Source organism: Heteronotia binoei, chromosome 1 (assembly GCF_032191835.1).
Source record: "Heteronotia binoei isolate CCM8104 ecotype False Entrance Well chromosome 1, APGP_CSIRO_Hbin_v1, whole genome shotgun sequence".
Classification (NCBI taxonomy): Eukaryota; Metazoa; Chordata; class Lepidosauria; order Squamata; family Gekkonidae; genus Heteronotia; species Heteronotia binoei.
In genome coordinates this window covers 221837133-222125490 of record NC_083223.1, presented here as the reverse complement: position 1 = coordinate 222125490, position 288358 = coordinate 221837133, and the positions used below count along the sequence as shown (strand labels likewise).

The following is a 288358-nucleotide window of genomic DNA, read 5'->3' as shown; positions in this document are numbered from 1 at the left end:
GTATGTGCTGCAATGTATTTCAACGAAGTGGAGATCAAACAGTTTCATTTTTGCAGCATTTATGACCAGTTGAAGCTCCTTCCAAATAAAGGGCTGATGCTTTGAGCCAGCTTGTCGCTGCTGAGTGGATCTAATAACTGGTGCCTAGTGAGTACTCTTAACCTGGGAATCCACAGCCAAAGAGGGACATTACACTGGAGAGCCATTGCCAATCTGAGTAGATGGGGCTGGAGGGAAAGGCTTTCAATGCCCAGTCATTTCATGTTTTCCTAGGCTCAGAGCATTTTTTATTACGAGTTTCTGCTGTGATCCTTGTGCTTTTCCTTGACATTTTATTTTAAGAATTGCATTGCCAAATCCCACTGTTCCCCCACCTTTCCATTTTAAACAAAGTATCACAAGAGTTTTAAGCGTGTTTGTATTTTAAGTTAAATTAAATTAATATCTTTGTGTTTATCTAAAGCAGGAGTCAAGTAGCACCTTTAAGACCAACAAAGTTTTATTCAGAATGTAAGCTGAATAAAGCTAAAAGCACACTTCTTCAGATGAGGGAATCAGGTACAGTCGACTGAAATACATGCAGTATGTTGATTAAGAGGGCAAACATACAGAGTTGGGATCACATGGTGGAACAGTGTGACAGTTTAGAAGACCATTTGGTCTGGATAGCCATAAAAGGTAATAAAAGTTGCCTGCCAATTGGTGTTTCTGCAAGTCTAGGTAAATTACAAAAGGACATGTATTTCCTTGTTGTTGTTCACCTAATTCACTTCTCAACATCAAACAACTTTTATTTCATTACATATACTTAACCCATTTTCATTTTATGTATTTTTTTCAATGGCAAACTAGAGTGATGTTTATAATGTATAGATTGATGTTGAGAAATAACATCAACCCTCATTTGAAGAAGTGTGCTTTTAGCACACGAAAGCTTATGTTCTGAATAAAATTTTGTTGGTCTTAAAGGTGAAACTTGACTCCTGCTTTGTTCAGCTGCTTCAGAACAACACAGCTGCCCACTTGGATCTATCTTTGTGTTTATCTGTATCCTTTATACAGTTTATATTTCTGCTTCCTGGCATTCCATTTTATGACACGCATGGCTCGGTCCCACAACATCCCATTTGTGTTAAATCCGGCCCTTGTAACAAACGAGTTTGACACCTGTGCCTTAGGAGCCTGTGTTGTACCCCCATGGAACTGGGGGGAAATGCTTGCATGCATGATTAGGAGCCACAGTATGGGTTTCTTCCTCAAATTGCCAACTAAACAAGGGTGGAAAGTATATTTTTTCATTCCAGTGTTTCTGGTCAAGAGAAAAAGAACATATTTCCCCCCCTGTACCATTTCCCCTTACCTCCAAATAATTTATTTTTAATTTAAATGTTTCTTAAGTTTTTGCATTGCACATACTTGGGGGAGGACAAATTTAGCAGCAGAAACTACTTTGCACTTGCAGACCATGAAATTACCAACTCTGGTTTGGAAAAGCCCTGAAGATTTAGGGGCAGAACTTAGAGAGGGTGAAGTCTGAGGAGGGGATGGAGCTTAGCAGGGATGTGAAGCTATAGGATCCACCCTCCAAAGCTTCCATTTTCTCCAGGGGAACGGATCTCTGCAGTCTGGAGACCAGTTGTAATTCCAGGAGATCTTGGTTTGTAACCCTCATGTTGCCACAGTCATTCTAAGGAAGAGCTTTAGAAATTCTCACAAAGAAGGGGAAAGGGGTTGTAAACAATGAGCATCTGGAAATAACAAAGGAGAGCAATCCACTCAGCCATGGGCTTTATTCTGTGCAGATTTTATAATATATGCTTGTTAGATTTTTATATTTTAGCTGTTATATTGCTTTGTGGACCTCTCAGGCTGCAAAAAAACAGGGCATAAATATTTTAAATAAGTAATGCTAGGAGGTGGATTAATAGGAATGATGGGCTAGAGTGGGTTTGGAAAGACTTTGTGAAAAGCCCGAGGAGTCCATGAGGGAAATGGTGACTGTCTTGGCTACAAGCTCCCTCTCCTGCTTTCTTACACCTTCTCTGGCCCAGGGAAAGAGTATTCCCCAATGGAATGTATATTTTCAAAAGGCTTCTTCTCCTTTGGCTGCAAATACACCAGCTGGAGTGATTAATAAACTGCAATTTCATTATCTAATTAGCCAAAACACAGTCATTGTGTACATACATACATACAGCATGGGGGGGGGGGGGTTTCCTGCTGTAAACTGAAGAGAATAGTTTGCTGCCACAACCTCCCCCCGCCCCTTCCACCTTGGCAGTGATTGTGGAGCAGGGCTGGTCCCCAAGTGTTGTGAGTGGCAGGGCCATGATTAGCAGGGATGGGAGCCCTCATTAGCTAATCAGCTTTCTCAATGCTTTGTCAGTGTTTAATGAGTAGCTGCCCTGGGAAGGAGAATGCTATGCTTTGCATTCCACTCAGGAGCAGAGAGAGAGAGAGAGAGAGAGAGGAAGGGGGGTGCTAATTGCTAAGATGAATGAGTCTTGTGCGACTCAGCCCCTTGCACCTGCTTCTTCTGCTGCTTTCCTTCTTTTTTGCTCCAGTCAACAGTGATGATGAATACCCACCCTGTGTGTGGCAGCTAATTGAAGGGGATTACCCCAGCAGTCTCTCCTGCAGCACTGGAGCAGGTCAGCTCCACTTAGGGGAAAGAAGAGATCGCCATCACCTTAGAGCAGATGGCACTATAAAAGAGCCAGCTCTCCTGCCGGCCAACACACGTCTCCATGGAAACAAATAACTAGGGAGGCTATGGTCCAGGAATTATGGGATGACTGGGAAGTCTGAGGATACCAATAGGAAGAGAAATCTCAGGGTTGGTTCCCAAATGCATATGTATGGTCCCTCTGGCCAAAGGCAAACAATTGCATTATATAGCATTAAAACATAGCTAAGGATTCATTTAAAATTAAAAATAGTAAGACCCACTTAGAAATCTAACCAGGACTAGAAAAGATCACTTGCAATGCCCCCTAGGCAGGTCCACTCAGAATACTACTAAAGTCTGTTCAATGGGGCTTACAGTTAGAGGTGAAGGCGCTGTCCCCTGCCTCAGCCTCCAGACTTCATGGCAAGAGAGAACAGATAGCTAGATAGGCACACTGACCTTTCTATCCAAGTGCTGTGGTTAGGTTAAATACAGGGTTATGAAGGATTATCTGTTTTAGATGTATTTAATGGTTTTAATGGTTTTATGAATGTTTAATGGTTTTATGAATGTTTATTTAATGGTTTAAATGGTTTTAATGGTTTTATGAATGTTTATCCGTTTTAGATGTATTTAAATGGTTTTAATGGTTTTAATGGTTTAATGGTTTCAGATGTATTTAAATGGTTTATGAATATGTGTGTTTGATGTGTTGGTATGTTTGTGGAAGAGCACCTCATTTCGTTGCTCTCTTTTTGTTGAGAACAATGACAATAAATTCATCTATCTATCTATCTATCTATCTATCTATCTATCTATCTATCTATCTATCTATCTATCTATCTATCTATCTATCTATCTTTCCTGTACTCTCAGGGACAACTTCCTTCCTTCCGTTTACTCACATGCACATCCCTCTTCTCCCTGCACACACCGAGAGGGACAATATGCTGTCCTGTCTTGGAACCATGAAGCAGTTGGCTCTCTTGCCATCTGCTTCCATCCTTAGCTAATAAGTTAGTACTCTGTCCTATCCAGGGCTTTTTTTTTTTGTAGGAAAAGCCCAGCATGAACTTATTTGCATATTAGGCCACACCCCCTGATGCCAAGCCAGACAGAACTGCATTCCTGTGCATTACTGCTAAAAAAAAGCCCTATCTCTCTTTTCTATCCAAAGTGTACTTCTAAAATAAAAGAGGAAAGTATTTATCTTTTGAATTTGCAACATGGTTCTGTGTAACTTTGTAAGCTGAGTAACCTGGTGTAAAGAAGCTGCTGCATCATGCATGTGTAGTTTTATTTAAACCACTCTGCTAACTAGTAGGTACTGGACTAACTATACCAATTAACCTCAATACTTACTTCTAGAAAAGAAGAAGAGACTGGATTTATACCCCATAGGAGTCTCAGAGCAGCTTACAATCTCCTTTCCCTTCCCCTCCCTGCAACAGACACCCTGTGAGGTAGGTGAGGCTGAGAGAGCTCTTTTAAGAACTGCTCTTTTGAGAACAGCTCTGCAAGAACTTGTGACTGACTCAAGGTCACATTAGCAGGTCCTGAAGGAGTGTAGAATCAAACCCGGTTCTTCCAGTTAAGAGTCTGCACACTTAACCACTACACCAAACTGGTTCTTAGGACTGCACTGTTAATCACTTACTGCTTGAAGATGTACAGATGTGTATGCAGAAAAGCAGAGATGACCTGAAAGTTCTTTGCTGTGGCATTTTTGTGGTCATTCACACATTCAAGTCATACCAAATAAGCCAATCATCCAGTGAGATGGCTGTATGTATGAACCAGCCCTAATTAGTGTGGTGGTAAAGATGTGTCACTGGAAACAGGGTTTGCTACAGACTAGTGGCACTTTGAAAAGGCTAACAAATATGCTGTGATGTAACCTTTCATAAGTCATATTACAAAGTAAAACCCAAAGGATCAGCAATCCAAGGACCAGCAAAGCACAGACAAAAAAGATTTTGTCAAAAGAATAAATGATCCAGTCAGAGTTGGTAGGGACATCTCCCAACTGCTGATGAATTGGCAGAGAAGGAGAGAGTATACGTAAACCTCTGAAAAGAAATATGAGTTAACTAGCTGTATCCAGGACCCACTGAGCACAACTCCAATAAAGTTAGAACTTTACAGGAATTCCAGCTCTGCAGCTTCATGCACCTTTGAAACTGTTGAAGTGTAACTGAATATCTAGGGATATTGCAGTGCTCCTCATCTGTTTTGGCATATTTCCATTTGTGACATCTATTTGTTTCAATTTACTCTTTTAAGTTGAGACAGTCCTGATTTGGCCAGGTGTTAGCAAGGAATTGCTGACTCACCCGACATATATCCCATGACTAGATCTGGGGTAATAGCTGACCCTTTGATTTGCTGCAGGGGCTATTTCCAGGTTTTTGTTTCTGCAGAAGGGCCTTCAGATCCTTGACAATGTGCTGGAGACATATAAGTGGAGAATGGTAGGTGATAACTGGGTTGTCCCATTTCTTTCTTTCTTTCAGATTTTTAGCCCACTTTTCCCGTAGAACAGGCTCAGCATGGGTTTCTCTGCTGGGTCTCTCCTGTAGAAGGTGATTCCTGACTACCTTTCTGGTCTTGGTCAATCTGTCCTTTTGCCTCCACAGGTGTTGTTTTAGGAGTCTGTGGTGCAATACTGAAAACAGCTTAAATGCATAAACAACAAGATCAGAAAGTTTTACAGAAAGGTTATCCATCATCTGGCCAAGATTAAATCTAGAATAGATAAATTAGTTTGTCTGTTTTTGAGTTTGGGATTCGGCCAGGAACAGGCTGACATCTGTTTGGGTTTAAGCCAGCCTGATTTGGGTGAAGGAGAGACTTTTCTTCCCAAGTTGGCCTCAAATACTAACCTGCAGACTCAAATACTAAACCTGAATGCAAATATTGCATTTCTTCTTAGTTTGGCTTCACATTATCCCATGAAAGGATAATATTAAAAGTGCCTATATTTGAATATATTTCTCACAATACAAGAACTCGTGGGCATTCGATGAAATTGCTGAGCAGACAGGTTAAAACGGATAAAAGGAAGTACTTCTTCACCCAAAGGGTGATTAACATGTGGAATTCACTGCCACAGGAGGTTGTGGCGGCCACAAGTATAGCCACCTTCAAGAGGGGTTTAGATAAAAATATGGAGCAGAGGTCCATCAGTGGCTATTAGCCACAGTGTATGTGTGTATATAACATTTTTTGCCACTGTGTGACACAGAGTGTTGGACTTGATGGGCCGTTGGCCTGATCCAACATGGCTTCTCTTATGTTCTTATGTTCTTATGAATGAATTAGCATAGGGAAATGAGTTATTCCCCTCTTCCTGCCATTTGTTACCTGCAAAGCTCTCCTTACAGCATTCTGGAGCCAGACATGGCATTTTAGGCTGTTTCCAACTCTTGGCTCTGTACTCCTTTGGGATTTGTAAAGACTATAATCTTGCTGGCAACTGAGTCAATGGCTGGATTAACAAATGTGCCAGTGCTATGAATTATGGATGCCTTGAGTGATTCAAAAGACATTCTATCTATGGAAAGATGAGGGCCAAATTCAGAAGGCCTGACTTCAAAATAAATGCATGTAAACATTTGCTTAAAAGATTGCAGGGCAGTTGTTTAAAATACTTTGTTTCAGTTAGCCCAGTGCACATGTTTAGCTGCTGTTAAATACTAGGTTTGATGTATTGATGTTCAAACAGGAACATGCTTTATTGATAATTTAGGAACAAGACAAAATGGCCGGGCCACAACCCCGCTTATATGCATGCAAGAGAACCACCTCCCGATTCCCATAGCGAATCATAACAGTTAAGCTACGCACCAAACCCACTCATTGGTCCCCATAAAGAGTACAGGTCTCTCCTTGCAGCAAAGAGTCTCTAGCATCCTGCTGTTGCTGGGCATGCAAAAGCTTCCTGCCAAACATAAAACTCAGTACATAACAGCTGCATAGGATGATTCGTGATCTGTTAAGGAAAGGCATGAAAGTTCTCTTACATTTGAAAACTGTGTTCCAAAGTCAGCTAGCAAAAGCAAGGGATGGAATTTGCAGATGACCCATTAGGGCAGGGGTGTCAAACATGCAGTTTGGGTGCCGAATCAGGCCCCTGGAGGGCTCCTATCAGGCCCCCGAACAACTGACTGTCATCTGCTTTCTTCTCCCTATATCTTGCTTCCTTCTGCATAACAGCTTGCTTTGCAAGGCTTGTTCAATTGCAGAGGAGCTACAAAGCACAACCTCTGTTTTCTCCATTGGCCGAGGCTCCTCCCTTGGGGAGCTTGCTTTGCCAGGCTCTCTCAATTGCACAGTGGAGCTAATTGAGCCAAGCCTCTCTTCCTTCTATTGGCTGAGGCTCCCCCCCCCGGTCCCCTGGGGAAGGAAGGGAAGAGCCAGAGCCTCCTTTGCCCAGTTCCCTGGATCCCATGGGAGAAATACAAAGAAAGTATTTTTAAGTCCAATGAGTGCTAACATTTTAAGCATGTTTTAAATTTTTTAAAAATATATATTTGCATTTGTCTGTGTTCTTTATAAAATTTGTATCTCTGCTACCTAATCTTAAATAGGCATACCCATGGCCCAGCCCAACAAAGTCTCATTTGTGTCATAGCAAATGAGTTTGACACCCCTGCATTAGGGCTTTCTTGGCAAGCCATAAGAAAGCATTGAGCACCCACAGTTTTCCCACATTCCTCAGCATTGCTGTTATTCTTTCTGATCCCTCATTTGAGAGGGATCAAAAAGCTCCTCTTCCTTCCTTCCTGATCCCTACCAGTTCTCCGAAGTGGAGCAGGGAGGAAGCAGAAGGCAGGCTGCAAAGGCAGGCGGGTCATTCTCTGCTGGTCGCACAGGTGCAGTGAGGCACTGGGGTGGACTGTGGTCTCCTGGCTGCGCAGGTGCAGTGAGGCATCAGGGCAAACTGCTTTGCCTTGACTTCCTTTCCCTCATTCAGCTTAGCTCACCTGGTAGATGGCGGCCCAGTTGATTGCCCAGTGCCCCCTTTTGAGAGTTTGTTCTCCACCCTCCCTGTTGTCCTGTTTTCTGCCATAGTTCCTCTCGGACCATCGTGTTTTCTGCAATAGTTCTTCTCAGGCTTCAGGTGGCAGTCCACTGGCCTGGTTGAGCCAGTGGAACTCCTTTTATATCTATCTTTTTTGCCTTGTACCTAGTCTGGGCCATTGCAACCCCCATGCCGCTGCAGCTCTTGTTGCCTGCTCTGAGCACCAACAGTGCCTTCACTTTCCTTGTGCTTTCCTCCTCTTTCCCTTCCCCATCGAATGGGAAGTGGCACAGGCTGCCTGGCCCACACAGAGATGACCAGCAGTTTCTGGCAAGGGGAGGGGCCCCTTTCTCTGACTCTTCTCATTGCCCTTTTATTATTTTATTTATATTTATGTTATTTTTGTCATGTCAGAAGTGACGTGGGCATGTGTCACTCCTCCCCTGAAAATTTTCTGGTTACAGGCCTTCTACTGAGGGCTGCAGGAATATAGAGGAACATGAAGAAACTACACCTTCTGCCCACTGTCTTTCTTGATGCTGGCTTGGGAACCAGACCAGGCATGGCCAAACTGCAGCTTGGGAACCACATGTGGCTCTTTCACTCATATTGTGTGGCTCCTGGATGTCAAGGAGGAACATAATGCAGGCTTACTCTCACGTAAGTGTGCTTAGCATTGGGAGCTCAGTCAGCTTCTGAGCATTGACTCATGGGTAGGTGACTATTTCTGTCGTGTGTGAAGCAGGGAAGGATGGAGAAGTATAATGATGCAAACGGTGGTCAGTGATTTATATGGTACATATGTATTTCCTTTTCCCAGTGCTGCCAAAAAATAATTCCCTAACCTTTCCTTATGCTGGTCTTATGGGGACTGTTATTCCCAGCTGTTGTTTTTTTAAAAAAAGTCTCCTAGCATGGTCATGTTGTAAAATGCATACATATCTTTTTTACCTTTCTGTGCAAAGAAAGGAGGAGGAGGAGGAAGAGGCTGATGATGATTTTGGATATAAACGCCGCCCTCTGCTCTGAATCTCGGAGTCTCAGAGCGGCTTGCAATCTCCTTTACCTCCCCACCGCCACACAACAGACACCCTGTGAAGTAGGTGGGGCTGACAGAGCTCTCTCAGAAGCTGCCCTTTCAAAGACAGCTCTGCTATATCTATGGCTGACCCAAGACCATTCCAGCAGCTACAAGTGGAGGAGTGGGAATCAAACCCAGTTCTCCCAGATAAGAGTCTGCACATTTAAACACTATACCACTACGCCAAACTTAATAGAGACATGTGTGTAATATTTGTTCATGTCTTGCAGCTCTCAAACATCTGATGTTTATTCTATGTGGCTCTTATGTTATGCAAGTCTGGCCACCTCTGCTCCAGGCCCTCTTTGAGTATTAGAAACCTCCTCACTGTTTCTTATGGTAGATGCTGAGGATGAATGCCACAAAATATATTATCTATTTACAGGAGAGAAATTAATTTCATTTTCCATACAGAAAGCCATCAGGAAACATGTTGCAGGCCTGAAGCAACCAAACCAATCGTGTAATTATGTCCCTTTGAGGATTTCTTGGTTACAGGCAAGCTGGGGATGAGAAGCAAAAGCATGAGGTCTTTTGTTCAGAAATAGTGAACTCTTTATTGAAAACAGAACCACTTAGTTTTTTACTAAGCATGCCAAATGGTAGGCACTAGGTCTCAAACAGATGGCAGGTTAAAAAAGAGTCCAGGAAGTTATAAAGCAGCAAAATATGAAAAGAAGCATTTAAGCAGAGGCTGCCCTGAAATCCAGCAAGGTGAGGCAACCACATCAGACAGCATATTTGATGTGGATACCATTAAGGCAGACTTGTTAAGAACTAGTCACCTATGGCAAATGTGAATTGTTTCCAAGCAATCAAGCGGGGAAGTGTTAAAGCAGATGTTTCTTGTAGGCCACAGACTACTAACAGTGTCAAGGTGTCACAGTGCATCAAGGTGACTTAGTAAAGCTTTATTTTTATGATATTCATGACTGCATTAAGGGCAGCAGTGTGGGGAGAATTTGACAGATGGGGCAACATCACAGAGGATATTTTCTTGGCCAGATCCCATAAAAAATCACTGAAAAGCTCTTGCATAGCTACTATTCATTTGAGTGCCCCCTTTTGAGAGTTTGTTCTCCATGCTCCCTGCCATCGTGTTTTCTGCAACAGTTCCTCTCAGGCTTCAGAACTGGGGGCTATTAGGAGGACACTGGCTATATGGCACAGGTCCTTCCTCTCCCCCTGGAACAGCCCTGCCTGCCATTGTGCTGCCTCCTTCCTCCCTGGCCTGTCTGTAGAGCCCTCCCTTTATTTCTCCTTTCTGGCTTTGTCCTACCTTGTCCACCTTTAAGGAGCCAACCAGCCACCCTTCCCTATTAACCCAATTGCCCCTGCATCAAGGTCAAGCCCAGGTTTCCTTGCTTCCTTGGGCCAGGTCTCTCTTTAATCAGCTGCTGCTTTTTATTAATTGAGAATGAGTTTATATATTTAGCTGTAATCTTGCTTTTCTTTAACTCAGTCAACTATGCAATTGGTTTAATAACAACAACTAATCTAATTGTTCTGTTTCATTTGTTTACCGGTTTGTACTGGTTATTGTTATTGGTAAGCTTGTCATGTACATATACAAAGATCTTCCCTCTTAGGGGATCTGAAATTATGTGATGTAAGAGATTTAAAATTCCATTTCATAGCTTTGGATGTAACTTGAATATTAAAGCTTAATAAAGTTTATTTTGAAAAAAAAATCAGCTGCTGGCTGACTCCAGATGATCCTCTAGGCTGCCTCAGCATTGTCCAATAGCATCATGAAATGGAGCCAGCAGAAGGCACCCTTTGGATGCTGCTTCAGTGACTCTTCTTCTTTCCAATAGCCATGGACCAGGCCAGTATCCCAGCTCTGGGTGCTCGGTAGGAGAGGGTGACCCAGCCACACACACACCCAAACGCACACCCAGCGACAGCCCCCCACCAGGGATCCTGCACAATTTAATCCACTTCTTCTAAGACCCTTGATGATGTAGTCAGATGTGGCAAATTGTGCTAGAAAAGCAGGCTTTTAAAGTACTGCTTGTCTCAGAGAGTCAAGTTCAAGAATTAATCATTGAGTGGAGACCTTATGCGATTGGTCGCTTTACATGCTCTCTGATTGGCTAGCATCAGCTGCTAAAGAAATAAAAAGAGCTGTTCTGGAAGGAAAAGGTCTTCCACATTTGATCTTTCATCTGACTCAATAACCAAAGAGTTGGTTTCTGAGGAGGAGACATTTGGAGTCAGCGTTTTCTGACAGAGAATAGTCAGAAAGGTACTTCTGAAGAGAGGAGACTGTACTATATTTTAGCTAATCTGAGGGAGAATTCAGTTTCCCAGTCAAGAAAGCTACAAACCTGCTTTACTTGGACAATATTACTGGAAATAGATTTGGCAAGGGTTCATTGGGCAGACAGGTGGAAACTTCCAATCAAGCCAAATAGGAAGGATTATTATTGCTTTTTAGGGAAAAGAAGAATAATTCCTGCCAGTGAGTAGGGGTTGCTCTGAGGAGAACCTAGGTCTGGAGTAGAGAGAGATTAAGCTTTGAACAACTAGGAAGCTGTAATATCTGAAAGGAGAAACCAGATTTCTAAGGGAAAAAATCTAGGAACAAAAAGCACATGCTGTTCTCCAGAAGAAACATTATTATGAACTGTATTAGAGCTGACTATACTAAGCAAAGTACCTCTCGAAGAAAAGAACTAAGAACACTCTTGAAACTACAAATATACTCTCTTGAATATTCTTAGAATTCAGATCTGTATATATTAGGAAGTTTTTACCTCAGCAATCTCTAAACTTTTATTCCTATTTTTTATTTATATATATTCCCTGCCTGTTTAACAAATTCTTTATTCAGTTTTTGAAAGTTTAACTGCCTCAAGTGCCATTTTCAATAAGGGTTCACATGTAAGACAAGACAGCTCCTGTATTTTTTCTCGAGTTCCTGTGCTAAGTAATGGCCTAAACCAGTATCTAAACATAGGGTGGGACAGTGTAATATTTATTTCTGTAAAGAAGATATACACGCTAATGTAGTGCAACTCAGTCACTGAGGGGAACTGAAGTTTTGGTGGGAAAAATCTGCCTGAGAATTGGGGAGATTCAGGGGTCCATCATATATATTGGCATAAAAGTGTTGTCAGCCAGCCCAATGCTGGACTGTAAAGCTGAAAGGTAAGAGTGATATATACCTCTTTAGGACTTGAGCATTGTGAGCTTTAGGATTGCCAATCCCCAGATGGGGGCAGGGGATTCCCCGATTTGGAGGCCCTCCCCCCAGGGTCATCAGAAAGCAGGGGGGAGGGGAGGGAAATGTCTGTTGGGAACTCTATTGTTTCCTATGGAGACTTATTCACATAGGAAATAATGGAGAATTGATCCACGGGTATCTGAGGCTCTAGGGGGGCTGTTTTTTTACAAATTATGCTTGTCACCCCTTGCTCCCGGCTCCACCCCCCCCCCCCCAAGAGTCCCCAGGTATTTCTTGAATTGGACTTGGCAACCCTAGTGAGCTTTCATCCAAGACATCCACACAAGATGCCTAAGAGTAAAGGGGTTATTGGCAAGATAATGTAATGTTGCATATTTCATCTCAGTGGACTGTAATTTCTGGCTGATAAAGAGAACAGGGTGGTCCTTGCCTTCTATCTCTTGGACACACCCAAGATGCTAGACATCTTGTTCTTCTCCCTGGACCTCTGATCTTCTGGGCTGGTAAATAGAACTCCCCCCAAAAAACAACTCATCTATTTCCCACTCTCTATATTACTGAATGCATTTACTTCTGTATGCATGCAAATGTATTGATAATTTTCCTCTTTCAATTTAAAAAAAAAACAAAACCTTTCCGGTTAGGCCACCGCCTAATTTATTTCTGAGAATTTCTTTAAGAGAACCCCCCCCCCATAAACTTTGGTGGAGAAATACCCCTCTTGCAGAGCTAAATGATTATGAGACCTCCCTTTTAGGTAACATTAGGATAAAACTATTCCTAGGCCCATTATCAGAGGTGTCAGTCTGCCCGATGAATGTTCTAATAAAATCAGAGTTTTTTAGGACAGCGTCCTTGGAGAGGGTGGTTTGCACAATGCTTGGAAAGCTTGTTGCTGGGGTAGTACCCACTGAATCTTTGTGGGTTGATCCTTCTGTAGACAATCAGACAAGGGGCTAGCCAACATCATGAAGTGAGGAATGAACTTACTATAGTACCCCACCAGCCCCAGAAACCAATGCACTTGCTTTTTAGTCACTGATTCCAGTCTTTGTTCTGAGGAAGCCATCCATTCTGATCAAGTTTTTAATTGACCATTGCCTACTAGGAAGCCCAGGTATTTGAACTTGCAGAACCCTATCCAACTCTTCCAGGGATTAGCCTTTAAACCTGCTCCCACCAGAGTTGCAAGCACCTGGACATGTTGGAGGTGAGAGGGCCAATGACAGTTGAAGATTATTATGTGGTCCATATGGGTTCTTGTGAAACTTTGGCAGTGGGCTAAGACCCAGGCCACAAGGCACTAGAACAGTGATGGCTAACCTTTTCAGCTTGGTGTGTCGAAAATCGGGAAAAAGTGTAGTCTTCCTCGGGTCGCGTGTCACTTCACCGTGTCACTTCAACCACACTCACCAAATGAGGGGGCCGCAGGAGAACCAGGCACAAAGGATCCAGTGCGTGGTCTGCGGCCTAGTTCAGACTAGGGTTGCCAAGTCCAATTCAAGAAATATCTGGGGGCTTTGGGGGCGGAGCCAGGAGACTTTGGGTGTGGAGCCAGGAGACATTGGGGTGGAGCCAGGAACAAGGGTGTGACAAGCATAATTGAACTCCAAGGGAGTTCTGGCCATCACATTTAAAGGGACAGCACACCTTTTAAAATGCCTTCCTTCCATAGGAAATAATGAAGGATAGGGGCACCATCTTTTGGGGCTCATAGAATTGGACCCCCTGGTCCGATCGTTTTGAAACTTGGGGGGGTATTTTGGGGAGAGGGGGATCCCCTGCCCCCACCTGGGGATTGGTAACCCTGCGGGAAAGGGTGTATCTTTTTTTCTTCCCGCCTTTTCTCCTCCAGCGCTTGCCAAGGGAAGCCAAGGGGGGCGACCCAATGCTCCCCTCCCCTTGCTCTTTTGCAACCCACACACAGCCCCCATCGCCCACCCCCTTCCTCCTCTTCCAAGCTGAAAAGGGCAGCTTGTCCTTTAAATCTGAAACCCCGCCTCCGGCAGGCGGCCATGAGAAAGAGCGAGAGAGCAAAGTGAGAAAGATCATGTTGGTTGCAAAAAAAAAAACCAGGACCGGGTGGAGGGGGGGGCAGCCCCACAACAGGCCCAAGAGCGACACCCCCTCGGGCATTGCACCCCACACACACTGCTGCAATGCCATCTCTGCCTCCCCCCCCAGCCGCTCCGTGCAAACAAACGGAAAAAAACACGCCTGCCTTGCTCCTGCATTTGCAAAGCCCCGGCATTGCAAAGGCGCAACCCGCCAAGGAGGGCACTTCTTTCCCCCCCTGCCTCTTCTTTTGCAATGCTCTTTTTTTCTTTCTTGCTGTACCCACCTATTTCCTCAGGCCCCGGGGGGGGGTGAGAAAAGGGGGTTGCAAAGCTCGGCCCTGTTGCGAGGAGGAGGAGGCGCGTTTGGCTGCCTCTGCTTTGGGTGGGGGACGGGTTGCGCCAGGAGGCTGTCTCCTCCCACCCCCAGGTCAAGGCGAGGCGCTGGCAGCGTCGGCCAACCTTCCCTCCCACCCCCAACCTTCCCTCCCACCCCCGGCCTGGAGCCGGGGAAAGAGGCGGCGGCGGCCCGCTGCGCTGCTGCCGCCTCCTCTCGCCTTCACCTTAGCAGCTGCTGCTCCTCCGAGACGGGCTCAGCAGCCTCCGAAGGACTCGCGGCTCGCCACGCTCCTTGGTTTCTGGTGTGTCAGCCAAATTGCCTCACGTGTCACCAGTGACACGCGTGTCATAGGTTCGCCATCATGGCACTAGAAAGTTGCAGCTGCCCCATGAAGACTAAAAGACATTACCTTAAATTGGAATAGCCCTTGGGACATGGCCATTTTCATCTTGTCAGCTGAGACAGCATCCCTTTGTTAGGACCAAGGCTGACAGATACTGAACAGTACTGAACTGATCAAGATATCAGCCCTAGACATGGGCCGTTTTCGCACTAGCGTTTGCTCCGGCGTAGCGCCCCATTTACCTCCGGATCTTCTCTTGGATTTCGCACATGTTGCTCCGGCGCTGCGCTTTGCTCCGGCGCTTCAGGGATTTTACGCCGGAGTATGTTTTTCAGCAAGTTGCCGGAGTTTCCGAAAACCTCCGGATCCACTCCGGATCCACTCAGCAGAGTTTCCTGTGCGAAATCCATCCACGCCGGATCGACTGCTTTGGGGGCGTCACCCTCTCCCTTTCCGTCCTCCCACCCCATCCACCCGCTTGGCCAATCATCAGCATTTCGCGGCGCTTCCCCAAAGTGCCGGCACGGCCATTTTTTTTTTTTAAACTTCACAGTTTTGCGTAATAGCGATATTTCGAAATTAACAAATAGAAAAAAAAACACCCTCCTGGAATAGCCTCAATTGGCACTTCAATTGGTTTCGTTAGAATTTTTTTTCATTATTGACTTTAGTTGCGTTATTCCGCTGTTGCGTTATCTCGATAATGCGAAAACGACCATTGCTGGGGGGGGGGAATGTAGTGCCGGTGCGGGCCAAAGCGTCCATGTGTGTGTGTTTTAAGAAGGGAATGCCTCCCTCAGCTGTGCCACCAGGATTTCTGGACCTGCACAAAATCGCCATGTATAAAATGGGAAGTTGGAGTCCTGCATTCTTCTCCCTGGCTACATTCCGCTCGGTTAGAAAGTAGACGCGAGCGAGCTCCTCACACGCGCCACAGAAGGGGAAGGAGAGAATGGAGCGGGGGGGGGGGGAGCTCTGGCAGCAGGAATCAGTCAGGTCCCCGTTGCAAGCGCCAGCCGGGGAGGGGAAAGAGAGCGGAGGAAATTTGGGGGGGGGGATCTAGTGCTTCAGAATTTGGGGGGGGGGGGGAATCTAGTGCTAGGATTCTCCACTGTGAATGCTTCTGTTAATACATGAAGGGCTGTGGAGGATTCTACAGCTGCAGCCAATCCATAAGCAGCAGCAGCACACGTGATGCGGTTTGTCCACGAAAAGAAGGGGAGGCAGCAGCTCGATGTTACGTTAGTACGTTAGTACGTCATTACGCAACCAGACTTGCGCTTAAAAAAAAAATGATTGACAGGGCATCGGACTCAAGCCGATGCCAGTGGGAAAACGATTAGAGCCGGGGCTTCAGGGAAGGCGACTCCGCAAAGAGTCACTAGTGGGAAAACGAGAAAAATGATCTGGACATAATTGCGCCGCGGAAAAAGGGGAGCAAACGCTAAGTGCGAAAACGGCCATGGAGTACACATTGTACCAGGCTATTTTATTGACTTCCCTGTAGTCAACACAGAATTGTGTGGATCCATCTGCTTTGAGTACCAGAACAATGGGGCTTCACCAAGCACTATATGACAACTCTGTGATGTCTATCCTGAACATGTCTTCCACTTCCTGTGCCACTGCATCCTATTGGAAAGAATTGGAAGGAGGGCCTTATAACCAAGGATGAATATAAACAAATCACCAATTCTTGTAGAGAAAAAGTTAGGAAAGCTAAAGCTCAGTATGAGCGTAGGCTGGCCAAAGATGCTAAAAACAACAAAAAAGGGTTCTTTTCTTATGTTCAGAGTAAGAAAAAGAGCAAGGACATGGTAGGCTCATTGTGAGGGCAAGAAAGTGAAATTGTAACGGGTAATGAAGAGAGGGCGGAACTGCTCAATTCCTACTTTTCCTCAGTATTCTCTTCAGAGGGAAACGGTGCTCAACACGGCAAAAGCAGAACATATAAGGAGGGGGTATGAAGTTCCAAAATAGGATCAGCATAGGGGTAGTATATAAACACCTAGTTTCTTTAAATGAAACTAAATCCTCAGTAGCACAGGAGCTACAGAGCAAAACCTCAATTTTCTCCATTGGTTGAGGCTCCTCTCCCTCCTGGTCCCCTGGAGAGGGAGGGAAAGAGTCAGAGCTTCCTTTGCCCAGTTCCCTAGATCCCATGGGAGAAATACAAAGAAAGCACCTTTAAGACCACCAAGTGCTAATGTTTTAAGCATGTTTTATTTTATTTTTTTTTAAATAATCATAAGAACATAAGAGAAGTCATGTTAGATCAGGCCAATGGCCCATCCAGTCCAACACTCTGTGTCACACAGTGGCCAAAAAAATTATATATATTTTTTATTTTTATATATATATATATATATATATATATATATATATATATATATATATATATACATATATACATACAGACACACACACACACACACACACATATACACACTGTGGCTAATAGCTACTGATGAACCTCTGCTCCATATTTTTATCTAACCCCCTCTTGAAGGTGGCTATGCTTGTGGCCACCACTACCTCCTGTGGCAGTGAATTCCACATGTTAATCACCCTTTGGGTGAAGAAGTACTTCCTTTTATCCGTTTTAACCTGTCTGCTCAGCAATTTCATCGAATGCCCACGAGTTCTTGTATTGTGAGAAAGGGAGAAAAGAACTTCTTTCTCTACTTTCTCCATCCCATGCATTATCTTGTAAACCTCTATCATGTCACCCCGCAGTCGACGTTTCTCCAAGCTAAAGAGTCCCAAGCGTTTCAACCTTTCTTCATAGGGAAAGTGTTCCAGCCCTTTAATCATTCTAGTTGCCCTTTTCTCGACTTTCTCCAATGCTATAATATCCTTTTTGAGGTGTGGCGACCAGAACTGCACACAGTATTCCAAATGAGACCGCAACATCGATTTATACAGGGGCATTATGATACTGGCTGATTTGTTTTCAATTCCCTTCCTAATAATTCCCAGCATGGCGTTGGCCTTTTTTTATTGCAAACGCACACTGTCTTGACATTTTCAGTGAGTTATCTACCTCTCTCTCTCTCTCTCTCTCTCTCGGCTTGGCTTCGCGAACGAAGATTTAAGAAGGGTGCAATAGTCCACGTTTGCTGCAGGCTCGCTGGTGGCTGACAAGACCAATGTGGGACAGGCAGGTCCGGCCACAGCGGCTGCAGGGAAAAGTCTGATTTAGGGTTGGTCCTGTAGCAGTGCGATTCTTCCTCAATCTCCTTTTGTCCTCAAGACCAGCTATGCGTGCGTTCTCAACCACGACCCCAAGATCTCTCTCTTGGTCAGTCTCTGCCAGTTCACATCCCATCAACTTGTATTTGTAGCTGGGATTCTTGGCCCCAATGTGCATTACTTTGCACTTGGCCACATTGAACCGCATCTGCCATGTTAACGGCCACTCACCCAGCCTCAATCATGTTTTTCTGTGTCCTTTAAAAAGTTTATATCTCTGCTAACTAATCTTAAATAGGTACACACATGGCCTGGCCCGATAAGGTCTCATTTATGTCAGATCCGTCCCTCGTAACAAATGAGTTTGACACCCCTGCCCAAGGGTCTTTCATCCATAGGGTAACTCGCATGGAACATATCCTATGGATACCTGTGGGGCTTCTCTTACTGCAGACAGGAGTGTGTTCACATAAAGGTCCCACTGACCAAACCAGTCAACCAATTTTCTCAGCATAGTTTTTAAATTCTGGTTGAATCTTTTAACTAATCCATTGTGGGCAATATATATCAGCTATATCCCCAAGGTTTAGCAGGGTTCCATCATAAGAGTGCAAGTAGCCATGTGACTTCCTTTAGGTCCTCTGGTTTGCTACAGACTACTCAAAAGTGGGACCACAGTGGGAATATTTGCAGGAATTGCTCCAAGGCCACCTGGTCCACAACCCGCCTCCCCTCCTCTTTTTTTGCCTGTTTTAGCCACCTGAAGGCAGCATCCTGTTGGAAGGTGGCTAGTGTCTGGGGACTATCACCTTTCTTATAAATTACAGCCTAGATCATCTGCTGATATAAGTCACGTGTGGTTTATATTCGTCAAGCACTGCCTCTTTGAGCTTGCTGTAATCTGCTCCTTCTTCCTTCAGTGGGGCTATGAATGCAGCCTGGGCTTCTTCCATCATAGAAGGTCCTATTATGAAGGCCCACTGCTCCAAGGGCCACTGAACTGCCCTGGCTGAACATTTGAATGTTTAGAAGAACATATTTATGTCCTCTTAAAGTCCCAGTTTAGTGAGATGAAATGGAGCAGAGCAGCCTGGGTTGGATGGCACCCCCAGGAGAGGAGGTCTAGTCATGCTGTCTCAGTTTCCTTCTAGGGCTTGGCACAGGTCTCTCACCAGGGCTGCCTGGGCCTCCTGATGCTGCTGCGCAATGGCCCCCAGGAGGTGCTCTTGATGCTCCAGATGGGAGAGAGCTTCTTCAGGGCAGGGCCAGTGCCTGCATTCTCCCCAACCTTGTAAGTGCCTCATTTTGAGACTTCGTCCTCTGTCTTCCCTGCAATTGTGTTCTCCATGATAGTTCCTTTCAAGGCTCAGAATTGGAGGCTGGTAGGACACTGGCTGTGTGCTGCAGGCCCCCCTCTCCCCTTCACTCCCCTGCTCTGGCCTGCCCTGGAGTAGTGCTCAACATCACTGCCTAACATTGTGCTTCCTCCCAAGCCTGCCTGTGGAGCTCTCCTTCTATTTCTCCTTTCTGACTTTGTCCTACCTTCCTCCACCTTTGAGGAGCCAATCAGCCACCCTTCCCTATTAACCCAATTGCCCCTGCATTTGGGTCTGGCCCAGCCTTGCTTGCTTCCTTGGGTAGGGTTGCCAAGACCAATTAAAGAAAAATCTGGGGACTTTGGGGGTGGAGCCAGGAGACATTGGGGGTGGAGCCAGGAACAAGGATGTGACAAGCATAATTGAACTCCAAGGGAGTTCTGGCCATCACATTTAAAGGGACAGCTCACCTTTTTAAATGCCTTTCTTCCATAGGAAATAATTAAGGATAGGGGCACCATCTTTTGGGGCTCATAGAATTGGACCCTCTGGTCCAATCGTTTTGAAACTTGGGGGGTATTTTGGGGAGAGGCACTAGATGCTATACTAAAAATTTGGTGCCTCTATCTCAAAAAATAGCCCCCCCCCAGAGCCCCCAATACCCACGGATCAATTCCCTATTATTCCCTATGGGAATTGTTCTCCATAGGGAATAATAGAGTGCCTAGTAGACATTTCCCTCCCCCCCCCACGCTTTCTAAAGGGGGGGAGGGCCTCCATACCAGGGAATCTCCCTCCCTGCCCCCTCCCTCTTTTACACACACAAATACTTACTGGGTCTTCTTCCCTCTGCCTGCTGTGAAAACGAAAGCAAAGAAAGGGAGGGGCCGTTCCTGTTTCCTCCTTCCTGCCCAGCCTTAAAGGGGCAGACATTTACAAACTGCTCAGGATCTCTTCACCAACATGAACCCTACAGGTATGTTCTCCCCCCCCCCCCCCCGCTTCCTGATTTCTGGAGACCGGGGAATGAAGCTGTGAACCCAGAAGTCTCCCGCCAAAGCGGGGGAAGGGGGGGTTGGGAAGCCTATCCTTGGGCCAGGTAGCCTCTTCAGTCTGTTGCTTCAAGTGACCCTCTAGGCTACCTTAAGCAAGCAGCCTGTTCCTTCCTCCTTCCTTCCAGTGGCTGCAGACCAAGTAAATATTCTGGCTCTGGAGTCTTGGTGGGGGAGTCTGAGTCTGAATGCAAGCCCACACCTGGAAAATTCATTTTGATAAGGCTTGCAATGAGAGAACTTCCTGATGGAGTGTGCCCTGTGTTATCAGGAGTGGAATGCCATTTGGATTTTCCATCTCTCACCCAGAAAATGTCTTGCCCAGCCCTAAATGTGGGCAGTGCCACAAACCCAAAAGAAAAACAAAGACCGACATACTTGTTACAAGGGTGCAGGGGGGTTTTTTTTAGCAAGAATGCCGTTTCGGCTGGCGTAGTATCAGGGTGTGTGGCCTAATATGCAAATGAGATTCTGCTGGGCTTTTTCTACAAAAATGCCCTTTGCTAAACAATGGTGATATCAGGGGGTGTTGCCTAATATGAAAATGAGTTCCTGCTGGGCTTTTTCTACAAAAAAAGGCCCTGCGTGCACGTCATATAAATATATTTATGAATCAGGCATAAATTCATTTAAGACTGCTAAAATTATTAAAACAGTAATAAAACTAAACTATTTCAGAATGGCATTTTAAGGACACTTTATGTCCTTTCCCCATAAAGGAGAGGAGAGATGGAGGTCCAGCAGAACATCTCTGTCTTACAGGCCCTGCAGAATTGCACAAGGTCCCTCAGGGCCTAGATGTCATTATGCAGAGAGTTCTACCAGGCCAGTGCCAAAAGACTGAGGACAGCTGGATATCTTTAGGGCTAGAGATCACTAGGAGCTTCTTCTCTCCAGAGCACAATGCTCTTTAGGGGAGTGTATGGTGTACCAGTAGGGGCGGTCCCTTAGATATGTTGGTTCCAGACTGTTTAGGGCAGGTAGCAAACACCCAGCTCATGGGCCAGAACCAACTCGCCCAGGGCTAGGGTTGCCAAGTCCAATTAAAGAAAAATCTGGGGACTTTGGGGGCGGAGCCAGGAGACTTTGGGGGTGGAGCCAGGAGACACTGGGGGTGGAGCCAGGAACAAGGGTGTGACAAGCATAATTGAACTCCAAGGGAGTTCTGGCCATCACATTTAAAGGGGCAGCACACCTTTTCAAATGCCTTTCTTCCATAGGAAATAATTAAGGATAGGGGCACCATCTTTTGGGGCTCATAGAATTGGACCCTCTGGTCCAATCGTTTTGAAACTTGGGGGGTATTTTGGGGAGAGGCACTAGATGCTATACTAAAAATCTGGTGCCTCTACCTCAAAAAATAGCCCCCCCAGGGCCCCCAATACCCATGGATCAATTCCCTATTATTCCCTATGGGAATCATTCTCCATAGGGAATAATAGAGTGCCCAGTAGACATTTCCCTCCCCCCCCCACTTTCTAAAGGGAGGGAGGGCCTCTATACCAGGGAATCCCCCTCCCTCTCTCACACACACACAAATACTTACTTGGTCTTCTTCCGGAGAACTGTGCCTGCTGAGAAAACGAAAGCAAAGAAGGGAGGGGCCGTTCTCCGAAGCCCTTCCTGTTTCCTCCTTCCTGCCCAGCCTTAAAGGGACAGGGATTTTACAAACTGCTCAGGAGCTCTACAACAGGAGCTCTATAGGTATGTTCTCCCCCCCTCCACCCCCCACCCCCCCACCCCCGCTTCTCAATTTTTGAAGACCGGGAGATTAAGCTGGGAACCCAGAAGTCTCCCGCTAAAGCGGGGGGATTGGGAAACCTACCCAGGGCTTTAACCAGGCCCACAAGGCTTTTTTCACTCTCCCTCCCCCACCTGTCCTTAGCCTCTGAAGTTCCATGGCTGATGAAAGCTCTTTCTGCCTTGTCTTTGCTGACTGCAGCAAGAAGCAAAGCTGCAAAGAAAATGTAGAATGGATTTTCCATTGAAGTCTCTAGGCCCAAACAGATAGGGCCCAAAGGCCTTAATGGAAAACCCGTTCCATGTTTGCCTTGTAACGGTCAGGAAGTTCTTCCTAATGTTGAGCCAGAAACTCTTTTGATTTAATTTCAACCCATTGGTTCTGGTCCTACCTTCTGGAGCCACAGAAAACAATTCCACACCATCCTCTACATGAAAGCCCTTCAAGTATTTGAAGATGGTAATCATATCACCTCTCAACCGCCACTTAAAATGTGGTGCCCAAAACTGAACACAATACTCCAGGTGAGGTCTTACCAGAGCAGAGCAAAGCAATACCATCACATCACATGATCTGGACACTCTCTCTCTCGGCTTGGCTTCGCGAACGAAGATTTAAGAAGGGTGCAATAGTCCACGTATGCTGCAGGCTCGCTGGTGGCTGACATGACCAATGCGGGACAGGCAGGTCCGGCCACAGTGGCTGCAGGGAAAAGTCTGATTTAGGGTTGGTGCTGTAGCAGTGCGATTCTTCCTCAATCTCCTTTTGTCCTCAAGACCAGCTATGCGTGCGTTCTCAAAAGAAGAGACAGCCTGGTGGATGGTGTGCCTCCATGCTTTGCGATCTGAGGCTAGGTCAGACCACTGGTGATGGTTGATGCGACAGGTGCCAAGGGATTTCTTCAAGGAGTCCTTGTACCTCTTCTTCGGTGCCCCTCTATTTCGATGGCCGGTGGAGAGTTCGCCATACAGGGCAATCTTGGGAAGGCGGTGGTTTTCCATCCTAGAAATATGCCCTGCCCAGCGCAGCTGCGTCTTCAACAGCAGTGCCTCGATGCTGGTAACCTCTGCCCGCTTGAGAACTTCAGTGTTGGTCACAAAGTCACTCCAGTGGATGTTGAGGATGGTGCGAAGGCAGCGCTGATGAAAACACTCAAGGGGTCGCAGGTGATGACGGTATAAAACCCACGATTCGGAGCCGTAGATGAGGGTTGTCATCACAACCGCTTTGTAAACATTGATCTTTGTGCCTTTTTTCAGATGCTTGTTGCTCCACACTCTTTTGTGCAGTCGGCCAAAGGCACGGTTTGCCTTTCCCAGCCTGTTGTCGATCTCCTTGTCGATCTTAGCATCTGAGGAGATGATGCACCCCAGGTAGCTGAACTGCTGGACTGTCTTCAGAACTGATTCACCCACAGTGATGCAGGGAGGGTGATAATCTTCCTGGGGTGCAGGCTGGTGGAGAACTTCTGTCTTCTTCAGACTAACTTCTAGGCCGAATAGCTTGGCAGCCTCTGCAAAGCAGGACGTCATATGCTGCAGAGCTGATACCGAGTGGGAGACGAGTGCAGCATCATCAGCAAACAGTAGCTCTCGGATGAGTTTTTCCATTGTCTTGGAGTGGGCCTTTAGTCGCCTCAGGTTGAACAGGCTGCCATCGGTGCGATAGCGGATGTAGACACCATCGTCATCATCTAGATCTACTGCGGCTCTTTGAAGCATCATGCTAAAGAAGATCGTAAAGAGAGTTGGCGCGAGAACGCAGCCTTGCTTTACACCTGTGCCTATTGGTAAGGTCTCCGAGAGGTCGTTGCAGTGTCTGACTTGGCCTCGTTGGTCTTCGTGTAGCTGGATGATCATGCTGAGGAACCTTGGGGGACATCCTAAACGTTCCAAGATTTGCCACAGGCCTTTCCTGCTAACGGTATCGAAAGCTTTGGTAAGGTCGACAAAAGTCACATACAGAGCCTTGTTTTGTTCCCTGCATTTCTCTTGGAGCTGCCTGAGAACAAATACCATGTCGGTGGTGCTCCTGTTAGCTCTGAAGCCGCACTGGCTCTCTGGGAGGAGTTCTTCTGCAATGGCGGGCACCAGTCTGTTCAGGAGTATTCTGGCAAGGATTTTGCCTGCGATGGAGAGTAGGGTTATCCCCCGGTAGTTGGAGCAGTCTGACTTTTCCCCTTTGTTCTTGTATAGGGTGATGATGATTGCATCGCGAAAGTCCTGGACACTATACTTCTGTTGATACAGCCCAAAATTGCATTTGCCTTTTTAGCCACTGCATCACACTGTTGACTCATGTTCAGCGTATGATCCACTAAGACCCCTAGATCCTTTTCACACACACTACTAAGACAAGTCTCCCCCATCCTATAACCGTGCATTGGAATTTTCCTACCTAAATGCAGAACTTTACATTTATCCCTGTTAAACTTAATTTTATTGATTTAGCCCAGTTTTCCAGCCTGTCAAGGTCATCCTGTATCCTGCTCCTATCTTCTTCTGTATTTGTGACCCCTCCCAATTTAGTATCATCTGTGAATTTAATAAGCATTCCCTCTATTCCTTCATTCAAATAATTGATAAAGATGTTGAACAAAACAGGTCCGAGGACAGATCCTTAATTGTTTTATTTATTTATTTATTTATTTATTTATTTATTTATTTATTTATTTATTTATTACATTAGATTTCTATCCTGCCCTCTCCACAAGTGGACTCAGGGCGGCTAACAACCTTGAGGCACTCCACTTGTCACTCCTCTCCAAGAGGATCAGGAACCTTTCACAAGCACTCTTTGGGTGTGATCTGTCAACCAGTTACAGATCCACCTAGCAAGTAACAGGATCCAAACCACATTTTACCAACTTGTCAACAAGGATAGTATGTGGAACCTTATCAAAAGCCTGATCTGGGCCTCCACTGATAAGGATACATCCAGAAGCACAATCAGGTTCCTGGTGGTTGGCACTGGTAATAAGGGCACATCATCAAGTGCTGGGAGTTGGCACCTCAGTCCTGAAACCCACCCACCCACCCACCACCACCTTTGATGGGATTCAGTTTCATGCTAGAAGAAGATAGAAGATATTGGATTTATACCCCACCCTTCACTCTGAATCTCAGAGTCTCACAGTGGCTTACAATCTCCTTTACCTTTGTCCCCCACAAAAGACACCCTGTGAGGTAGGTGGGACTGAAAGAGCTCTCACAGAAGCTGGCCTTTCAAGGACAGCTTTGCAAGAGCTATGGTAGATCCAAGGCAGCTGCAAGTGGAGGAGTGGGGAATCAAACTCGGTTCTCCCAGATAAGAGTCCATGCACTTAACCACTGCACCAAACTGACTCTCACCATGCTAGCATTAGCACTTTTATCAATTTAATTAATTAATTTTAAACTTATCAGAATTTTAATGTTAATGTTTAATGTTAAATGTAACTTTGTCTTTTGTATAATGGAAATTTGAATGATGTTGTTAGCCGCCCTGAGCCTGCTCCGGCGGGGAGGGCGGGATATAAATAAAATTATCTATCTATCTTATCTATCTATCTAGCAGCATCTTTTCTATAAGAAATTTAGTCCCACTATCTATATGATTCAGGCTCCAGTTAAAAAGAAACCCTTACACCTATAACTGTTCCATGAAACCCTCAACACAATTAAATCTACTACGTATGCTGACTCATACAGGTGCAGACGTTAGCATGCCTATACAAACCAACAGCATAGTATGGTGGTATGGAGTAATGGTTAGAGTGTCTGACTAGAATCTTGAAGACCTGGGTTCCAGTCTCCACTCGGCCGTGAAAACTTGTTGTATGACCTTGGGCCAGTCAAACATTGTCAACCTAACCTACCTCACAGGGTTGTTGTGAAGACAAAACGGAAGAGCAAAGAATGATTCCGCTGCTTTGGGTCACCACTGAGGGAGGGAGGGAAGGAGAGGATAGATGCTAGTACTGCAGACATTTTGGTTGGTGAATCTCATACAAACATTGAACATGACAGGCCAACAGGAAATGGTAAATGCACTGCATGTCACATGTAAATAGGGCATTTGAAGCAGAATCAAGAAAAGCACAATGTGGTGGAAGGCTATTTTACAACTGGTAGAACATATGGACATGCCTGATTGACATATGCTGCAGAATGAGGTAGTAGATTACTGAGGTAGTAGAACAGATTATACCACTGCAGATGGTGGCTGCTAGTTGCATGGTCCTGCATTTTAAAGACTCACTACAAGTTAAACACAACAACTTAACACAGCCAAAGGCAGGATTCCAGTCTAGCCCACTCCCTGATTTTCTCGTTTCCTCTATGTAGATTGGGGGGGGGGGGGGTTATCGGGTGAGCATTTAATTCCTAACCTTTCTGAAATGGTGCCATTCATTTTACCATCTCAGGAATTACAAGAACACAATGGTGTGAGATATGGCCCTCAAGGGTCTTTGACATCATTTGCAAGGCTTGGAACAAACCTGCGCTTTATAAAAACAGATGGGTATAATTTCCCAACAGTCATCAAGAAGGCTATTGGGAGAGGGGGCAGAAGCAGCTAGGCAACTTTCCCTCACAAATGGATCCAGGTGACAGCCTTCCCCCCCTCCCACTTGCCATCAATGAGGCTTTTGAGGGAGATCAGGAAGTAGCCAAGCACCTTTTCATCATGCCCAGATGCAGCTCTTTTAAATTATTCATTTTAAATCTCTGTTCAATAAGGCTCAAGGTGGTTCACAACAACAGTTAAGAAGAAAACAAATCAGAAAAGCAAATAGCACAAATAGACATTAAAACCACAAGGCCCCAGCAGTGCCAAAAGGCACCATCTGAGAACCTATTGCGTCTAGCTTCCAATTGGCATCAAAGGAGCTATGGGGGGGGGGGGGACAAGAAGTAGCCAGGCACTGTCTTTTGTACCTGGGTATCCAGCTTGGCTGAGAATCCTTTCCTCGAGGAATATATGCATAGGATTTTAATGTAATTTGCATTTTTTTATTACTGTGAGCCAATTTTCCTTGAAAACCCAAATAAAAATATAACAAACTAGAGCGTTGTTCAGGAAAGTTGAGGAGGAGGAGGTTGGATTTACACCCACTTGGAGTCTCAGAATGGCATACAATCTCTTCCTCTCCCCAAAACAGACACCTTGTGAGGTAGCTGGGGCTGAGAGAGCGCTCACAGAGTTGCTCTTGAGAGAACAGCTCTGAGAGAGCTGTGATTTGTCCAAGGTCACCCAACTGGCTGCACATGGAGGAACAGGGAATCAGTTAAGAGTCCACCACTCTTAACCACTACACCAAACTGGCTCTCTGGTAAAAAACCAGATTTGAGTGCCATATGATAAAATGCCTGTCAGGTTGTCCACATTAACCAACTGTTGTTCAGTCTACAATGAAAAATCCATTGGGCCATCTGATGGTATGATCAAACAAGGGTTTTGCCACAGGGTTGATGATTTCACTGTGCATGAAGACCAAGGTTTTTGGTCAGGCAGATCAGCCCTTGGGATGTTATAAGGCAGCTTTGAACCACAGTCAGTGTCCCAGATACATTTCAGCTTGACAGAAAAAAAAAACTTGGAGGGTTGACAACTTTCTTGAAAAGCTAAATACACTCACATAACACACATGCCAATAATGTTGCCAGCTTCCAGGACAAAAAAATGTCCTGTTCCTTTAACAGCAGCTTTAATGGGATGTTTCTCAACACTTGATATTCTGTATCTCCTTGGCATGAAACGCTTCAGCTTCCCATTGCTACACGTTGAACTTCTACTAAAGGGGCTGGACAGTTTTCTCCAGACCTGCTGGCAACCCTTAAGTTCCGATTAGATACAGCAGTGGGCCTGGATTTATTTATTTACTTATTTATAATCCACCTTCCTTGCTGAGAGCCAAGGCAGATTACAAATTTAATAAACAATGCAACAAAACCTTTATAAAACATATAATAAACAATACAGTAAGAGTCGATTACAAAAAAATATAAAATCATATCATTTTATCCGGCGAAGACAGAGGTCCTTTGCTTGGGCCGTCGGGGTCCGGGAAGGGAAATACCCCTTCCGGTTTTTGACGGTGCGCCGCTGACGGCGACGCAGAGAGTCAGGAGCCTGGGGGTACTTCTGGAGCCTTCCCTAACAATGGAGGCCCAGATAGCAGCCACCGCCAAGTCCGCATTTTTCTATCTTAGGCGGGCAAGGCGGCTGGATCCCTTCCTGGAGCGCGACGATCTATCAACGGTGATCCATGCTACGGTCACCTCGAGGTTGGACTACTGCAATGCCCTCTACATGGGGCTGCCCCTGTGCCGAACCCGGAAATTGCAGCTGGTGCAGAACGCCACCGCCCGGTTGTTATTAGGGCTCCCAAGGTGGGAGCACATTCAGCCGGGACTTCGGGCTCTGCACTGGCTGCCAATATCTTACCGAGTTCGGTACAAGGTGCTGGTTATTACCTTTAAAGCCCTATATGGCCTAGGACCTGCCTATCTGAGGGACCGTCTCTTCCCACACGTTCCCCAGCGAGCACTAAGATCGGGGACCCAAAACCTCCTGGCCAAAGGAAGCCCGTTTGAAAGTTACAAGAGACCGGGCCTTCTCCGTAATGGCTCCATCTTGGTGGAACCAGCTGCCGGAAGAGGTAAGGGCCCTGCGGGATCTTACCCAATTCCGCAGGGCCTGTAAGACATCCCTCTTCCGGCTGGCCCACAACTAATCGGCACAGAGCACTGAGTACTGAACATCGAACACGGAACATCGAATATTGAACATGCAACCGATGAGTGTAGCTGTAGGTCCGCTTTGTGATTTTAATGTCTATGTATATAACAAATGTTTAGATTTTTAACTATAACTTATGAAATGTTGATTTTAATGCTTAATTTTAGATTTTATGTTAGTTTTATATGTTGTAAGCCGCCCTGAGCCACCTAGTGGGAAGGGCGGGATATAAATCTTAGATAAATAAATAAGAAAACAAGGCAATAAATATATGAACAGTGCAATAAACAATAGCCTTATTCCCTTTATAAAAGTTCATTTTATTCCCGTTATTTAAATATTATGTTTTCCTACTAACCTTCTCTTCCCTAACATTTCTCAATTGAGGGAAATATTCATACCTATATACAAGATGAGTTTTCCCCAGGAAGAAAGAAAATTGAGGCTATTGCCTACCTACTGTACAAGTGAAAAAAATGCACTGAATCAGAATTTCTCTTTGCAATTGTGTAATCAAGATTCTGTTCAAAGAAGGATGAGCTGCTGTTCTCTTAAGCCAACAGGAGAAGACAGCAGCTTAGCGTGCTCTAACAAAGGTCCTAGAGAACTATTTCAGTGCTGTAGGATGGATGATGTACACAGGTGGTTTGTGCCACACTTCACTCCATAGTGAGTAGTTGCAGCAGAGCCAGGCAACTCTGTCCCACCACCATTTCAACTCTCCAGGCTTTCCCCATTTTCCCCAGGCTAGCCCAATCTTGGAAACTAAACAGGGTCAGCCCTGGATAGTATTTGGCTAGAAGACCACCAAGGAAATTCAGGCATGCAACACAGAAGCAGACAATAGCAAACCACCTCCGAACATCTCTTGCTTTGAAAACCTTCTGGGGTCGCCATGTCAGGTACACGTTGATAGCGAAAACACCAAGCAAACTATGAGTAATTAAAATGTTGGCACAGAAGGTCTGCATCAGTGGCGTATGGTTTTTACACAAGAGGCTGCTGACAGTTGGATAATCAGACCTCATACACCTTTTTGAATGCCAGGGTATAATGTGTGAAGAAGGAGGGACGGGGAGGGACGGTGGCTCAGTGGCAGAGCATCTGCTTGGTAAGCTGAAGGTCCCAGGTTCAATCCCTGGCATCTCCAAAAAGGGTCCAGGCAAGTAGGCATGAAAATCCTCAGCTTGAGACCCTGGAGAGCCGCTGCCAGTCTGAGAAGACAATACTGACTTTGATGGACCAAGGGTCTGATTCAGTATAAGGCAGCTTCATATGTTCATATGTAAGAACTACCAAAGAGTGCCTTAGGGCACATGCAATGTGCATGTCTGTAACCATTCAGTAACCAGAGCCTGCTCCTGTGCCTCTGTGGTTTTCAGTCTAGAAGGCATAGCTTCTAGGCAAGCAAGTGCTTATCCTTTTACAAATCAGTCTCTCAACACTAATTCCTCTTTCATCTTCTGTCCAACTCACACCCAGCAAAAACAGCATGCAGTGTAGCACAATGGCTCAGAGGGAGAATTCCAATAGCCACTCACTCCTGTTGTGAACTAGGGCAGGAGTGAGACACTTGGGTGTCCGCTGGGGTGAGTGCTTATACCAGCTTATCTTTGTTTGGTATTGCAGCTCCCAGGAGTGAAACACTCTCTGATTCTTGTGAAGTAGCAAAAGTGGTTAAGGCAGGCAGTAAGAAGGGCCTGCAAAACCCCACATTTACGACTTAAAGGGGCAAGCTGACACATGGCTACTTGGGAGTAAATCTCTTATTAATCACAGTAGGATGTTTTAGAATAATCTTAGATTGAATTGGGCTGTGCATTCCACACAGCTGGAATTAGTATATACAAGGTGGAAGCAAATAGTGAAATGCATGTGCTAGGCATGCTGATGTGCTAGGCATGCATGTGCTAGGCATGCAACAGCTACATTCATTCCATCTGAAAGATGGGGTGGAAGGATTGGTGAAATCTGGCATATCTGTTGGTATATGAATGCATAGTAATGCGTACAGCATTTTAAAGCTCCCGGATCATTATCTCAGTCATCATCACTCCAAAGCCTCAGTAAAGAAGGTCTGTTAAGTTTGCTAACTGCCAGGGGAGGGGGGAGAAGTCCTCTCCCTTCAGTAGGCGCTTAGCAGGATGTTATTTACCAGGTGATGCCATGAAAAACTTCACCTGCGCATTTCCACACATTAAACATCTTTAAAGGGGTGAGGCATTTTGCTCCAGAAGTGTTGGCAACCCTAATTACTATCATTTCCCCTCCTTACAGATTAAATGGGAATCTAGTAACGCCTCAAAACAAACAACACTTATTCCTTTATAAGCTTCTGTGGACCCAAATTCTCTTCATCAGGCGCAGGGGAGTGTAAATGCAGCAGGCTCCAGGGATCCAGGTAACAGAATAGTGCGGCGGATCTTACGAAGCAGGATGTGACAAGGAGAGGTCAGTTTGAACCAACAGTTGGGCCTGATTAGGCTCCCCCGGTGCCCAGAGACAGAAAAATGTCTTGTTCCTTTAATTGAGGCTCCACGAGATGTTACTGACCAGACGATGCCATTAAAAGCTTCCGCCGCCCATTCAACAGACAGGACATCTTTCTCCAGGCCTGTTGGCAACCCTCATTTGCAAACCGCGGGAACTTCCTGCTGAGGGAGTTCGCGGCAGAGGGGAGATTTGTCCTGCAGACCTCCCGAGTCTGTCTCTAGCCTCTGTGCCTGAGGCGGCCGCGCTCACTTGTTGGCAGTGAGCCGGGGGGGGGGGGGTGGCGCTCTCTGCCCTCGCCTCACCTCCAATGCTGCTTGATTTGCCGTCGTGCGAGCCGGACCCCAGAGTATCGTCGCAACCAATTACGGGGGTCCAGACAACGCACTCCCTTAGCCGCTCTTGACCCTTCCCTTCCCTTCCCGCGTCAGACGCTCCTGCAGGAAATCATGCAAATGAGCTGCTCTTATTTAGCAGCCTTGATTCGCTCCTCGGCATGGAGAGGCATTTGCTACAAACTGCCTTGATTAGCTACGGGAGGGGGGGAGGCACCGCGGAGACGCGGCGCTTTTATACGCTTTGCAGCGGCCGACACAATGTCGGTGCGAACCAGCGGCAACTGCTTGCTATCCCCCATCCCCTTGTCTCCTTTCATTAAAGGAAAGCGCGTTTGGAGCAACTGTGGTTGCTACGGTAGTTTGCAGCTGCTTAGCGCAAAGACCCCTCAAGATATAAATAGTTAACAAATTAATTAAAATACCTTGGATTGGCCTTTCTAGACGCATACAACGGCTCCTGCGTTTGAGGAAGTGGGGAGATTGCCACAAGGAGCCTTCTTGTGGTGGGTGCAGACTAAGGCCTGATTTAAGCATAGTACAGGACCAGGGCCGGGGTGGGTGCACTTCCCTATGGGATTTTGGACTTGCAGAATGTCTCACTTCATTCAATCAGGGGACTATTCCATGCTGGGACAAACCAAGTGGGTGTGTTTAATTAGCATGTCGGTGCAACATCTGCCTGGCCTATGGACTTCTGGCAGGCTACCAAAGCACAGCTATCAGCTTTCGTCCAGGTTAAAGGAGATGCTGCATGAATCCAGAGTCCCCGGCCAGCAGTAAACTTTTTTCTTTGCCTTACCAGTGCCACATTTACCTGCGAGCTTGCTTCCTACAGTTGTCATTAGAATCGCTATCCTAGCTTTATCATCATGAGATCATTCCTGTCTACAAATAGGGATGCTTTCAGCCAGGTTCCTTTTGCTGACTAGGCAGCATCTTCTAGAACTGGGGTTCACAACCATTGTGAGCATGTGGGCACCTTGAGGAATTCTGACACAACATAGTGGACACAGTAACAAAATGGCTGCTGTAGGAAGTGGAGCAAGCTACGAATTGCCACAGCTTAACTTCAGGAACACAGCGTAGATCCTTGTGTTGTGGTGGCACCTGCTGCCAAAACAACATTTTTAAAAATCTGCCCAGCCAATCATATCTTCAGTAGTCAATCAGAAGCTTCGCTGGGCAAAGACTCACCTGGCCCCTCATCCACTTCCTAAAAACATTTGGTGGGGAACCATGTTTGGGACCTCTGCTCTAGAAGCATGTACTAAAGGACACTAATGTTGTTGCCAGCACTTCATTACACATTTCAGGAAATAAGATAACTGAGATTCTGCTCTATTTTGTGTCTCTGCAGGACCACAAATTCTGTACTTGCACCATGTGCTTGTGGAATGTGGACTCCTAAAGGGAGGGAATCTTCTTTTCAGGGTGGTTTTTTTGAGCCATTCCACCTTGCATCAACCAGCAGGTGAGCAACTGAGACAGCAGACAATATTTTTATGAGACAGCTGAAAAGTAGTATGATAGAGCCACCATTCCCCACAGTATGCACATTCATTCCTTGCCTCTTATTGCACAGGATTGTTTTTTTTAAAGCAATAGAGTACAGAAATATTCTAGTCTCCTAAAGAAGAGAAGATTACAAACACTTTTAAAAATTGAAATTCAGAAGAGAAAAACTAATACTACTTGTATATCTTAGAAGTACTACTGGAAAATCTGCAAGATCTGTTTAAAAGAGAGAATAGAGGAACAAGTGAGCATACCGAAAGCTTTGATTTCTCTTTCATGGCATTTTCAGTTCTCAGAAATAAGAAGTTTGCCTGCAGGCTAACTAGCACTTCTGCTCTTAGTGATTCCGTCACTGTGTTTGAAGGGAAAGCACAAAGGGTGGAAGCACAAGCTGCATCTGAAATAGGAATAGCTCAAGCTTTGACCCAGGCTACCATGGAATATTTGCCTACAGGACTCAAAAGGGATATAGGTTTGTAAGGTAGAATGAAGCCACTGGACTGGTTGCAGTTAGTATAAATGGTAGGAGCCTGGTATGCGCCATTTGCCTAGTTCCACACAGTATGAAGTTCTGCCTGTTGCATTCTAAGACCAGACTATGGCTGAGACTCAGAACTAGAGAATTGGGTCTGGATGAGAGCATACCTAAGTTAGACTATCCTTTTTTATCTTTGGAGAGGAGGTCTGTCCAAGGCTGCCCAGTGAAGTTCATGGCAGAGTTGGAAGCTGGATCTCCTAGGCCCTAGTCCTACCAACACTGAGCTGGACTTGCTTGCTTCCATGAGTTCCCCTTTGGATATGAAGAGAGACACAAGGCACTGGTGTGCTCTTTTACCATCTTCTCTCAAAGTTCCAAAGCCAGTCTCAGTCTCCCAGCTCACTGGCAATGCCACTCTCTCACTTTTTCTCTCACACAGAGAGAGCACACGAAAGCTTACATTCTGAATAAACTTTGTTGGTCTTAAAGGTTAACTTGACTCCTGCTTTGTTCTCTCACAGTAGCAGGGCTTTTCAGACGTCATTACATTGAGCTGCTAAAAGCAAAGGTGAGCAGGGATGCTTTTGACTGCCTGATCAAAACAGATGGGTGTCTAAATTGCCAGACTGGTTTTGAATCACAAGAGTCAACAGTAATGCATCATTACGTTTCTGTTGATGAGTCAACAGAAGCCACACAATGCAATCATAAGGACTATTATACACTTACTTGTGGGAAGACCAAATTTGGTAGTTAGCATTAGATAATGTCAGTCATCAATAGAGCCCATTCCATTCTGGTCCTATGCTGATTCCTGTATGTGGCTACACACATACGAGTTGCAGAACGTAAGGCTGGCTCAGCCCACTTATGCTAACCAGCACTGATTCTTGAAGAACTGGACCCCCAGTGCCCACACTGACCTCTTATTCTTCTTCCATGCAGCTCAGAGCACCCTGTAAGGGGCTCCCTTCTGGGGCACAGGCCAGACCGAGCTGTGAGGAAAAACCCCTTACAGAACATCGTAGTCACCAGCCTGGTTGCCAGAGTACCTGGAGAAGTAACTCACACATGTCTGGCCAGAGAGTGTGGGTTTGCCTATCCAGGCATGGAAGGGACTTGTACAGTACTAGCAGCCAAACCGCTACTATAGCACTCGAACACCGGTGAAAGAGTGCTAACCAGGAGAACAGATGGTTTCCCCGTCGCTCCGTGTGACGTCCATCTTGGCCATGAAGCGGGAGAAGTTGTGCTGCCAGGAGCTATCCAGGCAAGCGGTTTTCAGCACTGACCATGGAATCCACCGTGGGAGGCTAACATCACATGCAGCTATCTTCCTACCATGCCAGACTCCATTCCAGCGAAGCGAACGGCTCACGTACTCACCAGATGTCGCCTTTACAGCAATCAAGCTTATCTCGGGTGTGTACAACTGTCCAACCACCACAGTCTTTGTCTAACGGAACTCTAGACAAAGACTGGTGCCAAAGGAAGATTGAGGAGAAGAAAGACCATCTCCAAGTGTCTTTGTGTAGACCGGGTGTAACCTTAGGCAGCAATTTGGCCATCTATTGTCACCATTGCATCTAAGTTCAACCACTCCCATGTACCTCCATCCCAGTAGTTTCACCCTTTCTTTCCCTTGACAGCTACCCTGGAGCACCCCACCTTGGCCCATTGTTACCTAGAGGTCCAATCAGATAACTAGTGCCAGAACCTCATTGACCAGGAGCAGACAGCCAATTAGGTGTCCCCTCCAAACCAGCCATTGGCTACCGCACAAGTCCAGCCCTTATGGTCACTGCAGAGCCTCCCCTTTTTCTAAGGTCATGCACCAGCTGACCACTTTCCTCCTCCTTCGTACCTCCCATCCCCTGAGGGCTCAAGGTGGTCCTTATAACCTGTGGACTAGCTACCCACAGGTGTGCTTCTAGCAGTATCCCAATTCCGCTGTCTAGATCCATCCCCGATTCTGAGGCCTAGTTTCGGGTCCCTTCTCCCTCGTCCTCGCTCATCGCCATTGGAGCCTTCCTTGAAGACTGTGATCGATAATTATCACCCTGTTTGTTTACCCATGTGTTTCCCTATCTCTCGCTCTATTTTTCTTAGGACCGTATGTATGATTTTATGAGTATTTTATCTTGTGTGTGAGATCTATATTTTCTACAATAAATTTTAATTGCTTTTACTTAATTAGTGTCCCTGGCATATTTGAGCAATAGTTTTTGGACATGAAGCTTGTATATATAGGCTCTGATCCTTTTTAAAGTCAAGTGCCCACCTGACAATTCCCCAACCTTGTTTTGAGGGCATTTTGGCTTACAGAGCTTCAGAAGCCAAACTGCAGGAGTTAGGGTTGCCAGCCTGCAGGTGAAGCCTGGAGATCTCCCAGAATTACAACTGACCTCCAGACTACAGAGATAATATCCAAAAACATAATATTGCAAAAAACATAAAGACCAACACTAATTGCAAAAAACATAAAGACCAACAATAAAAATTTCTTCAAATATATTAGAAGTAGGAAACCAGCCAGGGAGGCAGTGGGGCCCTTGGATGACCATGGGGTAAAAGGATTGCTGAAGGAGGATAGGGAAATGGCTGAGAAGCTGAATGCATTTTTTGCCTCCGTCTTCACTGTGGAAGATGAGAACTTTTTGCCTGCCCCAGATTGAGGTGACAAAAGAGGTCTACAACTGATGGACGAATTAAAAACTAATAAGTCCCCGGGTCCGGATGGCATACATCCGAGAGTTCTGAAAGAACTCAAAGTTGAACTTGTGGATCTTCTAACAAAAATCTGTAATCTTTCATTGAAATCTGCCTCCGTTCCTGAGGACTGGAAGGTAGCAAATGTCACCCCCATCTTTAAAAAGGGTTCCAGAGGAGATCCGGAGATCAGTCTGACTTCAATACCGGGAAAGTTGGTAGAGTAGGCACATTGATGAACACGGGTTATTGAGGAAGACTCAGCATGGGTTCTGTAAGGGAAGAACTTGCCTCACTAACCTGTTACATTTCTTTGAGGGGGTGAACAAACATGTGGACAAAGGAGACCCGATAGATGTTGTTTACCTTGACTTCCAGAAAGCTTTTGATAAAGTTCCTCATCAAAGGCTCCTTAGAAAGCTTGAGAGTCATGGAGTAAAAGGACAGGTCTTCTTGTGGATCAAAAACTGGCTGAGTAAAAGGAAGCAGAGAGTGAGTATAAATGGGCAGTCTTCGCAATGGAGGACGGTAAGCAGTGGGGTGCCGCAGGGCTCGGTGCTGGGTCCCATGCTCTTTAACTTGTTCATAAATGATTTAGAGTTGGGAGTGAGCAGTGAAGTGGCCAAGTTTGCGGATGACACTAAATTGTTCAGGGTGGTGAGAACCAGAGAGGATTGTGAGGCACTCCAAAGGGATCTGTTGAGGCTGGGTGAGTGGGCGTCAACGTGGCAGATGTGGTTCAATGTGGCCAAGTACAAAGTAATGCACATTGGGGTCAAGAATCCCAGCTACAAATACAAGTTGATGGGTTGTGAACTGGCAGAGACTGACCAAGAGAGAGATCTTGGGGTCGTGGTAGATAACTCACTTAAAATGTCAAGACAGTGTGCGTTTGTAATAAAAAAGGCCAACACCATGCTGGGAATTATCAGGAAGGGAATTGAAAACAAATCAGCCAGTATCATAATGCCCCTGTATAAATCAATGGTGCTGTCTCATTTGGAATAATGTGTGCAGTTCTGGTCGCCGCACCTCAAAAAGGATATTATAGCATTGGAGAAAGTCCAGAAAAGGGCAACTAGAATGATTAAAGGGCTGGAACACTTTCTCTATGAAGAAAAGTTGAAACGCTTGGGACTCCTTAGCTTGGAGAAACGTCGACTGAGGGGTGACATGATAGAGGTTTACAAGATTATGCATGGGATGGAGAAAGCAGAGAAAGAAGTTCTTTTCTCCCTTTCTCACAATACAAGAACTCGTGGGCATTCAATGAAATTGCTGAGCAGACAGGTTAAAACAGATAAAAGGAAGTACTTCTTCACCCAAAGGGTGATTAACATGTGGAATTCACTGCCACAGGAGGTGGTGGCGGCTACAAGCATAGCCACCTTCAAGAGGGGTTTAGATAAAAATATGGAGCAGAGATCCATCAGTGGCTATTAGCCAAAGTGTGTGTGTGTGTGTGTGTGTGTGTGTATAAATTTTTTGCCACTGTGTGATACAGAGTGTTGGACTGGATGGGCCATTGGCCTGATCTAACATGGCTTCTCTTATGTTCTTATCCCCTGGAGAAAATGGTAGCATCAGAAGGCAGACTACATGATATACCATAAACTCTAGGTGAAATTCTTGCCTGAACTCTCCCTTTCCACAGGCATCACCCCCAAATCTCCAGGAATTCTCCAGGCCAGAGTTGAGAAGGAAAGATGCAGGACCTTTGTGTGGTCAGATATGCCTCTTTACAAGCAATATGCATGGAACAAAGGCTGTGCACAAAGAACCTATTACTTTTCATTAGTCCTCAGGAAAAAGGTCTTTGACAACTCAGCTATCTACGTGCTAGGCCTCTGCGGAGCTAGCAAGTGAGCCAGATGCTGTCCTGTGATGGAGGGCCTACGCGATGCAGCGTGATTGCTGCTACGTCCTCAATGAACAAGCAGCCCTTAAAGGGAACCAGGAGCAGTGAGCGTCTGCAGTAATTTAGCACTATGCATTAACCCTGGCCATGCAAGTGGGAGAGCACTCCATAAATCCTTTCCCCTGTCGGCTGGCTGACTCGGGTGCGCAGGCAGCTCTTTGCCCTGCTCTTTGGAAAAAAGCCAGCAGCACAGAGATTTTGCAGGGACAGATCTTCCTAGCTTAGTGTACAGCCTGCTTGTTTCTGTCCAAGGGCTGTCAGGGCACCAAACGCATAGAGCAGGTCACTCCTGATTAGGGAAATGGCAGACAGGCAGGCACACAGCACAGATGGAGATCTGTGTGGGAACCAAAGTGAGCAACTGAAGGAGGTAGTGTGCTACTGAGATTGTAAGGACAAGGTGGGGTAGCTGTACCATGATGTGAAGCATGTCTGCCTAATTCTTCTCCCCCCTAGCACTATTATAAGAAACCTGGGGAGTGTAGTTCAATAAAGCAGCTGAGCTGAGGGACACTAGCACAAAGCCTAACTGTATTAGTCTGTCACAGCAAAAGCAAACCATTTTTGTCCCAACAATGTTTTATTTCAGCATAGATTCAGGTGGGTAGCTGTGCTGGTCTAATGCAGCAGAACAAAGATTTAGTCCACTGGCATCTTTAAGACCTTAAACTTTGTTCCAGCATAAGCTTTCATGGACTACAGCCCACTTCTTCACATGCAATGAAAAGCCTCAGCATGTGCACAAAACTGCAGCTCCCACTAGATTACTTGCGGGAAGCAAAGATTATTAATCCTGTATAAAATGGGTGTATGGTTAGACTGCAGCTGTGTTCTAATCTCTCCCATGAAAATAGGCAGCACAGAGATGTCAATTACAGACTGTTTTGCTAATTAATCATCTCCTTTAATTGATCAGTGGTTAATGAATGAACTAAATCTCAATAAATTGTGCATATGACCAGCTATTGGTATGCTTTTACAACAAGGACGTGTAAGATAATTACAATTGAATACCATTCTTTGTAAAACTGAAAGGCCCTCTTTAATAATCTCCTTTCAGACCTGGATGCAATAAGGTTGCCAACTCTGGAGATTCAGTGGGGAGCTGTGGAGAGTAGGGTTTGGGGAGAGGAGGGACTTCAGCAGGGTATAATGTCCACCTTCCAAAATAGATGTTTTCTCTTTCTAAACTGGAGATCAGGTATAATTTTAGGAGACATCTAGGCCCCACCTGGAGGTTGGCAGCCCCAGATCACAATAAGGTACCAGAACTAAAATAGCCTCCTTGCCCTGGTAAAGAACACTGCCCATTTATTGCACAATGACTGATTAAAATTTGTCTTCAATCACTAGTAAATTTAAGGCACTATAACTTATTTTGGAAGAGCTCCCCCTCATACTATTTAACCAGCACCTGAGATGGGGCTAGGCCTCCCATGGAAGCTACAAGCTATCATTGATTCCAGTGACTGTCAGTCTTGTCATTAATGAGAGCTGCTTCTGAGTAATGGAAAATATCCTCAGCTATTCCTCCACCCCCCCAGTGGCATATTACCGAATTTTGTTCTGTCCAAATTTTGTCCATGGGCTAGGAAGATCACCAGAAATGAAGCTATCATTTAAACAGCAAGGAGGATAATCCTACAAAATAAAATCATTTTTTTGGGGGGGGGGAAGCCTCTAGTGGATCTTCTCATGAGCTTTTCTTGGGTCTTCTAGAGAATGCACAAGTTACTCTGCAACAGCCAGAGACTTACAGGTCACAAGGTATCTGTTGGAGATCCCAGGATTAATCCATCCACTACTCATTCCATGTTATCTGCAGGGGGGAGAGAGGGACTTGTCCAACACCTCCACCCAATCTTTTCAGCATATCTCCAGCTGGATGTGTGCACCTGATGGCTTGTGCTGGAGACTTTATTCTGCTACCTGCTAACCCTGAGCATGCTTCAATTGATTTATTGTGTTTTGCAGCCCTGACCCACCTGAGGCATAAAGGGGAATGGAAAGGCCAGGCTTCTGCTTAATAATATCTGGCTCATTGGGCATGTGCAAACTCACTGGCATGTGGAGGCGATTGATTCCACTTGAGCATATTGCTCGCCAGATGTACAGCCTGATCCACCGCTCCGTTAAGCTGCAGTAGGAATGAGGTTTTAGCTGCTTCAGTCCCATTGACCTCAACAGCATCGATTTCAGCTTAAACTCACGTATGTCAGCTTGACTTGGATGGAGAACAAGTTGCAATTTTGGCATTAATACTTCTTGTTGTGGTGGAGCCGCACTTGTTCAAATACAGCTTTAATAGCCTACCTCAGTTCAGCAGAGCATTGGAGTGCCAGGTGTGCATCCTTGATGAGCTCAAAGTCTCAGGGTGGCGCTGGGCAGCTCACTTTCTTATTTTTGCCCATATATCTTCATTATTTGATGACTGCAACATTGCAGTGACTTGCATATATGAATTGGCCACCATGGATAGTAATACTGCAGACAGAATGTACATTTTATCGCATTTCTTCCAAAACCCAGTGCTTTTCAGCGGACTCAGCTCACTGGAGTTTAGTTAGAGGTCATGAAAAAACCAGTTCACGCATGACAATTTGATTGTGTGAATCACAGAACCTACAGACAAATATTTAAAAACACCCCATTATGTTTTCATTGGAGTCAGTTCATACATTCAGCTGCAAGTCAAGTGTATTCTAAGCAAAGAAAGAGCCATCAAATGCACATGTGAACTAGGCTGTCAGAATGGCCAATACAAATATATAATGGGAGCAATAGTGACCAGCCTTATAGGGTAATTGTGCGAATTGTGTGGGTGTGAGTGAAACAGACAAGGGAGAAACTTCTTTGTATTTTAACTTGAAATTTTATTTCCATTCTGATCCTTTCTTTGCAGGCTGAATGGTGCTGGGGTGTGTGTGTCTCAGTAAGGCATGGGGATGGGATGTAATGTAATGGATTAACAATGTAATGAGCACCAGCTAACAGAAGTCCATGACAAATTTCTGATCACAATTCCATTTCTGACTGCACTCCAAATCACATCAATTCCAGCATCTAAGATATGAATTGTGTTTTCCTAAGCAGTATTTGTCATATGAGTGCTGAGAAACTGTGATTCCCTCATGGTTCTTGGAGAGAAGCCATGGTGAACAAAACTTTTTGCATTCATGAGGTTGTAAATGAATAATCTGAAAGACCCAGGACTTTGTGATTTAACAGGGATTTGGATGTGGGAGCAAGAAGAAGGCATAAAAGAAGCTGGTTCTTCAGTGATGCCATTCATTTAAGCTACCTATTCAAGATGGATCGAAATTTTTAAAGGAAAATCCCCAGGTAACTAGGCCTTAGTCTACACTTGATAAATTTCAGCAATGAACATGTTTGCTTTCATATGTAAACATTACTGCAGAGAGAAGTTAATTTGCCTGAGTGTTGACTCAAGTGTCTGCATTTGCCAGATTAATTTTATGTATCAGCTCTTGCACTTAGGTTCCATTGAGCTTTGGGTGTTCTGTCTCTACTGCAGATGCAAGGGCCCAAACCCAACCAACAGCCCATTCATGTTCCAGTACCAGCAGCTGCCTCAGCTGTGGGAAGGAGTGGCAGTAATGCTGCTATTGTAGGGAACTGGAAGCTGTAATAAGGCCGCCTTCCTTTAGTATCATCCAATGGGCCCTTTGTGACAGAGTGACAGAGACTATGGAGTTCTATGGTCACAGTTACTAATAAATGAAGGGGATCTTGGTATTGGGTTTGCTTTTCAGAGAATGATTGTGCTGCTGCTGTGAATCCATAAAATTGTAGGGTTTTCATGTATTTAAAGCAAGAAAAGAATAAAAGATGGAGTAAGTGGGCAGAAGCAGATGTGAACAGAACAGCTAATAAAAAGAGCAGGGCTGCTCTTCTTCCAAAGCTCCTGGGAGCTAAGAAGCCTTTCAGAAAATCTGTGGACAGGATCGGTGATAAAAAGTACAGGATGGATTCTGCCAGCTTTTTTACTCAACCTTAACCAATTCCCTTCCTTCCTATAGCCCCCATTGCACATGGCTTATTTGGTGGTTCAGGGGGGAACACTTCCTTCCTTTTTCACCACCAGAAAAGCTGGCTGGATCCAGCCCTATGCTTTGTATGCAGGAAAGTCTCAGGTTCAGTCTCAAGTTTGAAAAGAAACTTAGGCCTTAGAGGGTCTCTGGCAGCCAGAATAGACAGCATTGGGCGAAATAGACGGATGATGTGGATTACTCTTAGGTAGTTTGATATACTTGTTTGTGATGCCAAGTATGACAGGTAGATAGATTGAAAAGAATGAGCCTCTCAAACTCACAAAGAAACTATCTCACGCACAAGACCTGAAACTATTGTTCTGGTATTTTATTGTTGGAACCATGCCAAGCCCAACTTATGCTTCAGGGTATTTCTGACAGAACACATTCCTTTGAACCTTCTGAAGTTTGGCCCTCTTTTTTACTAAATTTTTCCATCTCTTCAGAGGCCAGTAGAATCCCAGCAAGTTTGTGTCCAGTAGTAGGTGTTTTACAGCACAATCCAGAGAGAGGGTAGTAGAAAGTCTTTTGGGAGCAGATGAGCCGCTACGTGGGCGCCGCCACAGCGGAGGGGAGTTACGTGGTCAGGGGGCCACCTGAGCGCGGGCAGAAGTGAGGTAGACCACGGCGTTCAGGCGGAGGAGGGGCTGGAGTTGGGGGCATGGCCAGGCTTAGGCTGCTTTCTGAGCAGTTTGGCCCATGACATGCCCCCCCCCCCGAGAGGCACAATGTCATGAAAGCAAAAATAGCAGCGTGTCCCATAGGCACTAGTTGAAACCAAAAACAAAGGTTGCCTCCGCTGCTGTGGAAACTTGCAAACCCCTTAGGGAGCGGCATGATTGCCTCACCAATCCCCTCGCGCCTCGGCCTGGCGAGCCCCCTCCCCAGCGCCCAATCACAGCCCCCCCCCTCCTAGAAATACTTCCACTCTGTCTTGCACAACTCAGTTGTTAGGGACAGGTTCGCGTGTCGGGAAGCTCTGCTGGCAAGCTCCCGGCCATACAGACTTAGAGTAAGGGACAGGCAGGCACGTTGGTGACGGGTTTTGCACTGCGTGGTTGCTTTGACAGTATCTTTGACTTGCAAGGGGGAGAGAGAGGTCTCTCCCCTGGGGCTAACTGCTCGTTTCCAGGTCTCCACAGGTTCCAGGCTCCCGGAGGCTCTGCATGCAAGGACTGTTGCCCATGGCTGGGTAAGTTCCACTGTCTCCCCCCCCCCCCCCGGCCTCCCCCTCCCCTCGCTCTCAAATGCTTGGTGTGTGAGCGTCTGTGGGACTTGAACCAGGCAGTGGGCTCCGGCAGGGGTCATTTGCTAACCCCGCTCCCCTGTGCTGCCGCCTGCTCCCTTCCCTTGGTCTGCCCTCTGCCTCATTCCCAACCCCTGGAAGGGCAGGGTATGTGTGTGTGTGTGTGTGTGTGTGACAGCTGCCCCGATGCAGGGAGGTGGGTCAGAGACTGTCCCTTTAAGAGAGCGCCCGGCTGAAACGCAGTCTGCTCTTCCAGCCGCCACCCCTGCAAGTGCTCTTGATCTCTGTCTCCGTTTTGTAGGTGGGACTTCAACACAGAGGCTTCCACATGTGTTGCTCCACCCCCCACTCCCTCAGCTGTTTCTGCCCGCCGCTCTGAATGGAGCCCCACCCACGGCGAGACTGCCCAGCGCGTGCCAGGGAGACTGTTGCACTCTGTTCCGGAAAAATAAAGTCTGAGCTGTGCCCTCTGTTGTCTCTCCTGCTTGGCATCTGCTGCACGTTCCTTGGGCAACACGCCCCCCGTCAGTGGCCTCTCCGAGGGAATGCCTGGGACGGTGGGCAGACTTGGTTTCGGGGGGGGGGACGGTCTGTGAGCTGCCATGCTGCCTCCCGCGTGGCTGGACAGGGGAGTGCTGCCCCTTAGCCTGCCCAGGCTGACAGCCTACCCGACCCCACAGGGCTGTTGTGCGCAGGGCACCAAGGGGGGGCTGATGAAGTGGATTCAGAGTTCTTCAGCTGATGCACTGGCACTCTGAGTTCTGCGGGCCCCGGGGGAGGTGTTCCGTGCACATGGCAGCGGGCATCAGGGCAACACAGGGAGTCTCTGGGTGGGGGGGTGTCTGCTGCTGGGCTGCTCACTCCCAGACACACATTCCAGCCACTGTCTATGACAGTGAACTCCTGCACTTGGTACTTCTTGCTTGTCTGCTTGCCATTGGCAGAGTCTCTGACAGCGGGAGGATGTGAGGGGATTGACGGCTTCTCCATGGTCCCATGTGGGCCTGTCTCGGCCCCACCCCCACCCCCGCCTCACCACCAAGTCAGGGTTCTTGTGTGTGCATGCTCAGCCATACTCCTGTTCCCTCCCCGTGTTGGTGGGACGTCTCTCCTTTGCTTTTGATGGTCTGACCATCATTGGCTCCGTTCTCTGTTTGGGGGCGGGTTGGGGATGGCTATCAGCCTCTCTGGGGCCACCTCTCCCCATCCCTGACTGTCATGAGCCGCGGCACATACGCCAGGACTGACCAATGGGGGCTGGTCTGGTCCTCCCCTCCGGCTGCCTTCACCTTCCTTGCGTGCCTATGCCAGCGGTGTTGCCATGGCAACCGTCTCCCTCATGGCAAACTACGCCTCTCCCCTCCCCACGCTCCAGCGTGCTGAAGTCCTCAGGAAGTCTACTAGCGGCGCGGCAGCTACGCCACAGCCAGTCGCCACTTATGTCTGGATTGGGCTGCCCGTGCCCTAAAGCTGTTAATTATTGAAAAGCATGAGTCATACCCTCAACAGCATTCATTTGATTTTGAAGTCATGACATCTGACGGCACAAAAACAGCAGGAATTTTATATTCCTTTTTAATTACTTTCTGGTTTCAACAACCAGAAAGCCCTCCCTTTCAAGTTTATGTCCACAATTATAAGGGTTATGAGGCCCTGCCAGACCAATGCATATGTGCTTAAGATGCAATGTTTGCAAAGATATGCAACTGAAACATCAGAATATAGTATTATTATTGTATGGCATGTGTGTAGTATAGCCAGGGGATCCTAAGATTGTCTGGCAGCCAGAAGTACTAGCTCTTTTAGCATTATGCACCACTAGGTGCCGAGCTAGACTTGTTTTTAAGGCAAGAGACATTTCAGAGGTGGTTTGCCATTGCCTGCCTCTGGTATTCCTTGGATGTCACCCTTTCAAATACTAGCCAAAGCTTACCTTTGCTTAGCTTTGAATGAAACTGGGCTCTTCTGGACTATTCAGAGCACAAAACAGGATGTTATAATAGCATGAAAGCAAGTTTGGCGCTGAGTGTTAGAATGCAAGATTGTAGGTGTAGCTATGCTTAAAATGTAACCTGCTTAGCCGTCATTGTTTCCCACACAGAACTCTGTAAGTTGCAGTCTGCGGCCGTGTAGGATTTTCTGATAGAAAATTCTCTGCATCCTTGGAGGAATACCACAGCTAGGCTGCATTCACAGGTGACTGGATATTGCGTTATGTTAGTGTTACAATGAGAACTTAGGAAGACATTCCACATTCCCCAAAGAACTGAACTCAACTACTTGTGAAGGAACTCAACAGGTTTATTTAGATATAATACAATTTAGGCTTGGAGACCCTAACTGCAACAATGCCAACAGATATGTTAATACCACCACCACAGCTTCTTTTCCTCAGACATGACCAAGAGACAGATGGCCTCTCCTGCAAACTCTTCCTTAACTCTATTACCCTTTGTAACTCTTTAGCACAGGGTCCCCAACATGGTGCCCGTGGATACCATGGCACCTGCCAATACTTCTTCTGGTGTCTGTCAAGTGTTTTTAGAAAGTAGGTGGGGCCAGCTGAGTCTTTTGCCCAGCAGGGCTTCCGATAGGCTGTGCAGATTAAATGGCATCCTGTTAAACAGAGCTTCTGCCTGAAATGTTGAAGACTTACTATATTTAGAGTTATATATATCCAGTCACCCTGACATGTTGTTGTTGGCTTTCCCTCCTGTGCAGCCATTTTGTGGTTGGGCCCACCACTCTGTGTCAGAATTCCAAAGGTGCCCTCAGGCTCAGAAAGATTGGGGACCCCTGCTGTAGCACACTTGGCACTATTGCAGTCATTCACCTCATGAATTGTTTTGTACACACAAGAAACTCCATCTGCGGTGATCGCTATGGCACTACAACAGCGCAATATCCAACAATGTGTGGATGCAGTCCTTACCTATAATTTTTTAAAATGACATTTTAAAATTTACTCCTTGCTTGTCTCTACATAAAGACTGTGCTTTCATTATTGGTAAATGGTCACTAGACTTTGGGAAAGGAGGCATTTCAGCCATTCCGGTTCTGTGGTCAGCCTGCACTGCTGTTTACCCTCAGTTCTGTGGGTTAAGAACATAGACAACAAAAGCTGTTATTTTACAGGGTTAATTCTGTTGGTTTAATTCTGCTGATCTCAAGAGTTCAGGAAAAGGCTGTGGCTTTGGATGTGGAAGGTCCCAGGTCCAGTGCCTGGCATCCCCAGTTAACAGGCAGCAGATGCTGAGAAAGACACTCTGCCTAGAACCCTGGAGAGCTGCAGTCAGCCTGAGTAGATGACATTGAAGTTCAGTGACTGAACTAAATAGGCCAATAGGCTGCTTCTGTATAAGGCAGCTAGAAGAAAAAGAAGATATTGGATTTATATCCTGCCCTCCACTCCGAAGAGTCTCAGAGCAGCTCACAATCTCCTTTACCTTCCTCCCCCACAACAGACACCCTGTGAGGTGGGTGGGGCTGGAGAGGGCTCTCACAGCAGCTGCCCTTTCAAGGACAACCTCTGCCAGAGCTATGGCTGACCCAAGGCCATGCTAGCAGGTGCAAGTGGAGGAGTGGGGAATCAAACCCGGTTCTTCCAGATAAGAGTCTGCACACTTAACCACTACACCAAACTGTTCATTTGTATAGAAGAGGGACCAATAGATTCCTCTTGTTACACAGGGAAAGAAAAGAGCAAGAATCCAGTAGCATCGTAAAGACTAACAAAATTTGTGGAAGGGTATGAGCTGAAAAAGTGACTCACAAAGTGAGTAGTGATTCACAAAAGCTCATACCCTGTCACAAATATTGTTAGTCTTTAAGGTGCTGCTGGACTCTTGCTCTTTTCTACTGCTACAGACAGACTAACATGGCTACCCATCTTGATCTATCTCCAGGCAGGGAAAGAAAAGTTACACCTATCAAAATTCTCTCTTCTGTGGAACCATCAGAGGCAGGAATCTATGTGCCTGCCACAAAATTACAGGAAAGCTGATGAGTAGAAGGGCTGTTAAATATGGGGTGTTGTTAATGGATTTGTTTAAAGGAAGGTTGGAAGCAGTAGCATAACTCTAATTAGAACTAACCAAAACATTTCAAAATAGTGAATAAGCTTTTCTGTCAGAATGGGAACATCTTCATGTTTGGCATCACAGGGGTTTTTTAAAAAAGGGGGGAGGGGTAAGGTTGCCAACTTCCACATAAGGTCTGTTCTTCTGGAATTGCAGCAGATCTCCAGACTACACTTCCCTCCAGAGATCACTTCCCCTGGAGAAAACAGCTGCTCTGTAGGGTGGACTCTATGGCATCACTTTCCTGCAGAACTTCCTCACATCACTAAACCCTGACCTCCCTGAGCAGCATTCCCAGTTCTCCATGAACTTCCCAGATGTGAATTGGCAGCCCTCAGGCATGATGGGAAATCACTAATCTCATTACTTTGTGATGTTTTGGTTGGTTCTAATAAGATATTTTACACTACTGGGGGGTAAATCCAATTGAATGTGGTGGGGACACATGACTAAGATCTGGCAGCAAAAATGAATTATCAAAAAAATATCAAAAATTGATAAAACTATAAGAGAAAAGAAGATGCAGGAGTTCTGTCCTTCTGAGGCTCTGCTCACCTACCACAGAATGAAAACCCCAGAAGAAATTAGTCAGGTAAATGGTGTCACCTTACTAGGCACCTCTCTCTTATTCCCTGGGGGCCAAGATAGAAGATACATTTTGCCAAAAGTTGGGGGTGCACCTGATGGGTGCACAGTGTGTACTGACTGGACATGCAGCCACCCAGTGGGCACAAATAACAACCCTCTGGGTACAGAGAATGACATGGAGGGGAGGCTGGAGGTCCCCCCGCCCTTGTGCTGTGGTATGATCAAATCTGGGCTCAGAGCAGTTCTGCACAGTTGCCATCTGGCTGTGAGAAGATCACAGTCAGGCTGGGGGAGTCCCATCTTGATTTCTTGCAAAGTTTATAGTCTGTTTTGGCCCTGAGACCAGCCCCTTTGCAGCTGTCTCAACCAACTTAAAAGGGCATTGTTGAGTTGGGAATACTTGAGGAGAAAGACAGGACTGCCCTCTTGATCTAATATGAAAAACTGGCCTTCCTCAGCCTCTGATCAATGAAAGTAAAAATTTACTGTAATTTTAAATCATGTATTAGCAGTGTTTTTAGGACAGATTTAAATTGATCCATACACAATCTTAGGATAAAAAAGATGAAGCCATTTCTCAACCCCCTCTGTTTCCTGTTGCTGTTCCTGTATCTTGCTTACCCACCTGGAGAGCTCTAGGCAGAAACTCTGTCTTGATCACTGGAAAATGCTGGCAAAGCAGCTGCACACAGAGACACTAGGAGAAACTTCAAGGCTTAGCCTTCATTTTATTGGAAAGAAAAACATTTCAATAAAAAAAGTGGGATCATGACCCAACATGTTTCCATGAGGAGGCCAAGGCGGCTCTGAGACTGATGGAAACCCTAGGGCCTCACCCAAATAATCCTGGCACTCCTGAGGAACTTGGGAGGGGGCAGGCAGCAAGGGCACTGTTTTTTTAACCATTCCAGAGAGGATGACTGCCCCCCAGAACTAAAAAATTATTTATAGAATAGTTACTAAATAGGTGTTTCCCCCACCTATATCAAGGAGGAAAAAGTCTCCTGAGGCATTTGGAAGTCCCAGAAGCAAATATACCCCAGGCAACAGAACATGTTCTGGAACACTTCCATTATAGAAATAAGGATACAAGAGTCAAAGGAAGGAGCTCGTTGTCTGCTGCTGCCTGCTGTTAATTGAGTTGATGACCAATCCTGTGGCTGCTACAATCCAGGGACCTGCCCACAAGTCTCTATAGCCTGCTAGCTTGCTCACTAGGGCCAAGGTTGGATTTGGCTCTGTGCTGCTATGGAGGGGTTCTTTCCCAGCCCAGGACAACTCCAGGACACAGCCAGTGGCACATCTGTGCAAGGGGGAAAGGAGGTTCACTTGTAGACTTTCTGAAGGGGCCAGCACTGCCTATGTGGGGCTCCGCAGACTCTGTTCTTCTTTGCATTTGATCCCAAATGATCACAGGCAATAGTGTTACTCATCACTTAGCAGGCACACACAAAGAACACAGCATGTCATGTGTTCTCTTGGGCTAGCCCCTCAGGACAAGGAGTCTGGTTCTGGGGTTTTAGTAGATGCATGACAGGCTGTGGCTGGGAGGTGGAATTGTGCTGAGGCTCTGCTGTGCCGGATCCTGCAGGCACATAATGCAGATGCTTCCTGTACTGCACAAACATACAGACCTTGAGTACAATGGCCAGGACGTTCTTTCCCATGAAGATGCCAGAGACCCGGATGTCCCTGAAGAAGACCATGTTGCTTCCCCTAATGAAGATGGTGGTGATGTTGATTGTGAGCATACTCAGCATTGGATAGAGCATCATGCGGTGTGGCATGATGCTGATCCCTTGCATGCTAATCTCACACAGTGAGACACAAGGGAGGACCAAGAGCAAGATGTAGCAGTAGAAGAACATCAGGCCTTCAGCCCAGATGGGCAACCCTTTCTTCTGGGGCTCCCAGAGATTGGCCTGGATGTCCAGTACATCCAACATGTCAATGATGACCCAGAACAGACGGTTGCGCAGGTCCTCTTTCTTCTTGAACGTCCTGACATACTCCATGTGCTCTGTGGCCACTAGCAGTACATAGAGGGCTGGGATGCAGATGGACAGCAGGAGGGTCAAGGCCTTGCGGGCAATGAGATCCAAGCTTTTACGGTCTGCTTTATAGTTCTGGTAGATGAAGTAGACTTTGATCTCCAGGACAAAGACATACAGGAACCAAAGGATCATGGCATAGCCTCGCTTGGCAGTCCTCACCTCAGCCCCAACCCATACTGCCACATACCTGAGTATGACCAGGAAGCAGATGTCTCCCACTGATACCATGATGCAGATCCCCAGCTTTCTGGAGCCCTGGTTCTGTTCTACCAGATAGGCATCCATCAGCACCATGCTGCTCATGATGAGTGTAGTGGAGAGGCAGACATGGGGCTTGTTAATAGGTGGGGGAGGAACCATCCTAAAACAAGGAGCACACAGACATATTAGTCAAAGAGTGAGGAGACCTATGCAACCACCATCCTACAGTTTACTGTGTATTGATACTTACTTCATGTTCTAAAGCTTTCAAGTGGGATATTAATGTGTCTGTTACACAATGCAAATTCATCTGTCCTTGGTTCCCAATAACCTCATAGATGTAGCACTTTGGCAAAAAAAAAAAAGTGTGGAATTTCAGTTCATGCTGATCTGACTGCACTAAATTTGCAGGGTTTCTAATGCCCTGGTCAGATGGTCTGGGGCAGCATCCGAATGGCCGTCCATCAACAGATAGAGCTGGGTGTCATCTGCATATTGGTGACAGCCCAGCCCAAAACCTCGGGCAGTCTGGGCAAGAGGGCACATATAGATGTTAAACATCATTGGTGAGAGAATAGCTCTCTGCGGCATACCGCATTCAAGCGGGTGCCATAGAGAAGTCTGCTCACCAATTGCCACCCTTTGTCCCTGACCAGAGAGGAAGGGAACCACTGTAAGGCTACCCCTTGAACTCCAATATAGGCGAGGCGGTGGGTCATTAGATCGTAATCGACCATGTCAAACGCTGCTGAAAGATCTAGCAACAATAGCAGCGCTGACCCACCCTGATCAAGATGCCTTCTAAGGTCATTAGGTGACAGTAGCAGGTTTTCTAAATTCTCATGTGACTAAGCAAACCTCATACTCACTGGCTTAGAGGGGAAATGGCAGGGTAGCTGCAGGCGCAGACACATGTGGAAGATCTGCTCACAGCCAACCCAGGGAGGAGTTAAGCTCCGCCTTCAAAATGCTGGAGCTAAACTCCATATTTCTCCCTCCCCTCTCAGCCCTTTATGATTTCTTTTTAGTTCACAATGATGGTTTAGCTGTTGGGGGTGGGGAGTTCTGCCCCAGCATTTCAGGGACAGTGTCTAAGGATGATGACCCTGCCTGTCTCCACTCTGCATACTGCTGCTTCTGCAGCAGGGCTAGCTTTTCCTCTCTCCAGGCTTAACCGAATGGCATTTGAATTGGCTCCTGCATATCTGTAGGTTCCATATGATGCAGGGAATGTCACAGTTGTGAGTTTTGCCATGGCTACTGCTAAGGGTGTCTTGAAACTTCTGGGGCTTGCACGCCCCTTTTGCTTTGGGATACCTTGTGCCATAGAGATTTCAGCAGAATGAGCTAAAGACTGAGGACGAAAATTGCTAGCCTGTCTTCTAATGGGGATTGTCTGTGAGAGAATGAGATGCTGGATGGCAAAACAAGTTGAAGAGAAGGGAAGTAAGAGTCTATCAGGTGTCAAACTTATTTGTTATGAGACATAAACAAATAAACATTTGTTATGAGACATAATCAGACATAAATGTCACTTTTTTGGGCTGGGTCATATGTGTTATCAAATGTAATGCCAGGTATGGTAGATATAAACTTTATAAAGGACACAGGCAAGCCCAATAGAACAATATTATTTTCTACTCAAATACCGGTACTTTTCTGCTTTGGGTCCTATCCTCGGCTGCCAAATGGAACACCTCCTTGCCCTCCTCTAAATAACAGCCTTTCAAATATTTAAAGAGAGCAATCATGTCCCCCCTCAATCTCCTCTTCTCTAGACTGAACATTCTCAAGGCCCTCAGCCTTTCCTCATAGGGTTCTTCCTTCAGCCTTAAAAATTAACAGTCCTTACAGTATTTCCTTTAAGTATCTCCCTGATGCCCACCCCCCACTTCCACTGCTCATTACTCAAAACTGGGGTATTATTTAGAGACATAATGCACAGACTCTCTGTCACCTGACAATAAAGGTAATGTCCAATTGCTTGTGGGATGGATAACAGCCCTGGACAGTCTGGTTCTGACCCATGGGCCTCATGTTTGACACCCTTGGTCCAGGGCTTTTTTTGAGCAGGAATGCACAGAGATACAGTTCCAGGTGGCTTGGCACAAGGGGGTGTGGCCTAATATGCAAATGAGTTCCTGTTGGGCTTTTTCTACAAAAAAAGCCCTGCCTTGGTCTATATCAATACAAAAAAATTATGTTTGTCACAAATGCAGTTTGGGAAGAAGTGATGGCTAGAGTGACAGCTGATGGACAGCCAGTCATGCTCCACTTTTATTTTGTGTTTCCCTTGCCCTGCCCTTGTGACAGGATATTCCGGTTCAACCAGGTTCAGGTTTTCCTCAAAAAGGGTCATTCTCCTTAGCTGCATGATGACATCCCCTCAAGCTCTGGGAATAGGTCCTCTTGTATCCTGCTTTTACTCACCAAGTGAGTGTCAAGACATGTTGCTACTCCATATGGGCATCTCTTGAGTTGGAAGTGGCATACAGAATTCCTCTCATGCCAATTCCGCCACCAGGCTTCCCTTCCTGTACCAAATGAGAACACACTCCTGCATCCAGAGGCCTCTCCCATGGGAATCACAGCACATGGGCTCCTAACATGATGCCAGCCCATCCCAGTCCTATAAACTGGCCCCAGCATCATTTCAAAGGTACAAGTCCCCCCACCCACACCAGAGATGTAAGAAGCTGGGTATCTCTATGCCAGAGGTTTTCAAAGGGGGTCAGAATAGAACATGGTTTCTTTGGCTGCTCACGCAAAGAGTCTTTGTAATTAATGGCACAGACAATACTCATGGAAGCTTAAAGGTTCATTGAAAAATCTTTCTTACTTTGATTCTCTGACTCTTGTTACAATTTAAAAGCATGACCCAGCCAAAGGTAGCTATTTTTTAAAGTTCTAGTACTTTTAATGAAAGAGATTGAACGGTGCTTAACTTATCCTCAACAGTGCCAAATGTAGACGTTCAGCAACAGAAGGTGATATTGCTATACTTATCAATGGTCAGTCACCATGATGATTAAAGGAAACCCGTGTGTTGCAGGATGCCTCTGACTACTAGTACTGCTGGGGGGGGGGAGCAGTGGAAGGGGCAGATTTGCCATCACACCCTGCTTGTAAAAATGTCAAAGATATCTACCTCCTCCAGGATATAACACTAGATCCTGCAAGGTTTTTATGTTCTTACATCTTCTGTTGGTTTTGTTGTCTGTTTCAGCACAAGCTAGGTTCTACAAAAGATCAGAAAATAAAACAGAAGTCCAGTGGCCCCTTAAAGATTAACCAAATTGATTCCAGCATGAGCTTTCATGAATCAGCGGTGTGAGCTCTGACTCACAAAAGCTCATACTGGAATAAAAGTTGTTAGTCTTTAAAGTGTCACTGGACTTCTGTTTTATTTTGCTGCAACAGACTAACCCCCCTGGAATACACACTATCAGGCAGCTGTTGTATCAAAGATATGATCTTTATGTGGTTTTCATGGTTGATTTTATTATCTTTGTATGTATTGTTCCTTGCTTTGAGCAACTTGGAAGAGCGGGTTTGAAATACTGTAAATAAAATCAGATAAACATACCTGAATACAAAAGAGAAGATTTAAGTAAACGCAATAAAATTTGGGTTGACTCATGCATTCTTTCTTGAAAGATAAAATTCAGAGAGAAGGCATGCCATTGTCAACAGACTTGGCATTGAAAGTACATGCATATTTCAATAATCCTTACAATCACCTTGCAGCTCAGATGGATACTATTACCCCCATTTTGCAGACAGAATACTGAGGCTGCGAGACCTCAGTATTTGCTGAAGACCATTTAGCAACTTCATGGCTGAACTGATATTTAAAATAGGGATTATCATTTCTTTCTCACACACTGCAATCCTATGCACAGTTATGTGGGATTTATTCTGTATTCAGGTATATTTATGGTGTTTTATTCATTTACATAAACAGAGACCTGAATATGATGAAACTGTTGAATCAAATTAGAATTTACTATTAGCCTGAACTCTGTTTACCAGAGCTAAGCAAACTATACATTTTGTAAGTACTGTTGGTATTAAATTGCTTGAAATAACTAGGGATACTGTGTTACTACTGACTGCAGCTGTTTCTATTTGTGCACCACATGTTTACCCTTCAGTTCCTTCAAGCAGCTCAGGGCAGTATCCAATCTTATACCCTCTCTCACTTGAGTCTCTCAACAACATTGTGAGGTCAGCTAGGCTGAGAAAGTGTGACTAACCCAAGGGCACCCAGCAACCTTTGTGGCTGAGCAGAGATTTGAATCCAGATCTTCCTGATCTTAGTCCACCTCACTCACTGTACCATGTTGTGAATGGTCCCCAGTCTTATCTTGCATGATTTTGAAGTTTGCATAGAAATGTTCCAGGTTTTTGCATCTCATGGTCTGCTGTTTACAGTTGTCTTGCTTTCTCTCTCTCCCTTTATGCATGTGTGTCTGTCTATCTGCTGAGTGAAGACTGCTTTCATGGGTTGCTAACTTTCTGATGGTAGTTGGGGATCTCCTGTTATTACAACTAATCTCCAGATGATCAGTTCCCCTTGAGAAAATGGATATTTTGGAGGGTGGACTCTATGGCATTATACTCCTGCTGAGATCTCTCCCCTCCCCAGGCTTCACCCCGCCCCCCATCTCCAGGTATTTCCCAGCCCAGAGCTAGCAACCCTACTTCATGCATCTGATGAACTGGGCTCCAACCCACAAAAGCTTATGCTATAGTAAGTGCTGCAAGACTCTCTCTCTCTTTTTTTGCCTATGGTACCACAAGGTTTGTTTCTTTGCAACAGACTAATGCAGCTACCCAACTGGAATTTATTTGGAAGTAGGCTCCCTTCAACAAGGTGGGATTTATTCCTGAGCAAACATGCACAGGTTTAGGTTGTTAGCAGCCATATCACACTCAGTCTCAAGACTTTACATTATAAAGGGAAGTAAAGAATGAACTGGGAGGCTGCACTTGACAGGGGAACCAGGGGTTTGTTCACTGATGTACTTGGAATGACAGGCTAATGGTGTTCACAACTGCAGATGTGGGAAGATGTGAATATGAATGGAAAACAAAAGCAACAAAAGAAACTACTGAGACTAGAGACATGGGCAGAAAATAGCAGGGCAAACAAACAGAGCTGGGATCGATGCTGCTAACAAAACTGTGCAGAGAAAAATCCCACATGAGCCGCTCTGGAAAGGATCGTGTTGTGGAAGACAGAACTCTGAAAAGGTGAGAACAGCTGAACATCTTTGGGCTGTTCCATACACATGTGATATTCTCCCTGCACATATAGAACTTTACAAGCATGCAAAGTTTTGCCTATCACATTTCTATTCCTACTCTTTCTCCAAGGAATTCAGGGTGGTGTATGAAATTCTCTCTTCTTACATTGCATTCTCACTACCAGCTTGTGAGATAGGTGAGACCGAAGTCCTTTTCCACTGGTATAATTTTAACTCTATCATCTTGCATACCAGTGCACAGCACACAGGGGTGGTCTTAGTGATTCTGAGGCCCTAGGCTAAAGTCCAGGATGGAGCCCCCAATACCAGCAGGGTCAAGCAAGCAGTGTCCCTCCCCCTGTGCAAGGTGGGTGGGAGCCACTGCCAAAAGGGGTAGGTACAAGTGGCAGTAGGTATTTTATGTTTCCCCTTCTCCTTCAGGGGTTTGGGTCATGTCTGGTGGGGTCACATGGTGCATGGGGCAGCTGCCCCTGTAGCCTATTGGCTAAAACCCTGTCTGAGAGTATATTGTCCTCTTGGTAGACACATTCACCATTTTGTGTGAATAGGACAGCAAATGTATTTTCAAGCTTCAAGGCACATAAACTGGAAATCCAGATTTTTAAGGGCACACATTCATGCATACCAAAACTGGAAAATATGTGCATTGCTCTATTCACACAAAATGGTGAACTTGCATATCAGAGGTTCTTGCGTAGTGTGTTCATAAAGTATGAGAGGTCAGAGAACCAAAACCGTAAACCAAAACAAAATTTTAAAAGGGTTTGAGAGTGATTAACCCAGGCTCACCCAGTGCCCCAGTCCTGGTCTGTCTAACCAATACACCATGCCAGTTGTTACTTATGTGTGTATAGAGTGTCCTGTGCTGCCTTCATCATTTTTTCCTCTTTGTTGCATTCAGTCCTCCCTCCTACTTGTGGAGTTCCACCAATAAAGTTGCCAGGAGCTCCCCCATTTAAAGTGTGGCATTGGTATAGATTGTGTTGCGCAAAATTTATGCCTCTTCCAAGTGTAACTGGTTTTTAACAGCAAAGCATTAAGTAGTGCCTCACATTAAGTAGCCAAGTAATAAAACAGCTGTCACAGACCTGGAGTCCAGTCTAGTTGAGGCAATGTGCTTCTTACTCAGAGATTCAACTCACAAGAAAAGGCTAACTAGCTTTACACAGTGGAATGCCACTCCAGATAACTGCTGCCCCTTTACCCCATACTTATATCCAGATAGGCAAGTTAACACAGACAGGAGCCCCTATGAAAGTATATAGGGGCTCAGTTAATCCAAGTGATCTTCCTAATCGCATTAGCTTGGCTCAGTCATAATGACACACATGAAGCTGCCTTCTACCAAATTGGAAAATTGGTCCATCAAAGTCAGAACTATCTACTCAGAATGGCAGAAGTTCTCCAATGTTTAAGCCAGAGCTCTTTCACATCACCTACTGCCTGGTTCGTTCAACTGGAGATATGAAGGACTGAACCTGGAACCTTCTGCGTTGCCAAACAGGTGTTCTCCCACTGAGCCACAGCCCCTCTTCCCATAATACAGAGTCATGGTTTGCTGCTACATGAATACGCCTGGAAGGCCTCTCAGTATTGCTCATGTGATTCTCACTCCTCCACTCCTCTTGAATATGGTGAGCTAATTGTTAATTGTATTCCCTGGCAAACCATGGTTTGCTATTATGTCCAAACTAGCAACTGTGGTATAAGATAGCTCTTCAAATCAGATATCCCAAACAAATAAAGCATGGTTTGGAATTCCTAGGCTGCATCCACATACTATGGGATACTATGCTATCTTTACACTTTAGCAATCACTTACAATAGGGCTGGTTTATCCACACAGAAAAATCAGCCAGGTCAAAACTATAGTTGTAGAGCAGGAATGCTGTGATATACAAAGATGTGCAGAAGCATCCCTGATTCAAAGGCAAGCAAAAACCACTTTCCTGGTTCTGTTAAAACTACAGTTTGCTGTGAAATTAACCAAACAGGTTACTGTTGTTTTGTGCATCTGCAAAAAGACAACTTCATACTGTTGTTGTTGTTAACCATTCAGTTGTGTCTGACTCTTGGCGACAACCTTCATACTACACATGTGCAAAGAAGTTCTGCCCATCAACCAAAGCAGAACATGCTTCCAGGAAGGGGATTGACCATATTTATAATTTGTGGCGGCTTGCACAGTTGATGAAGAATGCAGTCAGCATTGAGAACAATGGAAAGATGATTCACTAGGAATCCTCTGGTATTTCCAGCTCCTCCTCCTCCAGTTCCAGCCAAAGACATGGGCTTCTCTCAGCCCTTTTGCTGGGGGCAAGTAGAACTGTAACTCCAGGTGCTGTAGGTATCTGAAGTCCAGTCCACAATTGTCAGATTAAATGGCAAAAAGGTGATAGAATTCTGAGGTGACAGAATGGACTACACCACTTTGGAATGAAGATGGTGGATTCCACTACTGATAGTTCCTTTGCATTAAAAAGGATTCTATAAAAATAGAAAAGCAGAGGTAAAAGTTCTACCCCTCTTTTTACTTATTGCACCATTTTTCTGTTTTCAAAGTTCTGAATGAAGGGTGCATTTGTTAAATATCTTCATTATGCTGTATGCTAATTTGCTGCCCACTCTCTACCTATAGGTATGGATTGGTAACTTCCATTTCATTGTATCTGAGGAAGTGTGTGTGCACATGAAAACTCACACCTTGAATAAAATCTTGTTTGTCTTAAAGGTGCCACTGGACTCAAACTTTATTCTACTGATTCAGACCAACATAGTTACCCACCTGCTTCCATTTGATTGCTACTTTATTCCCTGGCATGTGTAATTTCAGCTTCAGCCTGCAGGGGGCCAGAGGTACAGATAGTATTATATATGCACTGCTGCTCCTGATTGGTGGCTATCCAGTGGAATTAGTTTATTTTTACCTGACAAAGTGGTTTATAGGAGTCCTGGGTGGATTCTATCAAGGAATTTTCATTCCCAGCCACAATTCTTCATAGGCAAGGCAAAGTGGAGCTGAGGGGAGAGAGCGCCTTCACCTCATACCTCTTCCCTTAGCCCAATGTGGTATAGTGGAGAGTATCAGATTTGGATGCTGAAAGGCCAAAGACTGAATCCCCACTATAGCAGTTCACTGGGTAACTTTGGGTCAGTTATACTCCCTCAGCTCACCCTAACATGTAAGAAAATGAATGAGGGGGAAACAATGTTCTAAGCCACTTTCAGCCCCCATTGGGGAAGAAAGTGAGCTATAAATAAACATACAAATCTTGCTCTATCTTATTGCAAAGAACATCCTTCTTCCAGAAACAACCCTGACTAAATCCTGCTTCCCCTCAAGCTCCAGGAATAAATACAAGCACACCTCTATCCCCTTTGCTGAGGAGACTGAAGTGCCTATTTGTTGACACAAAACTCCCCCCTCTTCCCCCTCCCAAACTCCTCACTTGTTTGCTTTCCTCTTCCCTTCAGCCGCAAAATCATTGCCCACATATTCCTTCCAGAATTCCCATTCAGTTTTCAGGATTCCATTTTGAAAAAAAATAAGGTTGTGTTTTATTTGTATACAGTGTTGTGCCCTGACACGGATAGCCCAGGCTAGCCCTGTCTCCAAAGCAGGGTTGGTGCTTGGATGGGAGACCACAAGAAAATCCAGGGTCAGTATACAGAGGCAGGTAATGGAAAAATACCTCTGGAAGTCTCTTGCCTAGAAAACGTTACGGCATCACCATAAGTTGGCTGCAACTTGATGCCAAAAGAACAACAACAACAAACCCCCCAAAAGCAACACCCAGAGTTGTATGACCACCCAAAACAAACTTGTTGTCCTTCTTCCAGAATCTCAGAAACTGGATGTTGATTGTAGTGTTACATAGTTGTGAGGGAAACACATTCTGCAAATACTCCAGAATCACTGTTTGCTGTATTCATATCAGCCTGCAGTACAGTGAATAAATCTGCTTCTGCCAAAATGGTCCATTCTGCATAGCTATTTAAGCCACAGGAGCTCTGTCTGGCATAGCATCAGGCAGCCACAAACTCATTGTCTGGCCTTAGCCAAATAATTTTCTCTCAGCCTTAGGGCCAATCCACACATTAAAAACTTTCAATGCTCATTGTAACTGGATTTTACTGTGTGAAATGCCAAAATCTGCTTGCAAAATGTTGAGTAAAGTGCACTGGAAGTGGATTATGCAGCATGTGCGAAAGTGTCCAAAGATGTGTTCTGGAGTTCCATGCCTCCCAGTTACATGTGGACCTGATTCAGATTGGCCCATGGCACATAAGGAGAGGGAGTTTAAGCTTCTTTCTTTCCATTTGCCCAATTTGAAAGCCCTGGAGGGCTGCTATTTGTCCCAGTGCAGACATTTACAAAAAACCATCAGTGTGAACCTTCTGATGGCACTTGGGTTTGGGGGTTTTTTTGGCCACTGTGTAACACAGTGTTGGACTGGATGGGCCATTGGCCTGATCCAACATGGCTTCTCTTATGTTCTTATGTTCATTCAGACTTCCCCCAATAGGCTTCCCCCAGTTGGGACCATCTCAGTGGTGGGAAAACAGGGCATGGGTGAAGATTTAAAACCTCCTCCCATGATACGTTGTGAACTCAGTCCAAACTGGGCCCACACATGCCTAGGAAACACAAAACTCCAGAACATGTGAATCAGCATTTAGTTCCCAGTCCATATAAGTGGATTAACAGTAAGTCAGGAACTAATTGTGTTTAAGGATTTTCTCACTTAGTTTCTGGCTGTGGATGAGTCACTTTCTCTCAGCCTTTACCAAGGTGGGAAGGGAGTAATTGTGGTGGGAAGAAATAGAAATGGGACAGATGACAACAATTTAGTGGGTGAGGCACAGGGTGAACCTCGTTTGGCACCTGAAGCCACTCCATTTGGTGGAACATTCACCAGCCATCAGTGATGCAAACAACCCTAAATTTCTTTCAGTGTCTGGTCATGTATCAACAAACCATGGTTCATCATTACATCTGGACCATTATACGATTGTCTATTCTTCTCCTAAGCAGGCCTCAGATTCAATGGGAGCTGCTTACAGAAGTGCAGCTCCTGAACCTTTCTGAGAGTTCCACCTCCTCAGCCTGAGAGTTCCACCTCCTCAGCCTGAGAGTTCCACCTCCTTGTCCATTGAATAGTATGTGCAGCTGCAGAACAATCCCTGGATGAGCTTCACCACCTATTTTTCTACAAAATGACCCCTGCTCCTAAGCATATTAATAAATAGGTTGAACCTATATTTTATGAATTCCCTAGCCAAAACTCAAGAAAACAACAACCACAAAAGAAAAATATGATACAAAAGAGAAAGAAATACAGTACATTCTCATAACTTTACCTTTCTTTGGCCTAGAAAGGTATAGGGTATAGGGTACAGGGTATAGTAGCTAAAATTACAAAACCTTAATTTTGCTTAGCACATAGTACGTAGAATGTAAACATGCTTCCCCCACCCCCCCATCCAGTACTTTGTGATAAACCATGTCAGAAATTCGGCTACATAAAATGAAAACGATGTAGTGCAAAGATGCCAGTTTTATACTGTTACGTGGAATAACTGTTTTAGGGAATAAGGAGGTCACAAAACAATGAAATTTAGAACCAGGGTTGCCAACTGTGTGGAAAAAGACAATGCCTGTCCCTTTATCAGCTGCTTGATGCGATATTATTTATCTCCATTTCCACATATTAATGATATTCTTCTACCAGCTTGCCAACAACCCTCTTTAGAGTCAATAGCAGCCTTTGGTTCAGTCTGAATCTTTTAACAATGCCTTATGCAGGTTGGACAGAAAGAGTTTAAAAAAAAACAAACTGAGGAAACATCTGAGTAGTAACAGACAGATGGAGCAACTTGTAATATATATTTAATTGATTTAATTTGGTTTTAATTAAATTTCAGACTGTCTGAATACCATACCCTCTGGGTCTACTGTGAATTGAAAAGGCAACACAGAAATATATCCAAGATAGTGACCATTTCATTAATACAATAGAAATGAAGTGTATTTTTATTTTAAGCAGCATACATTCAGCATTTGATAAATCAATTCTGAATGTCCTTGGTAGAAGTATTTTGCATAATTTTTGATAGGTTGTGTGGGTTCTGTATCCTAGGATGTGTTAGTTCACTAGTTGGAAATGCAGAACACATATGCCTGACCCTTTTTCTCCCATATTGTCATCACACCTTACTGGTTAGTGGTGGATTTTAAGTTTTTACCTGTCACTTAGATCTTTCATATTGTCTTCTGTTCTAGTTTATTAAATAAATAATGCTCATATTTAATGAGTAGCTGTGGCTGGTATGTGGAAGATCTCATGATAGTGGTTAGGGTATGGGATGTGGGTGGCCCAGATTCAAATCCCCACTCTGCCACAGAAGCTTGTCTGGTAACCTTGGGTCAATCACGCACACTCAATGCACTACATCAGAGGGTTGTTGTGACAACAGAAGAGAGGAGAATAATGTAGCAACTTTGGTCCCTAATGAGGCGAAATTAAGTAGGTAAGTAAATATTATGGGCCAGGCGGTTTTTTTGTAGGAAAAGCCCCGCAGGAACTAATTAGAATATTAGGCCACACCCCCTGCTGTCATTGTTTTGCACAGGGCTTTTTTTGTAGGAAAAGCCCAGAAGGACTCATTTACATATTAGGCCATACCCCCTGTTGCCATGCCAGCTGGAACTGCGTTCCTGTGCATTTCTGCTAAAAAAGGGGCACTGTTATGGGCAACAAACACATAAGAAGCGTCAACAGTTGTTCTGAAAAAATACACTGTGTCTTTCTATGTGTGTGTATAATTTCTAAGTGCCTAGTGTTATTTCTTTTGACATTTCTTTTTACATTTGGTCTTTTTTACATTTGTTTCCACCCTTTTGGTTCATCAAAGACCCCCAAAACCCCTACCAGAGTTAACTCATTGCAATGTAAAGTTTACTCTGTTCTGGCTAATTTAGAAGCAACCATTTTTATTAGCAAAACTATTTTAATTAATGAATGTATCTGCAGAATCAGTTGAGATCACTCCATAGAAAATAACTCAGAGCTCATTTAAGCCATTCCATTTGCCTTGGGGAATCAGCATTCCCTTTACAGGAATGGCTGAATGGTGGACTGTGGACAATGTCTGATCCCTATACCACATCCTGTCCCTGTTGCCATTTTCTCCTGATCTCTTCTACTCCTTTCACCACAACAATGTTGGACCAGTAAAGTGACCCTTCTCATCCAGGAAGCATCCTTCTTGTAGGAAAAAGAGAGAGGCTGACTCTACTAGAGCCCCCCCACGTGAGTTGGGGCCATCACATCAGTGAGCTTCCCATCCTCACTAGCTGATGGTTTCAGCTCCTGAGTGGGGGGAGCTATAATCAAGTAATTTCCTGCTTGGAGAGGTGCTTGCCAGCCAGATGAGAAGGAGCACACTGCCAGTCATAGCAGGATGTGTGGAGAGGAATGGAGAATGCCAAGAGGATGCTGTCCAAGAGGGTGGAGAAATCCACCATGGGAGGGATGATGCCCTGGGCAAAAGTAACATCTAGACCTCCCCCACAGGAAATAGGTGCTTGCTGCTTGCACCATGTAGCATTTGTGTCATGCCTTCAAGGGTTCTAAACACTTCATCTTGAGAAATCCTTATATCAGTCACATCATGAGGTAAGTGTGATCATCACTTCTGTTGCAGCTATGTTTAGGGGAGCAAGGCAGAGAAAGTGTGGCTTACCTAAAGTCACCCAGTGAGTCCATGAGAAGGGCAAAGATTCAAACCAGGGATTTCCTGAGTTGTTACTTGGTGTCTTAGCTAACGTCACACCAGCTTTTGTGACACACCCATGCTCCTTTTAGCAGTCCTGCTACTCCACCAGCTGAAATTAGTCACCATGCAGACATCATGTCTCTTTCCAGTGTAGTTTCTCTTTACAGAGGCAATCCAATGGTTATGGAACAGCAGGGATACCAATCTGCTTGGGTCCCCTTGCTTACCAGAACAGCTTATGACAGAGCCCTGAGAGGAACCCCTCTCTTCCCATGTGTGATACATGTCTTCCTGCTGACAGAACACATCCCCAGTCACCAAGAACTACCTCTGATGCACCAGGCAGGGAAGGAAAGCCACCTCACCAGCCCCCTTCATTATCACAAGCAAGAGTTCTTTCTCTGTAGAATTGATGGGAAGCATTTACAATCTCACCAGTGGAAATCAACTCCATGGGTGGAAATATAGGATATTTCTAATCTGTATTGCTACATGACACTACCTTTTGCAAAGCTGGGCATGTCTTTTTTTTCTTGAGAGATTCCACCTTCCTTCTCTCCAGTACTCTGTCGAGTTCTTTCTGCCTTTGCTCTGGTCTAGTTTAAAGGGCTTCCTCCAAGCTAGAGGCACTTGGACAACAGAGTAGGTTCAAAGACTGTAACAGAGTCCCAAAAGGAAGAGCTTTCCACACTTCCATCTATCCCCCACATCTGCTGGCGGCACAAGTCTACTCACTGAGGGCTAATTCACACAACCCTTTGAGTCTGGGGCAGCTGCCTTGTAAATCAACGCATGCTGACCTGCTGTGGGCTGAACCAGTTGTGCGACTGCCACATGCTGCCACCCGTTGAGCCTGGGTCAGCGTTTGCCATTTGGCATGCTGGCAGGTTTAGGAGCAGCGCTGTGTGAGCGTGGAAAGCTGATCCAGACTCAATGTAGCGCATGGCAGGGGGAAATCACTTGCTCAGCTCTGCACATGGGTACACGAAGGAAAGTCAGCATGGATAGATTAAAAGCCATGGTTGTCAGTATCAGGCAATCATGTCAGTAAAAGAGAAGAGCAGAGAGGCTGCTGAATTCCTCCAGAAGGGTTGTTCTGAGGATAAAACGAGGGAGAAGATAACCATGCACACAGCATGGGATAGAAACCTGACAGGCAGGCTGCCAGCTAGGACAGGGTTCAGCAAAAGGGAAGGAGTGGGAATGTGCATGCTCATTTGCTCAACCTACCTCTCCTCACACAGCACCTTAGCAAACACGTGTGTGTGAGGTGGGGGGAGAATGCCTCATCTGCACACCTGGGTAGTGAACACCCTGCATCTGGTGCATGTAAACGTTCACTTGTGAATGCTGACAACCTCCAACCACCAGTTTTGTGCATCTCTAAACATTTCCCACTTTGGAGACATACCCCAGGAAATACTAATGGTGGCCACATGTAAGTAATGGTCAACATCTCTCATGAATGTACGGGCATTCACAAGACCAATCGGGTATTGTCAGCATTCACGTGTGAACGATGACATTTGGCCATTCCCTGAAGCATACACGCCAGATGCCCATCACCGCAGTTTGGGGCCATTTGTCTGCTTTGGCAGAGCTGCTGGGGCGCTTTCCGAAGGAATCCGGGAGCTTTAAAACAAAACAAAACGAAACACCTCCCTCCCCGCCCCCTTAAGATTTGTTTCTCTTATTGCCATTGCTGTTTTACCTAGTGCTGGTCTTGGGAGCCCGGGACTTTTCGCTGGGTCTGTCTCAGCCGGGATAGTAGTTGGGTGTAGGAAGGAGAGAAAGGCGACTGACGCGATCCGGGCGGTCAATCAGCCGAGAGCTAGGGATCCCTTCGCAAAGCGAGAGTCTTCCGGAGCCAATGAATGCCCAGCAAGTTCTGCGCGTGGATCCTCCGCTATTTCAGTCGCTCCCTCCGCGAAGCCGACCTCAGCCCAATGCAGCCCCAAGAAGGCAGCTTCCTTGCGGGTCTCGAAATGGTCGCTCCGGCTTCCCCTTCCGCTCCCGTCTCCGCTGGCTCCTCCCGGGCTTCAGCCGCTGCCGGCGCTCCACTCGACTCCCCTCCGGGGGGCTTTAGCGTAGCCCGGTCTCTGGAGCGCGCCGCGCCGCCAGGCTCGCCCCTTCTCTCCCGCCTTCCGCAAGCCCCTGCCTCGCCGCCGGCATAGGTGATGAGCAGCCCTTGGCCCCGAGCCCGCCGGCACCATCCCCCGCCGCGCTCCCCACGCGAAGCGAAGGTCAACCGTGCCGCTCGCTCGCCTCGCCTCGCCAGCTCCTGGTCTCGGCGTCCGGGCTCCTCTCCAGAGGAGAGCGGCTGATCACCTCCCCCCGGGCCCTCGAGGTGCGCTATATATTTTGTGGTTTTCGTTTTGTTAAAACCCCCAGCCCCAGAAACTCCTCCGGGCAGGAGAAGTGCGGGACTTTGTGCTGCTTAGCCCGGGCTGCGGATCTCCTCTGGCGCTCTTCGCCTTGGATCGCAAATGGCCAAAAGGTTCCAAGCGGGGGTGAGAGGAGCGGGGGGAGGGAAAACAAACCCGGAGGAAGATCCCTGGACCCGGCCGGGGCGGGGGGGGGGAGTCGTGCAACGCGGCCGCTGCTGCAGTCTGGCAGGCTGCTGGGCTCGGCTCGGCTCGGCTGGGATCAAGTGAGCCTCTGTATTGATCTGGAGCCGAGAGCGGCAGTGAATTAAAGTGAGTTAGGCAGGCGGCAGGTTGGCAGAATGGCCACTCCCGCCGGAGAGAGAGAGCGACGACGAGGGAGGGGAGGGGAGGGGAGGAGGAGGGCAGGCAGGCCGGGCGCTGAGTGATTAATTCGGGCTAATAGAGAGCTTGCCACCTGGAGAGGCCTTAGGGAAGGCGGGGGGGGGGCAGCCCCGGGGTGGTCCGGGGCTGTGAGTGGGTGGGTGGGTGTGTTCTCCCGGAGCCTCAGTCAAAACATAGACGGGGGCAGCCATGTACTCCTGCCCCCTGTCTACACGCTGTGTGCACTCTTACATAGTGCTGGTTCATTCTCACACAGGAACAGAGGGCGGTATGCTTGGTGCTGCCCAAAAAGAAAAAAAAACCCACGACATTATGCTGTAAGGTCATCTACATATCTTGGATGCATTTTGAAAGCATTTATCAAGGATGGAATTTTTTTAAAAAATGCATAATTTTGATTAAGTGGATTACTGGGTGGGACAAAGCCCCATGCAAACCCAGTGGTGTGTGAGATTTCACCAGCTGTAACAGAGATAGCTTCTCTCTTAACCATCATAAATTTCCCATAAAACAAAGAGCAGCACCCACACACACTCCCCAGAGCCCTGATTCTTGGCAAGATATACACATGAAGTTGCCTTTATACCAAATGACCCAAATGGCTGTGCAGCACAGCATTATCTTCTGTTACAGGCAGTGTCGGCTGAGTGCTTCAGGCAGAGAATGGGGTCTTTCCCATATCTATCCCCTTAAAAACCTTAACTGGAGATAGCTGGGATGCTCTCTGTCAATGTCTTTTTTCACTTCTTTTCACTTCTTTTCCTTTATTCTCTTATTTACTATAGATTGTAATGTCTTTAGGTCAGAGACTGTTATTTTTGCTCACATAATCTGTAGATCAGTGGGCAGCATGACATTGTAATTCCATATGTGCTTTTTGGGCCCACTGATTTTGAAGGGTGTAACTCTGCTGGGGAATGCACTATTAACATTCCTCTTTTTGTGTGTGCACACAGACAAAACTTTTATCAGGACACAAGATGCTCGGAAAGTGGGAAGCTTGTGCTTCTTGACTTCAGAAAGAGACTGTGCATATCTGTGCTTACAGAAGAGGTTGGTAGATAGCGTCTGGGAGTGATGTGTTGAAGCCAGCACAAGACAGCACCGATTCTAGAGTACTCACCGGCATTGTGGAGTGTTTGTTGGGCAGGCAGAGACATTTTCAGAATTTTCCAGGACATTATGAGCATCTATCTCAAATGTTCTTGAAGATTGCAAGATTCTGCACAGTAGACAGCAGGTCTGTGAATAATTCCCAGTTCTGTGATCATACTGTACAATTATATATATTAGTTTTTAGTGAAGCATTCAGCAGTTTGAGAATCTGGGCTGCCATAATTTATGTAATCAATACAGATTGCAAAATCTCCAAAGTCCTGGATTTTTTTCAGTGTACAATTTATTTATTTACAGCCCTTGATTTCTTTTGGTATGTTTCTATTTGTGTGTGTGTGTGTGTGTGTGTGTGTGTGTGTGTGTGTGTGCACATGCTCCTGGAAGTCATGGTGACCTTTGGTGACTGACTCCTACTGTGGGCATGGAGGATATTCAGAGAGGTGACTAAATAAAGCCTGCCCTCACCTCCCAACTCCTGGTATTCTAAGGAGGTCTCCAATCCAAGTACTTCCAGAGTCAACCCTCCTTAGCTTCCAATATCTGACAAGACTGGGCTTGGTTGGGCTATCCAGGTCAGGGGCATTTACAGTCCTTGATAAACTATGAGCAAATCATGGATAGGTGGACCCATTCAGCTGAAACATTTCTACATGTATCCACTCATAGAATTGACTCTGAAAACATCATTGCCTGCAAACTGTGTTGTTGCATTGCACCTGGCCCCCTGTGGCAGAATTTATTTTTTGTGGCCAAAGCATATAACCACTAGATTTGAGGCTCAGAAAGGAAAAGTTTGCTAGTTTGGCTGTAATATGGTACCAGATTTCATATTTGAAAGGATTTTCTTTTGGGCACAGACAATTGGGTGGAGGGCAAAATATGTGATAGGGCTTCCCCTTGATAGGGTTTATCAAGCAGCAGATTGAAAAGGATTCTTCGGCATAGCTAATCTAGCAATGAGTGACAGATTAATAAAAGGATTGAGAGTGTGCATCATTTGTCACCAAGAGTTGGGTCTTAGGAGATTTCTTTGGTAGTGGTGAAGAGCAGGTGGGGGGGGGGCGTAATCAGGAACTGAAGCATCCATTGTGAGAGATCTGGCTTTGGCTGAAACAATTCAGCACCAAGAATCAGATATAGGAGGAATATGGAGAGAAATGCTTACTGGAAAATGGAGCATCCCAGACAAAACCCAATTGACTTTGGGTTAGCAGCACTACAGGTTAATTGGATGCATTTGCTTAAGGGAGGCAAGCTAATGTGACAAACATATTGGACAAGATGGTTTCCCTACATCCTGATGCATGCTCAGTGTTTTCTCAGTTTCCTAACTCCTTTGCACTCTCCTGCATCCTGATTTCAGTCATGCTTTTGTACTGTAATTCCATATGAAGATGACACTCAAATCTTAATGACTTTCCCATCAAAGGCATAAAGGCATCCCATTTAAGCTACTGAAAACTGCATTGTATATTTGCTTCTCACCTCCTACAGTTGGGGGGGCAAGTGGGATGAATCAACCAGCAATTCTTACTGGTACAACACTTGTTTTGTTTCCTCGTGCTTCCCCTAGAAGACTAGGCAAGTGTTCACAAGATTCTGTTTACTGGTTGAGCAAAATTAAACTTTTCTGACTTTTCTGACGAATATTACGCTGCCTGGATAAACAGAGACTGTAGCACCACTGTATTGTTTTAGCTTATTCTTAAAATTAATTTATATTTTGTATTTATATTGTTGAGTGATTTTATCTGTTATTGTCGTACCATGATATTGTATCATGCTCTGTAAGCTGCCCTGAGCCTGCCTTGGCGGGGAGGGCGGGGTATAAATAAAAACTTATTATTATTATATTATTTTGTTTTGTTAATTGTGATTCAGTACATCTCTTGGACATTGACACTGTAATCCCAAATGGGGTTATACCCTACTTAGCCCAAAGGACTTCAAAAGGTATAAAGTCTGTATTCCATTCTAAAACTATGCCAAAGGATCTCAGATAAATAATTTAAGGTTGTATATGTGTACCCACAGTTTGTTTTTTATCTGCTTTTTTAACCATACTTTTAACATATAATCTGTAAATTGACAATTTATGCCAATAAAGACTTGATGTGACTGTAAGGATTGTGCTGTAAAATACAGCCATGAAGCTTTGCACGTGCCTTTGGAACCAAAATGCTTTGACATTTAAACCTGAGTGCAATCCACTTGCCTAATTTTACATAATGCATAGAATTCAGTATATTCTTGAAACTCAGTATCTCCCTTGACAAATTCCACAAGCAGTAGGTATCGTAGGCTATTGCAGCCAAAATAACAGTCCCGTGGCACCTTAAAGGCTAACACATTGATTGTGGCATAAATTGTCATGATGAGCTTCATCACAAGTGGGATCTGGCCCATGAAAACTTAGTCTTTGAGGTGCTACGAAATTGCACAGGAGCACCGTAAAGCCTAATAGTTTTTTTTTTCAGTATGCAAGGGAGGTAGTCTTATGTGTATATAAAATCAGGCCTAATGGATATGCACCCTAACCTAGATAGTGACGATTGCCAGCTCCAGGTTGGGAAATGCCAGGAGATTTGGGGGGTGGAGCCTGAGAACAGCAGTGCTTGGGGAGGGAAGGGACTTCAGTAGAGTATAGTGCCATGAAGTCCACCTTCCAAAGTGGTCATTTTCTCCAAGTGAACTGATTATCTATCACCTGGAGATTAGTTGGAATAGCAGGAGATCTCTAGCCACAACTTGGAGGCTGGCAATCCTATGGATAGCCCATGCTAGCCTTATCTCATCAGATCTCAGAAGCTAAGTAGGGTCAACTTTGGCTAGTATTTGGCTGGGAGACCACCAAGGAATACCAAAGTTGTGACATGGATGCAGACAATGGCAGACTACCTCTTGCCTTGAAAACCCTACAGGGTTGCTATAAGTTAGCTGTGACTTGACCGCAAAAAACAACACAAGTGGATACACTCTCCTATGCATCTAAGGAAGTGACCTCTGACACATAAGAGCTTAGACTAAAATGAATTTTGTTAGTCTTTAAAATGCTGCTGGATTCCTGTGTAATTTCACAACAGCTGGCCCACACAGTGACCCCTCTGGAATTATTATTAAGGTGCTGCAAGACTCTTTGTCATAACATCTCTCTTGAACATTAAAACAATCAATAAACTTGAGCTGTGTATTCATAACTGAATGGCTCAATCCAGTTATTTTCATCCAGTTATTTTCAAAGGCTGAACTTGCTTGTGTGCTGGGTTATGTTCTCACCGTCATAACCTATTACACTTGAAGGCATTTTGCTTTACATCATTTAATGCCGTTAATTAAAGTCATTGTAACATTACCTTGGCATGTAGGCAAGACTGGAATAAGAACAGAACAACACGTTCACGCAGCAAAAATGTGCTCCCAAACCTGTGTTTATTGAGTCTGCATGAATGTGGGACTGGTGGGAGAGTCAGCAAGTGCTTTGAGCCATCATTTGAAGACAGGAAAAGCAGACTGCAAATATTTTAATTCAGAAACAAATTTTTACTGTACGTACTAAGTCTACCTTGCAAGTGCCCTCACTCCCCTCTCCCTGACCAACCCCCTCCCCTAGCAGGGCTTAGAGCACACAATGGGGGAAAGAACAGTGTACAAATAGATGAAAGAGGTATCTGCAGAGGAAAATTGATGAGCTGGGGTGGGGTGGGGCTATGTAATTGCTGAGGTAATGTGCCATTCAGTCCCTTCCTGCTCCCCAACAACTGTCCCCTGCAAATGCCTCTGGACCCTGCATTAGCACTACAAGCATCCTGTATCTTCACTTTAAAACATGCAGTTCCACCCTAGTATTAAAGAGGAGAAGGCTCTCTTTCTGTGTGCAAAGATATTTTGTTCCCTTGGGAGAAGATTCAAATCTACCACCCCCCACTTCATCACCTCAGCCTGAAGTGCTTCTACTGGATTCTACTAATTGTATAAAATTGCAATTTACATTAGAAGCACAAGGGAAGTGTGAGGTGAATCCTATTATTCCCTGTAAACACCTGAGGTTTACTTAATTCCTTGCCTCACAGCAGTAGAAAATACTGGCAAGTTGCAACAGACTTCTGGCAACCCTGTAGGGTTTTTAAGGCAAGAGATGACTTGCCATTGCCTGCCCCTGTGTAGCAACCCTGTGCTTCCTTGGTAGTCTCCCATCCAAATACTAACCAAGGCTGATCCTGCTTGGCTCTGAGATCTGACAATAATAATAAGAAAAGAGATTGGATTTATACCCTGCCCTTCACTACCCTAAAGAGTCTCAAAGTGGCTTACCATCTCCTTTCCCTTCCCCTCCCCACAACAGACACCCTGTGAGATAGGTGGGGCTGAGAGAGCTCTTCAATAACTGCTCTTGAGAGAAATAGCTTTGAGAGAGTTTTGACTGACCCAAGGTCATTCCAGCAGGTGCACGTGGAGGAGTGGGGAATCCCGGTTCTTCCAGATAAGAATCCATGCACTTAACCACTCCACCAAACTGGCTCTCAAAACTCAAGATTGTGTTAGTCAGGGCCATCCAGGTTAAGGCACTTCCTATCCTCCAGGAAGTCATGCAGATAGCCTCAAGTGCTTGCCTGTGCCACACAGAAATCTGACTGGCTGGGGCCTTAAGCCTGGGCTAGTTCAGGGCATTTTGGCTTTCAAGGCAGACCTTCCAACTATCCCCCCCTGTCCTTGATAAAAAGTAACAGTTGATTTGCTGATCTTTAATGATGCACAACCTCACCGGCTGAGGGAGCTGCATCATTGCATTTATAGCCCACGTTTCTCACTGAGACTCAAGGCGGATTACACAGAGTAAAGCAATATAGTCAAATAACAAGAGATGCCTAATAAGCAATGCAATACGATTAGGATGACAAACATTAGAAACAATGCAAAAAAAGGATCAGTCATGATGCATCAAACAATGCAGAGAACAGAATTACAAAAGTAGACAACAATGCAATAAGTAAATAATTTTATCTGATAGTAAGGCAGTTCTGGTCCCAGTAGCATGATGGTTCTTTTTGTCACATTCTCGACCTGACTTGCAGGAGAAATTTATCATCCATTAAAGAGAGAGGGAGGGAGGGAGGGAGAGCTTGAATCAAAGCAGCCACTGGGTGTCACTGAGTCTCTACAGAGAGGCTGCTGATCAGGCATTTCTCTGGATTAATAGGGGCATATTTTGTGCCGACAGCAGATGTTGTAGGCCACAGGATTCATTCCTCAGTTCCTTGTCATGGAGTGCCTCTAACAGAGAATCTGCAGTAAGTGGCATTTTTGTGACCTCGCGCCTTTGCTATGAAACTTCAGCGCACATGCCTTAATGCAGTGGGCCCTTCTGCCAGATGGAGCACAATAGTCTCCTTGTTTATTCGCACATTTTGCACTTGCATGAAGAGAGGCACATTTTAAAGCCTTTCAGAGTGGACTAAACTGACCCCTTCTCCAAAGCAAATATAACAATTTTCTTAAGAAAACCCATGGCTAGGAGGCCTGGCAACAGCATCACATCAAATCTATCCCCAGAGGTTGTAAGGAAATGCCCCTAATTTCCAGAACACCCGTCTGGTTGCCAGAGTGCCTGGAAACAGAGCTCTCACACATCTGCCAGAAGGACATGGCTTTGTCTATCAGACTGGAAAGGACTTATGAATACAAGCAGCCACAACGCTAAAGCAGCGCTCAGTGTCCCTGGAAGAGCGTCAGTAAGGAGAACGGATGGCTTCCAGTCACGTCCGGGCGAATGCCATCTCTTTCCTGGAGCGGAAGAAAGCACGCCATTAGGATCTATCCAGGGCATGCGGTTTTCAGCCTTGACCATAGAATCCACTTTGGGAGGCTAATACCAGCTATCTTCCAGCAGTGCCCAGACTCCATTTCAGCACAGCGGAAAGCACACATACGCAACAGGTGTTACCCACCCATAGAACCATCAAGCTTATCCGGGCGTGGATCCTGCCAGACCGCCCAAGCATTTGTCCAACGGAACCCAGGACAAAGACTGGTAGCAAGAAGAACACAGAAGAAGAGGAAGACCATCTTCAGCCAGAGCCAAGTTCCTTTGTGTAAACCGGGTGTTACGTAGGCAATAATTTGGCCATCTATTGTCACCCTTTTAGATAAGTTTAATAATCTTAAGCACCCCTCCACCCAGTAATTTCTCCCATTCTTCTCCCCAACTCATTTTGGAGCCTCCCCCTTGGCCCATGGTTACCTGCACGGCCAATCAGGTAACCTGGGCCCAAGCTTGTTCATTGGTCAGTTATGGGTACCCAATTAGGTACCACCAATCAACTTGCTATTGGCTACTGCAGAAGTCCAGCTCTTATGGTCATTGCAGAGCCTCCCCTTTCGCCTCCCTCATACCTCCCATCCCCTGCGGGTCTAAGGTAGTCTATTTAACCTCTGACCCAGCTCCACTCATGTGTGAATCTAGCAGTACCCTATCTCCGCTGTCTAGATCCTTCCACGATTCTTGGCCAGTTGAGGGTCCCATTTCCCACGTCCTCTTTCGTTGCCATTGGAGCCTTTCTTGAAGACCACGATAGGTAATTATCACCCTGTTTGTCTACCCATGTGTTGTCTCTATCTCTCTCTCTATTTTTCTTAGGACTGTATGTATAATTTTATGAGTATTTTATCTTGTTTGTAAGCCTATATTTTCTGGAATAAATTTTAATGGTTTTACTTAATTAGAGTCCCTAATATTTTAAGCATTAATTTCTGGACGTGGAATCCTGTATACACAGGTAAAAGATCCTGATTAAGCCAGGTGTCCACCTGACAATTCCCCATCCTCATTTTGAGGGCATTTTGGCTTACAGGGCCCAGAAAAATCCAAGTGGTGATCTCTATTATGAAAAGTGTTCCTTTATCTGGTAGCAACAACAACAACAACAACAAAAATTGGCATGAAGGTTGATGGAAGTCCTGGAATTGGGCGAAACAGTTCTTGCTCTTGGTGCAACTGAAATATTGTGAATCTGCTGAAACAAACACAGTGCTTCTCTCTGGTGATATGTTTGGATGTTTTTGTGAGAAGTGTGAAATCCTGATAACAAGGCTGAAGGTTTCCAGCATAACTGAGGCTGTGTAATGATTTCATGTGACCTCCAAAAGAGGAGGAGACTCCTGAATCTCTAACAGCAGGCATAGCAGGCATAGCTTTCCCAACTTCTGTAGGGCTATGCCCTAATGAGTTTCACCAGTTTCAATTGGCCACCAAGATTAAATATGTATGTGTGTGTGTGTGTGTACATACACACACACAAACACCCACCCACACATATATAGCCCTGTTCTGTTGCATCCAGTTGTGCTAGACCAAAAGAGGATCTAAAGGGGTTCAGACCCTAGCCAAAACTCAGCACTGGATTTGCTCCCAAGAGTAGTGTCTTGTGATTTGTATATCTTTGCTGGAGAATTCCATAAGTTGGAGGAAATCTGTTTCTAGTGTTTGCCTGAAGGTCTTTTTGCAGTGATCTGTTGGAAAGTATCCCTGTAGAATTCTCAACATATCACTAACAGCCAATACTCCCTCTAAGCTGTGGAGCCTTGTGAGTGAAAATTCTACTTCGCGACCTACAGGCATTAAAGTTGTGAGCTACTACATAAATTAGCTTGCTCTGGGGCCATCCTTCCTGAGCTGACAAAAATGTGTGAACTGGAGGCTAAAAACTGTGAGCTAGCTCACACGGACTTGGCTTAGAGGGAACACTGCTAGCAGCACATCCCTAGGACACTGGGATCTTGTGGGCATGCCCCTTCCTTTTGTATCTGCATGAGACTATGATGATTTTGACCTCCCACTTACCCTTTTGCCCATTTTAAAACATTACCTGGAACAGATAATTAGTAGGGAAGAGCAGCTTTCCTCTCATCCCACATCTTTGAACGCTGCCATGGTGTGCATTTTATTTCATTGTTTCAATTATGCAAGAATCAAGTGATTGCCAGATAACCCTCATTTTGAAAAAGAGAAGATTTCTGCTTATTATAGACTATTGCAGCTCCACTGGATGAAATAGATATGTTGTATGCATCCAGCCTCACAAACGGATGCCCCTTTCCTCGTTGTAGCTGGTACAGCAAATCCTAAGGCTGTGTTTGCAGATAAGAAGAATAAGGCTAGATATGTCTAGCCTTGTGCCTCTGATGAGGAATGGAATTATCTGCTTATTAGTCACATAACCCATTGGGCATGCCCTGTTGGAGGTGCTGAGACAAACAGAACAAAGACTGGAGATGTATCCAGTGCTGAGATTAGACTCTTTGGGAGTCCCAAACTCACACATATTGTTGAGCTGCACATGAAATGGGAGTTCCTCAGAGACCAGAATGCCTCACCATTTGCAAACAACACCTTCCTAAAATATATGTAGATGCTGCCTCAAAAAAATAAAAATAAAAGAGGTGTGGCAGTGTATTCTGGGGTGGTTTGAAGATTATAAAATGTACTGGTATGGCTTTTCTGCAAGAGGGATAAGACCACTATGAGGAAAATTTTCACTGCAGATGGAGAACATTTCCCATCATCCACTGAAACATCCTCCCCCCTTCTTTTGTTTGGTTTTTGTTTTCTTCTGAACACCCACCTCAGTTAAGAGTTCTTGAGAATGCAACAGCTTGTTATGCTATTTTGTGACATTTCGGTTGCTTCTAATAAAAAAGAAATACCCCGCTGTTTTTATTCGGAATTTGTAAAATTAACTGGCTCTCTCCAATCTTTCCCTTCTCTGTGCAGACACAGATCAGCGACAACCATACAATGTTACAAAATTCACAAATTCCTACAAGGAAATTCTCTAAAATATTGTCTATGCTAGCAGACCTGAAAGAATATGTCTGAAATCTGACATTTGGCCCTGCGGAGTACTACTTCCAGAGGCACCAGGGGATACCAGAGGATAATAAGCCAGTGTGGTATAGAACATTTGAATGTTGGATGAAGACCTGGGTTCAGATCTCCTCAGCCACAAAGCTCATTGGCCATAGGACTAGCCTGCTTAGGGTTGCCAAGTCTGTGTTGGAAAATACCTGGAGACTTTGGGGGCGAATCTGGGAGAGGATGGGGTTTGGGGAGGAGCCTCAGCATGGTACAATGCTATAGAGTCCATCTTTCAAATCAGCCATTTTCTCCAGGGAAGCTGATCTCTGCCAGCTGGAGATTAGTTGTAAAAGTGGGAGATCTCCAGGCATCACCTGTGGGCTTGCAACCCTATGCCTGCTTCCATGGTTGTTCTTATGAGGGCAAAATGAAGGAGGGAAGGGACAGCCATGTGTGCCACCCTGAATTCTTGGAAGCTGGCACTATAATGTGCTCTGACTTGTAATTCTTGCATTTCTTATAAGCAGGGGTGGCCAAAGTTGCTTAACATAAGAGCCACATAGAATAAACGTCAGATGTTTGAGAGCTGCAAGACACGAATGTCAGTGTTTGAGAGCCGCAAAGGAAGGAAAGAAGGCAAATGGAGGGAGGGAGAGGTGGAAAGAAAGCAATTTTAACTTCAAATACATTTTCCAAGCCACCAGCTGGCTTGGCTTGGAGAAGTGATTTAAAGAGAGAAATGCTTTCTCCAAGCCAGCTGACAAGACAGTGGAGGCTTCAAGAGCCACACAATATATATGAAAGAGCCACAGTTTGGCCACCCCTGCTTATAAGCAAGTTACACTAGGTGGTATTAGGAAAAAGACAAGGGGTGAGGCTAAAGGTAGCTAATAGATGCAAATGGAGCAGGGGTTTAGTAATCTGTATGCTACCACAGGATTCTGTTGTTTTTGTAATTAAATGGATCTTGTGCCTTTTGAAGGGGTTTTTTTTTGCTCCCTTGGTTTTTAGAAGTATGTTAGAAAGTTGGAGGTAACTGATTTATAATGTTAAATTTTTCCAACTTCCTCAGGCACCGAGAAGTTCCTTGGTGACACTTTCTTTTGGACAGAAGTGTATCGGAAGACTTCTGATAATATATGCTATAGATAGACAGACAGACTTTATATACACACCCACACACACATACAGAGAGAGAGAGAGAGAGAGAGCATTTTTGGAAACAAAAACACACTCATATAGCAAAACTGCTAAATGTGCTTCAGGTTCCAGGGGAATGTCTACATACATACTTCTTTTTCAAGCAACTCACAACTCCAAAACTCTTGGTTCTCCTGTTTTTCCCTGAATGAAAGTTGTGACCTTGCTGCAGAGTCTTTGTATGCCTTTCAGTGATCCTCATTAATTGATGCTATGGACAAAACCATAGTGATGAATCTATTCAAAGATGGTCTGTTTCACACAAAAGCATCTGTCCGCTGGGATTGCCCAATTATCCTGGCACCACCTGAGGTAAAAGTGCACTTTGGATCAAGTGATGAGCACAAGGTGGAAATCAAATGTGGTGTAAGCAGCATCATTCAGACCCACAAGAGTGAACAAATGTGTACAGCATACACATGTCTCAAGGCACCTGGAGCAAAGCACATCATCAGCTATTTACTAGCAGAGTTGCTGCTGCTCAACTGCTTCAGCTTTGGCTTCCATGCTGCCTTTTCCAGAAGGAAGAAAGGCTATAAAGTGCAGAAGTCTCCTGTTGGTAATCATATGTTTTATGAGGCCTGAAGAGAGTTTACTAGAGGTTAGAGTTCTGCTTAGATGAGCCTCTAGGCATCACGAAATCTAAGAAGCACTTCTCATGGAGCCTATCAACTATTAGGGGAGCTTTGTAAACTCCATAAACCCAGACATGTTAAAAGAGCGGAGCACACTAACCCCCTAATGCCGCTTGGAGTTCTTGCCTTTGTGAGATTACATAGGGAACTGGGGTGGGTATGATATTTTAATTTAAAGGCAACTGTTATTGGTAAAGTACAATAAAGTTTTAAAGCCTAACCACTTCTGGGATGGTGTCATATATGTAAACTCCTCTGATACTTACTTTTAACCCCCTATACGGGCAGTGGCCAGCATACCTTCAGGACCGCCTCTCCCTGTATGAGCTAGGGTTGCCAAGTCCAATTCAAGAAATATCTGGGGACTTTGCGGGTGGAGCCAGGAAACATTGGAGGGTGGAGCCAGGAGCAAGGGTGTGACAAGCATAATTGAACTCCAAGGGAGTTCTGGACATCACATTTAAAGGGACAGCACACCTTTTTAAATGCCTTCCTTCCATAGGAAATAATGAAGGATTGGGGCACCTTCTTTTGGGGCTCATAGAATTGGACCCCCTGGTCCAATCATTTTGAAACTTGGGGGGTATTTTGGGGAGAGGCACTAGATGCTATACTGAAAATTTGGTGCCTCTACCTCAAAAAACAGCCCCCGATACCTCCAGATCAATTCCTCATTATACCCTATGAGAATCGATCTCCACATAGGGAATAATGAAATACCCAGCAGAAATTTCCCTCCCCCCATCCCATTTCTGGCAACTCTGAAGCGAGGGATTGGCGTCTCTACTCACTAGTTGCTGCCAACTTCTTCAAAGTAACACAGACACACCATCCCAAGAGGAAGCCTTTCCAATCAGAGACTGAAGCCTCCAGAGGTGAAAAGTCACATGGTGCCTGTGGGGGCGGGGCTTCCCCCTGCCATCCAGCTGACTGGGGATGGGAAGGAGCCTGGGAAAGAGGGAGAACCCCCGCTGGGACCTGGGATTGGCAAGCCTAGTATGAGCCCTGTGGGTCTTTACAATCAGTGACCCTGGCCCAACAACTTTTGGTGATACCCAGCCCCAGAGACGTCCATCTGGCCTCTATGAGGGCCAGGGCCTTTTTGGCCCTGGTCTCTGCCTGGTGGAATGAGCTCCCCCTGGAGATCTGGGCCTTGTGGGATCTGCTTCAATTCTGCAGTGCCTGTAAAACAGAACTCTTTCGCCAGGCTTTCAGCTGAGGCAGTGGATGTCACTTGTTACTGGCCTCCCCCCTTCATTCCATCCCAGTGCTGTAGGACCTGCTGGACCTTGGCAATAAGCCATGTTTGTGAGGCAGAATTTGACATTTTAGTATCTACTGTTACTCTGTAATTTTAGATTTTATATATTTTAAATTGGTTTTTAACTGTTGATTGTTTTTATGATGTAACCCATCCTGAGCCTGTTCTACAGGAAGGGCAGGCTAAAAATCTAATAAATAAATAAATAAATATAGCGCTGTCAATAGATAGTGCCAGATTTGATCACATATGCTAAATAATGCAGTTTCAATCCACTTTCAAATCCACAGTTTGGCCACCCTTGCTCTAGGGCAATGACAGCCATTTTAGTTTTTTAAACTGGGCCTGAAATCAGATTGGAATGGATGCAAATGATCTACTTCATTCAGAAATCTCTTACATTGTCCAACCACCACTTTTTCAATTACCTTGCTCAAGAATAGTACGTTTAAGATTGGGTGACAGTTATTAAAATCTCCTGGCTCCAAAGTAGGAGTGGATGCAGCACCCCCCACTTCAAGGCAGGGATGACCACCTCACCTCTCTCAAGGAGGCATTTAGTGTCTCCTGGATCTATTCTTCCATCCTTCCTTCCCCAAACAGAACTAAGCAGCCAGGAGAGGCAAGGGTGGAAGGTCTCAGACTTCCAAGAATTCTATGCAGATAGATCCCACTAGGCAGCCATGTTGGTCTGAAGCAACAAAACAAAGCAGTAGACAAGTGCACCTTTAAGACCAACTAAGTTTATTCAGAATGTAAGCTTTTTTATGCTCTTAAGCAGACTTCATCAGACAAAATCAGACAAAAATCTGATGAAGTCTGCTTAAGAGCATACGAAAGCTTACATTCTGAATAAAACTTAGTTGGTCTTAAAGGTGCACTTGTCTACTGCTTTGTTCCAAGGATTCTGTTCACATCATCAGGCTGAACAAGCTAAAAAGTACCCCATATCTCATAATATATTAAATCAATGCACATAACAATGCATAAAACAATACATATAAAATACTAAAACACAACAAGCAGTCATATCAAACATAAAAGTCACACATAGTCAAAGTAAGAGCATCCAGTAAATAGCTGAGTGTTCACTACAGGTTAACTGCTTGTTTCAGGAATAGGGCCATGGCTCAGTGATATCACAGAAGGTCTCACTTTTGATCCTCAGCATCTACAGTTAATGATCAGGTAGCAGATGTGGTTAAAGACCCCCACCTGAAATCTGGGAGAGTTCCTGCATATCTAAATAGACTATATTGACTTTAATGGATCAATGGTCTGATTCAGAATAAGGTAACTTCATGTGTTCAAAAGGAATGTTTTTCAACCTCTGAAAACTAGAGAAGTGCTTTCCTCCCCTGCCTGGGAAGTAGATTCCAGGAAGACGATGCCATTACTAAAAACATTCTGTTCCTTGCCTCTTGGGTCTGACCCGGTGGCAAGAAGGAACTGTCTAGTTTTTGCTTATTTAATGTCAACATGTAGAGGGGCTCATCTGGAGATCAGTGGTCCTTCAGGAAGGTGGGTCTCTGGCTGAGAAAGGCTTTGAAAGATAATCCCAGCACCCTAAACTGAATCTAGTAGCAATTCAGAAGCCAGTGCAACTGCTGTAGCACAGGTAGAACATGGTCACTCTGTGACTTCAAATGTTAAAGAATATCAGTAATACCAAGTTTCTGATACAGCAGTGCCCGCCCACCTATATAATGCGTGTGTGTAGTAATAACTAATTCTGAATCACACTACAATTCTTAGCATTGCCATCACCACAATAACTTGCCAGTTCTTTCCAAAACAGGGCTTCAAGAAAAAATTAAATACAAACTGGGATTTCAATGCAGGATTTTCATTTCTCTCCTAGAAGAGAGATTCTTCTCTTTCTGCCCTCTCTATATTCTGGAAAACAGTAGTACAGTGAACTGGCAAGCAACTGAAAAAAGGCAGAATTTTAGAATGTCCAAAAAATCACATGCACACAAAATTTAAAAAATCAGTTTGCTACTTGTAGAGAAAATGAATCAACACATATGTATTTAGTAAAACATTGTTCCCAGTCTAGCACCTTGGATAGCTTTGTAGGGCATAATATAGGTTTATTGCTAAAGTGCATGCAGCCAAAATACAGAAACATGATGAATTCACATGGTGTGTGTATGTTCTGAAGACGTGGCTAATAGAACTTGCTCCTGTTTGGTGAGTTGACATCACACTAGTTAGTACAGGAACGGGCTATGGTTCCGTGGTAGTGCATCCACTTTTCATATAGAAACTTGTGAATTCAATCTCCAGCTTCTCTAGTTAGTTTTTTTAAAGGGTGTGAAAGACCTGTACCTGAGATCCTGGAGAGCCCTTCCTATTCAAAATAGATAACACTGATCTTGACCAATGAAATGAAATGATCTGGCTAAGCATAAGGCAGCTCCCTAATCAAATTCAATTAGCCATGAAGACTAAATTATTGCATTGTCTTCAGAAAACAGGTTTGCAATCTGATGATTTTGGCATGCTGAATTGATTTTTTAAATTGTGAATGCTCTAAGGCTTTCTGGACATGATGAGTCATTGTCTGGACTGGCAGCAAGAGCGATGGCAAAAAGAGGCACATTATACACTTTCCATGCAACTGACACAATGTGAAATAGCTGTAAAGAGTGAAAAGGTGATTGTAATCCACAGGCAATGCAGTTATACTAATGATTACTTATCAGTAATGTTCCCTCTAAGCTGCAGAATCTTGTGAGCAAAAATTCTGCTTTATGAACTACTGGTATTAAAGTTGTGAGCTACTGGCATTAAAGTTGTGAGCTACTGCATAAATTATTGTGCTCTTGGGTCATCCTTCCTGAGCTAAGACAAAAATGTGCGAGCAGGAGGCCAAAAATCTGTGAGCTAGCTCACACTAACTCAGCTTAGAGGGAACACTGCTTATCAGTAAGTCCAGCTTCATTGAATGTGAGCATATTGTGGATGGTGGTCTTACACATGAGCGCGGAATCAGAAGAGAGTTGAAATAAGCCAGTAAACAAAATAAATTCTGTGTGATTAGTATTAAGAGCATCAATCTCTCTCATCACTTCTTCCCAAACACATAAAATTAAAACATTGTATGTGGTATAACAGGTATGTTGTCGTTCAGTCGCACAGTCGAGTCCGACTCTTTGCGACCCCATGGACAAAGTCACGCCAGGCCCTCCTATCTTCCACCATCCTCTAAAGTCTGCTCAAATTCATGTTTGTTACATCAGTAACACTGTCCAGCCATCTCATCTTTTGCCGTCCCCTTCTTCTTTGGCCTTTTGTCTTGCCCTCTACATGGGGCTGCCCCTGTGCCGAACCCGGAAGCTGCAGCTAGTGCAGAATGCAGCAGCCAGACTGCTATTGGGCCTACCCCGGTGGGAACATGTGCGGGCTGGGCTGCGGGAACTGCATTGGCTGCCAGTTATTTACCGAGTTCGTTACAAGGTGCTGGTTATTACCTTTAAAGCCCTATATGGCCGAGGACCTGCTTACCTTAGGGACCGCCTCTCTCCATATGTTCCCCAGAGAGCACTGCGATCCAGCTCACAAAACCTTCTGGAAGTACCTGGGCCAAAGGAGGCCAAACTAAAAATAACCAGAGAACAGGCCTTCTCTATAAAAGCACCCCAATGGTGGAACCAGCTGCTGGAAGAGGTGCGGGCCCTACGGGACATTAGCCAATTCCGTAGGGCATGCAAAACCACCCTCTTCCGGCTAGCCTTCCAAGATGAAACCTGAAATGAACACCATGCCATCACTAACATCAACAATCGAGTTAGCAATAAGATAAGATTATTTTAGATTGATTTTAGATTTTTATATTATGTAAATTTAATGGTAAATTTTAAATGGTACAGAAATGTATAATTGTTTTATTGTTTAACATGGCTTTTGCCACACTCTGTAAGCTGCCCTGAGCCTGCCTCGGTGGGGAGGGCGGGGTATAAATAAAATTTTATTATTATTATTATTTCCTAGCATCAGGGTCTTCTCCAGTGAGTGCTCCCTTCTCATTTGGTGGCCAAAGTATTTGAGCTTCAGCTTCAGCATCTGACTTTCCAGTGAACAGTCCCTTAGGACTGACTGATTTGATCTTCTTGCAGTCCACGGGATTCTCAAGATTCTTCTCCAGCACCACAGTTCAAAAGCATCTATTCTTCTGCGCTCGGCCTTCCTTATGGTCCAGCTCTCACAGCCATACATTACTACTGGGAATACCATCGCTTTAACTATACGGACTTTTGTTGGCAGGGTGATGTCTCTACTTTTTATTACACTGCCCAGGTTCGCCCTAGCTGTCCTCCCAAGGAGCAAATGTCTTTTAATTTAATGGCTACAGTCACCATCTGCAGTGATTTTGGATCCTATAAATGTGAAGTCTGTCACTACTTCCATGTCTTCCCTTTCTATTTGCCATGGTGTGATGGGGCTAGATGCCATGATCTTAATTTTTTTGATGTTGAGTTTCAAGCCTACTTTTGTGCTCTCCTCTTTCACCCTCAACAAGAGGTTCTTTAGGTCCTCCTCACTTTCTGCCATTAGAGTGGTATCATCTGCGTATCTGAGGTGGTTGATGTTTTTCCCAGCAATCTTAATTCTGGATTCTGCTTCATCCAGGCCAGCATTCCGCATGATATACTCTGCATATAAATTAAATAAGCAGGGTGATAATATACATCCTTGTCGAATTCCTTTTCCTATTCTAAACCAACCAATTGTTCCATATCCCATTTTGACAATTGCTTCTTGACTCTTATACAGGTTTCTCAGGAGACATGTGAGGTGGTCTGGTACTCCCATCTCTGTAAGGACTTGCCACAGTTTGTTGTGATCCACATAATGGAACAGAAATAGACTTTTTCTGATACTCCTGTGCTTTCTCCATAATCCAGCGAATGTTGGCAATCTGATCTCTAGTTCCTCTACCTCTTCGAAACCTAGCATGAACTTCTGGTAGTTCTCGATTGACATACTGCTGAAGCCTTGCTTGTAGGATCTTTAACATGACCTTGCTGGCATGTGAAATTAGTGCAATGGTGCAATAGTTTGAACATTCTTTGGCATTACCCTTCTTTGGGATTGGAATATAAACTGATCTTTTCCAATCCTGTGGCCACTGTTGCATTTTTCAAATTCGTTGACAAATAATAGGTATGTCAACATATAATTTTCAGTTGACTTTATCTTGGCCACCATCAAGTTCCTAAACAATGGTGATGTCAGGGGTTGTGGCCTAATATACAAATGAGTTTCTGCTGGACTTTTTCTACAAAAAGCACCCTGATAACAACAAAATAATTTCCCCAATCCAGCAAAGGCATGGTTTTAAGTAAAATAATTTTTCTGTATAGACAAATCAGCACTGAGTTCCCCAGCAACAGGGCCGGGGGGGGGGGGGGAGCTAACCCAGAAACTGAAACTTATGCAGGACACCACATTGGACAAGCTAATAGGAGAATTAGCGTTGAGTGGGCAGGAGAGAATTCACAGTTTCTAATGAAAGAAAAGTAATGCAGCTGCCCGGGAATGCAAAGGCAACTTGACATTCCCTTCATCTTTGAATACAACACTTTGTGAACTTGAATATCTATGTTAAATAACCTAAGATATTAGTAGAGCCATCGATATCAAGTATTAAAACAAATGTTAATTATTGCAATAGCCTAAAAAAAGCCTAACAACAAACAGCAACAACACAATTGTGATGACGATAATAGCAATAATACTAAGAATAGTTTTATCTTTGGTTCTCTCTCTTTATTGGGTGAGCTTCACGTCATTCACCTCCAATCCGCTCTTTAAAGGTTCTTTCTCCTCCCCTCGCTCTCCCTACCCGAGACCACACCTAGTCAAGCCTTCCCTTCAAAGCCTGCCTCTCGAGCTCAGATTGGCTATGGCTCTGACCCTAGTCCCTCCTCTCCACCCTGTGGTTGGTCTGTAGACTCCGCAAGTTTCGCCCCCCTCTCGCTCGATTGGCTGACGAACGAGCGGCCCCACCCCGCCTGGGCTGTGAGGCGGAGGTCGGGGTTGGGCCGAGGGTCCGGGCAGCCCCCTACCTCTCCTCCCAGCGTAGGGTAGCGGCACGATGGCGGCAGCAGCAGCAGCAGGGGGCTCCTTGGGGTCCGGGCCCGGGGGGGCTGCCGGCGTGGCCGGGTCCCCAGCGGGTCCGTGCGGGGTAACGTCGGGAGTCTCTGGGGGTCTCGGGCCGGTCCCGGTGCCCATGAACCTTTTCGCCACCTGGGAGATCGATCGGTCGGCTCCTAGCTGTGTGCCCAGGTGAGAGGTGGAGGGGACGGGGGTGGGGGTGGGCAGCTAGCCAGGCGGGTCTCGCCGTTCAGATTAGGGCGGGATGAAGCAAAAGGGGTAGCGTGAGAGGCGTGGGCAGAAGATGGCCCGGTGCGTGGGTTTCACTCTCCGAAGAATGTGGGTGTGTAGCCCTGGCATAGTATAGCATGGCATGGCCCTGGGAGTACAATAATGGGGGATGGCTAGCATCAGTAGGATACACTGAATGTGTGTGTGGAGGGTCATCCTTGTGCGCTGTGAGGTTGTCAAAAAGTGTAGTAGATGTTGGTTATAGAGGTTTGGACTGAGGGCGGTTGGAGTACTAAAGATCAGTGTGTGCACGCATGCATGGTACAATAACTGGAGATACTACTACTGAGACAGCGTAGTGTTTTTCCCCCCTCTTTAAAAAATCTGTGCGATTGAACAAGTTTATACATATATATGTGTGTGTGTGTGTGTGAGAGAGAGAGAACTGAGAGAGGACTATGTATGCATATATGTATCCTGTGCATTAAATTACTTTATCTTAACTTGCTTTTCAGACAAAAAATCTCTCACATGCATTAAAAATCAGTGCACATTACTTGATAAAATAGGTAGTTGACTATAAATTGCAGTAGGGAATCCAAGAGTTCTTTGGGGTCTTTTGATGCTTTATTTACTTATTAAATTAAATGTATTTATATTCCATCACCTGTTTTCCTTCAGGGTACTTAAAGTGCATAAAGTCCCTAGGCAATCATTCTGCCTTTCAGATACTGATCAGATCCAGATCTGCTTAAGGTTGTTGCCACACTGTTTGCCCTCTAGCCATTCCTTGGATGTGTCTAGAATAGATGGATGGTGTCTTCTGTTTGAAGAGCAGTGTTTTACACTGTTAAGATAAAATGTTTTCAGGTAGCTGTGTGATCCTCAAGAGAGCTTGGGGTTGCTGTGCTTTCTTTCAATGAATGTGGGTAATATGGTGTTACGATTGATAGCCCCTGAGTGATGCTGTGTGCCCCCCAGCTGCTGATCCCAGCAGCAGAACATGGGTGCAGATAAGCTATTGACAATTAGATTTGGTTGCTGTGCAAGGATGGGGGGCACATGCTCTTTGTCCATATGTGATGGGGGGCACATGCTCTTTGTCCATATGTGACCTTCTAGCAAACCAGTTGTGGGCTGGAAGTCTGTAAGGCTTTGGAGGATAGTAGACTTGGTTAGGAGAAATGTGTGGAAAGGACCTGAGAACACATTTATTTCTTTGCTTCCCCCCCCCCCCCAAGACCACTACTTTAAACTATCATTGCCTAGTTAACTTTTTAAAAGGCATTGCTTCTGTCCCAAGAAAGTGTATTTGCTAGTGAACATCTGTGTTGGGATGGGGGTGGGGACTGCTGATGCATAATACCCATCTGTTCACAAAGTTACACTCAGCTTATTCTGTTTGTTTTCTCTACTGATACTAGTCATTAGTGGTTCACATCCTTATTAAATACCTTTTTGATATGCAGAGGGGCCTGATGGTTACGTTGCCACGGGAGCTGTTATGAATGCAACTTGGATAGTCTGTTGGTAGTAAGAACAAAGTGTGATTAAGGTATATGCATCCATTAAGTAAAGGCAGCTTTCAGACCTATCCTGTGAAAAGTTAGCTATGTCTGGCGGTGGAAAGTGCTGTTAAGGTGTAGCCTACTTATGGAGACCCCACAGGGTTTACAAAGCAAGAGATATTCAGAGACATTCAGAGGTTTGCCATTGCTTGCCTCTGCATCATTACCCTGGACCTCCTTAGTGGTCTGTCTCCCATCCAGATACTAACCAGGGCTGACCCTGCCTAACTTCTGAAATCTTCTGAGATGGGACTAGTCAGGCTCTGTCTGGTCCCAGCTAAATAATGTACTTAGGTGTGCCTAATTCTACTTGGGAAAGTATCAGAAGCAAACTTGTCATTGCTCCTGCACGAATTATAATGTAAATGCTGTACAAAGTAATGATATATGTAAAAATATGGAGCAGAGGTCCATCAGTGGCTATTAGCCACAGTGTGTACATGTGTGTGTGTGTGTGTATATATATATATATATATATATATATATATATATATATATGGTATATAAAAATTTTGGTCTGGATGGGCCATTGGCCTGATCCAACGTGGCTTCTCTTACGTTCTTAAAATGGGTGCACAAATTGGCTTCACTTGAACATTGCCTTACGCAGTTGCATGTGTGTTGGAAAAGCCTCATGTGCCATGGCTGATGGCCAGTTGCACCTAAGAGAGTTACACGCTGCATGTATCTGGAATGGATAGACAAAGGGCTATAGGCTGAAGAAGATGAAGATATTAGATTTATATCCCATCCTTCACTCTGAATCTCAGAGTGGCTCAAAATCTTCTTTATCTTCCTCTCCCACAATAGACACCCTGTGAGGTGGGTGGGACTGAGAGGGCTGTCATAGCAGCTGCCCTTTCAAGGACAACCTCTGCCAGAGCTATGGCTGATGCAAGGCCATTCCAGCAGGTGCAAGTGGAGGAGTGGGGAATCAAACCCGGTTCTCCCAGATAAGAGTCCGCACACTTAACCACTACATCAGACTGGCTCACCCAGAAGCTTACAATGAAACAACTTTTTAGGCTTCAGGGTGCTGCTTTACCACATCCTGTGCAATTCAGCTATAACAAAACTACAGATTACAGAGAGCCAGTTTGGTGTAGTGATTAAGTACAAGGACTCTTATCTGGGAGAACCAGGTTTGATTCCCCACTCCTCCACTTGCACCTGCTGGAATGGCTTTGGGTTAGCCATAGCTCTGGCAGAGGTTGTCCTTGAAAGGGCAGTTGCTGTGAGAGCCCTCTCAGCCCCACCAACCTCACAGGGTGTCTGTTGTTGGGGGAGAAGATATAGGAGATTGTAAGCCTCTCTTAGTCTTTGATTCAGAGAGAAGGGTGTGGTATAAATCTGCAATTCTTCTTCTTCATAGTAGCTGTATACTCCCCCAAACCAAGTTGCTCATCTAGAATTACATTTGTAGCTGTATACCCCAGTTTGCTATGGTTGGTGGAATGACTTCTGCCACCCCAAAAGATTACTTGGCCCTCACAGAAAGTGCTTTGGAGTCTTGTGCATCATCAATGATTGTGTGAACTAGTTTCATGAGATGGCGGTTTGGAGTAAGGTAGGGTAGAGAGATTAACAGCTCCATCTGGCAAACAAGCATTCACGCAGATACAGAAAAAGGGTATGTAACAGAAGCAAGCAGTTTCTGAAAAGATTTGTGTATCCATGGTCTGTTTCGTATTCCATGGCAACTGATGGGAACAGTCTCCAAGCAGAGAAATCATGACCTGGAATCTTGCTTCTCTTTGTAGCTGGTTTTCTTTATGCACCTTACTGCTACTTCTTTTGAATCAATATGTCCTATTGTGTAAACTTTGTAAAACAAATGAACAAAAAGTTTGTTCCTTTCAATACAGAAGAGCTGTGAGATCACAATGAGAAGTAAAACCCAGGAGTTTTTTGATCTGGAACTTAGCAAGTTAGTCCAAGGTATGGTAGTTCTTTTTTTTTTTAACTGCTGGGAAATATGTGATGTCCAACATAAAAAAGAAGCCTGGTGGTTGCCCCTGTAAATCAGGGGGCAACAGGCAGGTGGTTGTAGTTTGGTGGTTCTGGGAGGGGAGTTGTCTTACATGCATTGTGTTTTTCACGAATGCTTAAAATAGTGTATTTTAAATCTTGCTGTAAGATACTTTGATAGCACTTGTATTAACTTAGGGAAGGGACTGTCACTCAGCAGTAGAGCATCTGCTTGGTATGCAGACATTCACAGATTCAATCCCCAACATTTCCAGTTGAAAGTATTGTGCAATAGGTGTGGGAAAGATCACTGCTTAAGATACTGGAGAGCTGCTGCCAGTGATGAACCAGTGATCCCCTTATAGGGTGCACGTACTGGAAGGGTGAATGCAGTCACTTAATGTTGAAGAATGCTTTGAGGGAAATTTGCTATTAGCAGTATTTGTATAATGGTTCCTAAATTGCCTTGACAGATAGAAATAGGGCTTTGTACTTCTGTTCCTGTCAGAGCATGTCCTTAGGACAGTGGTAGGTATAAGTTCCAGTCCATTCTTGAGAAGACGGAAGTTATTTGCTCTCAACTTGGCATCCATGTAGTTCTTCCAGTCATGCCATTTTAGATATTGACTGACAAAAGGCGTAGGTGTGAGTGAGAACAGTTTACTTCTGTATTAGTTAGTGGGGTATGTGCCTTTGATGTTTGCACTGTGGGATGTGAATGGTCAGTCTTCTGTTGTGAACTTCTGAAATTTTGTTTTAGCAGGTGCCCCTCCAATGCTTGGAATTAGCACAAGCTGTGATGTTTGATATACTGATATATTGGAACGCTTCAGGTTGCTTAGAAACAGGAAAGTGAAGAAGACCAAGGAGAAGTGAGGAGTGTCACTTTTCAGAGAAGGCACAACCTGTGTGTGCAGTCTCAGCATGGGGTTTGTGGAAGTCGCCAGTGTTAAATTGGCTGCTGAAGTGCACCCCAGAACACATGTGTATGCTGTCCTTGTATGTATGCAGACATGTTCACACACGCTTGCAGTTATACAACCAGGTGCAAGCACTTTCCCCTCCTTTCTGCTCTCCCCCTTATGCTTCCCCAATCCTATGCCTGGGTTGTTGTTTAAAATTCGTGCATTGCAGTTCTGAGTAAATACCTATTAGGAAAAAAAGGAAGAAGAAAAGAAATGCGTTTCACATGTTTATATATAACCAGAAATCTTCCTGAGAAAAGTATGGGCAACTGATATGTTTGGATCTAACACAAATTGGGGTAGAGTGACATGAATGAAGAGGAATTGTCAGGCCCTATGTAGAAAGTGGCCTGATTTTGCTACATATGAAGCTATATTATAATTGAGACACATCCCTGATTTATTGAGGAGGAGCCATACCTCAGTGACAGAGCAAATGATTTACAGGCAGAAGGTCCCGAATTCAATCCTAGACATCTCCAGTTGCTGTCTGCAATCAAGATGGTCAACTAGGCAGTAATGTGTAACGTTTAACAGATAGTGACAGACCATGCTCTAAAGTACTTATAATTGTAGTATTCCTTTGCAGGTAGATGTATTGCTCTGACAGTAATGGAAGGTACTACGGTGCCATATTTTTATCTAAGGAAAACAAAAGCAACCTTCCAAATCTCTTACTTTGCAGTCTGCTCCTTGTCAGTGCTGGTAGAATTTTCCAGTGATGACCACTGTTGCAATACCTGGGCACCGGTCTCTCTTAGCAACAGGAAAGAGCTGTCAGTGTTGTGCTCAGATTCAATAGCAACCACATTTAAAGAAGAAGAATCTGTAATTGCTGTGGTCAGTATATTCTTCTGGCTTAAATAAGTGCAGTGAGGAGGGTGACTGGGAAGTTCTCTTTGTAGCTGTTCATTTCATTTTGTACAGGAAAGCACTTCCTGCTGTCCAAAGAAATAATAGTTACTCCTGCTTCTAACTGGAGTGTTGCTGGACTTTCTGCATGGACACAGTTTGACTGTTCCAAGCCCCAGTACAGAAAGATCAGTCACACAGTAAAAAACTCCGCTGTGAAATGTTGGAACAGGATGTGATATGACTTTAGGGCATCAGGCTCACCTGCAGGTTTCAAAAGAGTATGGAAGGCACACGTTCAGGGAGCAGACGTGGCCAGCAGATGCCATGCAATCTGTGGAGCTATAGGGGGTTGTTCCATTTTGGAGACAGGAGGCTGCTGTCAACTGATTACATGATCCTTCACTGTAGCTGCAAAGGGAATCTGCTCCCTTTGTGGAACTCAGAGCCATGCCTATGGAGTAAGAAGAATATACAGAAAGCATGTCATTCTGATTAGATCCTTCATTTCCATTTCCATTTGGACCTGCTTATGGATAATATAGCTCCCCTTTTGCACCCAAACAGCCTCCCTTTCTCCTACCCTGGTGTGTCTTCTGGCTCCTCATCTTCTCAGTATCTTTGCTGGGAATATGGCTACAGTGCCTGAACATGCTGTACCTGGCGAGAGACAGAGACATTTGCATTAATTTTATGCCATAATACAATCTGACAGTACTAGAGACCGTTAATTAGCCATGTACCCTCTAGGTAGCAAGTTAGATGTGGATCAAAATGACTTGACTGTCACTTAAAGCAAAATGGGTAACGAAGGGCAGAGATGGGAAACCATCCTGCATCTATAGTAGTCTAGTTAAATATTACAGATTGTCTGACTGAATGAGTTGACACCTCCAATATTGTAGAAATGAAGAGGGATAAAGAACACTGCTCTCAAGGTCAAAAATATGTATCTTGTATGTAGCACAGGCATTTTGTGGGGAGATGAACTGACTGAAGGTCAATTGGGTGAACAGCAGAGTAAGAGAAATTGTATTGCAGTATTTGTCTCCTAGTTCTTGCTGTTTTCTTAAGATACAAGAGGGCAAGTGAGGTATAATGCCTATGGTGTCATATGTAGACTTGGGCAGTCTTGGTTTGAATTCCCACTCACCTGCAAAGGCTACTGTAATATCCTTGGTTTGGTTGCTGTAATAACCTTAGCTTTGCCAACCAGTGTTACCAGTCTGAAGTCCTTGAACAAAGAGCGGAATAATAATTAGCAGATAGCAAAGCAGCGGGAGCAATGATTAATAACTGAAGATAGCAAAGCAGCATGATGTAATGGTTGGGTGTTGAACTAGGTTCTGACAGATCCAGGTTCAGATCCTTCCTCTGCCATAAAGCTTGTTGGGGAACCTTGGGCCTGTCATGCTCTCTGAACTTGTCCTACTTCCCAAGGTGGCTGGGAGGATAAATAGAAGAGAAAAAACACTATACACAGCCCTGAATTTCATGTGGGAAGGATAGAATATAGATGTATTAAATCAACAATGCTAAGGATTTTGCAGTTTCATTTATCATGTTTGCATGCCTCCCTTTCTTTTGGATTCTAGATCATATAATAAACTCTCCATAGAAACTACAGTGACCAACCGGAGGGTATCATATGTTGGTCACATTATGAGAAGAGGAGTTACTGGAAAGGACAGTAATGCTTGGAGAAATGGCAGGCAGCAGGAAAACAAGAAGACACTACGTGAAATAGGTTGATTCAATCAAGGAAGCCATGGCCCTCAGTTTCACCTGAGTAAGGCCATTAATAATAGGACATTTTGAAATTCATTAATTCATAGGGTTGCTGTAAGTCAGAAGTGCCTTGACTTCACCCTCTCTCTCTCCTTCCCTCTCTCTCCTCTCTCTCTCTCTCTCTCTCTCTCGTCTTCTGTAGAGATCAGGACAGTGAGTATGGTGGTTTGTCTTATCGGTCACATTTTCTTCCATCTTTCCTCCAAGGAGCTCAGAATTGCACCAAGTCCTCCATCAAGCCCCCACAACACCCCTGTGAGGAAGGTTACACTGAGTGAAGGTGACTAGAAAGGGCAAATTGGCAAGTTTATTGGCTGGATGGGTTTATTTTTTAAAAAACAAAAACCCTTGGATTTCCCAAATAGAAATCCAGCATTCTCTATCAAGTCAAATTAATATTCTTGGTATGCTTTTCTATAGAAAATATATATACTCCTTCAAAACTGGAATTAAAAATTGGAGTGAGGGAACTAAAGTATGTAGCAGTACTAGAAGTCAAAAAGCCTGGAACCAGGATGTTGAAAAGCAGGAGGAGTTTAAGCCCTGTGGTCCTTTTAACAAAGTTATTGGGTGGGAGAGGATGCTCAGATAAAGCTAGTCCATTTAAGAAGTGTGGGGGATTACATTATCAGCTTGACTCCATTGCTTAATTGAGCTCTTTATTCATCTTGTTAAAGACATTAAGAATCCTTTATTCAGAAACAATTAAGCATAAAGGGAGGAGGGTGATGAATGTCTGGAAGATCTGAACCTACATAAATTCTTCAGCAATACGGAAAGGTATTGTATGACTTCCGTAGAGTTTAAATGGATCAAAATGGTTTACCAGTTTTTCCCCCCTTCCTCTGTCTCTTAATCCAAAGGCTGAGGTTTCTGTTCATTGGCCCTTTCCTTTTTTTTTTGTGAACAAAAAATTTATTTTGCAATATATTTAAAAGTATTCTACCATCAAAATCTAAATATAGTTCATCAATACATTAGACAATTTCTCACCCCTCCAAATTGTGACCTCTGCTGGTATACAAAACAAATTAAAAACCTTTTAAAAGTAAAAATTCACATATATAGAATCTTAACTAAAAGTTGTTATTCACTTAACTTTATCTTAACTCCAGTATAACTACTATTCTTATTCTTTTACTCATTACTTACTTCTTAATCCTCAATATTACAGATGTAATCAAATAACCATAATCTATTCTTCTTTGCACTTTTAAAAAATCAATTATTACTTGTTAAACATTAAACATATATTTCATAGTCCTTAAATCATCACTAAAAATGATTCAAATCTTAATCTTATCTTAACTCACATAAATTTACTATATAAACTCAGCTACTTATATTTCGCTACTAAAGCAGTACTCAGTAATCACAGTCCTTTTTCTCTTTTAGAGTTCAGTTAATATTATCAAAAACCACTAAATGTCTCTTCACCTTCCATTGCATCTCCACATAGTTTTGAAATTTATTCCAATCTTCTTTAAAGTTCTCCAAATTATATTCTTTTAAGATTCTAGTAAGTTCGTCCATTTCACTCCAGTTAAGAACCTATAAGACCCAGTCTCACTTATCAGGTGTTTTGTCTTGCTTCCACATTTGCGCATCCAATGTTCTTGTAGCTGAAAGCAAATACCAAAACAATGTCCTATCTTGCTTTGGGAAGCTTTCTATTTGTAATCCCACCAGAAAAACATCCTGTGCTCTCTTGACATTATAACCCAAGATTTTCGATATCTCTTGTTGAATCAAAGACCAAAATTGTTTTGCCTTCTCGCAAGTCTACCACGTGGTAAAAAGAACCTTGCTGTTTTTTACACTTCCAACACCTAACCGAAACGTTATTGTTCATTTTTGCTAGTTTTTTAGGTGTCATGTACCATCTATACATCATTTTAAAACAGTTCTCTTTTATGTTATAGCACGTTGATATTTTCATAGAGTTCTTCCATAGGTGTTCCCACGTCTCCATTTGTATTTCTTTGTTAAAATTTATTGTCCACTTAATCATTTGAGGTTTTGCCATCTCCTCTTCTGTAGACCATTTCAGTAATAGCTTATAGATCCTTGAAATCAATTTTTCATTTTCACCCAACAGCACTTTCTCCATTTCTGTTTTTTCACGTTTTATACCTGTACTCCTGATACCTTTCTCTACCAAGCTTTTAATTTGTAAAAATTGAAACCAATCAAATTTTTCTTTTAGCTCTTCCGCCAACCATTTCTACTTTGCCTCCATGAAATTTTAGCAGTTGCTCATAGGTAACCCATTTCTCTTCCTGTGAACTGTGATACAGCTTTATGACTTCAGTTGGCACTATCCAAAGCGGTTTCCTCTCATCACCATATTTACTATATTTTTTCCAGGTATTCAACAAAGTCCTCCTTATATAATGGTGTGAAAAAAACCCATCCAACTTTTCCTTCCCATAGTTCATTGGCCCTTTCCGACCCCTGTAAATTAACCTATGCATTCTGGAATGTGATATAATTTAAGAGGTGAGGAATTAAAATAGAGTTGATACCGAGTTTATTTTGAAATAAGCAGTATATTAAAATTGAATGTAGGGTTGTTTCAAAACTACTTTATGTTCACAGAACTGTAACCAAAACCATTTTGAAAATGAAGATTGCCCTCTGTGCACAAAGAATAGAATGGGAGCTGCTTTCCAGTTGAATTGTATCATTCATACAGTTTGGTGTAGTGGTTAAGTGTGCAGACTCTTATCTGGGAGAACCGGGTTTGATTCCCCACTCCTCCACTTGCACCTGCTGAGATGGCCTTTGGTCAGCCATAGCTCTGGCAGAGGTTGTCCTTGAAAGGGCAGCTGCTGTGAGAGCCCTCTCCAGCCCCACCCACCTCACAGGGTGTCTGTTGTGGGGGAGGATGGTAAAGGAGATTGTGAGCCGCTCTGGGACTCTTCGGAGTGGAGGGCGGGATAGAAATCCAATATCTTCTTCTTCTTCTTATCATGGGAGGTGAATGAGTATTGGAACCATGTTGGTGGACCTGTCACTTCAATTGGAAAGAGGATGTTGATTTGGCCCATGTAATTTGCCTTGATCACATGTATTCTTTAGAGATATGGGAGCGCTCTGTGGGATATAAAAGGATGTATTTTCTCACAATTTAGCACAGGTGTGCTAAGAACTGATGAAAATAGCAGTACAGGAAGCAATCCTTAGAAGATTACAGGATGATCCTAAGAGCACTTTCCTTGGAGTAAGCCCTATTGCATATACCTGAGTAGGATTCTGAGTAGACTCCCAAAAATGTGCTTTAAAAATTAATTCGGCATAAAACTTAAATAAAGATTATAAAAATTATTTAAAGATTATATATTATATATAATTATATATGATATATATATAATTATATTCCTGAACAGCTTTCTTTAAGTTTTTAAACATCTTAAAACTCATGACTGAATAGCTACAGAGGTGGTGTGAACTCAGAGCCTTTGTAGTCCAGCAGCGTTCTGAAGATCAGGAGTTAGAATTTGACTTCTGTTGTCTGTTCTCAGGTTATTTGCAAAATGGCAGAGTAAGCAGTATACATGTATGGTGGAGTGGATCAATCTGGAATTGTGCAGAGTGGCAATGGATATTTTCATGTGCTTCCACATCTACCTTGTCTCCACCCTCCCTGTCCCCTTATTCTCTCTCTAGCATGTAGCATTCAAGCAAGCTTGCACATGTGGAAAGGCACCATAATATACCAAGTGGTTTAATAGGCTGAGATCCTTTGCAATAACAAGCCAGCATTCTCCCAGAGTGAGGAGTGTGCTTTATCAATGAAGTTTGCTCGTGACTTGGGGCTTACAATGTAAGCTGTGGTGTTTCATAAGGAGAGGGCAGATGTAATACAGAAAGAGGCTTTGCATGGGGTCCCTCAGCAGTGTGTGAGTCTGGCTTCCTTACAGTTTTGCAAGGAAGATGTAAATATTATTTTTAAAAATGCTTGTTCAACCAGTCATCATGCCACTCTTCCCATGTTTCAAGTGGCTCCCTGTCCCCCTCCTTTACACAATGTGCATTACTTTGCACTTTGCCACATTGAACCTCATCTGCCACATTGACGTCCACTCACCCAGCCTCAACAGATCCCTTTGGAGTGCCTAACACAATCTTCTTTGGTTCTCACCACCCCAAACAATTTAGTGTCATCTGCAAACTTAGCCACTTCACCGCTTCACCGCTTACTCCCAGTACATCCAACTCCTGAGGTGGTCCTGAATCCACTGGGCCAGCTGACTCAGAGCCATATTCTATGAACCATGGACTACATGTACACATGAATACACATAAAGCTAACATACTGAATCAGACCCTTGGTCTGTCAATATTGTCTACTCAGACTAGCATCAGCGCTCCAGGGTCTCAGGTAGAGGTCTTCCACATCACATACTGCCTGGTCCCTCTTAACTGGAGATTCCAGGGGTTGAACCTGAGACCTTCTGCTTGCCAAGCAAAGGTTCTTCCACTGAACCACAGTCCCTCCCCATAAATACTTTGAATTGAAGGGTCAAGAGCCCTTTGGTTCTTACCCTTGAACTGGTGCCTTTGAACCTCTGGGTGCAGCTAGGCCAAGTACCTGCAGTAGAACAAGAAACAGAAGTTCAGCCCAGATTTTATTCAGCTGATAGATGTGAATTTAAGATTCCCCTTCCCTGCTTAAGCCCCTAGAGACCAAACCAGAAAAAAGTTACTTTTACCTTATTCAGTTGGAGTGGGGCCTAAGCTTCCTTGCATTTCTAGGAGGTGCATAAGTGGTGCCTTTGTTTCCCCTCAGTGGGCTGACTATGCATAGGGAAAACACTCCTCTCCCCATCTTATTCTTCTGCCCTTCAAGTTGGGAGCCAAGCTTGTCTCCTCTGACTAAAGGCTGTTATGGGATAAATGGCTTTAGGATTGCAGGCTAGATGGGATGTTGAGTAAAAACATCACATTGAAGTAGACAGAATCTAACTGCAAACTCCTGCCTTAATATCAAAACTGCCAAGTAAGTCCAGCTTTTTAATTTGCTGCTGAGATTTAATTTGTAGTAGAGGAAAGAAACATTAATGAGAGGCTATCTGGCTGATATATGCCCCAAATGCTCGGTTCAGACAGATGTAATTTGAAGCAGGCAAAATATGAAACTGAAAAATGGTATGCAATGTTCGGTGTTTCCAAGGCTTCTAAAATGATTACAAAGCTTGTGCTGAACTATGGCAGAAGATGTATGGAACCTAGCAACTGTGCTTGTTAGGAAAGGATATCAGCTCCATATATTCTGGTGGGCTTGGCCACATCGACGTGCCTGTCATTCTTTCAGCAGATTGTCTCTCAAAGAAATCAGTCAATTATGTAACTGGTCATTGAATACCTGTATTTCAGGAGTATGGGGGAGGAAAACAAGTTTAGCAGTGTTCTAGGAAAACCCATTGCTGACCCATAGATCTAGAAGAGTCAAAATGAAGTGCAGAATCTCTGACAGTGACAGATATATAGTTTTCTTGTCCAAGTGAGTGGTGCAAACCTTCCCATAGCCTGCTGGCAGTCTTAGCCACCATTTCTCCCATTCTTTAGTAGGGGGATTGAAATAATGGAAGTGTATGAGGCACGATAGTGGGACCAGGGCTACAGCTGTGGGTTAGCAATAACAGCCACAAAGGCAAGAAAGAATTAGCAGAAGGTCTCCATAGATGTAGAAAGGGCAAAGTGCTGACAGGCCAAGATGCTCACTCAATCATCATATCATGTCTGTAGTGTCATGCACCATTTGCTTGGCTTAGGGGGGGGGGGTAAGCAGATACTTGCATTTAATTGGTGACCAGTACAGCATAGGTGGCCCATTGATGTTTCTTTGTGGTTGCAGTCTTCTCTTCATATTTCCTCCATGTCTGTTGCCCTGTTTCTTCAAAAATCTCTGATCACCCTGAACATTCAGAAAGTAGTTGCTGCTTTTAGTGGTAGTAAAATGGTTGACAACACAAGAGTGGAACTAAAGTTTACCTCTCCTGCCTGGGCAGGTACGTCAGTTGGCTGCTATAGAAAACTCATTTCAGAATCTGCTTGTCCTGTTGAAAGCAGTGTAAATAATACTAGGTACCTGGGACTCTGGATTGGGTTTTTTGCTGCTTTAAAATTGGAGGCTCAGTTTACTAAACCCTTCTGCATCCACATTGCTTTGTCCAGTCAAAGATCAGACCAAAAAACATCTGATATAGCAGCCCAGTTTGCACAGTGGCTAACCAGATGTTTCCAGGAAGTCTGTAAGTAGGGCATTGAGGCCATTAAAAAAACTCTTTATTTCTGTTTAGGTGTACCCAGACAGCATACTGCCTCTGAATCTCGAGGTCCTGCTTTGCTTCCACGGCTATCATTGATAGGCTGGTCATTCATTGGTATAAGCTGATGATATAAACTAGTAGTAGAAAATTCCACACAATAGTCATGTCACATGTGTTGTGTTTCTTTCATCCATTCTGAATTTGATGCCCACCAGATTTCATTGGATGGTCCAGCATATTAACTTATTAAGCTGCTCTACAGTGAGAATGATTGCTGGACTGTCAGACTTGGTATTGTTTACTCTGATTGGCAATGGCAATTGGCAGTGGGAGCCAGTTTGGTGTGGTGGTTAAGTGTATGGACTTATCTGGGAGAACCAGTTTTGATTCCCCACTCCTTCACATGCAACTGCTGGAGTGACCTTGGATCAGTCATAACTCTCTCTGAGCTGTTCTGCACAAGAGCAGTTCTCAAAAGAGCTCTTTCAGCCCCATCTACCTCACAGGGTGTCTGTTGGGAGGGGAAAGGAGATTGTAAGCTGCTCTGAGACGCCTTCAGGTAGTGAAGGGGGGAGAGTATAAATCCAATCTCTCCTCCTTTCGAAGATCTTTGGGGTGGGGGGGAGAGAAATCTTTCTCAGCTTCTGCTACCTGAGATCCTTTACAATGGAGATGCCAAGATTTGAAATCTGTGTTATCACTGGACTGTGCTGCAGAATCCCTATGCATCTTTGTCCTCAGTTGTGCAGTGACATCAGGGTCATAATGCTGCCAGAGTGAGTGGAGAATTAGTGTTACTTGTCCCCTTCCTTGGTCTGAAGGGCATGAAGGAGTCCTCCATTCTGTTGCAGTGGCTTAAAGTTTGAAAGTATACTCCAAGCCCCTCTTGCTGTGCACGGCTGTCCTCTGGTGAACTGTGCCAAGGGACATTTCGTTGCAAGCTAGCAATGAGCTATTTGCATGTGGAATGCTGATTTAATGTTTACGCTGCTTTGTGGCCTGAAGAGGTGAGAAATAATAACAAATCTAAAGATTGTACTTCAAAAATGAAATTGAAGTAATAAAAGTAATTGGCAAAATTCATTGGTAATCTAATTCAGGCCACCTATAATAACCTTGGGAGGTATGGAAATGGATGAAAATTTGTTTTAGAATGAAGGGGGGGGGGGAAGGAAACACCTATCTAATTACAGAGCTGCTATTGCACTTCCCATAAAAATGCTAGACAGTAAACCTTAATTAATGGCTGTGAAATTAAGCTCTTGGGGAATTCCAAGAGGTGGAAGAGTGAGTACAGTAAGAGAAAACACTGTTATTTCTTGGAAGAGTTTCAGCTCCAATGTGTGCAAAGCATCGTGGCCGCTTGATTTAGCAATAAATAAATTACAAGATTCTTGGATAAAGACAAGACAGGAGAGAGCTGCGGTGTTTTCAGTAGCTACATCAAATGGAATAGTTAAGTGTAAATTACGGGTCTAAATTCAGAACACTCAGGAATGTAACATCAATAGCTCTAGACTAGTGAATACGAATGCATTTTAAAAAGAGGCTATATTGACATTTGTTTCTCACATATTCAAGAACTATCTTATCTTGGTTTACCTCAAATGCCCCTTGAGCTCAATATTTTTTGCTTTGACTGGCAGAGTTTCCAACCTTGCTTGGACCCTTGGCCACTCTTGTAATTTTAAAAATGGATAGTAGGCATCATCACAAAATGGCTGCTATGGTTAGAGGACATGGTCAGTCACAGAATAATTGCCATAGGGGCTGGGGCCAATCAGAAAATGTTGGAAGGGTCCAAGCCATACAACCTCCCATGATAGATGCAGCTGTTTCTTAATGAATGCTCCCTGCAGAAACACAAGTAATGCTTGCTAGACACTTCTGAAGCACCTTCTGGTCTAGTGAGATGGAAGAAAACCCTGATTGGCTCTTCACAGGAAGAAGGAAGTGAGGACTAGGCAACACAACAGCAGACACTATGGCTCCCATGGCTACCAAGCTAAAGACCACTGCTTTAAGTTGAGATTCCCCATGATTGAACTCATTTCTTTCTGCATATGTTCTCCCACTGAGCTTCAGCCCCTTTTTATTTATTCATTTTTTTAATTTTTATTTTTGTTGTTATTGTTGTTATTATTTCAACTTGATGAATCACCCCCATACATACAATAATCATTAAAACCAATTATTAAAAACAGGTTACAAACTCTTTCCCAGAGATGGTGATGGGGCAATGGTGTTTGGATCAAGGATCGATTATATATGGTTATTTATAATAGCTAGCAGTGGCGCTCCCATGTTCAGAGTCAGTCCTTTTATTAGCCAGACAACAAACAATTGGGAGTAGCAGGCTTCCTGATGTCCTGACTGAGCATCCCAGGGGCACAAGGCTTGGCCACTGTTGGACTCTATATCTTTAGATTAGACCTGGTGCTTGCAATGTTCCGTCTAAGCTGCAGAGTCTTGTGAGCAAAAATTCTACTTTGTGAGCTACTGGCATTAACGTTGTGAGCTACTGAATAAATTATTACAGTCTGGGGTCATCCTTCCTGAGCCAAGACAAAAATGTGTGAGCTGGAAGTTAAAAATCTGTGAGCTAACTCACGCTAACTCAGCTTAGAGGGAACACTGGTGCTAGGTAGTCATGCCTTTGTGACCAAAGCCAGCTAGCCCTTTAAAAGAGCAGCCCCTGGTTTTAATAGGACTTGCAGTAGCCATGTATTGTGAGCTCCAGTCTACTGTATCCTTTCAGTTATTGCTCGACTAGCTACTCTTCCCTGAGCCTTGGTGAGTAAGTTTTTATTTCTAGTTTTGATGTTTTCCAGGGTGTGGAGTATCATTCTACCTTTGCTGATTGAGTTGCTTTGTATTTTTCTCTCCTGCGTGGCAGCATAGCAAGAGCTACAGTCTTGACCTCGCGGGGACTGCCTGTGCTCTGGTTTTTAAGAAGTGCTAACTTCTTAGTTCTGTGTATCCTGCCTTTCCACAGCTTGAGGTGACTAGCAGAAGAAATCTGTTGAAGTTTAACACCTGGATTTTGACTCTGTCATTCTGAGAATTGCTGCCCTGAAGAGTCCTACCTGCAGGGCTGGATTAACAAATAGGCCAAGTAGGCATCGGTTTATGGGGCCCCCCCACACCTTTAGGGGCCTTGGGCTGGCTTTCTCCACTGGTTTTCCCTGGTTGTTAATGTTTGTTTTGTGTAATAAAATTGGTTTATTAAAATTGATTGGAAAAATTAAAAACATATTAGGAGATAATTTGCGAGCCCCCCCCCCTGAGATTTTGACTGCCTAGGGTCCTCTACAGGGTTTAATCCGACACTGCCTACCTGCTTGCATGAACAAGGACTTCTTGGGTAAAACAAGTCCAGCTATTAGGTTTGTTTTAGCTTAGTAACCAAGTATTTGTGCTTGTCACTATCTGTTTCTTTTCCCTAAGTTCTCAGTGTTAGAATACGTGGAAAGGGTCAAAGTGTTCAATCGGCCACATGTTGGGTTGCAGAGCAGGCAAATCAACATGGCTTGAGAACCTCCCTCAAATTGCACTTTACTGCTGGGTGTTCTGCATCCCTGTTACTTAAGTGATTGCTTTTCTAGGGTGTAAAGTTTGGTGAGTCAAGAGCTTGCCAAGTGCTTCTGGCTATCTTTTTGCTCACCTCATTCTCTGATTCATCCCTAGAAACAAATTAGATTATTCTAGGATAACTGATGGAGTCATGTGGCTATTAAGCAGTGATCCAGAACTTGTGCAGACATGAATGTTTTGCTTTATAGTGCTATTTCTGGCTCTTTGCATCAGAAGATCGTAGAGGGTAACTGGGAAGGTGTTTGCTTTTGAGGAAAAGTTTACATAGCTAGGGAACAGCGGATCAAGAGCATCTTAAACTCTGGTTCTTGGGAGTGCTACATTACCAGTACTGGTGTAGCTGGTTTGCTGTTTGACTTGGGTTGTTTAAAATGAGCAATGGTCTGTCCCATGCAGTTAAATTGAGACTTCATGAAATTTCTGTTCTGTTTTAAGAAATTTAGAACTGACTATTCTCTGGGCAACTTTTGATTTTCCTCTTTGCTCAGTGCATTCCCAGGCCTATAGAGATGGTTTTAGAATGGTGATCTGCAGCATGAAGCTATGGCTGTTTACTTGGAAGGAATGATAAGGCACTGTTAGCCACTGGATTTGCGGGATATGCAGATAGGGTCCAGCTTGTGCTTGCAGGCAGTGAAAGTGCATGGGCAGGGTCAGCAGAGTTAGAATTATGAGAGACACTGGTTTAGTCTGGCAAGCTGGCTTTGAATCTCTGCTCAGCCTTGAAACTCAGCCCCACTGTGATCTACCTTGCCATATTGTGAAATTAATAGCGAGTAGGCCACCTTGTATACTGCCCTGAGCTCCTTGAGAGGAAGATAAATATAAGAAATAACAAGAATTTGTTTGATATTAACAAATAAAAGCTCTGGTGGGCAATATTCTGCTTTTAAAAGCACACAGTGAGGATTGCTATGTCTTTTAAATAAGTGACCCTGTTGCTGCTACACCTTTAGAAAGCAGCTTGACGCTCACAAGTTCATCACAGGAAGTTTTTCCTTGCGCTGAAATAACTTGCAGGGAAAGTTTCTTTTGCTAGTTTCTTGTGGCAAGCTGCCATAAAGTGCATGGGAGCGAGGCCAGTTTAAAACATTGGGTAAGCCTCTCTGGGTGTTCCTGTAAGAGTTTAGTTCACCTGGATGAAGTCCATATATCTGTGTGCCTAATAAGATCCTTGAATGATCGCTTCTCTCTCTCAGGGCATTTTATTGTACCAGAACTCTACAGGTCTTGATTTTTATCTGAGTGCTTTTTCTGGTGGCCAGAATACGTTCTGGGAGTGTTGATTGATTTCCAGACTGTGATTTTATGGGCCATTTTGAAACTATTACTCTGCCTTGTAACTCCAAACTGGCAGCGCTGAGGTGAGGCTGCAGTTCTTCATCACAGAATCAATTGCCTTTTTTTAGTAATTGATTTTTTGGGGGGAGTTGTCTTAGTTTCAGATGGAATATAAATCGGACTAAAAAGTGTCTCTGCAATGATCACTGGATTGTTGTGTGCCCTGTAAAAGTGTGTCAGCGACATTTTACCCTATAAACTGAGCCGCTACTCATGATGTCTTCACTTTTGGCGTTCTTGCCACTTCTTTTTCTTGTCCAGATGTGAATACAGTTCAGCTTGGGTGTATTTCTGGCCTGGTGCGTTGCATCTTGGAGCTTTGTCCCTTTTAAAAGCTGCTGATGCAGCTTCTCTCACCTGTTCCTTCCCTGCCACTTTCATTGGACTTCCTTTTCCACCTGCTGTGCAGCACAACTGGATCAGGCTTGCTGCAGCAGGTTAGGTGCTGCAGGGGAGTGGACAAAAGTCTGAGGAAAAAATGAGGCAGGAGAAGCTAGGGTAGCTTGGTCTCCTGTGTCTTGCAATCAGTGATTTGAAAATACCCTCCCCCCCATCTTCATGTGACTTCCTGTGTTAGTAAAGTGAAAGTCTGTCAGGTAGACACCCAAGAGGCCTATACTGGAGATGGGCAGTTTCTTGGGGGGTGGGGTGGGGGGGTGGGCTCCCTCTGGGTGTCCTGCCCCCCCTGGGAAAGTGCATGTGCAATACATCGCCTCTCCTTTCCCGGTATAGTGAACGCTGCGTGATCACTGTCTGGCTATGCCTGGCAGATGGTCACTGCAATGGCCTCTCCTACATTACTGCATCCGTGGCAACACCTTCTCGCTGGTTCCCCCCCCCCCCCTGTTTTCACAGAGTTTGCCACGTCATGGTGTGACTGAATGTCCGGCAGTATAACCGGATGGGCAGGCTGGGCTCACCAACCTCGCCAGCCAAGAGAAGGAAAACTCTAACATCAAGCCCGGGCAGACAGAGCTCGTTAATGTAACATCTACCACCTGGAGGACTCGCTGCCGGCGTCCCGGCTTACTGGGCCATGGCAGATGACCCCATGGTGAAAGGGTGGAGCCAGTACTGCGCACACTGCGCTTCACCTAAAAATTCCTCCGCGCAGACCTAAAGGGTATCCACATCCACAACCCACAACATACCAAGTCATGCAGCGATGGGCAAGGGGCGAAACGGCAGGTGGAAGATGCCACTGGAAGCCGCAGTCCCGATCCTGCATGTAGGTGGTTCAGGGTATTGGTCGCCTGATGCTGACCCGGAGACGAAAGCATTTTTCGGCAGCACCCTGAACAACCAAGCAGACTTATTTAGGGACAGCACTGCTTGCTCCGTATGGAGAGGGGCCTAGAAAAGGTGGCCTAAATAAAGCTTGTCTTCTCCCCCCCCAGTTGGCTAGCCGCGGTCAACGGGCATCCTTACTTGCGGTCGAAAAATAACAACAAAGAAAAGGCATTCACCTGCCTCACAAAGTGTGCAAAGACTAAAGCTTGCGTGTTGGAACATCAGAACCATGCTTGACACAGTAGACAGTGGTCGCCCTGAATGATGCTCTGCTCTAGTTGCCCACGAACTTCTCAGGTTGAATATCGACATAGCAGCTCTCAGTGAGGTCCGTTTCCCTGAGGAAGGTAGTCTTCAAGAACACGGTGCTGGCTATACCCTCTACTGGTCGGGTAAGTCAAAGGCTGAGAGCCGCCTTTCTGGCGTTGACTTCATGGTCAGGAACTCCATTGCCTCTAAACTCGAAAACCTGCCAACAGGTCACTCAGATCGCATCATGTCTATGCGCCTCCCACTTCAAAACAAGCAGCATGCAACACTCTTCAGTGTGTATGCCCCAACCCTTCAAGCAGATTCTGCAGAAAAGAACACGTTCTATGCTGATCTACGCTACCTCGTACAGAAGACCCCTACAGAGGACAAGGTGATCATCCTTGGCGACTTCAATGCCAGAGTAGGTAAAGACTCGGAAGCCTGGAAAGGAGTACTTGGCAAACACGGCATTGGCAACTGCAATGATAACGGGCGCCTCCTGCTAGAATTCTGCACGGAGCATCAGCTCACCATTACCAACACTATCTTCCAGCAGAAGAACAGTCTGAAGACAACCTGGATGCACCCACGGTCCAAGCATTGGCACCTTATTGACTACATTCTGGTGCGCCAGAGAGACCTTTGAGATGTCTTACACACCCGAGTAATGCCCAGTGCAGAATGTCATACGGATCATCGTCTTGTACACTGCAATCTCTGTCTTCACTTTAAATCTACACCCACGGGAGGCGGTATCCCCCGGAGGAAGTTTCAGGTTGGCAGCCTTCAGTCAGCCGAAGTTAAAGCTGCCTTCCAGGCAAAACTCCAGACAAGAATTGAGGACCCCAGTTGCCTTACAGATCCTTCTCCAGAAGCACTCTGGGAACACCTAAAAACTACCATCCTGTTGACCTCTGAAGAAGTCCTCGGGTTCTCCACAAGGAAGAACAAGGACTGGTTTGATGAGAACAATCAAGAGATCCAAGAATTACTGGTGAAAAAGAGATCTGCCTACCAAACACATCTTGCTCAGCCCTCCTGTCCTGGGAAAAAAGCAACCTTTCGCACTGTATGTAGCAACCTCCAGCGCAAGCTTCGAGACATTCAGAACGAGTGGTGGACCAAGCTTGCAGAGAGAACCCAGCTGTGTGCAGACACTGGTGATTTAAGAGGGTTCTACGAAGCCCTGAAGGCAGTAAATGGTCCATCATATCAGGCTCAGAGTCCCTTGTGTAGTGCAGACGGCCAAGTACTCCTCACAGACAAGGCATCCATACTGAACCGGTGGTCAGAGTATTTTCAGGTTCTCTTCAGTGCCAACCGCGTAGTTCAAGATTCAGCAATCCACCTCACCCCACTTCAACCAGTGAAAACAGAGTTGGATGAGATCCCCACCCTAGAAGAGACTGTTAAAGCCATCAAGCAACTGAAAAGTGGCAAGGCAGCGGGAGTTGATGGAATCCCACCAGAGATCTGGAAGCATGGGGGCATAGTACTACACAGCAGACTTGACAAAGTACTTGTCACCTGCTGGGAACAAGGCAAACTACCACAGGACTTTCGCGATGCAATCATCATTACTCTACATAAGAATAAAGGGGAAAAGGCAGATTGCTCCAACTACCGGGGATAACCCTGCTCTCCATCGCAGGCAAAATCCTTGCTAGAATACTCCTGAACAGACTGGTGCCCACCATTGCAGAAGAACATTGCAGAAGAGAGCCAGTGTGGCTTCAGAGCTAACAGGAGCACCACCGACATGGTATTTGTTCTCAGGCAGCTCCAAGAGAAATGCAGGGAACAGAACAAGGGTCTATATGTGACTTTTGTCGACCTTACCAAAGCTTTTGATACCGTTAGCAGGAACGGCCTGTGGCAAATCTTGGAACGTTTAGGATGTCCCCCAAGGTTCCTCAGTATGGTCATCCAGCTACATGAAGACCAGCGAGGCCAAGTTAGACACTGCAACGATCTCTCGGAGCCCTTCCCAATAGGCACAGGTGTAAAGCAAGGCTGCGTTCTCGCGCCAACTCTCTTTACGATCTTCTTTAGCATGATGCTTCAAAGAGCCACAGTAGATTTAGAGGACGACGATGGTGTCTACATCCGCTATCGCACCGATGGCAGCCTGTTCAACCTGAGGCGACTAAAGGCCCTCTCCAAGACAATGGAAAAACTTATCCGAGAGCTACTGTTTGCTGATGATGCTGCACTTGTCTCCCACTCGGTATCAGCTCTGTAGCATATGACGTCCTGCTTTGCAGAGGCTGCCAAGCTATTCGGCCTAGAAGTTAGTCTGAAGAAGACAGAAGTTCTCCACCAGCCTGCACCCCAGGAAGATTATCACCCTCCTTGCATCACTGTGGGTGAATCAGTTTTGAAGACAGTCCAGCAGTTCAGCTACTTGGGGTGCATCATCTCCTCAGACGCCAAGATCGACAAGGAGATTGACAACAGACTGGCAAAGGCAAACCGTGCATTTGGCCGACTGCATAAAAGGGTGTGGAGCAACAAGCATCTGAAAAAAGGCACAAAGATCAATGTTTACAAAGCGGTTGTGATGACAACCCTCATCTATGGCTCTGAATCGTGGGTTTTTTACCGTCTTCTGCGACTCCTTGAGCGCTTTCATCAGCGCTGCCTTCGCACCATCCTCAACATCCACTGGAGTGACTTTGTGACCAACACTGAAGTCCTCAAGCGGGCGGAGGTTACAAGCATCGAGGCACTGCTGTTGAAGACGCAGCTGCGCTGGGCAGGGCATATCTCCAGGATGGAAAACCACCGCCTTCCCAAGATTGCCCCGTATGGCGAACTTTCCACCGGCCATCGAAATAGAGGGGCACCGAAGAAGAGGTACAAGGACTCCTTGAAGAAATCCTTTGGTACCTGTTGCATTAACCATCACCAGTGGTCTGACCTAGCCTCAGATCGCAAAGCATGGAGGCATACCATCGACCAGGCTGTCTCTTCCTTTGAGAACGCATGCATAGCTGGTCTTGAGGACAAAAGGAGATTGAGGAAGAATCGTACTGCTACAGCACCAACCCCAAATCAGACTTTTCCCTGCAGCCACTGTGGCCAGACCTGCCTGTCCTGCATTGGTCTTGTCAGCCACCAGCGAGCCTGCAGCAGATGTGGACTACTGCACCTTTCTTAAATCTTCATTCCCGAAGTCAAGCCGAGAGAGAGAGACAGAGACAGAGAAAAATATTCAGTCAAAATCAAATCAAAGTTCCCATTTTACAGCTGCATAAATCTTAATTAACTATGAAATAAACAAACTTATACAAAAACAATTCTACTTAAAATTAAATATATCTGGTTAGTTTGTTACCAAATTTTTACAGTTATAGCATGTATTAAAATATTTAAAATGAATTGTGTCTATAGATAAAAGATTAGTTGATAAAATACCATTCTGTGTCAAGTAACTTACAATAGGGTACCAAGGTACCACCACTTTTTTTGTATGAAAAGGCTAATTTAGTTAAAATAAAATAATTCCAGATTTTATTCAGCCAGTTTTAATTTCTGGTTAAGCTAGCATAACAAAGGCACTCCATCAAAAGAAATTTGAATAACTCTCAGTGGTCTGGAGACTCTTCTGACGACTTTCAGCCCTCCAGTAAAAAGTATTCCAGCCCTCCAGTATTCTGTTGTCTTTCCATTTTAAAGCTATTAAAGTTTTTGCTATGGACAAGAAAATTGCAGTTATTTCTTTTTGTGATTCAGTTGTGTCTATCATAGTCCTGCATTGCTCTGACAGGTTTGGTTTTTTTAAAATATTCTTTCGTATGATTTTAAGTGGTTTATATACCAGGGAAAGCATAACAAATGTGTATATGGGCAAGCACTTTCTCTATGGCCATTATTTTGTGTTCGAGCATTGCTTTGGGTATTCCCCTGTATTTTAGCATGATCAGACATAGAGGGCAGGCCCTTGATGTCCTCTCACGTTTTATTAAGGCATTTTTTAAAAAGTTGCTTAGGGGTTGACTTGTAAGGAAAAAAGTGTTTTTAGGTTGTAAGAAAAGTGATGCAAGTATTTATAAATATACTGTTGTGCTTGACAGGGTTGCCAAGTCCAATTAAAGAAATATCTGGGGACTTTGGGGGTGGAGCCAGGAGACTTTGGGAGTGGAGCCAAGATCAAGGCTGTGACAAGCATAATTGAACTCCAAAGGGAGTTCTGGCCATCACATTTAAAGGGGTGGCACACCTTTTCAAGGATAGGGGCACCTTCTTTTGGGGCTCATAGAATTGGACCCCCTGGTCCAATCTTTTTGAAACTTGGTGGGTATTTTGGGGAGAGGCACTAGATGCTATACTAAAAATGTGGTGCATCTACCACAAAAAACAGCCCCTCCAGAGCCCCAGATACCCGTGGATCAATTCTCCATGATTTTCTATGGGAATAAATCTCCATAGGAATAACAGAGTTCCCAGCAGACATTTCCCTCCCTTCCTCCCGCTTTCTGACGACCCTGAAGCGGGGGGAGGGCCTCCAAACCGGGGGATCCCCTGCTGCCACCTGGGGATTGGCAACCCTAGTGCTTGAACATGTGTACTCCATAACTGGGAGGTCCTTGATATTAGACAGTTCCAACCTTATTATCATGGTGCATGATCATTTTATAAGGAGAATGATTTCTGTGGCAGAATACATGCCTGATCCCCGGACTGTTGTCTGCAGAACAGCACATTCATATGTAGACACTGGCCATCCTTGCAATTGGTTTTCCTTACTGTTGGAGTGTACTTTTTGTGAAGCTGTTAAAGACTGCACTGAGACTGGATATTGGGAAACCTCATGCTCTCAGATGCTGAGTTGTGTAGCTGGAAGAAAGATTTGTATGTTGCACTTGTAACTATGATTGGTTTTCAACGACCTTGTGATTGCAAACGTCAAGTTTAGTTGATCACCTTAATTATAGGTGAAGCTGTTAGCTATACTTAGTCGTCTTTGCGTAACAGTTTTTATTATTAGAATATCTCCTTTTCCCCCCTCAGCTAATTTTGCTGGGTGCCTGTTTCTGATGGCCTTCTAAAAATGTTGTTGCAGAAAATAGTAGAGCTGTTTTTAAAGAATGACTTCAGGGGAAAACATTTGTCCCTAGTTTTAAAAGTGAAATGTGTAACAGTTTTAAATCGGCAGTAGTTGAGATGAGGTGCTTTAAAGTTTGACAGGAGCTTGTAAATGGAGATGGTAAAACTTTCTGGAGGGCTGGAAGTCATCAGAAGATTCTCCAGACCACTTAGAGTTGTCCAATTTTTTTTTGATGGGGAGTGCCTTTGTCCTTAGCTATGTCAGCCATATCTATATCTATATCTGCATTTTGTGGCATGGCAGGTAGTGTTGTGTGTGAAAGTCTAGGGAGCTCTTAGGATCAGCAAATTCTCAAGAATGTATTACAAATCCTTCCTGTGATGGAGTGGTTGCTACTGTTAGATGTGCCGCAGAAGGGTGCTCTTGCATGGAGACAGAGAATCACTGGTACTTGCCAGAGCATTTATGCTCAGTGGAAGGAACCCACTCAGACCCACCTGAGTGTATCAAATTAAAAACCTAATCGAAGGTTTGAAGGAAAGTGGGGATCTCTTTTGGGTAGTAAGGTGTAGTATTTCTGGAAATGGAGGTATGAAGGATGATCATCGTTCACTGTTCCTCCCCACCTCTACAAGGTTTTGTAATAATTCTAAAATGTTTTGCCTTCAGCGTGCAGTATCACCTGAAACTGGGTAGAATTCTTCCCACCATAGTGGATTAAGAGGCGGGGTGTGTGTGTGTTGGCATTTCCCTGTCTCTGGAAGTGGATGGCAGATATGACTTTCTTCCATTAAGAAGAATGAATGCTTGTCATAAAAACCAGGTAGGTAGCCATGCTAGTCTGAATCAATAGAGCAAAGTAGAAGTCCAGTAGCACCTTTAAGACCAACATATTCAGAATGTAAGCTTTCATATGCATGCATACTTCTTCAGATAAGGAATGAGGTATAGTGAGCAGAGCCACATATAGCTGGTGGGCTCTGTTCACTGTACCTCATTCCTTGTCTGAAGAAGTATGCATGCGTATGAAGGCTTACATTCTGAATAAAACTTTGTTGATCTTAAAGGTGCTACTGGACTCCTACTTAGTTCTATTGCTTCAGACTGACATGGCTGCCCACCTGGATCTATCTACATGGAATGAAGCAGAACAAAGTTTTAGTACGAAAGCTTATACCTTGAATAAAACTTTGTTGGTCTTAAAGGTGCCAGTGGACTCCAACGTTGTTCTGTCATAAATACCAATGGTCCTTTCCCTGAGGATGGAATTGCATGCCACAAGAAATATGTAGCTGTCATTTGCAAATTACATGCCTGCACAGCGTTCTCTCTTTCCACAATATATAGAAAACCCCACCCAATGTTCCAATGAGGCTTGCATTTTCCTGGCACTACCAATAGCCGCCATTGGCATGGGAAATACATAATTCAGTTATATCAGGACATGGGATGAGCTTTATTCAGTATTATGGAATGAGAGAATTTGGTGCATGGATCCCCTTTTGGGCAACCACTCTGTTTCTTGCAACACGCCGTTTAGTCCAAAGGGCCCTGAAGAGGGTTGGGACCCTTAGACTACTGCAGAGGTTCTTAAGTAAGCCTCCAATTATACTACTGATGCTTTCCTTCCAATCCCTGTGCTTCAGCATCCCTGACTTCAAAATTTAACAGAAGATCTTTACAATCCTGTTCCTGTATTTTAGGACATTTCACCCCTTGTCTTTTAAATCCTTCTGGGAAGATTTTCAAAAAGAACATAAGTTACTTAGGAGTATCAGTTGGCAGCCCTCAAAGCCTTGCCCCTGTTTCCAAGAGAGCTGTAAATGGTACTATGCAGTTGTAAACACTTGTACTGCTTTGTCGGGTAAGCTCATTAACACATCTTGCTGTTCCATGTAAAAACAATGGCTGAGTCATTTAGCAACTGGTGCCACATCACAGTGGGTTAGCGCTTCAGAGCTCACAAATACATTTCAGACCCTTCTGTGCCATTCTCTTGACTAGGAAAAGGGCAAGCTATTTGTTGAGTCATACAAATAAGTGCTGAGTAATTATTTTGCTACATTACCCTTTCATTTCAATGAATGCAGGGGCAATTAACCCTTTTGTAAATAAACTGTGAAGTGACGGGTTTTAACAATTAAGCCCTTTTAAAGCTGGGTGTGGTAAATAATTAGGGTTGTGCGCTTATGAAAATGGAAGATGAGACAAAAAAGGAGTGAGTTGAAAGCTTATGCCGAGTGCAAAAATTTATTCTGGCAAAATTATAATACGGAGGCCAACATAGTTTGATTTTAAATAATCCTGTGAAAAATGTTGATTACTTCTAAGTTTTTAAATCAAAATCTAGATGGCATCCCAGCATCCCCGTGAATTCTATTTTGCCAGAATATGTTTTTATTTCAGTAGCATCTTTGAGATGTGCTTCCCCTCTCTATGTTTGGGGGTGGTCCTTCTCTTTTCTTGTAAAAATGAAATACTCTAAACCTAGCCCTTGTTAGTAATTGGGAATAAGTGCAAGCCAACAATCTTAACAATGAATATTAAAAATAGTTCTTTTCCTCCTTTTTGGGCATACTATGGGTGCTTTCTAATCCAGCCTGGCAGCCTGAATAGTCCAGTTTAGCCTGAGCTCATTAGAGCTTGGAAACCAAGCAGGGTCAGCCACTGTTACTACTTAGATGGGATGCCACCAAGCAACACAGGGGTTGCTAATGGAGGAAGGCAATGGCAAACTGCCTCTGCTTATCTCTTATCTGGAGTGCTCGGTGGAAGGGGTTGCCATGAGTTGGTTGCATCTGGATGGCGGGTTTTTCTCCTCCTGGTGCTCTTTCATCTCTGCAGCTGTTTGGCTACTCCATATATCAAAGCTCTGGTCTCTTATTCTTAGTACCAATCCTGCTAGAATGTATTAAGCTGCTTGCAAGAAGCTTTCACATTGAGTTAGATGCAGCCTTTACCTTGGATGGGCTGCGATCACACACGCTAAATAATGCACTTTTTTTTTAAATAGTGCACTTTCAATCCATTTTCAGTGCACTTTCCTACTGAATTTTGCCCATTCACGCAGTAAAATCCAGGTGGAAAGTGGATTGAAAGTGCATTATTTAGTGTGTGTGATTGCAGCCAAAGTTATGGATCAGTTGCAGGCACTACTAGAGTATCTTGGTGTACAGGATTGTGTTGATTTGTTGCTGCCTCCATCTTGACTACAGCTTTGTTGAGATACCATGGATGTGAGTTGCCTGCAGTATATTGCCATCATGTCACCTGCCTCTTCAGTTTTGTGCTGTAGCTTTCTGGCTGCCTGGTTGTGTTGGCTGTCTCAGTAGTACTGATTCTGTTCTGCTGATCTGGACATCATGACTCAACTTGGGATATTGATGCTGTGCCATAAGACTGGGTGTAGACACAACTTTTTGTTTACACCCATTGACAGGATTGTCGCTTAAGTGAGAAACCAGATCTGTGTGGTTTCTTTTCACAGCCTTACACACTAAGAGTGATGTCCCTTACCAACTATCAGTGCCCTGGCCAGAAGACCAAGAGATGGAGATGGAGATAGGAGGCACTAGCTGAACAATAGGAGATGTGCCCTAGCGAGGAATAAGCCAAAGTACAGAGCTATGGAGGAATCCTCTCCATCATTGAGTGACCTTGTTTCATTGCCCTATGGAGATATAAAGCAAAGTGAGATGTAGTGCCTTTGCAACATGTCCTTCCAAAAAGACAACAAACAGTGCAGACACAAGCAGTATAATGGCTTGTGTCTCAACAGGTGGGGTTCTGTGGCCTACCAGAGGGTCTTGACTCATGGACTGAAGACCACTCATTTAGAGAACAAGAATCCAGACCAGGAGAGGTCCTCCATTCCACTCACAATGTTCTTACAATGTCACAAGAAAATTCCTGCAAGCTAATACTGGCTGGTCTCAGGATGCTGAATTCCTCTCCTGATGCCAGATTCAGTATTTGCAGTGTGCTTTTGTGAGAATGTGGCACATACACAGCTTTAGAGTGACACTAATACATCCATTATCCCCAGTGGTGGCAATTTTGTACCCAAGCTCTAGCTGTTCCCACCAGTGGGACCTGGGATAATTACCGCACTGGTGTTTTCACCACCAGCAGCCAAAACCTCTGGAGAAGATCATTAGCATCAGATGCATATGGTTGTGTATCTGGTGCCCTCTGAGGCTTGTCACAAACAAAAGATGAAGGTCAAATGGCACATCCTCTTTGTGCCCAGAAATCACAGGATGGCTGTAAATGAGAGGATATGCAAGCTCTTCTCCCTCCAACTCCTATAGTTGTAGAAGAAAGCTGTTATGTGTGTTGTGAGGAGCATGTATATGAGGTGATAACTTGATGTTCTAAAAAAGGTTAAAAGCCAGCCCTTGAATTCAAATGTCTGTGGTACGATCCACAGGGGAGAGAACATATACTAATCTTCTGCCAGGCGCTGTTGCTTTGTACTCTCCATTGGCCTAGTTTTAATTATCTTTTATCATTCTGATCTTTATGCAAGATGTCTGAACTTCCAGCTTGTGCATATCTTGCTCTTGTAAGGTGGCAGACCACAGGGAGAACAAAGCCCTTGATTTGCAGAGTCTTAATTTCTTTGTTCATATTGCTTTTAGATTTGGAACAATGTGTGAGACTTGGAATGAGACAAGGACTGGTGTCTTGTGAAGAATTGACAAATGCAGGAACACTTCTTGGGGCGTGCAGATGGGAATACATGTTTGAAAGCAGTTACTCACTGGGGGTAGCTTGGAATGAGCTTGAGCAGTTGAAAGCGCCTGCTTTCTGGCACAGAATCTTGTTGTATTGATAAGGTTTTCTTCGCTCTTCTGAAATAAGCTTCCTTGGCAGGTGGGAGTGTGGGTGGAGATCTCTGCCTCAACTCTTTCATCAGTGTGCTGCCTCAGACCTATGCCTTAGGGACGTATTCAGCAAATGCTGTGGAGGAGGTCTAGTTTTGGGGGGGGCAGGGGGATTTGCTTCCTTTTTGAGCTGAAAATCTATATTAAAGATATTAGTTGGCAATGTTGTGTGGATCCAGGCAAAGTATTTCTGTGTGGGTGGGTATGAAAGTGGACAGGGAAACTTTTGCGGTCTAGATTTTCCCTATTAAATGTGGTAATGGAAGGTTTTTGTTTGTGGACTGTATGCAGCTTGTGTCTCTGTGTTTGTTCAGGAGCAGCCTTGGTGCTGTAGCTGAAGTATTGGCATTCAGTCCCTCCCCCAAAGGGAATTGTAAGTATCTGTCCATTCGTTGAGGGTTGGAGCAAGTGCTTTCCTGTCAAGTTCTCTTATTATCACTACGCTTGCATCAGTTTCAGGGAACATCCTTGGAAATTTGCCTTGTCTTATTCATTCTTGTTGTTTTTTCTTCCCCCACTCCCCAAATTGTGCATGGTGCAATGGTCTTCTTTATAAAAGGTGCTGTTAGGGGTACTAGTTAGGGGAATATTCAGTGGTTGTGATCAGAAATTTGGCCATTACCTTTGATGCTTGAACTTCATTTAATGGGCCTGTGATAAATAAATACTTTTTTGTGGGAGAAAGATTTGGCTACTACAGCCTCTGCCTAACCAGTTTTGCTCATGTCTGTATTTTAAATCTGCATATTAGCTGTTTTATATTGCAATTTTAATTTTGTTCTTAACTGTTTTTAATTGTTTAATTTTCTAATGGAACCTACCCTGAGCCTGTTTTGTGGGAAGGAACAAAATAAATGAAATATTATGTTAAGGTATTTTATAGAGGGTGCGATGTTCAGGGTTCTCTTGATATCTGGAATTCCTTGAGTGACGTGAAGCCTTCCCTATAGTGGGACAGAGATTGTGGAACCTACAACATCCTCAGGAAGTTCACTCTGTCTCCTTCCTTATTTAGGGCGCCAACCTCAAGGTGGGGGCTGGAGATCTCCTGGAATTACAAATGATCTCCAGACTACATTCATCATTTATTATTATTTATTTGAAAACATTTAAAACAGGCATCCTCAGGAGGTGGTGGGCTCTCCTTTGGAGGTTTTTAAGCAGAGGCTAGATAGCCATCTGATGCCAATGCTGATTCTGTGGATGTAGGTAGACGGTGAGAGGAAGGGCAGGAAGGGATGTTCTAGTGCTTGACTCTTGTGGTCCTTTCTTATATGCCCAAGGTATTGCTGGTGGCCACTTTGGGATCAGGAAGGAATTTTCCTCCAGGGCAGACTGGCCAAGAGATCTTGGAGGTTTTGGTGGGTTTTTAAAAAAAAACTTTCCTCCAGGTACAGAGGTCAATGGGAGAGTTGGGGGGAAGTAGTTGTGAATTGATGAGTTGGACTAGATGATCCTTGAGGTCCCTTCCAGCTCTGTGTTTTTATTTATTCCACTTCTCTTGGAGGAAATGGCTGTTGTGGTAGATGGACTGCATGGCATTATACCCTACAGGGGTCCCTCCCTGGAACTCATTCTCTGAAGTTCCACTCTCAAATCTCCAGGTATTTCCAAATCTGGAATTGGCAACTACTTATTGTAGTGTTCAGGTAAGAAGCCAAAACAGTTTTCCTCTGGACAGCCTTAGCGGTACTTGGAGCTCTGAACCTGTGATATCTCTACTGCTGCTGCTGTTGTTGGCTCTGTTGGTTTCCTGATCTATGTAGCTATTTTTTGTTGATTTTTTTAATGATTGTGTTAAATTTTATTGTGATCCCTTTAAAATTTTGTTAGCCACCATGGAGCTGTGTAAATCACAAGACTGACTCTCTTAATAAGTTGTGGTGGAAAGGGCAGTCAAGTTGCAGCCAACTTATGGTAACTCCATAGGGTTTTTGAGGCAAGAGGCAAATGAAGGTGGCTCTTTATATTGCCTGCCTCTGCACTGACTCTTATTAGCTTCTGAGATTTAATGAGAAAGGACTTGATAAAACAAAATAGATCTTTTTACTTATTTTCAGCCTTAATGCTCCCAGATTTTTACAAATTTTGTTTAGAGGGGAATTTAAGTCCTGTCTACACATCTTTTTTGGGTAGGAAATTGTCTTATACTATAAAACTTCATCGTGCAGTCATTGTCTTTTCTTAGTAGCTATAGTTCTGCATGGTATCAGAAAGAAATCTTTTCCTGTGATAATGACCTCCACTAAACTATCAAACTGACACTGTGAGTCCCTACTCACTTAATTCCTCCCTCTCTTTTTCACTTAAACAAATTGCTGCTTTGTCAAGCTATTCAGTCATGTGCAGATGAAGGCGTATTAAGAAGGGGGAGCAAATATATTGTATATGAAGGTCCCAGGGCATCTGTAACCCCGAAGAGCCACTGCCAATAAGAACAGACAATGCTGAGCCAATGGGTGGACTCCATTTGGCAGCTTTATATGCTCTTGTTTCCTCCAGGGACTTGGGGTGCCTTGGAGTTGTTTTCTTCCTATTACATAACGCTGGGGGCTTTGTGTGAATGATGGGATGTTGTGGATGAAGCAGATCGAGGCATTACTGGCTGTCTGGGGAAGACCCTTGTGGCTGAGTCACATCCATATGTGATCATATCACAAACAAAAACAGCTTCCACTTGGCTGTGTGAGAAAGGCACCTCAGCCAGGTGCAAACAAATGCTTTTGAATAAGAGGTTTGGTAGGGTGCCATCCAGACAGCAAGTATGAAGGTAATTGAGGAGACTGGCACAAGTGCATGTTTAGTGGCTGTCATTTTTTTTTTAATCAGCTAGTAATTTGCAGAAAACCTGTTTGGAAAACTCTGGTCTGCTACTAGCAGTCTGCCCTTTCCCAAGCTCTTGCATGGTAGGTTAGCTGCAACTTTTCTGATTGCTGTTTTGTTAGCTGTGTTGATATAGCTATTAAAGTGATGGGAGGGGGGTGGGAATGTGTCCTCCTCCACAAAGGTAGGCTTGTGTATGCCAAGTATGTAAGGTAGGAGTAGATTCGTGGGCCTTGTAGAATCCTAATGTTAGACTCCAAAGCTTGTAAACTGTAGCCCACTGTAACCTTAGCTTGTGATACCTATGTTCCACAGTGAAATAAGCTTCCGAGGGAGGTGGTAAGCTCCCCTCACTGGCAATCTTGAAGCAGCGGCTGGATGAATGCTGGTCAGGGATGCTCTAGGCTGATCCTGCACTGAGCAGGGGATTGCACTAGATGCCCCCTTTCAACTCTATGGTTCTATGACATTTATGGTAATTCTTAGGTTCTAAGTGGTAAATCCTTATGATGCCCTCCCTGAGGCATGCCATAGTCTTGGAAATCTTTCCTGCTGACTGAATATACTCTGTGCTGCTTGAACAGGATGCTCCAGATAGATAGATGATAGATAGCGTCTGTCTGTCTGTCTGACCATCCCGCCATTTGAGACTTCTAGCCTGTCAGTTGATTACAAGGGAAAGCCCTAGGCTTGAAATGCAAATGCAGAAGATGGGCTTGCTGAGCAAGGGCACCTTGGTGTGAAAACAGTGTAGAATAGCTGAGAGCTTTCCAGGTCCCTCCTACAGTTCTGGCAAGGCTTGTGGCTGGATGGATCAGAATTTGGGAAAGACTGTGGGTAGTGAGCAGAATGATGATGAAGCTTGTGTTTGCTCAGCTAGCAGTAGCAGAATTTAAACCCTGTGTGGATGTGATAGGCAGTGCTTCTCCTTTTCCTAATGCAGAGGAAAGAAAAGTATTTATATCAAAATAAAGCCCTTCTTCATTCTCCCTACTATGTTGCTTTCTGTCTTGTGACATAGCATGGTGCTCAAATGCGCCCTAAAACTGCATGATTGCATGCAGTGCAGGTTTTTACAGTATTACTAAGAAGTGGTCCCTCACTGTTGCGTGCCACCTCACCAGAGTGACTTACATTTAAAATACAGCACTCTTGAAGTAGTCACGGTTGTGGAGCAAAGGAAAGGATAATGTAGGATAGAGTGGAGAAATCTCTACTTGATGCCAGCATGAGCAGTAAGGCAGTAGAACTGAAATTGGAGCAGGACAAAAGAGAGCTCTGTAATGCCTTTTGGTCTGCTCTAGAGCTCAGCAAAGTGGGGAAGGGGTTCACATCCTTGGAAGAATAGTGCAGATGGTTCTGAGACTGGGATATAACTTTTTTCCTTGGGTAGCTGGACAGCATCCTTTTTATATGTGATGTTCTTTCTGCTTCCTTGCTGACTGTGACTAATAACTGAAGTATGTATTTTTCTTTCTTGGCATGAGGTTTGCATTGTGAGAAAATCAGAACCAACAGGCCTTTGTGATATTATATGTATGTATCTGTGATTAATACAGAAGTGAAAAGGTTTTGTTGATGTTACCATGGGAGCACAATTACGGATACAAAAGGAATTATCTCTTAACGAACATGTAGTTCAATTGCTTTCTTTTCAATACTCATTAACAAAAACTCTGTTGTGTACTGAGGTTGTTTTTTAATATTCTGCCAAAACCAAGTAGATCAGTAACTGAAGAAGATGATTTGGTCAAGGCTGCTTTTTGGGCTCTTTTACACATTACACAACAAAAAATGTAAAAACAAAAGCACCCTTATTTTACCACCAAGCAATATACTCAAGAGAGCTGTAGCCAACCCTGTTTTGCTGAAAAGTATGGATCTCTTCAGTATGCATATTTTCCAGTTGGTATTTGGGACATTTGACATTTACATGTTATGTTTTTAGGTGAACACTTAAAGGCTTTTAGGTATACACACATGCGCACGCACACACATTCCCTGTAATATATGAACATTCCCTGTAACATACGAAGGCGCTGTCAGGTAGCTTGTGGCTGACCTGAGATTCTCACCTGATCTAAACCCAACAGACAGTTAACTGGACAATGAACTCCTTCATAACTCTCTGAGGCAGAATCTTGTGGAATTCTAACACCCAAAGTACAACTTATATGGGAAATCAATCAATGATTGGATCTGTTGACTCCCCCCCCCCCGCCTAAATACAGTTTGGAGGCATGTGGATCTGAATTTGATAGGAGCAGTGATGGGACGGGGTGTTTAACCCTTCCCACAGCACCAAACGTTCTCCCAAAATTGCCATTAGCCCTACTAGAGAGAGGAAAAGATAAGTACATTTGTGAAAATCTCAGGATCTCTAATAATGTATCTCTTTTATAAGATGTAATTTGTACCTAATTTATAACTTTGCAAGAACCTTTTTATTTAGGTAAATTGAACACGTTTAGGAGAGAACCACTGTACTGATTTTATGGGATTTATTCTTCAGAATACGATATGAGGTAGGGAATTGTGGGTCAGAGTGTGGGTGCAGTATTTCTTGGGAAACAAAAAACAGATAAATTAAAAGAAATTGAGCATGGAGACAAATGTGGTTCCTGATACCACTTATATATTGTAAAAGCACCTAACATCCTGAAGTGACACGTGTTATGATGCCTCCTTGCGTTATTTTCCTACTTATTTTCACTGCTACCAAGGCTGTTGCTTTAGAATTCTTAGTTGGACCCCAAGAACAGGATGGCTTAGTTATATCTGGTAGACTGACAGAATAGACAGTGCATGAGAGTGGTTCTGAGGTAAAATGGAATCCTTTAAATAAAGTACTTTGTTTTCTCACAAGCATAGGTAGAATTTATGTATAACAGTATAATAGGGTCAGGAAAGTTCATAAGCATAATGGTTTTGGATAGTTAAAGTTCTTTTCTTTTTAAAAAGTTTCTTAAATAGACTTAGCCATGAAGGCTTATTTTCTCACTTGCCACAGGCTAAAGAGTTCCATAAAGAACACAGTCTCTTTCATGGCACATCACTCTTCATCCTCTCCACTCTTTTCCCACACTGAACAAACTTTCTCTACAAGCCAGTCAACACCATCCCCTAGGGTACAGCTACCATACAGTCATAACACACTTCAATCATCCATCCAAACCCCCTCTCTTTCTTTCTCTGGAGGCCAATATTTAGCCCACAGGAATGAACACACACAGCCCCACATTAAATCACATAAATAAAACATGTACAAAATATTTACCTAGCTTTGTAAATATTTTATACATGTTTTATCACTGTAGTTAAATATCACTGTATTTAAATTTACTAGGTGTGGCCATTTGTCTACAAAGTATGTTTCAGGTTGCATTCACTTGCAGGCTCTTGAAGTGTGGAATATAGCTGGATAGCCTTAGAACTTTTCCTTTTAATTTTTAAGATTAAAAATAAAGTAGTTGGAATGTGTGAGCAGTTGATCTTGAGTACTGGAAGTCAAAAGGGTGTTGGATAAGGAACAGAGTGACATTTTGATGCCTAAATCCCATTCATTTTTCTCATCTTGCCTTCCAATTCCCCCTGCCCCACTGCAAAGTGGATGTAGATTTCTTTGTTCATGGGTCTTAACTCTGTTTTATGGCAAACAAAACACAAAATCTGAGTTTAGAAACAAGAATGTTGAGGTGAGCTTTTTCCACAAAGACTGATCTAGGTTTTAGCAGAGTGTCATTCAAGCTCTGGATGATCTTATTACATGATTTTACATAATTTAAAATTACATGTGTAACACAAATCCTTGAGGAACGCCACATATGAGATCCCAGGCCACTAATTCCTCATCAGCAGTAACTGTTTTTGCATTTGGTCAGCTAGAAAAGAGTAAATCCACTTATGTGCCAGATTTCTAATACCAGTGCCATATTCCAAATGTCTAAACAGAATTGCATGGTCCACGCTCTGTGACATGACTGACAAACTTAATAGATCTAATAAGGAGGCATTGGCCTTATTGACTTTAAAATCACCCACCAGCACCACCAAGGTAATCTCTGAACCTGTGTGGAAAAGTGTCATGCCTCATCCAGAAAACTGGAGAGTTACATGGCAACCACATATTCAGTTATTTTTCCTTTGAAAGGCAAATTGGAGACTGCCCTGTATTTTGCCAAATTCTCCTTGTCCAATAAATATTAATTATCAGACGCACCACTGCTTCTTTCAGTGGTCTAAGAAAGTACCAGCCAAGATGAGTACGGCTCTTAAATTACATGTACTGCACAACAGCCAGAATTCTGCCAGTGCCACTTGGAGAAGGCAAGTGGAAGAAATTAATAGAATAAAGATCAAATTGTCCTTTAGATGCTTCTACTTCTTTGGTTTTAAACAATTTATTGGTAGCATATGGTTACAAAACTTATCTATTTCTTAATTTTTTTTCTTTTTTCACATTAACCCATATGACATTTCCATCCCCCCTCCCTCCAATGTTGACTTCCCCGAGGTTATAAGTTCAAATCCATACTAAAGGCACTTCTGACTGCTCAAAGTTCCATATATATATTCTTACAACTAAAAAATTGTCCAATATTTCTTTACTTTCCAAGTTTTCTCCATATATCCTTTAAATTTTCTCCACTCCCTTTTGAATATCTCTAGATCATAGTCTCTTAGTGTTCTGGTTAATTTGTCCATTTCACACCACGATAAAACTTTCATGGTCCATTCCCATTTCTCTGGTATTTTTTCTTGCTTCCAAAGCTGCGCGTACAAAGTCCTAGCAGCTGATAACAGGTACCAAATTAAAGTCCTGTCTTCTTTTGGGTATTTTTCTAATTGTAATCCAAGTAAAAACGTCTCTGCAATTTTCTTAAAATCATAGCCCAAAATTTTGGTGATTTCTTGTATCATCTTCCAAAATTCTTTCGCTTTTTCACATGTCCACCACATATGGAAGAAAGAACCTTCATGTTTTTTACATTTCCAACATCTATCCGACATTTTCTTACTTATCTTAGCCAATTTTTTCGGAGTCATATACCACCTATACATCATTTTAAAACAGTTCTCCTTAATGCTTTGACAAGTTGATATCTTCATTGAGTTCTTCCAGAGGTGTTCCCATGTTTCCATTTGTATTTCTCTATTCACATTAATTGCCCATTTGACCATTTTTACTACTACTTCTTCTGTAGACCATTTCAATAATAACTTATATACTTTTGATATCAATTTTTCATTGTCACCTAACAGGACCCTTTCCAGTTCTGTTTGTTCTCGTCTAATTCCCTCTGATTTTATGTCATTTTCCATCAAGCTTTTAATTTGTTGCATTTGAAACCAGTCATAATTGTTATTTAACTCTTCTGAGGTTTTTAATTCAATTTTGTCTCCTTGAATCTTAAGCAGTTGGTTATATGACATTTCTCTTTTTTCTTCAGAATCAGCTGTTATTTTTATTATTTCTGCTGGCACTATCCATAGTGGTTTTCTCTCGTCCCCGTATTTCTTGTATTTTATCCAAGTATTTAGTAATGTATTTCTGACATAGTGGTGAGAGAAAAAACCATCCATTTTATTCTTCCCATAGTACATGTATGCATGCCAGCCGAATCTATTTCCGTGAGCTTCTAACCACAAAGGTTTTTTGTCTAACAGCATTATCCAATCTTTTATCCATGTCAAACAAACTGCATCGTGATATAGTCTTAGATCGGGAAGTTGAAAACCTCCTCTCTCTTTGGCATCCGTTAAGATCTTCATCTTTATCCTTGGTTTCTTTCCGGCCCAAATGAAATCAGAAATTTTCCTTTGCCATTTGTTGAATTGTTTTGCTTCTTTTACAATCGGGATGGTTTGAAACAAATACATTATCCTTGGCAAAATATTCATTTTGATTGCAGCTATCCTGCCCAGTAAGGACAAGTTGAGTTTATTCCATTTCATCAAATCTTTGTCCATCTTACACCACAGTTTTTCATAATTGTTTTTGAATAAATCAATGTTCTTCATTGTTATCTCTATTCCAAGGTACCTAACTTTGGTTGTGACTTCACAACCTGTCACCTTTTGTAGTTCTTTTGTTTTATTTGGTTGCATGTTTTTACAGAGGAATTTCGATTTCTCCTTATTATGTATAATCCTGCTAGTTCTCCGTACTCTTTTATCTTAGCTAACAGCAGTGGTGACACTTGAACTGGATTCTCCATTATGAACACTATATCGTCTGCAAAAGCTTTGTATTTATAAGAGAATCTTCTAATTTTTAGACCTTCTATTTTTTCATCTTTTTGAATTTGAATTTGAATTTCAAGAGTCATTATAAACAACAATGGTGATAGCGGGCATCCTTGCCTTGTTCCTTTACTCACTTTCAATTCTTTGGTAAGGTCTGCATTTATACACAATTTTGCATGCTGATCTGTATATATTGCTCTTGTCATTTTTATAAATTGTTCCCCTAAATTAATTTTTTCCATTACCGCAAACATAAAGTCCCAATTTAAGTTGTCAAAGGCTTTCTCTGCATCAACGAAAAATAAGGCCACTTCTTTTTCCGGGTGCTTTTCATAGTATTCCACGACATTAATAACAGCTCTTACATTGTCCCTTATTTGTCTTTTAGGAAGAAATCCCGCTTGGTCTTTGTTTATAAAGTTGGTCAGGTATTGTTTCAGTCGCTCTGCTAAGATTCTTGTATAGATCTTATAGTCATTATTCAACAATGAGATTGGTCTATAATTTTTTACGTTTGTGCTATCTTTATCTTCCTTAGGAATCAAAGAGATTACAGCTTCCCTCCAGGTCTTTGGGATTTTCCCTTCTTCTCTTATCGTGTTTAACAACTTCAACAGTTTGGGTGTTAATTCATCCTTAAGAGATTTGTAGAATTTTGATGTAAATCCATCTGGCCCTGGAGCTTTACCCTCTTGCATTGCTTTTATTGCTGCTTCTATTTCAATTTTCTCTATTGGGTCATTTAATATCTTTTTCATATATTCCGTCAAAGGTGCCACCTGAATGTTTCGTAGATACTCTTCCACTTTTTCTTTACTTACGTTCACACCCTTGAATAAATTTGCATAGTATTTAAAGAATTCTCTTTTAATTCCTTCTTGATCCACTACTGTTTTTCCATTTGCCGTGATTTTATTTATAGTCTTATTTTCTTTCTTTTTTTTTAATTGCCAGGCCAGGTATTTACCAGGTTTGTTTGCACTTTCAAACGATTTCTGTTTCAAATTTTTTAAATTCCTAGATGCTTCTACTTCTTGATCTGCTCTTAAATTGGCCCTGAAATCAGATTAAAATCAGATGAGAATAATAATTCATGAGATATGCTGACTAGGGAAAAATACTATGATGTTCCTATAGAAGTTAGCCATCTGGCTATATAGTAGTCTAGAGCTTTAGAAGAACTTGATCTTTGAAACTCTAAATATGTGGTCCATGGTTACAAAGAAAGAAAATATAGCTTTCCAGTTTGGGGGATTAAAAGTTATTGTATCGCTGTATCTTTGTGTATCTCTTTATTTTCCTAAAAAAATTGTAGTAAATGGTTCTGGAATTCTGTCCTTTATTCTAAGGATGCTTCGTTTTTATGTAAGTCTGCAAACTGTTCCCCCTCCCTCCCTCTTAAAGGCCTTTAAAATGTGACATACTTCATTGACAAGGCCCCCAGGTGTGATCCAAACTCTTCTGTACAGAGGGACTAATGAGTTTTTCTGTGAAAGGAGATTGGTCCATACACATGTAGAGAACTGATTAGGCCTTGAGCATGCTGAGTGTCCCCTGTTGATAAAATAAAGGTAAAGGTAGTCCCTTGTTAAGCACCAGTCGTTTCCTAATCTGGGATGACGTTGCATCACGATGTTTTCGTGGCAGATTTTTTTTACAGGGTAGTTTGCCATTGCCTTCCCCAGTCGTCTACACTTCCTCCCCCCCACCAGCAAGCTGGGTACTCATTTTACCGACCTCACAAGGATGGAAGACTGAGTCAACCTGGAGCCAGCTACCTGAACCCAGCTTCCGCCAGGATTGAACTCAGGTCGTGAGTAGAGTTCGGACTGCAGTACTGAAGCTTTACCATTCTGCGCCACGGGGCTCTTAGGTTGATAAAACACAAGAAAAAACAAAAACAAACTTATGCAAGTAGAGCATCATACTCTTTAGAATCACTGGACTGAGCAAGTATTTGGCAAACATTGCATATTCAGGCTCTTAGAAAGTCTAGCAGACTCATATTTGATTGTGCTGTCACTTTTTTCTCTTCTCCAAAGCTGAGTTTGAATCAAAGATTCCTGCTGGGTAGCTGGTGCTTTTCAACCAGCTTTTTATCAGGAGGACTGTAAAAATGAAAACAGTTTCCTGAAATACAAAAAAATATTTATGCACCAGGATGTAGTTCTGATTTTTTTTTCATTACTGAGGTGCTAGAGTTCTTCTCCGTGACCTTTGCTTTTTTTAAAGCAAGAGGTTACAGAGCTGGCAGAATCAAAGCAATATTGTAAGTTCAGTAACAGAGTCTGAGTAATGATGCTTTGAATTCAGAACATGGCTGTTACAAAGATATATGCTTGTTTGAGTCAACTCTTGAGTTAGAAGGGCCATTGTTTTATGGCTTTCTGAGGCTCAAAAGAAATAGGATAAAACTGCCTTCTATAAAATCTCCTTTGTTGCTATTGTTCTTAAAACATCCTTAAAATATTAAGAAGACAGAAGTATTATGTTTTGGGAATCTTTTTGAAATTGTTAAATGTATTGCATAGTTACATTTTTCCTGTAGAATAATAGTAGGGTTCTTCCTTCTCTGTATGTCTGTTTAAAAAGACCTCTGATGAAGGTTGTCATATGAAAAATTCATTAAGGGCTACTTTGAAATTAATGATGGCCCTTCAGGGAACAGCAATCAGTCTTGGGTCTGAGAGTGCATATTTCACAAAATACTCAAGGTTGGATTCTAGCTGCTTATCTGCTGGCGAAAGAGGAAGATGGCCCCTTCTGAACTTCTAAAATACTATTTTAAGAACATAAGAGAAGCCATGTTAGATCAGGCCAGTGGCCCAACACTCTGTGTCACACAGTGGCCAAAAAAATAATAAATACACACACACACATATACACACTGTGGCTAATAGCCACTGATGAACCTCTGCTCCATATTTTTATCTAACCCCTCTTGAAGGTGGCTATGCTTGTGGCTGCCACCACCTCCTGTGGCAGTGAATTCCACATGTTAATCACCCTTTGGGTGAAGAAGTACTTCCTTTTATCCGTTTTAACCTGTCTGCTCAGCAATTTCATCAAATGCCCACGAGTTCTTGTATTGTGAGAAAGGGAGAAAAGTACTACTTTCTCTACTTTCTCCATCCCATGCATTATCTTGTAAACCTCTATCATGTCACCCCGCAGTCGACGTTTCTCCAAGCTAAAGAGCCCCAAGCGTTTCATCCTTTCTTCATAGGGAAAGTGTTCCAGCCCTTTAATCATTCTAGTTGCCCTTTTCTGGACTTTCTCCAATGCTTTAATATCCTTTTTGAGGTGCGGTGACCAGAATTGCACACAGTACTCCGAAAGAGACCGCACCATCGATTTATACAGGGCTTGTGCGGTCAAAAGCTAGGCAAGACAGGAACTGCGGTGAAAAGAATCTAGCAAGACCAGAAAGAAAAATTGATAGGATCTTACTCATGTACTCTAAGGACAGTAGAAGTTAGTTTCTTGTGACAGGACACTGCTGTCATTGGTTCAGTGTCCTAAAATGTGCATTGTTTTTTTTAAAAAATGCCAATAGTTAGGTCTTTTACAAGTAAAGATTTTCTGATGTCTCAGTGATTATTTTCAAAATGCAGTTAACAGAAATGGGTAATCAGATTATCTCTGTTTTGAAGATAGTTTCAGAGGGTAGCTGCTATTTTGGTCTGCAGTAGAAGAGCTAGATTTGAATCCAGGAGCACCTTAGAGACCAGCAAGATTTTTGGGATAAAAGGTTTTGAGAGTCAGAGGTACCTTCATCAGATACCTCTGACTCTCAAAACCTTTTATTAGATATCTGATGAAGGTAGCCTTGACGCTTGAAAGCTTATATCCCAGGTATCTTGTTAGTCTCTAACATGCTAGTGGTCTCAAATCTAACTCTTTTTTGAAATAATTCTAATTCCATAACTATAGCCATGGGGAATATCAATAGAATTCCAATAGTATATCTCATTTTCTTATAGAAAGCAGAACAGCATTCAAAAAATGTGATAGTTGCCCCTTCTTCCAGATGCTATATAAATTACCATTAGTATTATCACGTTCTCAGGGTGCAGGCAGGCAGGAGTCCAAAGTCAGTCCAAGGTCAAAGTCCAGGAAGTCAAGCAGGAGCAAAGTCACCAATGCAGAATCACAAACCGGAATCAGAAGCCAGTGTCCAAAAGCCAAAAGGTCATGGTGCCAAGGAAATCAAGCAGGTCAGGATCAGGAAGGAGCGTGGATGCAAGCCAGAGAATAGACTTGTTGCTTCCACAAGGTTACCAGGTCCTGGGTGGGAGCTATATGGGAGTCTCAATCAGCCTGCTTCCTGGGTGGCAGCGACTCTGCTAGAACTCAGGGCTGAGAGATCTGAAGCATCGGCGTGCCTCATGTCTTCGCTGTGAAAGTTCTTTCCGGAGTCTGCTTCGAACTCTTGAGATGGGAGGAGGAGAGCTTGGAGGAGATTGATCGTCAACAGCTGACATTGGTGCCTGGAGAGTGATTGATGGGCCAGCTGCTGTTTGTTCAGCTGAGGAACTGGCTGGCAACTCTTCCAGGTCTGTTAACCCTTCCAGCTCCTCATGACAGGTATGAACTTTTATTTAGTTAGGAAAGTCAGGTATTTTTAATATGGTCAAAGAGGAAGGTAGCCCCTACTACAAATATAAAAAGGTATGCTGTAGACCAGGGGTGTCAAACTAAAGCTATGCTATAGACCAGGGTTTCCCAAATTTTTCTTTCCTGTGGCCCGGTTATTTTTACACTTCTCCTTCGTGGCCCACTAAAATTTGGGGGTGAAGCCAGGAGACAGGAATTATGTCATTTCCTGTGGTGTCAAGGGCCAAGTGATGTCACTTCCGGGGCACACTGAACCAAAACTCCACCTTTTCCTGTGATGTCACTTCCAGGGCACTTCCCCAAACCTGCCTCTTCTTCCGAAGTAACTTCATTTTTAGAAAAAATTAATTGAAACTCATGCTGAGTCAAAATGGGGGTGGAAAGTGGGTGGTCCTCTCTTTCCACTCCCACACCTGCATGCGCCTATCTGTCCGTGTGTTCTTCTAAAGCTTGCAAGCATTCCTAATGCCCATGTTCAATTGTCTGCACCACCTACACACCCCTTCCTCAACAGCACTGGCCAGTGTATGCAGTTGGGAGTGCTGTTGCCTTTGCCATCAGGAATGACAGCATTGTGTATCACCCACACTGGGCCCTGGCAGCTGCTCTACCTCAAAATATGCTGAAACATTTAGTAGGCCTTTTCTTCAGCTGCTACTGCTGGAACCCTGACTCAAGCTATAACCAAGCTTGCTTGATTTCAAGAAAATCTTTCGACAGCTATTTTTCATACTTTTCTTTGGCTGAAACACTGGGAAATTGTTATGAAAGGTAGCAGAGAATTGTACTGCAATTAATGAATTAATTTCAAGTTATATGAAGTTCATACAAGCTTTTCTGCAGTTATCCCAAAAAGGATATTTATGAGGGGCTTGCAGCTTTTTACTGGCTGTGTTTCCCATGCCTTAAAAAGCAACCTGTTTTTCAGATATTTAGCCAGTGAACTTCTTTCATCCTTTTTAGCATCTACAGGAGGAGTTTAATTTTGGTGTCAGACAGCTGTTAAAAGCAGGACCAGTAAAGTTGTGCTAAGTTCATAGTACCATCACTTCCATTGCTGTTGAGATATACCACAGTAATCTCCAATAAGCTCTTTCTGCTCCACACCTCTCACTCACACTGAAATCTCATAGAAAGGCCAGCTGGCTACAACTGGGGGTGCCAACTTTTCATTGGCAGAGCTCCTATGTCTGCAGCAACAGTATGATGAACAGAAAAGTTTCATCCAGTAAAAATGGAAGGAAAGAAAGAGAAAGGGAAAGAATGAAAAGGAAGGAGAGGAAAAGATAGACATGGAAAGAAAGAACATAAGAGGAGCTATGTTGGATCAGGCCAGTGGACTATCCAATTCAAAATTCTCTCATACAATATTCAAAAAGCACCAGAATGTCCACCAGTGGGGCCAAGGCACTAGAAGCCCTCCCACTGTTGCTTCCTCCCCCTCCCAGCACCAAAAATACAAACAGAGCATCACTTGCAGGGAGAGAAAGAGAAAGAAAGAGAAAGGAAGAAAGAAGTGGGGGGAGTGGAAAAAAGGCTTTTCTCACCATCAGATGACCCCAGCCAGCAACAATTCTGCCCAGGGGTCGTTTGGTAAAAAAAAAAGAAAGCTACTGGAATGCCCACTCCCTGCCCCTCCCCACTGAAAAAAACACACACACTCTTCTTTGCCGCCCAGGTCTCCCGGGGAAATCTCCCCAAAAGAGCATACTGCAAGGCACATGAAAGCTCATACCTTGAAGAACACTTCATGGGTCTAAAGTGCCAGTGGACTCCAGCTTTTCTCTTAAACATTGGGAGGGGGGAGAAGGAAGGAGAGGCAGCCCAGCTCCTCTCTGCACAACACAGAGACGGGGGAAGGAAGGAAGCCAAACATTGCTCAGGCTTTGCAGCTGGTGTCAGTCTTCAAGGCTAGCTTTTCTCTGCACAACAGAGAGATGGGGAAGGAAGGAAGCAGAGCAGAGGTCATGCTTTGCTGGGGGCGGGGCTAGCTTTGGCTTTTCTTGTGACCTGGTAGTGAGGCTTCCATGGCCCGGTACTGGGTCACGACCCTGCAAATGGGAAACACTGCTATAGATCAAGGGTGTCAAACTTATTTGTTATGAGGGTCGGATCTGACATAAGTGTGACCTTGTCAGACTGGGCCATGTGTGTCATAAAATGTAATGCCAGTTAGGGGAGATATAAACTTTATAAAGGACACAGACTAACACACACACTCAGCCTGATCCACCTTCACTGGGTTGTTGAACCTCAACCAACAGGAGGAAGAGAGGCTTGGCTCAGTGGCTGTGCTGTGCAATTGAGAGAGTCTGGCAGAGCTAGCTCGCCTTCCCCCACTTCTTCCCCAAGGGAGGAGATTTGCTCTGTAGCTCCTCTGCGACTGAGCAAGTCTGGCAAAGCAAGTTGTGATGCAGAAGGAAGCAAGAGAGGGAGAAGGAAGCAGACAACAGTGAGTTGCTCATGGACCTGACAGGAGCTGTCCAGGGGCCTGATTTGGCCCCTGGAATGCCTGTTTGACACCCCTGTGTGTAGAATGTGAGACTAGAGAAAAGCCATGTAAGACAGAGGCTGCAATGGAGAGAGAAAACCGACAAGATCAAGCTGAATGGAATACTAGATCACAGGTATCTAAAGAAATTTGGAAAGATTTATGTTACAGAGGACCAACTTCCTCTCCTGTCTTGGTCATGTTCATCATAAATTTTTCCACATTTCCTTAGGGATTTGTGAGCAAGGTTCAGTATTCTTCTAATGCATACAAAAGGTGAATCTAACTGGTCATCTAAAGATAACGGAATACTATTTTCCTCAACAACTATTCATTTCTTAGTGTTAATAAGCTCTTCAAAATGAGTTAAAGATCAGAGCTCACTGTTTTTTCATCCAGTGTGATAAGTATGACCTAATTTGTAAACATTGATGAAGTACAGGTCTTTCCCCACTCCACACAAAAGAAAGTAATTCTGTTATCTGTAATTAAATCCATATTTCTTATCAAGTTACTTTGATTGTAGACTGTTAAATTGTCCTGTAGCAGTACAATACAAAGCAGCTGGCAATACGTTAAAAAGAGGCCAATGGAATAACATCCAGATTTAAAACAAAATTGAAATTTCTCAATGATGTCAAGATGGAACTGGTTATAATATATTTGTTCTTCCCCATATTGCCTCATCTTTGCAACGTCATTGTCCTCATTTGGGTTACCTAAATTTTTTTTCTTAAGTTAGGTTTATTGAAAAATTGGTATTTTAATAAGGAGAATAGGATTGTGGGTAAAATGGAATTGTTTAGGAGGATGCTTTTACAAAGGGACATTGGATATAGTTTATGATGCTGTTTATTGTAAGCATCATCTTGCTCTTACTGCCTTATTTTACTGATTTTTGTTGATTTTTTAATTTCTTATGCCATACTGTTTTTATTTCAGTGTTTTCTAGTAATCCAGTCTTATTGTGCTTTGTATGTTTTTTAGTAATCCATTGTATGTCTTATACTGGGAGTGTCAAGTGACCGACCTTTGGGCCTGATCTGGCCTCCAGAGGGCTTCTGTGTGGCCCACTATGGTCTACTTCTTTCTCCCTCTCTCCTGCTTCTATCATTGCCATTTTTGTTTTTCTCAATGGAATTGAGGCAGCCAAGCAAAGCAGCCTCTCTTCACTCTTTCCTTTTTCCTCCTCACTCTTTCCCAAGGGAGGAGAAGTCTCAGCTGATGGAGGAGCTTGACTCTGACGCTCTGATGTGTGATTGAGAGAGCTTGGCACAACTAGAGCTCTCTTGATCAAAGCTAGAGTTGTGCCAGGCTCTCTCAGTCACACAGCAGAGCTACAGAGGCAATATCCTTTGCTTGGCTGCCTCAATCCCACAGGAGAAATATATAAAGCACCTTTAAGACCAAAGTTAGTTAGAACTTTTTACCTTGCTTCCTCCCCCCCCCCCCTCATTAAGCATGTTTTGCCAGGGCTTTCCTGGGTGCAACTGGGTTCTTTCTTCCTTTTCACTGTATTCATGCCCTCATTATCCATTCTTTCTTAGTAGTAAAGCAATGTGAACTGTTTAGATGAGGAATAACAAGAAGTCAGTGAGGTGGAGATTGGAGATTTTGAATTTAAGTTCCCAGATAGTATGCTGATACTGACTACTATACATTTCTGTCTCTGTTCTTGCACTAAAATGGCACAGAGTGGTAAAGCTGCAGGATTGCAGTCTGAGCTTTCTGCTCATGACCTGAGTTCGATCCCAGCAGAAGCTGGGTTCAGGTAGCCGGCTCAAGATTGACTCAACCTTTCATCCTCCCGAGGTCGGTAAAATGAGTACCTAGCTTGCTGTGGGGAAAGCATAACTGACTGGGGAAGGCAATGGCAAAACCACCCCATAAAAAGTCTGCCGTAAAAACGTCGTGATGCGATGTCACCCCAGAGTTGGAAATGACTGGTGTTTGCACAGAGGACTACCTTTACCTTTATTCTTGCACTGTCTCATAGGAGCTGCAGTTATTTTTCCGGAGAAGACTATAGCTTTGTGGATAAACACATATCCCTCAGTCTGTGTCATGTTGCCTTCACATGTTCTTGACCAGCACACAAAACAATTTATGTACAAAAGCTCACAATGCCCAGCCATTTCATGTTTTCCCCTGGGTCCTAGGGCACAGAACATTGACCATATGATTCCTGTGATTAATGGCACCTGAACAGCATACTCAAGATTGCTACAACACAGACATTGTCTCCAGATTTTGATGTAATAATTCAGAGCAAGTGATGTCAGTTATCAGAGACAGTTAAATAAAATATTCAAAGAGTGCTAATGTTTTAAACATGTTTTATTTTAAGTTTTTTAAAAATGTAAGTACCCTTTATAAAGTTTACATCTCTGCTGCAATACATTTTATGACACACATGATCCAGCCTGACAAGGTGTCATTTATGTCACATCCATCCCTCATAATAGATGAGTTTGACACCCCTGTCTTATTCTGTTCCTATTTGTATTGTTGTAAATTTTATAATCTTCTTTGAGACTCACTGAGGAAGGCGGGCTATGAATAAAATAAATCAAATAAGGGTGGACATCTTGAAGGACAATATGGTAAAATTCCAGGATCCAGCCATGATTTAGAGTTGTATGGAAAGCAACTATGTGGAAGCGGCATGATGCTCACTAGAGTTGCCAGCCCCCTGGTGGGGCCTGGACATCTCCCACTTTTACAACTAATCTCCAGTGGGCAGAGATCAGCTCCCATGGAGAAAATGGCCACTTTGAAGGGTGGACTCTATGGCATTGTACTATGATGTGACCCCTTCCCTCTCTGAACCCTGCCCTCTCTTGGATCCACCCCTAAAGTCTCCAGGTGTTTTCCAGCACAGACCTGGCAACCCTAATGCTCACATATAATTAATCTTCTAGTTTATGGGAGTTTAAATAATATAGTAGCAAGAATGGCATACAGTATGTACAGTGTGGATTGCTCTGTTCAGCATTTCTTCCATCCTATTTTTCAGCCTGCTTTTTCTTTGCAGCAGTTCCATATTTTTACAGAAATTAAGTGGCGTCTTTGAGAGAGATGAATTTCAGCAGGAGTCTTTTGAATTAAGGGAACCATATATCCTGTGAAGCTTTAGCTTGTGATTGTAACAATGTGAGGTCTTGCCTGTTTTTTACTTGGACTTTTAAACTAAGGAATTGATTGAACTGTGAAGCTTTGAAGGTGAATGTAAAGACTCAACTATTTTTTTGAAAACCATACCTTAAGGTTTTTGAGTATGGAAGCATTCACGTTGCTGTGTTATTCCCCTGATGGTTCCATACATACTTTTAATTTTTTAAAAAATTGGAAACTGTTCAAGGAACTGATGCATTATATTTTGAAGCATTCAGAACTCTAGTAGCATCATGCCTGTGGTGTTGGGCATTCCATTAATGGAATTACACAGTCTGCTTTCTCTGAATGTCTTTGTTTTCTCAGGAGATGTCACTACAGGCTGATGGAGCGTGATGGTACAAGCTAATATGGGGTACAAGACATCATGCAGGTGGTTTGGCTCCTCATGCCCAAACCAGGGCATTGCTCTGTGTCTATGTATTCGTGGAGGCTTTCTGTAGTTGCTGCTGCTTGTTTTCCATTCTGTGTTTTAATGAAAATATTTTTGCATTTTAAAATGTTTGGGCTAAAATAATTGGCAACAGGCTTTTATCAATAATAAGATGCAAAAAGGATAAAAGGAAGGAGAGGAGAACAAGCGAAGATGAATGGGTAATTTTTCTGTTTTCAGTGTTTCATAGAAGGATTTGGTGCATACATGAAGCTGCCTTACGCTGTTGGATCATTTGTCTGTCTAGCTCAATATTATCTAATCTGACAGGCAGAGAAGTGCCTTTTCCAACCTCTGCTACCTGCAGTCCTTTAACAGAAGATACACAGGGATTCAATCATGTGTTTTTTGCATGTGAGACAGATGCTCTGTCACTGAGCCACAGCCCCTCCCAAATCTCTCAACAGAGATATGGGCTTGCTGTTCATCTTGGCAGATGTTTTAACTGGATTTGAACCAAGTCCCCCAGTTATGCTGTTGTTGTTTATTATTTAAATTATGTCTTGGCTGAACTTAAGCCACCAAACATATGCATTGCCCAAGCTCATGAACATCTGCTTCCTTGAATAAAGTTGATTGTTTAGAAGATAGATCCTTGAGATATTCTTTTATCCCAAGCTTTGAATTGTTTATATTTCTGTTGTAGAAGGGAGAGTGTTCGGGAAAAGGGAGTAAATAAGAAACTACAGGGGTTCACTTAGGTCGTTTTCGCACTTAGCGTTTGCTCCCCTTATTCCGCGGCGCAATTATGTCCAGATCATTTTTCTCGTTTTCCCACTAGTGACTCTTTGCGGAGTCGCCTTCCCTGAAGCCCCGGCTCAAATCGTTTTCCCACTGGCATCGACTTGAGTTCGATGCCCTGTCAATCATTTTTTTTTTAAGCGCAAGTCTGGTTGCGTTATGACGTACTAACGTACTAACGTAACATCGAGCTGTTCCCTCCCCTTCTTTTCGTGGACAAACCGCATCACGTGTGCTGCTGCTGCTTATGGATTGGCTGCAGCTGTAGAATCCTCCACAGCCCTTTATGTATTAACAGAAGCATTCACAGTGGAGAATCCTAGCACTAGATTCCCCCCCCAAATTCTGAAGCACTAGATTCCCCCCCCAAATTTCCTCCGCTCTCTTTCCCCTCCCCGGCTGGCGCTTGCAACGGGGACCTGACTGATTCCTGCTGCCAGAGCTCCCCCCCCCGCCCCATTCTCTCCTTCCCCTTCTGTGGCGCGTGTGAAGAGCGAGCTCGCGTCTATTTTCTAACCGAGAGGAATGTAGCCAGGGAGAAGAATGCAGGACTCCAACTTCCCATTTTATACATGGCGATTTTGTGCAGGTCCAGAAATCCTGGTGGCACAGCTGAGGGAGGCATTCCCTTTTTAAAACACACACACATGAACGCTTTGGCCCACACCGGCACTAGATTCCCCCCCCCAACAATGGTCGTTTTCGCATTATCGAGATAACGCAACAGCGAAATAACGCAACTAAAGTCAATAATAAAAAAAAATTCTAACGAAACCAATTGAAGTGGCAATTGAGGCTATTCCAGGAGGGTTTTTTTTTTTCTATTTGTTAATTTCGAAATATCGCTATTACGCAAAACTGTGAAGTTTATAAAAAAAAATGGCCGTGCCGGCACTTTGGGGAAGCGCCGCGAAAGGCTGATGATTGGCCAAGGGGGTGGATGGGGTGGGAGGACGGAAAGGGAGAGGGTGCCGCCCACACAGCAGTCGATCCAGCGTGGATGGATTTCCCACAGAAAACTCCGCGGAGTGGATCCGGAGTGGATCCGGAGGTTTTCAAAAACTCCGGAAGGAGGTGGATCTAGATACTCCGGCGTGAAACCCCTGCAGCGCCGGAGCAAACCGCAGCGCCGGAGCAACAGGTGGGAAAACCAGGAAAAGATCCGGAGGTAAATGGGGTGCTACGCCGGAGTAAACGCTAGTGCGAAAACGGCCTTAGAGAATCAAGAAGGCCCTAGGTTCAATCCCTGGCATCTCCAAAAAAGGGTCCAAGCAAATAGGTGTGAAAAACCTCAGCTTGAGACCCTGGCGAGCCGCTGCCAGTCTGAGAAGACAATACTGACTTTGATGGACCAAGGGTCTGATTCAGTATAAGGCAGCTTCATATGTTCAAGTTTCCATATTTTCAGTGTCACCTTGTAACAATACTGAAAAGGTTGTGTTTGTTATGAAATGGTGTTAGGATAAAGGGAATGATCCTCAGAGAAGGAAAGCTGTTTCCATTTGTATCTGGCTGTTCAACTTATGCTGAATTCCGCTGAGTAGTTGCCTAAAGTTATAAACTTGTAATAGTTCAACTTTGGGATCCTCAGATAACCATTTCTATACAATATGTATTTGTTAAGATGAGACTGTCATTTCCTAAAACAGGATAAAGGAAGTGGCCACTTTAGAAACCAAGAGCTTTATTGCGGGGCGGTGTACTTATAAACTTGCATGGAGTAGCTAGATTTATCCTCCTTGAATTCTCTTTGCAGAGATGAAAAGTGGAAAAACAGATATATTCCCTGATGTGGGATGATCTCTTCCTGTGACTATTTCTAATGTCAGAACAGTGGTGAATTGGGATACTGTTTCTGGCATCCTTTCCCTCTCATCATATTTCATTCCATCAGAGCTGGGAGATGAAGGATAATGGAAACAAGGGAATAAAGCAGGAGGGACTACATAGTCTGCAACATATTTGTGGTGAAAGATAGGCATACTGTTAAAAGAACATCCAGTGGCTCCCTGTCAGCTTTGCAGGTGAAATAATGCTGGGAAGACTTCTCACAGTGGGCTGTAACAAGCTTCCCTACAAACTTTAATACTGTGTGTGTGTGGTAGAACAAACCTGCTTGACATGCAGACCCTGTTCTGTCCACTCCCTCCTTTGGGTTGCCACCTGGAGGGAGCTATTCCTTTTCCTTCCACTAGAGCATTCACTGCCACCACTTGTTCATTTTAGGGGTTCCTGCTGAGAAGAACGGGACTCTCTATTCCCCTTCCTAGTTCTGAGGACTGGGCCTCATGGTTTCCTGCTACCTAGTGCCTGGTTACCACAGAGACCAAATGCTGCTTTGGGGGTTCTGTGGAGAGTTGGCCACTTGTGCACTGACTGCTTCCCTCCTCCCTGGGGGTTCCTTTTGGAAAACAGCATGTCTCAAAAGCAGTTGGGGAAACTGTGGTGCAGAGATCTACTCCCAGAATCAAGATTGAAATATTTATTTAAAAAGAACATTTTACAAGCATACTTCAGATCAGCACCAGATCAGCAAACAGAGGAACAAAGAAAATGTGATTATAAATGCACCCCTTTCCCTGGTCCCTACGCATGCCGTTATTTCATTTATTTGGATGGCTGCTTGGTCTGGAAAAGATAGCCGCCTGCTGGCAGACCCAAGCTCAGAGATGTCCCCAGCCTAGCTTTATCCCAAGAAAGAAGAGACCACCCTTTCCTTGCAGGAAAGTTTTGTTAATCCTGTCTCTGCTCATTTAAAATAATTCCCTCCTCCCCTGTGACCTGGTTTGCCCAGGTCACAAGTTGCATCCTGGGACACACATTCTGGATACACTCCTGGAAGGCATTCTGGGGAATCTCCAGGAATCATCTGGAGGCTTCTTAACATCAAATCCCTCAGGTAAATTTCCTACCCAACCATTAGCATATGTATAGCTGTGAACTAGCAGGCCATTGAGACTGACTTCCTGCTAGTTCCAAAAGAAAGGGGGGGAAACACTTTTAAATTGAAAGTAGTGTGTGTGAAGGTCTTCTAGAAAGTAGTGTGTGCAAATATTCCCACTTGATCCTTATTCTGTATGGAATGAAATTTTTCTGTGTAGTTTAAAGCTTATTATTGTGTTATCCTTGCCCTATGAAGCATGGTTGCCTTAGATACCATGGATCTGGTAACTAGGGCAACTAGACATAAGACAAAAATGTAGAAGACAATAATGAATCTTCCTTCCTTGTATTCTAAAATCAACTGGATAAGAATCTGTGTGTGAGAGAATTGCAAGGGAAGATCCATTCCTTATGCTTTCCCTTAGCTTTCTCCAGATCTTTTCTTGGGGCTATGCTTTGTCATTCTGTTTATGCAGCTCTCTCTTTATTTTTAAAAGCAAAGGTGTTCACTCTTGCATGTTATGATGCATGAAAAAGGCTATATGTCTGCATCAGTATGACATGTGGAATTTCTAGCCATACCTCCAGAGTTTTGCATTATATGCCTCCCTTTTTTTGGTTATGTCATACCAGGATAAATGACATCAGAGGTTCTATGTACCCTGAAAACTTGTATTGGTGTTACAACATTTTAACAGTTGTGGTGACCCTTAGAGAATTCTTGAAACTGGTATGGGTGCTGATAAATTTAGACAGCCCAGTCCACCTACACAGAAAAGTAGCTGCAAGTTTTCGTGGGAGAAAGAATTACTGCTAAACCAGTTAAGTTTGTAGTACAGTTACCAGCATCATCTTAAAGTAATATGGAAAGTGATCCCAGTGCTTCCTGGAAGGCAGATGGTTGTTCTCAGCTCAAGTTTCCAAAACCAGAAAAAGTTCTGTTTAGCAGGAGGAGCATTGCATTTGCTCATGGGATTGTGGGAACAGTCAAGGAAAATAAATATACTTGTTGCACTATATACCTGTCTCATCAGGGCTAGAAAAATCTTGGGCAACCCAGTCATGCTAATGCTTATTAACTTGAAGCTCAGGAACTTGGAATAATTTTGACATTTTTGTTCAGAGTCTCCTCTGTTAATAACTACTTTGGTGGTGTAGTAATGTAGAAATGATGAAGAAGGACCTTGGCATGTACAAGTTAGCAAACCTCAGTCCGTGGATTCTCAGATGTGCACTGAAATCTTCTAATAATTCACAGATGTGAACAGGCTTTTCTAGAAATCTTAAGCCTTGTTTGCACCATAATGTTTCTTTGTCTTTTCATGTTATTGAGAACTTGCACTGAAAAATTCAGTATAAATTGGAAAAACAAAATGGACTAGTCAATGTGCATGCAGAGGAAAGGATGCAGTACAGTGCTTCTGCAGAGTTTATTAGTGTTCTTGAGTTGAGACAAGCTGCTTCTACAACACAAACATTTGTTCCTGAGCTGAAGAAATTAATTTGGTTAGGGGCTGATTTGTCTGCACCATTAGCTCATTCCCTGTTATCTACCAAGAGTATGACATATGCCATCCCTTGCAAGGAAATCTCATTTACTTCTACCACTTTCTCTTGTGGTTCTCTGCCCATCAAAACTTTAGAATTAATTTATCCCAGAGCATTTTTGTTGTTGAAGGGAACTGAATGGACTGATTGCATCCAGTCTCTACAAGGCACATATAGTCAGACTGTACTGGTTTCCCCTCCTCTGAAGAAAGTTGAGATCTGTGAGTGGACCGCAGGTTATAGTCTATAGAAGTATTGGCATGGGAAACCCAAAGCACAAACCATTTGTTCTATTGGGATATTGTGCAGTTTTCATTTAATGTGAGCCCTTGGGAAAAGCTGTTGTGGTATGGACCCCAGCTGCTGGATCCCTTGCAACCAAACCCCACCCGTCAGTTGTGTTCCTGAGTTCATCTATATTTTTTGTAGTGGTTTCTCATGCCCTGAAAATAGTTGGCATCATAGATTCTTTTTCTTTGCTATGTATTGTTTTCAGCTAGAATCCATCCATTGTCCATTGAATGAATACAGGGTTTCTTTTGAGTATTGCTTGTTCCTGAGATCTATGGCTTGCAGACAGTGTTTGGTACGTGATTTCTGTTCAGCACCAATAGTGAGGTCAGTTTTGCTGTAAATTTGAGGTGACATCTTCCTCTGATCATTCTTGTGCTTGTGCTGTGTAATTCTTAGAAATATAGGAAGCATGTCCGTTATTATCCCCATTCCTCAATCGTTTGGATTGAGAATGGATCCACCACACCTATATATACATATTAGGGGAGGGACGGTGGCTCAGTGCGTAGAGCATCTGCTTGGTAAGGTTCAGTACATGGCATCTCCAAAAAAGGGTCCAGGCGAATAGGTGTGAAAAAAACTCAGTTTGAGACCCTGGAGAGCCGCTGCCAGTCTGAGTAGACAATACTGACTTTGATGGACCGAGGGGGGTCTGATTCAGTATAAGGCAGCTTCATATGTCCATATGTCCTTGGAGGCAGATCCCTTTGGCATTAAATTTTAGGGGATGGATGGTGGCTCAGTGGTAGAGCATCTGCTTGGTAAGCAGAAGGTCCCAGGTTCAATCCCTGGCATCTCCAAAAAGGGTCCAGGCAAGTAGGCGTGAAAATCCTCAGCTTGAGACCCTGGAGAGCCGCTGCCAGTCTGAGAAGACAATACTGACTTTGATGGACCAAGGTTCTGATTCAGTATAAAGCAGCTTCATATGTTCATATGTACATGGGTAATCCATGCTGATGAATATCCCTTGAAGACAACAACTGGTTTCTCTGGTTTGCATTAACAATCCCCATAGCATTTGATGGAAGAAGGTATCTGAAAATTAAGTCTTCAGAAAATTCGTTAACAGGGATCCAGATTACGACAAGTTTGCTGTTCTTCCCTTTTTGCTGTCATGTCATCTCTATACTGTTTCAGCTATTTTGCCTCCAAATTTCCAACTTGTCACCTTTAATCTCATCTCACCTTATCTCAGGCTTTCCAACTAGGATTGCCAGTTGTATAACCAATCCTTTCTTCTGGTGTCTTTATCAGCAATTTTATCTGCAGGTATAAGCAGCTGATGAGGCTGCTTGTAAAGGGCACAAGAACAGGCCAGACCCTTTTACTCCCATCTCTTTTCCTACTTCAAACACTAGTGTAAGATACAGTAAAGGCACTTCACCAGTTAGGGGTTTTTTTAGGTGTACACCTAACATCCTTTATAGAAATGTAGCATGTGAAAGCAACAAAAATGTTTGCAAACTTTTAAAAATTTTAAGTAGGTATTCTGTTCTGGGAACTTGGATTTGCTTTGTTTGTTGTATGAAGTGGTCTTCAGGAAATGTGGTTGGGAGAAAACCCTTCCCTAGCAACAGCTATGCCTCCCTCACAAGGTTGTCTGTCTTTCACTTTCAGAAGCTCAGAAGTCTGAAGGAATGTCAAAAGCATTTGGTAACCTTACAGCCAAGGACATCTGAAACAAATGATTTTATTGCTTTTAGGAATGGCTTTGCCATCAGTAGCAATTGCAATACTGTGTAATAGTTGGTGCGCTTTCAGATTATTTTCCCTCTTATACTTTAGGTTAATGTCTGTCTGTCTGTCTCTCTGTGTTGAATAAAGGAGGCTGGAGCGCATAAATGTGTCTAAGGGTGTTGTTGTTTTTTAAACCACTGGCAAAGAGCTGGCTTAAAAGATCTCCTCCTTACCCAGAAATCCAGGTTCCTATTAAGCCATCTTCTGCCTGAATTAGCACAGCTGGGTCATCTGCTTTGCCGGTATGTGTTGGGAGGCTAGAGAGTTAGAACAAATGCTGTCAGCTGGCTCTTATCAGCTCTCCTGCCTGTGGTGATTTTTTTTTGGGGGGGGGGGGGTTGTTGTTTATGTGTGTGTTCCCTTCACATGCTGGTTTCTTGTAGGACTGCTAAACTGTTTCTAATGTTACCGGCAAGGCAAAAAGAGAAAGAGAGAAAGCCTTCAACGGCTTGAGTGGCAGTTTCTCTGGCAGAGACAGATATTCCTCTGGTTTGTGAGAAGCCATGCTGAACACCGGAGACTTTGAGCAGTTGCTGTGTCAAAGCATGTTGTCAACTAGAAATAACTACTGAGGCAGCAGCTTCTTACCCAAGCCCTGACAGGAGCATATGTTTCTAGTGAGAGGAAAAGTGGTGACAGATGTCAAAAGACTGGCGGTGATATTTGTTTTCTAAGACCCTGGCACAATTCCATGAAGGAATGATGCCATGTGCAGAGAAGGCAAGTGTGCTGTGAGATTGCATTATGAAAAATAATGCTGTTACCACCTGGTCTAGCTGCTTTAGTGGAAATGTATCTTGCTAGCTTTTAAAAACAACAGTAAAATGTCCAAAATGCTCCTTCTTATTTATTTATTTAGAATTTATATCCCGCCCTTCCCACGAATGGCTCAGGGTGGCTTCCAATAATGAATCCAACATAAAAATTAAACAATATTTAGGCATGTAAAGGGTTAAACATTTAAAACAGATAAAACAGATAAAACCTTAAAATTAATAAATAATCCATATGTATATAATCCATTATGTACAGCTTTCTATAATAACTAAGATTGCTGTGGGCAGACCCCAAGAAGTCTCTAGTATATTTTGAAAGTTTCATAGGAGGAAACACCACGCATAGTGTCTTTTGCAAAGGTAATAAAAGTTCATGTAAAGTTGTGCGTATTGCCCTTCTGTCTGATTCATAGTTTGGAGTGGGCTCCACCCATTTCTATCAGAGACCAGATAAAGACTAGGAGATTAAAATATTTTTAATCCCCTCTCCATGAAAATTAGTTGGACTGTATGTTGTCTGTTAAAAGTGAAAACCTAGGTGAAGGAAGCTCAGCACTGGCAACCATTGGCAATCACATTGCCAAGCATCCACTAGCTTTAGTGGGTTCAGTAGCCAGCTGTTGTTTACTACTTACCAGTTGTAAAATTCAATCCCATCACAATATTACCTGTAATAATAAAATAGTTTCTTTACTGAGTGGACTTTATGCTAAATACAAGGGAAACACCTCTTAAAATATGAAAACCTAAGTATCTTCAGTGCTCATGATGTTTTTCAGTGTTATCTAAATTAATGAACATGTGATTTTTTTAAAAAAAACTTTTAATCTGATTTTTAAGTTTTGACCTGCTTGTCCTTTAAGTTTTTTTATTTCTTTTGTCAGAAAATACATAAATATTCGCAACAAGTGCAAATATTGTATAACACGGGTGTTGAACTCATTGTTTGGAGGGCTGGATCTGACACAGTGGGACTTTGCAGGGCTGGGCCATATGTGTCATAAAAATAATGTGAGGTTAGGACTGCCAAACTCCCACTGTGGGTGGAGTTTCCCCTAGTTTGGGGGCCCCCAACACAGCCAGCAGGGGGATCCCTGCTCCCAAAGAGCTCCATTGTCATGCAATGTGCCCAGCAAAATGACATCACTTGGAAGTGATGTCATTGCACTGGACACATCACGCAGGGATGCTCTAGCATTTGGGTGAAAACACTATTCCCCACCGTGGTAAAGATAGGACTTGGCAGCTCTATGTGAGGTAGTGGAGATACAAACTTTATAAAGCACACAGACAAACACAATATAAAATTATTTTTTACTTAAAATACAAACATCTTAAAACACTTGTAATATCTTGTTTAAAATAGAAAGGTGGGGAAATAGGATTTGGCAATGCAATTTTAAAAATAAAGCATCAAGAAAAAGCACAAGGACCACAGCAGAAACTTAAAATATAAAATGCACTGAGCTTGGGAAAACATGAAACATGAAAAGTGGGGGAATAGTGGGATATGGTAATGCAATTTTTAATATAAAACATCAAGAAAAAGCATAAGGATCACAGCAGAAACTAAAAAATATAAAAAGCTCTGAACCCAGAAAAACAATGAAATGGCATTGCAAGCTTCTCCCCCCCCTCCCCGTCTATTCAGATTGACAGTGCCTCTCCACTGTAATATCCCCCTTTGGGTGTGGGTTCCCAGGTTAAAGTACTCACTAGGCACCAGTTCTCAGGTCCATTGAGCAGAGACAAGCTGGCTCAAAGCATCAACCCTTTATTTGTAAGGACACAACTCCAGGAAGTGTGAGGAGGTGAGATGAGGAGGAGGGGGGAGAAAAGAGTCCTGCGTGCCTGGTTTAAAAGCCCTGGGTGGGCCAGTTCTGGCCCACAGGCTGAACATTTTACACCCCTGGTACACTTCTTGGTAAAGCAGATTTATTTCAGGTAATGCGAAGAATTTGGGTTTTGTTTGTACCACAAAGGCTGTTTCTGCCTGCTGGGAAGTGTCCCAATCACAACAGCAGGAGCAAGTGGCGCAAGAATGATATCTGGGCACCTGACTCAATTGAGCATATATTGCTTGATTGTTCCATATATCATAATCTCTGAAAAGAACTATTTTTATTTATTTATTTATTTATTTATATTTATTTATATTAAGATTTATACCCCGCCCTTCTCACCTAGGTGTCTCAGGGCGGCTTACAACACAATAATTAAAACAATTTCAGTTTAAACAATTAAAATACCATTAAACCATAATTTAGTAAAAACAAGATAGAATAAAAATAAAAATAAAAACCGGCGGCCTATAGATACATTTTTTCATCCAGGATATTTTACATTGTCAGTTAATATCATAGGCCTGCCGGAAGAGGACTGTCTTACAGGCCCCGCGGAATTGCCCTAGATCCCGCAGGGCCCGCACCTCCTCCGGCAGCTGGTTCCACCAATAAGGTGCCGTTATTGAGTAGGCCCGATCCCTGGTGGATTTTAGGCGGGCCTCCTTTGGCCCGGGGACTACCAACAGGTTTTGTGAACCTGAACGTAGTACTCTCTGGGGAACATGTGGGAAGAGACGGTCCCTAAGGTAGGCAGGTCCTAGGCCATATAGGGCTTTAAAGGTCATAACCAACACCTTGTACCGGACTCGGAATATTACTGGCAGCCAGTGCAGACCCTGGAGCCCCGGTCGAATGTGCTCCCATCTTGGGAGCCCTAATAACAGCCGGGCAGCAGCGTTCTGCACCAACTGCAGTTTCCGGGTTCGGCACAGGGGTAGCCCCATGTAGAGGGCATTACAGTAGTCCAGCCTCGAGGTGACCGTAGCATGAATCACTGTTGCCAGGTCGTCACGTTCCAGGAACGGGGCCAACTGCCTCGCCCGCCTAAGATGAAAAAAAGCGGACTTGGCAGTGGCTGCTATCTGAGCCTCCATCGTCAATGAAGGCTCCAACAGCACCCCCAGGCTCTTAACCCTGCCCGACGCTGTTAATGGAGCGCCGTCAAAAACTGGCAGGGGGAGTTCCCTTCCCGGGCCGCAGCGACCTAAGCAAAGGACCTCTGTCTTCGCCGGGTTCAGCTTCAGCCCACTCAGCCTAAGCCACCTAGCCACTGCCTGTAACGCCCGGTCCAGATTTTCTGGGGCGCAGGCGGGCCGGCCGTCCATAAGCAGATAGAGCTGGGTGTCATCAGCATATTGATGGCAACCCAGCCCATACCCTCGGGCCATCTGGGCAAGGGGGCGCATATAGATGTTAAATAACATCGGGGAAAGCACTGCCCCTTGAGGCACCCCACACTCAAGCGTGTGTCTCCGGGACAGTTCCTCCCCAATCGCCACCCTTTGTCCCCGACCGTCAAGGAAAGAGGAAAGCCATTGCAAGGCCAACCCCTGAATCCCTGCGTCGGCAAGGCGGCACGCCAGGAGCCGATGGTCGACCATATCGAACGCTGCCGATAGGTCCAACAACATCAGCACCGCCGAGCCGCCTTGATCCAGATGTCGCCGAAGGTCATCCACCAGTTTTCCTTCTCCCCAGATCTGTCTATTCTGCTACCCTGACATTATTTACTGAATGATACCGAGTGGGTGGTTAGTGAGGCTGTGGCAAAATTTTTGGCTGACATTCTTAAATTTAAATCTGACCATGTTATGAATGTATTTGTAATCTCTGTTCCTTTTTCATTTTATATCCGTTTGCAATTGTTATTCCATTAAAGGTTTGGTATTGATATCTGGGCACTCCAATCCATGGTGTAGTTGCTGGTGCCCGCCTCCCTTTTCTCCCTAGCATTTGCATGTAAGTGCAGAGGCACAGGTGGTTTCAGTTCTTCCCCACAGCCCAGAAACCCCACCTTTCCCTGCCAAACTGTGCTGTAATGGTACAGCACAGGTCAGCTGCAAAAGGAGTGGGGAACACTCTTTAAAGAGCTGAAAAGAATGGGAAGAAATGTGGAGCTTGATGTTGAAAGTGGCCATTTTGAAGACAGCCAAAGACAACTGCTTTTGAGACACAGACAAGCCTCAGCTGAAAATGAAAGTCTGCTGCAAGCCTTGGGTTGTAAAGCTCTTTTATGTGGAGTGCTGCCAGTTCTTTTCCGTTTAAAAGCACTTGCCAAAATGTAAAAAAAAAAATGCCATTGCAGCGCTCGCAACTGCTTTTATGGAACATTGCACATTGACCTACATTTGCTTATTTGTCACTACTCATGCTTGATACCTAGACTCATAGATGCACAACATATGGCTTGTGGACCAAAGTTGTGTAGTGTATCACTTCACCCAAACTTATTGATCCATATCTGTTCTGGGATGTAGCAAGAAGTCCCCCTCTCTGTGGAGAAACATTTCACTGTAAGGGGGCAACAAGTAGTTGGATAGGTGATTGAAGTGGCAACTCTCAGCTGTTCTCTAGGCCGACAGTGCTCTGATGGACACATGCATATTATGCGGAGGAGAAACATTATTTTGGAGAAAGTCAGAACACTGTCAGCCCAGAGTAACCTCTCTGAAGACATAGGCCATAGTGGAACCATGCAGTGTCACTAGGCAGCCCACTTAGCTTGAGTCAGGATCCATTGCATCTCGTATAACTTTGTCATGACTCTTGCCTAAACCTAGGCTCTTTTTCAAGGGAAAAGAAAGGAACAATAATGACCATGATTCTGTAGATTGAAAGCCCAAGGATTAGCAACCATGGGAAGAGTCAAAGAATCATATAAAGCACTGCAGCTTTGCCCATCATAATTGGAGAGCCCCCTTTTCTGCTTTTAAATCTTACAACATTGTATTCGTACACGCATACTTCTCCCCTCTCCAAACATTAGTGATGGAAGCCCTCCCCTGCAAAAAAATTGAAATCATTAACTTCCAATTTAACAATGTTACAGAAATTTGCATTACACATAGGTTTTATTTTTGTTACCTTTGAGCGTATTAGAAATATATCCTGTGTATGTTTGCACATGGTATTCATTCAGTTCTGCAGGTTTCAAGTCCACCCTGAGTGTTTAGTATAGAGGAGCATATCTTTCTTGCAGTTCTCTTGGAATTTGAACCATCCCTGTTGGAGGAAAAAGTGGCTGATATTTAGAGCCTGAAGGAAGTATGGGAATTCAGAGACCCCTTTGTTGAGCTATGAATGGCCAGAAGTACTGTGGATAAATGCAGAATGATGTACCCATGAGAGAGATTTTAAATCATCGTATTCTTCCAGAATAACGGTCAAGGAAGGGACCTTTATGAGCAACTGAATACACTTCCATTACTTGCTTGTGTAGCTGCAGCCTCAAAAGCAAATGATATTAGGCTGTCATCAGGAACGGTTGGTAGAAAATAACAGGTTAAACACTGTTGTGAATCACTTCATTTGTCCTTGTTTGGAATCCTCTAGTTGTCTCCTTTTAAAGAGGCTTCACTGAACTGGATTTATTTATTTATTTTGAAAGGCCAACTGAAATTATTAAAGTCTTGAATAAGCTTTTGTGTGAAGAGGCTGACAGGAATAGAATAGTTCAAATTAGAGAGGAAGCTAACAAGGAGAGACATGAGTGTTTAATGTGATGAATGGCATTCAGAAGGCAGATCAGGAGCTATTTTTTTCTGTTGCCTGCTTTCAGATACAAAAAAAAGAGAGCAAGAAATGCATATTTGTGTGGTTAGATAGCAGACCTCTCTGCTACAGGATGGTGTTGATGTTGCGGATTTCAACTGTATGAGGCCTCAGTGGATCATGAAGACAGGTATCATGTATGTGGTCTGTGCATGTATCAGTTGAACTCATGTGTAAAGGAGCTGCTGGCAGAGGAGGAAACATGCAAGAGCCTACAACTGAGTGCTGACTTGGTGTTTTTTTTCCTACTTGCAGGTACTTAAGCATGGCATGGACAGAAGCACAAGGCAAAGGGCAAGAGTAGAGGGCTCTTGGACCTTGCCTCTTAGCCTCTGGCTGTGAGGCCTTCCCCAGGATGTATTTATTTCCTTTATTGGTCTTGTAAATTTAAAGTTGGTTATTTGGAAATTTCTGCAAGCTGGTTTGGTTCTCTTTGGCTGGAAAGAGAGACAGAATAGCCCAAATATATAGCCACTCCGTACTTAAACCCTTACATGGCTTGGGACTGGGATATCTGAAGGACCATACACTTGTGCCTGGGAAATAAGATCACAGGGAGAGGCTGTCCTGAATGTTCCATCAGTCAAATAAGCTTGTTTGGTTAGTACAGGAGACAGGGCATTTTCACTTGCAGGCCCCCCCCCCCCAGCAGGTGTTCCTGGCCCCCTCACTTTCAGTCTTTAAGGGGGCAGTTGAAGACAGTTTTATTATCCCCTTAATATGCTTCTAGTGCTGCTAATTTCTGGCCCTTATACAGATGTAGTTGTGCTGGGGATCCAAGCTATGTTGGTGTGTTGACTTAATTTGCCATATAGAATCTTAGGATTGCATTGTGCATTATGTTAATACGTATATGTATGTATGTATGTGAGTACCTGGTGGATGGATAAGTCTGTAGTTCTGGCAGGATGTTTATACTGGATGGCTCTTTTGCTCCATCCATCTCTAGTTTGGCTTAAAATGAATGTGCATTAATGGCATTTCCCCCCTGATTGAGAAGATGCTCATGCGCCATTCTAATGACTTTTGTGACAAAGACAAGAGGTTCTTTTTATTTTTATTTTCAATTGCCTGTGCAAATTCTCTGTTGCATATTTAATTTGGCTTTTTATTTTGTCTCATGTACATTATGCTTTTAAAGTGTCACCACAAGGCACATTTAAAAGTAGAAATAGCTTTCTCTTCCTTTAATAGCCTGTGCAAGAGGGAGAGCATGGCTCTGTGTTAAGAACTGGTTTCATTGGGTTTGGGAAGCCAAGATTTACAAGGAGCCCTAGATGTTGTTCAGAGTATGCGAAGGCCCTTGTTTTCTTCCCTGCATTGGCTTGAGTTCCCTGATTTTGAAGTTGATGCCTTTCTTTCAGAAGCTGTAACCTTTAACTAGTGAGTTTGATGGTTTCCAGTGGAATTTAACTAAAGTTGGGTGTCTGTTGTCCTCAAGAAAAGAGGAAGGAGGGTCTCTTAGGCTTTGAAACTGGCACAGTGTCCAAGATGGTCTCTGTGTTCAGTACAGAGTGTTGTATTGTTTTGTGAACCCCAAGTTGCTAAGGAAACTGGGTGCTTCATTTTAAGTCAACTGGAGACACTTCAGATAACAGGCAGGTTTCATTGTTTAGCAGATGCATGGAGTCCAGTTCATGGGTTTACTGTGCCAAGGATTAAGCCCAAAAGGGAAGGACATTTTTTTAAAAAAATGCAAACAGATATGATGGAACATTCTTTTTATCTGAAAATCTGGAAGAACAGAAGGATCGGAAGAATGACTGATGAAACAGATGGGCAGCATGTTGCTTGTAAGCACTTGTTAGAGTCAGACTGTATTCTCTATCACAGTAGTCCCCAAACTTTTTGGCCCCAGAGACCGGCTCCAGGGCCAGCCCGCTGACCGCGGCCCAGAGCAGACAGGGTAGGGGGACCCAATTCGGCCTCCCCCCTCGTGGCACCTCCTCCCTCCTGTTTTCCTCCTCCATTTTCCTCTTCGCCCCTCCGCGCAGCCTCTCCGCTTCCTCCCCCCATTTTCCTCCTCTCTCCTTCTCCCCCCCCCGTGCAGCCTCGCCACCTCTTAAAGGTGCAGCTTGACTCCTATTTTGTTCTACTGCTTCAGACCAATACGGCTGACCACCTGGATATATCGTCCTCCCCCCCCTTTTCTTCCATCGTCCCCCCCCATGCAGCCTTGTCACCTCTCCCCGCCCCGTTTTCTCCATTTTAAGGCTGGGGAAGGGGTGATGAAGCTGAACAGCTGCGGGAGAAAAACTGCTGCAGCCAGTGGCAGCTGAGGGCAGATCGAGCCCCAGGCAGGCACCTCCCAAAGCACTTCAAATCCCCCCCCCCCGGCCCGCTGTGCTCACCTCCTCCTTCCCTTTCTGTCCCATTTCGTCACCTCCCTCCCCAAACTCCCTAAACCAAACTCAGTCCAACGTTCAAACACATTCAACTAAAGGAAAGAACTAGTAACTGCATTGCCTCTATGGGCAAACATTCGGCCAGCGCTGCACCAATTGCACTAGCTACCAATAGAGTACCGGATCCGCTTCAAGGTTTTGGTCTTAACATTTAAAGTCTTACGCGGCCTTGGATTGACATACCTGCGGGGACCGCCTCTCCCCATATGTGCCCCAGAGATTGCTGCATTCTGCTTCGCAGGATCTTTTGACCGTCCCTGGCCCCAAGGATGTTCAGCTTGCCTTGACCAAGGCCAGGGCCTTTTTGGCCTTGACCCCAGCCTGGTGCAATCAGCTCCCTGTGGAGATCTGGGCCCTACCTTATTTGATGCCATTTTGTAGGGCCTGCAAGATGGAGCTGTTCCGCCGGGCCTTCGGTTGAGGCAGCGAGCATCCTTATTTCCATCTGCTTAGCCTCCCTTGCCTGTCATTATGCTATGTTATCTTAATTTATTATTTCATCTCTAGGCCTACTGCTGTACTGATATATAGAATGTGCCCAATGGAAACCACCGCCTGTGATATATGTGCTATTTGCTTTATAGTATTTTTTGTTTTTAATTGTTTTAACTTTTGTTGTTATCTGCCCTGAGTCTGCTTGCGGGAAAAGTGGAATACAAATTAAAGCCTCTAGCTATTCTAGCTATTCCTGAGTGTTGATTTTACCTTCACACATCTTATATACTGTAACTTTGTCCATCAGTACCATGTACCATACCTTACAAATCCATTCATCTGTACCAGGCAAATATGATTATTTCCCAGTCTGCGCTAGGAATTGCCAGACTGCAAACAATACATTTTTAAGAGCATATTTTCTTTCATTTGAAAAATTGTCTGGTAAAATACTTAGGAGAGCTATCTTAGGTGGAGGATATATACATTGGTTCAAAATTCTTTAACTAGTGGGCAGGACTACTAAACATGAAGCGAGGTGCTCGCTTCTTTATTACATTGCCAGCATACTTTTGAGATGCCTACCAAGGTTTTTGCAATGCTTGCAGGCGTTGGGTACCACCTATGCATAATTTTAGCATATTTTCTCTTATGCCATTATTAGACTAAAAATCGTGTTAAATAAAAAATAAATATCTCCCTCTTTGGAAGGCTTCTAAATGAATGCTGAATCTGCTGGGCCTCACTGGTTACAACAAAGCTGAAAATGTCGTCACATCCTGAAAACTTGGAAAGATATGTTAAGATATTAAACTTTTGATGCCTACTCTGATATTGTAGAACTGCCTTGTCATTTCAGATGTCTTGAGGCAGAGACTACATGGCTGTTTTGTCATCCAGCACCAGATGGGTAAAGTCTATAGAAACTACCAGGGGTGTCAAACATGCGGCCTGGGGGACAAATCAGGACCCCTGAGGGCTCCTATCAGGCCCCCGAGCAACTGGTTGTCAACTGCTTCCTTCTCCCTCTCTCTTGCATCCTTCTGCATAACAGCTTGCTCAATCGCACAAGAGCTACAGAGCAAAGTCTCTATTTTTTCCATTGGGTGAGGCTCCTCCCTTGGGGGGGGGGGAGGCAGGGCTTGCTTTGCCAGGCTCTCTCAATCGAATAGCAGAGCTACTGAGCAAGCTTCTCTTCCTTCTCTTGGATGAGGCTCCTTCCCCTCCTGGCCCCCTGAGAAGGACAGAAAGAGTCAGAGCTTCCTTTGCCCAGTTTGCTGGATCCTACGGGAGAGATACAAAGAAGACACCTTTAAGACCAATGAGTCCTGATGTTTTAAGCATGTTTTAAGTTTTTTTAAAAAAATCTTTAATTGTGTTTGTCTGTGCCCTTTATAAAGTTTAAATCTCTGCTGCCTAATCTTAAATGAGCCGCCCTGAGTCCGCTTGCGGAGAGGGCGGGATATAAATTGAACGTAATAAATAAATAAATAAATAAATAAATAGGTACACACACAGCCCAGCTTGATATGGCCTGGCCCAACAAGGTCTCATTTATGTCAGGTCCAGGCCTCATAACAAATGAGATCAACACCCCTTATCTAGACCTTTCAAAAAATAAAAGGGAACCCTAACCTGGATTGGCCAGGAAAGCCCGATCTCATCAGATCTCAGAAACTAAGCAGAGTCAACTCTGGCAAGTACTTGAATGGGAGACCTCCTTGAAATATCAGAGCCAGAGGCAGAAGCAGACTTTATTTTATTCAATTTATAGCCCTCCCTCCTGCGCCACTTCCCTGAATATGCTTCAGGACTCCAGTAGGGTCAGTAACCAGAGGTTGCTATGACTTCCAAGTACACAAACACATACACACTCTCACACAAAATGCAAACATACTCAAAAGTAAATAAATAAAAGGGAGATGTGGTGTAGTTCACATTTTCTTCAATGGGCATTATTTTTCTAACTTGCCAAATATGAAGTTTTTGTTCTGGGCCTACAAATATACTCTCTGGTCTGTTATAACCATTATCCAGGTGACTAGGGCAATGTTTAGGTGTCTCTTCCCTCCCCCCGTTATCCTGGCACATTATCCCATGATTCTTCTGTTCTGAAGGCTGCAAACTAGGCCTTCTTTGTGCTAAGTTCAGGGCCTGATTGCTTGGATGCTTGGAAGGTGATAGAAATGCCAGCTGCACACAGTGAACATATAAGGAGGGCAGGGGATCCTGGGACCAATATCTGTGGAGATCCAAATTCTGTGCTGTCTCCTCGGTGGCAGTCACCACTTAGTCCTTCGCCAGTTATCAGGGAATCTGGAGGAATTGCTATTTCTACCCCTCTGACTAGTCACTAGACTGCGTTTGTATGTATATGTATTGTCCTCAAGATATGTTCAGGAGATAATAACTATTTTGGGGGGGGGGGGCACAAATATTTTTTTTGGCCCCAGCTCATTATCCACTGTTAGGGAGTGTTTCAGATCTGTAAATGCGAGAGGCAGAAGTTAACCATTCTTCAAATTACCACCCCTCCAACATTTCTGCTTCATGCTGTTGTGACTGAAGTGAACTTGGTGTTACAGAGACTGATAACAGTGTTCTGATATTGAAGTATTACAGAAAACATGGATTCCTATTGAGATTCTCTAGAAAGGAAAGCCCTAGGTGGCCAGAGCATTATAGTGCTTACCTGTCAGGAAGAATGCACTTTGAACCTTTTGCTAGAGACTGCTTGTAATTAAAATGCTGGTAATATTTTGTGATGGCTATCCCCTGCAAGGAAGAGTTGAAAAGGTCAGTGAATCCCATAGGCTTATTCCAAAACAGGTTTCTTCTCACATCCACAGCTATTAAATCACCTGCCCTCCTGCAGTTTATGGTCAGGCTTGTTCCACCATACCCTATAAAACAACTCTTCCTAAGGGAAGATGAGCTAGGTCATGTTAGGGTGACACCCTCTGAATCAGCCTGCCTGGCCTGGCCTAAGAGGGCCTAAGAGGGCTTAGAGTGCTCTGCTCATGGAACTCCTGGATACATGGCACTAATGATGTCACTCTTAAAACTGATTCCTGCAAGTTCAGTGACCACTAAAGATTTGACTCTGTATGAGTCAAGAAGATCTGAAGCTGCCTTCTGGTGCATGAATGCCAGATTTCTTAAATGCAAACTGTTGGTGGTGCAGCTGTACTACTATGGTGCCCCAGCCTGCTCAAGCTGGGTGTGTGTTTTAGCATCCTGCCATATTTGACTTCACTGACTTGACTTCACTTCCCACTGACTTAACTGGAAATAATGCTTAGGGTGCACTAATAGCCTTGAGCTTGCCTGTGGCTAGCTCTTCTTGATGGCATTTCTATTATTTATTTAGAAAATTGACAATGCTTGCCTCTCCGGAAACTTCCTTATGGTAGCTTACAAAGTCAAAACAAAGCCACAAAAAGACAACAGCTATAAAGCCATAAAACAAGTAAGAGGCATAAAACTGTCCTCAGGCTAGAGGCAGATAATAAAATTAGCTTCTGAAAAGATGGAGCCCTTCAGCTAATAACCTGGGTAAAAACTAAAGTTTTGGTAAGGTGGGCACCAGGCAGGTATTCAGAGGAAGAGATGTGGAGAATTACAGTGCTTGCATTTGATAGCAAAGTCTCCTTTTTTCCCTTTGACTTGGCTTCCCATGAGCCTTTCCTCAAGCTGGAGCAAGATAGGAAGGAAAAAATGTTTTCAAGAGAGCCAGTGTAGTGGCTAGAATGTTGGACTTGTATCTGATTCCTATTCAGCCATACAGCTCTCTGGCTGACCTTGACTAGTCACTCTCCCTCAGGAGGTGGAGATTATCTTTCTTTTTAAGATTGTCACATAGGATTGTTGTATGTCTGGTAGAATTGTTCCTGGACAGAGGATTGTGAGCACAGTACTAGAGCTGACCAATCACTGTTGATGTGGTGTGTAACATATATCAGCCATGAATACCTAGGTTCTCCTGTTCATATTTTCAATCAATTCACAAGATTCCTGTTATGAATTAGAGAGGGGAAGGATCAGGGCTGCCAAAAGCTAGTTTACCATGGCATTACCTGTAGATGTTCCTCTCTCTTTTTTCTAGATTGGGAAATAATTGGCATTTCTCCCATTTGCTGTTCTCATGCTGCTCTTCAAATAATGTTCTTTCCTACCATAATAATCTTTTAACTGCTGGCAGTATATACTACGTGCTATGCATGAAAAGCAGGGTTATGGAGACTCTTCATCTTGTCAAAGTGTTCAGGTGACAAATCTCATCTCTCTCAAAAAAAATCACACTTATGTATGTTAACTTGTTGAATCCCTGGTTTCCAGCAGCACTTGAGGGCATGAGGCAAGCACAGCTGTTTGGGGTGGAGACCCCCCCTCCCATATTTTGTTGTCCCATTTCCTCTATCACCTGGCCCTAAGCGTCCCCTGCTTAAGATAGATCCAAGTGGGCAGCTGTGTTGGTCTGAAGCAATAGAACAAAGCAGTGGACAAATCCCACCTTTAAGACCAACTAAGTTTTATTCAGAATGTAAGCTTTCATATGCTCTAAGCAGACTTCATCAGACAAAAATGGAATGGCAAGCAATCCTTAATACAGAAAAGTGGGAGTGTGTTGGTATGTAGAGTCATGGGAATGTTTTTAGGAGATTAAAAGAATCGCAAATTGGGGTCTGTGTTAGTTAGTGGGCTGAAACAACAGTGGAGAGTGATAAAAAGCAGATTGATGTCGTATGTGTAAGTGCCATAAATCTGGGTATCATTCTGGCTTTGTTAGTTCTGGGTTTAAATAGAAGGCCTAGTTTCTCAAGAGATTATAACATCATTACAATTTGCCATTAGAAAAAAAATACATTAAAATATAGTTGAAGATGGGTTAGTATATGTAATAAGATAAACAGCCAATATCCCTTATTTGAGTATGTCAGTACAAAAAAAACCCCCAACACAATATTCTGATACACTGTTCTAAAAGAGAAACACATATTAGTTTGTCATTAGAAAAACAGGGTACATTAAAATATAGTGGAAGATAAGTTAGTATATATAATGAGATAAAAACAGCCCATATCCCTTATTTGAGTATGTCAATACAAAAACCCATTATTTTGATACATTGTTCTAAAAGAATGCTGTGGATGTATAGCTATACTCAGTGAGAGTTGGCTTAGCATATGTAATGAGATAAAAGACCAATACCCCTGTTCAGTCCTGGGGAGGTGTTTGTTCCAAGTTTCATGATAATTTGTAATTCAGCAATTTCTCCATTCTGTCCTTGAAGTTCCTTTGCAGTAAAACAGCTACTTTGAGGTCACCCATTGAATGCTCAGGAAGGTTAAAGTGTTCTCTGACAGGTTTCTCAGTTCTGTAATTCTGGCTTTGTTAATCTGTTTCTTGACCCAGAGAAAATCTGTTACAAGACAGACCCCAAAGAGACAATAACAGAACACCACTAGTGGTCACACAGAACTAGTGGTCACACACAGCTCTCAACTAAAAACAGTTCAGCGTATCATCAACAACTTGCAACCTCTATTGGACAGTGACAGCTCTCTTTCAAAAGTTCTGTCTTTTGATTGGACAGCCTCCCAATCTCAAAACAACTTCTCACCCACAACACTACAACATCGCATCTGAGCATGAACACCAGTACCAGAGCTTGCAATAAACCCAAGTACCAACTTTGCTGCCACATACACCCAGACAGCACAGTCACTGGACCTAACAGCATTAACTACACCATCTCAGACTCATTCACTTGTTCATCTTCCAACATTATATATGCCATTAAATGCCAACAATGCCCTTCAGTTCTCCACATAGGACAAACCCTACGCCAAAGGATAAATGGACACAAATCTGACATCAGGAATTACAGAACTGAGAAACATCTGATGTTTGAGAGCAGGAAGGAAGGAAGGAAGGAAGGAAGGAAGGAAGGAAGGAAGGAAAGAAAGAAAGAAAATAGATGGGAGGAGAGAAGAAGAGGTGAAAAGAAAGCAGCTTTAACTTTAAGTGTATTCTTTAAACTGCCAGCTGGCTTGGCTTGGAGAAGTGATTTAAAGAGAGAAATGCTTTCTCCAAGCTGTCCAGTGGGGGCTTTGAGAGCCATATGTATGAAAGAGCCATATGTGGCTCCCGAGCCACAGTTTGGCCACCCCTGGACTAGCATCTCTCACAGGCTACCGTTGGGCCATTGCTGGAGGTCTGCTTTCTCTTGTAGGTATAAATACAGGCAGTGTAAATGCCTTCCTCCTGCATCCATTTAGAGGAAACAGAAGTTGGTGCATGGAGACACATAAAATGGTAAACTGCCACATATACCCAGGCTTGTTTCCCCCCTGTTGGATTTCTGCTGGTGGTGGTGGCAGCTGGAAACATTAAGAGGACACAAAGTTCATCCCTTTTGCCATCCATTTCTAGATGGATGGAATCTTTTGCCCACATAGCTAAGAGATGAGGTTGAAAATCAGGATGCCTCCTCTGTTTGAATCTTTTCTTTGCTGTAGACTCACTCGTGGCATAGTCTTATTGGAATAATAAGAGTTCTTATGCTTTTTATCATTTGCTTTAGGTATATAGTAATAGTGGATGCTGAGATGAATGTTGGTCAAAATGTGGTGTTTGGATATTTTTACTGTGTGTCGTCTGCATCTGGGGTAAGACGAGCTGACAGATCCTTCCCAGTGTTGCTGGGTTGTCAAGAGAAACTGCACTGTAAACCCGTGATTTGGTGTGTTGATGAAGATAGTACCAGGCTTAAGCAGCAGGTGCTAGGAGAACTGACTAACATTTATATACATACGAGTAGTACTAATTCCTAGCATTTAAATACATAGTTCTTTTGAGTGTTCAAGGCATGTTATCCTCACAGCAACCTTGTAAGATGAATTGGTGTGCTTATTCTAGAAGCCAGGGATGTGGAGTGCTGAGGGTGAGAATGACTTGTCTAAGGACCTCTAGGAAGTTTGTGGCAGAGGCCAGCTCTGAAGCAGGGACTTCCTGGATACAGTTCAGTTTAAAAAGGTAAAGGTAGTTCCTGTGCAAGCACCAGTCATTTCTGAATCTGGGGTGATATCACATCACAACATTTTCACGGCAGACTTTTAACGGGGTGGTTTGCCATTGCCTTCCCCAGTCATCTACACTTTACCCTTCATTTTACCGACCTCAGAAGGATGGAAGGCTGAGTCAACCTTGAGTTGGCTATCTGAACCCAGCTTCCGCAGGGATTGAACTCAGGTCATGAGTAGAGAGTTAGGACTGCAGTATTGCAGTTTTACCACTTTGCGCCACGGGGCTCCTACAGTTCGGTTTACAGGCGCTTAAAGCACTTTTCAGCCCTGCTCATGTATCTAACAGGCAGTTCTTGCATGTGTGAAACATAAAACGGCAGTTTTAAACGCACTTACTGTACATTACATTTCTGAAAAGTGCAGAGTTTGTGAGTACTTGTGTGAGTGTGCAATGCAGGGGAGAAAAAAATTGCTGTATGCATGTTATAAAGGAACAGCATGGCAAGGCAGAGATATTGGTGTTTGTCCTTGTTCTTTTTCTCCATATCCTATATCTTATTCTTTTTCCATGGAGCTCAGGACACCAGACTTGAAATCATCCTGATTTATCTCTGCAAAACCCTTGTAAACTTGGTTAAGCAGAGAGATCATAGGTGGCCCTGAGAGTTTCCTGTTTGAATTGGGATATGAATTTTGGCGCCTAATACTTTTATTAATTGAACAAGAAATATTGTGCTAAGGGAGTGACATGACTCTCAGGCTTCTTTAGAAGAACAAGGAAACACAGGCATGTGACAACATATGAGAGGAGTAAAGAACAGTCGCCTCAAACACTGACCACCAGAATAAAGACTGTCTGATTTACCCAAGTGTAAGGTGGTAACTGCTCTAAGAACATTAAAAGGACCCTTGATGGATACCCCCAGGGCATGACAAGTGGCATAGGTCCTCCCTTCCCTTATAGGACAAGAATATAAGATGTCTCCCTAGTAAACCCTCTTTAGTAGCAGGTGTGGCCACTATTGGGTGAAGCAGGTGGACACCAATACAGGTTTATTGTTGTGTAGTGCAAGTTGCACTTTACACTTTCTGTGATAGTTCCCAAATTGCCTAGCTAAAAATCTGTGGTAAACCTGCATCATCCCAGATGCCTAGGCACTGAATTCTGCTCATCAGCAGTTTGCTGTTCAGCTATTAATCTATGAAATGTAACTAAGTTCCAGACATATGGGTTGGTTTGATGTGTATTCATTAGAGAGGAATTCTGGTCACGTATATAATACCAAATGATGAAAATCAGCAGAGATTATTATGCTGAGCATTGTTGCATATACACCAAGCCCAGTATTCCCCACCCCACTGCAGTGTGCAGGCCCCAGCATTAGCCAGTGAAGTGTTTTCTCCAGTTTATTTGCTGAATAGTTACAGGGAATCCCTTAGCTCCTTTGATTCCTTGGGGTCCTGATGTTCTCCACATCCTCTGTTTCATTTCCAAAACTGTAGGTATGCTTGCTGTATTCATGTGTAATCTTTGTCTTCGGAAGAGCAGCAAAATTAAAAACTAAACAAACATCTTTAGTCTAGAATGGAATGTTGATGCAAACTACTTTTGGCCTTCTGCACACGGAACGCCTGAAAATCATCTTGGTTCAAATGTTTAAAATGGAACCCAGATGTTTTGGGTCCTACTCTATATAGTCTTTCAAAGTACTTCACATACATTATCTTGTTTTAATTCTGACAGCAATTCTATGAAATAAGTGGGAAATTATATCTTCATCTGGACCAAGGCGGGTTGGTGCTGCTGATTCTTCTTGATCTGTCAACAGCATTTGACACCGTAGACTATGACCTTTTGACCCACTGTCTCACTGGAGTATGGGGGGTAGCCTTGCAATGGTTTTCCTCCTTTCTCCAGGGACGGGACAGAGGATGGTGCTTGGCGAGCAGACTTCCGCACGGCACCCACTTATATGTGGAGTGCCGAAGGGGGCTATCCTTTTACCAATATTATTTAACATCTATATGCGCCCCCTTGGCCAGATTGCCTGAGGTTTTAGACTCGGCTGTCACTAATATGTTGATGACACCCAGCTCTATCTGTTGATGGGTGGTAGACCGTCCTTTGCCCCCGAGCATCTGTCCAAGGCGTTAGGAGCCGTGGCTGGATGGCTATAGCAGAGTTGACTGAAGCTAAATCCAATGAAGACGGAGGTCCTGTGCCTGAGTCGAGGGCGGGGTGGGGGGAGGTTTGTGCATCCAACTCCCAGCCTTGGACAGTGCTGTCTTAGTGCCAGCCCAGCAGGTGAAGAGTTTGGGAGTGATTCTGGATGCCTCTTTTTCCTTGGAGGCCCAGGTCAAAGCGACTGCTGGGTTTGCCTTCTGCCATCCGTGGCAGATCAGTCAGCTAGCACCATATCTATTCCCCCAAGACCTGGCTACAGTGATCCATGCAATGGTCACTTCCAGGTTGGACTACTGTGCTGGCTTGCCCTTGAAGCTGATCCAGAAACTGCAGTGGGTACAGAATCTAGCAGCTCGCCTGTTGACTGCATCACCTGTACGGGTGAGCATATGGCCAGCACTCCATGGCCTGCGCTGGCTGCGCATAGATCACTGGGTCTGTTTCAAGGTATTGACTTTTAAAGCCTTGTGCAGCCTGGGACCAGCATATCCGCGGGACCGTCTCTCCCTGGAGGTCGCTTTGTTTGGCCTCCCAAAATCTTTTGACCATCCCCGGCCCAAGAGATGCCTGTCTTGCCTCTACCAGGGCCAGGACTTTCTCGGTCCTGGCCTCGACCTGGTGGAATCAGCTCCCTATGGAGATCCAGGCCCTACCTGGCTTGTTAGCCTTTTGTAGGGCCTGTAAAACAGAGCTGTTTTGTCAGGCTTTTAGATGAGGTGGCAGGCATCTACTTGTTAGATCGGTTGGCCTCCCCTGCGGTACCACGCTGCTGTGCTACGCTGCTGTACCATCTTACTATACCATCCTGCTGTACTATTAACTAGGTATTGTAACTGATTTTATTGTGATTTTATTATTATCTATATTGATAACTCTGCCTTGAAACCCCATGGGGGAATGGGCAGAATAATAACAACAACAATAATAATTGTTATTATTATTGTTCATATTACAGGTAAGGAGATGAGGCTAAGAGAGAGTTTTCTTGATACTTGTTTAAGGCCAGCTAGTGAGTATGTATCAGGGCCAAGATTTAGCAGGATGCCTTGCTGATTTATAGCTCATAATGTAATCCTATGCAGAATTGCTCCAGACTAAGCCCATTGATTTCAGTGGGTTTAGACTGGAGTAAGTTTACATAGTCTGTTGATAAGTATGCTGTGCCAGTTCTAGAAACGGTGAGGCAATTTTTCTTGGCTATGGGTCAGTGTGAGCGGAGCTTTTTGAAGAGGGCTGGACCATCCTGTGAGGTGCTACTTTTATCTTCTGTTGTGCTTAGGTCTTCCTTGCATTGTGTGTGGTACTGATTTAGGATTATTTTGGTTTTACAGCATGACATGAAGGTAGAACCATGCTTATGGTTTATTGTACTTTTTTGGCTTTTTGTAAAATGGAGAATCTGTCAAAAGATAGGTGAGAATTACTCTGTGTGGCAAGAGCTGGTTCAGTTGTTGCATAATAGAATATAACTTGTAACATTTGGAAGGTGGAACAAGGGGCAGACATATAGACATAATTTTATATAAAAGCCACTCTCTTTCGGAAACTTCTGGGAATGAGGAATAGGAGTAGGGCTCTCTAACAGAGCATTAGCCAGACCTCCACCAAAGAGTGATTCTCAGATTCTTAGGTGAGAAGCCATGGTATAAGTTAAACTCATCTAAAACCCAATGTAAGTTGTCTGAATAGATGTGTACCTTTTTTACCCTTAGTATGCACACCTCCCAGTTTATGTACAAAGGATCAAAGATCATATATCCCACCATTTGAATTTCTTGAACTGCTATGGATTAATGTTAGCAAAAGCAATTTATGAAGTAGCCCTGTATTGTTGTTATGCACTCCTGTCCTTTCGCTTTAATGAATACCCGTTATTTCAAACCTATGGGGTGTTGATGTTCGGTTTGAATAAACAAGCTTTTAAAAGCTGTCTAAATCTAGCCAGAACAGCAGTATGCACTTTAACGTAGAAGCTTTTGTCTGTTTTGAATAAACTGGTATCCCAGCACTGCTCATTTTTGCAACCAAAAAATAAAAAAAGCAGACAAGTCAGCCTACTGCAGCAGTGATCACCCATTTAATCTCTGCAAGGTGGCTGCTCTTAAATGAATGATGAGGCTGTTTAATGTTTGTTAGGCAGCAGAATCAGCCATCCTTTCAGGGGCTGGGATTTGGGAGACCACTGTGTGACCTCCCAAATGCTATCTAGTAGGATTGTCCAGTTGTCTGCATACCAATAATAGCCTTTTCTTCTGAGCTCATTTATGCACAAACACACTCAGCAGCTTAAGCCTTATTGTAGTCAAACTAGCGCTAGAGAGAGGTTTGGTAGCTCTCTCTTCTTTTGCCCACTTTTGTAATGGCAATACAGATTACGGGAGATTAATGTTTCCGCTGTGAACAACGTTAGTATCCAAAAAATGGGGTGAAATATTATAAAATCAATAGCAGGTTCTTAGTTTGGTGTTAAGTCATGAGTAGAGATGTAAAATGCTCAGAAATTTTGGAGGCACAGAATTTTCCCCTCTTTTATTTCTGGAAAAATAGAATTTAGGGGGGAAATTAAAATAAATGCAATAGTTTCTAATCAGGTTTATGCTTCTTTTACTATTTTAAAAACATAAAAATGTATAATTTGTTTTAGCTTATAAAATTGTGTTATTTAGCTAATTGGATAACATAAGTGTCTGAGCTTTCTACTAATGAAATTTCAATTACACCAAATGCTAACAAGAAAGGCTGCAAACTGTTGTACCCTAAGTTGAAACAAGAAAACACATTTTGTAGTAAAGAAGCATTAACTGCATATTTGCATATCTAGTTAAACATTTTGAACAGTGAACTCTTCAGTGGTTTGTTATCATAATAGACATTACAAGTAGGAACTGGCAAGGACTTTTGAGAGGCACCCCCCTGTCCCACTAGTTCTTTCCTTTCTCTGAAAGTCCTCATGGTATCTTCCATTTTCCTGCTTCCTTCTCTCTTCTTGTAGGGCTGCCAAAATCTGGGTGGGGGTTGGAGGTCTCCTGGAATCACAACAGATCTCTCAGCTACAGAAATCAGTTCCCTTTAGGATTGCCAGATCAAGGCTGGGAAATTCCTGGAGATTTGGATGGACTTTAATGTTGTCAAGTCCATCCTCCAAAGCAACAACCCTCCAAAGCAGGGAAGTGATTTCTGTCATCTGGAAAGCAGTTGTAATTCTAGGTAGTCTCTAGCCCCTACTTGAAGGCAAGACCGGATCTACATGTTTTTTGAGGGTTTTTTTTTTAAAAAGTGACACCCCCTTATGGGCCGGTCTATCTTATGGTCCCATAGAATACAATGGACTCCATATCCAATTTGGCACACCCCCCCCCTTTGTTGGCGCCAGGGGCAAGCAACCCCTCTGCCCCCCTCCCCCAAGATCTGGCCCTGCTTGAAGGCTGACAATCCTAGTTCCCCTGGAGGAGATGGATGTTTTAGAGGGTGGAGTCTATGGCATTGTACCCCTCTGAGGTCCCTCCCCTCCTCAAACCCCACCTTTCCCACCAGGCTCCCCCCCCCCAAAGTCTAGGGATTTCCAAAGTTTTTCCCTTCCTCTTGGCAATCCCCATAGCCTCATTCTCTCCTTCTCAGCCATTCACTAACCTACCTTTTTATCTGACTCCTTTAGCTATATTTATTCTTTATTTGCTTCATTTACACTGCACCATTCTCCACAACGGGGATCAAAGCAGCTTACATCATTCTCCTCTCCCTCTTTTGGTCTGCACAATAACCCTGTGAGGTAGGTTAGGTTGAAAGTCTGCGACTGGTCCACAATCACACAGTCAGCTTCTACAACAAGGGGGGGATCTAGACCTGGGTGTTGCAGACACCCTAATCTGAAGCTCTAACTTCCATACTAGCGGTCCCCAACCACCAGGCCCTGGACCGTTACCGGTCTGTGGCCTGTCAGCAACCGGGCCGCCAGCCAAGCTGCCCCCCTGCGGTGCCCCAAAGCCTCCCACCGCACCCTGTGCTGCCTCCTCCTCCTCCCTCTGTGTTTATTATGTTAAGCTGGGGAAAGTGCCTCCCTGGCTCCTTAAAAGCTCACCTCCCTCCCCCGCGGCAGCAGCTGATCCATGGGAGAAACCGGCAGCAGCAGCGAGCAACCACTGAACAAGCCACGCTGCCCTTGCCTCCGGAGGCAAAGGCCGCGCCGCTTGTTTAGCAGATCGCTCACCACTGCTGCCCGGGGGGGATGAGCTTTTAAAGAGCCAGGAAGAAACTTTCCCTGGCATAACATAATAACCACAGAGGGAGGAGGAGGTGACACGGGGAGGGGAGGCAGGGTGGGGGGGAGGAGGCCAAATTCAGTTTCTCCACCCTGCCGGTCCCTGGTGCCAAAAAGGTTGGGGACCACTGTTCTACACCATATTGGTTTTCATAGGGTGGCTGCTGTTGAACAGTAGCAGGGAGGCAGGGCTACTTGTGTCATGCAAGTCAGGTGGCATCAAGTCATCCAGAGGTTGCTGTGTGGCCTAGGGTTGCCAGTCTCCAGGTGGAACCTGGAAGATCCTTCAGAATTACAGCTTGAACTCCTGACATCTTTCTGGAGAAAATGGCTACTTTTGAAAGGTGGACTCTATGGCATTATACCATGCTGAGGCCTCTCCCCTTCCCCAAACCTGCATTCCTTATACTTCATCACAAAATCTCCAGGAATTTCCCAACCTGAAACTGGCAACCCTAGTGAGTCCTGGTCCTAGTGAGTTCTCCCTTAAAGGACAAAATAGGACTGGAAAGGGCTCTTCAAAGCAGGTTGGAATGCTGTGGTTGTCTAGCAATAGCGAATGAGGGAATCCATTGCTTAAAGCTACAGGTGCTCTTTTAATCATTGTTGGATTTTTAAAAAGAAGATAATGATATTGGATTTATATTCTGCTCTGTACTCTGAATCTCAGAGTCCCAGAGCTGTCACAATCTTCTTTACCTCCCCCCCCCAACAGACACCCCGTGAGGTAGGTGGGGCTGAGCAAGCTCCTTAGAGCAGCTGCCCTTTCAAGGACAACTCCTAGGAGAGCTATGGCTGACCTAAGGCCATTCCGACAGCTGCAATTGGAGGAGTGGGGGAATCAAACCCGGTTTTCCCAGATAAGAGTCCACGCACTTAACCACTACACCAAACTGGCTCTCTAGTGTAGCTGCCTAGTGTACTTTTTTAGTTTTCCCATTTTCGTGCAGATTTGTAGAAAGATCAGACTTGCCTGTTCACAGCTCCAGTCACTGAATTTAAATATCCAAAGATAACCTGACTTTGCTATTAAAATATAAGGTAGTATAATAACTGTAGGCAGAATAAGTCATATGTAAACGAGTAGCATATCTTTAGTGCTGTCTCCAATAAGGCAGGGCAGTAAACTGCTTGCTTCCTGGTGTGTGGCTGTCTGCATCTCAGGCCAGCAGCAATCCACAGGCTAAGAATGTCTGCTTCTCTCAGGAAGATACAACCAAAAAGAGATTAATGGGAAGAAGATATTGCAGAAGAAACACTGTGAATTAATAACTATTGAATATACTATGTACAATTTCAATAAAAATAACCATATCATTTGTGTAAAGTCCCCCCCCCCCCCACAAAAAAAAATTCCCCCAGGTTTCAATGGGGGATGGGGCTTCACATCACTAGTCTTTTAGCACATTCAGTGCTGTCAAATGCTTTGTGACTTTGGCTTCTGTGCTTATTAACTGTCTTGTATAACTAGCATATTTAGTACTAATTCCTGCCATATATATTTCCAACATCCCTGATAAACAATGGCCTTCCATCCCTTTCCAATATGACTCCTGTTAAGCCCTGTTTCCAGTGATATGAGAATATAGAGGAGCTTGTTGTGATTCATGTGCTGTAGCTTTTCTGCAGGAAAAGTCGGTTGCGGAAATATATCTGCCTGTCAGGAAAGCTGGTTTGTGGGGGGAAGTATTGATAAAGGTTAAAGCACATCTACCATGTCCACTACCTTGTTGTTTGTGGAAATTATAGTTACTTTGATTGTCAGTTGTATGGGCCTCATGGGTAAGAGCTACTATAATGTGCTAGTTCTTTTGTGGCAGTGAAGGAATAGTTACTTTGGTATCCTCTTTGCTTGGAAACTGTGTTTTATCTTTCCCTGCTGTTGCTGCCTCCTTCCTCCACCAGTGGAGCCATTCTTGTTCTACTGGCAATACAGTCTGAGGTGCTTTTGAAGTCCTTGGTGAAAGAAACTGCAGCCAAGTTGAGTGGAGTTGAGCAAATGTGGAGTGCAAGCTGACCAAACAATAGCAGAAGCTGTTTAAATCAGCCTCCCCCCCTCTCTCCCCCTCCCTCATTGAATTATTCTGAGAGTAAATGCTGGACGTGGAAAAAATATGGAAGGGGAATGTTCAGGGAGATTGTGTTAGAACATTCTTAGAATGGTTATGTGGCTGAAAGAGGCCATAACTGTGAACACAGAGAGTCCTGGGTCACCTGCAGGAAGTCTTGTTCACTGGTTTTGCCTCCAGAAAAACTAACACTGCTACTCTTTAGTAATTTATACTAGTAATTCTCCGTGTCTGAATTACATATATCAGATTATACTGGTATATTGTTTTCTGCATAAATGATACAATATGGCTGTCCTCTTAATCCTTTGTATAGAGTAGAACCCTCACTTTGCCCCTCTGTGTATGGAGACTTTTAAAAAAACCACCTATCCTTTCTCCAGTTCTTAGACACCCTGATTGTGAGAGTGAAGGTCTTGTTTTAAGAGTGTTGTGGCCATGGGATAATAACCCTACATTTAGTGATCATCGTGAGCAGAGCTTTTCATTTCTGCGCCATTTTTAAATAACTGTCTGCCAGCCACTTGTGGGAAGAACGAACAATTTGTTGCCTTTGGATTAATTAAATGGGGCAGGTCAGCACAAGGTTGCCCGGTTCCCTATCAAAACCAGGGTGATTAAATCTGCCGTCTCCTGAGGCAGCCTATTGTTTTATTCCTATTTACAGTATATTTCTGGAGTCTAATAGTGTTAATTCCTCTCTTATTCATTCTCCCATTTGCAGAGAGCCCTGGCACTTTTTTCAGTCCTGAGAAATGGTCTTGCCGTTAGTACAATTTCTGGCACTTCCAGTGAAAGGAGTTTAGGTAATAGGGCTTGGAAGGACTTTTGCAGTGAAACTCCCTCTGTAATGCTGGATGAGATGAACTGTTGGCTCAAGTTGGCATAAAGGGATTCCTTCATATCCTTTCAGTCCTGTTGATACAGATTTTTATTACAGAACTTGGGGCTGCTGTAGTGTGTAAATTTGCTATTTTGTTGAATAAAACATAGGATGAAACTATGACTAATCTGTTTGGCAGGTGCCCCAGAACTGAACTGGAAGTTCTGTAGGTTAGGCACTGGTTTCCTAATTTCGGTGCCTGTAGGGCTGTCCAAGGAGGGCAGAGTAGACAGTTCAGTCCAGGAAGCTGTCACTGCAGCCCAGAATCTTCCCTAGAATCTGATGATAAGAGTACTGCTGCCTGTTATCAGGTCCCCAGATCTGCTGTCTGAGCAATTCCTTTGCTGACCAAGTGCTCTCTTTGTGCTACCAGATTTAAATGTCACCTACCGCTTTGTCTCTGATACTCACCAGCCTTTAGACTTGGGTATTTGATGCCTCCTCTTCCTCCTTTGCTCTGCGATACTTCAAGGTATACTTGGTCTACACCTTACAGCTCCATTAGCCTTGTTTGAGCTTGAGCCAGATGTATCCTGTTGGGCTGGTTCTCATTTGATAGCTGCAGTTTTAATTCTACATTTAACAACTTGACTGCACACTGTGCAGAACCGGCCTGCAACATCTTTTGTGCTGAATTGGTTTTACAATTGAGTAAGCAAAAGCATCAAGAGGCCCCAGTGTGTACATTAAAAAAGGAAGAGGGGGTGGGGACCATTAATTTTAATTTCCAATTTGGAAGCAAAGTGTATTTGTATAGACATATGAATGTGCATTTTGGGTAATTTGAGAACACTCAATCCACCTTATCTTTTGTATCTCTACTTCCAAATCTTTTAAAGGTTGTAGATATCTTGAAAACGGAAATGGTTTATTGAATGCTCTCCAGAGTTTGTGCTAATGAAAACTGGCAGTTCTAATGAACTCATAGATAGCAAACATCTGATTGATTTTTGTTAATCAGTTTGGATGGCCTGAACTTTTTTGGGGGGTAGTACTTGAATGTCTAGGTCCAGATGCATTGGAGAGCATCTTATCACCAGAGGTCATCTTATAAAAAGGGTTAATAGGTGATGGCTAATAGAGAATGCTAATGCTGGTTTGTTCTATATATATTGGATTAGTTAGAAATGCACTGGAGCCATTTGAACCAATAAATGTTGTTGTAATTTAGTTGATGACAATTGAATAATTTGTTCCTTTGCCCTATTTTAAAATCAGGAAGTATAATGCAAATTAATCCCTTAACATAGGCAGGGTTGTTACTGGAATGGTGTGGGGGTGGGGCTTGCCTCATAATATTTGGGGAAAATATTAGCTCTTAAGGAGCCTTTGGCTTGCGAGAGGTGGTGACGGGGTCTTTATACCAATTGTCTACCAGGATTGTTCCTTAGAGAACTCTCAGAGTTAACCAGACTGTTGCTTAACCAAAGGAGGTTGTTTTATTAATAGAAAATAATAAAGTAATCCACACATACAGAAAATAGATTAATACTGGAAACAAATACACAAGCTTAACAGAAAATACAGGAGTGAGAGGGGTATAGCAGGGATTTGGGGGAAATATAGTTACCATTCAGAGGTCCAGGAGTCCATGAAGCAGAGGATACGAATGTGGAAAGTGGCTCAAACAGAGTTTGGGGGTACACTTTCTAGTTTAGATATATGCTATAATGTTACCTGGGGGCATGCTGATGCAACTCCCCACTAAAACAATGTACTGATGAGATTAACTGGGAGTAAAATAATACACTGGGAAATGCTGCATGGGTCTCCCAGGAAAAGACAGAGAGGTTGCCATAATCACATCTGTGTGAGAGGATGGGTTTCTGGGTGTAAAAATTAATTGTAAATGTCTCTTGCTATAATTTGTACAGGAAGGTAAGAATGGTAATGTTTGCTGATGATCCTAGACTGCTGGAGAGAAAAGGCTTCCCAGTTATAGGGATGGCCCCTTAATTAAGGTGACAGGATTAGGAAGGGAGGACCAAAGGCTTTTGTGATAAGGAATGATTTCTCCTTTCCTGTGGGCTCCACAACAGATAGAAATACATATTTTGTTTTAGATTGGGGGGGGGGGGGGGGAAGACCAGTAGTCTGGAGACACCCAACAGCCACCTCCCAAAATAATAAACACACGCTTGTCCTTTTGCTGCCAGAACCATTTTATTTAGTCCTACTCCATCTTGGTTTATACTGAACACTTCCAAACTACACTCTGGCCTATTCCTGGGCCAAACAAGGCTGGCACTTGTACTGTGAAAGAATTAGGGGTGAAGGATTATGAGGGACATCTTTTTCTGAGTGTGCCCTTTGCAGTGGTACATGGGGGCCTTATAGGGTAGAATTAAGGTGATATGTTGTACACTGTGGCAGTTCCTTGTCTATAATCAGAAGACCCTTTAAACAAGAGGTGTCAAACACATTTGTTATAAGGGCCAGATCTAAGTGTCACTTTGTTGGGGTGGGCCATGTGTGCCATAAAATGTAACTTGAGGTACCCGAGATATAAACTTGATAAAGGTGATTTCAGATGTCAAATGGCAATAGCAGGTGAATAGCAAGCTTGATTCAGTTGGGGAAGTAGGCATGGCGATACCTAGTTCTCAGTTCCATCCAGGAGGATTCAGTCCGGGAGGATGCAAAGAATAAATGGAAATAAGTCTGACATCAGAAACCACAACATTCAGTTGCAGACCTAAGAGTAGCAGTGCTCTTACAAAGGAATTTCAAAGGGAGATTAGAAAGAGACTGCTGAATTGCAGTTGATAATGAAGCTCAAGACAGTGCATCCTCCTGGACTGAACTGATAGCTGTTTCCCTGTACATTGCCAATGTCTGCTGTTGTTATCATATGGCATCTGAAATCACTCTCCAAGATATAAGGATCAATCCAAGTGTTCTGATTACTAATCAGGGTATTTTTGAAAGAGAATAAATCCAGATAGGAACAGAGAAATCTAATCTTTTTTATACGAAACAACTTTTCAGAATAATCCAAAATAACTTCCTAAGTGTACATTGTGCTTGTCAGAAGAATCCATCCATCCACCCATGCACCCTCCCTCCCACCAAAGAAGAAGAAATGTGCTTCTACACAAAAGCTTATACCTGGAATAAAACTGCCATGGGACTCCAACTTTGTTTTCTTTCTCTTTCTTTCCTCCCCTCCCTCCCCAAAAGAGTAGAAGCAGCCCTGAAGGAAGCAGAAGCTCTGTGTTTGTGTGTGTGAGTGAGAGAGGGGAGTGGGAAAGGGAGACAGGAAGCAAAGAGTCACTGAGGAAGCTGGGGGGAAACTAAGCTACAGTGTGGCTGCAGCAGCAGCCCTGAAAAGGAAGCAGGAGAAGAAAGTTGCTCAGGAGACAGATTTGAGCCCTGTGTGGGCTGGATCTATCCTGCAGGTTGCATGTTTGACACCCCTGCTTTAAACATTGACACCTGTACGAAGGGGTGGAATTCTAGCAGGAGTGCCTTTGCATATTAGGCCACACACCCCTGATGTAGCCAATCCTCCAAGAGCTTACAGGGCTCTTATTACAGGGCCTACTGTAAGCTCTTGGAGGATTGGCTACATCGGGTGTGTGGCCTAATATGCAAAGGAGCTCCTGCTAGAATTCCACCCCTGCCCATACATTTGCTATAGAACAAGCAAAAGCTCAGTGTGCCTAGTACATTGGCTAGTTCTCTTGGCCCTCAGTAATGCCTTGTACATTGTGCATGACCTAGAATATACTGAATCTTCTGCTCCCTTCCCTTGTATATATTGTTTGCTGTAGAGGGAGATCAGTGGGACTGGGCAAATTGCCTATTCAGAAGCTTGTTCACCTTTGCTGATCTTCTTGCTGAGCAATCCCTGATAAGCTTATGAGGAAGGTTTGTTGGAGTGTCCTTAAAAGTCTCCTGCCATTGTGTTGTAAAATAAGTAGAAGACACTTTGGAACAAGATGGAACAGAAGCAGGAAGGTTAAGTGGTTTGTTCAGGGTCAAGAGAGAAATCCATCACCTAGGCCTTCTGAGTGTTTGTCTAAATACAGACTAGAAGCCTTTTTTGTCCTTCTCTTGAAAATACTTGCAAATTCTATTTGACTACCTGTGTCACTGTTGTAGCCTTTAACTACTTTATCATACTTTTGGGGTGCATTTTCAAGACAATACTGAGTAAGTGTCTTTATCACTTGTTTGGGGGTAGTTTAGAGAGATATTTTCTTTATACTTTCAGAATTGTTGGTTGTTGCTCTTTTTAACAGGGAAAAAAGTTCTAGTCCCTGTTGGGTTCACCCTTGCAAATAACATCATTAATCCACTTCTCAAGGGAGAATTTGCACCTGGCATTTTGGTCAAGGCTACTTAGCGCACTCTGCCTTGAGGGCTTCAGTCTCCCAGATCCAGAACTTCCATCTGCCAGCTAGCTTTTGATGTAGTAAGCTGCATTTTCTGAAACTGAGAGTAAGTCACTTGGAGCGCTCACAGCCATTCATCCAGATGAAGACCAAAATATCCCTTCCTTTCTCTCACACACAAAATGGTTAGTTGCCCTTTATGGCACAATCTGTGACACAAGATCTTGTGAACAGAATCTCCAGCCTGTGTTATGTTTGTTTTTCCCCTGATGCAGGATAAACTCTCTTGATCTTCTTCGTGGTCTCTGTGCATTCACACATATGGGTAATCCGCAGGATTGGCCCCGACCTCGGAGAGTTCAAAGCAATCTTGATCGTAGATCTGGCGCGCCTCCCGCTTGTCCTGGGAGGAGTCAGCTACTGCGCATGCCTGGAGAAGGGGGAGGTGCTTAGCCACTCAGTTTCTTCCTTACCGCCGACCGGATCGCACCTTCCTCGTTGATCTCCAACCTCTTCATTGCAATCTCTACAACTACCTTCTCTTCAACCTCAACTCTTCATCTTCTACTTCTACCTGGTATCGTATAAAAAAAAAAAAAAAAAAAAAAAAAAAAAAAGGGCCTTTTCTTACTATCTCTTCGGGACTTTTCCCCTCCCCCCCCCCCCCCTCCCCGGGCGGATGGAAGGAAGGGACAAGATAATCTTTAAACGCTGCACCAGCTGCTCATCCAAAATCCCCTCATCCGACGGTCACTCTCTGTGCTTGTTCTGCCTTGGAGAGGCCCACCGTCCAGACTCCTGCGTGCACTGCAGCCAATTTGGCAAACAGGCCCGCAAGAACCGCGCAGCGAGACTCAGGAGCCACCTCATGGAAACCACACTCCGACCGGCCATGCCGCATGGCGGACAAAAACAACCCGCGCCATCTTCCCCACACCTCGTGGGAGAGACGCAGTCGGCAGCTTCCGTGGCACAGGGTCCCAGTAAGCCTAAGACCGGCAAGCACTCCAAGAAGTCGGACGACCCCAAGAAGCGCCGCCGTTCCGATTCCGCCCACTCGGACCCGACGGGTAGCGTGAGCTCCAAGAAGCACAAGACCCGACCTCTCGACTCGGTCTCGAACCCGACCACCAAGCCGAAGACCCCGAACCCGAGCGCCACTGCCTCCGGATCGCTGCCGAAGACTCCGACATCGAAGTCGACAGCAACACCATCAATCACTCCATTGGAAATCATCCGCATTTCATCCAAGTCACCGTCCATTCCGAATTCCCCACCAGACCAACTGCTGGATACGCACTCTACCGCATCCGTTGGGATCCTCGACCCATCTAAATTCATAGATCTCTCGCACCCTGTAGACGCCCACGCGCTCACCAGAGAACCCTCGACCCCGAGAGTCCTCCCGACCAGACCGCGGTCTCGCAGTCGCAGACGCACCAGATCCCGCAGTCGCCGGCACACCAGGTCGCGCAGTCGCCGTCACACCAGGTCTCGCAGCCGCCGCCGCACCAGGTCCCGCAGTCGCCGCCGCACCAGGTCCCGCAGCCGCCGTCGCTCCCGCAGCCACCGCAGGGGGAGACACTACTACTACTCTCCATCGAGATCCAGGTCTCCATCCCCACGGAACCGAAGACGGCACCGACGATCACCATCCTACGATCGACATTACCACAGCTACCAAGAGTCTCCTCGCGACCGAGATCGCTCACACAGACTCCATTCCGCATCGGTCGAACCGCTTCACCATGACGACCTTACGAATCTCGGCGCCGAACCGAAACTCCCGCCGCCACTCGAGTCCTTACACACGGCTCCCAAGACAACGCCCCAGCCCGACCTGCACCAGGGAACCGACGACGGATCCGAGGAGGAACTCTCCGACTCCGACCACTCTTCGGGTTCGGACCTACAATCCCCAGAATCCGACATAGCCAAGCCAGCAGACCTATCGCCGTCCGAGGGCCCGAAATCCTACCTCGACCTCGTGGCAAACATGGCAAGCTCGCTGAACCTGAAGCTCAATACGGACGCCCCCAGAGTCTCGGACGTCGTATTCGATCTGGTGCATGCGGATCTTCCATCCAGCTCATCTCTTCCCATGCTCCCCGTCCTCCTAGAAACACTCAGAGAAGCATGGGACAAACCGGCATCAGTACCGCCGACATCCAAGAAGGTCGAAGCCCTCTACAAGATACATGCACCTGAATCCAAGTTCCTATTCACTCACCCGGCTCCGAACTCGATCATCGTGCATTCGTCTTCGAAATCGAAGCAGACTAGGCACCCGGTACCACCAGAACGAGAGGGCAAGAAACTCGACACGATCGGGAGAAAGATCTACGCCCTCACTACAGCCACAACCAAAATCCTCAACTACATGGCATGCTTTTCCGCATACACCCACAACCTGACCACTTCCCTCGGCGCACTGGTACCATCCCTACCCGAGGCGTCCCAGAAGTCAGCCGCCACTACCCTGCAAGAGATCGCCAGAGTGAGCAAACAGCAAATCAACACTGCACGGCACGCTGCACAGTGTTCTTCCAAAACCTTGGCCTCAGCCATAGCACTCCGTAGACACGCGTGGCTCAGATCCTCCTCCCTCCAACCAGACATCAAATACAAGGTGGAAGACCTGCCCTTTGATGGCCTCGGCCTGTTCAGCTCATCTACAGATGACATCCTCACGTCAGTAGACGATGGCAGGAAGAGGGCGAAACGTCTGGGAGTTTCCCAACCTCTGACACAATCCAACCGACAAAGGAACTGGAGGTCCAGCCAATACAAAGGGGCCAGATCCCCACGACAACAGGATTCATGGAAGCGCAAACCACCACAGTCCAAGCCTTCCTTTCAGCACAGACGCCAAACAACCAAGAAACCTCCAACCACATCCAAACCATCTCTCTGACCTCCCTGCCCCGAGCCGTCCAGTCCCCCTTCATCAGCCAAACCCATCAACACGACTACAACCGTTCTACACTGCCTGGAGGACCATAACATCAGACGCCTGGGTCCTCACCATCATTCAAAGAGGCTACCTGATAGAGTTTACATCCACTCCAAGGCACCACCGATTCCTCACCACACCCCCGTCCGCACCCCTGCAGACAGAAATTGCGTCTCTGCTGGACAAGGGCGCGATAGAACCAGTCCCACCCCAATACCATCGCACCGGCTTCTACTCCCGGTACTTCCTGGTACCAAAAAGGGACGGAGGACTCCGACCCATCCTCGACCTCCGCAAACTCAACCTACACATAATCTACAAGAAATTCCGTATGGTCACGCTTCAGGCAATCCTTCCGCTCATCCCAGAACGAGCATGGATGGCGTCCATAGACCTCCAAGATGCCTACTTCCACATAACAATCAATCATCATCACAGAAGATTCCTAAGGTTCGCCGTAGGGAGGCAGCACTTCCAGTTCTGCTCCCTCCCCTTCGGCCTCTCCACAGCACCAAGGGTCTTCACCAAGTGCATGGCAGTAGTAGCAGCCACATTACGCCAGCAACAGATATCAATCTTCCCGTACATAGACGACTGGCTGATCGTCGCCCATTCCAGGGAGCAACTACAACTGGACGTCTCGACCACCCTCTCCACCCTGGCCACCCTAGGCCTCCGAGTCAACCTCTCAAAATCCAAACTAATCCCTACCCAGAGGATTCAGTTCATAGGGGCGGACATCTCCACGCTCTCGCAAACGGCTTCCCTACCTCAGGACAGAGCACTCGCCATACTGTCAATGGCCAACACTATCATCGCCCAGCGCTCCCAAACAGCGCTCACCTTCCAAAGAATGCTAGGCCTCATGGCAGCAACCACAGCAGTTCTGCGGTTTGCGAAGCTGCACATGCGCCCCCTTCAAATGTGGTTCGTAAGGACTTTTCGCCCCCACACACAACATCAATCCACACTACTCACCCTCCCACCACACATTGTGCCATCCCTCAAATGGTGGACCAAGCAACATCACCTCTTCAAGGGCATGCCATTCAAACAGACACCGCCCTCGGTGATCGTAACCACAGATGCATCCAAGTGGGGATGGGGAGCCCACTTAGAGGACCTCACGGTGCAGGGCCAATGGACAGACTACGAACGCTCTCTCCACATAAATTGCCTGGAGCTCATCGCAGTGCACAAGGCCCTGCGGTCTTTCCTCCCGTCGATAAAGAACCGGCACGTCCAAGTCACCTCCGACAACATCGCCACAGTCTTTTACATCAACAGGCAGGGCGGCACCGCCTCCGTCAGACTCTGCAGGAGAGCCCTCGCACTGTGGCATTGGAGCATAAGCCAGGGCATCTTCCTCACGGCCGTGCACCTACCAGGGACCGACAACACCCAGGCAGACGCCCTGAGTCGCCACTCGACCAACAACCACGAGTGGTCCATCAACAGTCGATACATCCGACAGATCTTCAACGTCTTCGGACAACCGAAGATAGATGTATTTGCTTCACCATCAAATGCCCAATGCACCCGCTTCTACATGAGAGGTCCCCCATCCCACCTCTCCAGGGGGGATGCCTTCCTACAAACTTGGAACGGGATGCCTTCCTACAAACTACCTCTTTCCCCCCATCCCACTTATCACCAGAGTTCTACAGAAGATTCAGGTAGACCACACAAACTGCATCCTCATAACTCCATGGTGGCCGCGCCAACCCTGGTTTACGACCGTGCTGCTCCTGTCCAACAATACCTTCGCCCAGCTCCCTCAAACACGGGATCTCCTCTCCCAACAGGACGGCAGGGTCCTTCACCACAACCCGGCGTCACTCAAGCTAACAGCCTGGAGAATCAATTTCTAGATTTCCCCCCAGAGGTCCGTCACGTCCTAGTGAATTCCAGAAAACCATCTACTAGGAAATCCTATCTACTTAAGTGGAAACGCTTCTCACACTATGCCTCACAACACAACTTCGACCCCAACTATGCCACCATACCTCAGGTACTAACTTACACCTTAACGCTCTCTAGAGCGGGTCTGTCGTATTCCTCCCTGAAGGTACATCTGGCAGCCATCTCTGCTTTCCACCCCCGCATCGATGGCACAACGGTTTTTTCTCACCATGCGACTAGAGCCTTCCTCAAGGGCATCATTCGCCTTCACCCACCAATCAAACAAGTTCTACCCACCTGGAGCCTATCTCTGGTCCTGAGCCAACTCATGAAACCGCCCTTCGAACCCATGGCTTCCATTCCACTGCACCTGCTGTCATGGAAGACGGCATTACTTACGGCCCTCACCACAGGTAAGAGGGCCAGTGACATCTGCGCATTCAGAGCAGACCCACCGTATACGACATTTCATAACAGTACGGTGGTCCTCCGACCTGACCCGACCTTTCTTCCCAAGGTCGTCTCTCCCTTCCATCTGGGAAGACAGTCCATTATACCAGCCTTCTTCCAGCACCCCGCGGACGCGGGACAAAGGGCACTCCACAACTTGGATGCACGGAGAGCCCTAGCCTTCTACATAGATAGAACCCGCCAAATCCGTAAAGACCCCAGACTCTTTATCACTTACGCTACCCATAATCAGGGCAGCAGAATATCCACCCAGAGACTCTCCAAATGGATTGTTGCTGCCATCGAACTCTGCTACCAGCTGGCAAAACAACCAATCCCTCAACATATACGAGCCCACTCAACCAGAGCCGTGGCCACCTCGTCCGCCTTCATGAAAGGCATACCTATAGAGGACATCTGCGCCGCAGCCGTCTGGTCCTCTACATCTACCTTCGCCTCGCACTACGCCCTCGACGTTCGTGCCCGGCGAGACGCCTCCTTCGGACAAGCGGTGCTACGATCGATCTTCGACTAACCACCGTGAGTAACACTATCATTATGTTACACTCTAATCCTACCTTTTCTTACAGATCCAGCACCCACCTCCGAAGAAATGGCTCGCTAATCACCCATATGTGTGAATGCACAGAGACCACGAAGAAGATGGACAGGTTTCTTACCTGTAACTGGTGATCTTCGAGTGGTCATCTGTGCAATCACACAGACCCACCCAGCCTTCCCCGCTGCTGGAAGTTAGTTAGCACAGTTATTTCCACCTACCCGGCGGCGGGAAGAAACTGAGTGGCTAAGCACCTCCCCCTTCTCCAGGCATGCGCAGTAGCTGACTCCTCCCAGGACAAGCGGGAGGCGCGCCAGATCTACGATCAAGATTGCTTTGAACTCTCCGAGGTCGGGGCCAATCCTGCGGATTACCCATATGTGTGATTGCACAGATGACCACTCGAAGATCACCAGTTACAGGTAAGAAACCTGTCCTTCCTTGAGGCATTAATCTTCTTTATTGTTCTCTCAAATTCTAATTCAGGTTCTTGCATGCTGGTGGATTCAGTCTGCCCCATCCTCCAAATTGTCAGATAAGCTTAAACCACAGTTTTCCTTCAAAGATAAATTTCACTTTGTGGCAGAAACTCCCAGATCATCACCTTGGTGCCCAGGGGGTGGCTGTGGGTTGGAATTGCAGGCTTTATGAGGTCAGGTAAAGGTTGGTTTTGCCCTGGTAGCTAGACGGGTCCCTACTGTGAAGAAAGATTGCTGGAGCGGAGATTAAATAGGAAAGGTTTAAAAGTGAATTTCTTTTGGCTCTGTATCTGAAGTCTGTAATGAAACTGTAGCTGAGAGGGTCAAAGCGGAGTGATTTGATGAAAAAGATTATCATTCTTGATGAATAGCCAGCATTGTGTGCATACCCAGAATGCACAGTTGCTTATAAAGAATTTATTGTGAAGTAGCTAGTGAAGAATGCAGCTTCTATCTAGTATTGGGGTTCTGCTAAAAAATGCCAGGAGGAATGGAGCCTTATATTGGAAAAATCTAGCCTTTCAAGTTTCTTCCAAAGAGGAGAACCAGCTCCATTGAGCTTTTTTTGATTGTAACAGGTGAGTATCGGCTGTCCTTGCTTTATTTTTATGACCTGGTTGTTAGACTGGAACTAAATGCTCAGTGAGAACTGGGTTGGCCACTGAACACTTGAAAAGAGCCAGAGGATGGGCATGATTTACAAAGAAGAATTGGCTGGTAGGGAGGGAGCAACTTAGACCTTTGTTACTGAACAACTGCTTCTGCCCTGTACTCCCTGCTCTTTTCATGGTTCCCAGATGTGAATGTCAGGTAGGTGAAGGGTTAAGACCCTTCTACTGCCTACCAAATTCTATTCTCTCCTGCCCCCACGGTCTCCTCCTCCACCAGTGAACACCATCTTGTTAGGGGCTAAAATTTTATAGTTTTAAATGTTTGATTTATTGTTTAAACTAAAGCTGTAGCCCACCCTGAGCCCGTTCATCGGAAGGGCACGATATAAATTAAACCAAATAAATCAATTTGTTTGAGGTTGGCCTGAGTTTCGGCCTGTGGATCTGCTACGGATGTTGATCTCTGCAGTACTGCAGTCCGAGCTCTCTGCTCATAACTTGAGTTCGATCCGGCAGAAGCTGGGTTCAAGTGGCTGGGTCAAGGTTGACTCAGCCTTCCATCCTTCCGAGGTCGGTAAAATGAGTACCCAGCTTGCTGGGGGGAAAGTGTAGATGACTGGGAAGGCAATGGCAAACCACCCCATTTAAAAAGTCTGCTGTGAAAACGTTGTGATGTGATGTCACCCTAGAGTCAGAAATGACTAATGCTTGCACAGGGGACTACCTTTTCTTTAAAAATGCTATCCTTGTATTGTTTTGGTCTAGCCAACAGGCATACAACCTGATCCTCCCTTTCTTCTTTGATACCATATCTTTCCTTCTTTGGGATGCTACCAGTACTGCACAGTAGGCCTTTTTCAAGTAGTTACAGAGGCAGTTGGAATTTCACTTACGCTGATTCTGTTTCAGACAGATCTGGAATAGTGTTGTCTCTTTGTAAAGATTAAGAAACTCTATCAACTTTTCACCTGTTTGGGAGCATCCTTAATTGGACAACTTTGTTAGTTTTAACTAAAATTGGATTTGCAACTGATTGAATGCTGGCTCCTCTCTGGCAACATTTTACTGCAGTGTACTACTAGTTGATATTGATTTACTTTAATCTTGCAATTTTTATGCCCAAGCACACCTGCATTGAATGGTTTCCCAGAGAACAGCACCTTGTTTGCTCGTACAGGATGGCTGAACGACACTTTGTATAGATTAGTTGACAGTTTTGGTAGGTTCCTACTGGTAAGTAGTGCAGAAAACCACCTGTTCTCTGCTCATTAACAGGGTTGGTGGAAGGGAATCTATAATTTTGGAACTTGTACACATGTCAAGAACATGGCTGGCTTTGGCTTTTTCATCCTCCATGGAGAAAAACTTTGGTTGCAGCCCTGTCTCATTTCCTGCCAGCTTCCTCCTAGATTGGCAGTGCTGGGGCTTTGCTTCTGAGATGTACAAGGAATGTACATTCTGTGAACATTGCTGTTGGAAGTTCAGGTGCAATATGAATTCCTACTGCCATGATGGAGTCCATTCTCCATTCCTTCTCACTAGTGCAGACAAGCTGAGTAACGGTATGGGGCACCATATTTTGTACATTCCCCCCCCAAAATGTAAATCAAATCCTTGTTCTTATATATTGTAGTTGCACCAACTAGTATGATTCTTTTGTCTGAAATAATATATGTGTGAGAATCTGGTACTCCTGCAACAAAAGGCAAGGCAGAATAACAGTGGATTTTGCTTGGGTTACTTCAGTAATGTCATTCATTCCTGAAAAATTATCTTTTCTGCATTGAATAAAGGTTCTGATTGTTAGTGACTCTGAAAAATACAACTGTATTGCCTACTTTTTCTAAGCTGGTGTCCCTCTGCGGTTTTACTTTTCTCTAGGTACAAGTGAAGACTTTTTGTTCATTCCTATAGGGAAGAGTAAAACACTACGTTTGGTGACAGTATTAAAGTGGGTGGCAAAGTTGTGCATCACCTAGTACTGGGTGGCCTGGACACCATGGGTGGGAGTGTCTTGAGAAAGGGGGGGGGGCAAACCCCCCCCCCCCCCCGCTTGAGCAGCTTCACTGTTGGGAGAAGGTCAGTATTTTTCTGATGTTTCTTCTGCTCTATCTCCAAATGTGAGGTGGGGGAAACAGGAACTGAAGAGAGCTACCTCTTTGTCTCACCCTCTTTTCAGTTTTGGGGTGGGGGGGTGGGGTTTGCTAGTTTCTTACTGGAGTTCAAGTTTAAGGGGTCTGGTACAGATTTGGGAAAGAAGTGGAGCTGAGGTCAGGAGAAGGCTAAAAATCTTTGTCACTCCCTTGGCCTGCCTGTTAAACTTGACACGTGTCTTGCTAGGTTTTCATACATTGACTTCTTGGCTTTTAGGACTTGTGAACCAAAGAGGATGATCTCTGTAATTACGCAAGAAAACCAAGAGACAGAAGGATTCAGTCCTCCCCCACCCCAAACATGGTTCCAAAATTTGCAGAATGCTAAGAGCCAAATGGGAAATGAATGGTGTGCCTGAAGGCTTAATCTAGCCTGCATATTTTAGTTTCCTCTAATTAATGTGCCTATTATCATATACATGGCTAGTGGGCATACTGCACTTTTAATGCTGCCATAAACAGAATAGATCTTAGTTCAATCTCTGCAAGCTTCATGTGAAGTCTGCAAAAGGGATGGGCTTATTTTGAATTGTTATTCAGTGCTTGTCAACATATTTTGAAATGTTTGTTTCATCAGTCTTGGGTAGGCATTTGAGCTGCTTTCCAGAGAGTACACTCATGCTTTGAGGGGCTCCTTCTGATTCATGAAGGATGCCTTGCAGACCACTCAAGAAGCTTTTTGGTATGCGTACTGGCAATAGGGTTCATACATTTCCCTGCCATGTATTGTCCAGTCTTGCTCTTTCTGCACTAGAATCAACTTAATTATTTTCACCATTGCTTCCAGCAGGTATCCCAAGACCACTATCACCCCTTTAGAAAAATGAATGCCAAAATAGGCTGCTCTAGGAGGTTGCAACTCTATGGTGAAAACTTAGGGCATGTCTCTTTCACAGCATACCTAGACTTTCAGTGCGACCCAATGATGTGGCACAATTAGTCACCAAGGGCAGCCGGTAAGAGGACCAGATCTGTACAGAAAGAATTCTTGATAGTTTGGATAAACATCCCAGTCATCATTGTGTGCTTGGCACTAGTTACTCAATTTTTGTTTATAGCTGGCTTGTGCATTCTGCATGGCCCACTTTGAGAGAGCCAGTTTGGTGTAGTGGTTAAGTGTGCGGACTCTTATCTGGGAGAACCGGGTTTGATTCCCCACTCCTCCACTTGCACCTGCTGGAATGGCCTTGGGTCAGCCATAGCTCTGGCAGAGTTGTCCTTGAAAGGGCAGCTGCTGTGAGAGCCCTCTCCAGCCCCACCCACCTCACAGGGTGTCTGCTGTGGGGGAGGAAGGTAAAGGAGATTGTGAGCCGCTCTGAGACTCTTTGGAGTGGACGGCGGGATATAAATCCAATATCATCATCATCATCATCATCATCATCATCATCATCATCATCTTCTTCTTCTTCTTCTTCTTCTTCTTCTTCTTCTTCTTCCTCTTCTTCTTCCTCTTCTTCTTCCTCCTCCTCCTCCTCCTCCTTATATGCACAGGGGCTCCTTATGGGAAAATCTTTTCCCCTTCCCTCTCCTGTCAGGGACTGCTGCAACAACACTGAATCAAGATTGCAGGATGCTGCTTTGTGGACATGCCTCAAGGATGCATTTATCCTAAGTACAACTAACTCTTCCTCTGCTGGTCCAGCAGGACTACCCGTTGCCTGCAGTAGCACATATGGTGTTATATAACCAATAAAACAAGTTATGTTTGGAGCACTGATAGAAAGATCTGGCAGGTTGTTGTTGTTGCATTCTGAGCACTGATGCAAAATGGTTCCATAAGCCTTGTAAATGGCTGAGTCAATTCATCTTGCTCAGTGGGAGTGGCTGTGAAGGCAGGAGGTCTTTGCCAGCAGTGAGATGTACTATTTCACCTGGAAGAAGTGCCCAGCCGGGTGGCCGCCCTCTTCAATTTCTGCATGAGCTCTTGCTAAAGTTCTTTCTCCCTTGAGACAGCTTGCCTAGGCTGCCAAAGACAGTTCTGTCTTGGAAGGCACCTGAATGGAATGGACAGGCCGTGATGACATGGAATCCTTCTGACAAGTGACGCTTCAAGGCCTTGAAAATAAATAATTCATTGTGTCCTGGTGGACTTTGGGGAGCCTTTCTTGCCATTCTTGGTTCCCCATCCCTTTGAAAATTCTGCCATCACAGATAAAACATGTCCTGTCTTGAAAACCTCACTCTCTCTCTTTTAATAACAAAATATGCAGTGTGCCTGTTAAGTCTCAGGGCTGCTTCTGATCTTACATTCTCTGTTTGCATTCAGGTATTGAGAAATTACTGACATAGACTCTTTCCAGGGTCAGCATGCTCAGATCCTACTCTCTTTGTAAGCATTTGTTTCCTTTTTAAACCTCTAGTGATTTCTGTGGTATTTTTAAAAAAATCATTGGTACTGTGTGATCTTTTAAAAAATAAAAGTAATTATACACTTTATATTGTGCGTGCGTGTAAAATGTACTGTCAAGGTGCAGGTGATTTTTGGCAACCTTAAGTTTTCAAGGCAAGAGATGAGCAGAGGTGGCTTGCTGTTGCTTTCCTCTGCATTGTGACCTTGGACTTCCTTGGTGGTCTTCCATCCAAGTACTAATCAGGGCCAACCTTGCTTAGCTTCTGAGATCTGTCAAGACCAGGCTAGTGTGAACCATTCATGTCAGGACACATTTACATTATACTATAATATATAGTATACTACAATATAAAAATATGTTATTTATATTATTTAGGTGGGAAACTTATAAGTTGAAGAATAACTGTTCTACAAAGCTCCCAGGGCTTTCTTGATCTCGCTGATTGATATGCATGTGTCCAACTCACACTTGGTCATTTTCCCTCAAGGCTTTTGCATCTCTGGCAGGAAAATGTTGTACCAGGAATGGTCCTTGGAGATATTGCACAATAGCAGTGCCATCCTGAGCAGAATTATACCCTTTTAAGTGTATGGAAGCTGTAAGTCTGCTTAGGATGGTACTGCTAATTTCATCAGTATTAAACATTTCTATAGCCCCTATGCAGAGCATAGGAAATGGGACAGGATCATTGGTATGCCGTGCAGCATTTTAGTTTGCTTAAAGACCATTTTTTCTTTGATGTAAACGTTTGTGAATCATGGAGGAGAGTGGCACACAGCTTTGGAACTGGCTACTCAGGAGAGGTTTGCTAATTATTATCATTCAAGCGCTAAGGGAAATGTTTTGTGTTCCCAGATATTGTTAAACCAAGAAAATGGTGTCTGCAGCTTTGATACTCTTATTAGTTATTGATTTTATTGTGTTTTAGTTAGTTGGTTTTACAGTTTGGGGTTATTGCCCATTACCGTGGGTGCATTTTGCATAGAGAGGTGATTAATAAACTTTATATGTTTGGTATTAAATCAGCCTCTTAGTGAGTGTGATTGCAAGTTCAGCGCTCTGAGCAAGAACTTTCAATGACTTTCTCCAGGGGTGGTCAGGGTTTACTGCATTTAAGTATAAATAACGTATTGCTCTTGGTACAATTGTATTACATTATTTTGTTCTCTGTCAGTAGAAACTGTTTTCTCCACCTATAGATTTATGAGGACTGAAATTCTTAGACCTCATTCATTAATGGTAAAACATGGAAGAAGGGGGAGGGAGGAGTGTTTGGATATTGTGTGTGTGTGTGTGTGTTCAGTGAATTCCAGAAACATCCAGGTATAAGAATATGAGGAGGGGGCTTTAGTGCCTCATTCCCACAATACAGTGCAAAATGAGGAGTTATCATTTGATGTGGGATATAGTTGGATATGATGGAGAGGAATTGAAGCTCATCCATGCAGCAGAATGAGGTGGTAAAATTGGGATGTTACAGGAGGGGACTGCACCACTACAGACTGCAAATGGAATTGCCATTTTAAATGCTCCTCTGTGTTAAAACACACAAACTTCAGTACAGACAGAAAACTAGGTCAGCAGGGATTAGTCTGGGCTGGCTGAGCTGAACCTACTTGGTCTTGAGGTGCTTATATTTTTTACACAGAGGATGTCACATTAAAGGAAGAAAGTAAAATGCCTGCCCATAATATGAAGTAGTGTGGTTAGTCCACATTCAGAGTAGAGCAGACTATCCTTTCTGATGGGTAATCTCTCCTGTTGGGACACCAGACAATTTTTCCAGTTTCCTGTCTCAGTGGGAGGAGGACACCCCTTTCTTCAGTTCTCTTGCAGTGCTGGGAATGGTAGCAGGGCCTGCAGGGAGATCTGAAGTGCCAAATTGCCTACCTAGGCCTTCTTTTCTGCTGCTGCATTCACTTCTGATTTTCCTTGCCTTCAGCTTCTTCTCTCCTTGTCTGATTCACTTGTGAGTGACTTACACCTGGAGGAGGGGGGAATCTCAAATGCCAGGCAGGATTATTTTTTTAGTGGAAGCTTCTTATCACCCTACAGAGCCGTGGTACAGTGCCAGGGACTGGGATGCCCAGATTAGTTTCTTATTGTACTGATTTGGGTATTTATATCCCACTTTTCTCCCTAATGGTGACACAGAGCAGCTTACAATATTGTTCTTCTCTGCTTCACTTTATCCTCCCATAGCAACTCTGTGGGATAGATTAATCTGAGGAAGAGTGACTGGCCCATGGTCACCCAGTAAGTTTCCATGGCTATGTAAGGATTTGAGCCATAGTTCTCCCAGATCCTAGTTTGTGACCATTGCACCATGCCAGCTGTGCTGGAGGTGTCACGTGGGGGCAGAGACCTACTGGCTCACCTTCAAGGTTGCTGATTGCAGCAAACTGGGCAAGAGTCTGCCTTCCATGGAGAAGGGCCATGCACATGGCATTTGAGTCTATCAGAACAGTTCTATTGGTGTCCTTGTAGCATAGTTACACTCACTCTTTACATTACAGAAAATGCAGCTCCTATCATCTTCTGTTGCTTCAGTCGGCTGTGGACTCCTCCAGGGGGAAGAGCCTTGTGGGGGGCTGATGGCTGGGTGTTGCACGTAACTGATGGTGGGAGGAAGGTTCAGCAGGCCTGGCAGCTGAGAGCTTCCCAGATCCTTGAAAAGAACAGTCTCCTTTTATGGAGTCACATTTATTTATATTTATTTATTTATATTTCAATTTATATCCCGCCCTTCCCACCGAGGTGGCTCCCACTCACAGATGAAGGCCTCCTCCCACTGTAGGTATTCTGTTGTCAGTTTTGGAACTGAAAACCAGGTTTCTGCTACAGTGGACAAGCAACCATACCATGGTGGGAGTCAGAAACATGGGCCATCTGTGAGCAAAGGAGGGGGAAGGAAGGAAGATAGATGAGGAGGGAGGGAGAGGTGGAAAGAAAGCAATTTTAACTTTAAATGTATCCTCCAAGCCACCAGCTTGGCTTGGAGAACAGACAAATGACTTCTCCAAGCCTGCCAGTGGGGTGGTGGGGGCTTCAAGAGCCACACAACATATGTGAAAGAGCCACACGTGGCTTCCAAGCCACAGTTTGGCCACCCCTGATTTTGAGCCTATAGTTCTTAAACCTGTTCCTGAAAAAGTGTTTCCAGATGGAAACATAAAGCTCTGTTTTTGTTGGATGGGTGTTACAAAAGGACACATTCTTGATCTCTCTGGAGGTCACAAACCACTGCTTGCTTTTCCCCCTACGCTAGATATATTGCAAGTCTTTGTGGTATGTATATCAGAGATAACTGTGGTACTATACAAGGATCATGGACACAGTACAGGAAAATTTCTTCTTACCTCCAGGTTGGTTGGAATAATCTGTTTACCTCAGGTGTGGAAGTCTCAAACTGAAAGAAGGGATGATATCCTCCCACTGGGAAAGGAAACTGCAGAATTGTCCTGCCTCCAAATCTTGATGGGAAGGATCTCCCATCAATCAGGATGCTCTCTTTAACTCTGAGTGGAAGGAATATAGACAGGAAGTTCAGGAATGCATTTTGCCCATCTTGGTAAACTACCTGGATAATATATTACAGGCCTTAGAAACAACCAGTCCGAGGGTCATTGTTGTATACCAGATAATTCAGGGGCCCAATATGGTGTCTGTGGGTGCCATGGCACCCGCCAACACCTTTTCTGGTGCCCACTAAGTGCTTTTAGGAAGTGGATGTGCTAGGTGGGATTTTTGCATAGCAGGGCTTCTGATTGGATGTGTAGCTCTGTTAAACAGAGCTTCTGCCTGAAATGCTGGTGAGTTACTGTTATATATACTTTCTTATGGACTTGGTACTCTTCAAGAAATGTAATTTGCTGAGGTTTTCAATCACCTCTCTGAGCTAAATTTCAGGAGCACTCTTGTTTATCTGTTCTCTGCTTCAAAGACAATTGTGTTTTTTAAGAAGTATTGATCCCACCCCCCTTAGCTATTCTGTTGTTGTTTTATCTCCCTACCCCTTTTCTGTCGCCTCCCCAGATTGCACCACTTACAGCTTGCCTTCTGGTCAGAGTCTGCTGAAGTGATTATTTTGCCATGAATCAATAACAACATTTCTTCCTTGGGTTGCTTTGTTCAACTCTGCTGGTCTCAGGAGGCCTCTTACCAGTGTTAAGCATTGATAAACTGGCATAGAACCTTGGAATTTGATCCCAGGGGACTAGAATAATGGAAGGAATGAGGCAACAGAACTGGCTTTTCTTAGCAGGGGTTAATTAAAACTGTAGTTATCAACAGAACAATAGTATCATGGTGACAAATGGAGTATGGAATTGGAGCAGCTCGGATGCTGGCATGGGCTAACAATAACTAGAATGGTCATCTCCTTCTTTTTGATCTAAGAACTTTATGTTGTCCCAAAATGTAATATGGGCCCACTTTCATGTTTTTGCCATATATGGCTGTTTTTCTTCTCTCTTTAGGGAGACTAGATACAAAGGAGGGCAAGGCTCATGTCTTTTTATTTATGTAGAAGAGAAGTTGTTGAGGCGCAGGTTACTATGAAAGGAGTGAAATAATCTTCTCCTATGCAACTATTAAAGATAAAGGAATTCTTTCTGCCTTTGCATCTGGTCACTCCTTTCTCACTGTCTTCCCGGTTTCCTGGAGTTTGTTAAAATGAAACCCTAAGAAAAACAGTGTAGTGCCAATAGGGTGACTTGCCTTGGATCATACTTAGAACTACCATTGGAAGGCCAATGAGCTGAGGAATATAATATGCTTGTTATCTTTAAAAATGACTTAGCTTCTGAAAGACGCTGCTTAGTAACACGTCCAGAGAACATTTCCACTAGTGAAGGTTGGGACGTTTCTTTTCTCCCTGAAGATCATCATTCCAGTTTGTGATCTATAAAGAATAAACATGCTCAGATAAATGTTATAGTTAAAGAGAAGACCTTCTCCTGAGCCTTGTGAGCATGGTGCAGAAGATTGACTTCCAGTACTAGATGAAGATAAAAGTATCTATTTGGGGAAAAGTAGAATGAAATAGGAATGCATAAATCGTTTGAGAAGTGAAAACTGAGGCTAATGGATTTTAAGGGATGCTAGAGGAGAGGCATCTTAAGTAAAGTAGCAATTGAGTCTGTCAGTTTTTGTTCTAATAACATAAAAAAGATTTAATAGTAAAATGTGGGGTGTTTAAATTGGGAACATGTTCAGCCTGATTGCATCGTTACCTTGTGTCAGGGGATGAGGGTGGGACCTATTTTGGTATGCTGAGTGGGACTACACACAAGAGTCTTTACTTAGTTTTAGCACTGCAGATCTTCAGCACTGAACACTTAAAAAAAAAAAAAGCGGAATTCTTTGCAATATCTGAAACTGAGACGTTAAGCATAAGGAGCATATTATGTGTACTTGTTTTTACTAGTCATGGGGAATGGGGAGGAGGGCATTAAAACCATACCCCTCACCCATCCCACTCCAGTGCCTGAGATCATCTGACATTCAGCTTATTTTTACAGTGTAACAGCTATTGACTTTTTAGGTATATATAAAGATATGGTAAATATAAAGATACAGAAACTGAAATGCTCTAGATTTTGAATTCTGCACTTGTTTCCAAACCTGATGCTTTTCCATGCTGTAAATAATCATTTCTCTTCTTTCGTTGTCAGTTTGTAACATGTTAATAAATACTCCTTGCTGCCATTGCTACCATACAGCTCAATAACAAAAAAGAAAGCCCCAAACATGTTTGTTCAAGGGAGGCTCTTTGTTTCAATTTTCTGTTGTTAGATGAATAATAAGAGGATAGGCAAAGCCATATATAAATATGAAGAACTGGTCTAGTAGATCAGATTTCCTTGTCTTAATCTTCCAACCTGAGACACTTGGCCTCTCTTTGAACTTTGGTTCTCCTCTGCTGTTTAGGAATCTGTATTTTGAGGCACTGTTTCTGCTCTTGCACTTGAAGCCCAAACATGTGACAGGGAAACAGTTGGCTGCAAAGCAACAAATGCCTCTAGTTGGGTCCAGTCTAGAGAAATATGAGATGCCAAGGTGCAAGACTGTTCTGACCAAGCAGAGAAGTCCAACTCAGGCCAGAGGATAGGTGAACAAAGGATCAAAAATATAAACATCTGTCTTACATTCTCTTCACATACTGGTTAGTATAACAGCCTACCTCCTCAGGGCCAATTTAAGGCAACCTGCTGGCCTAACCTCCTGCCCCTTGGCCCTTCCATTGGTTAACTAATTTATTTATTTATTTATTTATTTATTTTAGGATTTATACCCCGCCCTTCTCACCTAAGTGTCTCAGGGCGGCTTACAGCATAATAATTCAAACACTTCAGTTTAAAACATTTTAAAATACAATTAAAATACAATTAAACCATAAATTAATAAAAACAAGATAGAATAAAACCGGCGGTCTATAGATGCATTTTGTTCCATCCAAGATATTTTCATTGTCAGTTAATGTTATAGGCCTGCTGGAAGAGAAGAAGAAGAAGAAGATATTGGATTTATATCCCGCCCTCCACTCCGAAGAGTCTCAGAGCGGCTCACAATCTCCTTTACCTTCCTCCCCCACAACAAACACCCTGTGAGGTGGGTGGGGCTGGAGAGGGCTCTCACAGCAGCTGCCCTTTCAAGGACAACCTCTGCCAGAGCTATGGCTGACCCAAGGCCATTCCAGCAGGTGCAAGTGGAGGAGTGGGGAATCAAACCTGGTTCTCCCAGATAAGAGTCCACACACTTAACCACTACACCAAACTGGAAGAGGGCTGTCTTACAGGCCCTGCGGAATTGCCCTAGATCCCGCAGGGCCCGCACCTCTTCCGGCAGCTGGTTCCACCAATAAGGTGCCGTTATTGAGAAGGCCCGATCCCTGGTGGATTTTAGACGGGCCTCCTTTGGCCCGGGGACTACCAACAGGTTTTGTGAACCTGAGCGTAGTACTCTCTGGGGAACGTGTGGGGAGAGACGGTCCCTAAGGTAGGCAGGTCCTAGGCCATATAGGGCTTTAAAGGTAATGACCAACACCTTGTACCGGACTCGGAATATTACTGGCAGCCAGTGCAGACCCTGGAGCCCCGGCCGAATGTGCTCCCGTCTTGGGAGCCCTAATAGCAGCCGGGCAGCAGCGTTCTGCACTAACTGCATTTTCCGGGTCCGGCACAAGGGTAGCCCCGTGTAGAGGGCATTACAGTAGTCCAGCCTCGAGGTGACCGTAGCATGAATCACTGTTGCCAGGTCGTCACGTTCCAGGAAGGGGGCCAACTGCCTCGCCCGCCTAAGATGAAAAAAAGCGGACTTGGCAGTGGCTGCTATCTGAGCCTCCATCGTCAGTGAAGGGTCCAACAGCACCCCCAGGCTCTTAACCCTGCCCGACGCTGTTAGCGGAGCGCCGTCAAAAACTGGCAGGGGGATTTCCCTTCCCGGGCCGCAGCGACCCAAGCAAAGGACCTCTGTCTTCGCTGGGTTCAGCTTCAGCCCGCTCAGCCTAAGCCACCTAGCCACTGCCTGTAACGCCCGGTCCAGATTTTCTGGGGCGCAGGCGGGCCGGCCGTCCATAAGCAGATAGAGCTGGGTGTCATCAGCATATTGATGGCAACCCAGCCCATACCTTCGGGCCATCTGGGCAAGGGGGCGCATATAGATGTTAAATAACATCAGGGAAAGCACCGCCCCTTGAGGCACCCCGCAACCAAGCGTGTGTCTCCGGGACAGTTCCTCCCCAATCGCCACCCTTTGTCCCCGACCGTCAAGGAAAGAGGAAAGCCATTGCAAGGCCAACCCCTGAATCCCTGCGTCGGCAAGGCGGCACGCCAGAAGCCGATGGTCGACCATATCGAACGCTGCCGATAGGTCCAACAACATCAGCACCGCCGAGCCGCCTTGATCCAGATGTCGCCGAAGGTCATCCACCAGGGCGACCAGCACCGTCTCCGTCCCATGGCCCGGGCGGAAACCAGACTGGAAGGGGTCAAGGACAGAAGCATCCTCCAGGAAGCTCTGTAGCTGCAACGCCGCTGCCCTCTCTATAAGTTTGCCCAAAAAGGGCAAATTCGATACCGGCCGATAGTGTGCCAATTCGGTCGGATCTAACGTTGTTTTCTTCAAGAGGGGACGGACCACCGCCTCTTTGAGCGCTGATGGAAAATGCCCCTCCAGTAGGGATCTATTTATGATATCCCGTATAGGATATCTTAGCTCCTTCTGGCAGGTCTTAATAAGCCAGGAGGGGCATGGGTCCAATTTACAAGTTGTTGGGCGTGCAGATAGGAGGATCCTGTCAACTTCTTCCAGGCTGAGCGCGCCGAAGCCGTCCAGGACACAGTCCGAAGACAGGCACGGAGCCTCAGGTTCACTAACTGTATCTAATGTGGCAGGGAAGTTGGAACGGAGCGATGCGATTTTATCCGCAAAAAAATCCGCAAAAGCCTCACAGCCAATTTCCAATTCATTAAAATTTGGTCTGCCCTGTGGCAGCGTTGTGAGGGTCCGAATTGTATTGAACAGTTGTGCCGGGCGCGAAATTGCGGACGCAATCTCTGCCGCAAAGTAAGTTTTCTTTGCGGCCTTGACTGCCATCTCATAGGACTTCATAACCTCTCTATAAGATGTTCGAGTCGCTTCGTCTCGGGTACGCCGCCATTGCCTCTCTAGTCGTCTGAGTCCTCGTTTCAACCGCCGCAACCCCTGGTTATACCAGGGTGTCGGCCTTGAACGAGGGCGCAGAGGACGCCTAGGCGCGATCTCATCGATGGCCCCGGTGAGCCTATTATTCCAAGACTCCACCAGGTCATCGAGGGAATCGCCAGGGGGCCAGGGATCCCGTAGAGCCGTCAGGAACCGTTCCGGGTCCATCAGGCTCCGCGGGCGAGCTAAAATAAGCTCGCCGCCCAAATGGGGTTGGGGTGGGACGTCCACACGAGCCTTGAGGGCATAGTGATCCGACCATGGCACTGCTATAGAAGCAAGATCGTTCACTAAAACTCCCGACGCAAAGATCAAGTCTAACATGTGACCGGCCTGGTGAGTGGGTGTCGTAACTACTTGGGAGAGTCCTAGTGTCGCCATGGAAGACACTAGGTCCATCGCCTGATTGGAGGTCACGTCATCGGCATGAACATTGAAGTCACCCAGAATCAAAAGCCTCGGGTGCTCCAATGCCCATCCTGCTGCGGCCTCCATCAGTGATAGTAAGGCGCTGGCTGGTGCGTTAGGCGGTCGGTACACCAGCCAGATCGCCAACCCCTCCCCAACATCCCACGCCAGGCCGGCACATTCAATGCCCTTGATCTCCGGAGCTGGGAGGGCCCGGAAGGAGTAAACCTCTCGAATGAACAGGGCCACCCCTCCCCCCCGCCCGCTAGTCCGTGACTGGTGAAAGACCGAGTATCCCGGGGGCGCCATCTGGGAGAGAGCTACGGTCTCCCCATCGCGGACCCAGGTCTCGGTCACGCATGCCAGGTCCATGTCCTGCTCAAGCAGGAATTCCCTACAAGAATTCCTAACAAGAAATTAGGACTCAATAAGTGCTGAAAGTTAAACAGATTAAAATTCGGTTTTCTTCCAGACCAGACCCCACAACTATATTAAATATAAACTTAAAAAAAAACCCTTCAACAGTCAATAGCAGTAAGTAGTGTAAGCAAAAACACTGTGGTGCCCTCTTGCCGTTGGTGCCAGAAGCATGTGCATATTTTGCTTAATGGTTAATCCAGGGCTTCACCTGCCCCCTCCAGTTTACCATGCCTAAAGATTTCATTTTCTTTTAAAAGAGCTGTATTTGGTTCCTTATTGAGCCACTTTTGACTCTGGAACCATGGGTTGCAGAACCCTGCTTTGGGCTTTGTTGAGCTCTTCTTTGCAGTTCTCAGTGAACCCCTGCAGTCTTGTGTTTTCTCAGTTGGCCATCTTGAGGAGGGCTCTGTGGTCTGGAGGAGATTTCTTCCCGTAGTGCTGCCTTAGAACATAAGGGAAGCCATGTTGGATCAGACCAATGGTCCATCCAGTCAGACACTCTGTGTCAGTGGCTAAAACCCAGGTGCCATCAGCAGGTCCACCAGCAGGGCCAGAACTCCAGAAGCCCTCCCACTGTTGCCCCCAAGCACCAAGAATGCAGAACATCACTGCCCCAGATATAGTGTTCCATCCATATCTTCCAGCTAATAGCCACTGATGGACCTTTGCTCCATCTGCCTTCTTTTTCCATTTGAAGGGAACAATTTAAAATGAATACTTAATATCTTGAAGCAAGGGGAGAATTTGATACTGGTGGTGGCTCACGTTATATTTTGAGACATTTCCCTCTGGTGAGTTATGCTTATCTTCATTGCAGTTGATGCCATCTTTTTTGCTTTTTTATTTAGGAAACTTCTATACTGCCTCTTCAGAGTCCTGTTCAAGGCGACTTGCCGTTAAAATCACCACAGTATTTTTTTAAAAAGCTATTAAAAAGCCTTTTTATTCTGTAAAGATCATCTGTGGTAGCTTTGTGGGGTATTGCCTCTGTTGTTTTGATGCACAGTTACAGCTCTGTTGTGTATGATGGAGATTTAACACTTCTTGGTCTCCCAACTGGTAGCGGAAAATGCTCCTTTGCTCTTAACCCTGTTTAGGAGTATGACAAGCATAAGCATTGTGTCTCCAGAAGACTTCAGGAAAAAACCTGAAGTGATTACTTTAGAACACAAGCCAAGCAAATGTATATGTGTATAACATTTTAATAGATTTTATTCATTCTTGAATTTATACCAGTTGAAAGCTTTCTTTTAAAGAAGTTAAATGGGACAATAGTTACCGGTTTTAGCAAAATTGTACAACGTTTTCAACAATTAAGATGGTATCTAGCATTCTGTGTTTTTAAAAGATATACAGCCCCAGGGAATTATGTGATGGATTGTAACTTTAAAATGACAGTAAAGAAATGGAAGAAGAGAATGCAGATAGCAAATAGTCACTGTCATGCTAATCCAGATAAGAAGAATTCAGCTTTTTGTGACTCGCAGAATTATGTTTTTCCATTTGTATTTGTTGCAGAAGATAATATTGACTTGCATTTCCATGAAAAATGGAAACACAGCCATGCCCCCTTTTGTGTATTGCATGGAATATCTAGCAGCTTTCAGAGGGATCATCAGTATGAGACTACTAAAGAAATGAGAGTGCTTGTACAGCTGATGTAGTATAGTGGTTGAGCATATGATACAATCTAGGAGTTTTAAATGTTGCATCAGCCTTAAACTTCCTAGGCATGCTAAATTAGCCCCTTATCTCTTAAATTTAGTCCAGTTCCTGGTAGTGTGAGGGCAAATGACAGAATAAAGGATTTTTAAATATCAGTTCCAAACACACCACCAAACCTCTATCTGTGACCCTAGAGAACTGCTTCTACGAGTTAAACTAGACAACAGTGAGCTAGCAGGACCAATGGTCTTAGTATAAGCCAGCTTCATATGTTCATATTAGTTTCCCCTCATTGATTGAATCTGTTATTTTGGTTTGTTTATGATATTTTCTGTGTAATTGGAAACTGCTTTGAGTATATGACAGAACAGTGGTATATAATACCTGTGTAATTGGAAACTGCTTTGAGTATATGACAGAACAGTGGTATGTAATACCAAAAGGATCTTGAACTTTCCTTTCCAAGTTTTTTACCTAAGTTCCCCCTTTGCCATCTTTACACGGAGAACACAGAGCTAACCATGTCACTCGTTTGGTGCTCTGGCAAGTAAACAGGTCATTAACTTCAGGAGCAGTTAAAGTGAATCTCTCTGATAAATTTTATTGAGAATATGGAGGACTTCTTCAAGAATGGTGAATAGAATAACCTTAATAACTAAGGGTGGCATTGGTTTGGAGGATTTTCTACAAAATGTCACTAGTGATTAAACTGTAGTTGTTTCCATCCATGGGATGTTTGGTCTTGTTTGAGAGTTATTGGGAAGTAGGGTCTCCTCCCACCTCTGCTTCCACAAAGTTTTGTGCACATTCCAGCTTCTCTGGTGGTCCCTGGTAGTGGGACGGTCCGAAACTGTTGGGAGTAGGCTCCTCCTCCGGAAACAGGGCCGTTGATCGTTTGATCCGGCCTGGAGGAGGGGCCACTCCGTTGGAAACTCTCCAGTCCAAACGGCCCTGTTACGAGACAGGACGTGTTTGTCGTGTGTCAGAGCACAGTGATCCGCAGAACGAGGTCTCCTTGCGAGAAAGTCTGCCACCTGGTTCTTCAGCTGCAACGGCGGTGGGCAGAGCATTTTACCGCCACGTTGGGTTTTACCCAGCAAAGGCAGCACAACTGGGGACTGCTGCGGAGAGCGAGGTCGCCCCTCCTAAGCCTGTTGAGGCGGGGGGGAGAGTGACAAGTCCAACTTTGCGATCCCACGCAGCACTGGCGGCCGTAGTGCAGACGACCGAGGTCCAGCACGGCCGAGAGCACTTGGTGGTTCACTCAGACAGCGTGTCTACTTGAGAGGAGGAGGGAGCCATGGTGGAGCATGGCTTTTCTATGGCCATGGGGGAGCATGGCTTTTCTATGGACTGGAGAGTTTCCAACGGAGCGGCCCTTCCCCCAGGCCGGATCAAATGATCAACGACCCTGTTTCCGGAGGAGGAGCCTACTCCCAACAGTTTCGGACCATCCCACTCCAGGACTACCGAGAAGGAAGCTTCACGGTAAGAGCTTCCAATCTTCCGTTTTCTTCATTCCTTCCCAAACTCATTTTACTTCTGTCATTTTATGGAATCTGCTGTGTAAGTGGAAGAGATCCAGATTTTTTCCTGTTACCACCGACATTGATGACTTTTTCCCTGCCCTAATAATGGCTATTTCTCCCTCTGTGCATTCAGGAAGAGGGATTATTGCTGTTGTTGTATTGTTGCTGTTATATCAACATTTTCTCAGTCACAACCTCATTATGTATCTGCTAGGTCCTATGGAACTGACAATGAACCAGCATGGTGTAGAAGAAGAAGAATTGCAGATTTATACCCCACCCTTCTCTCTGAATCAGAGACTCAGAGTGGCTTACAATCTCCTATATCTTCTCCCCACACAACAGACACCCTGTGAGGTGGGTGGGGCTGAGAGGGCTCTCACAGTGATTAAGTGTGTTGGATTAATATCTGGAAGACCCAGGTTCAAATCTCCCCTTGTGCCGTGATAGCTTGCTGGGCAACTGTGGGCTAGTCACACCCTCCCAGCCTAACCTACCTCATAGTGTTGTTTGTGAGGATAAAATGGAGGAGAGGAGAATCATATTAGATGCCTTGGGTCCCCACTGGGGAAAAAGGCAGAGCATAAATGAATTAAATTTAGAAGTAATAACTAAATATACATTCCCGGCATTCATTAAAAAAAAGAAAAGTCTTTAGCTTATTTTGTGGCAGGGATATAAAAGGAAAGGGCATATCTTTGCAACAGAAATGTGTAGAGACTTTTGAAATGAAAGCTGTGAATTAATTCAGAGGACCCAGTAAATAATAATAATTTGTTAATTTTTTAAACAGTTTCTTAGTGGTATGGTGGGGTGACTGCTGCAAGGGGCTGGAGCAAGGACAACAAGGGGAAACGCATCGCCTGAAAGAGCCTTTGCTACTGTGCTTAACTGGCAGTTGCAGCAACACGAAAACCCCATGAAATCATTGCTGTGTGAAAGGCCCCTGTAGGCCAGGCTCAGTTGTCGAGGTTTTTGTTGTGTGTGGACCTCTGCTTTGGGGCCGAGCTTGCAAATGGGCATCTGCTTACACAGATTCCATTCTTGCTCATGTATTTCGCCCAAATTACTGTTGGGCCCTTTTTCAGGAATAGTAAGCATACTGAGAGCTTGCCTTACATGCAAATAAGTTGTTGTAGAGGGTTGGTTGCCTTAAGAAAAAACAGAAAACTGAAATCTTGGAAAGTGTTCTCAATCTGAGATCTGGTTTGGTTTCAAATATTCCCCTTTCACTGTGGCTTCCCTTCTCTCTCAACATACTTGTATTACAAGGTGCTTTGGATAGCGAGTTGGGCAGAGGCTTTTAGTTCTGCCATATCCATGTGGAAAAGTAACTAATGAGGAGAAAAGACAAAGCTACAGTAATGGGGTTTTAAAGAACATTAGTCATCCCCTTTCTTATTTACTGCATAGCCTTTAATATTTCTGTTTAAATACCAAGAGCTCTTGTTAACTTGGAGCTGACCAACTATTGAATTCATTTTCAAGGTGGCTACATCTCATTGCTTTTCCTAGCTCTTCAGTGATTAGAAGTATATGAATGCATCATTTATTAAATGTTATAAATGATGCAATACAGGCAGTATAATTTGCACAATGATACTTTGATTGCATAAAACTGAGAACCACAGACAAGCAGTTTAGCATGTACTAATTTCCAAAGCTGACAAGAAACCCAGCTAATAAACCAGTTAGGGATGCTGCTTCTGCTCAGGAAATACAGCCTTGTAGGGATTAACATGCAGCCTGCCCTTTAGATCATCTCATGTAGCAAATGCATATAAGAGTTTTGTACCACAGGGAATTTGTTTTGACAAATGGCAGCGTGCACGAGGGTGCAACGTTAACTCTGGCCACAGGGCTTTCTGTTCCTGTAGTTTGCAGCATACAAATTGGTTCTTTGAAGTAACCTGACTTACAGTGTATTATATATAGTATCTCCCCATAGCAACCCGTTTGTGTACCTCCCCTCACTTCTCCATGTTGTTTAGGTAGTTTTCACACGCATCTGGATTTCTTTTGTTTTGTTTTCCAGCTCGGAGTATAGAGACAAAGGGAAGGAAGAACATTTCCTTGTTCCAGTCCACCTGGGAAACATTCAAGTATCTGGGAAGAGGGATTGTGGGGGGGGGAGGAGAGAGACAGTCCTGTTCAGGGAACTGAATTCATCACTCCATAGGCAGCTAGTTGTCAGTGTCATATTCCAGTATAAGTTTATGTTAAAGTTGCTTTTAAAGGACAAGTGCTGCATTTTGGTGTGAATTATTAACGGGTTGTTGTTCATACTGTGAGGAGCCTAGGCAATAAGGCAACTAATGTGCCCAAATAACCAAGTTTGTCTTGCCTGTATGGCATATCAAAATGCTAATGCGGCCGTAAAACACATCGCTTGGTTCTAATCTTCAAAAAGCCTTCAGAGTGCCTTTAGTGGAAAGTTATCCTCTTCAAGGGAGCCTCTGCATCATTTTTTAAAAAAAAACACCCTTCTTAGATTGAAAGCTCAAACATTTTATGGGTTTCTGCTAGTCTTCTGCACCAGAGTTGCCTTTTATTTTTAACTTGGGTAAGATAACTCAAGATAACAATGCTTATTCAGACAGGCTATCTTTGATCTGGAATCTTTGCATCGTTAGCCAAATGATAACGTATTCCAAATGGGTCCAGCTAAACCAGGATTATGGTTGGCAGCCTTAACTATGTAGCCCCCTGGTTCTCAGATAGTGTCTGGGGGACCCAGGGTGCTCTTAAAGAGAAGATCAACATCACCCCAGAGTTGGAAACAACTGGTGCTTGCACAGGGGACTACCTTTACCTTTTAAAGAGAAGATCAGTGATGATGGACAGGCATCCCTGAGAGGTTGCTCACCCAGCTCAGCCAGTCTTCCCTTGCAATGTGCAGCCTCAGCACAGTGCTGACGTGTTCTTCGGCACATTCTTGGTTTATGCAAGGTGATGGTGAGTTGTAATGAGCCTGAACAGTCTGTGTGAATCTTTTTATCAGAGACAACGTGGATTGAGTTTTAGAACTACAGCTCTCGGGGGGAAAAAACAGTTATCATACTAAAAGCTGATGTGCACAAACAGCAGATACAGATGGCAAAACTGAATGGTAAGATAGAATGAAGGTTGCGTGGTTGGAACTGGTCTCCCATAGAATACTTCCTCTCTACAGAGTCAGGAAGAAGTGAAGGGCGAACCATCCTCTCTGACTTGCTAGCTCCCCCACCCTTGATGCTGAACACATATATTGCTGCTCAGTTAGTTACTGTGCTAAAAAACACCGACTTGTCATTGTGAAATCTTATTCCAGTGTCCCACAACTTTGCAGTTCCTCCTGCTCCCTTGATCCAGGACATCATTAGCAGCACTACCATCCCACCCACCTGCATGTTGAATGTACAGCCACCACCATTGCCCACAGTGGAGAACTGCACCTTTGCATATGCCAGGAGCAACCAAGAACCCAACAGTACATGCAGCCCAATCCTTGTTTCAGAGCCCTTACTGTAAACTCTTACTGTAAAAAAGTTTTTCCTAATATCCAGCCAGTACCTTCCCACCCTTATTTTGAACCCATTATTATGAGTCCTCTCCTCTGCTGCCAACAGGAACAGCTCCCTGCCCTCTTCTAAGTGACACCCCTTCAAATACTTATAAAGGACAATCATGTCCCCCTCAACCTTCTCTTCTCCAGACTGAACATTCCCAAGTTCCTCAGTCTTTCCTCAGAGGGCTTGGTCTCCAAGCCCTGATCATCCTTGTCACTCTCCTCTGCACCTGCTCCATTCTGTCCATATCGTTCTTGACGTGAGGCCTCCAGAACAGCACACAATACTTCAGGTGTGGCCTGACCAATGCAGTGTACATATGATTTGAATGTTATGCCTCTGTTAATACACCCCAATATCACATTAGCCTTTTTTGTTGCGGCATCACACTGGCTGCTCATATTTCACTTATGATACCCTCAAGATCTTGTTTACACCCTCTGCTACCCAGACGTGTATTCCCCATCCAATATGCGAGTTCCCCCTTTTTGTTACCCAGATGTAAAACTCGGGGCTTATCCTTGTTGAATTGCATCTTGTTCACATCTGCCCACTTTTCCAATGTGTTCAGATCTTGTTGAATTCTGTCTCTGTCTTCTGGTGTGTTCACTGCTCCTCTCAATTTGGTATCTGGAGTAGCCCCTTCACACCCTCATCCAAATAACTGATAAAAATATTTAAAAGTACCAGACCCAGAACTAAGCCCTGTGGCTCTCCACTGGACACCTCTCTCCATTCAGATGAAATGTCATTGATAACTACTCTTTGAGTGTGGTTCTCCAATCAGTTCCCAATCCACCTACCTATCCTAGAGTCCAGTCCACAGTCCTCTAGTTTACCCATCAGAACGTCATGAGGAATCCTATCAAAAGCTTTACTGAAATCCAGATAAACAACATCAGTCGCATTCCCTAGCTAGAAACTTGTTCTTTAGATACTATATTCCGAGTGAATGTAATATAGAATCCTAGAGTATGTTCTTAAAAGGAGGAGGACAAAATGAGCAGTCAAAGCCATTAACAATGGGGAGGGACGGTGGCTCAGTGGTAGAGCATCTGCTTGGTAAGTAGAAGGTCCCAGGTTCAATCCCTGGCATCTCCAACTAGAAAGGGTCCAGGCAAGTAGGTGTGAAAACCCTCAGCTTGAGACCCTAGAGAGCCACTGCCAGTCTGAGTAGACAATACTGACTTTGATGGATCGAGGGTCTGATTCAGTATAAGGCAACTTCATATGTTCATAAATGTAACGTGAGGCAGCAACATTATCTGGCAGGTGGGGCATAATCACACACCAACTGCCTGAAATTCCATGTTTGTGTTGCAACACTAACTGGAAACAGAGCAATGTCTTTACAAGCAACCTTCAAAAAGAATACGGTGTGGGCATGTTGAGGAAATCTGTTTTTGGGTATCCTTTGCACACTTTCCTATGGAAGCAGTGTTGGGTGACAGGTGCGTATAGACAGGGGTGTCAGATATGCAGTTCGAGTGCTGTATCAGGTGCTTGGATGGCTCCTATCAGGCCCTTGAGCAACTCACTGCTTCCTTCTCCCTCTCTTGTTTCCTTCTGTATCATAACTTGCTTTGCTGTGCTTGCTCAATCCCGCAGGAGCTACAGAGCAAAGCCTCTATTTTCTCCATTGGTTGACCAGCACGTGAAGCAGCTTATGTACAAAAACTCGCAATGCCCAGCCATTTCATGCTTTCCTTTGGGTCTTAGGCTTAAAGCACTGACCATGAGATTTCTGTAATGGACGTCAATAAATCAAAAGTAGGTTTGCATCTTAGAGATACACCCCAAACAGCATACTCAAGATTGCTACAGCACAGACATTGTCTCCAGATTTTGATGCGATAATTCAGAGCAAGAGGTGTTAGTTATCAGAGATTGTGAAATATTACAAGTAAAAATAATCTTAATTGTGTTTGTCTGTGTCCTTTATAAAGTTTATGTCTCCACTACCTGGCATTCAGTTTTATGACACACAGGTCTGAAAAGGTCTAATTTATGTCGGATCTGTCCGTCATAACAAATGACTTTGACACCCCTGATATAGAAGGTTTACATTATTTGCTATTTATCTGTTGGAAGCACTGGTTAGTTGTTAATGTTTGGTTATTTTAGATGTATTTTAACTTGTCAATCTGATTTGAATATTGTGGATTTTTAATTATGGGACCTGCCCTGAGCTTGCTTGTGGGGAGGGTGGGACACAAATTGAATAAGCAAACAAATTTGTAGGTTTCCAAATTTTCTAGTTTCAGTGAGCCATTTCTGCTTTGCTATCTCTGCTGAGGAAACCCTGCAGATCTGCTTTGGAACCCTCTCTGTATTGAAGAGAATATGTAAGTGTGTTCACAGTCACTTGTCTCCTCCCCATGTTTCCAAAGCCTGCAAAAGCTGTTTTAACATAAGCTAAAATAGGCACCAGTATATTTGTGATAACATTTTCAGTGTGTGGGCCTGACTGGAGGGGTTTTTAAAAGGTTTTTAAAAATGTGATATATTTTACAGACTGTTCTTATGAATCTTTCTCCTTGTGTTGCTTAATTCACTGCTGGCAAGCAGCTTGTGTTTTCCTGATGTTCTGTCTTTTTCCTCTCTCTCTCTCTTTTTCTCTTTGCTTTCCTTCAGTTTTGCCTTTGGGGTCTTGCTTGGAGAGGGAAGAGGAGAGCCTGAGGCCAGCAAAAGAGAGGGAATGAAGAGCAGGACTGGAATCTTGGAGGCAGACAGCCTGTTCTTGGAAGACACACAGGCAGGCTTACTTGGTGGCAAGAGAAATGTAATTTGAGTGGTTGCTGCCTCAGCCAAGCTGGAGGGATGCTTGGGGGCTTAGCTGGTTTCTTTCTCAAAGCTGTTTTACGCCTTAGGTTATTTCTACTAAGGGGAATTCAGGCCAGTGGTGAGGAAACACCATGCCTACTTAAAGAAGACGCGGGCGGTGGGGGGGGGGCAGTTCAGCTTGCTATTTTCAAACCTGTCAAACAGTTGTGCTCTGGGCTTCCTTTTCTCATCTTTCTTAGTCTCCACATTTTGGGAACACTTCCAGCAAATCACTGCCCTCAGGATTTAGGAGCTTTTCTGCCTCAGAGGAGTAGCATAAGGACTGAACTAGAAGGAAGCAGGCATCCTGCAGGGACTCAAGCAGAATGGCTAGACGAAGGGCTCAGCCATGACAGAACAGTGCCTGCCTGCCAGCTTTCACTGGCTCCCCTCAGAGGCAGCCTGGCAGTTTCTTCTCTCTGTGTAGGGCTCTTTTTATAAAGCCATTTCTGCCAGTGCATTTTGAAAGACTGACTAGTTCTTGTTGAAGCTGCACTTGCTGTGTGGTTAGATGTGTTTATCCTGCTTGTTATAGTGAACCTTGATGGAGAGAACAGAGAAGACTCTTCTATGCAGATTTAAATTTTCTGAGAGATCTGGTTACTAGGTTCCCCCTCTTCTGATTGGTACTGTCTGAGGGAGGGGGCTGAAGCTATGAAAGTGCTGCCACCTTCAGGACATTGTAAGCTAATGGTTTCTTGAGAGCTTTATACCTATGAAGTGTATAGATTCAAAGCAGTTCCAAAATGTGGAATTCACTGCCACAGGAGGTGGTGGTGGCCACAAGCATAGCCACCTTCAAGAGGGGTTTAGATAAAAATATGGAGCAGAGGTCCATCAGTGGCTATTAGCCACAGTGTGTGTGTATATATAATTTTTTTTGCCACTGTGTGACACAGAGTGTTGGACTGGATGGGCCATTGGCCTGATCCAACATGGCTTCTCTTATGTTCTTATGTTCTAATGACGTGGATGTGCCCTTCTCTGGACTAAGCAGAATTCTCAGTAGAATTTAAGCTATGGAAATAGACGGAATAGGTGGTTTCTGGAGTAGACCTGCCTCTGTCATTGGAGAAAATAGAAGAAAGCTACCAACATGAAAAGCATGGCATATGGCTTAGACTTCATGGTCAAGGGGTGCTGATGTTCTTGCCTTCACAGTATAGACACAGAGTATGCTAATAATAACAAGTGTAGATCCACAAGAAAGTTCTGTATTCTGTGTTTTTGCTCCTGACTGTTTTTGTTGCATCCTATCCTTTGATCCAGTTTAGGAGATCCATGCTTGCAAGGAAATAAGGAAAGTGCCTGGTTGGAGCAGAAAGACTTCAGCAGATGTCCCAGACTCAGCACCAAAATCATGGCTTGCTTAAAGTACTGTCTGGGTTAATAGCTGACATGAGATCTGTTCTGCTTTCACACACAGGGAAATCCAATTGCAAATCATTGCTATAGTGCATGGAGAGTGTATTATGCAATGATGTGTGAAAGCAGTTTTGGCTAAGGGCTGCCTCAGTTGTAGGTTGGTCATTTTGCTTTTTTGCTGTATGTTCATGGTTTCATAATGCACACTCTGTGGGTCTTTCAAGGGAGTATCCGGGTGCTTGAGCTGGTACCAGCATGGTAGCTGCCTTCCTGCCCATCAGGATAGTCAGTGATGCAGGGTCTTTCTTGTCTCTCTGTTTTTGATATGATTGAAGATGCTAGATTCTTTGAGCCTCTGAAACTGTTGCCAGTTTGGGCTCAGCTGCCCTGAGAGAGTCCTCTAGAAACCCCTTTCTAATCTGCAAGATTGACTGGGAGCACTCTTGTCAGCAGTATCAGGGAACTCCTTCCCTGTGGAAATTTTTTAGCTGCCTCTGTATCATTTGCAAGTGCTGTAAAAATCTTTTTATTCAAGTTGGCTTCTGGGAGCTGATATTTTTGTAATGGGTGTTTTAATTGCATTTTAATTGACTACATTATAATTTTGATCTACTGTTATCCACTCTCAGCCACTGAGGCAAGACTAGTTATGTATATGTATATAAATGTTGTCTTTCCCTAGCTAGGGCCTTTTATGTTTTGCATGTCCCTGGAATTGCTGCATCAAAGACAAATCCAGCACTTGGGATAAAATTCTGGCTCTTGGGAATCCCCACTTTTTTCCAAAGTTATTGGCTCTTATGAAAAGCTTGGAAGCTTATGGGCAGCCTATGGTGGATTCCTGGAAGCCTGAAAGCAATTGAATTGAGCTTCCGTGGTCAGGATGTTACCTTTATGGCTCTTCCATGACTGCCGTTTTCACATTAAACAGCCTGCAATTTGAAAGCTCTTGAAACATAATAAAATGCACAATGGGAAAAAATAGCTGCAGATATTCTTGCTTTTGCGTAAATGGTTTTGGAATTTGTTCTGTGATGGTTGTATATGAGAGAAAAGGAGAATAACAGGGAGAGAAGTGCACAGATGCGGTCTGATGTAGTATAATGTCAGAATGGCTTAGTAGCCAGGCCTTTTTTGAGCAGGAACGCACAGGAACACAATTCTGGCTGGCTTGGTGTCAGGGGGTGTGGCCTAATATGCAAATGAGTTCCTGCTGGGCTTTTTCTACAAAAAAGCTGTCTACAAAAAAAGCCCAGTTTAGTAGTACTGTGGAAGTACTTCCATAAACCCGTAATGTATACAGATTTTTCTAAAAGATTTTGGATTGTGTTTTGTGACTTGTTGAGGGAGATGGAGGGCCATGCTACTAGTGGATTGTTTTGGGTTTTGGCTGTTCAGTTGCAGCTTCCAAGGAAGTAAAGAAGTGTTCTTCCAGGTGCCTAGTCTTGCCATTGATCTCTTTCATTGCAGCTCTTTGGTTATCTGGTGGCATAAGCTAGGTACTCATAATGTGAAGAGAGATCTGCTCTGGGCTAATTTGTCTGAAGACATTTGATCTGTGGTAAGCATGAGACTACAGCTTCATCTGCTTTGGGCAGGCACTTATTACTTTTCTTGACCTGATGAAGTCTGAGTGTATAATGGTGAGAGGATTGTTTGTTCAAAGTTGCAGCTGTTCTTGATCCCCAAAGTACATGTAGGTCTTCTGTGGGCCATACTCAATGTGGTGCTGTGGGATATGCAAACAAATCTTCCCAAAGTTTTTTGAAAGGAAATGGTAGCTATGTGGGTTCTTAGCTTGGATGCAAAGCAAGGGGAGAAGGCGCTATCTCACTTCCTGAGTGTTTTTTTCAACTGAAATAAAGCCCAGCATACTTACTGTTCCCTGCTTTTATACCACTTGTAAGCGGTGGGGGGGGGGGGGGGGGCGGGGAGACATGCAAAGATATGGTGAATGTGAAGGTGTTTATTTATCTAAAGTATTTGTATCCTGCCTTAGACTGAAGGTAGCTGACAAAGCAGTGAGAACTGAAAGAGTGAAAAACACCACCTGCTTAAACACATAGTCAAATCTGCCAAAACAGTTCATCCTCCACCAATAACCTCCAATAGATGCCCTCTGGAATTAAACAGACACCTTCTGGAATGCAGTGAGTGAAAGCACCCTCTGTGGAACTGGTTTACCACACAGAGTCTGTGACAGGTTCCTTGCTATACAGACAATCCTAGGAGAAGTTATCATCAGGAAAAGGCTGTTTGAAGAGTGGAATTGGACCACAGGAGAATACCAGTTTGAGGACCCCAGGCCATGAGAGGTTAACGGTGATAACTGGCACTTTGAATTGGGTCCAGAAGCAAATGGATAACCAGTACAGTTGATTCACCTCTGGTGCTGTATGTCCCGATCAGTTGACTCGACATTTTTGTACCAGTTGAAATTTCCAAGACTTGTTTAAAGGCAGATTCACATAGGGTGTGCTATAGTTCTCCAGTCTGGTGCTTACAGTAACATGGATCAGCATAACTAAGTTGACTGAGTCTAAATAAAGGGAGAAGGTGCTGAGTCTAAATAAAGGGAGAAGGGAGAAGGTGCAACAGTGCAATCTGTTTATCAACAAGGCACCCCCAAGCTCTTGACCTGATTTACTAAAGAGAACTTGACTCTTTCTAAATCTGGTAAGTACCACCAGCAAAACATTCTGCCTTCCCAGTCAAACATTTCCTGTATCTTGTCTGGATTAAGTTTTAGTTTGTTCACGATCAGCCACTTGACCACATTTTAAAGCCACTTTTATGGATACTTCTAGAAGTTAGATAATGAAATATTTTATTTTATTTTATTTATTTACTTTAAATTTATATGCCGCCCACTCCATGCAGGCTCTGGGCGGCTCACAGTCATAATACAACAATAACAATACCTTATAATTGTAAAATCAAAACACATATAAACAATTTATAATTTAAACTTAAAAATGGTGCTATAAAATTTCCTGCATAGGTGGTCCAGCTTCATTTCAGTTCTTAATTCTTTCTAATTGCTCTATTAGGTGTCTTATAGATGGATGGTAGTATTCTGTGACATAACAGTGGCAGCTCCTTCCACATTAGTTAGTGTAGGCCAGCCGAAAAAGGTCGGTTTTACTGGCCCTGCGGAATTGGGAGAGATCCCACAGGGCTTTCGTGGCCTCTGAGAGTGCATTCCATAAAATAGGCACTGCCACAGAGAAGGCCCTCGCTCGTGTAGAGCATAATCTGGCCTCCCTTGGTCCAGGGATGGATAATAGATGTTGACTTCCTGAATGCAGTGCTCTCTGGGGTATATATGGGGAAAGGTGGTCCCTTAGATAGACAGGTCCTTGGCCATTTAGGGCTTTCAACTGTGCTGCAGCATTTTGCACTAGCTGTAGTTTCCGAGTCAGAGTCAAAGGTAGCCCCATGTAGAGGGGATTTTTCAAGACCACTGGATAGCTGCTGAAGGAGTTTTAAAGGGATTGCAGTCCCTTGAAACGCCTTCTGGGTTGTCTTGTGGCTTGGAGAAGGCGTTTAAAGAGATTATAAGCCCTTTAAACACTTATGGAGGTCACTTGCAACTTGCAAAAGGCATTTAAAAGTACCACATTCCCTTTTAATGCCTCTCTGCCTTCCATTGAAACCTTCTTCGGAGGCCAAAAATTGCGATTTTCAGAAAATCCTGAATCTGAACATCATGCCAGTATCGGGATTCAGGAATATTGGAAAATATTGATATTTTTATCGCACTCGAAAAATACTGATCCCCCCCCCACACACACACCCCAGTAGCCGCTACACACTGTCCTTCTTTCTGCTCTTCTAGCCCCCTAGCCCAGCCAGGAATTTGTCATCTGCACATGGATGAACAACTAGACACTTTGGGAAATGGTCACAGTATGAGGTCTTTGAAAAAAATAAAAAAGTATTTCCTAACAAACACTTCTAATTTCTAGGAGCACAGAGCACAGGAAAAGTAGTGTCATAACATTATCAGGAATGTTACAGTAGCTAAATAAAAGGAAACAAAACCAAGAACTAACTAGGTTGTACAAGTCTCTGGATTTACCTTGACATTCCTATCCAAAGAACAGTCATAAGCTGAACTGAAGCTGATTAAATAAAGATTTCTCCCCATTCCTCACAGTGTGTGTTAAACCTTATACAGCTTTCCCCCTCCCATCTGGAGAGTCCTGACATTGGGTTTGAATTCCCACATGTGCTGCCTGGTACCTTTATGTTTGGTCTGGTTTAGAATGGCTGGGCTAGTCAAACAGCCGTCCTTACCTTCACTTAGCAGAGTGCTCTTTCGGAGCTTCAGCGCAGCAGTGTGCCCTAGGCTAATGGTTACCACACTATCTCACAGATTGCACAGATAGCCTTTGCTTTAAGTTAGGAAACCAGTACTGGTAGATTAATTTAAAGAAGCATAACATATAAGTGTAGTGGAGAGAAAAAGTGAGTATTCTAGCTAAGTATGGATGGCTTTGGATTGATAGTAGACCATTTGCTTTATTCAGATCAGAAGGAGAGACACCATGCTATTCCTCCTGATGCATGCAGGGAAGAAGGAAGAGGAGGAGAAAAAGGAGGAAGGAAGTTCCTTGAGAATACATTCTACTTGTTAGAGAGGGTGAGTGAAAGCAGAGCAGACAGGAAGGAGACATATTGCCCTAACTATCTAGCTTGATATGTGGTGTTTGAAGTCTTGGAGGACTGAGCAAGAGACTTTGCCAGTCTGTTCTTCTAACACTTACCCAATCATAAGAGCTTCTTTCTGCTGTAAAGGGGAAGACCACTTGTAAGAGGGCATATTAATAAATTGGGAGATTTTGTGTTGTGGCTCTGTAAGCTGCAGTTAGCAAGATGGTTTACATGATGGCTTTGCCATAAGCACAGCTCAGGTGATATAGAAAATAAAGCATGGAACTGGAGTACAGATCCCCGTTCTGTCATCAAGTTTGCTACCTCTTAGCCTGATCTGTCTCACAGGATTGTTGTGAGGATAAAAAGAAGGAAATGCTCTAATGAAGCAAAGCAGGATGCAAATGTAATACATTCAGCACAGCTTTGCTTGGCCTACAATCTCTTGATCTGCATTTGAATGTGAGGATTGACTGTCAGTCTCATTGACTTCAGTGGAATTGTTGGCTTGTTCTCTGTGAATAGGGCTGTTCCAGTGGCTACTTGTTTGGAGAATTCTGAAGTAATGCTGGGACCCCCCCCCCCCCCCCCGAAAATAAGGCTGCTATAGTTTACAATGCTTGGCAAGAGGGCTTCTGAGTCAGTGTGCATAGGACACGGCTGAACAACTTACACCATTCTAAATCTGTTGAAGTTAGTAACCTTAGATAGATATAGCTCCGCTTAGGATCACCCTCATGTAAGTTATTTTTATGTGTGTAAGAATTGTTATTTTGATATATAGGGATTCATAAAAGGACAGGATAACAGGCTTGATTACTAGCTACATTTTTAAAAATTACAAGTAACACATCAAGCTGCGTTACATTTAAAATGTGTTTCCCCTGATAATTGTGTGTATAAAAGCAAAATGCTGCTGGTTGTAAATGAGGGTGAGCCAACATTTAAAATCTTGATTTAAATGCTTTCAATAGATCATGATAAACGGAAATATTAGGGGAGGGACGGTGGCTCAGTGGTAGAGCATCTGCTTGGGAAGCAGAAGGTCCCAGGTTCAATCTCTGGCATCTCCAACTAAAAAGGGTCCAGGCAAATAGGTGTGAAAAACTTCAGCCTGAGACTCTGGAGAGCTGCTGCCAGTCTGAGAAGACAATACTGACTTTGATGGACCGAGGGTCTGATTCAGTATAAGGCAGCTTCATATGTTCATTAACAGACATTGGCCTAAATTTCATTGCATTCTAATCAGGCTTATTTTTTAAAAAATAATAATGATAATTAAAAACATTGCTCTTAAAGAAGCTCCTGGGTAAAGAACAAATGGATGGGAACCAGGGCCGGTGCATGGGAGTAGGCAAAGTAGGTAGTCGCCTAGAGCGCCACCTGGCCTAGGGGGGCACCACTTGGTGCCCCTCCCTGATGCATGACTGTCTCCTGACCATTGTCACCTTGTCACCTCCGATCACCAAGCTGCCGCCAACAAAGCCAAGCCACCCCCCTCTCCCCGATGAGTGACTTGGCCTCCCACCTCATCCTATCCTTCCACCCTCCTTCCTAACATGCCCAGCAAGCACTTATTCTAACAATTTTTTTTAATATATTACATTTTTTAAAAAATCAGTAATTTCAAAATGTGAAAAGTTTCAAGTTCGGCGCGCTTCAATTTTCCTATAATTTTTAATAATGGAGGGGCGCTAGTGGGTGATTCGCCTAGGGCTCCAGAAAGCCTAGCACCGGCCCTAATGGGAACAGTTATATTTATCTTAGGTACCAGAAGAAATCTTCTACCCACTGGCAGAATAGAACTTTGGAATATACTCCCTGGAACAAATAGGAGCGACAGCCTGATGAACCCCAAAGCTGAGCTGATCAAGCAATAAATATGTTTACTATGGCATCATATTAAGCGTCTTTTGGCATCAAATAATCACAACTGCAGATAATCAGGAATGCTGTTTCAGAACTGACTGGAAAGCAGAGCAGATATTTGACATGTATGAGGACAGCTTGAGTTGTGGGACTGTGCGAGCACTGCATATTGTATGTGCAGCCACCCAGTGGAGCCAAAAAGTGTCATCCCCCCTCCCCCAGCCTGTGTTGGGAAAATGATATGGGTGGAGAAGATCCATGTGCTATGGTAACATAAGATATAGTTATTCGCAACTATTTTTCAGATGTTGGATATACTTGAAATTTTAAAATTGAAAATTAAGATACTTATAATTTTGAATTCCATAAAATGTTAATAATTCCATTTTATATGCAAAGTTAATAGTGCATTTTATGTTGTTCAATTAGTAAAAAAATAGGTTTAATAGGAAAGTAAGCACCTCATATATTTCAAGTTTTCTATAATTTCAGTTGTTTTTTTTCCAGAAAAAAGGGGGAACTGTTTCCGTCCCACTTCCTGTGGCAGATTTCTGGAAATTTTATATGCCAAGCATAATCTAGTAGGTTTGTAGGTTTCTTCTGTTTCTGTGGATCTTGAAACTGTGGAGAAAGGAGCTGGTGGCAACTTTACCCAGGGTTTCCAGGATACACAAATATAGTAATAGTAAGCACAACAATAGGTACAGATGCAAGGTCTGCAAGCTAGTCCGGAGTCAGAGTATGCAGATCCAGTCCAAGGATCAGGGTAAGGAGGGTTGAGGATCCAGTTCCAGGGCTGGGGAACAGGTGCAAGATGCAGGATCCCAGGCTGTAGAAGCAAGCACAGAATACCAGCAACAAGGTACAAGGCAGCAAGTCCGGGTAGAGCTCTGTTTACTAAGCAGGTCAGCTTCACAGAGGTGTGGTGAGCAAGGTTGCTTCCACTGTTGGGTCTGCAGGTTCCCAAGGTTCAAATCTTTCGATGCCTCCTGGGGGCCTGGTTCATCTGGTTCTTCTTCAACTGTAGCATGCTTAGAGACCCAAACTTTCTCTGTAGGGCTTGTGACTGGCATCACTGCAGGTTTTAGTATAGCAAAGGATCAGCTAAAGTCAATTCACTAAAGTCAATTTAGTATAAGATCAGCTAAAGTCAATTCACAGTAGCTATACTGTGAATAATTTTTGAGTTTCCTGCAATGTGCAGGGGGTTGAACTAGATGACTCTGGAGGTCCCTTCCAACTCTATGATTCTGTGATTCTATAGTAATAGGTTTTTGGTGAAGTATTTTCTACAGTGTCCTAGGAAATCTGTTCTCCTAATTGGCTTATGTATAGGGCTATTGTAGTTTGCAGACTGACTAAAGAACCATGAAGAAAAAAACATATGGTAGATCTTTAATATTGCCCATTGGACTGAGGAAAGCATCCTCATAAGTGTAGACTTTTGACTGGAGGGAGAATTCCCAGAGAGCTGTTAAAATCTAAGGAGAGTTGGTGTAGAAATAAACTTTTAGTGGAGCATGCCTGCTAGAAAATGAATGCTCTGGTAAGGAATTGGATCTTGCATTGCAGGAGTGGTGTGGTTGCCATTCTTCTATGGCTTCATTCCATACTGCTTCTGTATAAGCCTGACTCCATATGAAAAGAAGTCACACTTTAAGTGTTGGGACTCCTGAAGTCACCCTTTGTTTTGCAGTTGCTCTCAAGGAAAACTAGAGTAGTTGCACTGAAGTCATGCTGAGGAATAAACTACTGTTGCTGGCCATTGGACCTGGTGTGGTTAAGAGCAGTGGATTCTAATCCGGAGAACTGGGTTTGATTTTCCCCTCCTCCACATGAAGCCTACTGAGTGACCTTGGGCCAGTCACAGCTCTCTCAGAACTCTCTCAGCCCCACCTACAATACAATGTGCCTGTTGTGAGGAGGGTAAGGAAAGATGATCGTAAGCCCCTTTGAGACTTCTTAAGGTAGAGAAAAGCAGGGTATAAAAACCAACTCCTCCTCCTCATTCAAAGGAAGCTAAGAAAATCCTTTCAGAATTATGTCACGCCAAGGCTCTTTTTCTAGCAGGAGCTCCTCTGCATATTAGGCCACATATGTAGCCAGTCCTCCAAGAGCTTACAGTAGGCCCTGTTAGAAGAGCCCTCTAAACTCTTGGAGGATTGACTACATCAGGGGTGCGTGGTCTAATATGCAGAGGAGCTCCTGCTAGAAAAAAAGCCCTGTGTCAAGCTAACCATTTCCAAGGTTCCCTGGAGTATGGACTGGAGGGTGCCTTCAGAATTTCCATCAGTCTACTGCTTTTCAGGTAGTAAGTAATATTTGTGGCCAGATTTTTCTTTTGAACAGAGTTGTCATGTGGGAAGAAGAAGAAGACGACATTGGATTTATATTCCGCCCTCCACTCAAGAGTCTCAGAGCAGCTCACAATCTCCTTTATCTCCCTCCCCCACAACAGACATCCAGTGAGGTGGGTGGGGCTGAGAGGACTCTCACAGCAGCTGCCCTTTCAAGGACAACCTCTGCCATGGCTGACCCAAGGCCATTCCAGCAGGTGCAAGTGGAGGAGTGGGGAATCAAACCTGGTTCTCCCAGATACGAATCCGCACACTTAACCACTACACCAAACTGGCTCTCAAGGAATAAATGATTTGGTTCCTTTCGATACCAGCCTGCTCATGTGTGTGCAAGAGGAAGAGAGACTGACTTGTGTGAGAAATAACTGACTGCTCAGGCTTTTTTTTGAGCAGGAACGCACAGGAACGCAGTTCCAGCTGGCTTGGCCTCAGGAGTGTGGCCTAATATGCAAATGAGTTCCTGCATTTAAAAAACAACTGTAAGTGGATCTGATACATGTTTCCAGAAGTTCAGATGATTCAGAATGACCTTGAAAGTTTCAAAAACTGAATTGAAACTGATAGTTGAAATGCAGAGTTCTGCATTTATGAATATGTACGCAAAGCACTATAAGACAATGGGAATACCTGGCTTGGCAGTAGTACTTGCAAAAAGGATCTTGGGGTTGTGGTGTATTGTAAATCGAGCAGAGCTGCAAAAAAAAGCAAATGCTGTTTTAGGATGCATTAATAGAAGCATGCCCAGACCTGGACAGCCCAGGCTAGCTTGGTCTCATTGTATTTCAGAAGCTAAGCAGAGTCAGCCCTAGTTAATATTTGGTTGGGAGACCACCAAGGAAGTCCAGGATTGTGACAGAGAGGCAGGCAATCGCAAGCCACCTCTGAATGTCTATTGCCTTGAAAACAGGATCACAACTTGACAGCACTTTCCACCATAATGGAAACATAGTATCCAAGAAGTAATAGTTCATTGCTTCTCCAGAAGGCAAGATGAGATCCAGTGGACTTCAGTTACAGGGAGGTAGATTTCTGCTGAACATTAGAAGAAACTTCCTAACAGTAAGAGCAGTTTGACAATGACTGTGGGCCAGCAGGGAAGGGGAGGGCTTGCGGTCTCAAGGAGGGTAGTACGGCGATGTGACCGGGGGGGGGGGGGCACACACTTATAAGCATACTTTTGGTGAAAACAGAGCCACAGCTTATTTATTAACACACAGAAGTAGGAGCAAAGGCGCAGCATAGGGACGGATCCAAGCATCGGGTGACCCACCTGTCACACGATGAACCTGCTACCCGGCCCGCCTGCCAGGAAGACAGAGGAGTGGCAAGACATTGGGGACACAGACGGGCGCCAGCCTCTACCTGGCCCCCTCCTGCCACCTAATGGTGCAAGCCAGCCAGCAGCCTCCGCCTGGGCATGTGGCTGAGAGGCTCTACTCCCAAGGCCCCTTATGGAGGCCCCCAAAATGGAAGAGGCAGGCACGGAGGCACAGCCTCCTCCCCCAAAGGATCCATCCCAATGCCCAAACCGGACAACCATAAGCCGTGACAAAACAAGCAGAAAACAAAGCTACATAACAACCAGAATAAAAACTTTGACAATAAACCCAGGGAAAACAGGAAACTAAACAAGACTCAAAACCTACAGGGTGGGTGGGGTGGGTGGGTGAGCAAGCAGGCAAGTGGAGGCAAAAAGGCCACCTTTGCGTCTTTAGCAAGCTTAAATAGCTTCAGTTCCCATGCTTGGCTTCAAACCAATCCCAGCACTTTCCATGGCAGCTGTGGATTGGTCTGGACCGACTGGGCTCCCTACCTCCCTGACTGTGGCACGAAAGCCGGCTACAGACTCCCTCCCCCGCCCCCGCATCGCCCACCTCCAGGACCTGCAAACGACAATGAAGGTGAGTGCTCCAGCTGTGCTTTTACCTGTTGGAGGTTTTCAAGCTGAAGTTTTCAGGTTGTTGGGGATGCTTTAGTTTGAATTCCTTGCATTTGGTGGGGTGGGGGTGGTAGTGGTTGGACTAGATGGCCTGTAAGGTCCCGTCCAGATCTAGGATGCATGTATCCCATTTACTCTGCATCCCACAAATTACTTTGGTGAGATGTTTGTTTTATTAAAGACGGTTGGCGACTTAAGTGAATCCTTGGTAGCCAGTTTGGTGTAGTGGTTAAGTGTGCGGACTCTTATCTGGGAGAACAGAGTTTGATTCCCCACTCCTCCACTTGCACCTGCTAGTATGGCCTTGGGTCCGCCATAGCTCTGGCAGAGGTTGTCCTTGAAAGGGCAGCTGCTGTGAGAGCCCTCTCCAGCCCCACCCACCTCACAGGGTGTCTGTTGTGGGGGAGGAAGGTAAAGGAGATTGTGAGCCGCTCTGAGACTCTTCGGAGTGGAGGGCGGGATATAAATCCAATATCTTCTTCTTCTTCTTCTTCATTCTTACTTTGGAACTCCTTGTCTCAGGAAATTTGCCTGATCCCTTCCATGCTTACCTTTAGATGTCAGCTCAAGGTGTAGTTACTGCAGTATGTTGTTGTCCTGTTTTGTAATCAATGACTTCTGCTTTTTAAAAAAAAATTAAAAACAACCTGGGATGACAGTTCATATTACAGGAAATACAAACAAACAAACACTGTGATATGCTGGCTAACACATTTAGTAAAACTTTTTCCAAGAATCATATAAATATTTTTTCACATTCTTTATAATGTGTCTAAAGATTTATATAATTCTTGAATAAAGTTTTTCTAAATGTGTTAGCTAGCATATCATAGTGTTTGTTTGTATTTCCTTTTAAACAAAATTAGCTGTTAGTTTTGCAGTGCTTGATTTTTATTGATCTGCTGCTTTTTTGCTTCCAGTTTTCTGTTGTATTATTAATATTGTTTATATTTGGCTTTGTCCCTACTATTTTGGTTTTATAAGCCACACTGAGGGTACCACATGTGGATGGAAAGGAAGGATAAAATTATATTCATGAATAAAAAATTAAAATATCCAATGCTAGTGTCTGTGTAGCAAATGACTTTTTAAACAGGCACTGAACTTCAGTCTCTCTTAAAAATATGAACAAGTGATAAAACAGAATTTCAGGGCAAAACATCTTTAAATTTTAAAGAACTTTCCCAAAATTTCTGTTTACTATTTGGCCAGTGCTGTTCTTACACAGCAAACGTTTGGTCCACATTGCGTTGTTCTGAGGGAAGTGACATGACAATGCATTTTCAGTAAAATATACAGGCGTCTTAGTTTTTGTGAAGTAAACCTCATTTGTTCAGATGCTACATGTGGATCCCCCATTATGCAGTCATTTCATGTAGGAGGTTTAAAAAAGCAAAAAGGTTCAAGGGATCATAAAATATAGGGAGTACATAATGAAATGTAATTATGTGTAACATTTAAATCAGGAAAAATTCAGAGATCATACACTAGTTATCACTGTGACATTCTGTAAGAGGATGGACAAAAAGAAGTACTTCTTTACACAATGACTTACTAAGTTGTAGAGAGAGCCAGCTTGGTGTAGTGGTTAAGTGTGCGGACTCTTATCTGGGAGAACAAGGTTTGATTCCCCACTATTCCACTTGCACCTGCTGGAATAGCCTTGGGTTAGCCATAACTCTGGTAGAGGTTGTTCTTGAAAGGGCAACTTCTGAGAGAACCTCTCAGCCCCACCCACCTCAGTCTTTCACCAATCACAGACTAGCAGGTGGGGGGGAGGGGTATCTCTATTCATACAGGAGGTTTACTCCTTCCAGGCGCTCCCATTGCCGAAGATTGATGGCATTGAATGTGTTGGCCTGGCGTGGGATGTTGGGGAGGGATTGGCGGTTTGGCTGGTGTACTGTCCACCTAATTCACTGGCCAGTGCCTGATGGAGTCCGTAACAGGCTGGGCATTGGAACAGCCAAGGCTCTTGATCCTTGGTGATTTCAATGTCCATGCTGATGATCCAACCTCCGTTCAGGCGACGGGCCTAGTGTCATCTATGGCAACACTGAGACTCTCCCAGGTTGTTACAACACCCACTCACCAGGCGGGGCACATGCTGGATCTGATCTTTGCAACGGGGGTTGTGGTGGACCAGGTTGCTGCAGAAGCAGTGCCGTGGTTGGACCACTATGCCCTAAAGGCCCGTGTGGATGTCCCATCTCAAGCCCGTTTAGGCGGCGAGCATATTTTAGCTTGTCCGCAGAGCCTGATGGACCCAGTGCAGTTCCAAATGGCTCTTCGGGGTTCCTGGCCTCCTGGCAATTCTCTAGATGACTTGGTAGAGTCGTGGTATGATCGACTCTCCAGGACCATCGATGAGATCGCATCACAGCGCCCTCCTCACCCCCATTCTATGCTTGCACCATGGTATACCCCGGAACTGCGGCTGATGAAATGGCTAGAGAGGCAGTGGCGGCAGACTCAAGATGAAGCAAACAGAACATCTTATAGAGAGTTTATGGGGGCCTATCAGATGGCAGTCAAAGCCACAAAGAAAGCTTTCTTTGCGACCAAGAATGTGTCTGCGACATCGCGCCCAGCACAATTATTTAGGGTAATTCGATTGCTTGCAGTACCGCCACAAGGCAGGCCAAATTGTAGGGAATTGGATATCGGCTGTGAGGCTCCTTCAAGCCTGGATTCAAGACTTTGGTAATTGGCTATTGTGAGAACTTGTGTTCAGTACTGTAACTAGATGGAAGGAGGGACACACGAATGGATGTTGTCATCTTCTGGCAGGTTCCATCAAGTGAGCTCCCTGATTGGGTTGGGGAGACCACCTGGTGGCAGATGGCTATAGACTATAATTAAGGCATCAACAAGATTGAGGTCATGCTAACTTCATGGTTTGACTGGGCAGTGCCTCTGACTATGCCAAGCCCATCCTGATGGACTGCTATGCAGAAAGCGCTTAAGCCTCTAGCTTGGACTCTTGATATTCTGAAAGGTGTGCCATCTAATACCAGGTCTTGGATAGAGAAGTTAGCTTTTCTTTTTTTCTTGCTGTAGGATTGTAGAGACTGTGTTGCCTAGTGAGATCTAATTTCTTAAAATATTTATTAACCATTAGTACCTGTAGTTCTGTGCCCTAGTTACTTGCCCACAGAATAGTGGCTAAGGGACCCAGGCTTGAGTCCTTGAAAGAGTATACTGTTGATGGCTGACATTTGACATTTTATTTTTTTATTTTATTGAAGGACGTTGACTATCATAATGGTACAAATGAATTGTGAAGCTTCAGATTTTTGTTAATCTTTTGTTTTCTATTTAGTTTCCCCTGCCCCAATTAAACTCCATGTTATCAAAAAAAGTTAATAAAGTTTTGCTTCCCTGGAGTTGCACTGAACTTACCTGGCAGCAGTGCTTTTTTTTTGTAGCAAGAACTCCTTTGCATATTAGGCTACACCCTCTCCCCCCCCCCCATGTAGCCAATACTCCAAGAGCTTCCAGTAGGCTCTGCAAGAAGAGCCCTGTAAGCTCTTGGAACATTGGCTGCATCGGGGGTTTAGCCTAATATGCAAAGGAGTTCCTGCTACAAAAAAAGCCTGCCTGGCAGTAAGTCCCTTGTTGAGCACACTTGCAGATAATAAAGGATACCTGACCTGCATGTCAAAATACCCTTTCATGGCAAGACAGGGCTTTCTTTGAATGTGGAGACTCTGTCCTGGAGCCATTAGAAGAGTCATAAAGACAAATGGGAATCTGTACCACCCTTGCCTGCTGCCCTCTGAGGTCATGCGGTTGGAGTAGTTCCTCATTGTCACCCCAGCTGTCCCCAGGATTGGTGGCAAGCGGGGAGGGGGGAAGAGAGAGAAATTCTCCAGTCATTTTCACAGGACTCTCATGTTCCTCAGGTGAGAGTTATTGTGCTGGTTTATGCTTCACTGGATATTGCCTAGTGACATGAAGGAGTACACATGTCCAGTGACTGTCGTTACTTTGTTACAGAAGAAGAAAAGTTGTTGTTTTCTGTACCCTGCTTTTCTATATCCTAACCTCAAAGTGTCTTACAATCTCCTTCCCTTCCTTTGTCCACCACAGGCACCTTGTGAGGTAGGTGGGGCTGAGAGAGTCCTGAGAGAAGTGTGACTGGCCCAAGGTCACTCAGCAGACTTCATGTGGAGGAGAAATGGGGAATGAAACCTAGTTCTCTATATTAGAGTCAACTGCTTTTAGCCGCTGCACCATGCTGGCTCTTAGGTAGTAGAGAGTTGTTTTAAGTTATGTTTTTAATGCAGAGCTGGAGGTGTGTGTGTGCGCGCGTGTTTATCATGGACCAGGGTTCCACCACTTCACATGGACTTTGATTTAGGGAACAAACATACAGAGGAGCTGGGATGTTCCTGTAGTCTAGGCAGAACTGAGGAAAGGAAAGGAAAGGAAAGGAAAGGTCCCCTGTGCAAGCACCAGTCGTTTCTGACTCTAGGGTGACGTTGCTTTCACAACGTTTTCACGGCAGACTTTTTATGGGGTGGTTTGCCATTGCCTTCCCCAGTCTTTTACACTTTCCCTCCAGCAAGCTGGGTTCTCATTTTATTGACCTCGGAAGGATGGAAGGCTGAGTCAACCTTGGGCCAGCTACCTGAATCCAGCTTCCCTGGAATCGAACTCAGGTCGTGAGCAGAGAGTTCAGACCACAGTAGTGCAGTACTGCTGCTTTACCACTTTGCGCCACGGGGTTTTGAGCAGGATTAAAGAGGAACACAGAAAGGCTCTGTTAAAAACCTGCTGCGTGCTGGGCTGACCTGCAAAAAAGGGTCCTTGGCTGCTGCTTTTGAGAGCAGCAAGGTAAGGCCCATCATATTAATATGAGCTCAGCCTTTAACACACCAAGCCATTTAAAACCTGGGAACTGGTGGCTGCCCTTGGATCACTGCTACCTGTCCTGGATAGATATGGAACTGGATGCAACCAACAAGCTCTGTGACCGCCGCAGGATCTATGCAGTAGATCTCAGACACAAAACTAAGCAAACCAGGAGACTTCAAGTTTTTACAACTCTAGTGGTTGTGAGCGTGCCCTAAGTAGCTATATGGCTTGTTAATTGTTCTGTCTCTTTTGTGCCCACCATGTCAGTGTCTGCTAAAAAAAGGGTTAACACACATGCTAGTAAATGGAATAGGGAATTTTGTCTTAATTTAACCTTAATTGTATGCTATGGGAGACTGAATTTGCAACTAGTATAAATTATGCATATTTTACACATTTGCATAGCTGCTTAGCTTGCACAATTTTTCCTGCTGCTACAAAATTCTAGTAGAGGGTATTGAAGCCTTTCACCCTGGCCAGTGGAAGGTCTCCCTCTGACTCCTGAGATTTCATCAGGCATTGCTCACACGGTTTTATATCTGACTTCATGATTATCAGCAATGGGACTCCTGTGAGACCTCGCTACTGGGAAATATCCAAGCCGATATTGAAAAGAGAAAAAAAAAGATGACAACTCGCAGAGCCTTGGTTGAATATCCAATAATCACAGCCCAGATATGTTTGACATGACATTGGGAAGATTCTAGCATGCCAGATGTTAAGATGTACAGAGAAAATACATAAGGCAGAGTCTTCTGACTGGTGTTGTCCAAGTAAACTGGCACTTGTTTACGTGGTTGGTTTTTTGCCGGGGGTGGGGGTGGGGGGGAGCTGGTTCATTATTTAGTTTCCAAAAACACAGTAATGTAAGAAAGAAGTAAAATAAGAAAGTAAGTGTAGTAAGAAAACATTAGACTATTACCATTCTTGGAAATAATTGCTATACAACTGCATCATGCTAGTTTTTGTGTTTCTCGCAATAACTCTTTGAAAATTCAACAAAATATTGACAACAAAGTTGTCTTCAAAGACTTGAGGCTAGAAGCATACTTTAAAAAAAATGGAAAGAGGAGATTCTCAAGATGCTGAATTATTTGCTTAATACTAATCTGTGCCCTGTTACAGAATAAGTTACAAAATACACACAAGTGGATCTCTGCCTGCAGGGTACACTTGCATAAGAACTTCCGTGTTCCCTCTTTGTCCTTTATAGCTGTTATAACTACACCTGACAAGTAGAGTGCTCCTCTTCGCTCCATATTGATGCTGACAAAGTGCCTTGGAGAAACCACAGCTGGATACCTCCAGCCGCTTAGTGCATTGAGATGTTTAGTGATTCTACAGCAATATACTATATTAACATCTTCTGCTTCCTTTTCCCCAGCTTCAACCTTTTATTCAGCCATCTCAATTTTATGAAACTGCTAGACAGACTGGTTTTCTTCTACCCTCCCTTCTACCCTCCATTGTGGATGAACTGGTGAAGAATGGGACCATTATGTGTTTGATTTTTAAAAAGAAAGCATGGCTAACCAAATAGGGAGCAAGAACTAGTGTGGTCCAGTGAATAGTGTGAGACTTGGCCGAGTAGAGACTAGAATACACACTGGGAACTCTCTTTGCAGCCTGCACAACTTATTCTTGCCCGTCTCCAGTTTTCCTCGAGTGTCAGCTTAGGAAGAGCAATTGCCTATGATGACAGACCAGTTTATGATAAATGTCCCTTAAAGCATGGTCAGGTGTGATATAAACAACCAGGAGCAAATGTTCCTTTTAAAAAAATTAGAGATGGCTTGAAGTGGTGCAGTTTGTGAGACCTGGCACTAGTCATTGTGAAGGTGTCTGTGTGCCGGGCTGGCTGTGGTCCCGTTTGGGCAGGATCTCTCTTCCGCTTGGGCTGTGACTGTCATGGTATAATCCCCTTAATCCTGCTTTAGCTCTGTTAATTTTCCTCCTTTCCTCTTCTCCTGATCCGCTTTCTCTGTGTCGCACGAATCCTGATGTCCCTTGGCCAAGCTACCAGCTGAGGAGCTGCGGTGGCCTTCCAGCCATCCTTGCTGTCTTCGGAGCTCCTGGTACCATGCGGCAGGGGCCCTGGGATGGTGGTGCCTGAATGTGTCCCATTCTCTCTGTCTTACAGGCTGTGCAGTCTCCGCCTGAAGAAGCTGACTGTGTTGAGGGAACTGGACAAAGAGCTAAGCTCTGTGCTCATTGCTGTAAAGATTCAGGTAAGCAGCTGATCCCATGTCCTTGCTTTATGTCTTCAGGGAGACTGGGGTGGGGTCCAGGTTTGTGATGGGAACCTTCTTTTTAAATTCCTGTATATATTCCTTTATGCCACAAATGTAGTCCCTAAAGCTAATAAATCCTCATGGGGGCTACTTGCTGAGGCAGGATTTAACTTTAAAGCCCAAAGAAGCACCATCCTCCTTATCTCTGTGTTTTCTGATACAGAATGTTTTCTGATAAGGATGATAGATGTGTAGGATCCAGCAGAGTGCTGGGATTGCTGTAGAATAATAAGACTGTGAAGGAAGGACGCTGAAAGGAGTTTGAATGCTGTCAGCCATTGTGCAGAAAAGCCCTTCAGTAGTGAGGGTCTCCAAGTCGATGGAGACCTTGCCATATTTGCTACGCTGTATGAAAATAGCTGATTTTGCTCTCTCATTGTAATGTAGAATGGAATGGGGTGGGCTGGTGCTATGTGCAGTTTGTAGGGCTCAGGGGGTTAACTTGGAAACTGAGGTCTATTTCTTAAGGGAGTGCTCTCCTTTCTTAAAATCCCAGTTTTCTTTCCCAAACTGACAGGAAAAAGAGCTGCAAAATGAAACAAATAAAACAAGTGTAATCCAACCAAAATGCAACCCATGTTGGTAACTTGCTTTTGCTTTATTAATCTAGAATTCTCCTGCTTGGCTTAAAGACAACCTCTGAAGGACCACTAGGACTGTGGCCTGACTCCCTCCCCCTGCCTTGCTCCTAAGTAGTTATTTGCAGAGCAAATATTTCCTGATCTTGGGTGTGCCTCAGATCTGAAGTAAAAACCACCCTCCTGTCATTTTGACAGTCATTTAGGTAATGAAATATTTGCCTATTACATGGCAGACCTTGTCTTTCGAACTTCCTCAGTGCTGTCAGGGGCATTCCAGCCTTCTCTATGCTTCCTGCTTTTCTTGGATACCTTCCACCTGGGGATTTTAAATGCTGTGTTCTTCTCCTTTGGGCCTCATAACCTTCTAGAAGTAAAGAAAATATGATGCACATTACAAGGATATATGAGTATGGTCCACCGAAATGGCAGCCTTCTCTCTGTGAGAAAGCAGTAACTGTTAGTAACTTTCGAATGTTTATGCACAATACAGTAGGAAGTGTAGGATATATATTCATTCATATCCTACCCTTATCTTTTCCAGAGTACTTAATTTTTCAACTTGGGCTCACAGAAATAAAAAGCCAAGACTGCTTTGCACAATATGTGTGTTAGGTCTGCACTGATAGTGTAATGTATTAATATCTTTGGAAACACACAGGCGGCCCAGACTTGGCTTCACCCCACCCCTCAAAAAAATCAAGTACATACTTGGTGGCAAACCCAGGTTTGTTGCATGTAATGTGGAGCTTCAGGAAGAGCAGGAAAGGAAACACTGACTTTCTCCAGGAGTGGTTTGTGCTTAGGGAAGAGCTAGCAGTAACGATACGGAATGAATGGTGGGAGGAAACCACTCCAGGAGCTTCTGTTGTATACTTTGAAAACAAGTCATGTAACACCTTTTTGTCCAGAACAACCAGTCATAAAATGGCGTGCGAGTTTTTATATTTACTTGTGTGTGGGGGGGTAATATTAATCCTGGCTACTCTTTGTATGTGTGTGCGTAACAGATTATGGGTTATGGTGATTATCTTGTGTGCTCAGATTGGGAGAATTTTGGTCTCTTTAGAATGTCTTCACACATCTTTTCAGGGCTGCTTTCTCTTCTCCTTTTCATTGTGTATGAGGTGAGAGAAAGACTGTCACTTTCTCCTTTCGGCATGACGATGTGGTGATCTCCACTTTGGTCACAGCAAATCAGTCTCCTCCTCCCCATTCTGTCGGAGAGGCATGCTTATGATCCTGTGACCTCTCCCTTCATTCTTTGTGAGAGCAGCGGTGCACGGATTCCCTGGATGGAAACAAAGGTCTTGCCCCCCTCCGTTTGCAGTCTGATGCCCTTCCTGTGCTCTTGTCAGCTGTTAGTAAAGCCACTGATGCTGCTGACAGCAGGTGGGGGTGAAGAGCCAGAGGGCTTTGCCTTGTGCTGAGGGCCTTCTGTGTGCGGCAGTCATTAGGATTTAAATCTGGGATTAGCAACTGAAGCTGGTGTTTTAAAGTTTCTCCAGGACCGGAAGCTCATCTGCCTGCATGTCAGAGGCCCAGCACATGGCAGCCACAGGAAGCAGATGCTGCAGGACAGCCATAATGTGCAGAGCACCTTGCTGTGTGGATGTAGAGAGAGCTCCCATGACACTGCCTGAAATTTGTTGCGATAATATGTAAAGTCTCTATGTGTTGCAGGTGATCTATGTGCTGAGCACATTGGCACATGTAATGGCTACCATGTGGTAGTCTGTGTCAGGTAGTCTTCATGTAGTGGTTGTAAAGTGTGCACTAGTCCACATACCAGTCTCCTTCACTAGCAAAACTGAAACAGCAAAACTAGTGAGTCTCATACCCATCTGAAATTTGTGTGTATGTGTGTCTTTTGGGGGAATGTGCCCCTGAGAGACCTCCTCTTCATAGCAAACTGTATTCTGGCTCTCTAAATGCAGGATTTTAATACCACAATCTTATGCACTCTTACATTGGGAATAAGATCCACTGAGCAGGTGGGAGACTATCATGGAGACAGTGGTATATTCTGAGCATTGAGAGTTAGCATTGAAACCAACTATTTCTGGAGTAGAACAAAGTTTGAGTCCAGAGGCACCTCTAAAACCAACTAAGTTTAATTCTGGGTATAAGCTTTCATGTGCATGCACTAGATTCAAACTTTGTTCTGTTGCTTCAGACCAACATGGCTACCCGCCTGAATCTGTTTCTGGTGTGGAATGGAAGACATTGTTTGTAGAGTTGGGAACCTCCAGTTGTCACCTGAGATCTCCTGCTATTACAATTAATCTCCAAATAACTGAGAGACGTTCTTCTGGAGAAATGGCTGCTTGGAGGGTAGATTTTATGGCATTATACCCCTCTGCGCTCCCCTCCCCAAACCCCACCTTCCCCAGGCTCTTCCCCCATCTACCCCCAAAATGTTGAGCTCACAGTCCTAGCTTAAAGGCTTCTTGAAAAATATAAAGCTTTAATATAAAATGCATCAGTCTTAATATATAAAATTTCAGGCTTAGTCAATACATTCCCTTATTCAAGCGTTATTCTTTGTGCAAAGCATGGTTCTGAAATACAAGTGCAAGCTTGCTTAATGTGCAAACAGGTTGCTTTGCCCCATCATCTACCCCCAAAATCTCCAGGTATTTCCCAACCCTGAGCTGGCAGCCCTAATCATTTGATAAGGTCCTGGAAAGGGAAACATTTATAATTAGTCTGTTTTTTGGTACTTTATGCCAGAATTGCTGAATAAGCAATTCAGAAGAGCTTCCCATAAATGTTGGCAGTGTGGCCTGAGATCAGCAGGTTATGTGCATAGAGAGCAGGAATATTTAGCAGTTAAAAATGTTTGCGAAAAGGTTATTGCAGATATTAACCGTTAAGTTAAATCTTCAGCTTCCTAAAAACCCTAACATTAGACTGTTGGCATTTGTGTCTGAAAATTGTAAAAAGCGGAATATAAATATGATTCTGGACCTTGTCGCCAAAAATGCTATTTCCAAAAAAAAAAAGTAAATCAGGGATTGATTTACTTTTAAACATAGATCAGTAAAGTTGAAATTAAGCAAAAAATACGTTTGAAGGAGGACAGACATCAAGAACCTTGTTCTTTGATAACATTGTAAGCTTTTCTGGTATTTGGCAACAAAAATTAAATCTAGGTTTAAATGTTCTTGTTATATTCTGTAATAGAAAAAAAAGTGATGCATGATGCACGCTGGCTTTAAGGGTGTTCTTGGTTTGCCTGGATTTTGCTTGTATTTTCTTTTCTGTGATGTTAGATTCTTGTTAATTTGGTAATATTTATATAAAATAAACTAAAAAAGGAGATTCTTCCTCCTCTGTTGCCAGCTTCCAAGGGACTGTGTGACATTTCATTCCCTAGGAATCCTGACTACATTTGTTTGCTACTTAGGTGGTGCCAGAACCACAGCAGCAGTGCTGTTTCCTGCACAGCTGGGGTAACATGAGAAGTTGGGAACAACTGGAGGAAATCCACATTGTGAGTCCCTTCCCACACCAGTATTAATTCATGGAATAACTGGATTAATATGAATGTGGGGGAAAGCTGCAGTGTGGACTCCTCCTGCATGACTTGGAACCTCTTACGTTACCTTGGTGGTGCAGTTGTACCAGGGAAATACAAGACCCCAGTCTTAAGACTACTTGATAAAAGTTCAACCCTGGTGTTCGGCTGATGGAGAACTTGGCAGCATTTTTGTGTGGCAAGGAGGGGATATAGTTAGATGATAGGTTAAGCAAAGTGGGGATGAATTTGGGGATATAGATAAGAAGGGAGGTTATACTGAAGAGCTTAGAAGGACAGAGCAGTACGAAAGAAGGTATTCTATTGCAATTTTGAGGGCTAGCCCCACTGCTTTGCACACAGAAGACCCCAGGTCCAATCTCTGGCGATGCTTGTAAAAAAGAGTAGTTGTCGGGGGTTAATTGGGAAAGAACTTTGTCAGCCCTTGCCAGACAGAGCAGACAGTACTGAGCTAGGTGGACCAATGGTCTTTGGTATAAAGTTGCTTCCCATATTGGTTATATCAAGAAAAAAAATGCATTTTAAACATTGTGCCCTTAGATTTAAGACTGGCTGAGGAGAGATGGAATATCTGGTGTCAGTGATGGGGGAAGTTACATAGAGTGGGATGGCTAAAACTTTTTGAATGCAAGCTGCCAACTGAGCATATGGGACAGGACATAACTTGAAAAATACTTTTGACTACTTTGGGGAAGAATGCCCTTTTTTAATGGGATGTCAGTTCACATGAAAGAAAAGTGCAGATGACTCTCGGTATAGAGACTTTCAATAAGCTTAAATGAATAAAAGCACAAATCCTCTGATCATCAATAAAAGATAGAATTGGGCATGCTGAAGTTCTCAAGGGTTAAAATGAATGTAACTCGTTCAGTCTCATTAGATCTTGGAAGCTAGGCAGGGTAGCATTTGGATGGGAGGCTACCATAGTTAGCATTTGGATGGGAGGCTACCATGGAAGGACAGGGTCTCCATGCAAAGGAAGGCAATAGCAGACTATCTCTTTCCTTGAAAACCCCATGGCAGGGATGTCAAATGTCTGGCCTGTGGGCCTAATCCAGCCCCCACAGAGTTCCAATCAGGCCTGCCAGCAACTGGGCATTGTTTGCTTCCTTCTCTCTCGCCTGCTTCCTTTGGTCGCCATTTTTTATTTCTCCCCTGTGATAAGGCAGCTGAGCCAAGCAGCCTCTCACTCTTTCCCTCTCCCCCCCTCTTCCTAAAGGGAGAGGGAGGAGGAGCCTCAGCCAGTAGAGGAACTTGGCTCTGTAGCTCTGCTGTGTTATTGGCTGAAGCTCCTCCTGCTCCTCGTACGCTGGGAAGGGAGGGAAAGAGGGAGAATTTCCTTTGCCCAGTTCCCTCGATCCATCAATCAATTGATCACATGGGAGAGATAGAGAAAAAAAAACACTTTTACAATGAGCAATGTTTTATTCAAGTTATGAGCTTTTTGCCTTTCTACAGAGTGAGGGAGAGAGTTTTGTTGGCTCTTTATGCCAGGGGTTATCTGGGTGCAACTGAGTTTGCTTCCTTTTATCACTGTATTCATGCCTCATGATCCAGTCTTTCTCAGCAGGAAAGCATGTGAACTATTTGGAAGAGGAATAACAATAAGCCAGGATTAAGCTAAAAGTGTGTGTCCAGACCAATTTTATCCAGCAAATTTCCTTTGATTTTTCTTTCACATTTTCCTTTGATTGAGTTGAACTTAGACTTCCCAAATAGTAGGCTGATCCTGATACATGGCTGTCTTTCTGTTTTTGTGCTGCTCTACAGGAGTTGTAGTTATTTTTCTGGGGAAGGCTATAGTTTTGTAGACAAACACACAGCCCTCAGTTTGTGTCATGGTGCCTTCAGATGTTTTTGACAGTACATGAATCAATTTATGTACAAAAGCTCACAATGCCCAGCCATTTCATGTTCTCTGGGTCCTAGGGCACAGAGCATTAACCATGAGATTTCTGTATTGAATGGCAATGAATCAGAAGTAGGTTTGCAACTTACAGATGCATACCTGAGCAAAATATTGAAGATTGCTACAGCATAAACATTGTTTCCAGTTTGTGTTTGTGCACTTAATAAAGTTTAAATTTCTGCTACCTAGCATTACATTGTATGACACGCATGGCCCGGCCCAACAAGGTCTCATTTATGTCAAATCCTGCCCTCATAACAAAAGAGTTTTACACCCCTGCCCTGTGGGGTCACTATAAGTGAGCTGTGACTTGATGGATATTTTGCTCCATTATAAGCCTGGCTTTGTTTCCCTTTGACCAGGTGAATGACAGATGTACATATCAGACTCTGATACAGCCTCCATCCCATGCTTTACACTGGCTGTCAGTCTTTTTTTAAAGCATCCATGTATGTCTGTAATAGTCATTTATTTGCTGCTTTCTTTTTTAAACAAATAGTTATTCATATCATAAGGCATACACAGCCAGCTTCTCCTTCACATTTGAAAAACTATTTTTTTTTTCAGAGCTTGGCTCTGCAGAGGAAAAGTACATTGGACCAAATTCAGCAATGCCACTTCCAAATTGACCTAACTACTCTAAAAATAATATATCTGGATTGTGGCTTTCTGTGGTCTACTAAATAATCAGTTGTATGTAACAATATAAATAATTGCTTCTTAACAACACACAATGCACTTTTAAAGGCAGATTTGCAAGAACTGTAAAAAAAAAATCTGAGTCATAGCAAGATTGGGTGGAGGGATTTGTGCTGGGAGGGGGCAAGCAAAATAAAAGTTACAATATGATGGATTAAATTTCCTTTAAATTATCAGGCTATGCATGATTTCTCTTTTTAGACATCATAAGGAAAAACTGCCTTTGGCCTTGGGAGTAGGAGTGAAACTGGTGGGAGTTTAAATTGCACTTGTCCTTGTATTGCAATTAGGAAGGCACGAACAATGGATGCAGGCAATTTAGCACTAGAGTTCCTGGATTCAGTGGGGATCAGTATGCTGCTGCCTTTTAATAAGCATTCGGAAGGGAAAATTTTAAAGTGTCCTGTTGCCGCTATGGAAGGAAAAATTATCCGTTGAGGGCACAGGAGTTCTGATCTGTACTGAATATTATCTATTTATATGTTAGGAAGCCCTTGTGCCCTGATTTTTGGACTTCTGTTGTTCCCTGGGTGGCTTATAGATAATATACATGCCACAGTAGCAAATTAGCTAAGTCTTCCTGTTGTTCTGTCTGTGGTTCAGCCTAAGGAGCTTTGTACTCTCTCTCTTTCCAGCATGCTCTCTCTCTCACTCCCCTTCTGCAGGATGGTGTCAGGCAATGGAGTCTGAGTGGGAGAAGCAAGATGATACTCAGCCAGACCAGGTGTTATCAAATGTGTTGGATCCATTAAAATCCACTGTTCTGACATATTCTAGCTTGATGGCATTCCTTATTTTTGTGGTGACTCAAATTAGTTAAATATGTCACACTTTCTATCTGTAGTGTAATAACAATAAGTCCTCTGCCTGAGAAGTTTTAAAGCTAATGCGATTTTAAACTCTGTATAATTTTATGAAAATGTTCTTAGCCAGCCTGAGCCCGCTTCAGCGGGGAGGGCAGGATATAAATAACTTATTATTATTATTATTATTATTATTATTATTATTATTATTATTATTATTATTATTATTATTATTATTATTATTATTATTATTATTATTATTATCATCATCATCATCATCATCGAAGTCTACCCTGGTCATTGCTGTGATTTCTCTGAAACTCCTCACCATTCAACATGTAGCAATACCTCCCGCATCAGATGTCAAAGGAGGAATAGCCATACAACTAGGAAATTTAAAATCCTACTGAGTGCCTGGTTTAAGGAGCAGAATGAGCATGATGCCTTTGACTGGTCATTTTGGAAGTACTGGGTGAACTGATACTTACAGAAAGTATCCTTTTAGTTTGAGGCTCAATGCTGTATTCTGGTTTCTGGAGTCACATTCTGTTCTAGTCTGGTCCATTCATCCCAAATCAATGTGGCAGCACCCATACTAACATATACTATTCTGTTACCAGACAATGCATAAAATGAGCAAAAGGGCAAAGTAAAGGTAAGCCTTGACAGTACACAGCCTTGGGGGATTCTCTGCTGCCAGCCCAGTTTCCAGGGCAATTTGAATCCATGGAAAAGTGGGATGCTTAAGGTCAAGTTGCCTGAGTGTCAGTCAATGGGATAGCAACAAGGTACGCTCCACAAGTTTTCTTGTTGAGGTACTACTGAATTTAATGCCTGTTACTTAGGCTTGCCAATCCTCAGGTCCCAGAGGGGGTTCTCCCGCTTTCAGAGAGCCAGTTTGGTGTAGTGGTTAAGTGTGTGGACCCTTATCTGGGAGAACCGGGTTTGATTCCCCACTCCTCCACTTGCACCTGCTGGAATGGCCTTGGGTCAGCCATAGCTCTGGCAGAGGTTGTCCTTGAAAGGGCAGCTGCTCTGAGAGCCCTCTCAGCCCCACCCACCTCACTGTTGTTGGGAGAGAAGACATGGGAGATTGTAAGCCGCTCTGAGTCTCTGATTCAGAGAGAAGGACGGGGTATAAATCTGCAATTCTTCTTCTTCTTCTCTAGTCTTTCCCAGGCTTTTTCCTGCTCCCAGTCAGCTGACTGGCGGGGGGAAGCCCCGCCCCCACAGCCACCGTGTGTCTTTCCACCTCCAGAGGCTTCAGACTCTATTTGGAAAGGCTTCTTCTTGGGATGTCTGTGTCTTTAAGGCTGAATGGGGGTGGGGGGAGCAGTCAGAGGAACATAGCTGCTCCCAGTGGCTGAGAAGGCAGCCCAGACCCTCCGTTGGTTGCACAATCCTTTCAGAGGTCATTTGCATAGGAAAGGTAAACTTGAACCTTTAGTTGCTCTGTGTTACTTTGAACAAGTTGGAAGTTCAGCAACTCATGAGTAGAGATGCCAATCCCCTGCTTCAGAGTCGTCAGAAGCGGGGGTGCGGGAGGGAAATGTCTTCTGGGCACTTCATTATTCCCTATGGAGACCAATTCTCATAGGGTATAATGGAGAATTATCTGGGTTATCTGGGGCTCTGGAGGGGCTGTTTTTTTAGGTAGAGGCACCAAATTTTCAGAATAGCATTGGATGACTCTCCTCAAAATGCTCTCCAAGTTTCAAAAAGATTGGACCAGGGGGTCCAACTCTATGAGCCCCGAAAGAGGGTGCCCCTATCCTTCATTATTTCTAATGTAGGGAAGGCATTTAAAAGGTGTGCAGTTCCTTTATACGTGATGGCCAGAACTCCCTTTGGAGGTCAATTGTGCTTGTCACAACTTTGCTTATGGTTCCACCCCTAATGTCTCCTGGCTCCACCCCCAAAGTCCCAAGATATTTCTTGAATTGAACTTGGCAACCCTACTGTTACTTAACTTCCTCACTCCCAAGTAATGGATGTTAGATTGTTTTAAAATAAAGCAGAATTTGTGTGAAGTAAAGATGGGTTAGGTAGGGCATGACTCTCTGCTCCTCTCTTCAGATAGTTGAGTAACAGCAAATGAAATGCACTTTGAGGAGTTGGTGTTGTGTCCCATGATCTCATGGTCTCTGTTTATGTATGTTCATCCATAAGCATCTGTGCCTTGTGTTATGTGCACTGTATGCGAGACTTGGAAGTCCAACACGTACATGCTTTGACTTTCACAAGTTTTAGGATGTCTCTGCTTTATGTGGATGGATTTAAAATTTTCACACAAGTTAGATATCTGGAGATACAAATTAAAGCAGTAGAGTTAAATTTGATAAATTTGTCTCCCTAGACTTACTTTCTTGGGTATCTCTTAGTGTGTCAAAATAAAATGTAATTCTTCTACTGAAAAAAGATCCATGGGCCTGTAATAATTTCTGGGGATCTGGTACTTTCATTTTTCTTGTGTGTCATTCAGGATTGTTGCAGAAAGGGTCTGAAGGAAATGCTTATTCTGGAAATGCTTCTAAGGAACAATGTGACTTTCTAACATGCATTTCTCTTCTATTCCATTTCCGCCCCCCCCCCCCACACACACACATACCTTTACCCACACACTTCTGTTTTTATAACGTTTCTTATTAAAGTCTGAGTGAAGGTGTGGAAGAAAGAGATTTTCAGCTCTGGCTCCGGCCTTGTGGAACACTCTTCCAAATGAGATCAGGGTCCTGCGGGACATGCTGCAATTCTGCAGTGCCTGTAAAATGGAGATTTTGGGGTGATGGAGATTGGTCTCTCCTACCCAGCCTTGCATGGTTTATCTGGCACTATGGTTGCTGTTTCTGCCACTTGCCTAATATCTGGTTTTCATCTATTGGCACGCATACCAAAAAATTTTGGGGAGCACCTGTCAACCTGTATCTTATTGCCATCTTCTGAGTTGTATTAACTGACGTTGTGTAGCTTTTTATATTGCATAGATTATTTTCTAACTGTTGTATATATCTACTGCTATAACCTGCCCTGTGGTGAAGGGAAGGGTGAACTAGAAACTTAATCAATTAAGGAATTACCTGTCTGAAGATACTTCTGGTTCAGTTTTCTTTTGCAAGCAATGGACAGCCAAGGTGGAAGCTTAGACCTATAGAAGAAATGTGTCATTCATTGCTTAATAAACTTATGAAAACCCACTCTGTATTGCTGGACAAAGAGAAGAACTAGAGCCTGCATCTCTTTATGCAGGCCCTGAAATAAGCTGTATAGTGATGATCTTCTATTCTAACCCCTGCCCTGGGACAGGGAAAAACTGTTCTACAGCATTGTGTTGGTAGCCATTTTGTTCCTACAAAATAAGAAATGTAGTGGAGTTGCTACAATGACCTGAAAAATATTGGAAGGCCAAGTACAACTATGCCATTGTCATTAGACTTTTTTTGCAATAAAGGCCAGATGTTGCAAGTTCAAGCTGCTAGTGAGTGAAGGCCATTTTACATATGATATATAGGACTGGTTCATCCAGCTCCCTCCCCACAAAGAGATGTTCCTTGTTCTGCTAATTTATGAACATCAACCATTTCGCTGATTTCTTCTAATCTGTTTAACAACTAGGTGGGTTTTTGAAATGAAGACAAATTTGCAAAAAAATTCTGACATATGCTTCCCTTGTTCATCCCTCACAATCTAGGCTGTCAGTTTTACCACTGCATCAAGAGTAGAGAGGTAGAAAGAGATGCCCTAAGGGCTAACCCGGAGACTACAACTAGTGCAGAACGCTGCGGCACGGCTGTTAATGGGGCTACCACGACGGGAGCACATTCGGCCAGTGCTGAGAGAGCTACACTGGTTGCCTGTTGTGTTCCGAGTTCGCTTCAAGGTGTTGGTATTAACCTTTAAAGCCCTTTATGGTCAGGGACCTGCCTATCTACGGGACCGCCTTTCCCCATATATCCCCCAGAGAGCACTGCGATCAGGGACAAAAAATCTGCTGTCTGCCCCTGGCCCAAAAGAAGCCAGGCTATCCGCAACAAGATCTAGGGCCTTCTCGGTGGCAGCACCAGAACTCTGGAACACCCTCCCAGAAGCTATAAGGGCCCTGCGGGATTTGTCGGCGTTCCGCAGGGCCTGTAAGACCGAACTGTTTAGGCAGGCTTTTCTGGTTGACTGAAAATGGGCTGCCACCGGACATCCTACAGAAGCTGGCGGTCATAGTCAGACCCCAATACCGCCAGACTAGACTGAGATAGCGTACTAGTTTTTAACTTGATAAATGTTTTATGGTTTTATATGTTTTATGGAATTGACTGTTTTTATGATACTGTAAGCCGCCCTGAGTCCGCTTGCGGAGAGGGCGGGATATAAATGTAAAGTAATAAATAAATAAATAAATAAATTAAGCTGCTCTTTGGTGAACTGGCAAGTAATTGTAGAGCTGCTATATTCCTTTTCTATGTGAAACATGCACCACTAAACAGGATATACCATTAAATGCCCCACTCCAAATTATTTCATTCGATTTACCGTATTTTTCGGTCCATAAGGCACTCCGGACCATAGGATGCACCTTCCTCCTGGGGGGCGATCCGCTGCCTCCGCCTCTGATCCCAGCGCTTCTCCCGTGCCTGCCTGCCTGGCTCCAGCTCTGCTTCCAGCAAGCGCTGGAATCGCTCCACGCTGCCCCCACCGCAAACCCAGCGCTTCGCGAGTGCCGGCTGCGGAGGGGGCAGCGTGCTTCCTCCATGCCTGTCTGCCTGGCTCTAGCTCTGACACTTAAAGCAAGCGCCAGGATCGCGCCCTCCGATCCCGGCGCTTGCTTTAAGCATCAGAGCTGGAGCCAGGCAGACAGGCATGGAGGAAGCACGCCGCCCCCTCCGCAGCCGGTACTCGCTCGCGAAGCACTGGGTTTGCGGTGGGGGCAGCGTGGAGCGATCCCAGCGCTTGCTGGAAGCAGAGCTGGAGCCAGGCAGGCAGGCACGGGAGAAGCGCTGGGATCAGAGGCGGAGGCAGCGGATGGCCCCTCCCCCCCTGGAGGAAGGTACGTCCTATCGTCCCTTCGCTCCATAAGATGCACACACTTTCCCCCCCACTTTTTTTTGGGGGGGGGAAGTGCGCCTTATGGTCCAAAAAATATGGTATATCCCGCCCTACCCCACCGAAGCGGGCTCAGGGTGGCTGAGGCATTGAGGATGGTCCTTCTCTTTTTCCCTGTCATTCTCTCCAAGCTTTATGGAGGTTCAGTAGCTGGAATGTAACATTTTAAAGACATATTTCTTGAAATGTGAGTTCCAATTTTAGTCATCCTGATATTTTTCTGTGCATTTTGTACACTCATGAGTTCTCATGCAAAATAAAAGTAAAATGTGTCAGGGCTTAGTCTGCTGCTGAAAATGGAAGGAATAAAACCATGATATGAATATCAACACCATTAAATATTGAAATATACAGCTTATTACAGCACAATCTTAAATCCAGCCTGTAAACAGTTTTAGGACTGCAGCTAAGCCCTACTCGGACCAGAAATAGGCAGAACTAGGGATGTGCTGAAGGGAAATGTAGGGATGAGTTGGTGTTCTGAGTCTTCTCAGCCCACATCTCATTTGCAGCTCCAGTATCATATTAGGTGAAAATGCTAACATAAGTGTAAATGTACCTACTGAAGTTAATGGGAGAAATTTCCCCCTCCATGCCTACCACACCTACACAGCCACTGCTGACAAAATCTGTAGTCATTGACAGCTCTCTTAAGTCCAATATACGCTCAGCAAGGACCTCTGTGTCTCAGAAGATAGGGTGTGCTGCTTGGGGCTATAGTTGTCTGGTCTCATGGCTTGTGATCTTAGAACACGCACAGGGGGACTTGGGATGGCAGCTGTGGCACTGAACTGCTTATTGCTAATTACACTGTACTGAGAACCCTTACAGGTACTTTATTGGGACAAACATCACTGTGGACTGTCCTCCTCCTCCAAGTAGGGATGCAGAGATCTTGTATCCCAAGAACCTGTATCACATACCTTCATCACATACAGGTAAGCAACAGAGGGGGATTCCTTGCTTCAGAGTTTGACTTCCTGTACTCCCTCCCTGAGATCACGTAGCTATTATATATTGACTCAACAAACTTTCCTCCAATCATTAATACTACTACACTCATGATACCTTTGTCCTTGTAGGATCAGAGCCCCATGAAACAGCCCCAATAGCATCTGGAGCCAGAGTTCCAATGCAGCTACCTAAAAAGAATGATTAAATATTGGCCTCTAAGTTCCCCAACAGGAGAAACCTATGGAGTGGGTGAGACGTATAGGAGTTGGAAAAGTAAATATGTGGTGCTGCTTACTTAAACCCAAGCCCATGTGCAGATTGCTTGAGCCCACATACTTGTTGTTGCTATTGTGGAACTTCATTTATGACTGCCCTTTCAACTCTTTCCAGGCAGCCATCAAACAAGAGGCCAGAATGGACCCCAGCACAGTGCCAAACATCTGCTAAACCTACAACATGACACAACCAACAGCTGCAGTGTTCAGTGTGCCTTTATCTGCTGTGCTGTGTGGTTGCCAACTCTCTTGGTTCTAGCATGGCTCCTGGTACACGGCAAGCTGCTTCACAGACAGTTGCTTGACTAGTACCATTCCACCTGTCATGGGCATGCAGTGATAAGGACAGCTCAGCCTGTGATCCTGCTGCCTATCAGTGTGGCTTTTAAAGGCACAGCAACCTTTCCAGACCAGAAGAGCTATCAATTCCATGCTTGCCTTCAGAATGCCATTCCTAATGCTGTTCAGTAAATATTTGAATTGCTTCACAGGTGTATCTCTCTCTCTCTCTTTTTAAAGTGGTGTTGGTACATAAGGATCTGTATCCCACCCTCTGCCTCAGGCAGCTGGTTCTATATCTCTTCCCCCCAGGACTTGGCCACAGTGACCCATGCAATGGTCACTTCCAAACTGGATTACTAACTCACTCTACATGGGCTTACCCTTGAATCTGATCTGAAAAATCCAGCGGGTGCAAAAAGTGCTGGTTTGGCTGCTGACCGCAATGCCTATGTGGGCACACTTTCAGCCAGCGTTCTGCCTGCTGCCCTGGCTACCAGTTGAGTACTGGATCCATTTCAAGGTGATGATATCAACCTTTAAAGCCCTGAGCAGCCTGGGACCAGCATATCTAAGGGACCATCTACCTCCCAGAGAGCCTTGTGCTCCATTGATCAACACCTACTGGCTATCCCTGGCTCCAAGGACATCCACCTAGCCTCAACGAGGGCCAAGGCCTTTTCAATTTGGCCCCTACCTGGTGGTACATGCTCCTGCTTGAGATCAGGGCCCCGCAGGATTTATTACAATTCCACAGGGCTGTAAAACAGACCTGTTCTGCCGTGCCTTTGTTTGAGGCAATGGACGTGCAAGTCGTTGGCCTCCCTGCAGAAAACCACCCAGGTATATTTTCCCATGTGGAGTGTTGACATCATTTCTGCTGTGACTCCAGTTGACCACCTATCCAGCTGCTAGGACTATTGAAGGAATATTTTGCCATCTTTAAATTGTTTTTATTGTTTTCATTATTGCTGTAAAAACTGATTTTAAAGTTTTAAAGCCTGATGTTACCTGCCCTGAGCCTACTCGGAGGAAGGGTGGGATATAAATACAATAAAATAAAATATTACTAACCTCAGTTATCTTCAGCATGAGATGCACTTGAGGAATGGGTGTAGGGTCCTTCATTTGTGCTTTAGCGACAAATGGCAGAAAACGATTCAGGATCACAGTCTCCTATTTCTCTACCAGCATGTGATAAACCATCCTGGTTACATGACAAAGAGTTCTATTGTTCATTATCTGTGTCCCTCTTGCCTGGCAAAAGGTACTGCTTGGAGCATTGCCCTCTACTTTCTCAAGAACCAGACCCATGTCTTTCCCTCTGCGCACTGAGCTGGAGAGAGCTGAATTATATGACTGGAGCAGCCATACTTCTCTTCCACTCACCTATGGAACTCGTGGGCACAGGAGTCCTGTTGACCAAAGAAGAGTGCCATATTTCCTTTGTTCCATCCTTTGGGATGGATCTAGGCTAAGTTTTCTGCTCTTCTGCCTCCTCCTCCCCGTCCCACTTCAGCCCACTGATCTCGCTGATATTCTGCTCCTGAGGGACAGGGACCCCCAGGAACAGCATGAAAGGCAGATCGAGATCTGCAACAGGGAGAGGGAATTGGTAAAAATTATCGCACCGCCTCCATTAGTGGAAAATTTAGTCTGAATCCGTATCCTTGTGTTTTGTGGGTGGAGCGAGAGTGACTTCTGGGAGGTGAGATGGTGTTTGTTGCCGGCATCTATGTATGGTTGACATGCAGGCATCACTGACATGCTACTCCATGATTGGTGGATGTGAGTGGTCCCTCTGTTGAGTCCAGTGCAGTTGCTGCAAGCTCCTTGGAGTTGGGTCTGTTCACATTTACTTTCTCTGTGAAAGAAGCATAAGATACTGATCAGCAATGCCTGCCAGCAACACACATTGGCATCTGAGGTTTAGGACTGAGTTTAAATGCAAGAATAAGAAGGCCATTTTTCTTTTGCCAGATTAAATGATGGTAATTAAATTTTGTTGAAATAAAGTAATGTCTTAGACCACTGTGGGTAGCTGTGGAAGCAAACCTAAACAAGTTGAGTAAGTAACTCCCATTTTATTCAGTGGGGCTTACAAATGTTGCCATAGTAGGAACTAATACAAGAATAATGCCATTGTTGGAACAAATGGAAGAGAAATGTCAGTCAAATGCAGTCTTCCGCTGCCCAGATTGTTACTTAAAAATTAATGGATCTCTTGTGCATTTGTGTAGACTTCTCTACATCTTTTCTTAATTCTGGTTAATTTCCCCCATGTTTACAAATTGTTTAGTACTAAAAATTAACTTTCATCATTTTCACACCCCAGATTTCAGCTGTTTTCATTTTTTCTTGCAGTAAACAAGACAATATTTCCCCCTACCTTTTTGTTTGACTCAAAGGACTAGAGCAGTGTCTTTGAAACCAAACAAAAACATGTTCAGAAAATAGACAACATGTGCCCCAAAGGGGAACATTTTTGAGGCTTTTTAGAATCTGGGACACAAAGACACAGAATGGAAACAGCTTTGCAACTTCAGTAGAATGTCTTGTGTTCATCGGGACCCTTTCCAATTCAAACACAGGCCAGAATGGAACTGCCCAAACACCCAGAGCTGCTTTATGAATACAAATGGAGATGTCTGTGTGATAGCAATTCCCTAATGCTGGCTCAAACCTGTAGCTGTGACTTGTAATATAATGAGGTTTGGTTTACTGTGGGGTTGAGAATGGACAAATACTTGTGCATATGTATGGATGTTTTTCTGTCTTGATATCTTCCAGAAAATACTGCAAAAAGTATGAAAATTAGTTCTGCGTACCTTTCTTCCTAAATTATTCCATGCATAAAATCAGGGGGGGGAGTGTTTTGGGGGGTATAATTAAAAAAAAAAAGTTTGTGATCTGGAGTAGAGACAATGAGTAAAGTGGTAAAGTGAAATCTGTAAGTCTCTGAAAAACCTTAGTCCAATTAGAGTTCCTGGATGTATGGTCAATGGTGCTTAAAAGTGTGTCTTTATGATCCGCTTCCCTCACACTGGTAGTATAGAGTATGGAGTTGGCCTGTGTCTCTGGGCAGTGCATTTGGCCTTCTCATTTGCCTCCTCGTCTCCCACCCCATACCTTTTACAAAACACTGAGATGTGCAGAAGTTCTTGCCACCCCCATCATTTAATGCAGTGCTGTTAAGTCTGCTGCTTGCCCATTTTGACACAGCCTATGTATTCCGGTATGGAAGCTGGTCAGTTACTGAACAGTAACAGGTTTCTGCTTGCATTTCAGACAGACCCGACTCAGTAACTGGCTGCTACCGGAATACTGTCACCTTTTCACACAGTCCCGCGGCTGTCCCGGTAATGAGGCATGCCTGAGTCGTTACTAACAAAGAGCAGCTTCTTCCAGGTTGAAATCTGTATGGGGCGCTGTGTGAAATGTCCAGTATCTAATCCGGGAGCAGTTTTCGCGCCCTTTTTCGCCTGCCGGCGCACGATCACCAGCTTTTTTTTTTTTAACGTCGGGCTAAGATCGCTATAGCGCTATAGCGACATATCACAACAGCATCACCATAGGGATGCCTGGGTTCCATTAAGAAGCCAGAGATCGCTGTCGCTGAAACTTGGTAACTTATCTCAATGGAGCCTAGCCATCTCTATGGTGGTGCTGTTGTGATACGTTGCTATAGCGCTATAGCAATCTTTGCCCGACGTTCAAAAAAAAAAAAAATAAGCCAGAGATTGCGCGCCGGCAGGCGAAAACGGCTGGGGCTGGGGGAAGTGAGATAAAAGTGGAACAGTGTGAAATGGCTTGCTTCTATCACGGAACCCTACTGGGAAAAAAAACATGTGTCTGAAAACTCCCATCCCTGTCTTGGATTACTGCAAGGTGGCACAATACCGACTCCCTTCCAGTTTCCACCAGTAAGTGTGAAAAGGCCCATAGTGTCAGAGTTGAAAGAAACTACAAAATAAAGGACTAAAAAAAGAGAATTGCAATCTCCATGGCATCTGGGTTGCAGTATGGAGAACAATATTATGTTTGTGTGTAACAAAGGGAAAAACTCATGCTTCGAGAGCTGCTGTTTTCCTCTTCAGCATCCTCCTTGAGAGCCGTGAGCAAGATTGGAGAGAGGAGAGGGTGTAACAGAAGTGAAGGACAGCCCAGAAGCAGTTTTCTTTTGTGTCTTGATACCCAGGAACAGGAACGCAGTTCTGGCTGACTTGGCATCAGGGGTGTGTAGCCTAATACGCAAATAAGTTCCTGCTGGGCTTTTTCTATAAAAAAAGCCCTGCTGATACCCACCATACAGAATGCTTCTCTGTGTGCTTCCATACAGGTGGAAGAATCAAAATTATGTGTTAATTAAATTTGTGGATGATTGTTTTGGTGTGATAAAAGTTAAGGGAATGGGATAACACCTAAAGAACCTAGAATGGATAAAAAGTAAGGGCAGAAGAAGAAAAGCTGGTTTTTATACCTCATTTTTTCTACCCTAAGAGTCTCATAGTGGTTTCCCTTCCCCTAACAGGCACCCTGTGAGGTAAGTGTGGCTGAGAGACTTCTGAGAGAACTGTGATTGGACCAAAGTCACCTAGCAGGCTTCGTGTGGAGAGTGGGGAATCAAACCCAGTTCTTCAGATTGAAGTCCATTGCTCTTAACTACTATACCATGCTGGCTCTTACAGTTAATAAAATGGTAAAGGTAGTCCCCTATGCAAGCACCGGTCGTTTTTGGCTCTGGGGTGACATTGCTTTCACAACGTTTTTACAGCAGACTTTTTATAGGGTGGTTTGCCATTGCCTTCCCCAGTCATCTACACTTTCCCCCCCAGCAAGCTGGGTACTCATTTTACCGACCTCGGAAGGATGGAAGGCTGAGTCAACCTGGAGCCGGCTACCTGAACCAGCTTCCACTGGGATCGAATTCAGGTCGTGAGCAGAGGCTCCGACTGCAGTACTGCAGCTTTACCACTTTGCACCATGGGGCTCTTTTATCTCACAGTTAATAATTTCCAAATTTCCAAACATTAAATTTAAGAGCCGGGGGGTGGCCTGGAATGTTTATGTTGAGGTGCAAAGTGTTTTGCTACCTGTAGGATCTGGAGCAGTAAAGAGGATTCAGCAGATTTGACCCACGTGTATCATTATTCCCATGTACTGCCAGACTAAATTTTATTTCAGCATAAGCCTTTGTGACTAGAGTTTATGGCAGAATAAAATTTTGTCCAATTTAAAAGTGACTGTTTGTTTTTGCTATAACAGACTAGCACAGATACCCCTCTGAAGTCTCCCTGAAGGACCACATAAGATTCTGTGTAATAAATAGGTCTGAAGTTACAAAACGTTAGTCAGCTCCAAGCTGATGTGACTACCCATAGACGTCTTTGGTGCTTGCTTCTTGAGAGACACCTGTGCGTAAATGTGATACTGCTAGGCTGGTGTCACAGAAGAAGTTTATTTTTCCAATGGTTGCAAGTGGCTTGCTCCTGGAAATTTAATCTTGAAACTACTGTGCCCATGTTATTATTCCTTGTAATAGATCAGGATTTCACTGCCTTGATCCTTTCATTTGTTGAGCACATGGTAATGTTCTTTGGTACTGCAGTAAGCAAACAAAAACTAATAGACTTGTCCTGTTCTGGAATTATTGTACTAGCACTTTATTGCTCTATCTTTATGTCTCAACTGTTTTATATTGTAGTAAACAGCCTAAACATTCAAGAATAGCCAGAAATTAAAGTCCAAGGAGGTATGTTTTCCTAGTGATTTGAGGAGAATAAATAACCTATGGAAACAGGATTGCCGGCCCCCCACCCCACCCCTGCCCAGCTATTGGTGGAGTAGAAGGTAGGGCTGCTGTTTCCAGGCTGAAAAACTCCTGGAGATTTGGAGGTAGAGCCTGGAGAGTACAGGGACCTCAGTGGGTACAATGCACAGATTCCACCCTCCAAAGCATCCATTTCCTCTGAGGAAAGTAATCTCTGTAGTCTGGAGATGAGCTGTATTCCAGGAGAGACCTCAGGTCCTATCAGGAGGCTGACATCCCTATATGGAAGGGTGGTAGCTAATTTGTTGCGGAACAATTTGAACCACCAGTAAAACTAGTGTGAACAATTGCTTTCCGAGTTGCCAATCTTGCCTGGAAATGCCAGGGTTAAGAGAGAAGGATCACAAGAACATTAGAGGTTTATTGTAACCAGGGCATAATGGGGCATTTCACTTAAATTAATACTAATTTTTTCTCCCTGAAATGCAGTGTAGCCAACATCATCCAAAAGAGACTAAAGGTTTTTTTGTAGTTTCCATTTTGAGTAGTAGCCTGCGGGTAAGGGTGGCAGAAAGGACAGAGCTCTTAATGTACCATTCATGCATTTATACTGATATTTCCATTCTGCTAATACTTCCATTCTGCTTAAATCATTACTTGCACAGTTGATCCCATAAAGCCTGCCACTTCATTGCTTGTGGTTCTATTTCTCCCCACTACCCGGCAACACTGAGATTTAGGAACTTCATTTTTTAACCCCTTCTCGTTCTCATGGAACAAGATAATCTAACAGTGATGGAACAACATTAAGCCTTTGTGAAGCTGAGATTCCATGCAAACCAGCTGGAGCATGGGCCTTCATGTTGAGTGAATTCTGAAGATTACTTCTGTAGTTTTGAATTCCCTTGAAAGCTAATACATACCTTACATTGGCAAACTCATGTTTGTAGGTAGACATTGCGGGGAGTGGCAGTCAGGATATTCTCACCTAGTTTAGATGTACATTATGTTTATAAGAGGTACAACATAATTTTAACACATTTATCCCTCCCTTCCAGCAGGCTCAGAGTGACCAAGTTAAAACCAATCTCCACGATGTTAGAATAACTTTGAAAGAAAACTGTTGAAATTCACCCCATGATCAAGGAATGGAAAGCCTAAGAAACATCCATCCCCTCACGGCTCCTATAATTTATAACTTTGTCAAGCAATAAATGTTCATTTCAGAGTCCAGAAGCATAGTACCTACAAACAGAAAGCCCTCTGGAGTAGCTGGATTTTGAAAGCTTTTTTAAAATGCTGTTGGGGTATATATTGAGAATGGTCTCAAGGTTTCCATAGTTGGGGGCAGAGTACAGCCAGAAAGATCTCATTTCTGACCAAAGCCAGACATACTATCTGTGATGATCAGAAGAGTTGCTGGGCTGATTTCAGCTTGCACACTTATGCCAGTTGTGGTAGGTCCTTGGATATCTGTTCACACTCAGAAGTAACGTATGCAGCTGTCTTTGCCTAGATAGCAGGGCCCCCCAACTTTGCTGTGCCTTTAGACACTTCTGGAATTTTGAAAACAGGATGTGGGCATCATCACAGGGAGTGGGCTTGGCACTCAGCATCTCTCAACTACCCTAATCGTTCTTCACCTTGTGCTCTGAATTGGCTGAAAACCAAGGGGGTCTAGTGCTGAAAACCTCCGAGTAGGATTCTCCTCAAGCAGTCCTTGGTAAACCACACCCTCTGAGATCCTGAGAGTAAAAGAACTCTTAACGTCATTCTGTCTGTCTCTCTGTGTGTGTCTCTTTTAAAAAGCACAGATACTTGGGAACAATCTATAGACAAAATGAAACAAGGCAGAACATGAAAAGAAGTTAAAAAAAACTGTATTGCTGGCTAATCCTTACTTACTGTCTCTATGTTGCCTTTCCTGGGAATTGGTCCAAGACGGAACATCTTGCTACAGCCTTTCAGAAATCTGTCCTGGATACTAGAGTCTTGATGATACAGAACTGCCAGCTAAGATAATGTATTTATGAGCTTCACTGCAGCCCTTCCTGGAGCCAAACAGAATTTAGGGTGCAGATTCCTAGTTTCCCTTCAAGCCAACTCTTGACCAGTCTCTACAAAAGGCTGGTTTAAAGGAGTTTTGAGAGTCCCTTGGACTGCAAGAAGATCAAACCAGTCAGTCCTAAGGGAAATCAACCCAGACTGTTCCCTGGAAGGTATGATGCTGAAGTGAAGCTCATATACTTTGGCCACCAAATGAGAAGGGAGCACTCCCTGGAGAAGATCCTGATTATAGGAAAGACAGAAGGCAAAAGAAGAAGGGGATGGCAAAAGATGAGATGGCTGGACTGTGTTACTGACGTAACAAAAATGAATTTGAGCAGACTTCGGAGGATGGTGGAAGACAGGAGGGCCTGGCATGACTTTGTCCATGGGATCACAAAGAGTTGGACTCGACTGTGCAACTGAACAACAACAACAAGCCTGCCAAAGGGAAAACCAGTAAATAATCCATCACAGCCACTAGACGGCTTAGCCAGATGGTTAAACTGAGGCTGGAATTCAGTTTCCTTTCACTGTTCAGTTAGTCATCATATACCTGCCCTTCTGTTCCTGGAATATAAGATTTAATTGTCCCCTTCCAATAGCTAAACAAAGCACATTTATCCTTTCATAACCGGTCACCACCACCAAGTGGCTGCTTTAGGGTACTGGAGCCAGTCACAGAACGTTGGAATGTTGCAAACTAAGCCTATTCCTTCAGTGGAAGCAGCTGTTTCTGAATGGATGATTCCTGAAGACACTATAGTGATGCCTCTTCTGAAGTTCTTCCTGCTCCATTGAGGGTGGAGAAAAGCCAAAACTACCTACTTCATTTTAAAATAAGCAAATGGGTACCAGAAACCCATTGTCAGGCATCATGACACTCACATAGGAGCTGCACATTGCTGGAGCTGTGGATGTTATATCTTTACCATGTTGGATTGCAGTAGTCAGTTCCCTTCACAGCTCCAGATAGCAGTCATCTTGTTTTTTGAGAATTCCTGGATTGTAGGCATAGGGGGTGCAGGGAGTCAGAAGTCTAGTGGTTGCTTCACTCCTAAATTTGCACCCGTATTAATGGAAAGCAAAATGAAATAGGACCAAGGGATCAGACTGCAATGAAACAGCATCCAGAGCCTTAGAAAGGGGGCCACTGGGCAGCTCTAATGTTAACATCCAGTGAAGTTTCATGGAGCCAGCTGGGTCGGTTACTGTTCTCTCAGAGCATTCTCAGCCCCAATTAAAAATGATTTTATAAAAAGTCTCAATGACTCAGAGGCCTCATTTTCAAATTCCTTATTTACTCTGTTTTTAATGTTTTAATCTGTTTAAATATTTAATTGTTTTATATTTGAAATTGTTTAAATTTTATGTTGATTAACTGTTGGAAGCCGCCCTGAGCCATTTGTGGGAAGGGCGGGATATAAATCCCAAATAAATAAATAAATAAATAAATAAATGCCCTGGTCATATGATTATATCTTCAATTTTGTGTCTTTCTCTCTAGGTCCAAGGAAAGTATATTCTCATGCAATTTGGAGCCAAGAAAATGAGACCTTCTGTATTTTGTCTCTGCTTTGAGTCATTGAGACTTCTTATAAAATCATTTTATTTACGGTGGCTTGGGGCAGGGATGGTGGCTCAGTGGTAGAGCATCTGCGTGGTAAGCAGAAGGTCCCAGGTTCAATCCCCGGCATCTCCAACTAAATAGGGTCCAGGCAAATAGGCATGAAAAACCTCACCTTGAGACCCTGGAGAGCCGCTGCCAGTCTGAGTAGACAGTACTGACTTTGATGGACCAAGGGTCTGATTCAGTATGAGGCAGCTTCGTATGTTCATATGTTCATTTTAATTGGTCCTAATTTTAGTATTTGTTGTATTACTTGGTGCTAATGTGCAATATGTATGTTTGAGTACTGAGGAAGGCCCAGTTGACTGAAACACGCATGGTCTTGATCCCCGTATGTTTTGTGTTTGATACCTATGTATGATTTTATTCTGTTTTGAAGCTACTATTGGGCTTATATCTAGTTTTATCTAATTTGTAATAAATGCATATATTTTTGTATATTTGATATTTATGTTATATGTTTTTATTTGATAGTATTTGGCCATTATATTTGTGGTAATTAACCTCTTGGTTTCTTAATTCAACTTACTTGGGCTAAATTTTTCTTCCCCTCTTTAGAAGAAGAAGAAGAAGGTATTGTATTTATATTCTGCCCTCCACTCCGAGTGGCTCACAATATCCTTTATCTTCCTCCCCCACAACAGACACCCTGTGAGTTGGGTGGGGCTGGGAGAGCTCTCACAGAAGCTACCCTTTAAAGGACAACTCTGTGAGAGCTATGGCTGTCCCAAGGCCATTCCAGCAGCTGCAAGTGGAGAAGTGGGGAATCAAACCTGGTTCTCCCAGATAAGAGTCCACGCACTTAAACACTACACCAGACTGGCTCTCTTTCTGTTTCTGGTTGCTCCTCTGACTATACCCATAAATGACTTCCTGAAATGCTTCTCCAGGAGCACAGGAGACTCCTAGGAACAGCATTTCCAGGGTTGGCATTCTGGGCTGAAGCAAGACAAGTGGAATTGCTCCATGGATAGAAGACCTTCCTTCTTGAGAAATGTTCCAGTCAATCCAATCAGTAGTGCTTGCCCAGTGTAAACAAAAACAGATCTGCAGTTTTCATTTTTGTTCCATTCCAAAGTGGGCTGTTGTTCTATTTTAAAATGTATATGCAAGTTTTTGATCAGGTTGCACTTTAAACATACCTCTTCTGGGGCCTGGTCTACTTCTATTGGGTAACAGTCCTGTTTTCAAGCCACTTTGGAGGACAACAGTGCAAACCTTGTAGGAGCAGATGGCACCTCCATTTGGAGGTACCATCCTTCCTCAGCAAGGACTCCAAAGTCATTGTTCTCTGTTTTTCCCAGCAGTGACTTAGTTCGCATGCTGTTGTTATCATTCAAGTCAATCCCAAATTAGCCTTGCTGAGCTTCAGTAATTTTCCATTCCTTCTTTCTGGCTCATCTTTCATTTGGACTAAACTGAGCATCCATCAGAGGCATGCTGTCAATGCTTTTAGCGTCAATTCAGACCTGCCCAAGGGCCTTGTCCTTTGATAAAGCAAATACTGTTGACTTCCTGAGAGTTTGGAGCAGTTGAGGGCACTTGACTAGCAGTGCGGTGAGATGTTTTCACTGGGTTTAGTTAGGTTTGGGGATCTTCGACACAGATCCAAGCAGAATTAAAAGAACAGGACTTGGTCCATAAAATAGGGTATTTGGAACTACTGAAGGTCTCTGTTCTCAATCATTAAGTCAGCCCGAAAAGCATTCTGTGTTTAATGATGAACCAGGTCCCCATGTGGATCGATAGACCTGGAGAATGTGGCAAGGTGTAGACATTAGACATTTTTCTACAGGGCTTAGATATTTCAGAAGTTTAAGAAAAATCCCATGTTTTTACAGAGGAGCATTGCTTGTGCAAGTGCAGACAATGCTGAGGAAAGAGAAGGGGCAGTTAGGGATAGGGATAATGATGATGGTGGAATGGTGGTGGTTGGGAGGAGGAGAAGGGGGCAACTGGGCAGCAGCCAAGAGATCCTGCTGCCAGGAGACAGAAAGGGGAAGGGTGGAGGTGATGGGGAGGGAAAGAGAAGCCAACACCGTGAGCCAGCTAGACAGAAGTGAAGTAGACAGGTTGGGCAGCTAGCAAGTGAGCGGACAGGCTGGAGAGCAGATGGGCTAATTAACAAGCAAGCAGATGAGTCAGGCAGTGAGGAGAGCAAGCAAGTGGCATAGCTTGGTGGGCCTAGGAAGAGAAGGTGGCAGATGAATTGGTGGGAAGGAGGAAAAGCATAAGAATAAGGGGTAAAAAAGGAAAGCAGGAGACATGAGTAAAGGGGGGCCCAGAAGGAAGGAAAAGTGACCATGGGGAGAGTGGTAGGCAAGGGAGGATATAAAAGGGTGCCCCCCCCCCAAGCCTTGTAGGTCACCTTGTTGTATATTTTATCCATTCTTTCTGGCTTAGAGCATGGAAACTGAAGCTGCAAACTGAAGGTAGGGACAGATGGGGGTATTCTTCTGTAACCTGAAGGAAGTTCAAAATTTGCAGAAAAATCTGAAATAGTTAAAAATTGGGATTAAAATTCTCCAAAATAATAGAAAATGCATACAGCTTTAAGAAAAGAATGTCCATCGAGCCTCACTTTGTGTGTGTGTGTGTGTGTGTGTGTATGTGTGTGTGTATCTGTGTTGGTAAGGAGTGCAACAGCCACCAGGTCATGGACATTGGCCTGTAATCTCCTGGCAAACCCTGCCTTACCTTCTTCTCCCTTCTCCTAAGATTAATGGATGGCTGCTGCACATTCACTGCTGCCAGTTTAGTGTTGTGATTAAGAGCGGCAGACTCTAATCTGGAGAACCAGGTTTTATTCCCCACTCCTCCACGTGCAACTGCTGGATGACCTTGGGTCAGTCAAAGATCTCTCAGAGCTGTTCTCTCAAGAGCAGTTCTGGAAGAGCTCCTCAGCCCCCTTGCCTCACAGGGTGTCTGTTGTGGAAAGAGGAAGGGAAGGAGATTGCAAACTTCTCTGAAACTCTGAGTGAAAGGAAGGGTATAAATCCAACTACTACTCCTCTTCCTCCTCTGAGGGAAACCCAGCAAGATTAAAGCTGGGGAAAGGCTTGTGTATCAGATACTGGACTGAGGCTCTGAACCTTTTAATAAATTTTAAATATTAATCAATAATCATTAAATAGTGTATACACTTTAAAAACCCAAAACATTAAACGGGGGAAGTAAATGCATTCTGTTAATGATATTTTGGAAGAACCTAGACTCCCTAGCATCCTGTACGATTTCATCTTCTCATGGAATCCAACATCTTATCTTTAATAATAATAATAATAAATTTTATTTGTATCCCGCCCTCCCCGCCTAGGCAGGCTCAGGGCGGCTGACAACATTTTATACATATACAATAATAAATAAAAACTTTAAATTTACCAATAAAAACATTGAGCTGACAGTTGCAACTGACATGGCTTACCTGAGCCACCATTTTGTGGCTGGCTCAGGCTGGTAGACTCCAGGGCTGGCAAAGGGAAAACAGTAGATCCCACAGACCTGAAGGCTGCTCATCTCTAGAACAAAATAGACACCTCTGGCTGCTGTGTCTTGTTGCGGGTGTTAATGCTAGAGCACTGTGTTACCCTTTCAAGTGCGGAGTCTTCCAAGGGCCTGTTTTGATAATCACCAGATTAATATTACTTTTAAACTAATTAAAAGGGCATTACTAAAATAAAGTCTGAGAGTCTTGATGGGCATGTGTGAGAGCTGTTAAAACAGTCCTGAAACTTTACAGAGGCTAATCCTTTTCCTTTCCCTCACGTTAAGCTAGGTTGCCATTAATCCTGCTGGAAGCAGAACTCTTATTGGAGTGATCTGTGTGATATTTGACCTGACTCAAGTTAATGCCAGGTCAGTTAATGACTGGAGATGGATGGATTACTTGGCCGCCTTGCTTCACTTTGACCTTCCCTAGATTTCTCACTGGCAAGAAAGAACTTCCATCAGTGAAGAAAGAATCCCCCACTGCAGTATGGGAGCAGGCAGTACGCAAAAAAAGTCTGAGCAATTTCTACCAAGTCTGGGGAATTTCAGAAAGCGTCACAGAAAAGTTACTCCCACTTTTCTGAATTAAAATGAGAAGTGTCCTTTCTTATTTGTTTAAAAGATGTATATGTCTTCTCTTATTCATTCAAGGCAACTTCACTGTAACCCATTATAACACCTATAACACCATGTATAAGGGGGCAAGACTTGTTCATACCACCCTTCAGTGTTGGGGAGGAGCAGTTACCCATAGCTGAGCAGCCCAGAATCAGTAATCATGCTGTATTTGATTGTGTCATCTGATATTGAGTTGCAGATTTGCAACAGAAACCCTTAACATGTCTTATGACAGTCCAGATCAGTGAATCATACAGAGATGCAGTAGGGCAGTGTCCTTTATGGATCAGGCTTGACTAACCTGGTTGTTGTTGTTTACATGCTCTTAAGAATGTATGAACTGCATGTGCTAGTACCTGGGATTCCTCTGCTGAGGTAATTTCTTTTGAAGTGCTAATTCTGGGTTCTCAGTGATCTTGTTCAATTGTATCCGAGGCCATGTACATTTTACTTATCTTTCTCTTAGATGCCCTTTGGAAAATTGTTGATACTTCTAGATTCCTTGGTAATAGCAGCTTTCTTTCTGTAAATCTTGCATTTTATAATGAAAACCTTGCATTTTATAATGACTACTTGCCCAGACATTTTTCCTGATTAATTGTGCAAGTCTTATGGAATCTTGGGCCTCCTGTGGTCAGTTGTCTGGTATTTATTTAATTTATCAAATTTATATACCACCCTCCCCTAACGGGCTCAGGGCTGCTGAATATGGATATCTGCTGCATGGTATGGATATGGTATGGATATCTTCTGCATTCACAGGGGTCACTTTCTTTCCAGACAGTGGTCCAGGGGCTGGAAATATATGCTGCTATAGAAACCAACCCCCTCCCCCTTTAGTGAATAATCAAGTGTCATAAACAAGTTGGTACCCAAATAATAGTGGAGGCTTCATAGTTACAGAGGATCTGCTTGAGCATAACATTATGCTTGAGCATAACATTATCTGCTGCTTCAGATAATCGCAACTCACTAAACATTATAAAACAAAAATATCTGTAGTAATATACCTTCTGTGCTAATTCCAGTGGATTTTGTTTGATGTTGTCACTTATTAGGAGGAAGTCTTTCTCTTCCATAAACTTTCTGAAAACCTTCTGGCTTTGAGAGGCCAGCCTACGTCAGGAAGTTCTGGGGACTTTTTAAAAATATTTTTAAAATATTAAAAAGTCCAGAGACTAAAGCTAGACCAGCTCCTTTTGTAATCATTGACAGGCTCTTCACATATATCTCCTGGTCTTGTTACAGGGTTCAAAGAGAGTTCTGAGATCCAATGAATATGTTCTCCCCCCTGGTGGCTTGATGGAGACTGACCTGGAATTGACATTTTCATTGCAGGTAATTTGAACTACACTGACTAGGAAGCGGAGAATTGTCCCACAACCAGGACACTTACTACTTTTGCCTTCTGAATAGATTGGTGCCCTTAGGAAGAGCAGCCCAAGAAATTCACTTGTGTCTCTGCTAAAATGACTGTTGTCTTCTGCATTCATAGCATAGGATATAATTATTCTTCAGAGGTCTGTTTGCCATGCCCCAGAGACTAGGATGACTGAAAACTGCTTACAGGGCTGTCAAGATGAAGCATGGAGGAAGGTGACTTGGAGGGTGTTTGGTAGGCCAAACCATTGCATTACCTGTATGACTCCCCTTCTGTAGTATCCACACTTCCTGAAGAGAGATGGCAATAAGCTCCAAATTATGCTCCAACGGAGAAAGAGATACAAGAACCGCACTATTCTGGGCTACAAGACTCTGGCAGTGGGAATCATCAACATGGCTGAGGTAAGGAAAGCTGAGACTGATGCAAGCATTTTGTGTCTCCTGCCATCTCTGAACAGTGAGTTCTGGGCAGTGCCAGAGCTGATAGGAAGCAGGAGGGGCATAAAGAAGTATCGTTCAGTTGCAGCACTTGTACTTGTTCTAAATGGGATTTCACTGCTTTGCTCCAGAGTTCTCCTGTAGCACACTTTGTCCCTTACTCAGGTAATGCAGCACCCGACAGATGGAGGCCAGCTCCTGGGACTGCACAGTAACATCAAGGATGTAAACATCCGGGTAGCCGAAATCAGCATTTATTCCCTCTCCAGCCAGCCCATTGACCATGAAGATGGAAATGTCCCCTCTGGTCCCAAAATCAAAGCCTCTGGTAAATATATATTATAGACTCTCAGAATCTTTCTAGAACTCTGTCTGGCAGGATTTAATTGAAGTTCTTTCATCTCTGCACTAGCAACTAGGAATTTTGGCTAATCAGCTGTCCTCTGTAGCTTCATCTTTGCTTGATATCCAGCAATGTCTCCCCTGTTAATTTAGAATCTGTTTTTTTAAGTTTATGCATCAGCTGTCCTCTGTAGCATCATCTTTGCTTAATCTTCCATCTATCCAGCAATATCTCTGTTTCTAAGTTTATATATCTCCTGCCACTCAGTTTATAACATGCCCTCCAGTGGCTAAATGAAGCCTCATCTATTACAAATTTCTAGTCCTATACGCTAAAGGTTGCTGACTCTTTCTGACTCTTCTATTTGTCCTCACTTCTGACCCTTCTTCTAACTGATTCAGGACAGTTTGACCCATGATACATGTATTTTCCTCTTCCAGATCGCTCTCCAGATATTGATAACTACTCCGAAGAAGAAGATGACAGCTTTTCTTCTGAGCAGGAAGCTAGCGATGATGCAGTGCAAGGCCAGGTATCTGTTTGTCTTATCTCTGTCACCCTTTCTCCAAGAAGATTAAGAATGTGTATGTATCTTTTTTTCTTTCTTTCCAAGCTGCCTTTTCCAGCTACCAGTGGTGTAGCTTCAGTGCCTTGCACTATTCCACAGGTTGGATCCAGTATGTGTGAACAGAAAGGCGAATGTCCTTAGCCCAGTTCTTGTTGTGTAAGCCCTAGCACAGCAGCTGCTGCAACACATCATGCTGTAATATAATTTTAATGGAATTACTGTGTGCATAGAAATGTACAACAGTTGGTTCCTATGACTGCATTTAATTTGGTTTAGAAATTGTATGAGAAGAAATACTTAATGCTCTGTCTTGCACAAGAAAAAAAGATAGTGGGGGTAGGTTTGGAAGTAGTTAGAGAGGCGGTAATTTTACTGGGTGAAGAGCCAGCTCCTGTAGACGTGCAGAGCTCTTTCCAGCCTTAAATCCTTCTTTGCACTCTTGACCCAGTGAAGGGTCAAACCTGGGGTGTGGAGGTGCGGGGGTCATCCCAGAGGGTATGCAAAGTTGTTGTTTTTTTAAAAAAATTGCCAGCACCTCAGTTATTTATTAAACTATTCAGGATGCTCTAAATTATCTTATTAAAAAGAGGAGTTAAAGAATCCCAGTATTGGATAGACCATTGCTATCCTCTGATGACCCATTGTTCCTTTAGGGGAAGGAGATGGCCCACCATTTCTCCCTCTGTACCATCTGAGGATAGTTTTGTATACTGATGAGGAGCTCCTGAGCATTTGGCAATATCCTTGCATGCCAGAGAGAATTCTGAGGTATGCTCTAAGATGCATTCTCAGTTCAGCAAGGAATTCAGTTCAGGAATTTTGTGCTTTACCATTCTTGCCTGTCAACTGTGAATGGGCCCTGATAAAGAGCACCTAGTTCTACCGTGCAGTTGTGCACCTCAGAGGATCTGCCATTATGGGTAATGTTGCCTTTGGAGGAAGGTTCTCTGCCATTACTGACCATCAGATTGAGGAACTTTTGATAAACTATGAAGCAATCCCAGGCACAGTTTGGAAATCACTGGCCTCAGATATTAGATTCTTCTGATATTTGGTGACATCTCATGCTGTTCAGGATTTATATGATGAAGACGACGAAGTGAGGAAGCCAAAGAAAGCCCGGCGGAAAATGATCAGGACCACATCAATGACCAGAGTAAGGGCAACATTTCTTGGTTTTTCCAAAGGGGAGGTTACTGGGAATGGAATTCCTTTTGCTCCCAGTCTGGAGTGCTCTGTGCTTTCCCTGGCTGATGATATCCTAGAGAATAGGGGTCTGTCTGAAGAAGTATTGCTGTCCATTTGGAACTCTTAGGCACTCAGCATGCCGCTGATGCCCTGGCGGTATCTAAAGACAACAGGAATTCTCCCACAACCCCTTTCCTCATGATTAGCAGAAGCAGAATAAATTATGCAAAATACCCAAATGTAGGCATATGTGCTTAATCTGCAAAATTTATACAGTTTGCAGAATTCATTTACTTAGTAACTTTTATCCCACTCTGCTTCCAAAGAAGCTCAGAGTGGTTACATTCATTCATTTGATTTATTTCCTGTTCCGTCTCTAAAGCTCTGAGCAGCTTATATGACATGTTGAAATTTTTCATTCAGAAAAAAGAAAGAAGAATAAAACAACCAAGAAATGATTTTTTTTTTTGGTCCCAAGTATTTTATGCATAGGGAGAACCACAGTGATATAGTGGTTCATATGCTGGATAGGACAAGGAGGACCCATTTTCAAACCTTACGCAATAATGGAGTTCCCTAGGTGATTTTGGCCCAGTCCCAGTCTTTCAGTCCCCCAACAGACTTGTAAAAATGAAACGTTTGCCACCCTGAGATCCTTGGAGGATGGATGGGATAAAAGATTATGACAATTATAGTTAGAGCATGTCCAGTCTGAATGTAGAGAGACCAGTGGTTTTCAAGTGGTCATCCATGCAGACAACTTCCAAGCCCAGATCTGTTTTGGGACCACCTTTTGGGGGAAGTAGAATTTGGACTACTTCGTCGAATGTTTTTGTTTCTAAGCATGGAGTGTACATTCTCTGATTCCTTATGACCAAATGCTGTTCCACTTACTATCCATGTAGTAGAAGCATAAGCTTGCCCATTGTGAAGGCATGCCACTGAACTCAAATCATTTGCTACTTCATAAGTATGTTTAAGCTTGCAGCTATAGGCATACTTGCACTTTTTAAACGTCTCTACAGAGAGACTTTCAAGGCACTTGGCAGATGTTCTCACACAGCATGCCTGATGCCAGAAGTCTGTGCATAATAGGTGCCTGGAGAGAATAATGGAATGGATGAGGGCCAATAAACTGAAGCTCAGTCCAGACAAGGATTGAGAAGTTAACCCACCCTGGAAAGGGTTGTACTCCCCTGGAAGGAGCAGGTTTGTGACTTATGAGTATTGCTGGATCCTGGCCTCTGTGGTGCATGATGTCTTTATCAGCTTTGGCTGATACACTGTCTGTGGCTGTTCCCTAAGAAGTGTGATCTGGTCAGAACTATGTTCTGATTGTATCAAGCTTAGATTACTGTACATGGATCTGCCTTTAAATATGGCCCGGAATCTTTGAATTTTCCAAAATGCAGTAGCTTGGCTACTCTCAGGGATGGAATGCAAGGATCATTCACTACAGAGCTGAAAGATCTACAATTGCTACCAAATTCTTTATGGGCACAATTCAGAGTGCTAGTTCTTACCTTTAATGTCTCAAATGGCCTGGGACCAGGGTGCTTGAAGGACTGCCCCCTCCCATGTTGTCCAACCTGCTAGTTAATATCTACTGTGCAAGCCCTGCATTTTATGCCCCACCTTGAGTGTGAGGAAATGACAGAAAAGATACTCTGCGTGTTACAAAACAATATCAAAATATAATACAATACTTTCCATTCACAACATAGTATTACAATGTAAATTTCAGTAACAAATTCAGTGACAGATACCATCCAAAGCACACAACTTCACTACTGTCCATAAGATGATATCAGGTTCTTTCCAAACAATACAGTCCGACGATGCAAAACCGGTCTGTTCTCATTTCAGATCCTTATGATCCTTCCTCTGGGACCGTCTTATTAATTTTGAATGCATTTATTTCATTACTAGAACGCTACTGTTCTTTCTCCAGTAGTGTTCTAGTAATGAAATAAATTAGAGCAAGCCTGGAAAACAGTGTATAGTAAAGAAATAAGGCACCATCAGACTGCTGCATTCAAAATTAATAAGACGGTCCCAGAGGAAGGATCATAAGGATCCGAAATGAGAACAGACCAGTTTTGCATCGTCAGGCTGTATTGTTTGGAAAGAACCTGATATCATCTTATGGACAGTAGTGAAGTTGTGTGCTTTGGATGGTATTTGTCACTGAATTTGTTACTGAAATTTATATTGTAATACTATGTTGTGAACAGAAAGTATTGTAATTATATTTTGATATTGTTTTGTAACACGGAGAGCATCTTTTCTGTCATTTCCTGAATGTTAACCTCCATGGTCTCGGCATTGTTTGACGCCACCTTGAGTGTGAGGCAGATCAACCAGAGACAGGGCTTTCTCAGCAGTGGTGCCTCACTTATGGGATGCCCTTCCCTTTTGGAATGTTTTTGCTCACCCAGGCTTTCAAATGGTCTTTTAATACCATGTTATTTTATTCTTAAACTGTTATTTTAAGCTGCTTAGTGGTCTTCATTTTTGTGCTGTGGCTGGGTCTGTAATGTTGGATTTTAATGCTAGATTTTAATTAATAACTTTTAATGTTTTCTTTTTATGATGGTCTATTTTGTAAACCACCACGAGCAAGTTCCTCAGAGAGGTGGCAGAAATAAATAAAACAGGTTGAATCCCAGCCCTCTTTCTGCATCCTTGTGGCTGAAGGGATGTGGCAGATGTCCTGTGCATCCAGTTGTGCACTGTGCAGCCATAACTTCAGAACGCACAGCCATCTGCCATGTTGGCAAGCCATGACAGAAAGGAATGGCTTGTCAAAGGACTGACAGCTCTGTCAGTGTTGAGGTGATAATAAGTCTTGGTGTTTCTCCCCTCTGCATTCTGGCCTTGCAGACGGCGAGCACTTTGGGTAAAGACTGTGTCACTTCTATGTTCCATGCAGTGCCCAAAGCACTGCTGGCATTTAATGTTTAATAAATAGTATTATATTGTGTCATAGTCATCTGTCTTTTGCTTCTAAGGGAAGGTCAGAGAAAGGCACTAGACCTTGCTCTGTGGATAGGTAATATGAGAGAATAAATCACTTCCCAAAATGGAAAAGACACAGCCATTTACACCTAGAATCAAGACATGTTATGGCTTATGCATGACAAGTGACTGCTATGTAGGAAAACATAATGTGCAAAAGAGACCCTTCGCTGTGGGGTTTTGTGCTAGTCCATTGATTGGTGCCTAGTCTGCCTCAGAAAAGATATAAGGATACAAGGGCAGAGACCTTTCCCACACAGATGTCTCACACAGTGTTTTTTTTTAATGGTTCTGTTTTAGCAACCAAACTTCAAGCAGAAATTTGTTGCATTGCTGAAGAGATTTAAAGTGACTGATGAGGTAAGAAATTATTTTATCTGCCCGTCAGATGTGTTGTTAGCTTGGTTTCTCTCTTTTCGGCCACCCCGCCCCCACCCAGAAGGCACCTGCCTGCAAGAATAAACCACTGTACAACATCTCTTGGGTGGATACTCTTCTCTCTCCCCTCCCCCAATTTTTCAGGGATATACTGTGATCCTTGTGCCTTTGATGTGGTATTTGTTTTCTTTGGAAGGAGGGGCAAAGCACTGGATGTCTGGTCATAGAGATGGGATACATTCATTTTTAACTGATCCTTTAAAATATTTGTATATTCTTTTCTGGCCACCAATGCTTCTTAGAGTTAAAACGCTACAGATGATGTTAAAATTAAGTCCTATTGCACTGGAAATTAATAATATATCTGTGCATGTTACTGTAACCTGGGATTGAGGCCATAGCTCAGTGATAGATCATGTGCTTTCCTACGTATAAAGTCCCAGTTCAGTCTCCTTTATCTGCTTTTAAAGAGTCTTGAGTTGAGATCTTGAAGAGTCTCCACTAGGGATGGGCATGAACCGGGAAAATTGTGGTTTGTGGTTCATTGGGTTCCACGGACCACAGACTTTCTCAAACTTTTCTGTTTGCTGAACCAGTTTGTGGTTCATGCGGTTTGTGAGTATAGGAGGTGGTAGACCAGCCCCCTTGTAAGTTAGAGACTCCAAATTCACAGGGAGTCTTCAGCAGGCTCTCCTCACCCGCCCTCGCAGCTGGGAGAGATGTTTTAAAAATTGTCAGACTGTGTGTGGGGGAGGGGCGGGGGGGAAGGAATCTCTCAAAGCCTTCCCTTGAATCAGCCAGCAGCTAGCAATTCTTCTCAAATAACTCCTCTCTTCCTGCTACAAAGTGAAAACAGCTGAGTCAGGGTGTGGTGTATATATACAGTCTGCTCTCGTAGAGCAGAACGGGAGCTCCAGAGCTGCTGGTCAAGCTATGGACAACAACTATGGGTGTTTCTAGGGCTCTCCACAAGTTTACCCCCAGCGTTGCCTAGGAATTGATTGAATTGGAGCCAGACTTTCTGGCCAACAAACCATTCTAATGAACCACCCAAACCTCCATGGAAAAATGATGGTTCGTTGTGGGTTCAGGAACAGCGCAACCAAATGAACTGGGTAAAAAGAAACCACAAACTGGTCTGGTTTCAGTAAAAATTCTGTTTGTTTTGTGGTTCTTGCCCATTCCTAGTTACCACCAATCATAGTGGACCACTAAACAAAAAACACTATAGCAGTAGAAAAGAGCAATAGCACCTTAAAAGACAACATTTTTGGCGGGGTGTGACGGAACCGGCCCGATTCTGCCTTCAGACCCGGTCCCGTCAGCTCCCTATTGAGTCGCCAACTCCTGGAGGGAGCTATTTCTCCTCCTGCCCCTTGGGCTCGCTGCCACCACCTGCTCAGTCTAGGGGTTCAGATTGAGAGGAACAGGACTCCCAATCCCCCTCTCCAGCTATGAGGCTAGGCCTCAAGGTCCTCTGCCACCCTGCACTTGGGTTTCACAGAGATCTCAGCACTTCTTTGGGGCACCCCTGGAGGATTGGCACCTTATCCAACTGCATGCCTTCCCCCTTCCCCGGGGCCCCCTTCTCAATGCAGTGTGGTCTAGAGCGGTTGGGGATCTATGTGGTACAGAGATTGACTGCCAGCATTCAAAACAGCAAAAAAAATATTTATTTAAAAGAGAAAAAGAAAGGGAAAGAAAAACAAAACAAAAACAGTTGCATTTAAAAAGTTAGCCCAGCACAGCACCCGTACAGCAAACAGCCTGACAAACAAAATGTGGTTTTAAACGTGTCCTACTGTCCCTGGTCTAAACACGCCCTGCCTTTTGGATGACTTACTTTGTCTGGCTGCCTGGGGGCCTCATTTTGCGTAAATAGGCCTCTTCCCCAGGCAGGAGCTCCCAGTCTCACATCCTTCTCCGTTGAGTGCTAGCTGAGAACTCAAAACTCTTCCTGCCTAACTCACATGCAGAGAACAAAAGAACTTCCTGCCTCTCTAGGAGACTTTCCCCCTAGAGTTGTTGGTTTGGCTCTGGAAGGGAGGGGGGAGTGAGGGGAAGGCTAGGCCCAAGCCTGCTTGGCAGTTTAGTGATCCCTCCCAATGAAGCACCAACATTGACTAAGATGGCGTTTCTCCACAAGGGGTATGAGCTTTCATGAGTCACTGCTCACTTCTTCGTGCATCTGGATCGAGGCGGCTTGGCAGTACTGATGCTGTTAGACCTGTTGGCTGCATTCTACACGGTCGACCATCAGTTACTAGCCCACCGGCCTTGCCGACACAGGGATTCAGGGGCTAGCCTTACAGTGGCTTTCCTCTTTTCTTTGTGGTTGGGGACAAAGGGTGTCAATTGGGGGAGAGTCGTCCCAGAGACGCCCACTTAATTGCGGTGTGCCTCAGGGGGCAGTTCTATCCCCAATGTTGTTTAACATCTACATGCGACCCCTTGCACACATTGTCCGGAGGTATGGGCTGGGTTGCCATCAGTATGCTGATGACACCCAGCTCTATCTACTGATGGACAGCCGACCTGACAATGTCCCAGAAAGCCTAGATCAGGCGCTGAAAGCCGTGGCTGAGTGGCTTAAGCTGAGCCAACTGAAGCTGAACCTGATGAAGACAAAGGTCCTTTGCCTGAGTTGCAGCAGCCTGGGCAGGGAAATCCCCCTGCCAACTTTTGACGGGGCGCCATTGACAATGGCGTCCAAGGTCAGAAGTTTGGGGGTGCTATTGGAGGCCTCCCTGACGATGGAGGCCCAGATAGCAGCAACTGCGAAATCCGCCTTCTTTCACCTTAGGCGGGTGAAACAGTTAGTTCCTTTCCTTGACCATGGCAACCTGGCAACTGTGATTCATACAACGGTCACCTCGAGACTGGACTACTGTAATGCCCTCTACTTGAGGCTGCCTTTGTCGTGAACCCGGAAACTTCAGCTAGTGCAGAACGCGGCTGCTAGGCTGCTTCTGGGGCGGCCCAAGTGGGAGCTCATACAGCCCCAGCGCTGCAGGAACTGCACTAGCTACCAATAGTGTACCGCAGGGGTGGCCAACGGTAGCTCTCCAGATGTTTTTTGCCTACAACTCCCATCAGCCCCAGCCATTGACCATGCTGGCTGAGGGAGATGGGAGTTGTAAGCAAAAAAAAATCTGGAGAGCTACCGTTGGCCACCCTGGTGTACCAGATTCATTACAAAGTTCTGGTTATTACCTTTAAAGCCCTATATGGCCGAGGACCCGTTTACCTGAGGGACCATCTGTCCCCACACGTTCCCCAGAGTGCTGAGATCTGGATCCCAACATCTCCTAGTGATTCCCAGGCTGAAGGAGGTGAGACTGTCGACTACCAGGGATCGGGCCTTTTCAGTGGCAGCCCTGGTGGAACCAATTGCTGGAAGAGGTTAGGGCCTTGCAGGACATTGTTCAGTTCTGCAAGGCCTGTAAGACCATTCTCTTCTGGCAAGCCTTTAGTTGACTGTAGGAGAATCCTGGAAGAATCCTGGAACAACTGTCGTCTTGAGAATGAGTAACATCTAATCTAGCACCAACTATATACTGTTTTAATTTATATTGTTTAATGATTTTATTGATTTTATGATTGCAATCATTGTTCTATGATCTGATGAAAACCTCCCTGAGCCTGCCTTGGCGGGGAGGGTGGGTATAAATCAAATTAAACACAAACAAAACATAAACATTCTTCAGATACAGCTAGAATGTGAGTCCATCTGTCCTGCAGACTGCTGAACTGGAACTGATAATGAAGCTCAAGACAATGCACCCTCCTGGACTGAACTGAGACCTAGGTTTCCTATCTTATTACCAATGCTGATCTCTCCATGTCTAGTCCCCTCTGCATATCACACCAATCCTATCATGCCTGCTGCTGTTATTTGGCATCTGAAATCACTCCACTCTCCAAGATGTAAGGACAGGATGGACTCAAATTCTAGCTCTATCTGAAGAAGTGAGCTGTGACTCACAAAAGTCTTCAAGATGCTACTGGACTCCTGCTCTTTTCTACTACTACAGACAAACTAACATGGCTACTTTTTAAAACTAGGAACACTGTGTATGGTGACTTACTATGTCGATGAATTTCCTGTCAATGCACAGATGGGATTTCCAAGTCTCTCCTTCCTCTGCCCCACTCTCATGCATGAGAAGTAGACTAGCTGGGTGCCTTTTTTCCTCCCATGCTTGCCTTGTAGCCAGTGCTTGCTATATCCTTTTAAAAATCTTGCTAGGCCCACTTCTATCATTTTCTTATCCTCATTTAGCATTCACAGCTTTCCTCATTAGTAAAACCTGCAGATGTCTTTAACATGCTGTTTAAAGCCACCATTTTTGGGACCAGATAGTATTTCCTGCGAAATACTTCCCTATGGCCAATAGATTTTTCTTTTATTGTATTATTTAGTATATTTTTTGGCCTTGGTCTTTCTTCCAGCTTCAGGTAAAAGAAATGTCATAATCAAGGTTTTCAGTGCCAAATATGGCAGATGTTGTTAGGGGGCCCGGGTTGCCTAGAGGTGAGATTCCATCTGTTTGACTGCACCACATTGATCTGAAGTGTTAGCAAAGGCTGCAGCTGGTACAGGGAGATTGGTTGGTGTGGTCTAGTTGTTGATGGCTGAAAAAACACAGAATTTGTTTGATTAAAGGCAGGGCTTTTTTGAGCAGGAACATATAGGAATGCAGTTCTGGCTGGCTTGGTGTCAGGGGGTGTGGCCTAATATGCAAATGAGGCCTTGGTGAACTTTTCCTACAAAAAAGCCCTATGTGAAACAATGGTGATGTCAGGGGTGTGGTCTAATATGCAAATAAGTTCCTGCTGGGCTTTTTCTACAAAAAAAGCCCTGATTAAAGGAAACATTGTGGTTTGGCTTTACCTGGCCCTGGGGTATGTGATGCAACCTGCTTTCAAGGTAGAAAATACTTAAGTAATCACAGTTTCTTTCTGAGAGGACTGATTTGAAAGACTTGCATTGTTATTGTGTACCTCTGCTAGAGAATTAAGTTCTGTCAAGTTGTGAGGGATTTACTTCTGAGCAGACCTGTTATCTGAAAAATTAGGTTGTTAAAGCATTTTCACCTTACTCCTGAGGCCAAGTTCACAGCCATATACGGTAGTTTTTTTTATCTTGCCTTTTTTAAAAATCCTGCCCAGCTAAACATTTCTTCTCTGTCCCCATTTTATTCATCTGTTCAGTTCATTTATACCCTGCTTATTTCATTGGGTACCTAAGTGGCTTATATCATTCTTCTGTGAGGTAGGTTAGGATCAGTGTGTGTGACTGACCCAAGGTCAGCTGGTGAGCTTCCATGACAGAGTGAGGATTTGAATGTGGGTGTCCCAGGTCCTAGTCTGACCCTCTATCTGCTGGACCACACTGGCTCTCCTCATATTTTATCTTCACAATGACAAGAACATAAGAAGCCTGTTGGATCAGACCAGTGGTCTATCTGGTCCAGCATCCTGTCTCACACTGTGACCAACCAGTTCCTCTGGAGGTCCAGCAACAGGGCATAGATGCTGAGGCTTTCCCCTGATGATGCTTCCTGGCATTAGGATTCAAATGTTGACTGCCTCTGCACTTGGAGGCTAATAGCCACTGATAGACCAATCCTCTCTGAATCTGTCTAATCTCCTTTTAAAATTGTCTGTGCCTGTGACCATCGCTACATCCTCTGGAAGGGAATTCCACATTTTAATCACTCCCTGTGTAAAGAAGTATTTCCTTTTATCTGTCCTATGAGGAAGGTTAGCCTGAGAAAGAGTGATTGGCCCAAGACTGCCCTGTAGGCTTTGTGGGAGAAGGATTTGAGCCCCATCTTCTTCCAGTGTTCTGAACATGGCCTCATGCTGTCTGTCCATCTCTGGTTGACTGCAGTAGCACATGATGACTCACACACATGAATAGGCTGAACCTTCCAATGCAGTTCTTTCAGGGTAGTCAGTTTACATACTCAGCTATCAGTCATCATGCCAAGAAATGGTGTTCATGGCTGTGGTGACTGAGTTGCAGGGCGAAGGATGCACAAGTTTTTTGGGGCACAACCCCTGGAGCTGAATCTTCCTATGGCTGATGTAGTATCATGAAGTCTTTTACCCAGAAGGTTCCTAGGTAGGCACCGTTCTCCAACCCTGCTACTTTGCAATCAGTCCCCTCTTGATGCTAAGATTCAGGACTTTTTTTGAGCGGGAATGCACAGGAACACAGTTCCAACTGGCTTGGCATCAGGGGGTATGGCCTAATATGCAAATGAGTTCCTGCAGGGCTTTTTCTACAGAAAAAGCCCTGCTGAGACTTAAACCTAGGAATTCATGCTAAGTTCCAGCTGTTCCCCTAATGAGTGAGGCTGACCGAGTGCATGCCACCTAAGCAACAGGATAATCTAATAGCTTGCACCACCTCTTTTCAGCAGGGTGAACCCAGGCCAAGCCACTCTCACTGAAGCTGACAGAACAATACCCTCGAGGACAAAAGGCTTGCATCAGCAGAGTTCTTGGCGAGCTTAAGATTTCCTTGGTTTTCTTGCAGTCCAAACAGATGGACAGAATGCAGCATGTGCAGACACCATTTGTCAGTGCAAAAGCATATGGGCTTAACATGGAATGTGTTTTTACACTCTTGCTGCAGATAGCAGCCTTGCTACTGTTGATGCAGCTACAGGCCCATCTAAGGGCCAAATGTAGACAGGTTGCAGAGAGATCTGTAATCTCTGAAGTTTTTTAAAAAATAGTTTAAAAGCAGCTTTGCGGCAGATTATTAGGATTGGAGCCACAGTTCTGGAGGAGGGGTGGTTTAACCCTCTTCTCCAACACCATTTTCTCAATGCAAATCTCCCCCACCCCTGGTTGCATTTCTCAATGCAAATCTCCCCCACCCCTGGTTGACATAGTGCATCTGGGGGATGAGGGGAGGGGAAGTACCCCCATTTGGATTGGGAAACCAGTGTGCTGGAAAATCATTTTAGTCCCAGTCTGAGTCACCTCTCCCCCCCCCCCCCACAGTAGCTGTTTTTAACTGTTTTTGAAAGGATAGGGGGTCCAATTGTATGTTTCACTGGATCTTAACTAAACTTGAGACTTCCCTGCTGGAGCAAACGGGCTCTCTACACATGTAGCAATTTGACCAAATTTGTATTTTTTTTTAATTTTATGTGTTCATGTGTTAAAAGATGATGCTAAATGCAGTTCTCACTGAAAACTCCATTGACAGGAGCTGGTTTTGCTATGACTTAGCTCAGTCTTGGAAAGGTAAAGGAAAGATGTTTCTGAAGGGAGACAATGTTCCGCCTTCTTGGCATAGCAGAAATAAAGTTTCAGGGGTTTTCTTATGCATTTGGAAGGCAAATACTTTTTTCTCCATGGAGTAGTCGCTGAACCTGGAATAGCTGGCCTCCCAAAAATTCCTATGAATAATTCTGTATAAAATCTGGTACCTGCTGTGAAATATGACAGATGTTCTATGTCTTGAGAATGGTATCCTTGCCATTGTTGTGTCTTTTTGGCAGAAGGCTAAGCCTAGTGACACCCCACCCCATCCTGCTGTTTCCCCATTCCTGGCGCCATACAAGAGCTTCTATGTCACAAGGGACAGGACAGTTAATGCCACTCAAGATTTCTGTTATCACCAACAGTATGGTTTTTGGACCCATATTCCCTAGGCCACAAGTGTCCCTCTTCCAAGAATGAAGAAGTGCCATTCTAACTGGTTATTGTTCTCTGGTATTTTCCCTTCTTTGATTTCGATTCTGCAGGTTTTGGATTCTGATCCAGTGGATCAGACTCAAGAAGTGGAGGAAGACTTGGGTCTCCTTTATGATAGCCTAGAGGAATGCAACAACAGTGACAGTGGTCCTGAGATAGAAGATAACGAAAGCGTCCACAGCACTCCAAAACCTACCCTAAGGTAAGAACTGGCAGGAAAAACACAGGCCTAGTTCCTTCTAGCTTCATGGATAATAGCAGTGCGAGAAATTGACTTTGCACATCTCCGGGGTTTTAAAAAAATTCTTTTCCCTCCTTCAAAGGTAAGGTAGTTTCCACTTAGAGTCACCATTAAAAATGGGAATTCTAGCTTCCTTTCCCATAGCAGAGTTTGACTCCTTAATGGTGCCCTAACGCCAGGGTGCCAAAGCAAATGACTTATGAGACAGCTTCTGCGTTTTGATTCATTTGCTTGGAAAAGGGAGATTTGGGACCGTAAAACAGTTCTGTGATGGATGCTGATAACTTGAGGCTGACCTTGGATTTGACAGGCTGATAGAGAGTCCTGCGTAAACTGCAGTGGACCAGCAGGGATTGATAGAGCAGCAAAGCACCTCAGTGGGAAACACCTCCAGCTGAAAGAAGGTGTTTCTGGTCTCATCCATCCCTCCTTCTTGCATGTAGAAGCAAGGCAGAGAGGAATGGGAAGGGAGCCACCCTGCCTTGGAGCCTGATAGGAAGAATGCTGCATTCTCTGGTGGACCTTTGGGTGATGTATAGCAATGAAAGAAGTTAAATATATTTGTGTATATTCCAGTTTGTATCTGGTCATTTAGATTCAATACCTTCTCATCTCCAACTATTAGATGCTAGGAGGAGGTCTTTCTCATTGCTGAGGCTGAAAATTTTGCTTAGTGGAAGAGTTTTGAGAAAACAGACTGACATAGTTGTGGCAGAGCTGCTAGGAAATTTTTTCCATATGCCAGACTTGGTATATGGGTATGGGTGGAAGACCATCTCAGGTGGTCCTGGGTGCTGTGGGACATGATGGGCCTTGTCCTTCACCTTTGCAAAGAAGCCACAAAGGCTACAAAGTCTTCTTGCCGTATATGCCCATATATGCCCATGCAGTTCTTTGATGACCTTAAAAACTCATCCATTTTACTGGAGTTTTGCCTCCCTAATCACCTGGAGGCCATTTTTTATTCACCAAAGGTGTCCAAAGGAATGACTCTGAAGCCTGCTGACCTTATTTATAGAGGCAGAGACAGTTCCTGTCCAATTCCTAGGAACTTCCTTGAGCAGCATCCGTTCACCAGTATATTCTCACTTCACCTGTTGGCATTATCTGCTTAATTGCTAGAATCCATTTTGTTGTAGTTGGCAACGGATAGCACTCTTGCTCTTGCAGCAAGCTTTTTTAAAAATTGGAAGTATGATTTGGGAGATAAAGATCAATTTGATGTTCTGCATTCATTAGTGTTGCTGCTGTTTAACATTTATGAAGCTGCTTTCTGTGGTATCATATCATTGGTCTAGTGAGTCTCTGGGGTCTCCGGCATGTTCTGTCCCACCCGTTTTAAACAAGAAATGCCAGGAATTCAATCTGCCACTTCCTGCAAAGCAGACTGAACTGTTTCTCCTCTCCCCAGTACTATTTAGGCGCTGTGGAGAAGTTTTGCAACGTTTTTTGCTAATGAGAGGAAATAGTCCTTCATAAATATCTCAGTAACCTTTACACCTTATCTGGAAGGCAGGCCAGTGTTATCCTCACAATGGAAATGAAGCTGAGATAGCAGCAGTCCCTTGACTCTGTTCACGCCCAAGCTGAGTTTTGAGCTGAGTTTTCCCATCTTATTCATTTACCCATGGTTTATTTTATCTCCTTTGTATTCTGCCTTCCATCTGTCATGGAATTTGAGGCAACCTACACAAAGTTCCTGTTCAGCTTCAACAAGGTTGCCATGTTCCTTATCCTGGCCCAGTCCAATGATGTCAGGGGCCTGTGCTGCCTGCCAGGCTGCTCTGTGATGCAGCATGGTTGCCCCACCTCTTCTCAGTCACAGCTGTGGCGGGGAGGGGGGGGCAAGCTGGAAGTGCCTGAGACTTCTCCTTCTTCCTCTTCTGCCACACAGTGGCAGCAGCTGGGAATTGCAATGCACGTTGTCCCATCTGGTGCCTGGCATTTGGCATTTTATTTTTCCAGTTTATTTTTCATTTGACTTTGTGCTTAGTCCCTTTTGGCTACTGTGAGCACAGCCACAAAATAGTTGCCTCAGGAGATGGGGCCATCTGCAAACTATCGGTGTGAGGTGGTGCATAACTTCAGGAAGAAGCTCTGCATAACAAGATGCCTTTTAAAATTAAGATTTTATTTTAAAGTATTTCCTTGTGTACACCTTCAGTCATGCTGTGAGGATCCTTGTTCTGTGTTGGCAGCTGCTGCCAAACCAACTTGTAAAATATCTACACGACCAATGAAGTCTCCCAATGGCCAGTCAGAAGTTGTGGTCCATTTGAACCTGCCCACTTTCAAGAAACACTTGGCAGGTGCCAGGAAAGGTTGGTGGGCACCATGGTGCCCATGGGCACTGTATTGGAGACCCTGGGCTGGACTATGCTACACACATCAAATGGGGAACGATGTCCTCTCAAAACATGTGGTGCCAGTGTGGTGTGGGAAGCTGAAGGCAGATCAGACCAGTCCTCTGTTCTAATCCTATGACTTGGTTGTGCATCAGGACATCCTTTGAACCACAGAAGCTCTGTTCTCATTTTCCCTCTCTGCCTAGGGCTTCTGGTAAGGGTTTAATAGGACATGTGTGCAGGTGACTTGAAAACACTGGGTCCATCTAATTATGGCCACTCAGCATGGAGGTCATTGCTCTTCGAGGATAGAAGGAAGAACCTTGGAGGACAGGGGCATGGGGAGGAATTGTAATGCTGATTGGAAAGATGAATATGGGGGGACTTTGAAAATCTCACTATGAGGCACCAAGAGAGGGGGCTGAGGGGAAATCAGGGTAGAGTAGGGAAGGACAGCACATGGGCTGCATCTCCCCCCAAAGGCATTTCATAGCGCAGGCTAGAGCGGGGGAAGATGGGGAAGAAGAATGAGCTTAGCAAAGGCAGCAGTGGCTCTTTGTCCTCTTGATGCATCTGCTAACATCCTTTCTTGGCTCTCACTGAATTTTTAGTTTCCTCATTTCCTTCTTTCCAAGAGGAAGATTTGTGACTCTTTTTTTCTCCCTGTCTCAAGATAACAGGATTTTTTTTTTCCTTCAAGAAAAAAAGTTGGTTTTTATACTCCACTTTTCTCTAGCTTAAGAAACCTCAAAACAGCTTACAGTCTCCTTCCCCTCCCCACAACAAGCACCTTGTGAAGTAGGAGAGTTTTGAGAGAGTTCTGAGAGAACTGTGACTGGCCCAGGGTCACCCAGCAGGTATCATGTAAAGGAGTGGGGAAATCAAACCTGGTTCTCTAGATTAGAGACCTCTTAACCACTATACCATGCTGGCTCTCCGTGATGGAGGAACAACAACCTCCATGTTCAGGGGTCACAACTAAATGCACCCAGCACTTCTAAGTTCCCTGTGAGTGTATGTGTGGAAAGCATCATGTCTGGTTAAGCGCTCCATTGTTATTGAGGGCCAACTAGACATGATGGCATCCTCATGTCTGTCACAGGGACCATGAAACAGTTCTGTTCTGAAGCTTAAAATGGGTGATTTTAGCCTTTAAAAATGGTGGTGGCGACAGCCGTGTGATAGTCATGAAAACACTGGGTGCGTTCACACCCTAAATAACATGCTTTGCAACTGGATTTTTACTGTGTAAGAATGGCAAAATCCACTTGCAAAGAGTCGCCATGTGAAAGCACCCACTGTCTCACCTCTTTTGTGCCTTAGTAGCATCCTGCCGTTTGAATGCTCCCCAGTTTCCTTTATCTGTGGTTTGTGTTTCCTGGTCAGAGAGGTTCTAGATGATGCAGGAGGAAGGGCAGGGGGGGAACAACTTTTTCTGTTTGGGAATAGGGGAGCTCTGCTCTCTTGTATCCTTTCTATACTAAAGGTTTGGGTTTTTTAAAAAAAGCTGCTCATCAGGATCTGCCACTTCCTTGTCTGTCTTTTTATGTCGTCATAAAGCTTTTCGGGTTCTGGTGATGGGTCGGCCGGTGGGAGCAGAGGTGGAGGAGGGCTTTGAGCTGGGATCACGGTGACTTCACTTCTTCCTCACTTCTCTTTCTGTCTGTCTGTCTCTCTGTCTGTCTGTCCGTCTGTTTCTTCTGCAGGCGCTTCTTTGAGGGCGTCTCACACTCTGGTTCCCAGACTGAGATCAGCAGTCTGCACAGCCAGAAAGGGCAGGAGCGAGAGTCGGGCAGCCCTGTGAGTTACTCCTCCCTCTTCCTTCTTTTCCTCCTGCTCCTCCTTCCCCTGCGAGCAGCCTTTCTGTCTGGGCCTACCCTCCAGAACCTGAACGCTATCGGGAGCAATCCCTCCTGTCTTTCTTTCTCTTCCTCCTGTCTTTCTCTCATGAGCGGTTCAGAGCAGGCCAGTTGGACTCGTTTGCTCTGCTAGGGCCACCCTGGTCCCTGCAGCATCAGCGGTCGGTGGTTTCCCCTCCTGGGGCAACTGGCCTGGTTTCCAGTGCATTGGTCAGTGTGTGGGCACAGCTTTTGTTTTGATGTTTCCTTTTCCTTGGAACCATCCTGCCATCACTCCCTGCTTGGGGGATGAGTGGATCAGAATTCCTCACTTCTAGTCTTGATTGTTTTTCCCTCCACCTGCCTTCCCACCCTCCTCCACTCACCCAGGGAGAAGCAGAAAAGCGGAAGGCAGGTGTTCCTCGCACCCAAGATGAAGCTGCTATGGAAACAGCGGCAATGGTAAGTCCAGAATGCCAGGGCAAGGGCACAGTCTTTACCTTTTTCAGTTGCCTTGTTTTGCTTGCTCTAAATGCCTACTCATCTTGGGGAGACTGGATATTTTCATATAACCCGTTTGTTCCCAGCAGTCTGTATGTAAAGAGGAGAGCCAGTTTGGTGTAGTGGTTAAGTGTGCGGACTCTTATCTGGGAGAACTGGGTTTGATTCCCCACTCCTCCACTTGCACCTGCTGCAATGGCCTTGGGTCAGCCATAGCTCTGGCAGAGGTTGTCCTTGAAAGGGCAGCTGCTGTGAGAGCCCTCTCAGCCCCACCCACCTCAGAGGGTGTCTGTTGTGGGGGAGGAAGGTAAAGGAGATTGTGAGCCGCTCTGAGACTCTTTGGAGTGGAGGGCGGGATATAAATCCAATATCTTCTTCTTCATCTTCTTTTGCCTGACCCTGGTCTGCCACTTACTCATGAAGCTGATGGGATTGACCAGAGTAGTCTGCTTGGGTGGCTTTCTCCACTTTGCATGGGGGAGACAGAGACAGAAGCCCAGGACCTCAGGTGTGCCCTAACGATACCAACATGGGTTTATCAACACATCTAAATGTGTTGCTTTGGCTGCAGCCCTTCTTGTTTATGCTGCTTTTTTTGCAGTCTGAACACATGAGGGCAGTGTAATGCACGTCTCTTGGTAGCAGCACTCAGAGGTTCCCAGCCTTTTTGGTAGGGTGACCCACAATTCCAAAATTACTTGCTGTAGCTACCCGCTTAAAAAAAAAACAACCACCACCCAAGCATGGACAAATCAGTAAAGCTGCAAAATCCTGGGAGCCACTTGCATAGGTTTCACAACCCATTTTTGAATCAGGACCCAAAAGGAAACCCCGGTAGGAAACACAGACTGGGAAACACTGGTGTGTATAGCACAAGTATCTGCGCAAGTATGTTTCTCATGGGTCCATTTAAAGGAAGCTGTGTCCTGTTAGTCAGCTAACTTGCGTGACTCAGCCTATGGCTCAGTTGCACATCATGTGCATTGTAGAGCTAAGAAACACACATTACTCTCCTGGATCTTTCCACAGCTGTAAGGGTCCTGAAAGTACTGGACTGACCCCCCCCCCCAAGAAGTAGGAAATATTTCTCTTTCCTTCTCCTGCTGGATGTGGCCAGTAAATCCAGCAAATGTGTCTGCAAACTTGTATATAGTCATGGCAGTGAGTGTGTAGAGAAAACCTAGGAGCAGACAAGGGTGTAAATTGGAGGAGATGGAAGAACTGACTGTGTAGTAAAGTAACCAGCTTTCTGGAAGATTCTGGGGTGGGGGGGGGCTGCCAAGTTGAAACTGCCACTTTTAGGGCCTAAAGTCCTCCCCCCAAATACTTTTTATGTATTCTCTCAGGAATTGGAAGTGGACGAATCCTGCCCAGGAGCAACTGAGACATCCCTGAAGGACAGCAGTGTGGACAGGCTAGCCCAGCTGAGCAGCGTCACTAAGCCTGAGTTCCCAGCCACTGTTTCCCCCAGGTAAGGAAGGCTTGGTCCGTGTTTGCTGGCCTGATGGGGAACAGCTGCCATGATCTCCACATGCCAAAGGACCAGAGTGTGCTAGTTTTGTCTGCTGGTGACCAGGTATATGGGAAGCTCCTTTGGCTGAGCTGCTGCCTTTCTGGCCATCTTGACCTATGAAGGTAAATAACTGAAAACACTGAAATTCAATGAATCGTAATGAACTGAAAGGGAGTCATTAAGAAAGCTTCTAAGCCCTGCTGGATTTGATCAGTAGTCCATCTAGCCCAGCATCCTGTCTCACACAGTGGCCAACCAGTTCCTTTGGACAACAGGGCAGGGAGGCTGAGGCCTTCCTCTGATGTTGCCTCCTGGCTCTGGGATTCAGAGGCTTAGTGCGTCTGAATGTGGAGGTTCCTCTCAGTTACCATGGCTAGTAGCATTGATAGACTTATTCTCTATGAATCTATCTAATCCCCATTTAAAGCTTTTATTCCTGTGGCCATCACTACACCCTCTGGCAGTGAATTCCACACTTTAACGGGGTGCTTTCACATATGCTAAAAAATGCAGATTCAATCCACTTCAGCAACTGTTTACAAGAGGATTTTGCCATTTCACACAGTAAAATCCAGCTGCAAAATACATTGAAAGTGGATTGAAAATGCTTTATTTAGTGTGTGTGAAAGCATCCTCCATGCAAAGTAGCATTTCCTTTTGTCCGTCCTGAACCTACTTGTCATCAGCTTCACTGGATGTCCTTGAGTCCTAGTATTTTGGAAGAGGGAGAAAAAGTTCTGTTTGTCAGCTCTCTCCACTCCATGCATAATTTTGTAAGCCTCTATCGTGTTCCCCCTTAGTCATCTCTTTTCTAAATGGAAAAGTCCCAGACTCTTCAGCCTTCCCTCACCGGAAAGGTGCTGCTCCAACTCCCGAATCATGGTTGCCCTTCTCAGTACTTTTTCCAGCTCTGCAATATCTTTTTTGAGATATGGTGACCATAAATTTATAAGGAGCATTACAATATTGACTGTTTTATTTTCAGTCCCCTTCCTAATAATCCCTAGCATCCTTCCAGAGCAAGTTTGACACTTGGAAGTTAGAGCTAGGTAGGCAGCTGTGTTGGTCTGAAGCAGTAGAACAAAATTTGAGCCAAGCAGCACCTTTTAGACCAACAAAGTTTATTCACGGCATGAGTTTTTGTTTATCTGAGGAAGTGTGCCTGCACACAAAAGCTCATACCTTGAATAAAACGTTGTTGGTCTTAAAGGTGCCACGGGACTCAAACTTTGTTCTACATGGAAGTTAGTGTAGAAGGACATCCTCAGTTGATCTTTATGGAGGTGATCAGACCCTGCTGGCTTTTTGCCATGTCCTTGAATTGCTGTTTGAGGACTCCAGAAAAGGGTGCCTGTGAATATCATGGGCTGGATGATCTATTTCTGGAGCTCTTGTGCATCACTGCCGACTTGCACAATTGTGGTTACTCAGTCCTTAGGGAGAACCTTTCCCTTGGGACACCCTTGTTCACCTTGACTTTTCTGACTTTTAGCAAAGTTGAGAACAAGCAGTTGTGGCGGCCCCGCAGCATGTCTGTCAAGGACAGGCAGAACTCCAAGGGCCAGGGGGACCGGACCAGCAGCCTGGACAGCGAGAGCTCCCCAGACTCCCGGCAGAGCACTCAGGTCAGGTTGTTGTGAGGGAGTCCTCTTTTGCCTGGGACTGACTCGGCCCCCATGGAAAGGGATGGATGGGCAAGAGGGGTGGAGGAAAGAGGCAGCTTCTTGTTAAAATTGGGGGGTGGGACAGGAGCTCTTCCATGCTTTTAAATCACCTACCAGCCTAGGAGAAGCCTGGTGAGTTTCACTCTGCTCTGAAGGCCTCTTTGCTTGGCTGCTGCAGGTGCCCCGCAAGTCTGTATATGATCAGCTGAACCAGATCCTGGTCTCGGATGAGCAGCTGCCAGAGAGCATCATCCTGGTAAACATCAGCGAGTGGCAAGGCCAGGTAAACATTGAATTATGTCCTGGGTAGGCAGGCAGGGCTTTGGTGCCTCTGGAACATCTTTCGTATGCCTCACCTGGTGGCAGCGCATCTGATCCCAGCCCCCTTGTTGCTGTAACCAAGACCAGTTCTCCCAGATCAACCTGTGCAGTCCAGAGCACACCAGCAGGGAGCAGGCACACTTCAAGGCAGCCACTCCTGATGACTCAGCTGAGGCGAAATGCTGCTGAGGTTTCACTGGGAGAGTTTGGGAGTCCCTCTATTTTAATAAAGGACTAGATAGAAACCTATAAAAACAGAGATAAAGAAATTGATGCCCTGACTTGGATGGCCCAGGCTCACTATGGTAGTATCAGATCTCGGAAGCTAAGCAGGGTTGGCCTTGGTTGGTATTTGGATGGGAGACCACCAAGGAAGTCTAGGGCCACAACATGGAGGTAGGCAATGGCAAACCACCTCTGATCATCTCTTGCCTTGAAAACCCTATGGGTCGCCATAAGTTGGCTGTGACACGACTGTATTTACCACCACCACCTCAAAATATATTAGTAAAGCAATTTTAAAAACAAGGAATTTAGAATAAGATTTTGGTATGGTAGAAGTTTATTTTCAGAGACAGGAGAAGCTTCTCAGTTTCTGTCAACCCCAGAACACAAGAACCTGGCAGCAGGGCTGAGCAAGATCTCTGCCCAAGATCCCGGGAAGTGGCTGTCAAGTCATAGGACCCGATACTGCATTAGATGGGCCAGCGGGTCTGCTTCAGTAGAAAGCAGGTCCTCATGCTCTTGTTTTTGGCTTTGTATTGTCAGTATCTGTGCGATCAGCTCCAGGAACACAAGCAGCCCATCGTCTCCACCTGCTCCATGGCGGATGTCCAGGCTGCTTTCAACACTATTGTTGCTCGCATCCAGAGATAGTGAGTACGGCCCACAGGCAGTATGCAGCCAGCTGGTGTATGCTGGGTATTAGCTGTTGCCAAAACATCATCTCTGTGGTTCAATATCCACAGAGCATGCAGTGATTCCTGCTTTCTCTTAGGGAATTCTGCTCAGGCCCTGTATCCCAAAGAGGCATTTACAGTTATTGTTTTCCCATCTTTGGAGCTCATGCTTATCCAAGCTTTATCAAAAGTCTGAGTTTGGATGGTTGAATGAAGGCTCTGCCTTTAATCCAGAATCTGTGAACATTTGGAGGGTGGAGAGAGGACACTGTGCATGTTTTGTTTTTCCTGTTCTGGTGTTGCTTCGCTCTGAACCTCTCAGAATCTTTCTTCCTCTGGCAGCTGCAACTGTAATTCCCACATGCCTCCTCCAGTGAAGGTGGCTGTGGCAGGGGACCAGAGTTACCTGAGCATCGTCCTGCGCTTCTTTGTGGAGCAGCTGGCGAGCAAGACCCCAGACTGGCTCAACTACCTCCGTTTTCTGGTGGTGCCCTTGGGTAAGTCTTGACACAGGAAGGCCACAGCATTCTGTCAGCCTTAGGATACTGATGATGGCTGACCAAGAGTGGTTTCATTTTTTTGTGCATTTTTGTGCCTTTTCCATATTTAGCTGTGAATGGAACTTATTTTCTTTATAATGATTTATTTTAGAACAAAAAATATGCTCAAGGCAAGGGTTCCACTTAAAATTTGGTGTTATACCTAATAGTGATGGGTGGCCTCGTTATGTTGATCAAAAAAGTTACCCAGGGCAGAGATACATATTTCTGCAAACCCAGGGAAACCCCCCAGGGCAGCAGACATCCCATCCCCCCAGTTGGGTGGGTAAAAAAACCTTTAAAAACCCAGACATGCAACTTTGTCATGTGCACAGACATTGCAATGGGATCTCACAAAAACCGATTGCTAGGATTTCTGATGCCATTTTGAATTGCCAAGAAGAAACCAAAGCAATGAATAGACTTCTGCCACAGAGACAAGAAAAGATTTGAGGGTAATGGACAGGGGGAGACAAAAGCAAAACAGTGAAGGGTAGGCAGGAAGAAAGACTGAGATGGAGGAAGGGAGATGGAGACAGCAGGGACACAGGGCAAGTGCCATGAGGGAAACAGGAGGGGGTAGATGGAGCCAACTAACTGGATGACCCTGGCCCAGTCACAAGCAGTCAGCCTAATCTACCTCACACACTCTCATCCTAATCTGCTTCACATGATTATTGTGAGGATAAAATGGACGCGAGGAGAACAATGTTAAGCTGCTTCAGGTTCCCAAGGGAGAAAGGCAGAGTATAACTCTAGTAAGGAAATAAATAAATAAATGATGGAGCTGCTGGGGAGAAGGGATTCCCCTCCCTTACCATTAACCAACTTGTGGGAGCTACATTCCCCATAAAAGTCCATCCCCACAGGCAAGACTTTTCGACAGATCTACATAGAAGCAACTACCTTTTAGCAAAGGTTTCACTTTGTTTTTTGCCGGTTAATTATTTCCTGTTCTTCCCTGACTGGCTATTTCTCTCCCAGCACTCATGAATACATGGTTAATTCTCAGCTCCTGTTCCTTGAGGAGTGGCAATCCTAAGTGTTTTTACTTTGTAGCAAACTCAATTACTGATCATGTCTTTTTTAAAGCTTGATTGGAATGATAACACTATGAAATAAGAATCACCGTGGGGAGTGAGTATAGCAGTGGCTTTGCTTGACTAAAAAGTACAAAAAAAACCCCTACATGATTCATCCCCCTCCCAGCTAGTTTTGGATTCATTTATGAAAGCCACAAGAGGGGCCAGCAGTTGTAGGAAAGAAGAAAAAACAAGCAAGAAGGAGATGGAAAAGATGACATTTTAAAGGGACAGTAGACCTGGGGAGCTTTAGCAGTGCTTTGCTATTGTGCTAGTGCTGCAGTTGTTTCTGGTTCTATAGAAGTGCCACAAATCGGAGAGAAAATTGCTACAGATCTTAAGAGAAGGTGGAAACACACCAAAGATATTGGAACACAATGTGTTGACCACATCATCACTGAAGTGAATGAATCATGGCAGTGCTAAACTTAAATGGCTATTGTGGAATCAGAACTGTCTTGTCAGCTTTTCCAAGAATAAAAAAGAAAACCTGGGCTAGAGAAGCCAAGACAGACTAACTAAAGTAGGACATGGCTGTGGGTCACAGACACAATGGAAGTTTGGCCTTGCCTATGTTCTCCAGTCTCTTTCTATCTCTATCTCTCTCTTTTTAATGCCTCCATTTCCTCTGTGTCATTCCCAGGTTCCCACCCCTTGGCCAAGTACCTTGGTTCTGTGGACAACAGGTACAGCACTTTGTTCCTGGACACCGCGTGGAGGGAGCTTTTCAGCAGAGCTGAGCCCCCTAGCTCAGGTAATAGCTCAGAAGACAGGCAGGAGCACTAGCAGCATGGGAAAGCAACGGTGGAAAAGAACCCTGAGGGCTTTGCCAACTCTGCTTCCTCTAATACTTCTCGTTGTCTCCCTCCAGACACTGCGGATGTCCCTGGCCGAGTTGCCCAGTTCATTGCGGGTGCCAGCCTGTCCCACCAGCTGCCCATTTCTGAAGCCATGTTGACCTACAAGCAGAAGAGGTAAGGGGGCATGCAATCTTCCTCTTCTACATCCCCCACCCCCAGCTTAGCAAAAGTTGTGGCCACTTGGACCCACACCATACCCCTCATGAATCTGTGCTGGACCTCTGCAGCACGGTCTCTCGTTGCTCCCAGCAATTCCCCAAAGGGGTTGGGCAGTGAGACAGGCAGGCAGAGGGGCTAGAGGCTACAGACTGTTGCTGCTCCATGCATTTATCAGGCCACTTGGTAACCTTGAAAGTGGGCTACTGTGTGGCTCTGGTTTGTCTGAATCTCCCCTGAAGCACAGGACAGCAGGGTGCAACGGATGGGCAATTCTTCTCTCCTTGTGGGGAGAAGAGAGTTTTGTGCCGGCATAAGGGTACGTCCAAATGGTGACTTTAGGAATTGCAAGTGCTGTTTCTGTGCTTCCTTCTGCCACAGTTCAGGTGTGTGGGGTACTTCACTCCCTGCTGTTCTCTGCTTGCCCCTACAGCCAACAGGGATCGGCACGCAGTACGTACGGCTGGCTTGCTGCATTCACTGCAGGGGTGTCTGGGGAAGGAGGGGAGAGTACCTGCTTTTCTGCTGGGATGGATCCCTGGCTGAAGTTTCCCATGCCCAATCCAGGGAGAGGCTTCCAAGTTCTAGACATAGTTCCCCATTGCACAGTTGTAAAACAGGAGCTTTCATTCCACCATCTGGGGTTTTGGGCCTAAGTGGCAACAAAATGGGCACCAGGTGATACACAACTGTTGATGCCTCCTGGGCTCCCCTCCAGCCAGTTCACTGCTTAGTTTGACTTGCCACTGAAGTGAGCAGTTCAAGCCTGTGGCAGGGAATGGCAGTTGGCAAAGGGAAGTCTGTAAGCAGACCTGCTGTCTGTTCAGAAGGGCTGCCAGCTCAGGCCAGGTCAAAGGAGTCCGTTCTAACAAGGCAGGCTGGCTCAGGAGCCCCTCGCCCACTCCTGGCCTGTGATGTTTAAGGCCTCCTGAAACAAATGTGACTGCTACTGGCCTGTGCTGATAAGCAGAGCAACAGAAGAGCCCTTTTGCTGGAACAGCAGTTGCATGAAGCAGCCATTGACAGCCATATTGTGGAAGGAGGAAGAGACAAGGGACGTGACTATAGGGTTAGGCCTGGCAGCTGCTTCCAGGTGACCGGTTGACACAAGCACCTGCGGGGGGGTGGGGGGACATGGGAGCTACATGGAAAGCCTTTGGCGGGCTCACCTTGTGCACAACCTGTGGTTTTTGGCATGTCACCACAAGCATTGCTTTACAAGACAATTAAGAACATAAGAGAAGCCATATTGGATCAGGCCAAGGACCCATCCAGTCCAACACTCTATGTAACACAGTGGTCAAAAACCCCAGGTGCCATCAGGAGGTCCATCGTGGGGCCAGGACACTAGAAGTCCTCCTACTGTTGTCCCTCCCAAGCGCCAAGAATACGGAGTATCACTTGCCCCAGACAGAGAGTTCCAACAATACACTGTGGCTAATAGCCACTGCTCCATATACTTATACCTCTGCTCCATATACTTATCCAATCCCCTCTTGAAGCTTGCTATGCTTGTAGCCACTGCCACCTTCTGTGGCAGTGAATTCCATGTATTAATCAGCCTTTGATCAAAGAAGTACTTCCTTTTATCCATTCTAACCTGACTGCTCAGCAATTTCATTGAGTGCCCATGAGTTCTCATATTGTGAGAAAGGGAGAGAATACTTCTCTGCCTTCTCTATCCCATGCATAATCTTGTAAATCTCTGTCATGTCACCCCAGTTGACGTTTCTCCAAGCTAAAGAGCCCCAAGCGTTTTAACCTTTTTTCATAGGGAAAGTGTCCCAACCCTTTAATAATTCTAGTTGCCCTAGAGCCAGTTTGGTGTAGTGGTTAAGTGTGCGGACTCTTATCTGGGAGAACTGGGTTTGATTCCCCACTCCTTCACTTACACCTGCTAGCATGGCCTTGGGTCAGCCATAGCTCTGGCAGAAGTTGTCCTTGAAAGGGCAGCTGCTGTGAGAGCCCTCTGCAGCCCCACCCACCTCACAGGGTGTCTGTTGTGGGGGAGGAAGGTAAAGGAGATTGTGAGCCGCTCTGAGACTCTTCAGAGTGGAGGGTGGGATATAAATCCAATATCATCATCATCATCTCCTTTTCTGAACTTTTTCCAATGCTATAATATCTTTTTTGAGGTGTGGTGACCAGAATTGTACACAGTACTCCAAATGAGGGCACACCATCGATTTATACAGGGGCATTATGATACTGGCTGATTCGTTTTCAATTCCCTTCCTAATAATTCCCAGCCTAGCACTTGCACTTGGCCACCCTGAACCTCATTTGCCATGTTGACGCCCACTCACCCAGCCTCGAATTGCCTTGCAGTGCACCCAAAACCCTCATGCTGCATGTAGCTATGTATGCTCTCGACAAGCTTGACACCAGCTTGGGGGAGCAAACATGAACAGGCTTTCCCTACAGCCTCCTCGCACAGCCAGGGGTTGTCCAAGCAGACCCACAGGTGCCTGTGTCAAAAATCTGCAGTTCAGAAATGAGCTTTCTTGAGAGAGGGAGCTGAGCGCTCTGGGTTAGCATGTCTTTGGCTTCTGCATGAACTCACTGCACTCAGAGTTGACCTAACAGCATCAGCACCACAGGTGATACTCTTGGGCATGCCAGGGAAGCAGCGCCTGATCAGAAGACTGTGCCTGCAGTGCTTTCTGCAAAATTGTGGGGCACATGTCTTAGGATAGTACACTGCAGATGCTTTGGGATATCCGAATGTCTCAGGCTGGTCCTTGTTGCTCCATGAAGGCTTTGGGCTTCTGAAAGCAGTTGAGTTTCAAGCAAGAGGGCTCTCTGGCTGCACAGATTCCATGTCTTGGAGGAGTCATGGGAGAGAGAGAGACGGATAATACTGTGCAATATCATAGCAACATATTTAAATCAATGACTTTAAAACAAAGTCAACAACGTTGTGTCCACATGAAGAATCTATGGAACAGTATGCATGACGTCAAAGGTCTAAAACTAAAAATGGTCTTTGACACCGTTTCCCCCCTTAAAAATCAGAAATCACCCCTTCCATTTGTCTAAGTGATTGCAGAAAAGTAGACAGATGGCTTCTTCAGCTGTAGAGTGCACTTCACTGGCAATTGATCTTCATGCAACTACAGTGGTTTTCAGAGCTGTCTTCCAGGACTTCTGGAGTTCCTCAGTGCTATGGCTAATAATGACAGACAAAATTCCATTGAAAAGGAACATGCCTGCCATAACATGCAAACATAGGAGAGCACTGTGTGCAGTGCTGGGTGTAGATTTTGTTCACATGGGTTGATGATAAGACTCAACAAGGCCTAATCAGTGCCCTTGATAGACTGAGCACATGCCATAGAATGTGGACAAGAATCTTCCACAGGGTCAGGGCAATAGCCAGGAGGGGGGCACTGGGACAGTGCCCCGTATAGAAGCTGCAGCACCCCCAAAGCAGCACTTCTTTTGAAAGGGAAGATTGGATGGGGGTGCTGCTGAATCTATAGGGGGCATTGTCCCCAGTGCTCCCTGCTGGCTGGGTTCCTGCACAGGTAAAAGGGGGCTAGTGCCAGTGCCCAGGGATCCCTGGCATGGCAGGCAGAACCTTTTGATTCCTATATTGTGGCCAGAATATTTCACAGATGCATTTGTAATTGATCCAAATGGCATAATTGGTATCAGTCTCCAGGCTCTTGTGGAGAAGACAGTAGAGCCTCCATTGCTAAGGTGGCAACATAAGCATTCACACACACAGATGCATGCAAACACAAAAGGCCCCTGTGTTTTGCAAGCTTTTCGCTGTCTTTCTGCACTTCTGGCTTAGTTTGCAAGTATAGAAGTAAGAGCTTCAAAAAGCCACTGCTTGGATACAGCAAGAGAAGTCCAGTTGTTTTCAAGGATTTTGGAGCCCTCTTTCTGCACAGATCTGCTCAGGAGACTATTTGGCCTCCTAGCAGCTGCTGCAAGAGCCAGTGCAGCCCATTCCTTCCTCTGTTGAGAAGTAAGCAACATTGGTTGCCCTGGCCTCCTTGCTGGCTGAGCTGGACACTGTGTGGTGTCTTCCAGAGCTGCTGTCTTAACCGCTTGTGTTCCAGCAGTGCTTATGCTTCTTCCTCTTCTTGGTTTTTTTGGCATTCAAGGAAAAGAAGCCTCTATTTTGATTTTTATATCAGGTATTGGACTGTGGCTTGCTGCAGTGTTGCCTTCTCCGTGTCTGTCCATCTCATCACTTTGTCTAGGGACAGAACCGATTCCCTTCCTGCCTGCCTTTGTGTGAGGCAAGGGCTGCTGGCTGCTTCTGGCTTGCATGTGTGAATTCCCTGCTGTGGAAATAGAGTGGGTGGGAGGGGGAGAAGAAAGGGGGAGGGAATTCCCTTTTTGAGCTGCATCTGACTCCTCTTGTCCTCCCCGCCCCTACGGTGTGATCCTGTACTCCAGTGTTTGAGGGAGGGCTGCTGTGTTATGTGAGTCAGAAGAACTGGGCCTGCTTCTTTCCCCTTTTCCTCCCTGCTCCCACCTCCCAAGAGGAAGAACTCTCATTGCTTGGCTCTGCAATCACTGTTTGTTTATAATGTCAGGCTTTTGCTGGGACATCTGCAACCAACGCCAGCAAAAAGCCTGGCCTTTTCTGCTTGCATCAAAGGGCACCTTGGTAGGGGTGGAGCTGCTCCCTTGCAGAGTGGAAAGCTCTTGGTGATGTGAAATGCAAGGGGTTCTGGGAGGTGAAGTTGTGTGCATGAGCCATGCTTCATGGTTGCCTTCGCAGGCAGAGTTCTCTTAACCTTTAAATGCCTGTGTTCCATTTGCAGCCCGGATGAGGATTCCTGCCAGAAATTTGTGCCATTTGTTGGGGTGAGTATTGTCAGGGATGCAGATGTGGAGATCACCTCAGTATTATCAGGGGTGGGAACTGTAAATAAGTACAAGGAGAACTCTCTGGGTTCCTTCTCCACTTGGAGTACCAGTCCTGAGATACTCTCAGGAGGAGGCTGAAAAGGACAGAAAGAAGCCAAAGCACAGCCTTTAAGAGGTGCTGTTTCCATTGCTGGGTTGAAAATTAAAGGGAGGGCACTGAAAGACGACCCTTGGCTTAACTGTGATGCAGTTTTTCCTTTCTCCTGTCTTCTTTGGCAGGTGGTGAAGGTGGGGCTCGTGGAGCAGTCCTTCAGCACTTCAGGTGAGCAGCAGCTGGGCCCTCCAGGCTCCTGCCACGTCGTCCTCCCTTTGTTCTCCCCTCTCTCACATAATTGGCCTTTCGGTAGTGAGAGCTCTCCACAAAATGAATAAAATCAAACAAAATGCAAAACAGGAAAGATGAAAGCAGCGGACTGTGCAGCAATCAGAACATGAAAGCACATTAACAAGCCAGAAAAAAATGTCTGTCTGACTAAACAGGATGTTGTGCTCCATTTAAATGGGCAAAGATCTCTGGCCTGGAGTACCTCATCTGGCAACTGGTTCCACAGCTTGCAGACTGCTACAGAGAAGGCCCATTTGGAAGTGGTCACTAGCCAACCTAGGGCCCCACAATCTTTTTTAAAAATTCCTTTATTTACACCCTGCCTTTCTTCCCAGTGGAGACTCAAAGTACTTCTAGCATTCTCTTCTCCTCTGTTTTACCCTCACAGAAACAACATGAGATTTATTTATTTTATTAGATTTCTATCCTGCCCTTCCTGAGAGCAGGTTCAGGACCAATTCCATCATATATGAACAACTATCAAACACAGTGTTGGTTAAGCTGAGTGTGGCTGGCCCAAGGTCACCCAGCAAGCTTCCCCGTTATGAGTGGGAATTCAAACCTGGGTCTCCCAGATCCTAGTCAGGCACTCTAGCCCCTGTACCACACTGGCTGCAGATTTCAGCGGACCCCCAATGTGAGGCAGGCCCTAGAAGGCTGAAATTATGTCAGACAAACTAGGGCTCTGTAAAGTGGCTATAGTAGACATTTCATCTCAGAAATCTGATACGTATTTTAGTTTTTTATCTTGACAATGGAAAGGTCAGGGCAGAAATGCTTTAAATAGATATCTAAGTACCTTCAGAGAGCCCATCATGCAAAGGTCATAAAACATTTACACATTTCAAGGCATTCTGTGCACAGATGACAAATGCCCACAAGGACACTGAAGCCTCTCAGACCTTGTTACACTGAAGATGGGAAAACGACTGATTGGGATATTTTCCCTCAAATTCCAGTCAGAAAGAGTGGCACTAGCTCATTTACCTGTAAAATTCTGAGGAAGGTGTGACCAAAGTGGTGCTTCCTCTTTTAGCTGTGTGCAGTGTGTGCTTCTCGTGCATTGGTACATCCCTGGAGAGAAGGCTGCCAGGAAACAAAGAGCTCAGAATGCTTGTGAAAACAGAGGGTTGCCCTGGGGACTCACAGTGTCATCTGTGATTGCAAGGGGTATTGTTGTCTGGAGAAGAAGGGAGGACAGGCTGGCACTCCTGTTGCCTGAATCCATCCATTGTGGGAAGAGTTAAAAAAGGGAGCTCACTTCTTCCCCACCAGGAGTGGGTGCCTCCAGCAAGAGTGGCTCCTGGCATGCTTCAAGAGACTCTGCTGTAAGGCATGGTCACTTGCATCCTACAACAGTCAGTCAAGGACCATCCTGATGCATAGGTGCTGAGAAGTGAGAACCTCCTCATTGCAACCGGTGTGTTTATTTTGCTTTTCCTGTAGTTGATTCTGATGACGCTACCATCTGCACCACCTCGCTACTTAGCTCATCCTCTCCATCTGGGGGAGGGGTCCCCTATACCAAGGAGGTAGTGGGTACCCCACCGCCCTCCCCGTCGGTGAGCAGTGGGCTTTCGGGAGCAGGGTAAGCACCTCTCATCTACAACTGCAGTGGGAATTCTGGCCTGATCACTGTTTAATCTTCTGTGAGTCACTCAGCTAGCATGTTGAGTAGGATAAATAACAATGAGAGAAGCCAGCTGGGTTCAGAAAGACAGCCCATTCCCCTGGCACAGGGAGAGAACCCAGAGCAGGATGACAGCAGGACCGTCTGTGCAGTCAGGCTGTGGTGCTGCCAAACATTAGGCTTGGAAATTTCACTGGCAGCATTTGTGCATGGACTGCTAGAGAGGAATTCAGCATGGAAGCTGAAGACAAATGCTTTCATGGCAGCATCAGGGGAAGGCCTTGGCCTCCCAGCCCTGCTGTTGGCTGTCCGAAAGGACTGGTTGGCCATTGTGTGAGACAAGATGCTGGACTAGATGGACCACTAGCAGGGCTTTTCTTGTGTTATGATTGTTGTGGGAATGGAGGATGGTCGTGCGAGTTGTAGAGATGGCTGCTCAGATGTGGAGTTTGCACTAAAGTTAATGCAGACTGTAAGGAGACACAGTTTTACATGTTTGGACGCTGACACTATATTAAAAATTCTGCAAAAAAAATAGCATGTCAGAATGAATATTAAATTAGAACCAGTCTCTGAATTCCTATCTTTCTATAGTTGGGCAATTTTTATCCCTTGCCGTTGGAAGTGGTTCATTCCTTCAAGGGCTGCACCACATATCATCCTGCTGATTATGTCTTGGCTCAGAGTTGTCATAACATTTTTTTTCTTCCTCCAGCTCTCTGAGTCCTGGTGTGGAGGTGATGGGTCTACAGGTTGATTACTGGACAGCTCAGGGGCCAGAAAAAAGAAAAGAGGCTGACAAGCGGGAGACAGGCATCAAGAACACCCTGAAAAGCAATTTCCGCTCCCTCCAGGTCAGCCGCATCCCCAGCCCCGGCGAGCTGGCCCCGCCCAACACTATGGCCATGACCGTGGTCACCAAGGAGAAGAACAAGAAAGGTACCAGACTGCAGCACCAGTCCTCTTTTGTCCATTCATAGCTTTTTCCCCCTTCCATGGGCAAATCTGTGGCCTGCTCTGCATATTCTGAGAAATACTGCTTCACCTGTTGTCTTGCCATGCTTCTGCTATAACATCTATTGTATTGTCCTTGGCAGTGATGTTTCTGAGCAAGAAACCGAAAGAGAAGGACTTGGAACCCAAAAGCCAAGTGATAGAGGGGATCACACGTCTGATCTGCACAGCCAAGCACCAAAACACCATGCTGCGTGGTAAGCAGCTTCCCCCATTCAGGGCCTCTCACAGCTAGCTGTGGTCCTTTCCCTGATCACCTTGCCAGACTGTGGTCCCTTCCCAAAAAACCAACAAAACCTGTGTAAACAAATTAAGACACTAAATTTATTATGAACAATAAAATTTTTATATTCCAATACCAACTGTGTATTATTTATATATGAATTAATTAGTTTTTGACAATAAATATAAAAAGCAATAATTCATAATAGAATATCATCAATAGGGGGGAAACTACAAAATTTGTAACCAAAACTGGTATGAGAATGTTCATTAAGATAGTTTATAAAGTCACAGTCAGTTTAAATAAATCTATGAGAACATAAGAGAAGCCATGTCGGATCAGGCCAGTGGCCCATCCAGTCCAACACTCTGTGTCACACAGTGGCCACAAAAACCCAGGTTCCATCAGGAGGTCCATCAACGAGGCCAGGACACTAGAAGCCCTCCCATAGTCCCTAAAACCTGTTTCCCAGAGATCCCACTACTGTAAAGGAAAACGCACATTCAGTCTTCATCCTGAAGAACTTGTCAGAGATCACAAGTAACATGTTTCCAAGCACAGTCCCAGCAAATGGGTGAACTACCTATGGAAATCACCATTTTGCCAAAGCTTTTTCAAATTTGGAACTGCTTAGCAATGTGACTTAAAACCAACTCTGGGAAACAAGTTTAATGGACTATGATTTATTTAAACAAACTCTAATTTTGTGAATGATCTTAACATTCTCAAACCTGTTTTAAGAACATAAGAGAAGCCATGTTGGATCAGGCCAATGGCCCATCCAGTCCAACACTCTGTGTCACACAGTGGCCCAAAAAAATTATATATATATATATATATATATATATATATATATATACACACACACACACTCTGTGGCTAATAGCCACTGATGGACCTCTGCTCCATATTTTTATCTAAACCCCTCTTGAAGGTGGCCATGCTTGTGGTCGCCGCCACCTCCTGTGGCAGTGAATTCCAATCTATAATTGGTTATAGATTTTGTAGTATTCCCCATGTTGATGATACTCTATTATAAATTATTGCTTTGTATATTTATTGTCAAAAACTAATTTTGTTATAAATAATGCAAAACACAGTTGTTTATAATAACTTCAGTGTCTTAATTTGTTTACACTTTTTTTTTTTTGCTTTCTGGTGTTTTATCTTTACTGTGTACCTCACTTTTTGTGTGAGGCTGTGAGCCCCAGCAGCCTCCCCCCCCCAACCATACTCCAGAAAATGGCCTATTTTTGGTTAAGGTGAATGCCCTCTCCACTACAACAGAGAGCTTTAACACAGAAAGGTTCCTCCAGCAGCTGCTCCCCAGCTGTGAGACTGAGCACTTGGTCCCAACTTTGCTCCTGCCACCCTCTGAATACCTTTCTGTCCCCTCTCTTACAGTTTGTATTGATGGAGTGGAGTGGAATGATGTGAAGTTTTTCCAGCTGGCTGCACAGTGGCCAACACATGTCAAGTATTTCCCAGTTGGCATCTTTGGCTACACAAAGAATGTGTGATAAAACAAAGCAAACGGGCAGTTTGGAAGGACTGGAGCTCAACCACACAGAATGGAGAGAACACCCAGCTCCGTTGCTTCTGCTGAAGACTGACTTGCCCAGTGCCAGAGCCCAAATCTGGCTCAATCCCTTTGTCCCAGGCAAGGAGCATTCAGATTTGCTTTATGTCTCGCCCTTGAATTTTAGTTTAACATGAACTTGGGTCCTAGGGAAACGAAAGAAAGACACACCAGGCTTCTTTCTCATCCTGAACTGGAGACTAGAATGCCAGAGCAGCCTTCTCCAGTAGAGGGAGGCAGGAGGGGAGGAAAGGGCCTTGGGCCAGTGGTGGCTGGGAACCCTGTCCCCCTCCTGTCATGGGCAAGAAAGGGTTTCTTGACATGCTGCTATTTTGTAACTGCTCTAGTAGGGAATATTGTATTAGTGCCCTCCTCTAGGGTTACCCAGCCAAGCTCTCCCAGTTGCATTCAGGGCAAGCTGGACCTCTGCCCACAAGTGCTGCTCTGCAGTCACATGGAACAGAATTCACAGAGGGCTACTGGGACCTCAGTATCCCATCTCCTGGATACATGAAGCAGCGGCTCACTCTGTCTCTGCTGAACTATTTGGCCTCTCCCTGTTGTGACAAGACTGGTGGTGTTCAGTTTCATATGCTTGGAATGCATGCCAGAGTCCATGGAAGAGATGCTAAGATGGCAGGAAAAAGGCATGTGGGTGGGCAGTCTTTTCCAGCAGCAGTCTCTGAGCTACTAGTTCAAGCTGTGTGTGTGAGAGAGAGAGGACAACAGCAGCAGCTTTTCCTGTTCACTGGCTCTAGCTGCGCAAGGAGGTGATGATAAAAAACTGGCAAGGTTCAAAGCAGCATTCGGTCCAGGACCTGCTACAATTCAGCAGGCAGAATGGGACCAATTGTTGCAGCTGTGGAAGGGTAAGATGCTGGGTTCTTGGCTATTTTAAAGCACAGTGAGCTGCCTTTTGAGGGAACAGCAGAGAAGTTTAGATGAGTGTCCTTTAGCTAGAAGATGGAGATCGCTTACTGGGAGAGGCATACTTCTCCACAGACTCTTTTGTTCTACCTTCACAGAGGGTCTGGGATGGAGGCAGGGAGTAAGGCTAGGTGATGATAGCCCTGCCCCTTTCCTCCCCCCAGCTGTGCTTCCACTGTGTGTCACCATTGCATGTTTGCTTGTGTGTAACAGCACCACTGTGTCCTCCTGCCTGGAGTCCTGCTGCTCATGCAGGTGTGGGGCAGGCCAGCTCCCAGCCCCTTCCTGCCATGCTTCAGGTTCCAGCATGGAAGGTGGTCTTCTGTAATGGAAGTAATTTGAGTTGTACACTCCATTTGTAGCCAGCACCAGCCCCTAGACCAGCACTTCTCTCAAAAGGTTCCAAGGCCAGTCTTGGGAGCCCTAAGCTGAGCCAAGCTCCACCATTGTTGGGCTGCCATCGTAGGTCACTCAGAAAGACAAGGCAGGCCAGTGGGAGACACAGCTGCGGCAGCAGCTGTAACAAACTGTAGGATGGGACAGCTGTTGAAACAGGAAGGTAGTCCTCTTCTTCATCCTTTTAAAATGTATGTAAGTGGCTTCAACAAGACAGCCAGAAATCACAGCAAGGTGTCATAAGGGTAGCCTTCTTGTGGCAACTGCTGGTGCCTCCTTTCCCTCAGTGACTGGATTTACACACCCTTCTTCCCTTTCTCTTACCCCCCCCCCACCACAACAAAGCAGGCTCTGAGGCTAGCCTTGGCTTTTCTGGAGCTTGTGCCACTAGAA

At 44.5% G+C, this 288358-nt stretch overlaps 2 protein-coding genes across 4 annotated transcripts; one reads left to right on the top strand and one right to left on the bottom strand.

Moving 5' to 3' along the window:
- Positions 1–48896: 48896 nt before the first annotated feature.
- On the bottom strand, positions 48897–65377 carry LOC132578181 (transmembrane protein 121-like). Its single transcript, XM_060248058.1, has 2 exons — positions 65152–65377; positions 48897–50551 (listed from the first exon to the last, which is right to left on the bottom strand). The coding sequence occupies exon 2, from the start codon at positions 50548–50550 to the stop codon at positions 49603–49605; it is 948 nt and encodes a 315-aa protein (XP_060104041.1). The 5' UTR covers position 50551; positions 65152–65377; the 3' UTR covers positions 48897–49602.
- A 19887-nt stretch (positions 65378–85264) lies between these two features.
- On the top strand, positions 85265–286708 carry LOC132578161 (phosphofurin acidic cluster sorting protein 2-like). Of its 3 annotated transcripts, XM_060248029.1 has the most exons (25): positions 85270–85565; positions 222155–222242; positions 251236–251325; positions 251647–251772; positions 251974–252136; positions 252592–252683; positions 253795–253875; positions 257226–257285; positions 265073–265224; positions 269315–269408; positions 269837–269908; positions 271294–271418; positions 272953–273085; positions 273303–273407; positions 274214–274320; positions 274687–274841; positions 276609–276719; positions 276837–276939; positions 281097–281129; positions 281766–281808; positions 282091–282133; positions 283643–283784; positions 284542–284765; positions 284924–285037; positions 286468–286708. In XM_060248029.1, exons 1-25 carry the CDS (start codon positions 85375–85377, stop codon positions 286581–286583), a joined length of 2763 nt encoding a protein of 920 aa, XP_060104012.1. In that variant the 5' UTR covers positions 85270–85374; the 3' UTR covers positions 286584–286708. The 3 variants fall into 3 exon arrangements, with proteins under 3 accessions (XP_060104030.1, XP_060104012.1, XP_060104020.1); XM_060248037.1 differs by lacking the exon at positions 281097–281129; XM_060248047.1 differs by lacking the exons at positions 281097–281129; positions 281766–281808; positions 282091–282133; ... (2 more) ...; positions 284924–285037; positions 286468–286708 and adding an exon at positions 277363–277872 and having other exon boundaries at positions 85265–85565.
- The last annotated feature ends 1650 nt before the right edge of the window (positions 286709–288358 follow it).

What these genes read in the sequence shown, in the direction of transcription:
- LOC132578181 (XM_060248058.1), bottom strand. Translation starts at nt 50,550, where the DNA reads ATGGTTCCTCCCCCACCTATTAACAAGCCCCATGTCTGCCTCTCCACT.
- LOC132578161 (XM_060248029.1), top strand. Translation starts at nt 85,375, where the DNA reads ATGGCGGCAGCAGCAGCAGCAGGGGGCTCCTTGGGGTCCGGGCCCGGG. An exon ending in ACTCCCGGCAGAGCACTCAG is followed by an intron (nt 273,086 to 273,302) that starts GTCAGGTTGTTG and finishes TGGCTGCTGCAG; the next exon opens with GTGCCCCGCAAGTCTGTATA. An exon ending in GTTGCTCGCATCCAGAGATA is followed by an intron (nt 274,321 to 274,686) that starts GTGAGTACGGCC and finishes TTCCTCTGGCAG; the next exon opens with CTGCAACTGTAATTCCCACA.